A 255,718-nucleotide genomic window follows, 5' to 3' on the forward strand; every position below is an offset into this window, starting at 1 on the left:
CATACATACATACATACATACATACATACATACATACATAGATACATAGATGATAGATAATAGATGTACAGATGATAGATGGCAGATTGATGATAGAGGATAGGTAGATAGATAGATAGATAGATAGATAGATAGATAGATAGATAATACATAGGTAGATACATGATAGATAGGCAGATAGAGAGATAGATGGATAATAGAAGGATAGATGATAGATTGATGAAGATAGTTACATAGATAGATGATACATAGGTAAATACGTAGATACATGATAGATAGGCAGATAGATAGATAGATAGATAGATAGATAGATAGATAGATAGATAGATAGGGAAAAATGGAACAGAAGGGTTGAAAATGAGGTTTGCTGATGGTCATATTTCTTTCTCTTGGGGATACTTTTCAGCCAAGAACACAAGCAATAGAGAGCAACACGCTAGGTTGCCAGAAATTAGTAAGATTTTTAAATTAGAAAACATTTTTATACAATATACTTTGACCATGTTTTTCTCCCTCCCTCAATTCCTCCCTACTCACCCAACTTTGTTTTTTTCTACAACTACAACTAAAACCAAAAATCAAAACAAGAAACAATAAAACAAAAAAATATCAAAACAAAACAAAACAGAATTCATTTTGTGTTGGCCAAGTACTCCTGGAATGAGACCTGCTTTGGAATGTGGTTGCTATACTCAGAGGCATTTCGTTTGAAAAATTGATTTCTCTTGCCAAAGGGTATCTTACAAATAGTTTCTAGCTTAGAGGTGAAATCCCATGTCCACTTCCCCACTCAGTCCTGGGACCCCACCTGACTTGAACTTGTATGAGCTGTCACAGTCTCTCTGCGCATGTCAGTCCTACTGTGTCTTGAAGACACTCTTTCCTTGCTGTCAACTGTTGTGTGGTATTTGTACATTGTGCGAGGGTGTTTTGTGCTGTGATTGGTGTAATTAAGAACTGAACAGCCTATAGCTAAGCAGGAGGTATAAGAGGGACATCTGGGTGGGGTGGGAAGTCCTTCTGTGTATGTGTTGGTTTTATTGGTTAATGAATAAAGAAGCTGCTTTTGGTCAATGGCATTAACAGAATATAGTCAGGCTGGAAGATAGATAGATAGATAGATAGATAGATAGATAGATAGATAGATAGATAGATAGATAGATAGATAGAGATATAAAGAGAGTAGGTGAAGTCAAGGAGAGGCCATGGAGCCCTGTTGGAGACAGAAGCTAGATGCCAGACAGAACTTTACCTGGTAAGCCACAGCCATGTGGCGATACACAGATTAATAGAAATGGGTTAATCAAAGATATAAGAGTTAGCTAGCAATATACTTAAGTTATTGGCCAAGCAGTAATTTAAATAATATAGTTTCTGAGTGGTTTTTTTTTTTTTAGTCTGAGCAGCCGAGAACAAACAAGAGACCTCCTACAGCAAATTGGAGCATGGTCGACTATATCCACGTACAACTTGAGAAAGCTTAAGAAAGCTTAGAAAGGAATTCTAGACACTGTGTTATGTTTGGTAGCATCCATGGGCCCTCTTTGGCAAATGACTGAACATGATGTGGCCATTCCTGGCACTGGAGGTTTTCCTTAGGGGCATAGGATGTCTAGTTGGATCATTGTTTCCTCAACTGTATGGTGGTACCACTTTACAAATTCCTTTTATAGGTTTCTGTATTTGAGGAAATTTCTACTCTAGTGGGTTTTCATGGTTTGTTTGTTTTTTTAAAAAAGCCTTCAGTGCTTTTTTTCCCCATATTCTCCTCCTTTACCTGGCTCTCCAATCCCCTCCTCATTTAACCCTCCTCCATTTCAATTTCTCCTTCATCATCTCTCCATCACGCTGCATTCTCTTTCTCCTTCCTTGGGAGATTCCTTCCTTCCTCCTGATCTCTAACAAGGATCTATATAGCCCTCAGTGGCTTTTGGGTTGTAGCACACATATGGAAAACTTAAAAAGATAACCTGAGAAAACATAATTAGCAACTTCTTGATCCTGATAAGTATCCATTTCCTTAGCAACAAAGAATGGCAAAGTGGTGAAGCCTACCTGTGTGTTGTTACAAGACTTCAATGGCACAGATATGGTAGCGAGTCAGCCTCCTGAAGTCCCTCTTCTCTTTGCAGCCAGGTCTTAGCGGTCCATCTCCTTCTCTACCGCCAGAGTTTCCACTAAGGACAGCACTGGGAAGGTTCAAGTTCATCTCAAAGCTCTCACTCTAGACTTTAATCAATCGGAAACTTTCCCAATAAATGCAAAGGCCTGTCAAAAAAAGAAACCAGTTGGATGGCTGGAAAGATTGCTCAGCAGTTAAGAGCACTAGCTGTTCTTCCAGAGGACCTAGGTTCAATTCCCAACACCCACATAGTGGCTCACAACTGTCTGTAACTCCAGGATCCAAAACCCTTGTACAGACATATATGCAGGTAAAACACCAATGCATGAAAATAAAAGGAGGAAGGAAGGAAAGAAGGGAGGAAGGGAGGGAGGGAGGGAGGGAGGGAGGGAGGGAGGAAGGAAGGAAGGAAGGAAGGAAGGAAGGAAGTTGGAGAGGAAAATGGCTGACCACAGGAGACGACCTCAGAAAAGGCTATTCCAAGAAGGAGAAGATAGAGGGGATGTTTCCCCATCCCAGACTCTTTAGCATACTCTCTGGCTCCCCAAAAGAGCCTACAATTTCTTAGAATCTAGGGCCACAATTCCCTCGTTGGACCTCTTGTGTGTACATTTCTCTGACCCACAGGTAAGGAAGGCCTTTATTGCCTGGGGATGATTTGTTAAGAAAAATGGACTCACTTGTGACCTAGCGTATTTCCCAAACCCCAACTCAACCCAGGCCTGGCTTTCCCACACTTTGTCTTCCAGAGGAGGGTGTGCAGGCAAAGCAGTCAACAGCACTGGGGGTCAGGAGTCTCTACTCCTACTTCCTTATCTCAGGCTTCATTTTCTTCTCCTCCCAAAGAAGACCAGAACACTGATGCTTTCGTTGGATCTCTCCCAGTCCAAGATTTCCCAAGTGGAGACCGTGTGTGCTCTCGGGGTACAGTGAGGAGTCCTGGAGGAAATCTCTCTCCTCATGAGGCCCTGAACAAGCCTCCAAGATGTGTGAACATTCAGAAATAGGAAGCCTGCATCTTCTTTAGACAATTATAGACAGCCTCAGGTTCTCTGAGGGAATACATAGTTTATAAAACTCAAGGAAACAGCATTCACCTAGTCCCGGGGGATATGACAGATGGTACAACATTATACTAATCCTGCAGCTGATTTATCAGGTTACTTGGAACAAAGTTCCTTGAAGCAACACAAACTTACAATCTTGTGGAGAACAAAAAAAGAACCTCCACTGTCTGACACGGCCACTGCCTGCTTTCCTCCAGACACACCAGGGCAAAAATCTGTGCCTGGTTTATTCTTGCTCACAGAAGCTACATGGCTAGGCCATGTTGCTTTAGTGTAGGCTTCCATCTTCCCTTCCCTGACCCTTCTGCTCCTTCTTTTTAGGACCCCTGGGATTATTCTGGGGCCATCTAGAAAACCCAGGCTACTGGCCCATCTCAAGATATTCAGTGTAAGTCTCCCCAACATGGCTGCTCAAACAGACCTGAACAAGGATGACACCGACCGACATGCCAACCAACCAATCAACATGCTACCAACCAACCAACATGCCAACCAACCAACCAACATGCTACCAACCAACCAACATGCCAACCAACCAACCAACATGCTAACCAAACAACCAACATGCCAACCAACCAACCAACATGCCAACCAACCAACATGCCAACGTGGGAGGGGGAAGCTCACAATGCTTCAACCCTAGACAACGAACTACATGCAGCTCAGAAATGCTGAGAACCGATGAAATAGTCTTCCGCAGAGAAGAGAATACCAATTGGTTACCCAAATAGTCATCCCTGAAACCACATACATGCAAGTAACATTAAACAGGCTGAAAAGGTTGTGTTTATATGTTTAGGGGATGCATAAAAACACACACAAATATATATGAAACATACACATATAACAACTTTTTAAAAAGAGGCCATGAGAGATGGGACGTGGTGGTACACGCCTTTAATCCCAGTACTAGGGAAGCAGAGACAGGTAGATTACCGAGTTGGAGGCCAATCTTGTCTACAGGTGTGCTCCAGGACAGTCAAAGCTCCACAGAGAGACCTGTCTTGGGAGAGGGGGAAAAGGGGAGAAAATTTAAAAGAGAACTGAGTGAGGAGGGGATAACATGGAGGGTTGAGAGGGAGAAAAGGGGAAAGAGGAAGTAATCTAATTATAATACAATATCAAATAATAAAATATGTATTTTAAAGATAGTCAACATAACCAATCTTTTTCACAGAGGAAGGTAACAGGTCCCAGCAATTAAGATTTGGACATGGGGGAGGGGAATGTTAGCATTCTGTTGAATGACGATCCCTTTGGCAAGAATCCATTTTTAGACAGCCATGGTTTCCAACTTAGCAATTCCACTTCTATAATTTATTCCACAGTTATAACTTTAGCCACATATAAAGATTAACTACCTGGAGGCTGCAGAGATGGCTCAGTGCATACAATACTTGATGAGCAACCATGAGATCAGATCCTTAGTACATATATATATATATATATATATATATACATATACACATATATCTATAGTGTGTGTGTGTGTGTGTGTGTGTGTGTGTGTGTGTGTGTTTATGGCAGTCATATGAAGGCTAGGGCAGGGATTCCTGGGTCAAGCTGGCTAGCTTGTCCCGGAGGACCAGTCTTCTATCGACTCAGCCTTACATATTTCTCCTGTCCCAGCCCCTTCCTGTCAATGGAAGAGAATAGTTGACATTCAGTGGTAGAGCTCTGTGGTCACACATTACTGCAAGGACCACTCAGGGCCATCAGTAACTAGGTCTGGTGTCTTAGACAAGAATATTACCTTCAGGAAACCCAAACTGGAAAATGATGAAACTATAACTTACTAATAACGTCCATGTAATGGCTAAAATTGTACCAGTACCAGAATGATATGGCTCAGTTGTTATTATTAATAGCATCTGTTCAGAGAAGTTACATGATCCAGAAATGGTCCTTGAACACACACCTCTTACTGAGTGTTAATGCAGGGATGAGTTCCCCAGGAGCCTCTCTGTAGTGTGAGAGAAAACCTCAAAAGTTGTTACTACACAAAAATAAGTCCAAATACTTTGTATGTCCAGGATGTGGGTGATTTTAAAAGAATTCACAGCTGGGCAGTGGTGGCACACTCCTTTAATCCCAGCATTAGGGAAGAGAGGATCTCTGAGTTCAAGGCCAACCTGGTCTACAGAGCAAGTTCCAGTGCAGCCAGAGCTACACAGAGAAACCCTGTCTTGAAGAATAAAAATAAAAACAAACAAAATTATGTTCCTTGTAATCTTGGCACTTAGGAGTTGGAGGCGGGAGGATCAGGAATTCAAGGTCATCCTCAGCTACTTAGTGAGGCCAAAGCCAGCGAACAAAATGATACCGTGCCTCAAACCAACAAATGACAGAAGTCAAATGTTCTTTGTGAGGTCATGTAAGGACTGGCAGGGAATTTTCCCTGCTTAGTAGCTACAGTCTACGCTCGAGAAAACCCACGGAGCCTTACACTCACCACCCGTCACTGCTGTCTGGTGGGCTGCTTCCATAATGCAGTGTAAGATCCATTTCCCTTTGTCCAAAAGACAAAGAGATTGAATGAGCTCGTGTTCCCCATGGGCAAAGTAACCTTCTGGGGCAGCTCTGGCGACTTCCATCTGTCTTACAGAGATATGGGGGCTCCAAAATGCTAGACATTAAGAGGGTGACCTTCCCCCAGATGAAGAGCGTTTTTCTCTGGCTCTTCCAGGATTTAGGTCCAACCTCTCTATAGAACAGGTAGTCTGGGAGTGGCAGGCAGCTGACACAGAAGCACTGAGATTTAATGGGACAGTAGCAAATAAACGGTTACATTCGTTGAAGAGCAAAATGTAGATGATTATCACTAGCTGAGCTTAAATGGGCTGGAGGGCGGGGAAAGTGTGGTTTCTGATTGGTCTACAGCCTTGGCCTGTAGCCAACCCTGAGGTGGGAGGCTCTGTGCCACTGCCCTTGTGGGGCAACTCTGTGGTCCTGGCATCCCCCAGCGGATGGGAGGAGGCAGATCCTGTACCTTAAAGGAGATGTTTACCCCACCGTCTCAGGTGACGAGCCCTGAAGAAACCTCAGCCCACGTTCTGGATTCCTGTGGGGTCTCTCAGGCCGTTCCGGCACGCAAACCTGAATTTCCGGTGTGATGATGTGAGCAGAAAGTTGCTCAGCTGCCATTCAGCCTGGAGCTATTCCCATCTGCCCCACGCTGTCCCTCCCCTGGAAACATGGTAGGCAGAAGCCTGAAGAAGGGCGCGTATGGATCTCAGCAATCAGATCTCAGGTTAAGCGCGGCTTTCCCGGAGGGCTGCATTCAGCCCCTCCCGAGCCATATCTTACTTTGTGTCCCATTGTTACATTTTGCTTTGTTTTCAATCAGCTTTTCTGTTTTTGTGTGGCATTTCTACCCCTTCTAGAATATAAAATCCATGAGAGCAAGGACCGTCTCTGTCGTGACATGAACTGTCTGTCCCAGGTCGCTAGAAAAGGACCCATAATGCACTGAGTGACTGCTTACTAGTTAGCCAAAAATTACTTTGCAAGTCCTGGCAAGCTTCAGAAGTAGGCACTATGATTACCTTCATGTCACAAATGAGAAACACAGACTAAAAGGAATTAAGTGACTGGATCAGAGTCGGGCAATCAGGTAGAGCCATGGGCTGAGTTTGACCCTGAGACCTCTGGTTCAAAGAGCTAATATCTTTGTATTATGCCATCTCGCCTACCCCTGTTCCTCCCCCCAAATATCTCAAGTCTCGTACACTGACAACTTCATTATAGATTCCTAAGAACTTAGAAGATGGGTGGAGAGAAGAGATACAGTTAAGAAAAATGTATAGGTGAATTCCCATCTGAGGCTCTGGCCACAGAACCGGCCTCCCCAGACCTACCCCCATGGATTCTGGCCTCCCTGCAGCAAGGCTCTACTGGGCCTTGCAACCAAACAGCAGCCCTGGTCTCCAGTGCCACAGACTTGCAGATTCACTATATTTTCTGCCAAATCCAGGAGGCGTGGTGACCATTAACTCCTTACATGGTGCCAGGTGCTGTTTTATATATTTCATTTCTTCTCTTGCTTCACCTGCACACGAGCCTTACTAAGTGCCCGTCGTATCATCTGTATATATGATGAGCAAACGGAGGCCCAGGGATGGTAAGGAAACAGCTCATGGGTACCTGGCTGGAGAAACTGTGGATGAAGAACAAGAGGGCAAGCGGCTGAGTCCAGCTTTTAACCCTCTAGCCCACTGATTGCTCAGTGAAAAATTTGGGATTTTATTTTATTTTATTTTACAAGAATATGCACCACCAGAAGGCTTGATGGCTTAGAAAAATTCATGTGAAGTTCCTGGGCATGAATGGCCTTACATACGGAAAGGGACAGGGATCAGCTTCCTCTCAAACAGGCTGTTACTACTACGCAGTCACAGGGTGGAATTTCACAACCAATTGGATTTGATATAATTAAGTGAAATTAACCAGGATTTTTATAGCAAGCCAGTTCAATGCCTTTAACACATCAGTGCGCACTGGGCCTAAGATGGGGGAGGAGGGTGTAACATTCTTCAAGCTTTACTGGACACAGAATGATGCTCTGTTCCTGTTTGTGAGGTTCAGACGGGAAAGGTGCATTCAAGACCCTTGGCTCAGTTGTCTAACAACCACGAAGTCCTGGCTTCTACCCCCAGCAACAATTGCTAAAATTCATTCCCTTGCGGAGATGAAAATATCTACCCTCTCTTATGGTCCCAACAACAAAGCAAGGTGCAGTTCAATGTTCACCCTAGGGAAACAATCATGAGTTTATTAGGCCCTGACAACTGGACCTGGAGAACCAAGAAGGTTCAGAGGCTAGAAGTACATTTTCATAAGCCTTTCCATGCAGGGAGGCCCTTGACAGTTCTTCCAAACCCTAATCTGGCCTTGAGAGGGTGTCCCACAAGAACAGTGGCCCCTGGTGGATGCCCAGCAGAGCACACAAGCCCAGGCATGTCAATCAAGGAGCTTCCAGCGTCCCTGTCCTAGCATGGATAGGGGTTCAGTCCCTGCTGGGAGACAGACAGTGGAGAAACAACAAAGTGGACGAGGCTTCAGGGTCATTCACTGAAGCAACAAAAGAGGCTGATTTTGAAGGTTTGTTTGTTATCTGTCCACATAACTTTCTACTTAAGGGGGAAAGGGTTTGCCATCTACTCTGATTTCAATAAAAAGAAAACAGTGGGGGAAGCTTTTATTCCTTCATCTTTAATGTACGTATATGGGAAACCAAGACCCAATGGGAAGAAATTGCCTTAAGTCCCAAGTATTAGTGGCAGAATGGGGAGAATTCATGTCTCCTGATATCATTTATATCTACCGCTCAGATGGCAGTGACTGCAATGAGCTGATTAAAAACATGGTTGGAAAATAAAGCCAATAACGGTGGGAAAATAATAACCAAGATCAAATTTACAGCTGCTGGAACTTAGTTTCTGTCAAATTCTTTTTGGCTCTTATCTTCTTGAGAAAGTGGTTGAGCCTCCTTTCTGTCCAGCTAATAAATTGTTTTGCTTTGTTTTTTTGGTTTTTTTGTTTTGACAAAAACGGGAGGGAGCAGAGCCTGGGTTAAGCTTGCTGCTCTTTGTCAAGCTGGTTTTCTACTGTGGAGTTACTCAGAGCTCTCTGGGTCCCATATGACAGGTACTGCAGGTCCAAACAGGAGGCTGGAGCGCTCCAAACCAATTCCCACCATTGCCTGCCCTGAAGTTTCCAATGACTCAGAAGCAAAGGAAAGAGAAAAGACTAAATATAGGTGCCCCGAGAGCCCGCCAAACCTGGACTTACCTACCTTCTGTCCGTGGCCACTTGAGGAAGTCACGTGACCTCATAGCATCTCACTACCATCGGCTGGAAAAATGACCTTTCTAATGCCGTGACCCTTTCATACAGTTCCTCATGTTGTGGTGAGCCCCAACCATAAAATTATTTCATTGCTACTTCATAACTATAATTTTTCTACTGTTAAGAATTATAATGTATATATCTCATAGGCAGGCTCTCTGATACGCAATCCCCAAGGGGTTTGAGACCCACAGGTTGAGAACCAGGCAGGTAGTGCCAAGCCCAATGCCCTGAGTTCAATCCCTGGAGCCCGTGTAATGGATGAAGAGCACCAACTCCTAACCTCCATAAAGTCACATGGCACGAGCTCATCGTGAAGTTTGCATACAGTGACATTTCCTCAGTGTAAGAACACATAAAGATTAGAGTGATACCCAGAAGAGGCCAGTCACATACGAGTCATGTAACAATAGCACATGTTGGTGACTGCAATGTAACTGGTTTCCCATAAGACCTGATAGATAATCTTACAACCTTAAGTGCGGCAGACTCCTCACACCCCCACCAAGGCCAAGCAAAGCACACCCTGCACGCCCCGGAGTGAGCTCCGCCCTCAACCCTGCTGTCAAAGCCTGCTTTCCACCTGTAGGCAGACAGAACAGTGGTGTGTTCGGGGTGAGAGGAGTGTCCGAGAAACGTGTTCTGCTGGGTTTCATCACAGCTTCACTGTGCCATTGTGAAAAGTTACTTAACTTCCTGAGCCTCGGTTTTCTCGTTTTAAAACCGGCACTAATAGCAGTGCCCAGTGCATAAACCTGGAACAATTAAATGGCATAATGGAAGTAAAAACTTAACACACTGATTCATCCTTAGGAAATGGCCCCAAAATATTAACTCTTGATTTACCCCAGATTAGCCCTTTGCCTCCAAAAGGAAAGAATAGAGGGCAGCAAAAGCGCCTGGGATGGCCTTAGAGTGACTTCAGATAAAGTGTAGATCATGTTACCAGTTACCTATGTGGTGTTGATCATGACCTTGCATTACTCTCTGCCTCAGTTTCTCTATTTGCAAAACTGAGGAGGTGGAATTTGATGAGCCCTTTCAGGCGCCTAAATAAGGTTAGACGAGAAGACATAGGCTTCTCCTACTAGGGTTTCTGTGTGGATCCTACCTCCCCAGCCATCCAGAGTAAAGGCCCAGGAAGGGGCCAGCCTCATCAAACCAATGCCTTAATTGAGAGAACTACTGGAAGAGAGAAAAATATCCCAGCTGTATCCATCACTGTGTAACCTGGGTCATTCCCCCTCTCTGCACCTCGGTTCCTTCTAAATGGAGCATTGAAGGGTACTCAGCTTATCATAGCCACATGAGCTAGTGTCAGTCAAGGGCTTAGTCCACAGACAAAGGGTTCAGTAACAGTATTGTCGGTCAATCACTATTGGTTGCTAGGTGCATTGCTTGCAGACCCCATTGTTAGACATAGCCCTTCTTATAGCTGGACCACACACACACACATACACACACACACACACACACACACGAGTCCACTCCAGGCAGTATTTGCAGTGACAATAAGGTTCTTTATGAAAGCAGCAGCCATGCATAGACACACCTGGAAAATTGTAGGCCTGCCTCTGCATACCAATAGTCTACATTCCCGTTGTTCCCACTCGGCCTGAAGGAGGTGGCAGCCCTTGCCATGAAAACCGGTTTTGCAGAACTGGGGAAGACTTAAGATTATTTCTTACCCAAGATAGAAGGTGAGAAGAATGGACCCTCTCATATCTCATGTAGTGCTATGGAACCTAGCGCTGTAGGGCACTATGCATTGGACTGAAGAATACACTTCAGGGATGTATCCAAGACGGACTTCCATTTCCTTAGCTGGAAAATGGAGTGAACCCTCTTCCCCAGGTCACTGCAAAGACGGAAGGAGCACACACATGGCTCAGAGCAAGCCTGCAATGAGCATCGATTGCACCCTTGTCTCTATTCCTCCTGGGGTGTTATTTGACCACATGACACTGGGAACACCCCAACAAAGGACGCTTGGAGATGTCCTTTCACAGCAACATCTGTAGAGTAGTAGAGGTGGTCTGGGGTACCAATCTGGAAAGCTGACTTCCTCCCTGGCTTTACCTCTCCATGATCTTCCACAGGACACTTTCAGTCTATGGCGCAGAGTTTTCTCATCTGTAACAGCCCCGTTCAACAGAAACCCAATGTAAGCCACCAAAGCAACTTGAAACAGTTGTAGGCCTCATTTTTTTTTTTTACAAAACATCAAAAGAAATAGGGCAAGAGGAAAATGAATTGAATACTCATTTCTCTCATTTCAATCTATCCCTCCATATTATCATTTCATTTTCTCTTTGAAATCTTGGTGGTTCTTAATTACAAGGCGATTTTTGGCAGTTTATCTGGGGATGTTTGGGGTTATCAAAGCCCAGGGCAGGAGGTAGAGACATGGGGGTGAGCTTGGTTACCTGACAGTAGAGGCCAGACCTTGCTAAACAACTTACAATGCATGGGAAAGACCCCTACATCAGAGGATGGTCTGGTCCAAAAGCTGGCCAGAAGCTGGTTGATGCTTGCAACAAATCTCTGCTTAGATTGGCTGCTTGTCAAGGGCTCATTAGGTACACGTGACCAGTGGCTGCCATATCCGTCTGTGCACATCTTTAGTATCGATACTGGGACACAGGCTTTAAAAAGTCAAGGATTTAGAAGATATGTAGTCTTAACAAATTGGTTTTGTGCTCATCCTTAAATAGCTGACCAAAAGATTTATGGCTGGTCTACCATGGCTGCCTAAGAACAGAGCCCATCTGTCTTTAGCTGGTTAGACCCTTTCAAAGCACCCACCCGCCCCAGGGAGACCAAGCCTGGGTCAAACAGTGAGCCTTGTTGTTCTTGACGGGGAAGACAATGCTGCAGGCCCTGCTACCTGCCTGACAGAGCCATTGTGGCTGGAGCAGAAAAGGGCTTTGTCAGGATGGCAGCCGAGGAGCCCGCAGTTCAATAGGGCCCTTTATGTGTGCCCTGATAAGATGCCCTGATGCCAGCCTTGAGAGGCCCTGCCCCCTCCTGGAGCAGATGGGGAGCCAGAGGCCCTGAGAGGGTATGGAAGGCCCTTCTGAAGGTCTTAGTCCTCTCTACCTTGAAGTGGAACTTAAAATACAAACCTCACCTGTTACTGGGAATCCTTGTTCCAGCACAGGACAGACTCAGTACTATCCTCCGCCTCAGGCAGAAGGACATCTAGCCAGGCCCCTCAACACAGTGGCTCCTCAGATGACAAATCCATATATTTGTATATATATTGTATTATATGTATTAAAGAACACATATATCTCTCTTTCTTCATATCTGGATACAACTATGACAAGAATAATTTAAATACTCTTTTGAGACGACTAAGAAAAGTGGCCGGATCTTGTGCTCTTAACATAAACATTTCCCCAACACACACACACACACACCACACACACACACACACGCCCCAGTGTAGAGTGGCCATATTAATTAGTTTGGTGTTGTGGTAATCTTTCACAATGTATGCATATGTCAAACCATCACAGCGCATTCCCGACATACATGTCATTTGTGGCTAGGGAGCAGTCTGGGTGGGTAAATTGTTTTCTATTCAAGCGTGAGCACTTGCGTGTGTAGCCACGGCACCCGCATGCAAATGCATTGTGTGGCATTGCTTGTCTGTAACCCCAGCACTGGTGGGAGGAGGGACGAGCAGAGATGGGAAGATTCCTGGGAGTCTACCAGCTAGTCAGTGCCACAGGAACAGCAAGCTCCCAGTCAGGGAGAGACTCTGGCTAAAAACCAGAAGGGAGGGTGGGGGCTGATTGAAGAGGACCCCCAAGGTTGACCCCTATCCTCCTGAGGGAGAGCACCCACACACGAATGTATACACACATGCACGCTCATACACATGTACACTCACATGAAGTTGTTGTTTGTCAATAATATCTCAACACAACTGGAAGAAATTGAAAAATCTAGCCGGGGAAAACCATTTGTGTATGCTCGCCTCTGTCCTTAAAACACAAGTGGTGGAGTTTGAACATGAGGAGGCTTTGGGGCTGTGCCATGGCCAGCGTTCCAGTCTAGCCCACCCGTACTGCAGAAATGCTGAAGTAGAAGAAGAGAGACATTCATTCTCCTATCAACTCCTCCTACTGGGCCAGCACGATCCGATCAATGGATAGTTTCCCACCTGGGCCAGTCATTCTGGTTTCTTGCTTAGTGATCTGACTCACATTTGTCTGAAAGATGCTGGACCCTCTTCGGGCTCTGGCCTCACACACACTCAGTGGGAGGCAGCATACAGAACCTTCCATGTGCAGTTCTTTCTGCAATGCTTGAGACAGCCGTTCCTCCTCCAACTTCTGCCTGTTCATCCCAACCATCTCCCCAGGGCAATTCATCTACAGAGAAAGGACGAACATGCAGCTGAGTTACTAGAGCAGAAGGGGACTGACTGATCCTTCCAGAAAGCAACTGACTAACCCAAAACATTAGAGGAGGCCATGTGCTTGGAGAAACCACCAAGATCAGCAGGGTAGGGGTGCCTATAAGGACCAGGCTGGGGAGCCTAGTAGGCTCCATCCTTGTCTCACTCTTCACAGGGGCTAGAAAGGCAGCCTGCCTCCCTTCCTGACTCAGCTGTGCTGTCACCCACAGAGCCATTATCTTTTCTGATTTTATCTTTACAATCATCACCATCACCATCATCATCATCATCATCATTACTGCAGTTGCATTGCGATATTTTTGACAAATGAAGACTTCAGGGCTGGTGAGATGGCTTGGTTGGTAAAAGCACAAACCTGAGATCATGGGTTGGATCCCTAGGGACATGGTAGAAAGAGAGAAAGATCCTCAAGAGTTGTCTGTTCTCTGATTTTCCCATGAATGCCAGGGCATCACATGCATACACACACACACACACACACACACACACACACACACACACACACAAATAAATAATTGTAAGAAAGCTGTATGTATTTAAGGCATACAAATGTGATGATTTTATATGAATATATATATTACAAGTTAATATACTCATACATCCCATATATATGTGTATTAGTACACAAATATACATTCCATCATAATTTCATGTATATATCCATATATTCCATCACTCTTACATATATCTCCATATACTCCATTACTCTTACATATACTCATTTAATCACAACTTTTATTATGTAAACATGCATATTTATGAAATTTGATTGCTTACATATAAAATTTATATTTGGTGATTTTGGAAAACATCTGCTTCTAAATGATTGGTCTTAACTAGTTTCTCCCAGAACTGTATAAGAAAAGAATAGCCTGATTCATCTGGACGGCCAATCACTTCATTTCCTGCCTCCTTTCAGCCTGCCAATCCCTGGTAGTCCGTTCACGGGACACAAATATGTATTGAACATTTAAGGGCACCTACTCTGCTCCCGTCAGCCACAGTGCCCGGCACGATCAGATCTGTAAGTTCTGCGATAGCAAAGACAGGAAAGGAGGGTAAAGGAAATGGGGGTGGGGGTGGGGAACTAGGTTCTCAGACCTTTCCTTAAAACTTCCACCGCCCAAAGTGACTTCTGTACCATCCCGGAGAACATCAACTCTGCCATTGAGGAAACTAGATGTGGATGCTGCTGTCCCGGAAAGGCGGGCCCAGCGGACCCGCCCCCTCTCTCCTGCCCCTGGCACGGGCCAGTGACTCGGTGGCTGGCACCCAGCTGCGGTCGCACCCTGGAAGGGCACGAGCCCCTACCCCAGTGTTGATTCCCCAGCACCCGGTGTTGCCCAAGGCGCAGGGTGGCTCCTCCCCGGGGACCCTCCCCTTTGGGTCGCGTCACTCTCCCCTCCCCTGGGTCCGGACCCCAGCGGCTTCCAGCGCCTGAGCCTCGCTGGGACAAGACGCGGCCACCTGTTTAGGAGCCGCGGACCTCGGGCATCGTCAGCCCAGGTCCCCATGGAGTTGCGGGTCGCCAACGCCAACGGCAGCTGCGAGAACGGTGGGTGCGTGCGACTGTAAGGGGACCTGGGAGGGCGCTGAGCTTCTCACCTTGCTCCCACCAAACTCGTCAACTTCTCACTTGCTGGGGCCGCAAATTAGGGGTGGTGGTAGTCACCGTCAGATTCTCACCCGGTTCCCAAACTGTCCTGAAGATCCGGTCTGGCGGAGATGTCGCCTCCCCACTGGCAGCCGCGGGGATGCTGAGGCTAGCTGAGAGGAGGAAAACAGAGCGCATGGGGCAGGTGGTCCTGTGAAAAGGCTGGGGTAGAGGACTCAGGGGTAGTGTTGGGTCCCTGCAGGTACCTGCCCATATATCTTTCCATCACCCAAAGCAGAGAGTAGAGGGACAGAGAGGTTCCCCATCTCCAAATCCACACAAAACTTTTTGGAAAGGGAGAGAAATGATCAGGAAAGAACCTTGATTTTCTAGTGTATTCTTAACTATGTAGACCATGGCCCTTCCCTGAACTATCCCATTTAATCGCAGAAGCAAACTCTAATAAGCAGGCCGCTGGGTTTTTGTTGTTGTTGTTGTTGTATTTAGACAAAGTCTTGCTAAATTGTCCAGTATAGCTTCAAATGTGTGATCCTCCTGTCTCAGTACACCTCGGCAGGGGAATACTAGTGTATGCCACTGGGCCTAGATTTTGTTTTAAAATTTATTACTAGTGTGCATGTATATGAGCATGCCTGTGTGTGTCTGAGCATGCATGGGCGGACGCATGTGTGTGCGTGCATGCATGCGTATGTGTGATGCATGGTGTGTACTTATGTGCGTGAGTGCTATCTATACTGAGGATATGGAGGGCAGAGGACGGCTTTGTGCAGTGAATTATCTCCTCCTGCCGTTATGGAAGTTCCAGGGCTCAGGATCAAAGGACTTTACCCAAGGAACCATCTTCCCAGCCCTAAGCCTAAGTTTTTAAAACTTTTTTGTTGTTGTTGTTGTTGTTTGTTTTTCTGTTCTTTTCCTTTGGATTTTTTTTCCCTTTTTCTCTTTTCTATTTTGCAATGATGGAAATTGAATCCAGGGCCTTGTACAAGCTGGGAAGGGATGCTAACACTAGCCTTCATCCCCAGGCATTTTGTTGAAGCGTCACTGTGCCCATTCTAGAGATACAGAAACAGAGGCTCTGGCAGGGCTAATAGTTTGCTCCAGGTAACACAGTGGGGAATGTGAACCACTTCTTGGGTTCAGACTCCTGAACCCACACTGCTGCCATCCTTTGTTCCATCTGGAACATTCTCCATGTGCCTCCTGCCTTGGAAGTGCAGCCTGTGCGGTGTCCTGAGGTCCCTAATTTCTGCCCTTCTTCAGCGAAGCCAGCTCCTGGTGTTGACTGACCTTAGTCTCCTTTTCAGCTTCACCCCTTAACCCAAGGCAGAGGGCATTCCTAGTTCTAGAACATTCTAGAGTAAAAGATAGATTATCAGCTTGGTACCCCCTTTTTCAGATATGTACCCACTCTGAATTGAGTTCCCTTTGGTCATCAGCTCTCTCTTTATCTCTTTACTGTGCTGGGAGAATTTGACTTCATCAGAGGTGCTGAACTGGGGGCTGGGGTGCTGAAATGAGCCCCCTGCCTCCACCCACTAGCAGTGAGACTAGAAGAAGCAGGGGAAAGGTGAGAAGCAGACTCTGGCTTACTGCCTGCATTTCCTGGACTCAGGGAACTCCCCAGATGAGGCTCTTGGGCAAGGATGCCCCGAGCTGGTGGAACAGGAGAGAGCATGCAGAACCAGTCTGGTTAGGCCCCCGAGATGATGACTTCTTGTCTCATTGTCCCATGGTGGAAAGACAGAGGTCTCATAGCACAAGACACACAGATACCCCCTGGTGGATTTCAGTCCCAACTCCAGCAAATCTTCATGGGACCTCAGTTTCCCCCAAGAATATAAGAGGATTAGACCATCTGTTGGGGGTTTTGTGGTTGTTTTCCATTTTATTGCTTTTTCTACTTAGCATACAAAATAGTGGGTTTTGCTAAGACAATTTAATGCACATATGTAATTGTGACAATTGTGCCTTGTTCATATTTGCTCACCCTCCACTTTAGGCTGCCCTTCCTCCCCCTCACTATTTTTTAATGAATGCCTCCTTGTCCCCCATCTGGTACCTGGGGTGGAACCTGCAGCCTTTTTTATCCCTGGCACATCCTCTGCTTTTGAGATACACCTACTACTGAGCTACATCCGAGACCAGCTGAGTTTCCTAAAGGCCCTACTACCTCTTCTCCACGGCTCTGGGCCACGTCAGAAAGGGCAACTTTGTCCTTACTCTGCTCCACCCAGATGCTACTCCGGATGCAGGCGTGCCAAATTTCAGTCTCCCTGGCCTTGGATTTGGGACCCATCTAGACACAGAGTAGGAACTCCAGCTTGGTCTGAGAGAGGTCTGATCTGGGCTTAGGTCCTTGGCACCAGGGTCTAGGCCTTTGCCACACACGCTAGGGAGATCAGAAGCTGAAACACCTGAATTGTGGGAGGAGGGTAAACTGAGGAGTTTCGTAGGCATGTCTAAGAGAGATTCAGCTGCTGTCTCCAGGGCTGGCATGACCAGATAGACAAACTGACTTTCTACGCTTCAAGTGCAACCCCAAGTCTGAATGTTCCTAGGAAAGCTCCCCATTTTTGACTGTTTGCGACAGGTTTACGTGTCAACCCGGGACGAAGTGAAGATGGATCCCACATATCCCTGCCCCATGGGGCAAGCTGTTATCAGAGAGTGTGTAGTGATTCTGAGCAGAGACTCAGCCATCAGATGGGCATGGGGTCTACTTTTGGCTTCACCTCTCTATATTGGATGAGATCGGGTGTGTTCATGGTGGTATGACCCTAGACACATTTTTATAACAGGTATCCCTTTAAGAAGGTCACTGAACTTGACTTCTACTAAGGACCTGGAAATGGTCACTGTGACTGTTTCACTTAGTGGGTGTTAGGAGTCCTAAGGAAAACTCTTGAACAGGAGCCATGTGCACAGTAGCACTGGTTGAGGCTTGGTCATGCTTTCTTGCATTTCACTGGACTTGTGTGGCTTTGTGTTTCACTGAGGGTCTTCCCTTTGTTCCCAAGACTGTCCTTGGTGTCTGTGCCAAGGAGACCAACAAGTCGGGGGACTGGCAGCGGGTCTCGAGGAAAGAGTCAAACTGCAGACCAGACCGAGATGTCTGGGATGACAGCAGAACCAATCCGGTTACGCCCAGAAAGAGTCCCAAGGCCCTGACCCAAACACCACACATCTCAGAAATAAGTCCTAGAATGGTGAGCTTCCTCCCACAGGAAGCTCACTCACTCCTCAGTTACCTTCAGGCTGACCCAGGCCTGGGTGGGCTATCTGCCCAGTGACATTCCCACTCCACCTAGAGTTGGCAATAAAATGAAAAAGCCCCAAGTGAGCTCATGAGTTATCAGAGAGCCAACAGCCCAGAGCCTGAGAGGGGATCCCTGTGGAGGACACTGGGATGGATGTAGTGAGGGCTGAGAGCTGAGGTGGCGTCCTACCCGGTGTGGAAGACATCAGTCCCACAGGTTGGAATTCTGAAGCCAGACCATTGGTCAAGGCTTTCCAGAGGGACAGTTCTTACAGAATGAATATATATTAAAAGAATTCGTTAAATCAGCTTATGTTGCAGTAGTAACAACAGTTGTGTTGCTCCTGAGAGGTTGAGAACTGTGTAGTTACTTACTTGGTCCTTCAGGCCGCATGCCTCAGAAGTCGGGGTCCTTCAGGCCGCATGCCTCAGAAGTCGGGGTCCTTCAGGCCGCATGCCTCAGAAGTCGGGGTCCTTCAGGCCGCATGCCTCAGAAGTCGGGGTCCTTCAGGCCGCATGCCTCAGAAGTCGGGGTCCTTCAGGCCGCATGCCTCAGAAGTCGGGGTCCTTCAGGCCGCATGCCTCAGAAGTCGGGGTCCTTCAGGCCGCATGCCTCAGAAGTCGGGGTCCTTCAGGCCGCATGCCTCAGAAGTCGGGGTAGTCCTACATTGGCTGTGTCACCCTGGGGAGCCCAAGAACCTGCTAGCTGCTCTGTCCGTGAGGCTGGTCAACTGCGCAGTACGGATCTGCTGCTAAAATCCTGGAGGTTCCCGGTTCTCAGTGGATGGCAGAGTCCTAGGACATTGGTTCTGCCATCAGGGAAGGAATCAGCTGCAGGAGAAACAGAGTAAATCAACTCCAGGAAAGAGGGAAGGAGGAGTGAGCAAAAGCGGAGTAGCCTTCCTTCTGCTGTACCCTCTTTCCATCTGAAGGTGCCGCTCCCAGCGGGGGAGGGCTTCCCACATCAATTAAGACAAACAAGACAAGTCCTCAGGTGAGATTCTTTACTCAGGTGCTGCGAGTTCCCAGCAAGCTGACAGTTAAAACCAACCTCACGACCTGTGTGTCCTTGAACAAACACCGCACCCTCACAGGCTCCATTTCCTAGTCTGTGGAATGAGAATTAAAGACACTGCCTACATGACAGGAGGTCCTACAATTTGATAAGTCCGTGCAAATGAGCTATTTAGCGAGAAGACAGCTAACAGCACAGAGATTGGGGACTAGTCTTTTTTGGTTGAGATCCGATGTGTGGGTGGAGCCCTGGAGCAATAGGAATATGACATCTATGTCTGCATCAATTCCAGCGCATTTGAACCATGTTCTCGCGTCTTTGAACTGTGCCCATGTCCTCAATCTAACTCTCAACATGCTGTTCCCCCTAGGTTCCATAGTCAGTCTCTACTGCTCTTCCCAAGAGGTCCTCTGTCAGATCGTCAGAGGCATCAGCCCTGAAGAACCCAACAATGCCACCGTAATCACCTGGCAGGAGAGGGTCAGGAAGAGGTATGGCTTCTACATCGGCGTGGGCCTCGCCTTCCTCTCCTGCCTGCTCATCGGTGGCAGTGTCATCCTTAAGAAGAAAGGACTCATCCGACTTGTGGCCACGGGGGCCACCAGGGCAGGTAGGCTCCTGGGGCAGGTGGGAATGGATAAGGGGCAGCTGCGCCTGGAATGAATGACTTCCCTTCACAGGGACCTCAGGTGGGTCCTGGAGGTTTGCTGTCAACCCTGCTGAGAATCCCCACTGCCAATAACTGGATGCCGTCCTTTCCAGTTCAGTATTTCCTGAGAATTCCATGATGTACACATTAGGGTATAGACAAAGCAAAGCCTCGGGATGGAGAATCAGACACTCCAGGCTTGATCTCAGCTTGGATTCTTACCAGCCTGTCCTGCAGAAGAAGTCACAACTTCTCCTGTGAAATGGGACCACAAATGCCTCTGCCCACACACATCACAGGAGAGTCTTGCACATGCAGCCAACTGTGGTTCAGGCACTGAGCCTCATTCCTTTGGAAGACTGGATGCGATTCACTGAGACAGTTCTAGGGAAAGGACATCCCACATCATTTATCGCGTGCCTGCTGTGTACCAGGGACAATGTGAAACCTGGGACCCAGCGTCCCCGTGGCATTTCCGGTCAAGTGGGAGAGAGAGCCAGGCAATGTGAAATCCTCCTGTGATGTGCCGAGCGCCTTCGTGGGGAAGATGCAGGTTGCTAGGGGAATAGTTTATACAGGTTGCTAAGGAAATACTTTGGAGTATGTAAAGTTCGGATACAGGTACAGAAAGGAAGTATTCTGGAAAACTTGTTTCTTATACAGAGAACTGAATGAAAAGGAGGTAGCAGGGAGATGGAGAGAGAAGGCGACTCAGTGGCAGGAGCAGTGAGTGCCAAGGCTCAGAGGAGAGACTGAGCTAGAGGTGGAACCGAGGGCAATTCAGGATGGCCAGAGAGTGCAGGGGCGGATGAGCTCAACAAGGGTCATGGAAAGTGGGCTGCAGAGATTGTGATTAAGGGATTGACTGATGTTTAGGCAGGGGAGTGACAGTCTCATTTATGGGCTGAAAAGGGTCCCTGTTGCTAGGTGGAGAATGGATTAGAGTCCCAGAGAGGAACCAATGAACCCAGAGGACAGAAGTAGGCCACTGGGCCTGGAGACACTTGGCAGATTCCAGAGATAGTTTGGGGGGGAGGGGCGGAACTCACTGGCTCTGATGATTCTCCCTGCTCCCAGGGAAGGGCAGAGGGAAGTCGAGGATGACTCAGGTTTCTGACTTGAGCAACTGGGAAGCCGGTGGATGATACCCTGTTCTGCAATGAATGCAGAGGGAGAAACAGGTTTTGAGATGAGGGCCTGTTCAAGTTTGGACCTGTCCTCTGCTTATTCATCCCTTTCCCACGGGACATTGCCCTTTGGAAGCAGACCATTACAGTTCCAACTCTGGTGGCTTAACTGTTGTTAGTGGGGTTCTGGGCAAGAAATGCATTTTTATTTACCCCAATTCCCTCACTTTTAAAACAGACGAAGAATGGTAACCACTTGGCATGTGTGGTGGTGTACGCCATCTGTTCTAGTTTTCATTCATTTCTGTGATAAAACACTAGGAGCAAAACCACTTTGGAAGGAAAGAGTGCATCGTGAAGGGAAGTTGAGGCAGGAACCTGAAAGCAGGAAGAGAAGCAGAGGCTTGGAGACAGGTTACTTACTCACTGGCCTGTTCCTCATGGCTAGCTCAGCCTGCTCTTTTGCTTGGTTGGTTGGTTGGTTTTTGTTGCTGTTTTTGGTTTTTGGAGACAAGATTTCTCTGTGTAGCAGGCCTGGCTGCCCTGGAACTTGCTTTATAGACCAGGCTGGCTCAGTCTTCTGCCTTTTTATACAACCTGGGGCTACCTTTCCAGGGATGGTATCACTACATTGGGCTAGGCCCCCACATCAAGCACCAGTCAACCAAATGCTCCATAGCCTTGCCCACAGGCCAATCTGATGGGTGCAATTCCACTCCTGTAGGTCCCTCTTCCCAGTTTAGTCTGTCAGGTTGACAAAACACAAACCAGCATACCATCCCAGCACAGATGGAGACGGAAGGAGCATGAGTTCAAAGCCAGCTGCAGTTACATAGTCAAATCACCTACACAGTGAGACCCCTCATAGGAAACGGAGACGGGGAGAGGGGTTCAACAGTCCAGGGTAGAATGCTTCCACTGAGGTGGGGAAAACACCAGAAGATAAACAGATCATCTGTAATTACAAGTGCTAAGAACCATGAAGGAGGTTGGCCATCTCAAGGGGAAATTACAGGAACTGGAGGCCAGACTGGGCACCTAAGGGAAGCAGTAGAGACCGACAGTGTGGCTGTGGATTCAGGCAAACACTAGAGGAGAGCGTTCTGCACTCAGGGAGAAACTTGGTGCAAGAAAGAGTTTATCGTTCTTGAGGAATATGAAGACTATGGCAGGGGTGTTTGAAGAGGCGGGCAGGACCAACCCTGCCCATAAGGAGCAGGACTTTATCTCTGGAATAAGTGGAAGACACTGGGGTAGCTATGCATAGAAAAGGGGTATAACCCGATTTGCATTTTCCAAAACCACTGGCTGCCAGGAAAGAAACAACTTGCTATGGGAATAAGTGTGAAGTCACAGTAACTCCGTAACAAAGCGGTTGCATCCTCCTGGCCAGACATGACAGATTAGGATGCTGACAGTGCTGTGGATACATACCCAGCACTTTTTGGTGACAGAATCAGTCATCCAGACTACATGCAGAGGCCTCCTGATTTCTAGAAGGGTCATTTCCCGAGTTTCATTTAACAAGTTGCAGGGCTGTGGTGGAAGTCAAGAGTCATGCTTAGGGCAGAGATTGGGGTACATGTAAAAGATGGAAAAGATGCCAAGTGAACAGTTTAGAGGCACAGCTGAACTCAGAAGACAAGTCCAAGCCACAGATACAAAACAGGACAACTAAGAAGCAAGTCCTGGGGCACAGTTCAGGTGACAACGGCAGAACCCCACAAAGTAGCACTAACTTCTAACCTTGTGTCTATTTCCTTCTGCAGTGAATGGTGGCTATGGCTACCTGAAGGACCCGATGTGGTGGGCTGGATTTGCTACCAGTAAGTGACTTCTTTTACTACTATGAACAGTGACCTACTGATGGGTGGGATGGAGATGAAGGGAAGGGCAGATAGAACCTGTCTCTATTATAAACCCTGATAGCCCAAGGCCAACTTGCTTGGGAGAAACTTGTCCCTGTAGACAGCTTATACTGAGATGCCGTTTTCTCAGCCCAAAGGAAGGCCTCTTCTATGACGATAATGCGATAATGATGCGTGTGCACAGGCCTGGGATGTAGCTCAGTTGGGAGAGCACTTGCCTCGCATGCACAAAGCCCTGGGTTCCATCCCAAGTACCGCATACAACAGGGATGGTAGAGCGTGCCTACAATCACAGCACTCCGGAGGTGGAAGCCAATGGAGCAGAAGTTCAAGGTCAACCTCAGTTACACAGCAAGTTCAAGGCCAGGCTGGGATATCGGAAACCCTGTTTCAAATTTTTTTTTTTTGAATAAATACAAGTGTGTTCTCTCATCTGCCAAATAACTACAGGGCGCTGGTAGCTCTGCCCCTTGGTCACAGTCTTGGCCTCTATCTGGTAGACTCTGGGAACCTTAGGCAACTCCACTGTCCCATGACAATATGACTGTTTTGCTGCCTTGTCCAGATTTGTACGCTCATACATTGCTCCCGCTGTGCATCTACCCTTCTGGTTATCAAAGCTTAGTTTTTAAAATATTATTATTATTGCTATCATCATCATCAGTTGTGTGTAAGGAAGATGTTAGGCATCTTCCTCTTATGTTTTCTACTTTAGCTTTTGAAACAGGGTCTTTTACAAACCTGAAGTGCGGTTCACCATTTCTGATAGGCTGGCTGGCCAATAGTTTGCAGGATCCACATAGCTCTCCCCCACTGAGTTCAGGATTTTGGCCTTGCCACCTTTACTTAAGAGTCTGGGTCTGACCTTATCTCCAGGGAGACAGCACACGGATGGATCTTAAGGAGTGCTGGTCTTGGGTTTTAGGTACAGTTGCACACTGACAGAAACCATCTCTGCCCAGATTCTTCTGGAACGGACGTGGTGCCTTGGAGTCACACTGGCCTCTTTTCTCCTTAATTTCCTAGTGTCTGCTGGAGAAGTTGCCAACTTTGGCGCCTACGCATTTGCACCGGCTACAGTTGTCACGCCGCTGGGAGCACTGAGCGTCCTCATCAGGTCACTGTCCCCTCTTCTGCCACCTCTGGTCCTTTCCTGTTTTTGTTTTGTTGAGACCTAGATTTACCAAAGTGGGAGCAGCTACCCAGAACCCCCAAAACAGTCCATCAGTCCTGAGAAAAGGGAGCATGCTCTTGAGAGCTTCCGGCTCTTGGACTGCTGGCTGCCACGGGTCTCAGTTCCTCTCGATGAATTAATAACAAGAGCCTCGGTGTGCGTTTGTTTCTAGTGTGTATGTCTTACATGTATATGTGAGCGCGTACAGTTGTGTATACGGGTGCATTTGCATTTATGTACACGTGTGTGTGAGCTGTCTGCGGGGGACAGAGATTAGAGTTCATTGTCTTTCTTAATTAGTTCCTACATTTTTTTAATCAATGTTTCTCACTTCCTAAAGCTTCCAGTCGGTTAGGCTGGCTGCCCAATAAGCTCAGGAATCCTTCAGTCTCTGGACTCCCTAGGACCAGGATTATAGGCACATATCACTGCACATGACGTTTAAGTGGGTGCAGAGGATTTGAACTCAGTCCCTCATGCTTGCAGGGCAGGCACATTACCAATTGAGCCACAACACTACCCAAGTAGTAATCCATATGCAAACCTTTGTAGTGATAGGTTCACAGGCAAGTCTCTTAGCCAAGCCTCAATGTGCCCATATGCAAAATAGAATACTAATGATACACACTCGGAGAAATCAATGAGACAATACAAAGAATGGATGTAGAGCAAACTAGCTCCAAGCAACCATGGCTACAATAGACAGAGGGCAACTATGCATAAAGGCATCTGGATGTAGTCTGTGTACTAACTCACTTCATCCTTATATGTGTTCCCAAGACCCAGAGAGGTTAAGCACTTTGGCCAAGTTAACTTTCCAGCAGTTTCTACTTCTTGACCTATTTCTGTTCCTTGGGTGGTAGACAAACCCCCTCCTTCTACTTGTATATGTCGGCATGAAGACCCTGTAGTCAGGCCAGGAGCCATCCTATGCAGTATAATCCCAGGACCCAGGAGTTGACAGCCATGCTGTGCTGTTGCTCTCTCGGAAAAGACTTTGCAAACAATGATTTTTAAAATTAAGCATCTTAGAGCTGGTGCTGTTGCTGGGAGTAGAGCGCCTACCTGGTATGCTTGGGTTTGACTTCTAACTTCCTCGAACAACCAAAAACCAGAATACAATAAAATAATTGATACTAGGCGTTCGCACCTTTTATTGCTCCCATTCCCCCGAAGCTATGAACTAGGTACATCTGAGGAATGCTCTCATTTAGGGGCTACCTCTGGAGCCCTGACAAATCCCGGCCAAACACACCTAGAACCTATCATCTCTTCTGTTTTTCCACCTGATGACAGTTTTGCAATGTTTACAGCTGTGAGACAATGAGATTCCTCACTCTCAGCACACAACTGGCCTGGCTGCTGTTACAGCTGAGTAGAAGAGTTCCCCAAATCTGATATGTTTATAAATTCCCACTCATGGGATGTTCTGAGAGGCACGGGATTCACCACTGTCTGGCCCTGCCTGTGTAAATGCCATCAGAATCTCTCAAAAAGAACACTGTAGGTAAAATAGTTGAGTCTCGCAGCTCCCAGCTTGCTCAGTTTGCTTTCTTATCTGCCCCAGGACCACCTGCCCAGGTGTGGCACTACCCACCGTGAGCTGAGTCATTCCTCAGCAGTCATCAATCAAGAAAATGACCCACAAGCTTGCCTACAGGCCAAGACTTTTGGATGCTACCTAGGTTCCAGGGCATCATTCACAAAACACTTTTAATGTGAACTAATGCCACCTTCATAAAGCAAGTGAGCTCACGATTCATTTCTAGCCTGCCCAGTCCCCCTTTTCCTTCCCTCATCTAGAGGATCAGAAGGGAACAGAAATCATATCATCAAGGAGCTGGAAGGATCTTGCTCAGTAAAGACTCCGGAAAGCATAGAGGTTCTCTCTAATGTAGAGGAAAACCTGTCGGCTTTGCAGTAAGATCAAAGTCCGTTCAAAACCTGCTTTTGCCACTTAACAGTTAAAGGACTTTGCTAAGTCATTTCAGCTTCTACGAGCTCAGCTTTTTCATCTGTAAATTGGGAGCAGTTATCTGTTAATTCACAGATTTGTCAGATTAACTCTGACACGGGACATGTTAGGAAATGCACGCCCCAAGACATGGTGTCCATAATTATCATCGTGGTGGTTTATATTGGCATATGTAAGTGGAAGAGAAATGGATTTATTCTCTATGACCTAAGGAACAGAAATGGGACAAGGAATAGAAAGTACCAGAAAATGCATTTGGAGTGAATACATAGTATGAACTTGCAATGTGCTCACTTGGCTTGTTCCCGGCTACCAGACGCATATGAGCCATGGTTGCAAAACATCTCCTAGCAATGTTATGGGACAGTACTGTAGAAGGAGCTGTGGGCTGCGGCCTGGCTCCTGCATGGTTAGCTTTACACCCGAAATAACAACTGCCTGGCCCATTAGCTCTAGCCTCTTACTAGCAAACTCTCATATCTTGATTAACCCATTTTTAATAATCTGTGTAACACCACGAAGTGGTGTCTTACCGGGAAGATTCTAGTGTACGTCCATCTTGGGCTGGAGCTTCATCGCATCTGACCCAGAGAGTAGAGGCATAGTGGTTACCTCACTTCCCTCTTCCTCCCAGCATTCTCTTCTGTCTACTCCACCCACCTAAGGGCTGGCCTATCAAATGGGCCAAGGCAGTTTCTTTATTAACCAATGACCTTCCTCCATCACAATACATTCAGTTGGTAGGGAGTCAGACAAGAGTAGCTTGAAAACCTCTTTTAACCTGTCTTAGTTTGCTTTCTATTACTGTGATGAGACGCCATGACCAAAAGCAAACTGGGGAGGAAAGAGTTTATTGGGCTTACAAATTACTGCCCCTCATGGGGGAAGGACAAGGCAGGACCTCAAGACAGGAACTCAGAGGCAGAAACTGAAGCAGAAACTGGAGCTTGCTCCTCCAGGCTTGCTCAGTTTGCTTTCTTACACACCCCAGGCCACCTGCCCAGGAATGGTACACCCCCCCCCAGGGGTCTGTGCTGATCCACATCCACCATCAATCTAGAAGATGCCCCACAGGCTTGTCAACAGGTCAGTCTGATGGGGGCATTGGATCAGCTGAGGTTGCCTCTTCTCGGATGACTCTAGATTATGTCAAGTTGACAATAAGCCAACCAGGACACAAACCTTTGGTTTGTGAATGGTTTCCATTTCAAAAACCAAAGAGATCTGTGTCTGTTTCTACTCTTCCTGCACACATTCCAACCCCCAAGAAATAAGTTTCTGCTTTGGAAATTTCGGGGTTAGAAGGAAGGACTCTAGGAAGGTCTCCACAGAGAGGAGTGAATTTTGGACTGCTGTCTCCCCTAAGTCTTTACTCGCCCCCTTGTGTCTTTTGTGGGGCTGCGACAGGTATCCTCACTCACTCCCTTTCTCCCATACCCCTGTACAGTGCCATCTTCTCCTCCTATTGCCTGGGGGAGAGCCTGAATCTCCTGGGGAAGCTGGGCTGTGTGATCTGCATGGCTGGCAGCACAGTGATGGTCATACATGCCCCCAAGGAGGAGAAGGTCTCGACTGTTGTGGAGATGGCTTCCAAGATGAAAGACACAGGTGGGTTCCAAGCACTGGGTTGGCAGAAAACACGGCGGGGGGGGGGGGGGATGAATAATTGGGCTTTGTCCATCTCAGTACTGCCCCCTTGAGGAAGAGGTGAGCAACAGAAAGGAAGTTGGGCAGTACCGTTAGCAAGGCTTCCTGGAGCACTGTAAACATGTACCATTTATATCGTTCATTATATGCAAGCACGTCTCTAAATACACGTGTTTTTTATTATAGAAACATCTTATGCAAGAATATGCATTATTTTATAAAGCAGCTCTACAAGGAAAAAAAAATCCCCCCTTTGATCCCTTTTTACAAAGACTTCTGCTTCAGTTTCTGCCTTAAACTAAGGTCTCAGAGTTTAATAACTTGCATGAGTTATTCAAAGGTCTGAAGCTGAGGTTAGAACCCACATGTGTCAGACTGTGAGTCCAGGTCCCTAGATACTGTCTGCATCCCTCCCTGAATGATTCCTGTCCCTCCTTCCTGAAGGGTTCATCATATTTGCCGTCCTTCTGGTGGTGTCCTGCCTCATCCTTATCTTCATTGTCGCGCCGCGTTATGGGCAAAGGAATATCCTCATCTACATCATCATCTGCTCTGTGATTGGATCCTTCTCCGTGACTGCGGTCAAGGGTCTGGGTGTCACCATTAGGAACTTCTTCCAGGGCTTACCTGTGGTGCGGCATCCCCTGCCCTACATCCTGTCCCTCATCCTGGGGCTGTCCATCATCATTCAGGTCAACTTCCTCAACCGGGCCCTGGATATTTTTAACACCTCCCTGGTCTTCCCTATCTACTATGTTTTCTTCACCACGGTGGTAGTGGCCTCCTCCATCGTCCTCTTCAAGGAGTGGTTTACCATGTCTGCTGTGGACATTGTGGGTACCCTGTCTGGCTTTGTCACCATCATCTTGGGTGTTTTTATGCTCCATGCTTTTAAGGATTTGGACATCAACCAAATCAGCTTGCCGCACACGCACAAAAGCACAACTCCCACCCCCGCCCCAGAGCCCACGGTCATTAAACTAGAAGATAAGAATGTCCTTGTGGACAACATAGAACTTGCCAGCACACCATCACCGCAACAGAAGCCCAAAGTATTTATGATCCACTCTTAAAGCCTGGAAATACCTGAGTAAGAGGAGGTGCCCGATGGTCCAGACTGACCTCTCAAGTTCAAAACCACCAGGTTACTTTCAGCACATCTGTTGCCAAGGGCTATCTATTTTTGAGATGTTCTTTTATACCTCACTGCTGTTTCTAGAAGGAAAAAAAAATCCCTACCCACTAAGGTAGGGGTAGCAAGACTTCCTAGAGATACAGCCCTGGCGACTAAATTCACTACTTTCTGTTGGAGCCAGCAAGTCCCCAGAGCCTCTTCCCTCTGGTTCCCTCGGCACCATCTCTGTGTTGTTGGGGAAGAAGAGAGAATCTGACCTTCTGAATGTAGCCCAGCTCAAGAACTGCCCTCAGATACTGGTTGTCAAAAAATCCTTCACACCAATTGACCTGTTGAGCTGGACTTAGCCCAAGAATGAAATTCGTGGAGGTCTGCAGAGCAACCTGTGTGCCCCAGCATCCCAAGGTGCACGGCAGGTGCCAGGTAGCCTGATGTTTCCTGGAGATAGAAGCAAGACCCCAGCTGACCGTCTTACTGTGAAAGCCACCTGATGTCTCAGGGAAGTTCCAATGAGTCCATTCTCCAAGCACTCCAGCCTGGAGGTTGTATCTTGCTGTCCATGCCCCAAGTGGCACCGTCACCCTTCCCTCTCTCTGTCTGTCCCAAGATACCAGTCACTGTCGCATGCACACTGTAACCTTAGAACTCAACAAGAGCAGGGATGTCTCCTTGCCCAGCTCTGCTGGCCAACCCCGTGTTCACCTAGCCTCCCCTGGGAATAGAACAGTATTGTGCGGTCACTCTGGAATTTAGCAGAATGTGACTTCTTTGCATCAAGGAGTGGACCATAATATGACTTGGGGAGGAGGGGGAGAGTATGAGGAACAATGCCAAGGTTGGAAGGATGGGGTTATGGACTCTCTGGAAACCTGGAAGTAACTTTTGGGCTGACTCTAAGACCCAAGTGAGAACCCAGGCCAAAAAAGGCGTGGGGAAATTCCTGAGCCATAGCTCATGGAATTGGTTTTGAATCTCAGTAACCAAGTGGGAGTGTAGGATTGGTGTACTTTGGTGGCCCAACTGGGCCTGAGTCTATGTCTGTTGACAAAACTAGCTGCCCACACTGGAAGTAGCCTGCCATGACTCTTCCTCCATCACTTGCTCTGGGGACCATCTTTGGTGATCTCATACTTGGCGTGCACAGACAGCAGTTGAAGAGAGAACTGGGATCCTTTTCTTCCCAGCTGCTTCCAGCTGTGAAAGGAGGGACCACAAGAAGGTGAAGTCAGAAGCCAGTGTGTGGGAAAAAGGGGACTTGATCCTCATTGCAGATAGGGTCCTGGTCAAGCTCCCTGCCTGTTTGCCTGATCCCCTAAGGGCGACCACACCCATGTCAAACCCTTTCTAGCTTTGAACAAGTTCTTAGGGCAGATCAACACTCTGGGCCCCTGTTCCTTCCATCTCCAAATCCCCAGTGTTTTAATGAATGTGGATTTCTGACTGTAACTGAGATCCAGGCAACACATTGGATCTCGGGGATGGCAGTCAGCTGAGGGTTCCGAGAGCCTGGGCTCTGGGGTCAAGAATAAAGACTTCAGAGTGCGTTTACTTGACAAATGTCTTCTTCTTTGAACACAGAGCAAATTCACACCACTGTTCCCTCTAACGTGATAGGAAGCCAATCCACACCACTGGTCCCTCTAACATGATGGGAAGCCAATCCACACCACTGGTCCCTCTAACGTGATGGGAAGTCAATCCACACCACTGGTCCCTCTAATGTGATGGGGAGCCAATCCACATCACTGGTCCCTCTAACGTGATGGGAAGCCAATCCACACCACTGGTCCGTCTAATGTGATGGGGAGCCAATCCACACCACTGGTCCCTCTAACATGACAGGAAGCCAATCCCTGATCTCTGAAATTCCAAGCAAAGCCCTCCCGTGTCTTTTTACATTTCTGCCCTCACTCAAGTGGGGAAGGACGCTGTTGGAGTGGCTGCTTCTGAAGACGACACCTCAGCTAATGCCTGAGCCCTTACTCGGCTCCAGGCATAGCTAAGAGTTTATGATACACCAAGGATGCTTTCCCAGCACTCATGTGAGGTCACTGCCTTAGCTAAGGTTTCTGTGGCTGTGAAGAGACGCCATGACCACAGCTACTCTTATAAAGAAAAACATTTCATTGGGGGCTGGCTTACAGGTTCAGAGACTTAGTCTATTATCTTCAGGGTGGGAAGCATGGTAGCTTGCGGGCCGACAGGATGCTGGAGAAGGAACCAAGAGTTCTACATCTGGATCCGCAGGCAGCAGGAAGAGAGTGAGCCACTGGGGCTGCAACCTTAAAGCCTGTCCCTTTCCCCCAGTGACACACTTCCTCCAATAAGGCCACACCTACAATGCCCTGTGCCTATGGGAATCACTTTCATTCAGATCACCACAATACCCCCCCCCATGGAAAAAAAAACAGTGCCAAGAGTCCTGCATGGGCTAATCCCTCAGTGAGTATTCCTTCCTCCTGTGGTTATTAGTTTTAGAAAACCTCAGAACTGAGGTTGTACATAAGAGAGTATGATGAGGGGGAGGCACCAGTAGTATATGGTGTTTTCACACAGGCCCAGGGAATCTGCCCTGCACAGCCTGGCCCTCCTGCACCTGCCCCTGCAGCCCAAGAGACCCTCACCAAGTCTCCCACCTTCATTAGAACACACCCCTTAGTAAGGAGAGATGGTAGCATAGCATCTCAGCCCCCTTCTAAAGAACATACTAGAATCTCAAGATCATTAAAGCCCTTGATAATCCAAGATCTAATGAAGCCAGACCATCTTCTGCACTGGAACAGCAGGCAAGCCTCTCTGCTGGCCATGGGAAAACCTGGGGCTTCACTATGGCTCAGGTCATGGCCTTGCGGGAAGACTGGCGGTCTCTAGGGGCCCTCTTTCTGAGAGGTACACGCCACATGTTTTAAATGGTCCACGCAGTGGGACAGTGAAACTGCCCCCCCCCCCGCACGCACGCGCACACACCCACACACAAAGAGCTGACCAAACAGATAGCATTTCCCAATGACAATTTGTTTTAATTAAATACAAACAAGGAGAAAAAATAAAACAAAAACAAAAAATAACAAAACAAGGCACCATGGCCCATTCAAGTATTTTGCATAGATGTACAAATATTGTAAACAATCAATAGGAGGATAAGAGAGGAGAGGACTACTTCCTGTGAACAATCTCCCAAATAAAAAGAAAATTCACATTTGCCCTGTATCCCAGATGCAGGCGTACATACAGTCGTACAAGAGGACCTGGGAGCATGATTCGGGTATTGGGCTTGGAGTCTATAGAACCTCTAGTAGGCGTCCCTAGGGAAGGGGCACCTTTCCAGTTGGTGTTCCCTGACCTGTGTGTGGAGTCCTTTGGGGGCTGTCACTACAAGCATTTGACAAAACGACCAGCTTTAGCACGTGCCTCCAATTTTAAGAATACGAGTCTCACGCCCGCTTTATCAAATAGGCAAATTAACTGAACCCAGGGGAGACACTGTGGCAAAGGCTTACTGCGGAGTGACAGGGACTGTTGCATGGCAGAGGATGTTCAGACCTTAAAATGTACATGTCTTGGGGGAGGGGTCACAAAGGGGTTTTCTCTTACAGGTGGAAGTCACCAAGGCTAAAGGAACAGAAAGCAAGAAGGAAGTTGTAATTTTCAAGGGATTAGGGACCTGATGTTTATAGGTCAGAAATGGCTTTAGGGCTCTATAGTTGGCAGACAGCTAATTTGGCTTCTCGGAACATTTACAGGCTGGGCTGGGGTTGGATCTCAGTCGGTAGAGTGTTCGCCTAATGTACTTGAAGATCTGGGTTTGAACCCAGGACTATGAAACCAAGTGTGGTGGCACACACCTGTAGCCTTAGCACTCGGGAATTCCAAGGTCGTCCTTGGCTTTTCAGTGAGTTGAAGGCCAACCTGGGATATATGAGATCCTGTCTCATATATATATACAATTTTGGTTTTGGAGGCAGGGTTTCTCTGCGTAGCCCTGGCTGTCCTGAAACTCACTGTGTAGACCAGTCTGGCCTCAAACTCAGAGATCTGCCTGCCTCTATTGGGACTAAAGGCATGTGCCATCACACCCAGCTACAAACTGAACTTCCTGTGGCCCATCAGAGCCTTGGCTTTGGCCTACCTCAGTGTCCGCTAACATCTCTACAGTGGCTGGACACGGAACAGCTATTTCTATGGCGGAAGAGACCTGGGCAGTTGTCCTCATCAACTTAGACCATGAAACCCAATATGGACAGTTCAACAGAACCTCCACATACGGGTTGCCCACGCATGCCTCAGCATTGCCAGGGCATACATTTCAAACATTTTTAAATTTCACTTTTTTTAAATTTTTTTTTTTTATTTTTGAGACTGGGTTTCTCTGTAGTTTTTGGTGTCTGTCCTAGAACTAGCTCTTGTAGACCAGATTGGCCTCAAACTCACAGAGATCAGCCTGCCTCTGCCTCCCAAGTGCTGGGATTAAAGGCGTGCACCACCACCGCCCAGCCTAAATTTTTCTTTCTATGCACAAGAAAATGTTTTTTCAGCCTTGGATGCCCACATTTGGGGTAGGTTGACCGAAGTGTTCTCTCGCAATCATCCCCTCCTCTCTCTCTGTGGTAATAGTCTCTTTCCTCTCCTAAGTGGCAAACAACCCTTTGGGACAGACACTGAAGTCTAGATGTATCTGTATGGGACACTTCATGGTGCAGAAGGAAAGGAAGGGGCCTCTACCTGTGGCAGCCTTCCTAACCTTTGGATAACAGAGGTGGGCATGAAGTTGTAAACAGAGTAGCTGCCAGCACCTCTACCAAATTAAAAAAGTTTCTGCCATCTTCCTGTTCACAGTATAATTTTATGGAATGGAGGTGGCATCAAAGCAATGAAAATGGCAAAGGAAAAAAGGAAACGATTACCAAAGAGCAAGGAGATGGGTCTTTTTCTGGTACGGTTCAAAGGACCGAAGGCTCGAGGTTCGGAAGGCTCATGCTGTCGCTGTGGCACTGTCCCTCAGGGCCACCTGCCTCCTGAGCTGAGGGAGAAAGGCCACACAGCCCACAAGAACGTCTAGAAGGTACGGGGTCGGATTTAAGGGAAATGGTGTTTCTAACTTGGTGGTGAGCGGCAGGGTGGTTTTAGGACCCAAGCTGTAGTCACTGGGCATTTGACATAGCACGTGTAAGGAAAACTGTCAGATGGCAAGAAATGGACCTAGGTCTGTGCGACCTTCTGCATCATGGCTCAGGGAGTCAGAGTGGGAACCGCATGGTCACCCTGAGGAGAAAGGTGTTTTCCTGAGATCTTTCTACCCTCGGCCATGCACCCCACATCTCCCACCTGCCTACAACCCCAAGAGCTCGAGTTGAGAGTTTCCTCTGTGAAGAGCTATCAGGAAGTTTTCTATAAATGGGAGTCAGAAGCTTGTCTCCTCCTCAGGGAGGCTTCTAAGAGCTAGTAACTGCTCTCTGTGGTGGTGGGAAGGCCCCTAGAGGACCTTCTGGAGTGCTATCCCAGCACCTTTTGGGTGATGGAAGATGGCCTCTCAGAGGCCAAGCCAGCAACTATGGAGGGACTGCCCTAACTAGCAGAGCACCAAGACGCCCTCCTGAGCTCTTTTCATGAGGATCACATATAGGCAGTAATTAAGAGAGAACCAATGGAAGTGCGTGATAAGACCCTGGCTGAGGAGGGCTGGGCCCCCCCTGCCCAGATCTGGTTTACTGTGGCTGCTGGCAGCTTCCAAAGAGATAAGCTATCTCTTTAGAGTCAACAGACCCACCTCAGAGCTGACCACGAGGGAGGGGCTAGTGCCCCTGTGTATACTTTCCTCATAACTGGGGTTTCAAACATGCCTGTCCCCTCAGTATACCTGTGACTACTTCAAAAAATATCACCTAGGATATAGGTCAGAAATAGGGGGAGGACCCTTTTCCTGCTTGAGGCCAAAACCCACAATTACATGCAGAGCTGGCATGTTTTCTCTCTCTGCTCCTCTTTCTTTCTCCTTCACCCAAGCCTCACTCAACTCAATGCTTGTGAGATCCAGTGCAGGAAAGTCCAGTGCTTACCCCGTGAGGCAGGATCCTGATTTGTCGGTCATCAGCATATGGTCACCAGCAAGTCAGGGCTGCTGTGGTTTCACCATCAAAGCACCATAGGATAGGGAGGTTGGAAGAGGAGGAGGGGACACACGAAACAATGGGGATGGGCAACTGAGAATTCTGAGAGTCCTAACAACCTTTGGCATCACGGCTCAGAGGGGACACAGGCTGACCACTCCCCACTGCTGTCAACGCTGCCTACAAATAGTACCTGTCTGAGTCAGAGAGTGACCCGTGTAAATATGGGAGCGGGGACGTGAGGAGCGGCGGGGGAGCATGGCTTGACGCATGCAGTCATTTGACCAGGAACAGGCACCTTGACCAAGCCCTGGGGCAGGGATGCAGCAGCGGCTTCCTCAGTCCCTGAAAGCTAAGAGACAGGCAAGGCCCAGCCTCTCTCTAACCTGGATCCCAGAAGAAGGCCAATCAACAGAAGTTCTCCTGTGTACTTGCCAGCATGGGACCTGCGTAGATTCCTTCTCCAAGCTGGGCACAGAAGGAGGGATCTCCAGCTTGAGACCTTCCCTGACCATCATTGGTAGCTCTTGGCTAGGGGGCTGAGGGAGAATCTTCCCCGTCTTCTTCCATCAGCCTCCCTTTCCCGCCAGGGCTGTATATTGCACAGGACAATACTTAGAAGCCATCGGATAGAAGTCCCTCTGGGCCTCAGAGGAAACAGAGGCACTGGGGCGAGAAGGGAGATTCTGGAGATGAGGGGGGCTCCAGAAAGCTGGAGAAGCTTCAAGGTGGCCGAGCAGACTTCTTTCTTCTGGATCTTCCATGGCATCCAGAGTCTTCAAGGGAAACAAGAAACTTCTATACAGTTCTAGATCTTGGAGCTAGTTGTTCCTCCAGCCCTCTGTGATCTGTATTCAGGAAGCTGGAAAGAGAGAGGAAGGGAAATACGTGACCTCAGTGCTGGCCAGTGGGACTAGGGGCAACTACCCTCCTGCTCTTGACAGTCAAGAACAGAAGCACGATCTTCAGAAGTCTGTCCCTGTGGCTGCTTTCCTGGACCAACAGCCCTCATAGTTAGAGCAAGTTGTGTGCCGCCCCAAAGCTAAAACGTTGCCCCCTCCTCTTTCATCAGGCTTCAGTACAACAGTTTCCCAATGATTCAGGGATGGCAACCAGCCTCCTTGCCTTATTCCTTCTGAGCCAACTTCTCAGACTAAGCTAAGAACGGGGCAGTCAGAGAGAAGCATTAAGGAAAGGGACATAAGTGGATAGGCTTATATAAATTATTGGCTTTGACCTTCATGGCAATGTTATGGAGCTGGTCCCTACTGTTTCCTAGGCTTTTTAAAAAATTATCTTTCCTGGTGAACCACCTTACTGGTACATCTTAAGTCTGATTATCTAGACAAGGGCTCAAGGTGGCCTAGCTGTTCAGGTGCCAAGGTAGCTGGAAGCCACCAGAACTCAGGCTTCTCAAATGAAGGCAAATCATCCTTTGCTCATGTAAGGTACAGTCAAGTAGTCCTCCAAGCAAGGCCTGTTCCTGCTTCTGTTCTAGAAGCTCCGCCAGGATGAGGAGAGCAAATGGCTTTCTCATTCACACATGTCCCCCACTGCTATTCCTGGGTCCTCCTGGGAACTCACCTTTGGAACAGATATTGTGGGAGGCCGGGGAGGCTGAGGGCCGGCAGTTGGTGGCTGCAGCAGGGAGCCACCTCCTGGCCTGGGAACTGTCCTGTGGCCTGGCACAGGGTTTGCTGGGAGTGCCTTCTGGGGTGGCCGAGGCCTAGAGAAGTCCTGGAGGAAGCAAGAAGTCTCATTTGAGGAGCTCCTTTCAAAAGAAAATATGACTAACATTTTATGGATCAAAACCAAATAACTTACATACTAGATGGTCTCATTTTTAAAGAACTTGCATATGTGTGTAAGTGCGGGGTGGGAATAGTATATTTACATACTAAGGAAAAAATAAGAACTTTTTGAAAAACAAGTTGGCTATATCTATTAAATTTAGAGATGGGGTATGGCATGGTGTGTACACTTTTAAGTCCAACACTCAGGAGGTAGAAGCAGGTGGATTTCTGTGAATTCAAGGCCAGCCTACTCGACATAGTAAGTTCTGGGCCTGCCAGGGCTATGTAGTGAGACCCTGTCTCAAAACTAAAATAATTAATTAAATAAATGTACAAATAAATAAATAAATGGAAATGGTCATCTCCAGTGTGACACTTCCTGTTGGCCATGTTAGAGACTTGTTTGCACAGGTGCACCAGGTTGATCTGCAAGAATGTGCCCTGTCCTCTGTTTCTAACATCAGAGAACCTAGAAACTTCTGAAGTTTCCGCAGTGAGAGAAAAAATGTAAAAGTATCCAGGGACGTGGGCTCCAGCAGGCACAAAGAACAAAGCAGGTGGGGAAGGGCTAATGAGGACAGTCATCTGTCAGAGAAGCTGAAATGGGCCCAGCAGAGGAGTGTGTACAAAACAGACTACCGCGGTCCCTGCCCAAGGCCAACAGAGGTAAACAGCAGCCAGCCAGGAAGGGACAGAGCAAACTGACGACAGAGGAAGGGCTACTCTGGGATGGGATCTCAGTGGGTGGGTGTGGTTCAGGGAAACAGAAAGAATGGTGTGAGTGAGTGTGTGTGTGTGTGTGTGTGTGTGAGAGAGAGAGAGAGAGAGAGAGAGAGAGAGAGAGAGAGAGAGAGAGAGAGAGAGGGAGAGAGAGAGAGAGAGAGAGAGAGAGAGAGAGAGAGAGAGAGAGAGAGAGAGAGAGAGAGAAATATGTGCATACACCTACCCACAAGCAGTACCCGGACAAATTAAAACTTCAAGAATCCATGATTTTTACTGTTGCTACTTTGTTTGGATTATTTTTTCTTTTGTCTATACATGGCATGATGATTATTTTTAACCTTCTCAAGATGGCAAAATTTTCCTTATTATTACCTAACCATATCTCTATCTAGCATGTGGTACCCCAAGTCATTTTATTTTACTCCATTTCTTTCTTTTTATAGCTTTTATCCCTACCAACCTAAATAATTTGTCAGGCTTTTACTTTCTGTCTCTAGCCACCTCTGACTGGGACTAAAATGCAGGCGGGGCAGGGCACCTTTTCTGTCTAGGTCATGGGGCTGTTGCAGGCTTTCTGGGCGGTTGGTACGCAGGAAGCCCTCAACTCAACAAGTACATAAATCAGTGAGTTATTCAAATGTCCTAAAATAGATACATATTTCTGTGCTACTCAGATTTTTAACTATAAATAACTATTATCATTGTTATTATTTTGAGTCAGGATCTTTCTACATAGCCCTGGCTGTCCTATAACTCACTGTGTAGATCAGGTTGGCCTTGAACTCACAGCAATCCACCTGTCTTGGCCTTCCAAGTGCTGGAATTAACGGCACCGCCATACCCAGCTATTTGTATTATTTTTGATTATGTGCGTGTGTGAGCGTGTGCCCTGTGTGTTCAGGTGCCCATAAAATCTAGAAGATCCCTTGGAACTCACAGATGTGGGTGCTAGGAACTGAATTCAGGTCCTCTACAAGAGCAGCAAGTGCTCTTAACCACAAGCCATCTCTCCAATCCCACTATTCAATTTCTTTAAACAAATGCTTTAAGGGGCAACTATAGCCTGCCCCCAAGCTGATGAGATTTGAGAAAAGCCAGTTCCTGAGTCTGTCTACGAGGGGCGCTAGTGAACTCCAAGCTAGGCACGGGGTAGGTGTACAGGAAGCAGACACAATGCAGAGTTGGTTTCCACACAAGAATGACTTCTCGGAGCAAAAAGTGAAGCTAGAGAAGTCAAAAATGTCTGAGACCAAAAACTCACACACCAGCTCTACCCTTTCTGAGGGAACCTAGACTGCGCCAGAGAACTCAGGCTTTTCAGGGAAAGACAGTGGGGTGTGGGTGTAGGTCCCAGTTGGGAAACTGCCAAGTGAGCCCTTGGTGGTTGTTATCTGCACAGGAGCCTGATCAGGTCTGCCCTGGGTCTCCCAGCACTGGGCCTCCCAAAGCAGCCAGTCTAATGCCATAACCTGATTCTTGGTGAGTGAAGAAGCAGAGCAGAGGCCAATAACCTGCTGCAAGCAAGGAGAACATGGTGAGGATTCGCTAAACTACGTCCCCTCCACAGGTGGCAGCAAGGCAACTTTATCCAAAGAGTCCATTCGCATCCATAAGGTGGGCATCCCTGAGCACGCTCAGTTTAAGGTCATAATTTACAAAATAATCAGAGCAGGCCCATTTAGGAGCATGTGTATCTCGATGTCACGGATTCGTGTTTAAAGTGATTAGGTAGGCCTGAGTCTGGGTATGCTAAATTCGAGATGCATCAATGTGCATCTCTCCCCCACATGGATTTGTAGATCACATCCCTGCCCCACCCCCCAGGAACTTAGAAGCAGCAGCTTCACAGCACAGAACCCAACCCAACACCCTCAGCTCTGCCAAAGTCTCACCGCCCCATGCCCTAGGGATCATACAAAACCCTCATGGAACCATGCCCTAGGGACCATACCAAACCCTCACTGCCCCATGCCATAGGGACCATACAAAACCCTCATGAAACCATGCATGCCCTAGGGACCATACCAAATCCTCACTGCCCCTGTGGTTGCTGTGATCAGAGAAGCCCAGCCCTGGGGACGCCTTTGGACCATGTCAAAAGAAAGGAATCCTCTAACACCAAACACACAGACAGTTCTAGAAGCCACCACGCTGGGCCACTGCCCAAGAAATACCCATGTCTCCACTGGGGCACTTAGACCAGAGTAGACCTGCTAAGCAAACAAGCCACTGGGTGAGGGTTCCAAGCTGTGACTACCAGCTACAAATGAGGGGTCCAGTCTAGACCTGCCGCCTCCCAGAGACCCCCCTCAGATAAGCAAGGCATCAGGTGCACCCTTTAGTGAGACTCCTTGATGAATGGGAGCTAACTGGTGGGTACACTTTGCAGGGATGGGTACGATGAGAGAGGTACAGGGCACTAAGTTCAGCCTTGTAAGCGTTAGAGAAGCCCCCTCAGGAGGAGTGTTATCTCCAATCACAACTGAGGATGAATAGGAGCTGGCCAAGCAAAGGGATATGGATGTGTATGAGTCAAAACAGCATCTGCAATGAACTGGAGGGAACAAGAGCTCAGGGAACTGAAAGAAGCTAATTTGGGGTACAAAGTGGGTGGAATCAAATAGGAAAAAAGGCATCATGTGGTTTAGGGACTGTGCAAGGAAGAAACTTCTTCCTCTTACTACTGAACTTCTGGAATCCATCTGATTCACCAGTACAAAGGAAAGATGATCAAATCCAACCAGTACATCACCCCAGTGTCCCTCATTGCAGGCACCCTGCTATGGGCAATGTCCCAGCACAGGGTTGCTGAGAACGCACTTACCTGGGACAGGAGGCAGTTAGGTGCAGGGGGCATGGGCCGGCTTGGGGGAGGCCTCCTGGTGGACTCCTTTCTTTCTACCTGAGCCCTAGTTTCCGGGGAGCTCCTGGCAGCCTGGTTCAGGTGTACTGGCAATGGTACAGGTGAGGGTTCAACACTCAAGTAGTCTGGAGGGGGCCGGGGAGGAGGATGGGAGGGCTTTCGGAGAGTTTCAGGGGTGTTGGCCACCTGTATGGAGGAGACAAGGGACAGCTGAGATGAGGCAGCCTCTCTATGCGTGTGTTTCAATGAGGTGACCAGAGTCTCACTTAAAGGCAGGACAGACACGCTGACCTATTCAGCCCATCAGATCGCAGGCTTCAGAACCAACTGATGTGTCTCCCAGACCAATAGAATGGCTTTCATCACCAATCCCATGGACACCCGTGAACTCTTAGAAAGACTGACAGAGATCAAAGGAAACCAATCAAGCTCAGTGGTGCAAAGCCTTTACCTTTCGCTTGCCCTGGGGCGTCTGCAACTTGAAAGTTGGGTTGGCATGGCCAGTTCCACCACTCTGAGACACCCTGAAGGGACAACTGGAAACAAAGAGGAGGGGACAGGGAGGAGGGAGACGGTCAAGGCTGTGTGTGGACTGAGCTCCTCTGGCCCAGGCCAACTGACAAACCTAATGAACCCTCCTCTGGAGAGATTAGGGTGACCCTCTCAAACCTGTCTCCTAAATAATAAATAGGTACACACGTGACCAGGGAAGAAACCCAAAGAAGGGATTGGCCTTGCCCCCTACTCCTCAGTAAGGAGACAGAAATTCATTGGTCATTACTGAACCCTGCCCCCAGGCATGGACCCAGAAGGTGTCAGGACAGAAAAAAAAAATCCCTTCCAGCAAAGAACATTTAATAGGACTCTTGAGAATATGCTCCATCAATATCTGAATGAAACAGTCATTTGTCTTCTCGGGTTAATGTTTAGCTATTCCTGTGACTGCCTTTAGCTTGCCACCCCTTCTCTGTCCATCAGTTTGTCGCTCTTTAAAAAATGAGGTCCAAATTAACCAGGTGGAGGAAGGCAAGGAGATTTTATGTCATACCCCAATTTGAATGGGCTGGGTACTTTCTATTGAGAAGAATAGGTGATGACCACACTCAGTAGAAATCACTTACAGCCATTACCTAACCGTGTCTGCCATGGTGACAGAGCAGGTCAGAAGAGATAAAGGTGGCATGTCCCCTGCATTCATCTCCCCAGAATTAGACCCATCACCACCAACCCACCAACTCTTCCACTAGGGTTCTGCAGACTAGAAGGGACCCCCAAGTCCTTGCGGGCATAGTGCCCATCCCACCTGAACTGCTGCCGTAGCTTGAAAGGGAGGGCCGAGGGCTTGCCCAGTTTGTGGCTCTGTCTATAGCAGTGGCATAGCAACACGAGGACAGCCAGCATAAAGAAGGCCGAAAACACCCCGGCTATCACAGGGCCCACGCCTGCCGGAAGAGAGCACAAGCCAGAGGATTAGAGGCTGTCCTGGCTACGGTAAAACAATACAGTCTCGATTCTTCCTTGGATAGTTGGTTTCCCTTTCATTTGTACAACTTATTTTAAACACACATACATCATATACTATTGGGGGCACTAATACTAGCTTTAAGAGTCAAGCCCACTGGCTTTTCTTAAAAAAAAAACAAAAACAAAAAAAACCCTCCAGAGCAGTTCCGACTCTGTCATTTGTCATTAGCTTCCAGTTAATAGATTTTCATAAAGTCAGCCTACATCACAATCTTCCCAGATGCAGGCCAGTGACCAGAAAATACTGGCTCAGACACCTTGGGATTAGAACTCTCACCCTCGACCCTCAACCTCACAGTCGGATCCAAAGCCACCTCAACAGTTCCATGAATTAAGTTAAATACACAAAGTAAACTTGGGTCAATAAAGCTCCACTTTACTCTATTTTACATGTTATTTTGTTTGTCTTTTAAGACATAGTCTCACTGTGTATCCTAGGGACTCACTGTGCAGCACAGATTGGCCTCACAATTGCAGCAATTCTCCTGCCTCAACCTCTTGAGTGCTGGGATTACAGGTGGAAACTACCACACCCAGGTTTTAGCCTTGTATTTTTTAAAAATTTCTTTTGCAATTATTCGAAGACCAAGTTTAGAAGCCACAGGAGTAGAGGTCCTCAGACTTCTCCTAAGAACTATACAACTTAAAACTTCTCTGCTTTCCCATTTCTTAGCCTTTGTTTAGTAAAAGGCAGAATAACCCAATACAGTACACCCCAGGACTGTGATTATTTCAAGTGCCCCTAAAAGGACTAGTTACTAGTTAGTCAGGCAAATATCTGTGACTATCCAAAGACCTAGAGTCTCTCTTGATCTCTCTTCCCCTCCTAGCAGTAAAAGGACAAAAAGGCAGCTAAGCCCAAGCCATGCAGGAGCAACTGACTTCCTCCGACTCAGCCTCTTTTTTCTTGGCTCCTCCCTGGAGAATGAAGAGAGTGAAGCCAACTTAACTTGGACTTTGCAACAGGCAAATCCAGCCTATGGCTCACAGCCCCCAGTATTCCACTGTACCTACGACTCCAGCCCAACACATTTGTAGACAACAATGCCATATTTCAATGCCAACGGGTTGGTGGCTCCTGACCATCAATTACCCATCCCCATGGTCTCCATTGATCTCACTTACTCTTGGGGGGCAAAGGACCACTGTCAATGCTACCGCCATCTCCTGGGGTGTTACAGAACGGTGGAGCCCAGCCAGCGAAGCAGTGACAATTCTTGTTGTTGTTGCAGACCTAGAGTGAGGGGCCACAGACGGTTCAGCACCTAGGAGAGCGGTGACCTCCCACAGAACACACCCTTGCGACACCAGCGTCCAGGAACCCAGGCTTCTGCACACATACCCCGTGACCATTGCACTTTTTCCCACAGCCTTCGGTCTCAAAGAAGGAGGTGTTCCTGCACTGTCCTTCGAAGCAAATCTGCAGAAAGGGAGAGCAGCCATCAGTAGAGCCACAGGGAGATGGGGAAGGCTTGTACTGAGGATGAATGGGAACCCCAAAAGGTAACTCTTTGACTGATATATTATAGTGATAAACACAAAGAGCCCCAAAAGGCAGGGCAGCACGTAATTGAATTCTGCTATCACCTTTGTGATTGGGGAAGACGGCAAACACTGCTAAAATGTTACATTCAACAATCAGGACATATTTACAGTCTGGTATTATCTTGATTATCTGCTATCCAAAAATGAACGTGTACTAATTTTAGCCTTATGCCTGAAAATAATAATTGTGGCAGAACTTACTCTGTGCTGGGTATCGTACCATGGGATTCCTTTGTTTTTATAACTTCACTAACACAATTACATATAGGAGATGGGCGGCATTATTTTCCTTGGTTTCCCTGGCCCTTAGACTACTTCTGTTTCATGTGATGGTTAATGATACAGATGACAGTGGCAAGTTCATTTACATGCCTAATCCGCAGTCTATGGGTGGGCACCTCTAGACGGGTACCTGTGGGTGCGATGTTATTACTCTGGGAGCCGAGTACCTTCCTCCAAAGCCCACACTTCTCAATTTCTGTCTCTATCTCAGTTTCTGAGGGAGGCTGGGGCAGGGACTCACGTGGTTGTGACCACACTTGGTCCCAGTCATCACCAGGCCTGGGTCCAGCATGTCACCTTCCCCTTCCTCCTCCTCAGGACCCCGGTAGACATGGGTGCCCCGACAGTGGATCCGCCTCCCATTCAAGGTGATGGTGGTGTCAATCGATACGGCATTGGATTCCAGGGGCCGGGCCTGGGTGCTCTGACACTGGATCTTCCCGCACTTGGCATCCCTGGGCGGGGAGAGAAGACAGTATCAAAGATTGGGGAGGAGCTGGGGATGCAGAGCTTCAGTGTTAGGCAGGGTAGGGCCAAAAACCAGTTTAGAGACCCGAGGAAGACCAAGAGAGGGGGCAAGCTCCTTGTCTCTCAGACCGAGGCCAAGAGCTGAACTTGAGATGCCCTAGCTTCAAGGATAACTGCAAGGCATGAGTCATGGCTGTCACCTTATGTTCATCACACAACCACTCACCCAGACACTCCAGCGAGGAGCTGGGTCTCCCTCTGACTTCATTGCTCCTGGGATTGAGCATTTCTCTCCCTGTCAACCATCCCTCCTACAGTCTCCCTGACTCATGCCTGTTACTACCTTCTTTCTATCCTGACCTGCCAGACACCGAGGCCCCTGACTGCTCTGTCCATAGGAGGAGACCAAACTCTTCCAGCAATGCCTTTAAATCTCTCAGGATCCATCCCACTTCTCCTTTAAGTCTCTCAGGATCCACCCCACTTCCTCTAGCCATGCTCATTTCTCATGGCCCCTCCCCTCTAGTCCCCACAAATTGCAGCTTACTGTATTTATCGGCTTGTCAACTGTCAGTTTTTCTCTAACCTCTCTACATAAAACACTTCTTTACACACCAGTGTGACTCCTCACCCTGTTCATGTAGATATCTGCTATAGAACTCAACCAAAGAACTTCTTGGGAAAACCACCCCAAGCTATTAACTATTACACTGATTATCATAATGCTCTAGACCAGTGTTTTTCAACCTGTGGGTCGTGATCCCTTTGGGGGTCACATGACCCTTTCCCAGGCATCACCTAAGACCATCAGAAAACAAGTATTTCCGTTACAATTCATGAAGTCACAACAAAAATAATTTTCTTGTTGGGGTCACCACAACACAAAGAACTATTAAAAGGTCGCAGCATTAGGAAGGTGAGAATCACTGCTCTAGACACTCAATATACATCTTGCATGTGATAAATCTGCAAAGGCAGTGGGAAAGTGAGTAGGTAAAAGATGGGTCAGTGGGTGCCTGGGATGAATGAATCAGAGATGAATGAACTAGGGATGAATCAAAGAACAGGCCATAATCTTAGCACTCTGCAAAAATGGTCCAAAAGGGCCATCTTCTGCCCTGCCCCCCCCCCTTTTTTTGACAGGGTTTCTCTGTATAACAGCTCTGAGTGTCCTGGAACTTGCTTTGTAGACTAAGCTGGTCTCAAACTCACAGAGATTTGCCCGCACCTGCCTCTGAATACTGGGATTAAAGGCCTGTGCCACCGCGTCCAGCTATCCTGCCCTGCTCTGAGAGTCCCCCAAAGCAACCTTGCTCAACGTCCTAAGAAGCAATGCTACACACACTTCTTTATTACTTCCCTAGGGCCAACTGGACCATGTATTATCAAACAACAGAGAGAGAACAGATACAGGATCTCACTGGCTTGTTTAAAAGGGCCAGCCACACCAAGCCAGGTGGGAGTGAAGAGAACAGAGCTCGGATCACTTGGTCACTCTTTTCTCCCATGGTCCTCACCTGGGGCTGCACTTCCTGTATTTGCCATTCAAGCCCTTGCCACAGTTTCCATAGGTGTCTCCAGCTGCATTCACCCGCTCAAAGCAGAGATCGAGGGCAGGCCGGGCTCCTAGGTGTGCAAGAAACATCTGTCAGTGAGCAAGCCTGCCAGAGGCTCCCAGCGGCAGGGCTAGCCTCAGGTAATATGATACTTCTATATTCACCAAGACTGTTTCAGGCAAATGATTTTAGATTGGTTTTAACACTTCATTGAAAACGTGTACCTATGATAGTTGCATGTTAAGCTTGCTTGCTAATGAAGAAGGGCTGTCCTGTTTAAGGTCTTCAAAAGATTAATAATCCATGTCCAAAACATTAAAGAGCTAAACCATATCTTTGGAATTTTTTCTTTATAATTTGCCCTGTTTTCTCTCTCCTGTATCATAGAAAACCAACAATCTTTAGCTGTGTGTTTTCTAGGAAAAAAATTATGGTGTTTTTTTTTTTTTTTTGAGACAGGGTTTCTCTGTAGCTTTGGGGCCTGTCCTGGAACTAGCTCTTGTAGACCAGGCTGGCCTCAAACTCACAGAGATTCGCCTGTCTCTGCCTCCCAAGTGCTGGAATTAAAGGTGTGTACCACCAGCACCGCCCGGCTATCTTCTTTATCTTCTGCATCCCTTATATTCGATTCTGGGGCATCTTCTTGAGAGAATGCAACAAACAGTGGAAGCATCTTCTCTCTTTCTGTTCTGCATTTTGTGTTGTGACTCAGTTTGTTGCAGGGGTGATCATATTCAGGACACGGAACTCAGCAACACGGCATTCATTGCATGACTCAACTGGGCTACTTTTAATTGGCTGATACTACAGGGCACCTAGGACACTGTTGCTACAACTGGCAACAGTACAATAAACATCTTCGAAAACATCTTCACACCCATCCCCAAGCACAATTGGAGGCTGTTTCTAAGTCCTCTTAGTTCCCAGCTCCTGGAAATGGTGGCAGATGGAGTCCCATACCTGGATCTTGGGAGAGGGGCTCAGAAAATGGGCAACAGTAACGAGTTTCTGAATGTGACCACAATTAATTAAAAACAGAACGTGTAATGAATCCAAGGTGTTTCTGGCAGAGCTTATCCATACTACATCATGTGACTTCACGGCATCTATGGTTCCCAACACACTTGCACACTTTGCACACAGCCAATGAATGGCACTGAAATCCCTCAGCTCAGACGTGAGGCTACTTTATATCATGAATGGCCGTGTTTGTACTGCTGGCTTGCTGTCTCTTGTGCAGCGGGTTAATCAGGGAAAACAAAGTCTTAATGTTTTCCCTACTATTATACCTCAGCAGTTAAGCACCAGATTAGTGTTTGCATTTTGTTAGATGGTTTGATTTGTAAAACTGCTGCTTGAGTGGCAGACTTGAGTTTCTTAAAAAAAAAAAAGCAAAAAAAAAACAAAACAAAACAAGTAATCAAACAATAATCCTAGCCGAGTGTGGTGCATGCCTTTAATCCCAGCACTTGAGAGGCATAGGCAGGTGGATCTCTGAGCATTGAAGGCCAGCCTGGACTACATAGTACATTTTAGGCCAGCAGGCAATCAATACACAGTGAGACCGTATCTCAAAAACTAAAAATAAAAATTACTAAATGATTCATGATTTGGGGTTAAAACAGAATTTTCAACAATTTCTGGTAAAACCATAGACTTATTTCTACAATTTTTGTCCCACATATTGATGTGAGTCGGTGTTCCTATCGCTGACAATGGTTAAAATCATGATATCGATCAATTCTAAGAAGTGCTGAAGACCCTCTACGACCTGTACCATCAACCATTTAGCCAAGATTTAATTCTTTATATAAAAAGCAAACAAGGATACTCATTGATTAAAGTGTAAATTTGCGCTGGCAAAACTAAATATATGTGAAAGATTATTTTATAATAAATTACCTTATGATTTATTATCAATAAGTGTTTACTGTATATGTCTATTTTTATATCCTCATATATCCCATGCCATGTAAAAGGGTGAGTGGAAACAAATTAAGCCTAATATAACTACTGGGGCCAGTAAGTACATTAAAAGTTCTGCTATCTCTAAACTGCTTTCTCCAGTGGTCTGTTTCTTCATATCCTCTACAATACCATATTATGATAGGTGTTGCTATTATTATATCACTTGCCGTCTTTGTGATCTGATACATGAAAAACTCCATTTAATGGTAGCTACAATTTATTTTCCTTTAATATGGCTGAGGTTAAGCATCTTTTGTAGCTTAAGGGTCATTTGCATTTTCTTTTAGTCTCCATTTCCACTTCATTGGTGTGTGTAAGGGAGGGTACTGCTATCCAATAGCCTCAAGGGACTAGGAAGAATCCTGTCACCTGACTGCCCCTGGATGTCTCCCTTGAGCTAAGAGGATAAGAGGTGGTATTTGAAGATGCTCTGAAGCCAAGGTTCTAGGCCATGCTAAGTGGTCAGGGGGGAGACTGGCTCAGAAGCGGTGGGTGGAAGGCAACAAGCTCTCCAGCAGGGTCCTTACCAGGTCCCCAAAGCTGCTGGCACTGCTCCTGGTAAGTCAGGCACATGCCATTGTAGCAGTAGGCCTGGCCGCCCTCGCAGGGGGTGCCGTCCATCTGGTAGAAGTTGGTGGGGCAGTGGGGAGACTTGCCAGTGCAGAACTCGGGGAGGTCACACTGCCGCACCTGCTCACGACACGGGGTTCCAGGAGCCACCAGCTGAGTTGGAGAACAAGAAAAGCAATGCAGTCATATCTTCCCTGTCCCACAACCCTCTCAGCCAAGAGCTCCTCAGCCTCTCATCCACGGATCACAATTTTCCATTACCTTGATATCACAGCACCTATTAGCACATGGCTTCATTAGCTCAGGCCGTCATTGGCCTTCTGGTATGAATAGTGACTGAGCACCTTTGAAACTGTACCCACAAAGGCAAACGCAGCTCACTAACTTTTCACAGCAGTCTTAGGAAGCAGGCAAGAAATAATATGTACGTAACAATTTATAGTTTATTTCGTGCCTGGGCAATTATAGTACCTTTATGCATCTTCACCTAAGTGTCATTGGGACCTCATTTAGTTTGAGGGGCAGTCCTATATAAAGAAGTGAAACACAATGCTCAGAGTCTCGTGGTAAGTGGCAGATCTGTGCCCTGATATGCGCACATATGCCCACGCACACACGCACATACTCACACACAGAAGACTGGCATGTGTGTGAATTTTCAATTTACAGCCTTCACGGTTTGTTCTTGAAACTAGCCTCAACTCATTATCGAGCGCAGACTGGCCTTGACATCATGGCAATCCTCCTGCCGTAGCCTCTGGAGTACTAAGACATGTCTCGCCACACTAAGCTTGCGACTCCAAACTCTTCATCAGCAATACATCCCCGCTGCTAGGCCAAGCGTGAGGCTGAGTGCTGTCCAAACACTTAGGTCATCTGACCTCACAATATCCGTGAAACAGATACAGCTACTTATCCTCTTCTGCAGATTAAAGAATCGAACAACAGCACATTTGGGAAAACAATAAAAAAAAAAAACAATTTAAAAGCTTTGACTTCGGCTTCCCCCGGCAGAGTGTTTAGTACTCATGCCAGTCTGCAGACAGACAGCTGAGACCTCAGATGGTTGGTGAAGTGCCAGAATTCACACAGGCAGGGCTGGAAGTCAAGGAAGCCTTTGTGAGGCTCCATCTGACACATGGGAGCCGGGTAAAAGGTCACCTCATGCTTATTCTCCAGCCTTCCTCTGAGACTCGAAGGACTCAACCCAGCACAGCCTCTCTGGGGCTGCCAGGTCAAACAGATGATGTCCAAATCGACACCTGTGACTCAGAGCAAAGCCCTCCCTTGATCCCGGAGACCATGCTACCCAGAAGCTCTTCTCGGGAGAAAAAGCAGGCAGGCCCCTCTGCTAGCGGGCTTGTGTGAGGAAGGCCAGTGCAAAGAGGAGAAGCCTCAGTCCATACACACACTCAACTACACAATGTGCACTCGGTAATCTGAGGGCGGGACAGGCCGCATCTCTATTCTGAAACTCCTCTAGAGTCCAGATTTTAGGTTAATAAGAGAACTCAGAGGTACAAATATCATTAATAGTGTGTGTATGTGTGTGTTTATATATATACATATATATATGTCTAACAATGCATATGTACATGAATAATAGTGTGTATATGTGTGTGTATATATACATATATGTCTAACAATGCAATGTATATGAATAGATGTGTATAATTATAAATATATTTGCTGCTATATGTGTATTATATAACCCAGCAAAGCCTAAGATAAGCTTTATAGTCAACATTAAGGTGAAATTAAAATAATTACCTTATGAAATAATTTCTTCATAAAGACAATAATTAGTCTCATATCCATTTGGGTCAGATTTTGTCACTAAAACTTATCATTTTTTTCCATTTTGGAACTTTTTGAATGATCAGATTTAGATTTAAAAAGTTCTCTTATTCAGTGCTATGTGATCATTAATAGCAATAAATTATTTTCTGCATGGATATCAGGAATGTGGGTTCCAAAGTCAGGGAGAACTGGGTTCTCGCCCTGATGGAACCCTTGACTATGTCGCCCGTGTCCTAATGACCCAGGTTTCCTGCCCTTAAAAATGAAGGCAATAAAATTTGCTTCACGAGCCATCTATGAAGATTTGACTCAGAAAACCTGTGTAAAATTCTCAGCCTGGAGCTTGACATCTACCATGATAGCCACTGATGTTAATCAAAATCACGATTTTCTTTTTAATGTGTTTAAATAAAAATGAAGCCAGCTGGGCCTGGTGGCTAAGGCCTACAATCCCTCCTGGGAGGTGATGTCAGAACTGGCCTGGACTCCAGAGTATGTTCAAGGTCACCCTGAATAATTGAGAGAGATCTTGTTTCAAAATAAAAAGATATATATCTTAATCTTATATAAATACACATATACATATGTATGTATGTATTTATGTGATTTAAACACAAGGAGGTCCAGGGTGGAAAAACAGTAGGTTTAGTTGAAGGGACATTCTCAGTTCCAAATACGTAACAATCTCTCTCTCTCTCTCTCTCTCTCTCTCTCTCTCTCTCTCTCTCTCTCTCTCTCTCTCTCTCTCTCTCTCCTTTCCCATCCTCTCAATGCTGGGGTTGAACCCAGGTCCTTGAGCATGAAAACACAGGGCTGTGGAATATTATTTTAAGATGTGTTACATTTGTTTATACTGTGGAACATTATTTAATGATGCAAAAATGTGCTGTATTCTTTTCTGTTGCATTTGTTTAACTTAGTGAAGCTGTGTTACTTTGCCTGTCTAAAACACCTGACGGTCTAATAAAGCGCTGAACGGCCGATAGCTGGGCAGGAGAAAGGATAGGTGGAGCTGGCAGGCAGAGAGAATAAAACAGAGGAGAAATCTGGGAGGAGAGGACGAAGGAGCGAGGAAAGAAGGGGCCAGGCACCCAGTCACACGGCCAGACATGGAATAAGAAGGAAAGAAAACATATATGGATTATAGAGAAAGGTAAATGCCCAGAGGCAAAAGGTAGATGGTATTAGTGAAGAAAAACTGGCAAGAAACAACCCATGCTAAGGCATTTATAAATAATAATAAGTCTCCATGTGTATTTATTTGAGAGCTGGGTGGCGCATGCCCCTCCCCACCAAAGAGCCAAAAGAGGAAAAAAAAAACCCAACAGCACAGATTCTACCACGGGCTATTCTCCCAAACAGAGTCATCACCCACTAGCCTGTCATCTCAGAGCCCGAGGCAGGGGGAGACGGCACTTACCTTACACTGGTGACAGCAGGACCCATGGGCACACTCGGCCCCTTCCTTCAGAGTGCAGTTGGAGGCATTGCAGCAAGGGTTTTTACATTCCTGGGGAGGTAACAACAGATAGCTTTTGGCCTCTGCAGCAACAGGGCAAGAGTCACAGTCCAGCAGGGGGCGCCCTTGCCATCTCCAGCCCCAGCCTGCCTGCCCTGCCGTGTTTTCTGCTCCCTAGAACATCACTTGGCAGGATCTCATGAAGGTAATGAGTATTTGCCAGAGAAGAGACACAGGTGCACCCTCCTTAGAGAAACCACAGCTTAGATGGGACTGTGTGGTAGATGGGACTATTCTGGGTAGGTATTATATCCTCTAATTATGAGGTCACACTGAGCCTGCAAAATCCTCCCATCAGCACGGTTCCTAACAGAGCTCCCTCTGAAGGACTAGGGCGGATCCTTGCTTTTAGTCCATGTTTCCCAGTCTTTCACTAGTCCCTTCACTCTGAAAGTTACAGGGTTATGTTTTAAAAACAAGGCCAGAAGATGGCCCAGTGGGCGAAGACACTCGCCGCCAAGCCTGGCAGCCTGAGTTTGATCCCTGGGCTCCACATGGTGAAAGGAGGAAAGGAAAGCAACTTCTCTGGTGTTATTCTCTGACCTACATACGCATGCACATGCATGCGTGCACACACACAAAATAAATGCATGTAGAAAAACCAAAAGAACCTCTCGACATAGAGATCATACTGACCCCTCAAGTATCGCAGCCACAACATCACCTACTGTTCACCAGCTGTCAAGCAAGGGTTAACATTTTCTCATCCTTCAAAAAACAGAGGCGAAACAATCTAGTTCTGCTTTTTTTTTTCCAGAGAAACATGTTTCTGATAAAAATGACAGAGCTGGGGGTGTGCATTCCACACTCATTCCAAAGGAGGAAAGACCCATCCATGAGTCTGCTTCTCCTTCCTCGGCTTCCCTTTCCCCGCTTCTCTTCTCCAGGCTAAACCGTGACCGTGCGAGCTTGGCATCTTTAGGCTTCTCACTGCGCTCATCTGTGTGAGCTTCACGCTCTCCTCCGGCTGTGTATATTCAGGCCTCCAGAGTAAACTCAGGGCAGCTGGAGGGCCAAAGACACCACCTGGGGCTCCTCTGGGGAGGTCTGTGGCTTGAGCCATTGCCCACAGCAGCAGAGGCCAGAGAGACCATCCACCTGGAGACTGCCTACATCTTACACACAAACGGTCTGTGGTCGCCATGTGTAGGAAATGCTGGCAACTAGGAAGTGATCTGGCACGCTGTCCTTCCGATGGCCTGAAGCCCTGACAACAATGCAGGGTCTCCCCTCTCTCTAGCCAGGCCCCCACGCTCACCTCCTCCTCCCCACAGTCGCACTCTTCGCCGTCTTCCAGGTACCCATTGCCACACCGCCGGCCTCCGTACAGCGTCCGAGTGTCTGGCATGTTGGAGAGACACATCCCGCCTCCTGACTGCAGGTACCTGTCCAGCTCCCTCCTGTTGCACCAGCTGAAGACTTTGGGGAAAGGGTGCCTGTCAGAGAACAAGGGGGCATGAGCTCACCATTCTGCCATCCAGGAAGCTAACTCCACCTAAATAAAAGCCCTACCCATGCCTTCTGCCCCAGGACACTCATCAATTCATGAACTTAAGAGTTCTTTTATCCTGAATCACGAAATGATAAGCATGCCATGTGGTTACATTTTTCTTATTACAAATGAAAAATGGAAGTTAAGAAACAGAACAGCAATATCCGTCCTTCCCACGAGGGAACTAGAGTAAGTAAAGGACAATAAGTACATTAAGACAGGTTTCCATACTGAGAGCAGAACAGAACACCAGCCAGCTCAATTTTCTCACGACAAAAAAACAGAACCAGAAAGCCCGAGATCATGGGTTTCATTTACTTATGGGCTAAAGGGCTGATCTCTGTTCTCCAGATAAGCAAATCCCATTGACTAATACATATATGTGAGCTCTCCATCACCAGAGTGCGTACAGAAGCTCCCAAGTCACCTGCTGCTATGGAAACAAACCTAAAGTGCAGCAGGTCCCTTACCTGCAGCTTTGCTGGCCATGGTTTTGGTTACCCATAGTCAACAGTGATCAGAAAATATTAAACAGAAACTTCTGGAAATGGACAAGTCCTAAGTGTCAAGTAACGATTATTATCGTCACTGTTTTAAATGGTCTAGTTTGAGTTCATGGTTTTAACCTCTTACCAAGTGCCTGCTTTATAAATTAAAATCATCGTAGGCATGGGTAGGAAAATCACACAACTGCACACACAGAACAAGCTATAAATATGGAGAAACTGCTACGTCACCACATGGCTCTCTGGACAGAGACCCCAGTAAGGCTGCCCTTAATTCTCACCAACTAAAGGTTAACACTGAAGGCTTCCTCCAGTACGACAGTATGCCCCAAGGAACTTGCTACTCATCTCATCATTAACCTACAATGTGTGGATAACCTAAAAACAGATGAGAGTCATAATGAATACAACTGTCAGCCATTTGTCTACTGCTGTAGTTCTGTAGGTTGTGACCCCTTTGGGGTCAGACATCAGATAGCCTGCATATCAGATATTTACATTATAATTTATAACAGAAGCAACATTACAATTATAAAGTAGCAATAAAAGAACTGTATGTTTGGGGGTTTCCACAACATGAGGAACTGTATTAAAGGGTCGCAGCGTTAGGAAGGTTGAGAGCCACTGCTCTATTGGGATTGGCGAAGAAAGGGGTGGACTTCACGATGAACTCAAAGGAATTTGAATATGCCCATGGAGTTGTAACCCACACGCCCCCATCATTTTTTTGGGGGTCACAGCAGCCAAGAAGTGAGGAGTAAACACTAATGCTGCAAACAAGAAAGCTGCATTGAACCATCTTTCTCTAGAAAGTATAAGCAGACCACAGTGGTTTGGAATGCAGGAAGAGAATAAGAATTCTACCACAATGCCTTCTGGGGAGTGGCCTGAGTTCTAAAGAACGCCATGATGAGAGCTGAGGACAGACATGAGAAAAAGCTATGGTTTAGAAAATCTGCTGCAGACTCAGTGGCCTTGCTCATATTCTTCATGGGTTCCCTGAGGAATGGGCGGCTGCCCCCTTCTCCTCTTGTTCTGTACAATACAGAGTTCCCAAAGAGGCCTGGGATCCAGCAACACGGACCACAAAGGCATGGAAGGACCAAGCTTTGTGGTTCTGATCAAAATAGGGTCTCATGAAGCTTCCTATGGTGGTTTGAAAGAAAATGGCCCCCAAAGGAGTGTCACCATTAGGAGGTATGGCCTTGTTGGAGGAAGTGTGTCACTGTGGGGGCGGGCTTTGAGGTCTCTTTTGCTCAAGCTTCCCTTAGTGTAACTGTCAGTCCACTTCCTGTTGCCTGCAAGTTGTAGGACTCTCAGCTCCATGATCTACCTGCACACCACCATGCTTCCTATCATAAAGATACTGAACTGAACCTCTAAAACCATAATTGAGCCAACCCCAATCAAATGGTTTCTTAAGAGTTGCCATGGTCATGGTGTCTCTTCACAGCAATGAAAACCTTAACTAAGAGACTTCCTGAAGAACTGGGCATATGGGTGTGGTAGCACATACTTAAAGCCCCAGACATTGGATGACTGGGGTGGGCAGAGTGCTTACATTCACAAATTGAAGATCAGATTGGGCAAGACACTCTCTCATGTGCACTCAAAAAAAAAAGTGTGTTGAGGCCAATTTTATTACTGAAAACTGAAAACTACAACAAACTAACTCAATCTAGTGATCAACCAGCACCAACCTGCTTGGAGGAACTTAGTGTCCCACAACACACTTGCCTACTTCATCTAAATGTCTTCATCAACAGTTTAAAATTTTCACTGGGGCCATCTAGGAGGACGACTTGGGTCACGCTGACCTGGTATCTCTCACTTCACTCTTCCCCTCCCCCAACATCATCCTTCTGGTTGACTCACCCAGTGGCAGCTGCCATGATGCACCCGCCATCGGCTGCGCTGGCAGAACAGCAATGTGCAGAATCATGGCTCATGCCAAAGTTGTGGCCAATCTCATGGGCCACCGTGGAAGCCACGCCAATGGCATTCTCGGAGTGGTCCTGTTCAGAAAAGATTTCAATTCAAGGTCAGGGTTTTATTCCTGCTCTGCCTACCCTGTCCCCATTTGGTTTTGTTTTGAGACAGGGTTTCTCTGTGTAGACCTGACTGTACTGGCACTCACTCTGTAGACCAGGCTGACCTCGAACTCAGAGATCATCCTGCATCTGCCTCCCAAGTGGTGGTATTAAAGGCGTGCACCACCGCCTGGCTTGCACACCCTTTCGTTACCTGAGCCTGATAGCTTCCACTGATTGCCCTAATGTTGAGCACACTGGCTCTCACTCTAAAACTTGCTATTAATGAGTCTAAAGCCACTGTCTTCACCAGGAAATTACATGCTCAAAAGACTGTGTTTCCTGTGTTCTTTCAAGTTGCAGACTGTGAATGCCCTGTTGATGCAGCCCTGGAACAGCACCCTGAGTTGAACAGTAGCAACACCTGGTTCACTGTTCTCTGAGAGCACCCCATGCACAACCTGGCACAGTGTGAGACCTTAATCATCAAAACAAAAAAAACTTAAAAAAAAAACCATAAAGAACAGAGCTATGGCATAACATAAGTAGAGCTATTGTACTGATGCAAACCTATAGAGAGGCTGAGGCAGGAGGACCATTTGAGCCCAGGCTGTTTGGGCCCACCTCAAAAAACCAACCAGGGGAACAAAAGCAGCGAAAAGGGTATTTATACCAGGCAAGGTGGTGCGGGCCTTTCGTCCCAGCACCTAGAGTTGGAATCAGGAAGAACCAAACTTCAAGGTCACCTTCAGATAGATAGCAAGACTGAGGCCAGCCTGGTCTACCCAGTGATTTCCAGGCCAGCCACAGCTATATAGCCAAACAAGCAAAACAAAACCCCTACTCTCGCTGAGTCAGACTTTCAAAAGACAGAAATTTCCTAACTGTGACTCTTGAGACAGGTGTTCATTTCACAACGCAATACCCGAGGACTCGAGACCCGAACTCTGTCCCACCCCCCACCCCACCCCCCGGGTCCCCACTCTCACTCCTCCAGTCCCTGGTGTGGAATAGTACACGAGAGATCTAGAGGTCTGTCTGTTTATACAATTGCTTAAAAACCAATATAATCTAGGATGAATGAAAATTTAGCATCCTTGGGACCTGATAACTTCATTGGAAATATTTGCTCTTTTTAATGCACTTTAAGTTGGTTTTTCAAAGCTGGCCTCCTGTCTTGAGAGTCACTGTCCCCGTGTGCAGTACCAGTGTATGGTCTGAGACTCACCATGCTAACACCTCCAGACTGGTACACAGAGCACATGGCCATGAGTGGGGCCAGGCCAATGGTAGTACCTTGAAAGGACCTGCCCCTGCAGGAAGGAAAAAGATAGGGATTTCAGGTGAGGGCTGAGAGAGTTGCTCCCCTGGGACAGGCTGCCCCGCTGTGCACTGACCCCACTGACATTCCCAGATTATTCCCAAAGGGGTGAGTCTGGTAACCAGCCAACTGGACAACTTTTAGGGTACCACACCTCTTATTTCCTCTCAGTCGTTCCCTCGGTAGCACAGAAGAAAGGTCACTTTGCCCTCACAATGTGCCCAAAGACTCCGAAAGGAAGAAGGCAGGGCCTGACCAGCTGTGCCCCATTCTTGATTCACAAAGAGGGGTCAGGGGCGGGAGTACAGGGAAAGGGTGGAGCACAGGCTGCGGTGCCCCAGTGAATCACGTTCACGTCCACCGGTGACCAGGGGCCCAGGAAACCGGTGGCATGTGTCATCAGGCAAAAGCTGGGAAGTTGGGAAGCAGCTGTGGAGTTGATGTTTCAGTCCTCAAATCACACACGGGCCAAGGAAACAGCTGCATCTCTCTGGGAGCCTCACAAACCACAGCTGGGGGAGGCCTGAGCTGCTTCCGCCTCTGCTCTTCAGTGACGGTCCTAACATGTCAGCAGCCAGCTTCGCCCCCTCACCCCCAGTTTAACATATCCCTCTCTCTTTGGCACCCAAGCAGAGCAGGCAAGGAGGAATAAATGGATGTCTGATGAACGCCTGCTTCCTAGATGGTGAATGAAGCCCCACTTGTCATTTTACAAACTAACACTCCTTTCTGGAGAAGCCTACTGTAAACAGATTCAAGGTGTTCTAGAGTTCAGGCCAAATGTCTCCGTAAACAAGGACTCGCTCAGTGAGTGGACGGTCCTTAAGTGACCACTCAGGTTTTAGGGACAAGTAAATATTGGCAATCCCAGTTGCTATGAGAGGGTAAATTAAGGTATTAGGGTTGGAATGACTGTTGACTCGGCTGTGTTCAAGGGAAAGGAGCAAAGGCTCATTATCTACGGGAGTTTTGGTATGGCCACCTCACATTACCCTGGAAGGCCAACATCGGTATATCCCGACCCCCTTTGAGGGGCTGTATTCTGTTCTCTCGGAAGCAGTTGAAAACTCAACACAGCCCTTGGCCAGAGCTTCCTCCCACCAAGCCTTCCCATGAGGGTCCTACAGTCTGCCACTTGGCCCTCCCCAGGCACTCAGCCCTGAGACGTTTGGAGAAGCATGAGAAGGAGCTGGGGGCCTGCACCCTGTGATAGTGGTGGGGGTAGCTGATTCGCTAGAAGAACGTTTGTGGCAGGCTGTCAGCTGTGACCAGGAGTCATCCACGGCCCTAGTAGACAGTCACGTGTGCCTCAGCTGATTATGGGTGAAGCTCATTTTCTCACACGGGTGGGAAACACGTCAGAGGACTGTTATCATTCTTAGACTTTTTAACATTTTCGCAAGGCGTGCTGGGTCTGAAAAATGCCTGGTTAATTAGCCAGGGAGCAAGGGAGCTCTTGCACAACTGATTCTCCCCCCTGGGGAAAGACTGGGTGAACTTCGTACCCCACGGCCGGCAGAGTACCCCTTCTGCAGCCAAAGCTGATGCACCACCACCAGAAAAGGCCTACTCACGTGATGAGCTGCGCATTGTCGTGGCTCTTCTGGGCAAGCAGCTTGCGCCTCCAGCTAAGAAAGGACCAGAGGGTAGAGTACGGGTTCTCGGAGACTTCACACTTATCCCCGTGCGTCCACACCTCCAAGCCCACGAGAGCAATCCGGATGTTTAAGGATCGGTAAAACTGCCAAGACACAGAAGGGCCAGGTCCTCTCACTGCCCAGACTAGGAGCTCAGAGCACAGCCACTAGGGTCACTGTGCTGCCACTGGGGTCACTCCTGCCACTGGGGTCAGTCTCCTGCCACTGGGGTCACTCCTGCCACTGGGGTCACTCCTGCCACTGGGGTCACTCCTGCCACTGGGGTCAGTCTCCTGCCACTGGGGTCAGTCTCCTGCCACTGGGGTCACTCCTGCCACTGGGGTCACTCCTGCCACTGGGGTCAGTCTCCTGCCACTGGGGTCACTCCTGCCACTGGGGTCAGTCTCCTGCCACTGGGGTCAGTCTCCTGCCACTGGGGTCAGTCTCCTGCCACTGGGGTCAGTCTCCTGCCACTGGGGTCAGTCTCCTGCCACTGGGGTCACTCCTGCCACTGGGGTCAGTCTCCTGCCACTGGGGTCACTCCTGCCACTGGGGTCACTCCTGCCACTGGGGTCACTCCTGCCACTGGGGTCAGTCTCCTGCCACTGGGGTCAGTCTCCTGCCACTGGGGTCAGTCTCCTGCCACTGGGGTCACTCCTGCCACTGGGGTCAGTCTCCTGCCACTGGGGTCACTCCTGCCACTGGGGTCAGTCTCCTGCCACTGGGGTCACTCCTGCCACTGGGGTCACTCCTGCCACTGGGGTCAGTCTCCTGCCACTGGGGTCAGTCTCCTGCTACTGGGGTCACTCCTGCCACTGGGGTCAGTCTCCTGCCACTGGGGTCACTCCTGCCACTGGGGTCAGTCTCCTGCCACTGGGGTCACTCCTGCCACTGGGGTCAGTCTCCTGCCACTGGCTCCAGGAAGAAGCAAGTAAGATCTTCAGAGAGATGCATTCTGGTGCCCAAACTGGAGTATCTTGCCTTAGAAAACACTGAGGTAAGAAGAGAAAGGAGGGGAAAAAAACCCCACCCATCAAGGGGTTCTTTAATGATCCGACCTTGACGCTACTGAGTCAGTGACTGTGTATGTTGTATGTACATGTGTCCTGTGTGCGCGCATGTACACGTGGAGCCCAAAGGTCGGGGTTGGGCCTTCTGCCATTACTCTCCCCACATCACTGAGACAGGGTCTCTCACTAAACAAGGAGCTCATTGATTCAGTCTGGCTGGCTTGTAAGGTCCAGGGAGGGACCTGTCTCTGTCCCCTAACTCCCCCACCAGCTACACGGTTACAGGCGCAATGCCATCGTGGGTGCTGGGACAGCAGCTCCTTATGCCTGCCTAGCAGGCACTTTATATATCACGCCAAAAACAACAGGGGGGAAAAAACTCTCGTGTACACAGAGGCCACAAAAGGACAGATTACATCAATCAAAAGGGGGAGGTGTCCTCAGCTAAAAATAATAACTGGGGCACCACTGTGTATCAGGCACTTTTCTTGAGCAAGGCAAGGACTCGGGCTTAGAGAAGTTAAGAAATTCGCCCAGCGTCTCAGCAGGAAGACTCTGGAGCCAGGATGAAGTGAGATTATACCTTCAGGGCCCTTGTGACCATCTGCTGCGGGAGAGCTGGGATCATATAGCACACGATCTATATACTATATATACCATAATATACCTATACATACACACACATACATCTCCATCCTTCACTTGCCCCTAAGGGACTGCAGCCGAGATGGGCTCCTGATTGCATCTTGTGCCACATCAATCCTTATAGAAAGCCCAAAGCATCTGGATTGGCTTCACTAAGGAGTGTTTTAGGGAAGTGAACTTGGCTTTGCTTACAGTTAAGGGAAAAGGCTGTGGATTGAGCTCCTGATTCAGCACATGGGTGTCTCCCTTCCAGTTTTAGTGCCACGATGTTCAAGCCCAGGAGCTGGCTCAGCAAGTTGCAGAGGCGCTCGCTCATGTGCCTCACCCTCCTGGGAGCAATTAACCTCGTGTGCTAGGAGGGAAGTTAGAGGCATCTACGCATGGACCATCCAGCAAGGCGCTGGGCTTCCTCCAGCACCTGCGGTCTGCAGCTACCTTCTGTCCTACATCTTTCACTTTGGTTGCTGCTGTTTTGGGTTTGTTTGTTTGTTTGTTTGTTTGATGTGTTTACCAACATACCACTTCCATTTTCCATCAGTGCCTAGAGGTAGGTTCTCACCACCCAGTACAGGAGGAAAATTCCTAAAGCCAGCCAGCCAAGCCCTCCAGCTCCCTGGCCTCCAGGACAATGGCTGATACACAGGTGGCAGAATGACCAGCTTCCTGTAGTCTCCCCTCCACCTCCTGGGGAAAACACACTTTCCCAGATGTTAATCTGGATATATGATCATCGAGATGCCATTGCTGCTGAGGTAGGAGCTGGATCTAGGCCCCTACTATGCCCCTAGAATCTTTCCCTCTAGGGAAAGACTTTCACCTGTTACATGCCAGCGGCCTGTTTCCACAGCTGATGAGGACGAGGGGGTGGGGGTGGGGGGAGGTGGAGTACAAGGCTGAGAACTTTCGGTTTAATGACTTCACAGTGACCAAATTTGCATTTTTCAGCCCTGAATGTTCAAAACTTTTATGGGTCAATGGCTAAGCCGTCTCTCCAGGCCAGCGGCTGGGACCCAGAACTTCTAGCAGGCCAAGAGTTTTAAGCCTTCAAGTTCTACAGTGTCCTGAAATGGTTATCAGAGCCTCAGAGAGACCTGTGACCCAAGGTCAGTGGCAGAGCATCTGCCTTGGATGCATGAAGCCCTGGGTTCAATTATCAATACCGCCCCTTCTCCAGCCCTCGAAAGGAGGCACGTAACCAAAGCGCACACCGAGGTCTACTTTTTAAAGTCCACACTGTTAAACTGTGAAGAAGAGCTCTCACGGCCATGTTCCCTTCTCTGCGCTCTTGGGATGGAACTTGCTTTTACATAGAATCCTTCCAGGTCTGAGATTGTCCTGTTTAGTGCAGCTCAAACCTCTGCTAATTTCCTAAGTGTATATTATCAACGATCCTGACCACAGAAACAGCCATTTGTAGTCTTCCCAGAAGAGGGGATCCTCAGACCGTTTCACATAACAGCTCCAGACAGACGGCACCCTGACTTTTAAAGGTTCTATGTACCTTCTGGGCCTGACCTACTTCAACCCCTCCTAAGTCAAAGGAATGCTAGGCTTTCACCTAGAAGGAACTCTGACACACATCCTCAAAGCCTTCCTAAATTAGGCTCTTCCTCGCCCGCCCGAAGTTCCTCAAGAGCCACTTCAGATGTGAGGAAGGTCAGAGGGACAGGGCTGAGGGTCTGGCTGCTGTTTACTGCCGCCTGCTCCATCTGATCTCTCCATGGGCAGGGGCATAAGATCTCATTCTTACAGATTCCATCAGAAAACCATAAAAATAACTGAAAGCCACTGAGTGAAGCCAATGCTTGTACTTTATAAATTAAAACAAAGCAAAACAAAACCCCCAAACACCCATACAAACCAACAAAACCCCAACACTCAACCCAAAGAAGTTGCTTTCCAGTCAGGGTTCTGCCGTGCTCCCCTCCCCGGCAGCTGTGGCACCGAGCACCCCTTCAAGGACCTGCTGGGGGTGCCCAATTCAGCAATGAGGTGTGACCTCCTGTCCTGCAGACCGTCTCAGGTGCCACTACCTCCCCCAGAGAGCACACCTGGTCTCACCTTATCGACATAGTTGGCGATCTCCATGAGCTTGTGTTTGGTGGCATCCTGGTCACGCCGATTCTTCTGAAACTAAACAGAACCAGGTGAGACCCTCCCACGGCTCTCATCCAAGGACCATTCTGGGACCCGTATGTGCTCTTACCCTCCTGTCTTTGGCGTGCAAGCATTTTTAGGCAATGGTGCTTCCCACAGTTCACCAAGGGTAGGACCTGACAGAGATCCCGCTTGGCACCTCCATCACCAAGCTCAAGACAGCACATGGGGTGGACCCAGTTATTGTCCTGCAGCCCTTCAGGTAAGTCCTGTTTTCCTGTGCTTTGAGTTACAAGGCCTCTGGCTAACTGCTTAGTCAGAAGAGGGACCGACTGGTCTCTCGCCTTGTTCATGACCCCACTAGGACGCCACCTTCCTACATCTTACAGAGCTTCCTGCATGTGGTTGGTTAACCCTGATCTAATGGTTGCTGAGTGACGCTACGGATATGCTGTTGTGCTTAGCACAAAGCGGGGATACAAATGCCACATGGTGACCCCAAGACTACAGGAGCTTCCACTACAATGGGGGAGAGAGCCAGAAATAAGTACAATGACAGATCCTCGAGGTACGCGATTGAAAAGAGCGAAGAAACCCGCTGAGAACTTGCACAGAATAACTGCGGAGGAGGGCCATGCCAATGTCACACAGAGGGTGCCGCCAACGGGACCACGTGGCATCAGCAGACAGGTGCTGCCTAGCTTGCCATTCCAACTGGCAGTGCCTTCTGTAGTGTCTGTGAAGTCAGACATTGATAATCAAGCACAGGAGAGAAGATTGTGCTGTACTCAATTAGAATGTCTGCCTCGAGTCCCAAGAGGAGGCCTCCTATTTACTACTTCTGTCTGAAAAGAAGAACGGGCCTCTTTTGCCTTCAATAAAGAAGGAAGTCGTCAGATAAGATTTCTGACGATTGTAAAGATAAAAAATTGAAAATTGTAACCTCCCCACATCCCAAATGATGGACATCCCTGTCTACTGCTGTTCTTACACAGGGTCTGGATACCCAGTGATTCACTGTAGGTAGCTACTGTGTATGCTCAGCCTCAAGCTCTCCCATGTTTCCTCCCTCCTGCTCCACCAGAATACCCAAAGAAGAAAAAGAACAAACAGCTAAATAAAATAAAACCCTCAAGTGCTTGTTGGGCAAGGGCTGTGTCCCAGCCCTCATACAGAGAAAGGCACCACTTGCCTTTCTCTTGTAGATTCTAGATTATTCCTTGACTTCCTTAAGACCCTCACTCACCAGAAGAGAACCCCACCCCACCGCTATCCTTACCTCCTACAGAGTTAAATTCTAGGACCCTATTGCACAGACCTTTGCGGAATGTTTAATCTAGAAGTTTCCACTAGGAAGACTTCCCGGCTGCTAAACTGGCCCTGTGGCAGAGTATTTCCATTCATCTAGTAAATATTTATTAGAACGCAGCAATGAGATTTCAGGCTTCCAGATAATTTAATCCTGTCCTCAAACAGTAAGGCCCAATAAGGCCACCATAGCTAAGGCAGTGTATCACGTTTCCCAGAAGATTCTGGAGCAGGGTTTGGTAAGCTTACTCTGTAAAACAACGCAGAGTAAACATTTTTCATTCAGTATGGCGGACCACCTGGTTGGGGACCATTACTACCCAGTTCCGCTTGGTGGACCACAACTACCCAGTTCCGCTTGGTGAACCGCAACCACCCAGTTCTGCCTTGGGGCTTAGAAACTTCCAGGCTACCATAAACCAAAGGTTGTGGCTCGCCTCCAGTATACTACTCACAGAAACATGAGGTAGGTTCACATGGCCATGGCTAGAGTTTACAATCCCTGGTCATGAGAAAAATGTGTCTCGGTGTTAGACTTTCTGGGACGGTATGTGAGCCTTTCCCACATGCCTTGCATCCTTCTGGTACCACCAAGTCTCTTAAAGGTCTCTGTCTACAGCCCTTCTTTCCCCTTCTCTGATATAAACCAGACTCTTTGCTCTTACATTCTATTTCACTTGATGAATGAGCAAATGCCCAGAACCACCCAAAGAGCCCTCTTATACTCCGCACACCTATAGAATAGATACGGTCAGAAGCTTCCACCTAGAACTAGGCAGAGAGCCGCTACTGGCTCACTTTTACTGCAGACAGCTCTCTAGACAAGAATACCACAGCCTCAATTCTTGGCACCTGCTATCCCACCCAGAGACCCCCGTTCACTGCCGTGAGTTCAGAGACCAGAGGAGAAGGCTGCTGTGTCTAAATCACAAATACTGCATCCTTACCGTCATTTATCCTCCCATAGTCTCAGATTAACTGTCAGGAATACATGTCTGCCTGCCAATTCTGGGGCTCGCAAATCTTGCCCGGCCTATTGCACCCCAACACGAATCATTCAAAGCCTACGGCTAAGAGCCGTTCATGACCCTGAGAACTGAGAGAGCGCCTCACCTACTAGGAAGTTAAGAGTCACAGCCCTGTAGCAAAGGGGTACAGATGCCTAGGCTACTGATGCTTAAGGTGCACCCTTCCGCAACAGTAAGATTCTCTGGACGGCCCCACGGTCGTGAAGGCACCTTCTAGCAGACACGTTTTCTCCCTGGCTTGCTGTGAGTCTGGACATCAGGAGGCTGAAAGCTCACCATCTTCACCTTCTGTGCCTGCTGGAGACTCACATGCAGTGGTTTTTAAAACCCTGCACCAAGAACCCACTGGGCAAAAGGAGCAATCCTCCTCCTTTTAACTGGAACAGTGGGGTTCCTAGGTGCAGGATCTTGTGTTTTGGGAAAAAATGGTCAAAGACCTCTGTTTCAGATGACACTGGGTGCAAGGCTTAACTGGAGAACTATCCTGGGGGAAGGTGCTTCGCTTTCTCCCAGCAACTGTCAGGGTACAGCGTGGTAAAAGTGATGTGTGGGACAGGGCTGAGTGGGGGGGCCTTTGTCACTGCATTCCCATTCACACGGCACTCTGAGAGAAAACAAAAACCCGAGGACCCACCCACCCGTAGCTTCTGGAGGAAAAACAAAATAATGCCAACATCAGTTCAAAGGCTGAACTTTTCTGAAAGTGACCACAATGGTCTCTCCCTTGAAAGCCCTTCACCTCTGCCCAGTGAGCCCCCCCTTTCTTTAAGGAGCTCAGGGGTCTTTTCTTCCTACCTCTAAGCACTCAAAGGCAGCTTTCAAACTTGGGTTTGAACACTCCCACCCAGCCCCCCGGTACTTCCCCTGATCCACACTGTGGGACTGTGGAAAAGGAAAAGTCACCTAGGTTGAGGCCTCTGGGAAAGCCATAGCTCCAAGTGGAGGGGACCTGAGACAGAGTGATGAGCTCTGCCTTCATGGAAGACAGAAAGTTCTGGTTAACTGTTTAGCCAGGTCACAGAAGTCTGCTTGGCTATGGTTGTATCCCTGCACAATGTGGGACTTGAAGGAAAACTTGGTTAATTGAAATGTGGGTGGTGGGGGCGCGGCCCCTATACCATATTATGTCGGCTGTTGGAAGGAAACAGGACTCTTCTGATTTTGGGATAATTCTCTTTATATCTGAGCTGTCACCATCAACATCGCCACCTCCCTCAGAGAGGCTCTCCCCAGTCCCCTGTGTGCATCCTAGGCATCGCCAAGGGACCACTTCAGCAGCTCTTGTGCTCTAGAACTACAAGGGTTTTGGGCTTCTGCTCTGAACTCCAGAATAAGGGGCGGCTTTGGCTCAGGCTATAACCTGATGCCAAGCACTGTGCCAGCACATCATAGAAGAATCAAGAAGTCACCCAAGAAAGTGAAACAAATGATGGAGCCAGGTGTGAGGTGTTTGTGAAACCTTAGGGCCTGTCCCATTTGAGGGGTCTAAATTAAGGGCTACCCTGCTCTATTGGGCTGGTGGCTCCCAAGATCTCCTGCTGCGCGTTAAAACTACCCCCAAAGTCTTATTCAAACATGGATTGTGGGGTCCCACCCTGACAGTCTGGGGTTGAAGGGATCTGGAACAAGGCTCAGAGATTTGCATTTCTCACGGTTCCCAGGTGCCGCATACGCTGCGGCTCTGGGGACATTTGGGGAACACCAACACGAACATGAAAATAGATACATGTGAGAAAATGGCATCTGATAAACCACAGGGGAACCTGCTACCTTTGTAAGACAGAGGTCTGCAAGATTCTCTGAAGAGCTACAGACCATCCTAAGAACAGATATCAGAACCCCCTCTAAGTCACGCCCTTTTGTCCACACTAAGCGCTCTCCTCAGCTTCTGGTTACGGTTGATTTCTTTTCTCCTGACTGTTTAAAATGGCTGAAAGAGCCCTTGGCCAGATTTAAGGTCAAGTTTATACGATAAACCAGAAAAAGATGAATGCGTCCACATCTCGGCAAAGCAGCCTCAAGAGAGGTTTTTCTGCTGAAATCCACGGCTGACCCCTTACCTCTGAGTAATCAGCCACCAGGTACAGCTCCACGTACTTCATGGACTGTAAGTCTTCCCGTTTCATCTAGGGAAGACACAGAAGCAGATCAGTGCCGTAGAAATGGTTGACTCCAGCTCATCCCAAAAAGCTGCTGAGAAACCATGCTGGTTAATAACCTGTGACCTTCTTTTAACTTTAGGAGTTAGGAACAGTCCTGGCTGCAGCCCACCACCTCCATCTGCAACTGGTTATTGCCAGAGGACTTTCTGAGCCATGGGATCTAATCTTATTTTCTCAAAAACCAAAAAGCCAAACTGGCTAGTACAGGCAAAATCGAGGCCAACAACCCACGAGGGAACGTGCCGGCAGCTTAGTTCCCAAACAACCTTGAGACCATAGGTCTCTGTTTTCACTGTGAACAAAAACCATTCTGTACAGCAGATGAGGTGGCTATTCCAAGAGCGGAAGTAGACATTTTTTTTAACCTTATACAGTTTCAGAAATCAGCATCTCAGAGCATTCTATACACAGTGGTTCTCTTATGTTGGCGTCTCACTAAACAATCCCAAGAAAGAAAGGGTGAGGGGCTTTTCCCTCTTTCTCACCAATCCTCCCTCAATTTAGAAGTACTTCTGGGACCAAAGTAAGGGTGCACAGAGGGGACAAGCTCAGATCAGTCTGCCAGTTCCAGCGAGGACCTAAAAACTCACTCTGCGAGGTTGCTTTTTGGTCTGCTGTGTAAACTGAAGGGCCCAGTCCTTGGCGGTGGGCTCAGAGTGCTCGAACCCACAGTTCCCCGGGGGCAGCTTGAGATGTTCAGATCTGTAAATACGGTGTTGGCTGTCGTTGCCAGGGACAGGCTCGATGATGTAGCTGAGGTTACTTCTCACTACAACCAGTCCTCTGTGGATAAGAGAAGTGGAATCTCCAGTCAGTGCCTATGGTTCTGGAAAAGTCTGTTGCATAGGTTCATATGCTAGATGGTTCTTCACTTTATAATGGACCATGAACCCTTCTGTGAAGGCCTGAGGCAAACGCAGACTTTCTAAAGAGAAACAGACTTGTGTGAAATGGGGCACAGAATCTCAGAGCACTTGGACCTCCCTGAACCATTACGGGGCTTTAGACTGGGACTCCTTAAAACCTCTAAATCTAGCATGACATCTGACAACCATAGGTTAACACTTTAAAGATCCAGGAAAAAGCAATCAGAGAAAGCACAGAGGTCTGAGGCAGAGGTAACCGAGGTTCTAGATTTAGCTCTAAGGCTCAACAATTGCACACTCCCCAAGAAACATCTTGTGTCACCCTGAGCCTCCATTTCCTCATCGCTAAAATAAAAATGGTAACGTACTAACTCATCAGAGCTCTTGAGAGATTAAATAAAGACAAGTGTCCTTGTGCCTGGAAGCCAAGTGGTACTTAACGGCCAGCATTCCTACCCGTCCCAACTGTCCCATGCCAACGAGGCAGCTATCGCTCACTGGTGAGGAAATATCCTTAACTAAGATCTTGACAATCTTTCACCCAGGACGGAACTCAAAGATGTGCGCTAAGTTATCTAATCTCTTCACTCACTGAGAATGCATGTGTTCTAATTATTGCCTAAAACCCACAGGATTCTTGCTGTTGGTATCCACAGGGTCCAGACTCCCAAGAAAACAAAACAAAAAAAATCACAGACATCCCAGACTGTATATAAAATACTGTGTGATTAGTGCATGGCCTATTCATGTCTTCCTAAATATTTTGTATCACCTCTAGATTTTTATAGTGCCAAATAAAATGTAAATGCTGAGGCTGGAGAGATGGTTCAAGAGTTGAGAGCACTTGCTTCTCTTTCGGATTGGTCCGAGTACCCACGTCAGACAGTTCAGATTGCCTATTACTCCAGCTCCAGGGGACCTGATGCTCTCTCTTGGTTTCTACAGGCCTTGCACACACATGATGCACATGCATATACTCAGGCACACACACATATACATTAAATAAATAATAAAACTTTTTTTGTTGTTGTTTTTCAAGACAGGGTTTCTCTATAGCTTTGGAGCCTGTCCTGGAACTAGCTCTTCTAGACCAAGCTGACCTCAGACTCACTCACAGAGAACCACCTCCCTCTGCCTCCCAAGTGCAGGGATTAAAGGTGTGTGCCACTGCCCCCCCCGGCTGAAAACGTTTAAAATGGAAAAAAAATATGCTAAAGATATCATATTGTTTAGAGAATAATGACAAGAAAAATATACGTGTTCAAGAAAATATTTTTGCAAGAATATTTGATTCACTGTTGGTTGAATCTCTGGAAATGGAACACACAGGCAAAGAGGAACAATGGTGTTCGTGGTTGTTGGAAAGACAGCCGTTCTCGCTATGCATCTGGCACCGCGAGAGTTGTTGAGGATGGCAACAGGAGCCAGCACGGTGCCTGCTGTGCTGAAGAACAGAGTGAGCAGGGAGTAGTCACTGTGACTCAGGACCTGTCATCAGCCCTGGCAGACACCCATGGATGAGATGCAGCTGCTTCCAGGGCTGCCCTACTGAAGCCTCTGGAGCTGTCTACATTCGGAGAGCACTTACTGCCCGTGGCTTCACAACAATCAATGGAGGCTCCGTTATCTCATCTGTTAAGATCTATGATGCTCCAACCTTCCACTGTGATGTGGGAATGAAATAAGAGCAATGGTCTGCGAATTATGTGTCACATGGCTAGTTATGTCTCAGTAAACCGTGTCTAAGGGTGGACGGGGCCCAAATGCCTTCTCTGCCATCTTATCTCCTAGGGAAAGAGTATCCTACCACAGTCAGGCCAGTCGGGCCGTGGCTAGTCACACTTCTGAAGAGTGTTCCTGGCATCATCAACCATGGTCAAGAGTAAATGTGTTATGGCCTTTGAACCTACTCTCTAAACTGCCACCCTCTATCCAGAGAAAGAAGCGAGACAGCCAAGTCATGGGCTCTTGACTCTGGGATAGATGAGCCAGGACTGAATCCCCAGGATGCTGGCAGCATGTTACCTAGGCTCCCATCCCTTCGAGCTCTCCAAACCAAAGGCATCCTCAGCTCAGCTCTGGCACCTGAGTGGCAGGGCTTCCCAATGTCCACCCACCTTTGTCCTCCTGGGATGCATGGATGCCCACCCAGGTTCTGTCCTTTAGTAAGAGCTCATGACTCTCTCAGGAAAGGCAGCACAGACTCTAGTGGGCAGGAGACCTTTCCTGACCTCATCCCTTGCTGACCTCATGGCAGTACCAGGAAGCCTGTCAACTTCCTGACTGCCTTCTGGCTGACACAGCAACAGTCACCTGGCCTATGGTGAGATACCTAAGGCGTTCCCTTAACAGTGAGGATGGAGGGCAAAGAGCAAGGGCCACAGTCACTTCCCCAACTCCACACAGGAAAGGGCAGAGACCAGGGCAACCTAGGCATCCTGTTTTCAGCTATCTCCACATCCCAGCTGACCAGGGCCTCTCTCATCATTCCAGTTTCCTCTGAATGGCTACAATGTTGGCCATACAATGAGGTGGAACACAAACCGGCTAGTGTTCCTGTGTGCACCAATATTACACCCAGTGAGTGGAAAGTTACCCACAGGAATCTGTGAAAGCCTGAACATGGGGCCACAATGCATAACGTTGATTTGCTGTGATATGAACAAGACCTTGGTCAAAGGGTCAGAGGTCAACAGGAACTTGGCAGCAGGTTGGGTAATAGTCATCATAGTGGCTATAACTTTTTGAGCTTCTCTATGGGCCAGGCACCAAGCTGATGAGTGTTTTATTTCTCATACCGACTTCTCTGACCCTTACAAATATTATTCCCATGGTACAAATAAAAAAAAAACCTATGTTCATGGTGAGTTCCCGATAGAACATCCCCATTGTCTCAGTGTGTGGGTGCACCCCTTGCGGTCCTGAGTTCCTTGCTCATGCTCTCTCTCCTTCTGCTCCTGATTTGGACCTTGAGATTTCTGTCTGGGAACTCACCAAGGCCAGCTGGCCTGGGTCTGAAAAAGCCTGGGATAAAACTGGACTCGCTGAACATAGCGGGCAATGAGGACTACTGAGAACTCAAGAACAATGGCAATGGGTTTTTGATCCTATTGCACGTACTGGCTTTGTGGGAGCCTAGGCAGTTTGGACGCTCACCTTACTAAACCTGGATGGAGGTGGGTGGTCCTTGGACTTCCCACAGGGCAGGGAACCCTGATTGCTCTTTGGGCTGATGAGGGAGGGGGACTTGGTTGGGGGAGGGGGAGGGAAATGGGAGGCGGTAGCGGGGAAGAGACAGAAATCTTTAATAAATAAATTAATTAAAAAAAAAAACTTACGTTCAAGATTAATTGACCCACCGAAATTCACACAAGTAGTAAAGAATTAAAACGGGGGTGAACCTCAGCATTCTGGTTCTACACCCCACAACCTTCACCCCAACCTCTTACTGTCTGTCGTAAGAGCCCTAGAGAATGGGTTCAGAGAGACACGCATGCCTTGCGTGCATATATTGCTATAGGTGATGGCACCAGCTACTCCCCTCTGATGTGAGGCCAGGCAGAAAATGCAACTGGCTTTGTCTATGGAATCCCAGTTCCTGGGAGAGGACAGGAAGCACTGGTCCTCCCTCCTCCTCAGATACTGTTTGCTGTGTGCTAACTAACCACATGCCCCACAGACTGTATATGTTAATCTCTCTTCATTCCACACCACGTTATAAGGCTGGCAGCATCATGGACCTCACTTTATCAATGAGGAGTCTGAGACCCGGGGAATTAGAATCGGAAGCTTTCACCTAGGGCCAAGGACTTCATGGACACAGTCTCTGTTCCCTTGAGCTCTATGCATCTGCCTCCACTGGTAAGCTCTGCACCTGCACTCAGAGATCCCCAGACCAGAACTTCCAAACTATCCACTACTCTACAGAAGGTACCCAAGCTATCCCAGGAGACTCAGGCCCAAGTGTCTGCACTTAGTCCCATGGGCAAAGCTCTGAGACACGCAGAAACTTCAGTCAGGAGTCCACGCTCTTGCCTGTGTTTTCATGGTGCTTGAACAACTGCCTCAAGAAGTAGGAAGTCTGAGCATCTCAAGCTTGGGACAACCGCTGAGGTTATCCCTTCCAGCAACAGGATTCAGCAACCCCTTCCCTATCCCAGCCCCAGTAAAGCCCTTGGAGACTGACCCCAGGAAGGAGCAGGGACCTTCAGGTAGGATTACTAAGAGCTGGAAAGGTGGTGTCACGTGCCTGGCACTGTCCAGCAGACTCCAGCTTTGTTGATGGGGACTCTCTCCTGCCACCAACCCACAAGTCACCTAGACGCCTCCCCCCACACCCCACCCCCACAAGTCACCTAGACGCTCCCCCCCCCCCCACACACAGTCACCCATCTTTTAACCTAAGAGCCTCAGCTGATTCAATTTGCTAAATGTTAGCTCTGGCAGAGGCAGAGATCAAAAGTGGGACCGAGAACCCAAAAGGCAGAGGGCCAGGATGCTACTCTCTAACCTATTCCTCATCATTAAGAGAATGAGAAACAAAATAAATCATAAAATAAGATCATATAGAACCCAGGCAGGCCAACCAGTCAGGAAATAATAGATTCAGGCTTAACCCACAAATCACTGCAGGACTCACTCAAATACATCTTTCATGACAGGGGAGAGGAGCCACTCCAGAAGCTGTCCATTAAACACACCGTTGCACATCCACATCCCATCATAGAGAGAGACCCCAAGAGGCAGCAGCCCTGCGGTCCTGCTCCCCATCACTCTCCCAACCTGCACCCACATTAACAGGTCACAGGGAACTTCCAAGGCAGCACAGGGAGAAGAGAGGCACCTGGTCCTGAGTTCCTGCTGGGACAGAGGCAGAGCGCAAGCAGCAGCGAACACAGAGTCAGGAAGGAGACATCCTGGATTAGGATCCTGGCCCTGCTGTCTCTCCCAGAGCAGCTGTGTTAACAGTCTAAAGAAATCAGATGGTGCTCACTGACAACCAGGGACCATTCTCCAAGAAAGCCAGGAGTCCTGGAAGCGCGTTGTGCAAACGAGATACAAAACATTTGGTTGGGAAGCTGTTCAGCACGGAGTACCTGATGTGAGGCAGGACTGTTCTAGCCTCTGAGGACACAGCACAAGCCAACCAAAGATCTTGCTGTCAAGGAGATGGGGTGGATCACCTAACGTGAACCCACCAAAGGCATCAATATCTCTGCTCCCATCTTACAGGGCAGAAAACTGAGACTTCAGGAGTATATCAGCATCAACCGGGGCCGGTGAAATGACTAAGCTACGGTAAGGCTCTAGCTACACAAACCTGGGCTCAATCCTTGGAAGCCATGTTAAGATGGAAGGAGAGAATAGACTTCATGAAGTTATCCTCTGACCTCAACATGAGCACCTCCCCACACCACACACACATACTTATCATATACAATAATAATAAATAAAGTCATTTTAAAGGACTGTGTTAGCTGGCAGGTATGTGTTCATGTGGGAAACATATGGAAGCCAAATTTTTTAAAGACTAAGTCTCTCCACGGCCCGGTGCTCACCAATTAAGCTATGCTAGCTGACCAGCCATTTGCATCATCATACCCAGCTTAAAAAAAAAAAAGTCGGTGCTGGGAAATTGAACTCGGATCTTCAGACTTGTGTGACAAGTACTTTACCAACTGAGCCGTCTCCCCAGCCCTAATCGCCAGCTTTTAGACTCAGAAGGGTCTGCCTCTGGAGACCTTGTCACAGTGTAAGGGTCCTGTCATCCGAGGACTTATTCCAGGATGAGGCAGATGATCATCATGCAGAGGAAAGTCATGGCTTTCGGGGAAGGACTTCTTCCTGTCCCCATACTCTGCTTCTCCTCCTCTCAGAGTCCAGGGCTTCCCAAGATAAAGGGTACTTTTATGATTCTAGTCTACTCGAGTTTGAGAAGTGAAGAAATCCCAGGGTGGGTGGGGAAGTTGCTCAAGAGACACTGAGTGAGTTAACAGAAAGCCTGAGGTAGATCCTAGGTTGCTCATTTCCAGAGTCCTGGTTCTGGACTGAGTGTCTTACCAACCCTGCTATCCACACCCTTCCCAAGCACTTAGCGAGCTATTACGATAGAGTAAGGCCCAGAGGAAGGACCGGACCAGTCTGGCCAAGGTGAAGACAAGGGCAAAAGTAAGTGTGGAAGACAGAGCTGGTGGGGGTGTCACACCACCAGGAAGGGGAGTGGCAGAGCACACTCAGAGCCCTGGAATGGCAGTGCTGAATGCATTCCAGTCCATGGTGTGCACATTTGGACAAGTTATGCCCCACCCAACCTCAGAGTCTCTCCCTAGAGCACAGGATGGGAGTCCAGGAGCCGGTCAGCCTGGTAGGGTCCCAGATGTTGGCTGAGAGAAACACTGTGACCATCAAGCTGACCCATCAAGCAGATCTGGGGGGATTATTTATTGTTTATCATTGAGAGGCTGTCTCTATAATTCAACTCACCAGACTTTAATACATAAGAGTTTATGGCCCTGTTAAAGTAATGGGACAGATTCCTATGCACCTGAGACTTAGTTCTGTGTTAGAAACATCACAAGACTGGACTGCGTGCTTGGGATGACTTCACTTGTACATAGTAGACAATGCAGGTCCATTATGTACACCCGAACAGTGACGTGAACGAGAATGGGTTTGGGCGGAAGGATGGAGAAGGTAGAACTTTAGTTTTTAGCTTCAGTCTTGTACAGTTTGGATGTTTAACCCTAAACCTGTACTCATTTTTCAGTGAGTATTGTTTAAAAAATTAAACAACGACAACAAAAACCCACCTCCCCAACAATGGACGGGAAACATACAGGTTTAGTCAAAGACATCACAGCCCCAGTACCGGCTAAACTTTCCTACAAGCGATCATCAGACCTTCCGTTTAGTCTGTGGGTTCGATGTGGAGACGCATCTGCACAGGCAGGGTGTTGTGGCGACATTTACAAGACAGGATTTTAGTGTGAGGCAGGCTTGAGGGTATGGACACCTGACACCTTCAATGAAGCGGAGATCCCCAGCTGGGATGCTATGTGGAGATCTCTGGGGGGCAAATTCTTTGGACTATCGTCTCTCCGACTAAGACTGTTCTGCCTCACCATGGACTCCAGAGCCAGCAGAGAAGTGCTGAGCTCTCCGAAACCCTGAGCCAAATTTCCCATTTAAACTGTTTACTTTAAACACTTAGTCGTGAGCAGACTAACACAGATGGTTTGCTGCGTCTTTGATGAGATTCACAGCCACTGATTAACCCAATTCCCAAGGTGACTGGGGTCCAAACAAAGTTATAAAACATTTTCTATTATATAGCAAGGTTCCTCTTGCCGAGAGTATTTCCAAAAGAATGCATAGGAAACTGGTGATTTGTGAGGTAAGTTAGGAGAAACAGTTGGGAAAGAGGTGAGAAAGAGTGCTGCCTCTCATTATATCCTCAAATGGTCTTTAACATTTGGATTTATTTTGCTGTGATCAGGTATTTTTCTTTAATGATAAACTGACTTACAGAGTACTCAAGAGAGACGAGGCTCCGGTAACCATCCAGTGGTTCTCAACCTGTGAGTCACGACTCCTTTGGTTGAACAACCCTTTTACAGGAGTCCCATATCAGATATTCACATTCCGGTTCACAACAGTAACAAAATCACAGTTACGCAGTAGCAACAAAAATAATTGTATGGCTGAGGGGTTAACCACAGCATGAGGAGATGTATTAAAGGGTCACAGCATGAGGAAAGTTAGGAATCGCTGGTCTAGGCTGTACTGGCTCCTTTCATTTTCCGCCTGAAGAGCCTGCCTAGCATATATCCTATCCATTTTCTCCAGACACAGGAGTACACTACCAGGAGAGATGAATGGTTGCTATGGAAACTCCCCATGGCAATATCAGGCTTCTGGAGCCTTGGGAAACTATTCGGATTTAAACACTGCTGTCATTCCTGCCTCTGCTCCAGGGACCCAGTGTGGCTGCCTTGCAAGTCTCTGGCTCATAATTTAACCTCGTTCTCTTAGCCTGTGGAAGGAGGAGAGGGCTGGGAAAGAAAGGCATGTAGACCCCACCAGATGGAAGCCTGCAAAACAGAACCACATGGGCAGCTCGGGGAGCTTCCCCATCAGCCCGACTTCTGGAATGACTTACAAGAGGCCAAGCCAAGAGCGTTCCCACTGCTCCAGTCCCAGAAGGGACAAAGGAAGAGGCAGAGAGAAGCAGGTCACACCTGCTGGTTCCCTTTCCTCCTTCCTGGGACAGCCGTTGTTTACTTGCGGGCTGCAGGTGGCAGGGGCTGAGCCTATAAACACCACTGAGAAGCCAGTTGGCTTGGCTGGAGGAGGCCACTTGAGTGGAGGATATGAGACCACTGTTAATCACCTCCCAGCCAAACCCGATTTCCTGCCTAATTCCCTCGGGCAACGCGCCACACAAATGTGAACCAACTCATAAACAGACATGAGACCTGCGGCCAGAAGGGCCCTCGGTTATATCTGGGGGCAGGGAAAAGCTAAGTCCTGGAACACATCTTGTGAAGTGCTGCAAAATCAATGAAACACGTAGTCTCCACCATACCTATCACTGGTGCCCTGAGAACACAAAATTATAACACCGCCATCTGCCAGTGTAGGACATGGCATATATTAACAAACGACAGAAGCAGCCACTGATTCAAAGAAGGGGAAAAACCACCTCCTACCAGCTCCTGAGAGCCACCAGTGAGCCCGCTCATATTCCCAATTCTGCCTTTGGTAGTAACACTGAGTAGGTAGTTTATCAGTAGTGAGCGCCTTGCCCCGGGCATATAGTTGGCTACCACCAACCAAGGATTTCTGGTATTCCTGGAGTTAGCACCCTGAGTTCAAGTTCCATGCAGTGCAGGCCATTTGTGTAGATAAGAGCCCAGATTTTTCAAACAAGCAAGGAAAGATATAGCATGGGGCTAAGGAGTTGCAGAAGACCCAGGTTGCGTTCCCAGCATCCCCATGGTGGCTCACAACCCTCTGTGGCTCTGCCTCCATGGGATGTGATGCCCTCTCCCACCTCCCCCCAGACACGTGCTGTTCTTGACTCAAACGCAGGTGGTTTGGTTCATCTAGTTGGAACTCTCCAGTTGATTTTCTGTCTCGAAAATTTCCTCTCCTTCCTTGCTACACCTCTCTTCCCTGACGTCCCGATTCTGGCTACCCAACCTGAAAGGTCTTCTACCATGGAGTGAACAGGTGGGAGGAATGAGGAACGTCAGCTTCAAGTCTACCAACATCTCACTTGTTTTCTGTCTCTCTTTGCTTTCATTTCTAGGATCTCACTGACCATGGAGGAACTGTTCCCTCATGGTTACCCAACTCCTAGAGAGACATTTTCGCCAGCTACAGTGCCTTTCAGTATAAGCCAACCAATAGCCCAGGGCCCAGCTACCATCTTGCCTTGGTTTCTCTCCCTCTGGGTCACAATCCACCTACCCATGGGGTTGGGTACCAAACGACTTCATGGACCCCATGTCCCAGAGCTACTGAAGTTACACAGAGCGGCCACTCCTCAGCCTGCACGCCAAGCTCATCCACTCCTTCCCTGCACTAACCCATTCCGCCCCCAGCTTTCTGTCTCTTCACACCCCTGGGCTTTCCCACGCCTCCCCCCCATGGATTAGAATGCCTCTTTCTACTGTGACTTACTGCCTGCCAGTTACACCCGACAGACAGCTCTTTATTGATGCTAAGCTTCCAGTCATGGTTGTCTCTTGACTCGTTAGCAGTACCATCCATAAATAAGAGAACTCAGATCTTAGCACATCAAACTCTTCATGAAAGGGAAACCCAAACCCAGTGTCTGTGTGACAGCTCACAAGCTTGGCCCCTGTCAGAGTGTAGACACATGCCCAGGGGCCTCCTGTCCAAGGCCCTTGCCCTGGGTTAACCTTGCCCATCTTCCTGGGGAGTGTACCATTCATCCGCAGCAGCTTCAGGGTCTCTTACCTAATTCCCCGGCAGGTGCTGAGCGTGACGCTGGATTCTTCTGCTTCCCTCACGGTCCCGTGGTAAAAGCAGTGATCCTGGCAAACAGAAAGTGCTCAATGTCAAATGGTGCCGATAAACATGACGATGTTAATGTCTCATGAATGACAGGTGAAGGCTTAGTTCCTTACCAAGCCTGATCTTGCAACCTTGCAGGATCTTATAACCTGCAAAAAGCTTCCAAATGACCTCTGTTTGGTTCTTACAGAAGCCTAAGAGATAGCACAGGACAGACGTCTCCGGTCCTACTGAGTAGACAGAAATGTCGAGGCTCACAGGTTGGAGAACCCAGTTTCAAATCTGACATTTCTGACTCAGACTCGGGGAACAGTCTTCTGGAAGATCCAGTTTCTCACTGATGTCGCCTTTGTAGCTCACTATCGTGGATTGGATAGTGTCCTAGAATCTAACTTCATTTGTAAATAGGGTTTTGATCATGTCATTAAATTAAATTAAAATGTGGTCACAATTGATGAGAATAGGTCATAAATCTAATGGCCTCGTTTACCTATCAGAAGAAAGGACACAAAAGATATATAAGGGGAGAAGCCACCTGAAGAAAGAAGCAAAGACGGACGTGATGTGTAACACAGGACAAGGAGCACTATGGAGTTAGAGGAAGAAAGGGAGGACTCTTCCCTGGGGGCCTTACAGAGAGAGCACAACCCCTTCCAACAACTTGGTGTTGGACGGTCAGCCTGCAAAATGGAGGGAGAACCAAGTTCTCTTGTTTTAACCTCCCCATTCACAGCACTTTGTTAGGGCAGCCTCAAGATCTGAACACAGTTCAGATGCTTCTTCTCCCCTGAATCCTCCACACCTGGACTCTCCTTCCTGAGACCCTAGCTCCATGACGCCTGACGCTATTCTCTTGTCATGGCACCTGACGCTATTCTCTTGTCATGGCACCTGACGCTATTCTCTTGTCATGGCGCCTGACGCTATTCTCTCGTCATGACGCCTGACGCTATTCTCTCGTCATGGCGCCTGACGCTATTCTCTTGTCATGGCGCCTGACGCTATTCTCTCGTCATGACGCCTGATGCTATTCTCTCGTCATGATGCCTCACAGGCATCTAGTCCCCCAAAACCAGCTGGAGCTTTCCATCTTTATAAACACCAAGAACCACCACATGCAGGCCCTGGACAAGGCTTCAGAGATGCAGTGAGAAAATGGACACACAGCTCTAGTCCCTGGGGTTTACAGCCTTGTGGAAGCAAGTCATTGCTAATTAGGAAGCTGTGGTGAATGAGAAATGTACCTCCTCTACCCCCACCACAGTTCAAGTATTTAAACACTTGGGGATGCTACTCGGGTAGGTAGTACAGCCTTGATGGAGGAGGTACATCACTGGAGGACGGGATTTGGGGTTTTATAGCCTCCCCCACCTCCAGCTTGCTCTCTCTGCTTCATGTTTGTGGCTGAAGATGTGATCTTTCAGCCTCCTGCCTGGCTGCCTGCTGCTATACAATTATAGACTAGCCTTCTGGAACCTTAAACCCAAATAAACTCCTCCTTCTGTAAGTTGCTTCTAGCCATGGTGTTTTATCCCAGGAACAAAAAGCAAGTGATACAGATGTCAAACACACACAGCTATGGATAAAAGTTTGTGGTAGCAGAGAAGGGTTTGCTCACTAGGCTAATCACAGCAACCAGGAAAGAGCACTTCTAAGAGTGCCTCGTGCCCATGTGCTATACCAGACTGTCCCCCTCCCCAAAACAGGTGGTCAGCAATAGGGGTCGGAATGGGTAAGTCAGCCAGAATAGACAGAGGTAAAACTGGGAATAAAGCCAGATTCTTAAAAGGGCTTCTCTAACACCCTGAGTTTAAGCGGCAGTCACAAATTCCCAGGCTAGCCCTGTATAACAACCCAAGAGCCTCATCTCCAGAATGTGCTGTTTGCAGTTGTTTCCTTGTGGGGGTATCCAGAAGGCAAACCCACATATCTGAGTTCGCTTCCCTCCCACCTCTAACCCTGAAAAGAGCTCCGTAATTAAACTGAAGCTGTTTGGCACAGCCAAACCAGCCATACATCCAGGCACCCACATGGACCAGCGGTGGAAATGACTCCTCTGCCCTCCCACATCTTTAGCCTCCAACCTCAGGAGGGTCATGAGCATCACTATACAAAGGAGCTGGCTGGACTGCTCCCTAGTCCAAAGATAGACAGCAAACATTAGTAGCCAGGTTTTCATTAAATTCTTTCACTAAAGATAAAACATGGCCTCAGGGGATTTAAAAGGCCACCGAAAGGGCTGACCCACATCCACAACATTTACTGTTTCTATTCTACATCCTGTTCATCTGAGCCATACAGCTAAGTCAGGAAGCACAAGCCAAGCCCACAGTCCTCTTGGGCTCCTTCTCTGGATCACAGGTACCGTTTCATCCATTGTCAGGCAGCGCTGGTTACCTGCCCATTCATACTGACACACAGCCAGGAGGAGCGACAACAACAGCCTCCTCTTGGCATCAGAGACTGCTGAACTTTAACCAAGTCAAATTCTGACCTTCATGTGAGCACAGAAGAAAACCACTGTGAGGGGTTTTCCTTTGCTTGTCATCCCCTAGCACCTAGGAAGGCGACATATACACAGCCTGATCTCTAGCCAAGGGTCCCACTGCCTTCAAAGGCCAACCTGTCACATGGCTTCCCTATCTTCCCCTATCTGGGCTAGGGGAACTGAAGGCAGACTATCAACAATCAGTCCTTGGAACTCAATAGTGAGGCCACAAACCCACTGTGTAGAACACTAACATTGAGAAGAATGGTCAGTTCTCCCTAGGAGAGGGAACCAGGCCTTCGCAAGGAAAGCAGGGCTCATAGACAGTGGAATGACTGAGAGTTAAACATTCAGAAATGAAGGCGGAACACTGTCCCTGCTGGTTCCTTCACAAGTAGCGAGAACTTTGATCCAGACATGGCTAAGGAAGAATTGGACCTCTTCGGCGCTCTGGCTGATGGCTGCAGTGTGCACATTCCCCCGTACTCTCTGCAATGGCATGTTCTACAACTGTCATGTAATGTTCAGAGGGCACAAACACATGTGACAGAGTACCTGTCACTCACTCTTAGTAACTGCAGGCGCTAACAGCCAGCAGGCTCCTACCGCTTGATTAACAGTTGCTTATCTGTACTTTAATTCTGATCCCAGCTCTATGAGGCAGATATTATTCCCAGGAGTTTAAGGGGGAAACTAAAGGTTAGTTTAAGGGATCCCAGTTTCCAGGCTAAGATCAGTAGATGTGAAAACCTGAACCCCAACAATTTGGCCCTGAACCCAGTCCGCTACCATTCCCAACCAATGCAGAATCAGCACCTGACTGGATTCTCTTGCCAAAGCTGTTCTACCCTCTAGAAAGGGGTCTTGCTCCTTTTACGCATAGCCAAGTTACTTTTCCTCTTCTCAATCCCCTCAACTGTAAAACACGGAGTTAGAAATAATAGTTATAAATCCCCATAAAAATCGGTGACTCATCTCACCCTTCCAGAGCACTGAGTCAGTTACAACTAATTTCTGCGATTGAAAATAACAAAAGGACTCAAGTATGGTCCAAAGGGTTGATTAAGGCCACACAGCTAGTGAAAGCCAAGACCGCAGCCCTGGCTTCAGATCCCAACGCCTGTAAGTCTGGCTGTTGGAACACATCCCCAGACCTGTTCCCCCAGTAACCTGACCTAGATCAGGGATGTAACCTACAGGGCTGGCTAATGAGTCTCGATAAGATTCCCAGAACGACTATTAAGTTTGAAGGCCCAGCACAGCCCTCAGCATTAAGGCCAAGAGCAGCTATGGATCCACTCCGGTCCTGTTTCTCCTTGGTTTCTCAGTTTCCAAATGAGAAGGCTGACTGGGAGCCCCCTGGGCCTGGGTGGGGACTTCACAAGAATCCAGCAGTGGTGGACGGAAGAAAACCATGATCTTGGCCCACGGTTCATTCAGGATCTGCTTCAGCCAGAAGGGCCTTCAGGAAGGAGGGGGAATCAGGAGACCCGGGGACATCCTCTCCCCCGCTCTTCTCTGAAAGACCCTTAACACATCTCTGCTTGGTGCACAGCGCAGGAGCACAAAGAGCAAGTCAGAGCGGCCATGAAGTCATTGCATTCCGCAGCTCTTGGGGCTGAGGGGGCCACCCCGGGGGGCTTTCACAGCAGGAAGCATGAGCTCATGGCAAACTTGTGCCCTGAGACCCATTCTTGACTTATGGCTGTGGAGGTGGGAGGGGCTGGACTCAGAGGAGGGAGTTTTTGTGAAATTGAAATGGCTGTGGGCTTTCTCCACATGGCGCTTACCCAGCCCTTTGCCCGTTCCTATTCCTGGAAGCAGAGAACAGAAGACTGAAGAAGGGAAAAGCTTGGGCCAAGGGGCTCTGTGGAGGTGTGGGTCACAGCTGGACAGCTTCCCTGAGAAGGCCCAGTCTGCCCGCTGCTGTCACTGGCCACACTTCCAACTTCTTTTCCCACCTAGGAGAGTCTTGGGAAGACGTCCCACTGACCTTCACATCCCCTCCAGCAATCCAGCTACTCTACTGTAGTAGCTTAGATGTACTTAGACAAGTTCAACCTTAAAGGGACCCATCCTTTCCCCATTCCAGGGAGTTCAATAAACTAAGCTAACCTGCTAGTAACGGCCAATTGCTATCTGGTTAGACATCAGCACACGGGCAGAGATATTTGAAGAAGGAGTTGCATGAGAATCTATTTCTATGAATACTGTTAGAGGATCCCAAGCAGAGGAACCTCTCCTGTTCTTCTCCATCCACGTCATACATCAAGTCTCTTGCCTCAGAAACCCCAAACACAAAAGGTCAGTGTATCAGTGTAGCTTGTGCTCTTCCCCTTCCCATCACATCTCATGATCCCAGGCTCAGAAGCCTGGGTCTGGTCCAGGGCTTCTCCCCTGAGGCACCACTGGGTGGACGATGGCGGGATAAATCTACCATGAGGCCCTGCTCTGTGTCCAGTAGGATGCTTCACAGAGTCCCTGGCTTCTGCCCGTGGGATGCTAATAACATCCAACCATCAGCAAGCATGTGCAAGTGTGCCTTGCAGGAGAAAAAAAGAATCACTGCTTCTGCTTGAGATCCACTGCTCTGGGCCTGTGAACTCTAACAGAAATCGCCATGGGAAGAGCCAACAAATCATGACACATAGAATGTACATTCTTAAACATCCACCAGTAGGGTATAAATTAAGTGAAATAAATTAAGATGCAAAACCATTTTCAAAATGATGACTCTTCGATCATATGCAAAACTTTTCCACTAAAAACAACTCTGAAGGGGAAATGTTCAGTATTAAGACAACAGCAACATTTTACAAAGCTCAATAGAGCTTGGAAGTGGCCGTGCATGCCTTTAATCGCAGCACGAAGGAGACAGGGCGAGGAGGAGATCTATGAGTCCCAAGTCAGCCTGGTCTAACTAGACCCCATCTCAAAAAATTCTTGATGGTTTACAATTGCATTAAAATGGTATGATGTTAATGTGAATCTGTATGCACAATGATAAAAACTCCGCAAAACCTTCCATTTTCTTGAAATATTAATCAGCATCTAATTGGATGAGATGACAGGACAATGAGTAAATTACTCCTTTTAAAGAGAGAGTCTTAGTGAATGGTTAGTTAACACAGGCCTAAGAAATAATGTTTACTTTGTCATGATTTACAGGGATTTTAACCAAGGCAATTTAACCTCAAACATTCCATCTGTTTGCTTTGCCATGTTTGCCAACAAAGGACAGGAAACAACTAGGAGACAACAGACTTAGCTTCTGTTTGTGCTCTTGGTCTTAAGTCAGGGGACACAAGTCCTTCAGAGAAGGGCTTTCCATCACTTATTTCCTCTGCCCCGAAGAGCGGTACCCAAATACGGCAGCTGCTGATGGACATGCGTAACTCACCTCGGACTTCAAGGTAGTGGTTTGAGGGTTGCCATTTGCAGTGTAGCAGGTTTCTGTGTAGGCTGGAGCAAAAAGGTGTCTGGGGAAAAAAAAAACCAACAACAGACATTTGCATCTTTATTGACAGATTCCATCTTCCTGGTGACGGGGCCAATGACTTTAACTGAACCAGGAAAGGCGGCCCCAAACTAGAAGAAACTGGGTGGCCATTAAGGAACCAAGGAACAAAAAGAAAACCAGGAGGAAATTTATCATTGGTTTTATATCCAGAGATCATCACTCCAGCCCGATAGAATAGACAATACTGAACCAACCATCTTGATTAGTTTTCCTGAGTCCTGAGAAAATGGACATGCAAGCACATCCACAATATCCCAGGGTCAGGGGACCCTATTGTGATACTAACTTTCAGCATGGGTGCCTCACGTTTTCTTTAGGAGAATAACCTCTGCAAAATGCTTTTGGTTGGGTTATCGATCAAGGGGGTCCACCTGGTCCTGGCCTATGTTTTAGACAAGTCAATGGAGTGCCAGGTCTGAGCAGATGACAGGAATAGTCATTGTCCACAAAGCTGCTGAGGCCGCTGTTTATCCCTTCTTGGGGTCAGATCTCCCGAGACCTGCTAGTTCTGTTGGTCGCCATTCCAACAGATTCCCCTTTTCTTTTCCAAATGTGGATACTGTTTTCTCTCTCGCCACAGACCCTTTGAAGCTGCAGTTCAGGATCCCTAACCAAAGGAGATACAGAATAGGCTTCCTAGAATTTCTCTCAAAGTGAAATGAAAAATAAAAGAACCAAACAGATGTTTCAGTTAACAGAACTAATCCCCAGAAAGTCAAGGTCAGGGAGCAAAGTGGTTTCTGATTTCTAATGAAGCAAAACATCACAAATTCAAAGATGACAGAAAGAAATGCATATTTATATACAAATGTGGAAAATCTACAAAGTCACAGGGCATTTCAGAAATATATGTTTTTCTTAATTCCATTTTAGTGAAAAACTAAATGTACCCAGAATGCATGTACTAAAAACAACCGACAAGGCCAAGAGTCCTTCATCAATGCTGACTATCTCAGGGGAGAGCAGATTTCCCAAGACAAGTTACATATTGCTGCAATTAAAAAAATACTTATCAAATATTTTGAAAACAGGAAACTTAATTCAAAACTCCTTTAGAAGAAAACACAGGTTGAGGCCAAAAAGAACAGTCAATGAAGTCCGCAGAGACATTAGATTTTGGAAAAGGTGACACTTCCCAGGGGAAGGGACATGGCTCCAAAGTCGAAGCCGGACTCTTCCTACCCCAGGATGCAGTCAGAAGGCAGATGACTCAAGAATTAGCATTCAGGTTTGAAGAGAAGCAGAGAAACCCAAGAGGCATGTGTAAAACCAGAAAAACCCAAAACTCAGCTGGCCCAGAGGACTGTTCAAGCTCTTTTTCTGTGTAGCATCCAGAAGATTCAGAGCAGAGTCAGTCACGGTGGGAGGGAATTCAATAGTTAAGTCTCCCAAGCTTGTGTCTTCCCAGCACTTGCAAGTTTACTCAACGGACGATATAGTTAACTGTGGACAAAATTCTGAGTAGTTCAGCCTGCCAGGGGCTTGGGGCATGGGCTGGGATCTGAAAGACAGAGGCCTCGATTCCAGCTCTGACCACTGCTGTCTCTACAACCACTAGCAGCTTACGGTCCCTCTCCTTGGCTTCCTCTTCCCAAGAATGAGGGCAATAAACCTACTCAATCAAACCATATAACGATACAGGTAGCAAGCTGAACACCAAGCACGGCAGAGTGGAGCTGGGTAGAAAACAATGATTATCACCATTGCTTTTATTTTAGCCTAATTTCTGGAAACAGCGTCTGTAGCCCAAGCTGGCAATGAACTCATTATGCAGCCAAAGACGAGCCTTGAAGTTACCATCCTCCTGTCGCTACCTCCCAAGTGCTGGGAATTACAGGGCGGATGGGTGATAACGTGCCCCGATTTATAAGTGCTGAAGACTGAGCCCAGTCCTCATGAGTGACAGGCCAGTATTCTCAGCCGTTAAGCCACATTCCCTGGTGCCTCCCTATTGCTTTTAGCAAGGCTTATGATAGAAGGACCCAGAAAAAATGACTGGATTTTCCTGTGTCTTTCTTTCTCTAACTCTCCTCAGTGATTGATTCGCTCCATATGTCACTTAGGAGAGATGATGGAAAGCAATTAGCTCATCCCTGTGCTCCATTTCCTGGGTTGTTTCCCCAGGCGGCATAATGGGGCTGGTCAGAAGTTCAGAGTTTAATGGCGTATCCTGGGTGCCAGTGGAGAGATGTAAATTTTCCCAGAGGAAATGTGTTTGAGGTAAATACACTCTAAGCTTATTCTGTGTCTTAATGGGGAAAATCACGTATCTGGCAACATTAAAATGAGCCAAAAGGGGTGAGGGTGGGGGATGAGCCAAAGAGAATAACCCAAAACGAGCCTCTTAGGTATCCACATATTCATAGGAGATGACTTTTCTGCAGCTTAGTTGGGGGTTGTCCTCCTCGGCGTAGGACTCTTGGAGTCTCAATATTTAAATTACCTGAGAATATAAAGCAGATTCTCACCAGACTACATACTCCCTTGAAAGCAGGGACCATGGTTGTCTTTAAAAGCTCCAACTAGCTTCCAAAACAGGCAATACACATCTATCCTGAACAAATAAATGAGTAAATTAATGAATTAATGAACAAATGGCCCTCCTACCTAGTATAAGAATCTACCAGATAGCCGTTCAACAAGAGAAACTTCCAGAGACTGGGAGCTCCTGAAGCTACCCGCTCTGACCTCAAGTCCTTTCATAGGTAAAATTCTCACCCTGAATTTAAAATGACCTCGCTGTACCCAGCACCTACTGGCTTCATCCTGTCTCTAGAATCCAAATCTGGAGGGTACAGCTTGTTCCCATGGCTACCTAACCACCATTTCTAAACAAAGTCTACTTAAAAAAATGCAAGTTAGGAGCTGGGGAGATGGCTCAGGAGGTAACAGGCTCCCTGCATAAAGGCAAGGACCTGATTCCCAGCAATTAAGTAAGAACAACCCAGTGTAGCAGCCTGTGTCTGCTAAACCCAGAGTTGCAAAGGCAGAGACAGGATTCCTGGAATCTGCAGGCCAGCCAATCTAACAGAAATCAATAAGCTAGAAACTCAGTGAGATCCTGTCTCAAAAAATAAGGCAGAAAGCAACAGAGAAAGACCCAAGCATCCACCATGTGCAAAATGTAAAATGCAAAGAATATGGGGTCACACCCCAGACCTATGGCGTCAAAAAGAAACTGAGGCTGGGGCCCAGCCTTCTGTCTTACAACTCCTCCCCACAGGTGATCCCGATGCAAGAACAAGCCTAGAACCAACACCCTAAACCACAAGTTTCTGAAAAAACCTCAGAAATGTGTATACACATCTGAACGTCCAAGCCCCCTCTCCTTCTTGCCTCCACCGCATCCTGGATTGATGCAAACTGACGAGGTTACTCCCTGCCCACTTAACCGCTAGGCTCTGCTGTTTCTGCCCCTTCACAGCACACCTGAGAGGTAGGGACTCTTACCGTTCCTGCTTTGCAGACCAGAAGCCAGGAAACTCAAAGTGGCCACAATGTTGGTGGAGCTAGATTTCAACCCACATCTGAAAGCCAGACTCTTTGAGCAGTCTGTTGCTCTGAGCCTCTGAGACGAAAACATAAAACCAAACCGCTGCTTACAACTTGTATATCAACAGTTATGATAACGATAGTGGCCCTGAGGTTATATAGCGTGTCGTGACCAAGGCAACTTGGATACAAATGTCTGCAGAAGAGCCATGGGGTAAACTAGGCACAAGCTGAGCTAGTTCTATCCAAATAACCCTTCCCCTACATGGGCTATGGATGTAGATCAAGAAGGTCCCTCCTTCTAGAAGCAAAGGGGTCATGTTTCACCACCATCTGTCCACTTTTACCAATGGGGGCAAAGTACTGCTTTCAACGACTCTCCACTGGCCCCAAGAGAAGGTTGAATATGTCCATGCGCCCAGGCAGGAGGATCCCAGCACTGTGCTCAGAACAAAACTTGCTGTTATTTTCCCAGAGAGGAGACCAGATGCATGGATGCTAAGTGGCCAGCTGTCCCTTCTCAAACTACATCTTTCTCTCATCTCTCTGAGAGGGGGCTGGCGCAGCACGGTGGCAGGAAGCTGTCTCTTACCACTGGCATGCGGTAGGGTTTTCAGGAAACAACTTGTGTGTGATGGAGATCCAGGATGAGGGGGGAGCCTATCCAAGTTTCCCACCCTCCTCTCTCCCCGAAGGGCTTTGCGAGAGCCACCATTTCTATCCTACTTTCTTGCCTCCAGTCCTGTCCATTTCTGCACTAAGGAGCCTATGGGTAGGCAGAGAGCAGCAGAAGGGTCTCCGTCACGTCTTAGTCATCATATAGCACATGGTACTGCAGCCCTAAACAGGGGCCAAACCCTAGTCACTCAACCCCAAAGTCCCTAAACAAAACCTCCATCGTGGGGCTGTAGAGATGGCTCCGTGCTTAAAATCACTTCCTGCTCTTTGCAGAAGACCCAGGCTAGGTTCCTCAGGACCTACATGGTGGCTCACACCCATTACTCCAGTTCCAGGGGATCAGACACCCTGGTCTGGCCTCTCCAGGCACCAGGCATGCAGATTGCGAACATATAATACATGCAGGCAAATACTCATACACACGAGAAAAAATAAATAATTCGTTTTTAAAAAAAAATGTGAGGTAGGTCCACAAGGAATCAATAAAAAGTTTTTTTAAAAAAAAAAAATAAAAACACCCTGAATCTCCTGAAGCCAATCTAAGAAATTAAACTGCACCCTCCTCACCACCCCCAGGCACTCTCCTGGGAAGAACAGCATCCACCTTGGCAACCTAAAACCATTAGAGCAGCCAAGACCCAAAGCATATAGCCTTTTCTAAGGTTTGTGGCCTTCCAAGGCCCACCGGCACGCTTGCAGAAGTATATATTAACAGGAGTTTCAGAGTAGCTAAAACCCCCCTCTCTGGAGCGAAGAGCTCGGAGCTCCGGATGAATCTACCACCCTGCGTCTTCCTCTGCACAGCCCACCCTCCTCCACCATCAGATAAAGCAAACCGGTACAAAGTGGTAACAGCTTCAAGCCACCTTGGAAAAACAACCCCTTCCCCTGTGCTCGGCACGAACAAACGTTTCTCTGCTCCTTCCCAGGCTATTTTTACTGCTGCCCCTCCCCCCTGGTCTATTTCATCCTTCTGAGACTATCCAAGTGTCTGGACACATGGGGTCGCAGATTCTCAGATTCGCTTTTCCCCACGGCAGACTCGCTACCCGCTATAGCTTGGCCTGGGGTGGGGGTTGGCCCTCATCCTGGCCAAGTTAGTCACGTGGCTGTCTTTTCTTTTCCCCCACACTCTTAATCCGGCCGAATCACTCTACCACACCAAGAAAGACTGCGAAAACGAAAATATGAAGCCCCAGAACCCACCGGGACCCGCTGAGAATTAGATTCTCTAAGGGACTAATAAGAAATCTGTCTTTAATAGTTTTGCCAGGTGATGCTTTTTCATGCTCTGGGAACGATCCTGCTCCGCTAGGTTCACTTTAACTTTTGACATTTTTCTGAGTTTCCTTCCTAGTCTTCTATTCATCTCCACCACGAAAATCTAAAAACAAGCCGGCCTTTAATCCCTGCACTCAGGAGGCAGAGCCAGGCGGGTCTCTGAGTATGAGGTCAGCCTGGTCTACAGAGCGAGTTCCAGGACATCCAAGGCTACACAGAGAAACCCTAAAAAAAAAAAAAAAAAACATAAAAATAGGTAATGTTTTAAGTGTGGGTTAAAAAAAAATCTAACAATGACACCAGCCCACGACAAAGGAACCAAGGGTATCCCTGCTTTAGACACTACAATAGGATCTTGTCTACAAGTGTGTCCAGCTGTATTCATAGCTATGTGGTCTGAAGGGAGATGACTGCACACACCTCATCTACACCCTGAATGTTTCGAATTGAGTGCCAACTGTACTGGACTGCCCTTCCAAGAAACGAAACAAGGCAAGGATGACTGTGGGTCCTTTTAACCTCACAGGACTCTGAGGGAGGAGAGAGACTGTCAAGACACAGGCTCTAGGAGGCCCAGCCAAGTTTCTCTAGGTCCCAACTTCAGTACACTACTTACAGTGAATTAGGGTAGCTCTCACACAACCCTGTAAAATAGATGTTCTCCTATAAAGGCTTAGTGAGGGGCTATAGAATTGCAAAGATTCCCATTCAATAGAAAAGATTACACTAAAGGCTATTGTTTCCCCTACGGTTTAACCAGCAATTCAGCAATCCTTTTTCACTATATATTAAGGGTTTTGTTGGTGGTGGTGGTGGTGGTGGCTTTTTGTTGTTGTTGTTGTTGTTGTTGTTTCGAGAAAGGGTTTCTCTGTGGCTTTGGAACTCTGTCCTGGAACTAGCTCTTATAGACCAGACTGGCCTCAGACTCACAGATATCTGCCCGCCTCTGCCTCCTGAGTGCTGCACCACCACCGCCCGGCACATTAAGTATCTTTAATCCAAAATGTTTGGGACTGAAGTGTTTCAGGTAGCGGATATATCGATTGCAACGCTGGGGGTGAAAGCCTGGGCTTTACAGACATTGGGCAAGCACTCTACCATCAAGCTATAGCCACAGCCTCCGGATTTCCATTAAATGGAAGCAGTAATGCCCAGGACTCCCTGGCACTGGAAGTATTGCTGAAAATCAGGAAGTGTTGTTCTAATGGAATGGCCTCTGCTAGTTCACAGTTTGAATAGACAAAAATCAAAAATTCACATGAATTTTTTTTTTTATTTTGGTTCTCCAGAAGGGAAAAACTAAGAAGAAAAAGACAGCTAGAGCTGTTTCGGGACCAAGTTTTCCAAACCAGCACTCTGCTTGGTCTTTCTCTGACTCTAAAGGAATGGAAACAGATTTGCAGTCCCACTGCCAAATAAGGCACTGATAAGTCCAGGGGTGCACAAGCACAGACATTCCTTTGTGGGGAAGCAGAAGGGCCCTAGAAGGCTGCTCCCATGGTAAAGAGCTGAGCCCTCCACCCACCCAAGGGCTCCCTTGGCTAGGGGACCAATGTCCAAAGCAACCCTAAAAGCAAGATGGTGCCACTCACCAGCCCAGCTCTCAAAAGGCCAAAATGATGGGTATTCTGCCTTTAGCTTCCCACTAAGGACATCTCTAAACAAGGCATTAAAGCAGCACTCCTCTCCATCAGCAGCTTCTCGTTGTATCTTCTGGTTTCTAAGGACCACACACACACACACACACCAGTAGCTCTTGATCCTGTGTGCTGCTCCTATGCTGTGCTCAATGGATGGCAGGGTGAGGACTATTTATCCTTCAGCTGATGGGATCTTTATTTAATCCTCTCCTTGTCTCTCTCTTGGCTGTGGCTATGAGAACTATCCATCTGTACAAATAGGACAGGGCTGCTGCTGTTTCAGGATCAGGCAAGTTTAGCTGGCAGGAGATCTGAGGGGCCCAGGAAATGGCTCACCGATAAGACACCCTACGTAGCCCATCCTGGACGCTTACTGGAATTGGCTGGTTACGAACGGTTTCGGGGAAATTAAATTTTCTTAGAAATACAAAATTCTAGACAGCAAGAACCATTCCCTGATAGCAGCCTGTATGGTAACCGGTATTTAGTAAATAATCACAGTCGTTGTTCATCAGATTAGCAGAAACCACAGAGGCCGGCAGGGGATTACCAGGGTGTGGGGGAAGTAGAAGGGGGGGGGGGGTGCAAACTAGACGGCCATACTATGAAGAAGGGCTTTCAGAATGAGCCCCAGGGGAATGGAGGAGAGCAGTTTCCAGAGATCACCAAACTTCTGAAGACATGCAGAAGGGAAAACCAGGTGTATCTGACCCTGAAAAAAACAAAACAAAAACAAACAAAAAAACACCAGAGCAGCATCTGAGAACCACAAACTTACCTCCTCAAAGATGGTTGCTTCTGTAAGTATGCAAGACCCATGATTCTTAGCATCTCAGAACATAAGTGAATAGCATCAAAACGTGAAAGGCCTCCTGGACCACAGAAGACCATTGTCCCTACCTGCCTAGCATCTGACAGTGACCTAATTTGCTCTAGCAAGAAGCTCCTATCTCTCTGCACTACTGACTGGGGTACTGGGAATCAGTCAAGGCATTTGCTCTTACTTGGTCACAAGCCAGGACTGGCATCTCCATGTCATGTCAAGGGACACCTGGATCTATCAGAGTACCCCCATCCAGCGTCAGCTCCCAAAGGGTCTGTCATCCCTGATCCTGCCCAAACCATATCCTTTCTGTATCCTTTCCACACACTTTTGCATAGGACAGAATAAGTATGCAAGCCAATGAATCTACCACGACAGAACAGTCTTTACATCCTACTCTCTCTGCTCAAGTCTTCCCCTTTTATAGATAAAGGGTCTGAAAAGGTAAAAGCAACGTATCAACATGGCCGTTCTAATTTGTCTCCAAATCCAGCAGTCTCGACATTCAAGAGTATGTGCAATACTGGTGGTAGTTAAGTCAGGCATTGGGCAGAGGAAGGATGTTCGCTCAGTCTCGCTCCTGTTCTGTATCACAGGCAGGGTAAGAGGGTGTAGAAAGCCTGTGTTCCTCGTGTCCTGATTTCATCATACACTTTTAAGTGCCTGGCTGTACTCCAGGACCTCGTCTGCATTCCGGATCCTATAACTGCAACCCCACTCATACCACAAATATTGTGTAAGGCCAGTCATGTGCCGGGCATTGTGCTAGGGGATTGAGACTCTGTCCTCAAAGGCAGGTATCATTTCCCTACCCTATGGGGACCTGCCTCTTCCAGGATGAAGCTCAGAGGAGGTGAGTCATGAAGGCACCAGAAAACAGTTGAGTGAGGACCCTTAGCAACCCGTGAAGAACTGATGGAGCACGTGAAGACAGGTTTTACCAGTAAGTCCCCAGAAGGTCCGTCCCCACGTCACAACCCACCCTCCTTCCTTCTTAAAATTGCCAGTTTCCAGTTTCCTCTAATAAGCTGTATATAAAATTATCAGGGAAGAGTACATATATGTGCATGTGCATTCCTGTGTGTGATTGTGTGGGTGCTGAAGGTAAGGCTGGCCCAGATGCCGGGAACATGGACTGCCAGGCGGGTTACAAACCCTAGACTAAGTAACCCGCCAAGGCAGTCAAAGTCCCTGGCTCCACTCTTCTGGACACATTTGCACATCACACACCTAAGAATCTACGCTGACTTTTGCATTCGTGTGTAAACCCTAAATCTAGGATTTGGTTAAGTCAAGCAATAAAGCTTCAGAAACAGGGCCCCTGTAGCCCTCCCAAGCTTAGATCACCCTTTCCTTTATCCCTCCAAAGGAATCCTTTTTTCCAGAATCCCCTTCTCCAGAAAGAAGGTTTTAGAAAAAAAAAACATGCTTGATATAATGCGGCCATTATAGCCACTTGGCCCATCTGGACCTCTCTCAAGGGAGGCTGATGCAAGAGGAGACTATGAGGCCCAGGCCAGTTTTCTACAAACATACCCCCCCTCGGGGGAGGAGCAGGAAAACATGGGGGGACATGCAAGTGACTGGAAAACAGCCTTAAGTCTTTGAGTCATAAAGACCTGAAAAGACCCAGCTTGGTCAAGAAGCTGAGAAGAGCCTAGCCAAGCACAACCCATTCAATGGTATAATTGTTTGCTACTAAAGCTAATCTGAGACCCCAGAGAGGTCCCCAAGTGAACTTTCTGCTGCTGGATAGGTAGAGGCAGAGACTCCCCTGCTCCTGAGAAGTGAAGTACTTAGAATTTTAGGAGAGGAAGGGCTGGGGAGATGGCACAGTAGCTAAAGGGCTTGCTGTGCAAGCCTGAGGGCCTTAGTTCAAGTCCCCAGCATTCACTGCTGGGAGACCAGGACACAGAAGGATGCATGGAAGCTTGCTGGCCAGCCAGTTTAGACCACCAGTGAGCTCCCATCTTGGAGAGACCCTGTCTTTAGGAGCAAGGTAGCAATGAACAATGGAGAAAGACACATAACTCTATGTATCTCTGGCCTCTCCGTGTGCAGAGACACATGGTGGAGACTAGCGATCATTACCTTTATCTAATGAAAAAACCAAAATTTGAATAAGAACATGGCCTATACAGGGTTGAATAAGAACATGGCCTATAGAGCATAAACTCAAGGGACATGACACCATTGTCCTACCTATTACTCAAGCTGAAAATCACGAGATGATCCCTGCATTCATCCACGTCCTCTTTCAGCCCGTAGTTGTCATATCTCCCCATCTCCATGACTCCATCCTTACAAATCTCTCAGCAACCCATCCTCCTCTCTCCATGTCCCCATAGCAGACCTAACATTACTTGGAGTTGTCCTAACTGCTCCTTATTATTACTTCCCACTGCTCTCAAGATAAAAAAGCCTGCAGGACCCTGCAGAGACTCATTCCTAGACCACCCCCACCCCCAGCCCTGGGCCTGTCTTCATTTCCTTCCTCCTGTTCTGTCCTAATCACAGAGGGTATCTTCACCTCTTCCAACTGGTCCTCGGACTGTTGTTTCTCTTACAAGGGCTAGCGGCACACACTTAACCATCACTGAGCAGACTAGACCACACCATACTCCTTTATTTGCCATTCCTGGAAGCCTCCGATACCCTGAGCTAGCACAGTTCTACCGCACCCTCTGCTTTCTCCACGCTAGCGGCCCACCTTGTTCTACTATAACCGCTTAAGTGTCTTCTCCACTAGACACAAAGCCCCTTGGTGGCAGGGACTGTTCTTGCTAATCCCAAGAACACCAGCCACACAGTTGACACTCGCTAGGTTTGCTGAGTGACAGGAGAGAAGGCAAGACAAAAGGAAGAATTCTTAATGACGGCTGAGGAGATGGCTCTGGAGATAAAGTGTCAGCAGGCAAACACAAACATCTGACTTCCATCCCCAGAACACACATCTTTAAAAAGCTGGCTGCAATGGTGCAGAGTCTTTAATCCCAGTGCTGGGGAGGCAAAGACAGGAAAATTCTGGGGCACACTGGCCAGATGCCTGGGGAACTCCAGGATGGTGAGATGCCCCTGTCTCAAAAACAATTAAAATTTCAAAAAGGTGGGTAGCACTTGAAGACCCAATAGCCAAGTCTATCCACTAGCATGTGTGTGCACGCATGCACACACACACACACACACAGAGAAAGAGAGAAAAACGGAGCAGGGATATTGATAACATACCCAGAGGGGGGAATGGAGCAGGGATATTGGTTAATTCTCAATTAGTAGTCTACATTCAGCTTGGACCCCTAGTGACTCCCACTAGAAAAGACAGGTCTCTAAGCTGACATTCACTCTTAGCTGAGTATGAGTTTGGGCACCCCCCCCCAAACCCAGAGACCATTTAGTTAGTATTCAGGATCTCTCATGAAGCTTACTTCCTTAAAATCAAAATACATCCTGGATAAAATGTAGATTCTCAGACAATATCAGTCCAGGTTCTGGCTCCCCCCCCAGAACAGTCATGATCCACTGCCCAACCAGAAAGTCGAAAAGGGAGAAAACAGCCTCGAATATCCAAGGAGTGTAGCATGGGTATTTGAGTTTAGCCATGTTTTTGGAGGTGGGAGAAAAGGAAGTAGATGGTGGGACTTACAATGCTCTGCCCGTACCTCCATATGCACCCCACCACCCAAGCTAGGAGGACACTATTTTAGCCTGTGCTCAGCCCCTCATAATCCACAGACTCCACGGATACATAGCCACACCCTGGGACCAATCCACATTTCTCTTTACTTGGCAAAGATGGCGGAGGGGGGGAGCACTTCCCATTCAAAGAACACAAATGTCAAATGATTGATCTTCAAGCATACTCCTAGAAGTCTCTCCTGCTTTCCCAGCTGTATATTTTGTTAGAGGCAACAGAACCCAACTCAAAGGCAAAAGTGGAAGAATGAAATACTGAGCTGTTGTCTATCACCGGAATCCTCTGGAAGCCCAGATGTGGAAGGAGATCAACCTTCACACATCACTAATGAGCTATCTCAAACAATGAGGCCACTCAGGAATGCTGGATTCCAAAGAGATGACCAAGATTTGAGTTCGCCTTGATCTAGACCAAATATTTATACAGTATCTTCTAGGTCTGAATTCCTCCCTTGTTCATCCATTCATCCTGTCTCCCTATGTCATCCTCAAAGACTGAGCTCCAAATAACCTCTCAGGGAAGCTTCCTAGGACCCCATCACAGACAGAGTGCTGTCTCTCTCCTCTTGCTTTTTCAACATTTTACTCAACTCTGCTTTGTTATTGTCCCCCGAGAACAGAGCAAAGATATCTGTTCACATCCCTCATAGTCCCTGGCATAGGACTACATACAGAGGTACTCAATCAAGAGTCCCTGAAATCAAAGGTCATCAAAGAGCAGAAAGTTAGCCGAGGTTCAATGGGGAAATGTAATTAACTGAGAGATAAATGGGTCATTCCTTATAAGGTGGTGTGTGTGCATGTGTGTGTGTATGATGTAATATATATACAGCAATTTTAAAAACACTAAAACATGCCACACCATGTATAAACCTCAAAAACAATGAGCTAAGTGTAAGACCCAATGAGAAAAGAGCACAGAGGCTAGATGGGATGGTACATCCTTGTAGTTCTAGCACTTGGGAGGTGGCGGCAAGGAAGATCCAGAGTTCATGGTTAGCTTTGGCTACATAGTGAGCCCAGCCCAGGCTGCATGAGAAACTGTGTTGGAGGGATGGGTAGGAATAGATGGAGGGGGGAGAGGTGGAAAGAAAAAAGGAAGGAGGAGAGCAGGCCAGAGGAGCAGGGGAAAGAGAGAGGAAGAGAAGGACCTATTTTCGAATAATCTGATATGAATCACCCAGATTAGGCAAATCTAGAAAGAGCAGGTTGAGGTCTGTGACTTATAGACTTACATGGAAAGCAGCAGGAAGGACTGACTCAGCGAGGCATCACAAATTAAGTGGCTCAAAAACCAGAAGTTTATTATCATAGTCTGGGGTTCTAAGGCCCATGTTCCCTCTAATAGCTGTTACCATTAAGGGGGGGGGAGCAATTCCCATCCTGGTTTTGCCTTATGGCACTGGAACTCAGTTCTTTGCATGGCATTTTTTCATGAGCATGTCTGTGTCCTGACTCCCTTTCCTCCAAGGAATCTGGCCACACGGCCTTAGGAGTCCACCCTATTCATCTTGACGAAATACATCTATGACTCAACTTCCAAATAAGATTACTGCAAGTAACCGGGAACCCAGGCTCCAACGTAAGGATGTGGGCAGATAACAACTCAATACACTCTGCAACACTGCTCACTGGTTCTTCCTGGGCTCTCTAGGCACTACACACACATGGTATTCAGACATGAATTCAGGTCAACGATCACATGCAAATAAAATAAAAATAAATGAGTAAACTCTCAAAAACTAATATTCAATTTTAAAAGACAAGGTCACTGTGATATATTTGGTCAGTATATCATAAAAACATTTTAAATGATCATAAGTGCATATGAAAACATATTCCTAATATACTCTCACACTCAACCATACACAAGTGAAATGCTACAGCCCTCGGGGAGATAGCAATGGATGGAAAAGTATGATTTATCAAATTTTTAGAGAAAATTTAAACATAACTACCACGTGATCTTAAAAAATCTGTTGATAGTTATCAATCCTATAGAAACATCTACCAAATACTTAAAGTCTTCACACGCCTATTACTGTAGCATTACTTGTAGTAACAAGAAATCAGAGATTTGATTCTTCCTTAATAGAAAAACAAAGTTTTGATCCACCATAATCACTATGGAATCTTATGTCTTTATTAAAAAGAATAAAATAGGGCTGGGTAGGTAGTTAGTGGGTTACATCACTGGCTAACTGCAAACATGAGGACCTGAGTTCAAATCCTTAGCACCCATGCAGAAAGCCTAGCAGAGATATGCATGCCTGCAAACCCAACATTGTAGGTAGAAAAGAGAAAGAACTTCCTGACCAGCCAGCCTAGCCTGAACAGCAAGCTTCCAGTGCAGTCAGAGACCCTAGGAAGATAATAAAAGATAGCACCCCAAATCCTTCTAGTTTAGAAACAAAAGAAAGATGCTATGTTTGAAAGAAAATGCCCCCCAAAGGGAATGGCACAATTTGAAGGTATGACTTTGTTGGAGAAAGTGTAGCCTTCTTAGAGGAAGTGAGTCACTGTGGGGGCGGGAACTTTGAGGTGTCCTATGTTCAAGCAATTCCCAATGTCACAGTTCACTTCCTGTTCCCCGCAGATCAAGATTAAAACCCTTAGCTCCTTCTCTAGCAACAATGTCTACCTATATGCCACCATGCCCCACCATGATGATAAAATAATGGACTCTGAAAATATAAGCCACCCCAATTAAATGTTTTCCTTTATAAGAATTGCCATGGTCATGGTGTCTCTTCACAGCAATAGAAACCCTAACATTCTATAAAGTGTAAGACAGAAGACAGCACTCAACATCCTGCTTGGGCCTTCTTATTTATATACATGGATTCATGCACCCATACATATACCTGCACTACTACACACACAACACATACCAATTGTAGAACACACATGCTCATGCATACACACACACACCACTACAAATGGGTTAATGTGGAAAACTCCTGATGACATATGTCTTGGTTTGCTACCTAACTGCTGTGATCAAGACCATAAACAAAAGCAACCCGGGAGGAAAGGGTTAATTTCAGCTTCCACCTAGAGTACCTACAAAGGGAAGTCAAGGAATGAACTTCAGACAGGAACCTAGAGACAGGAACAGCAGCATAGAACCTAGTGGAATGTGCTCACTGGCTCGTTCCTCATGGCTTGCTCAGTTTGCTTTCTGATACAACCCAGGACTGCCTATCAGGGATGGCGCTGCCCATAGAGGGCTGGGTCCTCTCACATCAATTATTAATCAATAAAATGCTCCACAGGCCAATCTGATGGAGATAATTTTTCAGCTAAGCTTCCCCCTTCCCGTAACTCTAGTTTTTACTAAGTTGACACACAAACTAGCCAGAACAACAAATAACTTTAAAGTACGAAATCATACTTTAAGTATGATCTCATTTTTAAAAAACCCCAAAACTTTAATAGTTATATAGCTTTGGCCTAAAAACAACATCAATTGTTTTGATAATCCCCATGTTGTATTTCCAAGTGAAATGATATAGGTCATAAACTCAAGGGCCCAGTAGGACTCCATTTGGGTAAATACACAGAGTTAAACAAATCTATGTCAAACACGAAGTTCACGGTAAGTGCTCAGACCCTGGGCTCTTTGTTGTTCTCTTAAGGTTGATAGCCTGGTGATAAAGGGACCCCCAGAGTCCAGAACAGCCTCCAACTTCTCCCAAGTCCCCAGTTTCCCTGAGCTCTGCAAGGGTCCATGTGAGGCCACCGGGCAGTTGACAGCTTCCTCCCATTCAGTTTTCCCTGGCTCCCAATGAAGGGCAGCCAGAAGAAATAAGCTGGAGACAAAAGACGAGGTGCACATCCTTCCTGGCTATGCAGGCAGCCCTGGCTGAGGGCCCAAGGAAGAGACAGAGCCGGAACTGGAAAACCAATCCCAGCCGCCTTATCAGGTAGGTTCAGGCCTCACCGTGAGGTCCTCCAGACTGATTCTACAGGCCCAGAGAAAGGTACAGTTGGGCCTACACAGGACACAACTGTTGCATTGCATGTTTGAGATATAGTTAGGTCAAACTGGGCATGACGGGAGAACAGAAGTGAGTTTCCTCCCGGGGGCAGCGAGCTTTAAGGTCAACTCTTGTTACATTGAGGAATCAACTCTGGGGAATTCCCTCTTACATCATTCTGCACTGTTTTTCTGACCCTGCAAAATACAAACAATAGCGGCTATTTATTGCCCTCTCACAGCACGCCAGGCTCTGAGAGTTCCTTAGGGGCCATCATGTTTCTGAATTCTATGCATAGCCACCGCTATTAGCTCCATGCTGTGGATAAGGAAAGTGAGACTCTGCAAAGGTTACAAGACTTGGTAAAGCTTACACCTTGTCTTAATGTCTCTTCTTGTTACTATGACAAAAATACCCTTAGAAAAGCAACTGGAGGGAGAAAAGATTTTATTCTAGCTCACAGTACAAGGGGTGCATCCATCATGGTAGAGAAATCAAGGCACGGGGAGTTTGCAGCCATCACATTTAAGAAAATAAACTGGAGGCCGGGCGGTGGTGGCGTACACCTTTAATCCCAGAAAAATGTGGTCTTGTTGGAGGAGCGTGTCCCTGGGGTGGGCTTTGAGGTTTCAAACGCCCTCACCAGACCCTGTGTTGCCCTGGCTCACTGTCTCTGCTAGCTGCCTGGGGATCAGATGAGAGTTGTCATCTACTGCTCCAACACATTACCTGCCCAGCTGCCAAGTCAATGCCAGCCATGATGATTATGGACTAACCCTTGGAAGCCGTAAGCAAGCTCCCAATTAAATCAATCTCTCTCCTCTCACTCTGTCTCTTTCTCTCTCTCTCTCTCTCTCTCTCTCTCTCTCTCTCTCTCTCTCTTTCTCTCTCTCTCTCTCTGGTTTTTCGAGACTTCCTGGCTTTAAATGCCTCTTTTTAAAAGTTGCCTCTGTCATGGTGTTTCATCATGGCAATGGAACAGTAACTGACCCAGAAGGAAAGTGGAAAGACACGGTAAAAGTGGTGTGTTCATATCCACCAAGAAGAGTTCAAAGCATACCAAGCCAGGAAAGACAAAATAATTCCTTGGTTAAGAGGTTTGGATCATAGGGTACAGGGGACAGTTGAACCAGTCAAGAGTTTGCTGGACAAGCATGAAGACCTGAGTTCAGTCCCCAGAAACCATGTTTTGAACAGCCACACATGGGGGCAGGGGCACAAGTTTGCAATCCCAGTGCTGGGGAAATAGAGGCAGGTGGAATCCTGGGGCTCTCTGGCCAGCCTGGCCTACTTGGTGAGCTGCAGAACACAGGCCTTGCCTCAGAAAAACAAAACAAAACAAACAAACCAAGATGCCCAGAGGAATGACACCCGTGACTGACCTATGGATTCTACACTCACCACGTGAATGTGCACAAACATGTATCTCTACACACAAAGAGGAAGAGAGACGGGCAGACAGGTGGGCAGGCAGGTAGGAAAGACCCACAGACTTACTGATAGACAGACAGGCTCACATCTATCTCTTTGCCTCTCACCTAGGTGACCTTGAAAGAATTAGACTATTTCAGGAACCCCTTCTGCAAACAGACTAACACAGGTCCCTATAGTCAAACAGTGACTGAGGTGGTGGCATTGAGCAGCTATGTAAAGGCTGCAGACGGGGCCTCTTATGCAGGCATCTGCAACACTGGTGATTACTCCTAGTGATCTTCATCCCTCTATTCTCCAGCAGAGAGGCCGTCAGAGAGGTTGTCACGGAACTTAGGCAAGACTGATAAGCAACAACCACACGGCTTTCTCAAGATGTTTTGTTCTTGTCAGTTTCTCACTGGCAATGCCTTGCATCATCAGGATTCTCAGAAAGTATGTGCTAGGAGGAAGTGGTAGACACAGGCATGGATGCCCAGGTAGAGGCTGATGTAGGAGCATCAGTCAATGAAGGACATTCTGGACAACTTAGTACAAAATCCTTTCTCAAAAGAAATAGTAAAAAAGAAGACTGAAGGCACAGCTCAGTAGCTGAAAACTAGCCTGGCATGTGAGACTCTAAGTTCAGTTCCTAGTAGTGCACACACACACACACACAGAGAGAGAGAGAGAGAGAGAGAGAGAGAGAGAGAGAGAGAGAGAGAGAGAGAGCCTGGCATGTGAGACTCTAAGTTCAGTTCCTAGTAGTGCACACACACACACACACACACACAGAGAGAGAGAGAGAGAGAGAGAGAGAGAGAGAGAGAGAGAGAGAGAGAGAGAGAGAGAGAGAGAGAGAGAGCCTGGCATGTGAGACTCTAAGTTCAGTTCCTAGTAGTGCACACACACACACACACACACAGAGAGAGAGAGAGAGAGAGAGAGAGAGAGAGCCTGGCATGTGAGACTCTAAGTTCAGTTCCTAGTAGTGCACAGAGAGAGAGAGAGAGAGAGAGAGAGAGAGAGAGAGAGAGAGAGAGAGAGAGAGCCTGGCATGTGAGACTCTAAGTCCAGTTCCTAGTAGTGCACAGAGAGAGAGAGAGAGAGAGAGAGAGAGAGAGAGAGAGAGAGAGAGCCTGGCATGTGAGACTCTAAGTTCAATTCCTAGTAGTGCACACACACACACACACACACAGAGAGAGAGAGAGAGAGAGAGAGAGAGAGAGAGAGAGAGAGAGTGCGAGCCTGGCATGTGAGACTCTAAGTTCAATTCCTAGTAGTGCACACACACACACACACACACACAGAGAGAGAGAGAGAGAGAGAGAGAGAGAGAGAGAGAGAGAGAGAGAGAGAGAGCCTGGCATGTGAGACTCTAAGTTCAATTCCTAGTAGTGCACACACACACACACACACACAGAGAGAGAGAGAGAGAGAGAGAGAGAGAGAGAGAGAGAGAGAGAGAGAGCCTGGCATGAGAGGCTCTAAGTTTAATTCCCAGCAACACACACACAAGCATTCTAACTCCCTGGGGACCCTTGGAAGGCCACCTGACCCAAGTTATGAACGCAGAGATTGTCTGGCCCAATCACCTCACAAAATCATGCCTACCTAGCGCCTACCTAACACCTCACCATAAGGGGTTAGGATTTCAATACACGAACTTGAAAGAGACATACGCCTCAAGTCCGTGACGATTACACAGCCGGCTTGTGCACAGTGTAGTTGAGACTCTGACGTGCACAGACATTCTATCAGACATTCTCCACTTGTTCTGCACAACATTGGAACTGTAAAGCGAAACAAATCTGTCTGCGAGCTGCAGTGGGAAACTACATCCCTGAACTTCCAGGTCATTCCAGGGCAAGGCACCTAACCCAGCACTCAGAATTCTTATGCACTCACGTATTCATTTTCTTGGATGGAGTCAGTCTGGTTCTATTCTTCGTATTTCCCACCCTCAAAAAAATGTCTGCAAAAATTCTCAGATACCCACAGGCAGCTCTCGTCAAATTCTGTCCTCCCCACCCATCCATCCAGCTGCTTCCTTGGCACCAAGTCTCGCAGGATTAACTGCAGGGAACCGGGAGCCCAGCTGCATGCAGGCTTTGCGAAAACATTTTGACTACTTGAGATCTGCCAAATACTTGGTTAAAGTGGGGGATCCTTTAATTTCTTGGGCCATGTGTATTTTAAGAGAAATGTAATCCATATGTCTGCAATTCATTTAAATGCAACTCGGCAAAGCCCGCTATGCTAAGGGCACTGGGACACCGGCTAAACCTTTCCCAGCGTCTCATTGACCCAGGATTGAATTTTCCAAATAATCAATGAAATTTCTGATCAGAGAGGGCCAAAGAGAGGTGTCCTTTACCCTGTGTCAGATTCAAAGACTGTCCCTGGTGTGAGAAGACACTGGGATGGAGCACTTTGGCAGGAACACTATGCTTGGCTCTTGTTTGAATTAGCTCAATATTTCTAGAACTCCATGTAAGAAAAGTGTGGGAATGAGAGAGTTGTCTGGTGACGAAAGCCCTCTGCCTGATGATTGGCCACTCCTGTTTCTTTATATCATCCAACCAGAGCGAGGGGAAAGGAAGACAATGAGAAAACTGGCAATGAATGGCTGTTGGCTGGTGTGGCGGTGGCTCACGCTTGCAATATCATTTCTCAGGAAGCAGAGGCCAGAGGATTGCCATGAGTTTGGTGACATCCTGGTTATCGAGTAAGACCCAGCCTTTAAAAAAAAAAATAGAAAGGAAGGAAGGAAGAAAAGAAACAGGAAAACAGAACAATGCCGAGTGACTTCATTTTCTAGGTGACAGAGACAAAGTTAATCTCCTTCCCTATGATATCTGAACTGTGAAGAAAACGTACTGTCAAAAGTCACAATGGATAATAAGGCCCCTAAATTAAAACTCTCACCCGTGCAAAGCTATGGGGGTATTTAAGGGTATTTAAACTCCCAAAGCTCTAAGTGCCCAAGTTGTCCATTAATAATGACAGCACAGAATAACACAAATATCTGTTGTTTTTGATGAGCCTTGTACCCTTGGGATCAAAGGACGTCGCTCTTTGTTCATTGTTGTTGCTGTGTTGTGTTGGCTTTTTTGCAACGGGCTTTTACTAGGTAGCACTGGCTATCCTGGAACTAGCTCTGTAGATGAGGCTGGCCTCAAACTCTCAGAGATCCATGCCTCCCAAGTGCTGGGATTAAAGGCCTATGCCACCACTGCCCAACTGCCACTCCCTTCTTGAGACCAAATCTAAGTGTCCCTATGGTTTGAACTCAAGGTGGGAGGGTATACTCAAGAGAGAAGAGTTCTAAAGTACACTCAAGTACACTCAGGGAACTAGTGGAGGTAAGGTCAAGGATGGGCTGGCACATTGCTTCTTTTGTTTGTTTTTGAGACAGGGTCTCCTTTAGCTCAGAGAGCCTCAAACTCGGTGTAGTCAAGGACGACCTTGAACTGCTGACCGGCCCTCCTTCACCTTTGGCACGTTGGGATTATACACAGGCACAACCACGGTCAATCTATATCCTGCTAGAAATGGAATTCGGGGCCTCAAGCGCGTTAGGCCAGCACTCAAGGAACTGAGTTAAGTACTTGCTCTTCTTGAAGGTGACCTTGTCATACAGTGATTTTGCCCCCGGGCTCACTCGGTCTTGGGGTGAACAGGTCAGTGGACCCTCTCTTAGAAAAAGCAACCAAGAGAGAAGAGGGCGCACAGCTCCCTAGAGAAGTGTGTTTCCTAAGAGTCCATCTAATTGTGTAGCTCGTAAGGTTTGCCAAACACAGTCCCTGGGTTAATGGCTGTCTTTGAACAGGGGGTAAGTCACAGGGAAAAAATATTATGGATGCATGCCACCAAATTACAGGCTGTGAACAGTAGCCTGTAATTTCTACCCTGTAATTGCCCTCCTGCTCTTTCTGCTGCTTTAACCAGTGAGTCCTAAGCTAACAGTTCACCCCAACTTCAAGGACACGGTTTGAGGCAAGGCTTCTCAACATCCTGCTGACCTCTGTGGGGGGCAGGGGGACCTCCTGAAGCAGGAACTTCCTGTTTCCACGTACACAGTGCCCTTTAAATAGGTAATACAAGAAGACTCTTGAAGCCCGACTCAGACAAAAATCCCATTTTATACAAGAGAAAGCTGAGGCTGCGGAGGGCGGGCAGGTGTGTCCGCCAACTCCACAGCATCCCCCTGAGTGGCTGTGTGTGTCACAAGTGACTGCCTCCCAACAAATTATGCAGCGTGTAAATATTAGATATTTTAGTTTAGATATGTAAATATTAGATATCGTAAATAATATCACAATGCTTTCCTGATACAGAGTAGCATAGTTTTCATGGCAGTCAGGTGTATAGAAAAATGTTACTGTAAAAAAAGAACTGTTTCTAGAGTAAAATCTCTTTTCTCAGGGCTGGAAATATGGCTCAGAGGTTAAAAGCACTGGCTGCTCTTCCAGAGGACCCAGGTTCAAATCCTAGCACCCACATGGCAGCTCACAACTGTCTGTAACTCCCTTCCAGGGAATGTGACACCATCGAGGAGGATACCATGCATACACATGGTGCTCACGCATACATGCAGGCAAAACACCCACGAACATACAATCAAAATAAATATTCTTTTAGAATTTTCTTTTCTCCTCCAGCTACCCCAGGAGTCTGTGTATCTCCTTCCCTGGGACTGCACATGACAAGATCCATGTTCTTCTAGGCACAGAGGGGTCTAGAAAATCCCCACCAGGCAGCAGTGAGCTCTCCTTGTGAGCAGGAGGCCTTCACCGCTTTACTGACTTGGCACTGCTGTGTGTTTCACAATGAGCATGTTCCAGTTGTGCCATTTTCAAACGGTGGAGCAAGAAATAATAACAGCTGTCCTTTACTGAGTGTGCAATGCAAGCTAGACACCGAATTAGGTCCTTTATGCCCACCACAGCACCCCAGCCTCCTCGTGGCTCTGTGAGACAGGACGGTGATTACAGGACTGGGTGAAGGGACCGAGGCTTAAAGACACCACGTAGTTGTTAAGTGGTAGAGCCAGCATCTGAACGCAAGACCCAACGCGAAGCCAAGTGCTCATTTTCTCACGGGGGTCATTTCTTTTTTTGCCAGTGCCGCGCAGAAAGGGCGCTGTGACCAGTCACGGGGAGGGCACCAACTTAACCTGAGCTGCTTTGAAGTGGAGAAAATGCTGCCCAGGCTTCTTGCTAACTCTGCTGAAGTTCAGTCTGCCACGTCCTATCTCCCGGCCCCTCCCCCTGCTCCTCGGTCCTCACCATTCTTGGCAATGATCTCTCCATGTGTGAATTCCATTAAAGGCCTGCTCATTGCTATTTCGGGCTGTGCATTAGCAGCAGGACTTTGATTTGATGGGAAAAAGCCAGACACCTCGGAGTGATGAAAAACAAATTTCAATATCCTCCTGCTCACCATCATCCCAGAAGCCCTTGCCCATGGCTCCTGGGAGGCCAAAGCATCCAACGTGTGGGGGATGCTGAAATCGTCACCATCTCCAGGACCTCTGAACTTGATTATTCCCTCCTGAAAACCGGCTCCTGTTTCCCTCCTTCAGGTCGCCACTCCAATTCCCCAAGGTCATTCCTGAATACTGTTTATCAACAGCTGCTCCCTCCCACCCCCTGCTCTTCCTGAGCCCCCAGTGTTTTGCTTCCTGTACACGGTTCTTCCCGTCAGATACACTGTACACTAACTGTTCACTGGTCGTTTTCCCTCCCGCTACGCTGGTAGAACTCTTCTTCCCACAGTTCCATCCCCCAGCACCTACACGGTTCACGGAGCATCACAGGTGACCACAGGTTGGAAGAGCAAAGGAATCTACCAAGAGGGTCAAGGAACACAGGGCTTGGGAAGTTCCTGAGCTCAGGGCCTAGATTCCCTAGACGCCACTGCAAGAAAGAACTGTTAACATAGTAACTTGAAAACTCAGGGGGAAAAAAGCCGTCTCCTTGCGGCAGAGCTGTTTTGAATCTAGGCTGGCGGCTCTGAATGGGCCGGCTTGGGGAAATAAACTCACCAGGAAGTTGTGTGCACTTGGAGTCCAGTCAGCTCGTAACACGTGTGCACAAACAAAAAGCCCCATTTGGATGAAAATAGCAGGAAGTCCTTCCCCAGGGACACCTGGTGAGGTCACAGGCCTTGGCTTTGCTGCTTCCATCCCAGTCAGGTCTCCGGGCTCCAGAACTCACAGGGGCCAGGAACTGTATCTAGACCCTCAGGCCTCCCCGGGAGTTGCTGGCCAGGCCCATACAGCAGGGCACACCTGTGAGAAATCCCCAGCGCTTCAGCAAGGGTACTAAAAGCCACAACAGGGGCCTGCTCAGTAAAACTTTGCTTTCCTGAGCTCAATCCTAGAAACCACATTAAAAGCCAGGCATGGAAATGGGTCCTAGTAATCCTAGAGATACAGGCAGATCCCTGGGACTTGTTGGCTACCCAGACTGGAGTAAACTCCAGGCCAATGAGAGATCTTGTTTGAAAATGAGGTAGGCAGCGTTCCTGAGGGGTGACACCTGAGGTAATCAATCCCCTGACCGCTGAGCCTAGGCACGCATGCGCGTATGCACACCGCACGCAATGCGCACTCAAATTAAAAAGAAGTTTTAAAAAAATCACCCTACCGGATATTTCATGTGATCACAGCATCCATCCCTCACAACCAGCCCCACGAGGTGGCTGTGACTACCCTCGTCTCCGTCTCAGCAGCTGGCCCTGAGTCAATGTCACAACTTCAGATCCAAGCCGATTTCCTCTCAGCCGCTTCACACATTTGCTGAGAGACTTTAGGCAAGCGCCTGTCCCTTTCCGGGCTGAGGTTTCTGTACCTGTGCAGGAGACTGCAGCATTCCGTGCGTGGCCTCTAAGACGTCTTCCTGGCCTAACTTCTTGAGATCTTTTGCAGAAGTCCCAACACAGAAGGAAAGGACAAGGACTGAGGATCCCCCGCTTGGCTGATCCGGTTAGGGATCTGCCCCTGACCGCATCATCAGTTCCACTAGCTGGAGGGAGGTTAAGGGTAACAACAGGTGACAAGGAGCAGAGGTAGTGAGGAACCAAAGCAGATCCCTGAGAGAGACCCAGAATAAGCGAGCCTGCCCTGGATCACAGCGTCAAATTCAAAGAGAAGCCCTGGGCAAGGAGGAACTTCCCACTCCAGGAACCCAGGCGTATCCCAGGGAGAAGAATGAGAGAAACATTCTGGCAACCCAGAAGAACGCGGGTTTGGCTCAGGGGCCCAACATGGAGGTTATGCTCATCTTCCTGGTGTGCTGAAAGCCAGGGTCCCAGAGGCAGAGGGAAGAGGGGGACAGAGCGAGCCCTGTGTTATGTAGCAATTTCCTCCATGATAAACCCCAGCTCTTTAAGACATAGGGTGCTTGCGCTAGAGCAGTGGTTCTCAACCTGTGGGTCATGACCCCATTTTGGGGGGGTCACAGATCAGATACCCCACGGATACCCCGCGTGTCATATATTTGTATGATGATTCTGAACAGTAGCAAAATTACAGTTATGAAGCAGCAATGAAATAATTGTATGGTTGGGGTCACCCCAACATGAAGAACTGTATTATAGGATTGCAGTACTGGGAAGGTTGAGAACCCCTGCTCTAGAGGGGGTGAAAACATCCCATTCTGCTGGGAAGTTCATTAAACTGAAGAAGTAAACGACTAGAGGCTTCCAGGAAGTCCCTGAAACTGACCAGAATTGGTAGGTTCCCTCCCTCCTCAACTGTATATAAGTAGTAAGGACTAGCTCCCTCCCAAGGCTCAGCCCCGCCTAGCCATCTGGATGCTGCTCAGAGCATCTGAGTGAGCTGCCTGCAAGCAGCATGCAATGAACTCCAGACTTCCAGCTCTCATGAGCGGCTACCCATGTTGGGCAGACCTCGGTGAGGCTGCTGTCTTCTGAGTCACATCTGTGCCTGGAGGTAACCCCTCACCCCTGTTACTGTACATAACCTCAATAAAAATTACTGGTTTGCAGAGTTGGATTTTGGCGGCATCCTTACTTTGGTCTACCACTGGTAAGCAGATGTTTCCTCACCTCTCCCCAAGAGTAGTGTCACAAAGCCCCCTGTCCCTGCACCAGTGAGTTACCCTTTCACCACACTGGGGACTCCCCTGGTCCTTTTCTATCAGTGTCCAAAGAGCCCAAATTTGGAATAAACCCTTCTTCTCCCTTTCTACCCAGGCCAAGCAGCCATTCCCACCCTTTAGGATGGGGAAGGCCTTGCTCTGGCCCTTTCTTGGCAGCAAGACTTCCATTACTCATCAGCTTCCAGGGTGTCTCGGAGGCTGCCAAGAGCGGACGGGCAGCTCTCCAAGCCAAGCATCCTTATCTCCAGCGTCTGTGTGGACAAGGAAAGCGGGACCATTGGTGGGGGAACCTATCAAGGCTCTCGGAGTCCCTGGCCAAGTACAGAACGCTCTAGGAGGCCAGGTGGAGTGGGGCTGAGGGAAAAAAGGGCAATCAATTGATGGACACAGCCAGGCAGCGCCGGCCATTCATCCCCCTCATCCATGAATCAAGACGGTTATGCCGGAAGACAAATCAATGTGGAGATTTTTCTGAACCAGGCCACCGCCCTGCATGAATGAGGTTAGGGAAAAGCTGGACCCGTGGAAGGCAGGAGGCTTTGGGCAATGCACTTCTCAGCAGAATCTTGGATAGATGAAAGAATCAGGGTCAGAGGTGCCAAATCCCTGCCCAGCCTGCTGCTTCTCCCCGTCTTCCTCTAATCGCCTTCACTTCCTGCCTTGTCCTGGCTGGAGCAAGGACAGCAGCTGCTTCCAGTCCCTTCCCGCCCTTAAACACACACACACACACACACACACACACACACACACACACACACACACGCCTGCAGTGAACTCCAAGAAGCACCGGAAACACAGCCTAAGGAAATCCAGGCAGGATGTGAAGCAGCCCAGCAATCTCCCAGCGACCAAGAGACCAAGGGAAAGCTGTGTCTTGGCACGATGCCCCACAAAGGGACCAAGGATGGAGAACTTGGGGACCAGGCCACTAAACTTCTTCCTTCCCATCTGTGACACCTGCATCAGACTGGCGTTGAGGGTGAGTGACAAAAGAAGGGAGCCGTTCACTTACTCGTTCTTCTCCAGGTCCAGGATCAGTTCTTGCCCTTCCGCCGTGACCCTGAGCTCCGCTGTGAGTGGATGCTAAAAACAACGATGAAAGGATGTCAGTTCCTGGAAGCAGGGACCGAGGCTCCCAGGGCCCAGTACCAGATCTGACGCCGCGCCAGCAGAGGGATCCTCCGGAAGCCCGCGAGGAAAGGTCATTAGCCTTTCCAGCCTAAGCTTGAAGTGACCTCAGTCCCCAAACAACTCAGATCTTCCCCCATCTGCTTTCCCCTAAGAAACAAAGGAGAGAAACTCAAGCTGAGGTTCAAGGCTGAGCAGGTGCATATGCAGTCTGTTGAAGGCTCCCACGGAGAGACCTGATGCTCAGAAGTAAATTACCTGGAGGGTCAGACCCAGGGTTGATGCATAGGCTGACATCTGTGCTCCTGTGAACCTGGACATGTCACCAAGCCTCCCTACTTCTCTGTCTCCTCTTTCCTCACCTGAGGTGTTAGTAACCAACATTACAAGGATCCTTAAGGACCAGATGAGAAAATGAATGTAAAGAATGTGCCTAGTTCAAAAGAAGCTCTCAATATCATATTAGCTATCATCTTTAAAAAAAAATACTGAAGGGCCTTCTACTGGGTGAGTTCTTTTATATATATTTGTGTGTGTGTGTGTGTGTGTGTGTGTGTGTGTGTGTGAGTCCTCAATTTGGAAACTCCAGTCATCTCATGGGTGCCAACAAAGAGTATCACAAATTAGGATTTTATAAGTCCAGAAGTAAATGTATTTTAAACAAACAGCAGCAATTTACTGATGGCCAGACACACCATACACCCAGTACAGATCACCTAAGACATGCAAATGGCCAGCAAGCATGAAGACTATGCTGAAGATCATGGCTACATGGGCAAAATCTCCCTCTCCCCATGCAAAGAAAAGAAAAAGAAAGAGAACAGAAGCATAACATTAAAAAAAATAAGATATCCTAAACAAAATCAAAAAGGACAAAGACCATTTAAGACTGTACATCACAATGGGCAATCTCAGATCCTATGCCTGAGAACTTGCACTGAAACCATCTGTCTGAAAAGTAATTTGACAGTATGAACCAAAAGTTTTTAAATGTGTAAACTAACTCAGCAATATAAGACTGTCTGAAAGGAACCAATGAGACTTACTACTTGCATTTTTTTAAAAAAATTTTACTGTGTATGTGTGTGCTATATGCATGAGTGTGTGCATGCGCGCATGTGTGCACGTGTGGTGTGTGCATTTGTTGGAGATGAAACCCAGGACTTCAAGCAAACACGCTGCAAACTGAGCCACACCCACAGCCCAGCCTCATTCCCTTTCTTAATTCCTGCTCCTCTCATTCCCTGTTGGGATCTGGGCATTGGACTTTGAGATCACCAAGACCTCTGATGATCAAGTACCTCGTGCAATGCCTACTTCACCCTGTTGCCTCATCTTCAGAAGGGTTTGGAAGCCAGGATGCAGGGAGACAGATGGGTGCCCAGACACTTTCACTCCTGTCCAGGCTCCATGTCTGAGGCGCTGACTCAGCACAAGGCCAGTGCCTTGCTGTGATTACCGCCCATTTGTGATTTTGCCCTGGGGACTTCTGGTGTGCCCTACCCAGTCACAGGGAGGATCAAGGACACACAGCCCCAATGGGCATTTGAGTACACTACAAGAGAACTCCATCAAATCCTTACCCAAGGGGCAGGCACCCATGTGACAGCCCACACAGAAACCGAAGGCTGGCCCAGTGCAAGTGATACCATGTGCCCCACACAGAGACACAGCCTGCCACATGAGAGCTCGTATTTATTTTTGTGTAGGTAATCCAAAAATACTTCTGTTCCTGGAGGGTGCTCAGACAGGCTTAAAATCAGATGTTCCCTGTTTCCAGGGAACAGTTCAAGCAAAACAATGAAATTGCGTTTCTGTGAAGCTTCCCTTCCAACCCTTTCCTCCTGGAACGCCAATACTGCCTAAAGAAGGGTCAACATCATGCCTCCTGGCAAGTATGTGAAGGTGCCCACTGTTTGTACTTCCCTGGAAGAAGGACCCAACATGCTTTCTGTATAGGGTGAAATTAAACAGACCTCCAGCTCCACGCCATCTGAGAAGCTTATCCTGTGTGCATGAATCATCCTAAAACATCTGTATCAGAGCCCATACATAGTTAGCATGTCAGGAATGACTAATAAATCAGCGAATTACCCACATGTAAGTAAGAATCAGTGAATCAACCCACACTCTTTCTTCTCTCTCTCCCCTCTCTCCTGCATTCAACAAATATTTATGGTGCCAGGCACTGGGCTGACTATCCCTGCAGAATACAATGAGCCATGCTCTGGGCAGACAATGGCTGGGAACAAAGACAGGATCTGGTCCTCCACTTTGTTTCTCAGGCTTTTCCTGAGGATGCCCAACATCCAACATCTGGAGGGAACAAAGGAGCCTCTATAAAAAGTATCATGTCCATTCTTTGGCAATAATGATGATGGATAAAATATCCAAAACCTTAAATTTAATAAGAACACTCTGCCTGAGGATGGTCATCTATTAATTTGTCTAACTTCTCCTGAGGCTATTTTCAGCCTTTCCTACTTTAGGAAGGAATGAGTTCATACATTTTTTTCCCCTTTGCTTTCAGGGTAGAATGTTCCCTTCTTTTATTGTTCTGAAATTTCTCTGTAAGTCCCCTTCTTATGCCCAAGCTGGTGAACTGGGGACTCGTCTGTGTGACTCTGCAGTAACTTAAGGAATTCTGGGCATTTCTCATCTGTTTATCTTTCCAGATTCCAAGGCCACAATTGTCCAAGTCTTCCCTGACACTTCTTTCCCCAGCTTTAATCTTGTTCCTATCTGTTGTCCAATAAATTACAGGCCATTTGACCCCCTCGGAGATCATAGAAACCAGTCCTTCAAACCGGGCATGGTAGTCTATCCCTGTAATCTTTGCAACTGGGAAGGCAAAGGAGGAGAGTCTCAAATTGGGGACCAGAGTAGGATGTGTAGCAAGACTCTGCTGAGAAAGAGAAAGTCAGCTCTTTTCCAAACCTCTGTTCCTCTTTATTCCTATTAAAACTGATTTTATGAAGTGAGGAAGTGCAAGTCATCTGTAAAGCAGAAGGTCCTGAACTACTGTCACGCAACCATCGGGTTTCCTTCTCTGCCTCACCACCCCTAACTCGGGTGTTCAGAACCAGAAGCAAGAACACCCAGGGTTCGCAGCCATGTTCCGACTGCCTTGATAGCACCTGTGCATCTTGCTAATGTCCTGGCCTGAGGAGCCCGTAGGACTTTCTAAAGATATAGAACCTAATCCGAGCACCCTAGCTTGCCTCTTATTAAATACGCTGAGCACAGCGGCGCGCGCGCACCTGTAATCTCAGCATTTGAGAAATGGAGGCGGTCATTCTCAGCTATGTAGTGAGTTAGAAGGTAGCCTGGGCTCCAGGGGGTCCTGCCTCAGAAAACAAAAAGACGAAACAAAACAAAAATGTCCATCAAGATCTGTGACAAAATCACATTTACACTAAATCTGTGACAGTATTTTTTTAAAGATTTTTGTTTGTGTGTGTGTGTGTGTGTGTGTGTGTGTGTGTGTGTTTTGCCTGCATATACATCTATCTGAGCACTGTGTGCATGCCGGGTACCCTTTCCGAGGCCAGACACCTTTGGATCTCCTGGAACTGGAGTTACAGATGGTTGTGACCCACTGTGTGGGTACTGGAAACTGAACCCCAGTCCTCTACAACAGCAGAAAGTGCTTTTAACTGCTGAGTCATCTCTCCAACCCCAGTCTTGTCATGATTACTGTGGGTTTTCAGCTACCCAACTGAAAGGGCTTGGGAATGATCTACACGTTTGTCATACAGTGAAGGAAAGCCCCTGCTAAGATATCCCAAACTGGCTCAGAGAAAGGTTAGGACAGAAGCTGTGGTGCTGCCTAGGTGGCCCCATGTCATTCCGGCTTCTCCATCAGAGTTACTTGGAAGGCTTACCTTTCCTCTCCTGGGGTTTTCTGAAGTCCGCCACTGAGGTATTATGAGTTCATGCTGTGGCTGGGGCCCGCCTTCTTTGCTTCCATCTGCCAACACAAGACAGCATAACCCTAAGAATTCCAGACCTCCACAGCTCAGACCCTCAGTATGGCTCGAAACCCAAGTCCTGCTCCAGCCCACTTCTGAGGCAATCCTTGCTCCCTGGAAAGTGTCAGAGACCTGCTGGGCTCTCCTGTGCCTTGGTGACAAAGTGATAAAGACAGCAAACAGGGTCTGTGTCCTTGCCAAGAGACAGGAAATGAGCAGACATTCTCAGGTGATGGTAACTGCCTTGGGGAAAAATAAGACCCTGTCACCGGATAAAGGGACACCTAGCAGGTGTCCTGTTTTAAACAGGATGGTCAGTACTGATGGTGTTTAATTGAGACCTCAGGAGCCAAAGGAAGATAGTTGTGCAAAAAAAAAAAAAAAACAAAACAAAAACAAAAATTGGGGAAGAGCAAAGAGTGGCAAGTGCAGAAATGGCCTTGGCCTTGAAAAGGAACGAGCAGGAAGGGGAAACAGTCTAGTAAGTCAGAGGACACGGGAAAATATGCCAAGCAAGGAAGGGAGACACTCTAGTAAATCAAAGGATGTTGGTAAGAAACATGCTAAGCAAGCCAGCTGGGGGTGTAATGACACAAAGGCATGAAGAGGGTCTGGATTTTTATTTTAAGTAGACTCAGAAGGTTCTGGATGTCTTAAAACACAAGAGCAATAAGATCTGTATTCGTTTTCTTTGCAAAGATGACTCTGGGCGGAGAGTGGAGGGTGGGGGTAAGGACAGAACGGAAGCAGCAGGCAGGCAGCAAGGCTGGAGGCACACAGGAGCCCTGGTGAGAGGTGACGATGGCTCCCACTTGGACAGCATCCTAGAGAGTAATGATGTGGTGAGATTCTGGGTATAATCAGAAGGTTGAGTTCACGCTGGCCTCCACAGAGCTTTAGAGATGACTGTCACCTCCCTGGGAGGTCTGACAGGGCCACAGGTAAAGGTGACATGGCCCCCCACCTGCAAACTATTAGCGTTGAGTTGCACATCCTTAACCTTAGCTGTCTTCCCTGCAAGTTTGCAGTTGTATTTCATTTCCTAGTCTCCAAACCTTCTCACACCAGTTCTCTCTTCTCCTCACCACCTTTGGAGGTAGCCAGCCAGTTCCCAAGAAAAGAGGCCCCTTTCAGCCATAGAAGAGTCATTTTCAAGAAAAAGGGAAACCTTGCTGGGTGGGTGGTGGGGTAGCGTATGCCTTTAATCCCAGCACTCAGGAGGCAGAGGCAGGTGAATCTCTGTGGGTTCAAGGCCAGCCTGGTCTACAGAGGAGTTCCAGGACAGCCAGGACTGTTTTACAGAGAAACCGTGTCTCGGAAAGACAAAGTAAAGAAGGAAAGAAGGAAGGAAGAAAGGGAGGGAGGGAGGGAGGGAGGGAGAGAGAGAGAGAGAGAGAGAGAGAGAGAGAGAGAGAGAGAGAGAGAGAGAGAGAAGGATGGGAGACCTCAACACTAGTTACAGATCAAGCATTTCCTGGTTCCTAAGCAAATGAAGTCTCTGAAACAAGGTAAATCCAGAGTCCCAGGGATGTAGCTGAGCACTCCAATGTTCTGTCCCTTTTAGTCCAATCACATTAACCACATGAGTAGTATAAAAGATGGCTGTGCTGGACATTGTGGTACACATCTGTAATCTCAGCAAGAGGCCATCCTTAGCTATAGTGAGCTCCAAGACCGCCTAGGGCTACACAGCATCCTGTCTCAGGGAATAAATTTTAAAGGTGGTGGGAGTGGTGGGGTTACCATTGATTAAATTTCTTTTCAGATGACTATTGTGATATATTTGCAATCAAAACACATCCTTAAAAAGAAAACTCACGGGTTTCATTTACACTGGTACCAATCAGAAGGGATGGACTCATTCACGTATTTAGTCGGTACATTCTGAGTTACCAACCCTATGCTACGTACCATGCATGGTGCTTACGGTTCAGGGGAGAACCAGCCAGGCAGAGTCCCTGATGGTGACTGACAAGTCTGGACTCTTAAACGGAGCGGTGTGGCGTCTAGGAGAATGTCTAAAGGTCTCAGGATCATAAAAAGCACTGAATGTAATCTCGAGTCTGAACAAACACGGAACAGTTTGAGAGACTCACAACCTGGACATAACGCAGGACGCACGTCGTATTGTCTTTCCAGCATCAGAACTGGAGCGCCGTTTAATAAACGGACGGGCGACTTGGCTAGGAGAATCTCTGGCTTTATTTGCTCTTGACAGAGGCCTGTACTCGAAGTCTAACATTATTAACTGTGGGCCTGTGATGGACAAGGATACAAGCGGCTTCAGGATAGTGGGGAGATGAGCAACAATTACGTGATTCTGTCTAACCACGTGATACCGTCTCGGCCACGGGACTCCACCTCATCAATCCCCTTATCTCTAGGGTTCTGCTAATGATTTTTAACCAGTTTTACACATTCGCCTCTGCCACCTCATAGAGAAAGTCATAAGTGGGAGAGAAAAAAAAAACAAAACCTCTGTTGCATTTGGATGAGAGCCAAGAGTTTAACTTTGGGGAAATTATATTTCTGTGGTCTCTTGGTAGAACTTACAGTCATTAAAATCATAGTTTTGGAAAACTATGCCATGATTTGGGAAGTACTTTTAAAATGTGTGTGTGGTATGTTTCCAAATTCATCTGTATGTAGTCACAGGAAGACAAGAAGAGGGAAAGCAAAATATTAATAGTAACTGCTCATTTGGGGACCATAAGTCATTTTACTACCCGTGGATTTTTATTTCTTCCCAGGTCCACAGCCTAGCCACTCGCCTGAGTGGTCTCTGGAACTCAGGATCCAGGGACTTCCTTGCCCTTTATACTTAACGTTAGAAGGAAAATCAAACTCCAACGAAAGGACGACACCCCCCCCCTTCCTGTGTGAAACCTTGTGCCTCAGTTTCCCTTTTGGTATAAGAGCTTTGAAAAAAGGTAGACTGAAGCACACGGGGGGGGGGGGGGACCCTTGGGTCAGGCTTTCTCGGGAGCTGGGGGATGCAGCCTTCCCAGCCGGTACCCAGGTGTCGCTAGCTTGGTTTGAAAATGCTGACGGTTGGTACAGCAAGCACCCCTCTCGAGTCAGCCCAGCCCCCAGCTGCTACAGCACTAAAGCTAAGCTCTCCCGGGTCAGAATGACAGAAGCCAGGCATTGCCCCTCCGGGACCCTCTCTTCCGCAAAATCCTAGGAGCGTCTCTGAGGGATGGGGCCCGGGAGGGAGAGTGTCTGGGAAAACAGTTGTGAGAAAACAGATATTTTCCAGCTTCCAAACTGGAAGTGCAGAGCCCATCCCCTTTCTTCACAGATGGGGAAACTGAGGCCAAGAGGAGGCTGGCGTTGGATGAGGTGGAAAGAGGACCCTTATTTCCAGAATCAGGAGGTCTTCAATGTGGGGCGTACTATACATATCTCGATAGTGAACTTCAGCATACGACCTGCATGGTGGGTGTGCGTGGCCCTTTGATGGTCTTAAAGTACGGTCGCTGCCAACGGGGGATGCAAAGTGTACAGACAGAGATCCAGTAAACCATCCTATTCTAATCTCTTGGAAGACTGATTTTCTACTCCCCTGCCATGCATTTGCCCCGCAGCAGGATCCCAGGGAGTGGCTCCCCCACCGATTGTGTATAGGATGCTTGGGTGCTCCTCTGGGGATGCTCTGAGAGCAGCGGGCGCAAAATAGCGATGAGAGAGAGGGAGAAAGAGAAGAGCAAAGTAAAAAAGATGGGAAGGAAATGGAGAGAGGATCCACTGGTTTTTGATTGTTCAGTGCGAGCACAGATTCACGACCTCCCATGGCTCACCACATGAGAACAAAGCCTGGGCTCCAAGGCTTGGGGGTGGCGGCAGCGCTCACGCCCCAGGGAGTGGCAGAGCTCTCAGGGATAGCGGATAGCGGTCGTGGAGCTCCAGGCCTGCAAGCGCGACTCCCAGACCCCCAGGGCACCCACCCCAGCCACCCTACGACCCTGCTGTGCGCTGCCACTTACTTGTCCATCCCAGCGGCCAGTGTAGCTGGAGGGCTGCGGTCAGCAAGCAGAACCGAGCGGCGCCCGCGCGCCCGGGCATGATAGCAATGGCCCTCTCACTGTCTGTGCTCACACGACCCCTGCCATTGCCTGCCCCGGGCCTAGCCGCGGCAGCGCTTTTCAAGCAACCGCTGGCCTGAAAGCCTCCCAGTCCTAGTCCAGCAGCCCAGACGCTCCGCCCCCAGCCCCTCAGGGCTCAGCCTGGAGATCGAGGAGGGGAGGAGGCGCCACGCGGGGGTGGGGGGTGGTGGCTGAAGGGATAGAAGTGGGAGGAGCGAGTGAACCTACCCCCCCCCCCCCAGTCTCCCTGACTCAGGTGAAGGACACCCAGGGGAAGGGATGTTCCAAATGAGTCCACTGTGAACTAGGAATGTGTTTAGGACTGAGGAAGCCCTGGGTTCCAGTCCCAGCACTTCAGAATTGCAGCAGTGTGGAGCACCACTGTAATCCTAGCACTTAGGGGGTGGAAGCCTGAGGATCCAAAGTTCAAGGTTATCTTTTGCTTTGTGAGTTCGAGGCCAACCTGGGCTACTTGAGACACTCTCTAGATTAACAATGATCATCAGCCTGGTCACCTGGAGCGGATAGGTATTAGCATCTCCGTTTTTAAAGGAGGGAGAGGGGGAACAAACCTGCAAAAAAACTAAGTCCCTGGCCGTTAGGGTCCCCATCTGCACTGTTACAAAGGCTAATTCTGCCTTATTTGATGAACTTTGAACAGAAAGAGCGATAGCCAGAAGTGATCCATAAAAGATTGCTTAGTAAAATTTCAAGAGGAGGCGCTAAAAGCTGAGTCTGGCGCCCACACTTGTCTTTTCCTTTCCCCCAGACCTTTGGCCAGAGCCAGATACCATAAAGATGTCTGGTTGGGAACTCTGGAAAATGGTGGGTGGGCGGGATAACTGCAAAGATAGTTCACTGTGAGGGGATAAAAAGTGTAGTTCTTAACCATTGCCGGGGACAGGAGCCGTGTGTGTGTGTGTGTGTGTGTGTGTGTGTGTGTGTGTGTGTGTGTGTGTTCTCCCAACCTGCTGCGGTGGAATAGCAGATAGTGACTTAGGGAGTGGCGCTTGGGTCACCCAGGCAACCAATGGTACGACTGGTATGAGGCAGAAAAGAATTGTTTGACGGTCGTGAAAGCTGGAATTTCTAGCCCCGCTGTCATCTGGTCAGAATCCGATAACCTTTCTGCTTGTTTGTAAACAACTGTGTCTTCACCTGGCCCCTTCTTGGTCTGCACAGAGAGCAAGCTCTGGCGTCTTTGTCTCCTGAGGACGCCAATGCTCTGTGTGAACCCATCCTGGAGGACTCATTTAACCCTGTTGTTATCTCTGTGAGCACCATCTCCACGCGCAGTCACACCAGGGCTAGGGTTCCAACACATGGGAGGGGAGCAACTTAATCCATCACACAGGGTCCTCTCCTTCCCCAAAGATCATGCTTTGCACATGCAAAACAAAAATGCAAAACAAACAAACCAACCAACCGTTCACCCTCTCACTGGTGTGGATTGACAGTCCAAAATCTCATCTGAACAATGTCTCCCTTTGGGACGTCTGAGAAGGGTGTGGCTCATCCTTGAGCAAAACTCCACTGTGAGCCTGTGAAAGCTGGCGTGGTATGAGATTCCAAAATGATAGTATTTCAAAGGGAGCAAATAATAATAATAATAGAATGGGATGGCAGGCACCAAGGAGTCCAACAGTTTAGCCAGGCCAAACTGGTTATCTGCCCGCTAGGTGACTTGGCACAACAGGATCATCCTTCAACCCCTTAGCTCTCTGCCAGAGCCAGAGTGTGAGTGGAGGAAGAGGAGGAGATGACCTTGCCTCCTAAAACACCCTTGCCCCGGATTTGTGGGGGGAGTGGAAGTCCTGATCAACTCTGAAATATCTTTAGGGCCATTCTTCCCATCTCTTCAAGGAGAAGCAGGTAAGTGACAGCCTTCCTTCATTCCCCGGCTGTACTCCTAGGATCCCCTCTGAGTTCCCAACTTCTCCTATACTGACTGATTCCTCAAGGAATCAAGAAGGAGGGAATGTCCAGCCACAGTCTTTCAAAGTCCCTCCACCCTGCTCCTCGTTACTTACCGCTAATGAATAGGCTGAGAATGGGCCAAATCAGCAACTTCAGATTCCTTTTACAAATCCTTCCCGGTGTCTTTTGCTTACATTTCAACAAGCAACCTGGAGAAATCAGGCTGCTTCACCTAGGACTCTCTCACAGCTAAGTACATTCCTGCCATGGGCTCAATACAGGAGGTGTCCCTACCAAAGGGTCCTGTGTGTGGAAGGCTTGGTCCCCAGCTGCTAGCACCACCCAGAGGCGATACTTCACAGGGATGCTAACTTCATCCGTGGGTTCATCTTTCCCAATGGGCTGTTGGGAGGTCTGTCCTGCTTAAAGGAAGTAAGGCACTGGGGGGCCTGCCTTTGAAGGCTATCTTCACCCCAGCCTCTCTCTACTTTCTGACTGTAGAGAGCATGTACCCTTGTTACTTAGAGCAGAAGGGCCTGGCAAGATGGTGCAGCAGGTTAAGGCACTGACCCTCAAGTCTGATGACCTGAGTTTGATACCCAGGACCTACTTGGTACAAGGAGAAAACTAACTCTGTCAAGTGGTCCTCTATATTCTCATGATGGCACACACACACACACACACACACACACACACACACAGAGAGAGAGAGACACACACACACACACAGAGAGAGAGAGAGAGAGAGAGAGAGAGAGAGAGAGAGAGAGAGAGAGAGAAGTAAATTTTAAAAATGTAATTTCTTAAGAATTAAAAATTGAGAGTGGGAAGCCATGAAGAACTAACTGACCAAGCAGGCAGGTTCTTATAGGAATCTGGTACCAAGTCAGACCACATGTGCGGGAAGACTGTGTGCAAGACTGTGGGGAAGAGTGTACAAGTGTGTGTGAGATGGCTTTTCCTCTCCCTTTGCAACATCCAAGGCAACGTGTTGGACGCAGCATAAATTGGAGAATTTGAATCACAAGACAGACCTCAGAGTTTCCCTGGTGAACTTTCCCTGTGGCTTCTGAGGTCCATAAAATAAGTGATTAAGCAGAAAAGCACAGCAGCCTTTGCAGAATAAGATGCTTCCGTTTACGGTTACCACCAAGCTTGGGAACACAGGGCCGCTGCTTAGGAAAATAAAACTAAATGTATTAAGAACTACAAAAGAGTGGAGACACACACAGTGTTCCTAGAAAGAAAAACTTTTCTTTCATTCTGTAACAGGGTCTCATTAGCCCAGGCTGGCCTCAAACGTGGCCTTAAACTTCTGTTAAACTTCTGATCCTCAACCCTCTACCTCAAAAGTGCCATAATTACAGGTGTGCACCACCACTGCTGGGTTTATTTAGTGTTGGGGATCAAATCTAGCACCTCATGTATGGTAGGCAAGACCTCTACCAGCTGAACTCCATCCCTAGTTTTCCCCTTAACTCTTCATTAGGAAAACGTTTTAAACAAACAGAAAAACTGAAGAAAAAAATAGTATAATATGGGACTAGGGAAGAGGCTCAGTGGGAAAAAGTCCTTACTCTGTTGCTTGAAGACCTGAGTTCAAATCCCTGGGCACGAGAACTGGAAAGACAGCTTGCTAGTTAAGGGCCTGCTGCTCTTCAGAGTTCAGTTTCTGAGTTCTACGGGCTTGTCACTGTCTATGCTCCAGTTCCAGGGGATCTGACGCCCTCTTCTGGCATCCACAGGCACCTGCACATTTTTGCCATTTTCTCACACAAACACAAATACAGAAAGAAAAATAAATCTTAAAAAGAAAAAAAAAGCAGGCATAGCTGCATGCTGGTGACCCCAACGCTGAGGTTGGGAGGGGTGCGGAGAGAGGTAGGTCCCTAAAGTTCATTGGCCAGCTAGCACAGTCACAGTTCAGTGAGAAATCCTGTCTTAAAGGAATAGAGGAAGACCGTCAACCCCTCCTCCTGTCTACACATGGGCATGTACACAGAGAGACATACAGACACCAGAAAATACGTAAACAGATAAACAAGATAATAGTACCACAAACACCACTACATCCACCATGCGTACACACCAATTGTTCCTTTAAAAAAAGGTTTGAACCTTAATAGTTCATAAAAAAGAACTGAATTTAAAAGTAGCTCATAAGAGATGGTGGAATGGTTAATGTACAAGTTTGGAGCCAGAAGCAGGGGTCCTTTAGAACTTCCCGTGCCATAATGACACAGGAACAAGCCGACTTGCAACTTCTGCGCCTGGAGGGCTTGCCATTTCTTTGTGAAGAATGTCCATTCTGGGGCTGGAGAGACGTTCGGTTGAGGTTAAGAACACCGACTGTTGTTGCAGAGGACCTGGGTTCGGTTACCAGCACCCCACATGATGGCTCATAGTTGTCTCTAACTCCAGCTCTAAAGGGGTTCGACACTCTCTTCTGGCCTCCGGAGACACTAGGCTTCTGGCAGTGATGTGCATACATATATACAGGTGAAACATCCCACACACAGAAAAAATAAAATTGAAGAAATTGGGTATGGCTATCTTAGGAAAGAGTGTATGTGCTATTGATCAGGAACACCGCTTTCCCATGTAACACCTAACTTATAATTATATTTCTGGGAAATGATCCTAAAAACAGCATACTCTGAAGTTTGCTCACAGATTTATGGGCCAAAATGCTCATAGTGGGTTATTTATAATAGCAACAATATCGGAAACAACCTGAAACTCCAACTCTGGAGGAATGTGTCGTAAATTACATAATTTCCATATGATGGATTATTACACAGTTGCTTAAAATGTCGAGGGTTTGTGCTCTGGTGTTCAGGGAGAGAAAATGCGAGATGCAAAGTTATACCCAAGCAGAGCCCCAGTTATGCGAAAGAAAGACATTTTTTAAAAGGCTGGAAAGAAGTGTACTAACATGTTAGTGTGGTCTTGTCTGTGTGGAGAGAGGGTGAAAGTGTCTGTTCTTGATTTTTAATGTGTGTGTGTCTTTAGTGATTAGGGAATAGGTAGATTGTAAATACAAAAACAATGCAAGGAAAGGGTCAGTCTCTCACATATCATTTGACTTTTGTTTTTGTTTGGGGACAGGACACTTCAAGGTAAGAAAATAGCCTCAACCCATCTAAAACCCACAACATGGTCAATAGCCCTATATCCCTAAAGAGAGCCTTTTGGGCCTGTCTCCTTAAAAATGTAAACAATTGGGCTTCAAGTTGAATCCTGATCGGTCCCTAGTATGCCCTGAACAACCAGAAGTGCTGATCTAAATTTGGCATGTTGGAACCTACAGTCCTGTGGGACTTTGATAGAATTCCTTCAATGAAATTGCACACAGTGCCAAGTTCCCCATCTCCCAGGATCCTTGTATCTCTATTTGTTGCAGGAGCATTCCTGTACACTGTGTGAAAGTGTATTGCTGTGATTGGTGAACTAATCAGCCAATAGATAGGCAGGAGGTATAGGCGGGACTTGAGGGCAGAGAAAGAACTCTGGGAAGAAGAAAGGCTGAAGCAGCATGGACAGTACAGAGTAAAGGTAATAAAGCTACGAGACAAAAAGTAGATTAACAAAAACGGGTTAATTTAAGTTGTAAGAGCTAGTTAGTAATAAGCCTAAGCTATTGCTTTTATAGTTAATAAGAAGTTTTTGTGTCATTAGTGGGGAGCTGACAGTCCTGTTGTAAACATCAATTTACATTCACTAATGTCCTTTCCTTTGTTCCTCTTGTTTTAGATATCAGGACTTCTTTTGTTTCCTGAGATAAAGTTTCTCTGTTTAACTCTGGCTGTTCTGAAACTCACTCTGTAGACCAGGCTGGCCTCAAACTCGCAGAGATACACCTGCCTCTGCTTCCTAAGTGCTGGGATTAAAGACATGTGCCACCACCGCCCAGCTATATCAAGATTTTTTTAGTTCTAACTTCTAAACTGAATTTTTGGGACTTTCTCTCAGATTTCCATCCAGCAGATAAGCCCTATCCTTGCCAAACTTCCTCAGAGGTTACCTTCCTGGCTGCCTCTAAATACACACACACACACACACACACACACACACACACACTCAAGCCTGGTTTGCCAAAGCAGATCAACTGACTTACCTCCCACCCAGCAGTCTGAAAAGCAGTGCCTGGATCTGGGAAAGCCATGCCCTCCCCTCTGCTTTCTCTCAACTCCAGGCAGTGTTCTCAGCTCTGTTCCATGCTGTCTCCTTAATATTTGGGCAACACCCTGTCAGACCAATAAAAGGCTGCACTCACCCTTTGAGATCAAACTGAATCTTTATCCTTTTATTTTCCTCCCCTGACTTACTTCTTACATTATTTATAGAAATTATTGATCTGATAATTAAAGTTTATCTCTTTTAAATTGTGGTTCTTATTTAATTTTATCTTTTCCACTTTCTTTGTATTCTGTAGTTTTGTTCATTTTATTACTATGTAATCCTAGTTTGATTCTTTTTTATTAGTGTATTAACTAAGTTACTTTTTAATAGTTATCTTAAGCTTTGGGAAATACATTTACATTTAAGATAAGTCTATTTTCAAATAGCACTATGCTGCTTCTCAAGTACTACGAGGACCTTATAGTACTAAAATATCTGGGCTGGAAAGATGGTTGAGAGCATTGACTGCTCTTACAGGGACCTAAGTTTGGCTCCCAGCGCCCACATGGCAGCCATAATTGCATCTATTACAAGCACCTGTAACTCTAGTTCTAGGGGGTCTGATGCCCTATTCTAGCTTCTTTTAGTACCAGGCACACAAGTGAAGTACTACATACATGCAGGCAAACCTTAAGATGTATAAAACTAAAAATAAACATTAGTCTCCAAAAATAAAATGTTCATAATTCTTCTCATTCATGAGTTTTTCCTGTCACGCATTTCATTTGTTTATTTTAAAAACTCTACTAAAAATTGCAAATAAATAATAAAAATCACACAGCAAAATCAATCGTATCTTATAATAATAATTATTATATATACTCATACAAACACACACACACTTGTGTGTGAATAAAGTCATATATAATTGAATATATGGATATTACTATTTTGAACAAACCGTTTATATCAACTAAGTACATGGAAATGTGGTGGGCTGGAGAGATGACTCTGTGGTTAAGAGCACTTGCTGTTCTTGCAGAGGACTCAAGTTCAGCTTCCAGCATTCAAAATGGCAGCTCACAACTGTCTATAACTGAAGTTCTTTGGGATTATGGTTACCTCTTCTGGCATGCAAATAGTGAACAGACATACATACAGGCAAACACCTATATACATAAAACAAGAATAAGAACATTCAGAGTTTTTATTTTATACAGCATTTGCTCACCCTCTGATACTACTCTATTTTTATAGAGATATGAGTTTCCTAATTGCATAATTTTCATATTCTCTGAAAAACTTTTTTAAGATCTGGATTGGGGCTGGTGAGACGGCTCTCAGCAGGACAGGGTGTTTGCCATGCAAGCACACAACCTGATTTTAACCCCCTGGAACCCAAATAAAGGCAGAGAGAGATAAGTAACTGGACAAAGCTGTCCGCTGACCTCCACATAGGTGCTATGGTACATCTGACCCCTCCGATCATAGTAATAGTAGCAGTCGTTGAAAGGGAACCGTATCAACTCAGGACCCCCAAGACCAAGTTCTCAGCGCAAAGGAGATTTATTTGCCCCAGGGGGACAAAGGGCAGGAAATAAGATGACATAGACAGGAGATAGAGCACAAGAGAGAAGGGGAAGGGAACAAGGGAGGGGGAAGGGTGTTTGTCCTGGAGGGGCAGACAAAGCATTGCCTCTGGACAGAGAGGAGACAGATGTGACCCATAAGGAAAATGGCAGTTTATGAAGGCACAAGGGGAAGTCTCATCTTAGGACAAGGTGTTTAATTATAACTGGGCATGTTATTAGGTGAGCCAAGGGGGCTTTTGATTGCTGGACTTCAATGCTTTAATAACTGAACTTTGGTAGTCAGCCTCAGGAGGAGGAAGTGGCCAAATAAGGGAATAGGCCTTGGTGGCCAGCTTTAGGAATGTAACCTAACAGTTTTGAGCAAGGAAGAGGGAATAGGGGAGGAGGGCAAAGCCTGCCAGAGCCACGTTTGCCACGCGTGGGCTGACTAGAGTCCCTTCAGTAGTAATAGTAGTAGGAGCAGCAGTAAGAAGAAGAAGAGGAAAAAGAAGAGACTTGCAAGCATTTCTTAGAAGGCAGGTCTGTACATCTTCTGTCAAGGGAGGAGACGTTCCAAAGAGACACAAATGCCTCTTCTACTCTCCCATTGGCTGTCAACTATTGAAACAATGGACCCCAAGAAACTGGAATTTCCTCAGGAATCCCATGCGGATTGAACCCCAGCACCATCGAGAGGAGGAACTTGGCCCCCAGGAAGAGATTTCACCCAGTATAGACTGCTTGTCAGACAAACAGAAAGACTGGATTCTAGACAGTGATGGGTCAACAGTGGGGGAGCCCTAACAAGGGCTGCTTAGCAATGCACACCTCTTGTCCTCTGCCTTAACCTAAATCTCATCAATGTGGACTCGCGAGTCCTTGGGCCTCTTTATTTGTTCCTTTTTCCCCATGTGGATATATTTTTAAAAAATTTCCTTTCACCACTTCTTGCCATTACTTGTCTCTTTAAATGGCCTATTGTTGACAAGTGGCAGGACCTAACTTTTTTTTTTTTTTTTTGGATTTTCGAGACAGGGTTTCTCCGTAGCTTATGGTTCGTGTCCTGGAACTAGCTCTTGTAGACCAGGCTGGCCTCGAACTCCCAGAGATCCGCCTGCCTCTGCCTCCCGAGTGCTGGGATTAAAGGCGTGCGCCACCACCGCCCGGCTAGGACCTAACTTTTTAGAGCTGCCAGGGCCCAGATTTGTACCCTAAAAACCCAGGTAACTGGTCTACTGGCAACCAATTCGCTTCATCTTTCTTTGAGGAAGTACTGGTGCGGCCTGCTGGGATTACAGGTGTCTCACCACAGAGCCGTCTCGCCAGCCTCCAGCGTATTTGCTCTTCTCTTCTGCAGAATAATTTTAGAACTTGGGGTTTTTCTCTCAACACTTTAAATAGAACCCTTGACTCTTATGTAACTTTGCTGGTTTCTGAAGAGGAGTTTGCCTGCTGTTCTTTCCTTTGCTCTAGGTAAAGTGATGTGGTTTTCTACCCTGTCCTCCACCACTTTCCCAAACTGGCTTCTTTTAAAAAAAATTTTTTTTCTTGCCAGGTGTGGTAGCATATGCTTTTAATCCCAACAGATGAATTTCTGAGTTCGAAGCCAGTCTGGTCTCAGGAAAGTCAGAGCTACACAAGAAACCCAGAGTGGGGGGAACTTCTTTGCCTGATATAACAAAACTTGAATGTTTTAAACATAGGTATAATTTTTAGTTTGAACTGAAATGTTCTCTAAACTGAAGACAGCTTCTGTGCCTTTATTCCGTGCGGTGGATCAGACCCAGGGTCTTGGGCATGCTAGGCTGGAACTCTACCACAGAGCTGCTAGTCCTGCAACCAGTCAGTCCCTGTGGTCTGAGCTTTTGTTTCTTCATTTATCATTCCTGGTTTTCTCTGGGCTTCCTAGGTCTGTAATTTAGTGCCTGGCATATTTGGGGCATTCTCCATCACTGTGACTTAAATATTTCCCTAGGTCCCTTTTCCTTTAAGCACTCCTCATTTAGCTACACCTTTTGTGACTGCCCCACAGTTCGCCAGCACTCTGCTTTGGAGTTCTGTCCATCACGCCCGTCCCTGCTCCCAGTCATCTGAGGGTGACTTTGACTTTATTCTCCTGTTCTGTTTCCTGAGTGCTGGGGTTACAGATGTGAGCCGCCCCACCCAGCTTACGTGGTAATCACTGAACCAGCTGAGCCACATCCCTGGCCCAATCTGTGACTTTCCGGTGTGACATCACGAGGCTCGGGGTCTTTCCGCAACTGGATCCGGTCTACTCACCAGCTCTGCCCAGGGGATGTCTTCTTATCTCTAGCATTTCTTCTTGGTTCTTTGGATTTCTATATTTACATTTACATTGCCTGTTTTTGTATAATCTCTACTTTCCCTTTGAACTCATTAACATGGTGATAGACTTTTGTAATTCTGATATGAGAAAACTAAATCCCTATCCAATTTGATTTTGGTGTCTTTGGACTATGTTTTCTGTCTTAGTATGTGTGTGTGTATGTATGTATGTATGTATCTGTCTATCTATCTATCCATCTATCTATCTATCTATCTATCTATCTATCTATCTATCTATCTATCTATCATCTGTCTGTCTGTCTGTTTGTCTGTCTGTCTTTTCAGATGGGTCTCGTACAGCCCATGCTGGCCTCAAACCTGATGTACATACAGTCAAGGATGAGATTGGATTCCTGACCTTCATCCCTCCCATGTGAACATCATATATGTGCACCAACACACCTGGCCTTATCTTGCACCTTATTGAAAGGCGGCCATGATGTGTGAAGTAAGGGGAATTGCAGGGGCTAGACGTCTGCCAGGCGAAGGAAACACGCTGTAGTCCCAGGTCTCCAGCTCGTGGATGTCTGTGCCCTTGGGCTGTGAACTTTGCTAGTATTTTTGTGCACAGTCTACCTGTAGGTAGGACAGGATGGCTGCAGGGGGCCGGGGTGTGTATTTCCCTTCCTTTGTATTTAAGGCTAGAGGGAGCAAGGTCTCCCCTTTCCAGGCAGGGCAGGCTTTGACAGCACCCTGGCAGGTTAGCCCTTGGTAAAGTCATTTCTCCAGGGGGGGCAGCCCTCACTACCAAATATGTGGGCCTGTTCCTCTCCACCTCCTGGGGCACAAGATTTTCTCTGACATTCACTGTGGAGACCTAGGAGGTAAAGGTCACAGTGTGTGGGACTCCCTATGACCTGGACCCTCCTGGAATTTTCAGTTCTTATAGGTATCCCACAGAGCCTCAGAATTCATCAGTACTGATCTGTGTTCTCTAACTGTAGCCCTTGCTCTAGGAGGTTTTTGCTCCAGTACGTTAAGACTCTGTGTATCTGCCTGGTTCTCTGTGGGGCTACTGTCTGTCACATGAGGATAGAAAAAGAGGTATTTATTAGGCTGGGGTGACCGCTCCAAAACTCCTACATGCCAGCCTGGAAGCAGGAAGTCAAATATTGTTAGCAGACAGTGATGGAGAATGGATCTGGGGATGCAGCTTCCGGCAGCTGTTTCCTTTCTCTGGCTAGCAGTTGCCCTCCCTCAGGCATTTCCCCCATCCCTCACCCCTTCCCACTCCACCCCCACCCCCGCCCTGGTAAAAATCTGCAGATGACCTCAACCTTTTACATAGACATTTCTTTATGGTTTCCTATTTGAGCCATCTGAAAAGCGATGCTGAGGTGGCCATTAGGGTCCCATTGCAGTGAGGAGGGACTCGGCATTCCAAGAGAATAATAACTTCCCTAAAGTCACAGGGCCATGATGCAACTCCAAGGAGGTAACAATCAGAATTCTCAGTGGGTTCCCCGCACAGGCTGAGATAGAGCGTTAGGTCTCTGAGCTGAAAACTTGTACATCTATGGCCACCTCTAAAGGACCTCTGCTCATCTCCGTTGGTTAGTCTCTGTATTGCAAGTGGAACCCTATATATTAGTTAAGTGATCTGTGGACCAAGGTTAACTAATGCAATATTTTCTTTTAAAAAAAAAAAGGAGGCAAGCTTCTCACATCCTGTGAGAAGTGCATGGCTGCAGAAGTCACTGCTGATGTTCTGGGTGAAGGGTAGAAGGGTCACGTGGTCCATTTCAGTGGTGGGAAAGACAAACAAGGTTTCCCCATGAGCAAGGTGCCTGGATCCATGCGGAGGGCACTGCTTGTTGAGTCAGGAGCATCCTTTTTCTTTTCCTTTTTTCCAAGATAGGATTTCTCTGTGTAGCCTTGGCTGTCCTTGAACTTGCTCTGTAGACCAGGCTAGCCTTGAACTTAGATTCATCTGCCTCTGCCTCCCTAGGACTGGGATAAAAGGCATGGGCCACCCCACTCCCACCCCGGGCTCAGAGGTATTCTTGATATAGAACAGTGGTTCTCAACCTTCCTAATGCTGTGACCCTTTAACACAGTTCCTCATGCTGTGGTAACCCCAACTATAAAACTGTTTTTGTGGCTACTTCATAACTGTAATTTTGCTGCTGTTATGAATTTTAGTGTAAATATTTTTGGAGGTAGAGGTTTGCCAAAGGGGTCATGACCCACAGATTGACTGAGAGGAAGCACATCCTGAAGTCTGTTCAGGATGCATCGCGGTTGCCAATCTGGGTGGTCTCAACTTGGTTATTGTGTGTGTGTGTGTGAGAGAGAGAGAGAGAGAGAGAGAGAGAGAGAGAGAGAGAGAGAGAGAGAGAGAGAGAGAATGCTCCTGGATTGACAGATACTACTGGGCTTTAGTGGTTGGGATCCAAAAGAGCCAGCAGAATCCAAAAGCATTTCAGTTTCTCTAAAGAAGTTGATGTCTACCAATATGTTGTCAGAAAACCCTTAAACAAGGTTAAAAACCCTAGGACTGGAAGCTGGGCATGGTAGAGCATGCCTTTGATCCCAGCACTTGGGAGGCAGAGGCAGGAGGATCTCTGTGAGTCTGAGGCCAGCCTGGTCTACAAGAGCTAGTTCCAGGACAGCTAGGGCTGTTACACAGAGAAATTCTGTCTCAAAAAACCAAAAATGAATAAATAAAATAAAAACAGGATCAAAGCACCCAACATTCTGCTTCTTGTTACACAACGCATCCTCCAACACAAATGCCAATGCTTAGAAAACTAAGTCAAACAAGAAGGAGGTTCAGAGGGTGGGGGTGGGCAGGAGAGAAAACGGTTGGAATCCCAAGCAAAGATCTTGTGCTCCAACAAGGCGGGCTAATAGCTCCGTTTCCTATGTGTAACTACCTCCATACTATCCTGCTCAGTTCATTGTCATGGCTGTGGGGCCAAGGCCATCTCTACTCCAAGCTAGAGATGAGATGGTTATGCTGTGGCCAGACAAAAAGAATGCGCTACAACATTGTCTCCAAATACGGTCAGTCCTTCCTATCCCGAGTGTTGTCTGGCTCCAGGGAATACAAGGGTGCTTGACTTATGTTTGTTACTGATAGTTGTGGCTTTGGTTGGGAGCTTGCTAGCGTATAAATGTATTGAGTAGGAGGTTAACTGAGATGGGAATTTATTAATATAACTTCCATGAAGTTGTCCTCCATGATGAGGTGGGATCTGGGGATCTGAGGTGTTTGGGGGTCACCTGCCCTTCTGTAGTGTTGCCCCTCAACCATACTCATTGGTCCACAGTGAAATCTTACTCTGTTCTGTCTCCAGTGTCCTACGTGGGGGAAATGGATGCTGCTTGTTCATGTCTCCCTGGCAGAAGTTAGTTTAACAGATGGTGGGTCTCAAACATGAGCTTAAATCAGAATCACCAGGAAAGCTTTCTCCTGAAGAGTGTTAGACCTCAGCCTCCAGGGAGAGATGCTAACAATGCATTGTCGCGTGGTGCTGATGCTGTTGCTTGGAGGAGGAGAGGGATGGTGGACAGCACACTTGGAGAATTCCTTTTCTTTCATTGGATGCCACCGAGATGGACTGTGTGCATCCTTTTGCTGTATGTCCAATTTTCCGATCATTTATTAACAGTCCCAAGAGTTAGAAATCAGAGTTGTTTTTAAAAGCCGGGTTTGGGCCTCTCTTAGAAATGAATAGATCCAGTAGTGGTAGGCCTGAGTTCTCCTCTAGTGACAACTGACAGGACTCGGTTCAAGCTTTTCCCTTTAGGTGTGACACTTGCTTACCATTGTGCCACAGACACCATCACCCCTACCCCACATCATTGCTTATGTGGGCATTTGGTGCTTATGTCTCTGCAAAAGATGATGGAGACATAATGTCAACTTTGAAGTGGGGGGAGGGGGGAGATGTGAGCACAGCTGGATAATTCCCTTTCCCATATGCTACATGACTAATTCGGTCACCCAAGAAGCATGACCTAGGCAGTTGGACAGGACTCTACTCTCAGTGACACTTGGGTCACTGAGACTCTATTGTCTTCATATTCTGTTTTTTCAACAAATATTTTTATTAATTCTTTGAGAGTATCATATAATCGTACAATGCATTTTGATTACATTCACCCATCTTCATTTCTTGGTAATTTTTATCCTTTCTTACATCCCTCTATCTGGTTCTTTAAAATGTATGTGTGAGTATGCACGGGGAGCCCTGCGCATGCCCTTGCCGTGCATGGAGATGACAGAACAACCTGAAGGAGTGGGCTCTTTTATCCCACCGTGTGGGCTCAGGAAGATTGAACGCAGGTCCTTGGGCTCAACAGCGAGAGTCCTTACCCCACCCCACCCTATGCACCATCTCACTAGCTCCAGTTCTTAAAAGTCCTCGGACAACAAGTCCTGCATTTTTCATTTTGTTTCAGGACTCAGGCCCTGGACCTGGCCTCGCAGACACAGCATCTGTGTTTGAAGGTGACCTTCTTACGAGCAGACCACGACGGAGGGTGTGTATGTGTGTGTGTGTGTGTGTGTGTGCATTCCAGGCTCAGATTTAAGAAGTACTCAGAAACTGACGCTTTTCTGCAGACAGGATAATTATTTCATTTTATTACTATGTCTACCAAGGTCCAGAAAGAGGAAATTAACTTCCCCCGGGGTCATGGACAAACGCTGAAACGGAAGCCAAATTGGAAGTCCAAAGTGATGAATCTGCAAAGCAGCCCTCACCAAGGCCGCCAGTGAGATGAGTCTGACCTGTCCTGCATACCAATGTGGAGACTCCTGTTTGTTCCTTAGCCCAGCTAACGCTGCTTCATCTGGCTAAAGTGGAGGAAGCTGATAAAATGGGAAGGCTGGGTGGGTGGTACAGGAAAGGAAGTGATCTTTAAACAAAACCGCTGAAGGGGACCTGTTTAGGAGAGTGATGGGGAAAAGGGAAACATCACATATGAGCTCTACCTGTTTATCGGACTTTTATCAGTTCAAGGCCCACATAAAGAACGAAGGTGTGTGTACAGAGAAAGCCTACCTGCGATGTGCTTTTGCCCCTTAAAAATGGCAGTGAAGGTTGAAGGAAGCGCTTGATTTTAGAAGGCTCTGCTGGGAAATAGCTCAATTGTTGGTCCGTGTTTAGTTGCCTGGTTTTTAGTTGATGGCTGCGCACACCCCGTGAGAGAGCTGTGGCCATGCAGCTAGCTGAGCAGAACCTGAGGATGCAAGTTAGGAAACGAGTCAGCCCTAAGTGGCCTTGTACCTCTCCACATCTTCTCCCATGTACCCCACCCAGGTTTCCGCTCAGGATAGTTAAGGAACCAAGGTCTGGATGTCGAGTGGCATCCTACACTCCGTGTTCTCGTCTTGGTTGTGGGAATGCTACCCCAAGCTGGACCAATGAGCATCTTGTCTCCTGGAACATTGGCCATCTTGAATGGGAGTGTATTTGTGTGTATTTATATGTGGATATTTGTGTGTGGATGTGTGTGTGCATGTTAATGTATGGGGTCTGTACATACATGTGTACGTATGTACGAATGCCACGGAAAAAGTTGAGTGTCCTGCTGTGTTTACTTTCCACCTTCTTCCCTCAAAGTAGGGTTTCTCACTGAACCTGGAGATAGACTGACAGCTAACAAACCCCAGACCATCGTCCCTGCCCTGACCCCTACACAGCACTGAGGTTATAGGTGCTTTAGGCAACTTCCCTCAAAGCAGAGCTTCTCACTGAACCTGGAGTTAGGTTAGCAGTCAACAAGCCCCACAACATCCTGTCTCGGCCCCGACCCCTGCTCACACAGCACTGGGGTTATAGGTGCTTATGCAGCCACACCCAGCTTTTCTGTGGGTTCTGAGGATTTGACTGCAGGTTCTCACCCTGGCAGAGCAAGAGTTCCCACCCGCTGAGCAGTGCCCCAGCCGCAACTGTTGGGTTTTGAAGTTGGTGGCTAGCAGTGTTCTTGCCACCACATCAGAAGAGAATCTGGGTTCCAACGATGTTTTTAATCCTGCAACTCTAGCCAAGACTCAAGTCGGTCCACGCCTTCAACTTCTTAGTTATATAAGTCGAAAGTTTTCTTCTTGTTTACACTAATCTGAGATAGGAATCTGTCACTGTGGTTGACATGTGTCACTAATATAAAGGATTCCTTCACCGTCAACAAGCTACTAAGTGCTACAATTACAAGAGTGGACAAGATACAAGCTCTTCTTGTCTTCACGGCAACCAGTTCCCAGTGAGATGGCAAATGTATTGAAGGACATAAAATATTGAAAACCTGGATCTGGCAATTCTATTTCTAGGAATTTGTTAAAAGAAAAGGTGATTCTTCAAAGATAAAGCCGCAAGAATATTCATTATGGAATGACTTCTATTCTTCAACTTTCTGATGGAGTACCAAAGACTGTGCAGACCGTGCTGCTCTGGGCCACTCACTTTCCCAACCTGCCACACTTGCATGGGTACCCTGATCAGGAGAGAGATCATGACCTGCACTCCAGAGCTACCCCATCTCTCTCCTTGTTGTGAAACCTCTTAGAATGTGGTCCATCCAACTCCCACAAATAAGCAGGAAGCAGTCTTGAGAATCCACCGCCCTAATTCCTTTAACCTATGGTGCCTAACCCCCCACCTTTTTATTATAAAAAAGAAATGGGAATGTAATGGTCTGTCCTGTCCCTTTAAGAGACAAGCCACGCCCACTCCCTCCCCTGTCTGCTGAGGCAGGCAGATCTTTCTTCCTGCTTGCAGCCCAAGTCTCTTCCTTTCAGTCTCTCTCTCAAAGAAGCAGCTTCTCTCTCCCTTCTCTCTACTTCTCCCCTCCCCCTCTCTGTTTCTCTCTGTCTCTCTTTTGTCTCTCTGTCTGTCTGTCTCTCTCTGCCTCTCTCTCTGTTCTTCCCCCTTCTTCCCCTCCCTTCCATAACCCACTAAATAAATATCCAACTTCACTCTGCAAATAATAAATAAATAAATAAATGGTCCATCCTGCAGGATAGTTCTTTAAAACAGAAGATAAACAACTCAAAATAGCTTCAGGAAGTTCCTGAAATCCATCAGATTTACTAGGCCCCCTCTCTCCCAAGAGTTAACAATGGAGGATCACCAAGCTGCAAAGACTCCTAGACAAGCCAAACTGCCTGGAAGATGCAGAGCAACCCCAAGAAGCAGAAAGCAATGGAGCTGCCTAGAAGAGGTTCAAACCAACTGAGCCCCCTGGAAAGGACACTCCAAAATTTTGAGCTGCCTGCAGGCTTCAGTGTGCTTTAGGTTTCCAGCTTTTGTGAGCTGGTACCCATGATGGGGTGTGTGGGCTATAGTGATGTGACTGTCTTTAAGTCATTTGTGTTCCTGTAAGTTATCCCAACAAAACTCATTGATTGACCAACTTGGGCTTTGGGGGTATCTGTACTTCCTATGGGTGAGTAGATATGTGTGTTATATCTTCCAGGTGTTATCACATAACAAAAATAAAAACATAACAGGCCTCCCTCTAGCAACGGGTAACTATTAGTCTTCTAATATAGGTAAATTTTGCCTCTTTTTACTGCATACACATGGAGTCACAGTGTCTAACTTCAGGCATTTGGGAAGAAGAGGGTACTGGGAACATCTTTTTGCTTTATTTTGTGTTCGTGAGTGTTCACCATATTGTTTTGAATGTTCTAGACTGTTTGTTTTGTATAGTATTGCATTATTAGAGTATGCCACAACCTATTTACCTGCTTATAAACATTTGAGTAGTTTCCAGATCAGTGATATTGAAAGCAGTGCTGTGTAAGAATCCTTGTAGTTAACATATATAACGGACATTTGGGGGATATAGACCTAGACATGGAATGGCTGGGACACGGCATGCTGGATTCAGTACATGATGAACTCGAGTGGTGTGCCAGACTGATTATACCAGTTTACACACCCAGCTGCACTAGTGGAGTTCTGGTTTCTGCACATGCGCATCAATACTTGAGACTGTCTGTCTAAGAAGCTGCCAGGTATGGCACTCCAGACCTGTTGATCTGGGCATTTATTTGGGAAGAAGAGACAGGAGGAGCTGAAGTTAAAGGTCACTTTTGACTACATAGGGAATTGGAGGATTTATGAGACCCTGTCTCAAGAAAACAGACAAAAACTTAAGCCCGCAGAAGATGGGTGCTGGTATCCAACTGCGGTCTCAGCTTTCACCTCCCTGTGACTGATGGCGCTGGAGAGGCTGTCCTACCTGCGCTGGCTTCTCGGACAACTGCACAAGCCTATTCCCAGTTCTGTGTGGGGTGCTCTCCACTCTAGGGCTTTGCTGGAGTTCTTTAAACATCCCAGCTACAGCCGGGCGATGGTGGCGCATGCCTTTAATCCCAGCACTCGGGAGGCAGAGGCAGACGGATCTCTGTGAGTTCGAGACCAGCCTGGTCTAGAAGGGCTAGTTCCAGGACAGGCTCCAAAGCCACAGAGAAACCCTGTCTTGAAAAACAAAACAAAACAAAAAACAAAAATCCCAGCTACAGATTTTCAGCCATATCTCTAGATAGGTCCTTTTACGTTATGAGAAGCACCTTTTCTCTTTTATTATAAAAACTATTTTTAAAATTTTCTTTGTTGGTATATATTCCTTGCACATGATGTTGGGTTTCATAAACCATCTATATGAAATATAACACATATTTTACCAAAGAAATATTAATACAGAATTTATTATTTTTAATTTTTCATATATGTTGAGACTTATTTAGGAAACTGCTTCCTACCCCAGAATCAGGAAAAAAATGGTCTATTTTCCTCAAAAAATGAAAACATACCCTTTTTCCTTTTTTTTTATTTATTTTTTATTTTATTTTTTGAGACACAATTTCACTGTGTTACAGCCCTGGCTGTCCTGGAATTGGCTCTGTAGAGCAGGCTGGCCTGGAACTCACAGAGATCCGCCTGCCTCTGCCTCCTGAGTGGTGAGATTAAAGGCAGGGCCATCACGGCCTGGCTCTAGACTCACACCTTGAGGGTTAGCTTCATAATGGTGGACAAAGATTGCTGACAAAAGCAGCTGTAGCCGCAAGGATGTGAATGAGGCAGCTGGTCCTCAGGAAGCAATGAGAGATAAGGCTAGTGCTCACGTGTTAACTGAGTTCAGTCTAGGACCCTGGCTCCGTGACTGACAGCACTCTTCCCAGATCAGGGTGGTTCTGAGTCCCAGCCAGTTAACAATCGAGATCAACCTCACAGCGTACGTGGCTGTGCTACTGATGGTTTTAGCCCTGAAGGGCAAGAGGGTCTCGCTTCTTTCTTGAGTCCGGAGAAGCCAGATGCAGTAGTGGGTCCCTCCATGGGGGTGGGTCACATGACAGAGGTGATAGTAGCCCCTGACCAACAAGGGCAAAACTCAAAGTTTTTGGCATCCAGCAAGGAATTGAATTCTTTCGGTAATCACAGGAGCTGGAAAGCTGACCCTATCTTAGTTGAAGCTCACCTCAGATGAGATTGCAGCCCTGGCTAGCAGCCACATCCAAACTCTTGTCTACAGAAACTGTGTATTGTGGTAAGGGACACACAGATGCTAATAGTTTGTACAGCAACATATCACTGATGTATTTGCCAAGTGGAATTCTCATTGGCTCAGCATCATTTAGTGAAAAGATGATTCTTTTCAGTGTCACGGTATTTTTAATAATAATAAAAAAGTAGTGCAGGGCAGTGGTGGTGGCATACTCCTTTAATCCCAGCATGCATCTGATCTACAGAGTCACAGGACAGCCAGGGCTACACAGAGAAACCCTGTCTTGAAAAAAAAAAGTAGAAACTATTGACATTTCTAGCAGGGTCTTGATGATTGAGGAAGGTTATGAGACATTTATCCATATGACAGAATAGTAGGTGATTAAAAAAATACGGAAAATATCTAATACCATGGGGGAAAATTTTTTTTTCTTGGTTTTTCGAGACAGGGTTTCTCTGTATCTTTTTTGGTGCCTGTCCTGGAACTAGCTCTTGTAGACCAGGCTGGCCTCGAACTCCCAGAGATCCGCCTGCCTCTGCCTCCCGAGTGCTGGGATTAAAGGCGTGCGCCACCACCGCCCAGCCATGGGGGAAAATTTGACATTACGGCTAAGTGAAAAAAATTATAGGAATTGTGTATTCAGTTATAGTCTGTATCAAATGTGAGTATCATCTAAAGACAGTTTAAAATTCTTCTGGGAAGTGGAAGGGTACATTCTAAAAGCTTTTTCTGAATAAATTATTTTTGTATTTTGTCAACAAACTAAAAGAGAACATGATAATTTCAAATACACACAAATTCCTATTTTAAAACCAAAGAACAATCTGAGCTTTGAATCACTTTACAGCATGTGAAAGACAAGCTGTATAACTAAAGGTATGGGAAACATTGAGGACCATCCTGAGACCCAATTCACTCCACCTTAACAGAGAAGAGGGGCCACTGGCTCACCATGGTCTTCGTTAAGTGTTGTTGAATCAACGGTGATAGAATGGGAAGTCCTAGGCTATGATCGTGAGCCCACTCTCAGAACCTCAGCAACTCATGGGTAAACAGCTGAGAGGCAAGGGGATGAAAAAGTCAGAGATAGAGATGAGAATAGTGATTGCAGGAGACCAAGAGATAGCAGTTTTTCGGGGTGGGGGATAGGGGGTAGTTTTACCTGGGGGGAATAACCCAGATCTACAGAGGAAGTGGTGTGGAGCTGAGTCCTCAGTGACTTTACCAGGTAGGTAGGTAAAGTCAGCCGGGCATTTGAGAAGACAGGAGGGAGTGGTGTGAGCAACAGAAGAGCCTAGGAGGGACAGAAACCAGATCAGGGGTCAGAGGTTTTGTTTTTGTTTGTTTGTTTTGTTTTTTGAAAGACAGGGTCTTACTGTGTAGCTCTGATTGGCCTGCAACCCACAGAAACCTCCTGCTTCTGCCTGATGAGAGCTGGGATTAAAGGTGTGCATCACTACCAGCCAGCCCTTCAAAGTGAGTCTGTGTCAACAAAGGTCATGTGATGTGGGATGTATTTCTGTATGTGTGTTGCTTTTATTGGATAATGAATAAAGCCATTTTGGCCAATGGCTTAGCAGAGTAAAGCCAGGTGGGAAATCTGAACAGAGATAGAGAGAGACAGTAGGCAGAGTCAAGGAGATGCCATGTAGCTGCCAGGAAACAAGACATGTAGAAAAGGGGGTAATGCCCCAACCTCATGGCGATACATAGACTAATAGAAATGGGTTAATTTAAGATGTAAGAGCTAGCTAGGAATATGCCTGAGTCATTGGCCAAACAGTGTTGAAATTAATATAGTTTCTATGCGATTATTCAAGTCTGGGAGGCCAGGAAACAAACAAGCAGTCTCTGTTTACAAAAGTGATGGATTTTCATTCTGAGAGTGATGAGGAATCCAAGAAGGATTAAAGAGAAGGACACCTAGCTACCAAATGCTTCTTCAGAGGATGACAGCGCTTGGCCAGCATCATCACAATACTAGTGATATCTGCTCTCTCGCATGCTAGATTTCATGACACTCTAGGAACTGTAAAGAGAACGGAACTGGGGCTCTAACCATCACCTCCACTAAACCAGTAAGTTTCAACCTTTCTTTATCGTGATGCTCAGTAGAGCTAGGAAGGCAGCTCAAGGAATTTTTCTGAATTCCTTTAAAGCCTCTATCACTCCACTGACTTTAACTACCTACCCTGGGAATGAGGCAGCCATGGCCCTGTGACTTCACTATCACCATGGCCTTTGTGTATGGCTCAATGCTTTTCCCATAATGGGCCTAAAGTATTACTACCATTGGGATTATAAAATGTATGTTTACAGAAAAAAAATACAGATGGAGCTATCAAGCACGGATTCAAATGGTGGCAGTTTCTACTAGCTGCTAATTCTGCCTCGTCTTCATGAGCCTATAAGTTGGGGAGACTGACAAAGCAAAAGTGGCAGCAGATGCTGGGGGCAGAGGAAGAGGAGGTCAAGTTGTCATCTAATGGAACAGTAGGTGCTGCCTGATGCATGGCATTTAAGTGAGTCATGCCACTTCCTGGGGGCCAGGGCCACTTTCCATAGCCCCACATCCCTTTACAGGCTGAGTAATGTCCGCGTCCTGTGGGGACCATGATTCAGAACCTAGACATCAGAGGACTGTCTCTGCTGGATCAAGACGAAAATTCCAACTCAAAACAAAGAGCAAATGCATGAGATGAGGTAGTGCTTTCGCCTCAGTGGGGACAGGGCTTCCACTAGTGACGTCAGGAACAGCAGGACGCACAGAGAGAAAAGCCAGTACTGCGGTCATCCTGATGGTGCATCTGGCCAAAGGAGGGGCCCAGGAATCACTTCAGCCAACATTACCTTCTCAGTCCGGAAGTGATCAGCATCAAGTACAAGGCACTTCCTCTGCCTTCTCTGGAACCAAAGATCTCTAAGTCAGAAGCAAAGTCAAGGAAAACAAGACAAGAACAATTTGTCTGAAGATCAGCTGGTATGTGGACCCAGACTGAGGAAGGACGTCCTCCCAAGGTCAGCATTCTTGAAAGGTTCAAGGTTCATGACCCCATTTAGAGAAGAGCTTATAATGGGGAGACATGGTTTTCTGTCCTCTTCAAAAAGCCAGAAACCTCACAATGGATGAAGTCATCAGTAATGATCCTCATGTCAGGATGGCATTTAGAGTCTAATGCAAGCATCTGTAGGAAAATTTTCAACCCTGGGCACGTGCACGCCTTTTCAATTAGCAAGGGGAGTTAGCATTGGGTTTTAGAGAGGTTTTACATTAAGGAAAATTAGGACCAGGCAAACCTGGATTGGATTCCTGTCTCTCCCTTGTGCCTTTTGAGTAATTACTGTGGTCAAAATACAAAACACCTCTTTGGGCCTTGAATTCCTCAGTCATAAAATTTCAAAGGCGTTTTCAGGATTAGAAAATAATATGGAAAGAAATCCATCACTGTGCATGGTACATCCCGGGTCTCCCAGCAACAGCAGGAGAGCCGGCGGTGATGACGGAGAGGCGGACAGACCTTGTCACTCTTCTGTTCTAACACAACATAAGGAAATCTTAAGATCAGATTCAGATGCACGATACAGCTGGAAAGGCGAGCTGGATCCTCCCATAAGTACCAGGTTTCCATCCCCTGGAGAAGACTTTTCATGCTACGTTCCTTTCCAGCCAGACTTCATTTCAAATGCCATCAGCATATGGAGCTTTTTGAGGGGGACCCTGGTTCTAATTATGTGCTCTCCCAGCCTCAGCTGCACAACTACCCTTCATTGTGCGAAATCTCCCACCCCATAGCTCTTCAATAAACATTGCTTTCTCCCCGTGAGTTAGCTTGAATGAGTGTCTGCTTTATGCAGCCAAAAGATCTTTGGTTCAGACATGCCAATGAAGATGGCTGGAGACATAATGCCTCCGAGAGTGTGAGAAATATGGGGCCGATAGAAGAAAACCAGGCAGGGGGTGTCAGTGTGGGCCGATTACCACAACTCATTCAAGGCCAAGGAGATTTCTGTGGAGAAGGAAAGAGTAGAAACGTGGCTAATGTTTAAAGGAATTAAGGTAAACCTATAGTTGACTTACATGAAGCCATCCTGCCACTGAGCACTTAAATGGACACCCAGAGGGCCTGGGGTACTGAGAGGAAATGCAAGGAAGAACAAAGCACAACCCCCACCTTCAGGAATGCCCAGCTCCACCCATATCGACTGGGAATAGATCAAGAGAAGGTGGCTACTATGGATGTCTGATCTTGGGGCTCTTACAGCTTTCAGTGTAAGGATATAGTAAGATCATATCAATAACAGAGCTGGAAGTGTTTTGTAAATGGGAAATTGCTTTGTAAATATCACTGAAGATAGTATTCAAATTGGAGGAAAAAAGGTCCAGTTATGGAAGGACGGCCATGTCAAGCGCAGAGACAAGCCACCCTTTGAAGGGAGCCGAGTGCACCTCAGAACAAGGTGCTATTGTCCCTTCCCAAGGATAAAGAGAAGGAATCTGACAGATAGCAAGTCCTCATCCAAGGCCATGGGTTTAGTGAGGAATGGGAAGAAGTAAATGCACACCCAGGGGTGAGTTGATGTGGGACAGAAATGCCAAGGGAGGCCAAGAGGGAACGAATGGCCTCCAGTAAACCATGCTGACAACTGACAGCTGAACAACGAATCTTGACCAGGATCTCACACTGTATGTAAGAATTAACTCTAAATAAACAATAGGCATCATAGAAAAGCTAAAACTATGAGCCATCATGTTCAGCCAGAACCTCCAACTCACTCCTGCTTGATCCGGAAAGTCCCATTCCTCTCTCTCCAAACCCATCCTCTCAGAGAACCCCCAACAAAGGAAAGCCACCAAAAAACCCACTGCAAGTAGCTCCTTCTCTGAAGTTGTCAGCAGCCCAAGACCCTGCTTAGAGTGGTCAGATTTTGACCATACTTGGGCGCAAACCCAGCTTGTGAAGGACACATCGTCACCCCTCACCTACAGGGTATATAAGCTCCCTGTTTTAGTTTGGGTGCATGACTTCTCTAGCCCTGATCCCTGAGACTGAGGAGCTGGAAGACCCAACCAGGAGTTGCTTTGCTCAAATAAACCTGTTCTTTTGCTTTTTGTATTTAGCTCAATCTGGTTTGCTACATCAGCAGAGAAACCTATTTTCACATGTCAGAAAACCTATGACTCTAGAAGAAATCGTGAAGGTTGAAGACATGGCTCTGTGGTCAAGCACTTGCCTTGTATCCATGAGGCCCTCAGCTGGATCTGCAACACTGCAACATTTTACTTTTAGTTTCTGAGAAGTCACAAGAGAAATTCGCGACCCAAGGTAACCAAAGCCTTCATACATAGATAGATAAACACAAACTGTCAGAGAGAAAACTGATGCTATACTTCATCAAAATAAAAATAATTTCTTTAATAGATGTTATTAAACACAAAAGTGGATCATAGTTGAGTGAAAAACTTGCTATGAAAATGCATAGTCCTAACTGGGCAGTGGTGGCACATGCCTTCAATCCCAGCACTTGGAAGGCAGAGGCAGGCGAATCTCTGTGAGTTCCAGCCTGGTCTACAAGAGTTAGTTTCCAGGACAGGCTCCAAAGCTACAGAGAAAGCCTGTCTTGAAAAGAGGAAAATAGGAAATTCATAGTCTTACCCCAAACACATGTAAGGGGCAATTTAGAATTGGGCGAAAAGAAGGCAGCTCAGAAAACAGTCAAAAGATTTGAACACCACAAGAAAAGGAGTTCAGCAACAGTTGTTACCAGGGAAACACTATCAGATTCCCATGAGAAGCTGTTCTGTAGCCCTGGGAGGGATACACACCGGAAAGAAGTCTGGCAGTTTGTTATCACTTACCCCCAAACCCAGCAAGTTGGTGCCTAGATATCTGCCCAAAAGATATGAATGCATATCCGTCCACTCCAATTTATTACTAAATGTGCATAACAGCTATATTTGCAGCAGTAAAATGAAGTTCGCTGTAACTCAATGACTGGACAGATGGTAGATCAGGACATCATCGCATAGTGTTAGGCAATAAGAAGCAGTTGTCCATATTTCCATCATTGGTGATGTCTTCCTTTATACCAAGTGAAAGAAGGCTAGAAATGAGACATCAGATACCGTGTGACCATCTGTGAGCTTTGGGAAAGGCACACCCAGCTGGACTGACAGAGTAAGATCCAGATTTCCTGGGAGTGTGGCGAGGAAGGGGGCTGCCTTGAGAGGGTAGGGATTTTCTTGGAAATATTTTAAATCTTTGTTCTTGTGGTAGTTACAGATGCACATTGTTAAAACTTCTCAAGTTGTCTATTTTTTTTAAAGGTTGCATGTGTATTTAAAATGGGCACATGTTAAACAGGCAAATACATGTCAGTTATACCTCAGAAAACAAGCCTGGAAAGCAGCCTAGAGTCCATCAGCATACGAAGAGATAAGAAAATATGGTACCTATCATGACATTAGGAGGAAAGTGGATGGGGCTTGAAATCATGTTAAATGATATAAGCCAGCCTCTGAAGGCAAATATTTATTATATCCTCTTATATGTGAAATCTAGACTTAAAATTCTCTCTCTCTCTCTCTCTCTCTCTCTCTCTGTGTGTGTGTGTGTGTGTGTGTGTGTGTGTGTGTGTTTACTGTATAGGTAATTTTCTTATTTACTTTTCTATTGATGTGATAAAATACCATGACCAAGGCAATTTATAAAAGAAAGCATCAAATTGGGCTTACACTTTCAGAGGGCTAGAGCCCCAGATGGCTGGGCAAAGGCATGGTGATACAAACAGCTGAGTGCTCACATCTATATCTTGATCCAAAAGCAGGCAGAGAGAGAACACTGAGAATGTCGGAATGATGTGAGTCTTTTGACCCTCCAAGCCTACCCCACTAACACTCCTTCTCCAACAAGGCCACACCTCCAATGCTTCCCAAACAGTTTCACCAACTGGGGACCAAATATTCAGACATATGAGCCTCTGAGGGCCATTTTCAAAATGGATGGAATTGGAAATCACTATTAGATAAAATAGCCAGACTCAGAAAACACATATTTTGTTTGATATGTAAAAATCTAGACTTAAAATTCTGTCTGTATGTCTGTCTGTCTGTCTGTCTCTGTCTCTCTCTCTCTCTTTCTCTGTGTGTGTGTGTGTGTGTGTATACATACACACACTTGTGCACACATGCGTAGGTAAGGAAACTAGACAGAATTATGAGAGAGGAGAAGGAGACAGGTTATAAAAAGAGATACTTCCAGAATGTACTTGATAAGAAAGCAGAAGCTGGGGAACTGTCCTAGGGTTTCTATTGCTGTGAAGAGACACCATTTCCACAGCAACTCTTACAAGGAAACCATTTGATGGGTTGGCTTACCTTTTCAGAGGTTTAGTTCATTATCATCACGGTGGGACAGGGAGACAAGGCTCTGGAGAAGGAGCTAAGAGTCCTGTGCCTTGCAGGCAACAGGAAGTGAACTGATACACTGGGCTCTATCTTGAGCATATATGGAACCTCAAAGCCTGCTTCCACAGTGAAACACCTCCTCCCACAGGACCATAGCTACTCCATCAAAGTCATACCTCCTAACAGTACCGCTCCCTTTGGGGACCATTTTCTTTCAAATAACCACAGAACTAAGTGGAGGAGGAAGAGAACCAGCTGCGGGTGGAGGGTTGAGGGGGTGGAAGGCATAAATGAGAATAAAGTATAGTGACATGAGTAAGAAGATGCTTTGTAGCCTAACATAAGAAAATTAATAGGGAAAAAGTTCAATAAGCATAAAGATGACCCTTGGAACGTGATAATATGATCTATTGGTGCCATAGGAAGAGGAAGTGAGGCAGACATGCTGTGGAGGAAACATGGAAGACAGAAACGACATGGCTAGGAACACATTAGTAAAACCACAAAACAGCACCAAGTTTGATCTCTTAAAGTCTGGCAATCCATGAGTTCTGTTAGAGTGCTGGATTGGGTGTCTAGAGGAGGAGGCTGGATGGAGAGAATGGCCTGGACCTAAGGCGGACGATCTGATTTGATTCCGAGCTCAACTAACCTCACAGCCTCTCCCTCCTTCTCACATCCCCTCCCTTCCTCCCTTCCAAATCCTTTCTCTCAGTCTAATGACTATGGTGGGGTGTGGGGGTATCAGGCCTGAGCCTCTCACACCCTCCTTCAGGCAAGTCACAGCCTAAAATAACCATCCCAGGCTTCAGCCATTCTCATAAGTACTGTTCTTTAAAAAAAAAAAAAAATGGAAGGTTGGTTGAGGAGTCCGGAGCTATTCTTAGCACCAAACTCTATAAAAAGGAAATGCCAATGACAATCTTAGATGGCTGTATTATTACAAGGGATAATTCAAGCTTCCCTCTGAGAGTTCCCAGTCTGCAGAAATCCTCCATAAAAATGTTGCCTCAGGGCAGACCCTCAGCCCCCCCCCCCCTCCACCCCCTCTTAACATTGCTAAGATTCTTTGGAGACTATTTGAGTCAGGGACCGACTGGAAGAGCTTAGATTGAATCCACTTTTACAGACGTCTCTTCCTGAGCTACCTCTATATGTTCTATCAGAGGAAAAGGCTCAATGAGTGAACCTACGGGCTGATATTTATCTGGACTGACCATACAGAGACAGCATTGCCAGAGGAGTTAGTAAGCAGCAAGCTCTTGTCACACTCACCTGCATCCCAGCCTCATGTGACTCTAGTAGGAAGTCCCTCCACTTCTCTGAGCTTCCTGTACAGGGTGGACAATTGTGGGTCCTGAGAGCTAATACCTGGTGTTGCCCCTTAGCAAATTTTCAGCAGCGGCTAACTCATCATTGTTACTGTGTGTCCAGTATACAGGAAGTAGGAGAAACGCATTTTTGCCTTGGAGAACTCCATGCTGTTTGATCCAGGCGGCATGCAGACAGGGGATAGGAGGACAGCAACAGTGATGGGCTGTGTGAAAGCATGTCCTTTGGGAACTGGAGCAATGGCTCAGGGGCTAAAAGTGTGTCCTGCTCTTGCAGAGGACCCAAGATTTGTTCCCAGAGGCCATGGCAGGCGGCTCGCAACCACCCGTGTAACTCCAGCACCAGGCGATCTGATACCCTCTTCTGTCCTTTAAGGACACCCGCATTCATGTGCACATTCTACACAGATAGGAACACATCCACGCAATTAAAAACAAAATGAAGAAAAATTTAAAAACCTTTTCGCTTTCCTGCAACAAGAGTGATCCCTTGCTTTGAGCTTGGTTGGGGAGAAATTCATTTAAAAAGATATCAGATATAGATATACATATTTCTGCTTATATAGATAAAAGATTTTTAAAAATCGTGTGTGTGTATTATGTACACGCGCACACTGTGAATTGAGCTTATGGCTTTGAGCATACTAAGCATGCAGTCGTCCACATATGGCCCCTCAAGGGTTTTCAAATGTCTTTTCCTTCTGACCTAGATTTCCTCTTGAAAATTTCTTAAGAAAACAAGCGCATGATGGAATATTTAGCCTGGATGTTTTTATTCAGAGTAGCAAAAAAAAAAAAAAACTGGAAAGAGTCTAAATGTCTAACAGTGTAAGTTACATATAACGCAGATATTACAGCTAATGCGTGTTTCCACAAAACCATAGCTACAATGTGGGTTCATTCTGAGGCTATGGCCTGAAGTATTGTTTTTATTAAGGATTTGTTGTAACCAGAAACTCTAGGAAGGAAGCCTGAATTTTTCCCATACAAAATCAAAGACACTGAGATATTTATGTACACACATATAGAAAATGTCTATAGACTTTGGCTTACCAATGATTTTATGTGTAACTTCTGACAAGACCCTTTTGTCTCACTTATTTTTCTTTCTATAAAGACTATTCCTTTTACATGAAAAACAAGGCAAAAAAGCCAAGGTGGGATGAATGCACCGTCTTTGTTTTTGATTGACATTTCTTTTCTTCTTTCTGTTTTTGAGTCAGGGTTTCACCATGTAGCCCTGGCTGTCCTGGAACTCACTCTGTAGAGTAGGCTGGCCTCAAATTCATTGGTTCTGCCTCCAGAGTGCTTGGATTAAAGGCATGTGCCACCACTGCCCGGCTTCGTGTGATCTGTCTAAGAACGTTATATCTTTGCTTAGCTTTCCCCTACCACACCTAAAACACTGATTGAACAGATGACACAGACCGAGTTCTTCCCACCTCAGACTCTAAGTTTTCCACCAATAGATGCATATTAGGTTAGGTCAGAGAGAACACATTACTGTCACCCTGAGAGCAGCTCAACATTCCAGGAACTGTCAGGGCCACCTCTGCAGAGAGAAAGGATGCCTGATAGGAGGGGAGAACTGGTCCTGACTAGCCTGTCTGCCATGGATCTAAGACGGAGAAGCAATGGAGAGCCATGCAGTTCCCATACGTAGACTAGAAAACTGTAAGTTCCCTTACAGCCTTGTGAGTCTGGGCATCTTTAGGCAAAAGCATTCGCCTCTACTTCGAAAGTCATTGGCATCAGAGATGCCTAACTTCAGAGTTTTGGCCAAGTTGCACTAGATTACACAGTTTCTGCCATAAACCACAGATTTCAAGACATAATTTAAAATCTACAGATGGAGGGCTGAAGATGACTCAATTGTTAACAGCACTTGCTGCTCTTGCAGAGGATCCAGATTCGGTTCCTAGCCCTCACATGACGGCCCACAACCATCTGTAATTCCAGTTCCCATGGATCTGGTGCCTTCTTCAGACTTCTGCAGGCACCAGGCATGCATAAGGTACTCAGACACACATGCGGGCAAAATACTCAAACACATAAAATCAGATCAATCTAATTCTTTTTTTTTTTCTGAAAGAGAAAAATCACCAAAGCACTACGTCTCGGTTGTATTTATACCCATTGCCTCAAATGCCAAGACCAAGAAATAAGCCTGCAGCTGTTAATTCAGCCTCTTCAACCTGAAACAGTTGGAAGCTACAGCTGTAGGAGGCATAAACCTGATCTTGGCTTTGTCCTCGATTCGTGTCTCAAGTTTCATGGAATTCTCTAAAAGCCACCCTTCAGGGGTTTGGTTAAGAGACGTGTGTGCTTCTAAGTATTGACTCCCTATCCCCACCACCAAAACAGACTATTGGGATTTCCAGCAGGACATTGAGTCAATGGTCCCAGGTCTTCAAAGGGCTGACACCATTGCCAAAGTCATATATTAAATTCAATCAATAACCAATCTTACTCACTGGCAAGCAGACATGGATTCTTTGGTAAAAGTCAGCAATGGGCTCTCCAGACTATTTGGAGGAAGGGACAGACTGGCGGGCTTGACCGCATCTCAAATTAACTATTCTAATCGGTCACAGCTTCCACAAAGAATAGCAGGCTGTCTGTATTCAGGGGTCTGGGCAACAGCTGTGACTTCCAAACCAAGACCCTGCTCAGAAAGATGATCCAAACATGGGTTGTGTGTTTCAGCAGGCTTTAGGGGGGACTTTCCCACTTAAATGGCCCTTTGTGCTTTTGTAAGACAGGACACTGACCTCACGAGTGGCTAACGCATGATGTCTTGGAGGTCTCGATTTACATTTGGTTGGTGGCCAGGACTGAACTGTCAAAATGCCCAGATGACCGACCGACAGTGCTGGACTTGTTCAGACTTGTTTCTAGTGGAGTTGGGTGGATTCTAGGACACTTGCTCTGTCCAGGTTTGATAAGCTAAACAAAGCAGGACTGTTAGAAGGGCTGATTCTGGGGTTCCCTCTGGATGCCAGGATTTAGGGTCTTTACTTAGTCATGTCTTTTATTGTCTTTATTTACAGTCAGTACCCTTATCTACTTCAGGGTCTGCTTGAACACGGCCTCTTTGTTGCAAGGGATGATTTCTGCCCAAGACTGGGTGTCAAGAGGGGATGGATGGGATAGCTAAGTGTTACACCTGCCATGAGGACTCAGTGTCCCAAATAAGTACAGCTGAATACTTTCACAGGCTACATTAAGCAGAAGAAAACAAAACAACACACAAAAACGAAACTAAACTTGAACATTGATCTGAAATAATCCAATGAAAGGAAAAAGTGAGCTGGACATGGTGGCCCACATTTTTAATCCCAGCACTCAGGCAGCAGAGGCAGGCAGGTCTCTGAGTTGGAAGCCAGCTTGATCTACAGAGTTCCAGGACAGCTAGGGATACACAGAGAAACCCTGTCTCAAAAAAAAATGAAGAGAAAAAAAATGAATGAATACCAAAAGCCCAGAGATACAAATAAAGCCGTAATATCTGAAGAAAATTAAGAGTAAAGGAAGACTCAATGAAGTAATAGCAGAAAGGTCTCAGATCTTGCACAGATCACAGGCCTCCATGTAGCCTTTCTATACAACAATAATAAATTTGTTCACAAGGAAGAAACCCTCCTGTTTACAATAGCCATACAAATACCTAGAAGTAAAGGGAACTTGTGAAAACAGTGGTGTAAGAGACTGAAGAAGACAGGAAAAGGTAGAGAGCACCTTCCACGTTCATGGATTAGAGTTACTGTCAATGAACCAAGAGGGACACACAATACTAATAACCCAGCCGTCTTTTTGAGTTACCCAACACCAAGCAGTCATCAACAATCCCATGGGGAGGTACAAGTCTCATACAGAGACTACTTCAATGTAGAGAAGTATGTCACTGCTGAGGGTCACACATCTCCAGAAGGCATCACTTGCAAGGAAGAGAAACCCTAGGGCCAGAGAGATGGCTGAGTGGGTAAGGGTACCTACTGCAGAGTCTGAGTTCAGCCCTAGAACCCTCATGATGGAAAGACAGAACCAATTCCCATGAGCTCTCCTCTCACCTCCTCATGCGCACTGAGGCACCTGCATGCCTACACACACATACACAATAAATAGATAGATAGATAGATAGATAGATAGATAGATAGATAGATAGATGATAGATAAAACGAGTAATAATTTAAAAAAATAGAAAACGTTACAATGAAAATTCTTGAAATGCTTAACTGGTCCAAGCTCAAGGACCAAGGTGTAAAGTGAAGCCTCTCAGGGAAGGGAAGCAAAGGCCATCATGATGTCTGCCCATCCACACACAGGTCTTTCTAGTCTGTACAATGCATTGGTCCTGGATGATCACAAAGGCACTTAGATGCTAGCGGGAGATGCACACCCAGGCTTCATGGGAACGTAACCTGGCTCAGCCTGTGAGGGCTTTTGCACGCTTTCTGAAGGACAAAAGCCTACATACATTAGGAAGAATCTGGTTCAGCTTCATGTGACAGAGAAAACCAAATGGTTGTGGATTGGTGTGGCTGATGTTTCTTTTGCTTTCATACAGTGTTAACAATCCTGCCCAGGTATGGTGCTAGCCTTGTCTTTTTACCATCTTCAGAACGACACCTACCCAATCCAAGATGGTTGCTGAGATGCCACCCATCACTACCATATTACTGTTAGCAGAAAGGCCACAGGAGCAAAGAATGGCAATGCCATCTCCCTTTAACGACATTTTTGGGAACATCCCTTGTTGTCTTAGGAGTCCAGGCCTTGGTTACTTGACCACACCCTGCTTCAAGAGGTGAAACAAAGTGTTTCCCAGAATGGCCATATACAATCAAATTTTAGGGTTCTGTTTCGAGAAAAGGAAAGGGTTGTTGTCACTGGTGACAGCTGGGGTATGTGTAAACTGAGACCTGAGGGGATTAGGCAGGACAAGAACAACGCACTGCTCACGAGGAACTGGGGTGGTCATCCACAAGATCTGCTCACCGCCCTTCATGCTATGACACAGACTGCACCTGGGGCCACTCTATGTGCCCCAGCCCCTAGGGTCCCATGTCCACAGTAACTTCCACCCAATTCCAGCTTCACACCCCCGCACAGAGAAAATTCTCGTTTCGGTTTGTTAGAATGAGAGATCACCTGGCGATTTCGTCAAAGAAACTAGGAACGTGTTACAAAATGACAATGATCATAGGATAGACCGATGCCTTCTCTCTCTCTCCTGAAGGTGACCTTTGATGTGTCTGGGTGGTTTTAGAAACAATCCTGACACAGTGTCAATGGCAGGCACAAGTAAGAACTGCTTATCCAAAAAATGCAGATTGCCACTACAAAAATGCAGGCTTGCCATGCTCAGCTGGACAGAGAATCCTCTCCATAAGGAACAGTAGCACTTTTAACAGGCACCTGGGGGCATTTGTGCTGTCAGTGGGGTCTAGAGACAGGGTCAGGGTTCAGAGCAGAGTCACAAGAAGTGAGGAACAGATTCTGTCCAGGTGTCCGCTCCCACGAGGGTCCTGGGGCTGGAACTCTGATCTGCAGGCTCTGAGGCAAGGGATCTGACCCACAGAGCTGTTCAGTAGCCCTACAATCAAGTTTTTATTCACATGTAAATAAGAACGAAAGTATATCATCCGCAGAAAGGTGGATGAGTGGGAAAACATGGTATTAAGCAAAATAAGCCAGATTCAGAGACGAATGTCACATTTGCAATTGTATGTGGAACCTAGATTCGGAGAGAGGAGAGAGACAGAGAGAGAGAGAGAGGGAGGGAGGAAGGAAGAGAGAGAGAGCCTGCATGAAAGAAGAGAGACTTTCAGGGAAGAGACTGGAGATGGGGGAGGAGGACAGTGGAGCATGAATCTGGCCCAAGCGCATGAAAATGTCCCTAAGACACGCTTCACTCTGTACAGTGAACTTACCCTAGCACATTTTTCTTAAACATGAAAAATGTAGCTCCAACTCTTAGCCCCGGCAGCGCTCTCCCGACAGCCGCTTGACAGGAAGAGCATGTTGTGTCTATCCGCACATTTGCTTCCAGGGATTCTTGGATACACTGTCACCACGCATTAAAAAAAGTTTAATAGCTGGCAGTGAATTACAACAATTACAAGTTTCAATTCTTTAGCCTCTTAAGACTGCTAGACACAATTAAAAAGAGCCGTTTATTCAGAAACTGCTTTTGTTTAGCAGAGCACTTAAGGTAACCAGTGTGGAAAACCACGTGTGAAGTTCACAAACCAAGGCCACCAGCTGTCATTTGACAGCATTTCCCACAGGGTGCCCTGGGTGGTGTCGGGGGGTAAAGACCAAAAAGGGGTCTCAAGCAGTGTAGGTGCACCCTGAGATATTAGAATCTTGTGACATTCTGACGATAAAGAACATTGCTCACTTCCAAGGGAGCCACAGCACCAGCTTCCACCGTTGTTTGACCAGATTCAGTGAGAACATCTGAACCGCTTGGGACTTAATCCAGAGAAACCTTGCTCTCTCCTCTAACTCGGCTTTCTCACAAAGATACCTTTTCCCAACACTTTGCAGTGAAACTGGCTTTTAACTGGTAAACGCTTCGAGCAGTTACGTCTAGAGTACGGAGCATGGGTGACATCTGAAACATACTGACGTTACAAAACACTATGAAAAGGAGACAACTTGTCTAATAAATTCCACGAAGTCCAACTTAATATAGGAGCAAACAAGACAAGGGGACTGTTAGAAACTACTTGTGGCTTGGAGCATTGAGATTTTCCACTCTGATGAGGAGCGGATGCCCTTGGGGGAGGTTTGTCCAGTCTTAGATCTCCAGTCAGTGGTTTAAAAGCTGATAATGGGAACCTTGTAGGCATGCGGGATTATCTGTGGTTGGTCTTCCCTAAATAAGAAATAAGCAGGTTTCTAGTCCAACTTATGCTGTGGATCTATAAACGACCTGAACTCCTGCCTTCTGATGCCAGCATGAAGAGGTGATTAAGAGAGTACCTAGCCCTAGCTACTGAACAACTCTAGAAAGGGTGGGGCGATGGCTCAGTGACCAAGAGCAATTTCTGCTCTACCAAAGGACCCAAGCTCAATTCCCAGACCCCATGTTGGATGGGTCATAGTCTCTTCTAACTTCAGCTCCATGGGATCCTACACCCTCTTCTGGAGTCCACTGGCATGGCACACGCACAAACATATACACACTAAAAAATTCTTTTTTAAAAAAGCTGTGGAAGAAGTCAGAGGTGAAAGGCTACCCTGAAGACAGGTTAATTAGGAAATGGTTAGGTGTGACCTTCACTGTTCTGCTGTTTTACAGCCATTTTCTCAACCGAAGACCTCTTAAATAAGATGGGATAAAAACAATCAAATTGTTGCATACATTTCTCCTAAACATTAACTGCCTTAGCAGATATTAAATATGTAAATAACGTTCCTTTAGTTCACATATAAAATGTCATAATATTTAATCATCTAGGAAATTCAGGATTTGTTCTTTATATCAAAATTATCTGTGCTGAGCACTTAAAGAGTATCAAACTTGGAGGCTAGGGAGATAAACTCGACCTGAGTTCAGATCCTCAGCATCCATGTAAAAGCTTGGCACAGCGGTGCACATCTGTAAACCAGAACTGGGTGAGGTGGAAACAGGTGGATCTGGTAAAACAGTGTGCTCGGGCTCAGTGAGAGCATGATTAAAGAAGGCACCCATGCCAACCTCTGGTCTCCATGCCCGCATGCAGGGTGGCACACACACACAAAGAATATCAACCATGAAAATAAAAATGATCAAAGTGCAGTTTCCCAACAATTCATTTTCTTCCTTGTAGGCAGACATCTTTTAAACTGGTCTCGACTCTGGTCGTTTCTACTCCATCCCTCATTCACAAAAGAATGCCGGGGAGGCTGTGACATCACAATGGAGTTTTTGTTGCTCATTGTGAGTTAAGTTTGCGTGACTGTAAGTAAATTCCATGGTCATCAAGTCAGATGAACACAATATCCCCTTGCGTGAGTGTTTAAATCATATGTCAACTTTCAAAACAGCATTAGAATACATACACATCATTGGTGGCACAACTTCAAATCTCATGCAAACAGTGATAGTTTACATTTATTGTTAAACTAACAGGATCTAGAGTCACCTATGAGACAAATTTCTTGGCATGTCTGAGGAAGTTTCTAGATCAGGTGAACTGACATGGGACAATGCACTCTAAATGTGCATGGCATCGCCCCATGGGACGGGGTCTTTGACTGATAAGGAAGACGCAAACTCAGCACCAGCATTTGTCTGAGCTTCCCGAGCACAGATGGAATGTGACCAGCCCCTCATGGTCCTGTTGCCATGCTCCCCATGAACCCGACGATCACACCACGAGGCAAAATAAACCTTTCCTTCCTTAAGGTGCTTTTCTCAGTTATTTTGTCGCCGCAATGACACATAATTAATACACAGACAACAGGAGTCTGTTGCTAAGCAGAAATGCCTGCGCAGAGCACAAAGCTAACCACAGCTGACCAGCACTCTGTGCTCCTCGCCCTCCTCTCAACAGAAAACATTTAACAAGAGTGTTTTCATCTGTTTATTTAGTTACAACAACAATATAACAATGCATACCAAATAGGAAAGATAGTTAAAATGATGATAAAATGTTCAGTAACAGAAATGACTATATCTGAAGGAACTGCCCAGGTGTCATTAACATACATTTTCAACTACAATTGGTTACTAGTGTAAATTAAATTTAGCAACTGAGCTCTGGTTCACATCTACAAGTTATCAAAATATTTTCAAAATGTTACATAAAAACTGACAACATCCATAAATATATAAACAGTAAAATTTATCTGGAAAATAAAATAAATGTACCCTGAGATAAAATGCTAATCACGCTTGCCATGCCAGATACATACTCACATGTGTGTCCTCACACGCCACCGGGAGCTTTCTGTATTTCAAATGTCCCAAGATAAAGTATGCTATCACATGTTGGTGCAAATTTCAGCCATGAAAGAACTACTTTAGATTTTACCGTCCCTATGCTGAGGCATCGGGAGTCCAGGGTCACTAATGAGAACTTAGGAAGAGACAATGGCATTTGGTTCCAACTCCTCAGATCATGGCTGAGAACTCTCAGCAAAGTATTCTAGGCTTTTTTCTCACACCAACTGACCCAGAATATATTTTAAGAAATGTTTATTTTCTGTGCATATTTGTTTTAAATTATAAATTCCTGAGCACTTTTTCTTCTTCCTCCTCGTCGCTGTCAGTGACATTGACTTGCTGGACGCCAGAGGGAGCTGACGCTGGGGCTGTGAAGACATTCTCCAGGGCTCCAATGTCCAGTGGAGGCATGGGATTCAAGTACTCTTCTCCACTGTGCCCATGGTTGTTGTAGTACGGGGGCCCATCCACACTCTCACAGCTCGGAGAATCTTCACTGTGTGTGTGCTCATCTGGGTAGTCTCTGAAAGGATAGTCTCTATTCAAAGCTGAAAATATAGCCTCATGCTTTTGGTACCTGTCTTCATAGTAACCAAGACATTCTGGCATTGAACTTGGAAAATTCCCATAGCCAAAAGGAGGCCGACTATAAGGGCACGTGCTGTGGTAGAAAGACAGAAACATTGGATCAGATCTTGTCCACACACGTCTGGATCACAGACTATGAGTTAAGTGAATTTTCTTTAAGGTTTGGAAGCATCCCTCTGCCCTCCCACTGCCTACCTATCACCTGCCCATCAAAAGCTCAGAGCAAGACAGTCTGGAGTGGAGCCGTCCCCGCATTATCACCTCTCACTAGTTTCCAGCTTCTTACCTCTGATGAGCACGAGAAAGAAAATCCCACCCTGGCCTCTAGTTACCTCCCACCACATGGAGTTAACTAGTAAATAAAGGTAAGCACATGAGTGACGGCAGGTGACCAGAGTAAAGTGGCCCTGCTCTTCCTGGAATGGGCTGAAACAAGAGCTGCTGAATTTCAAAGCCATGGGACAGAAGACTCCACCTTAGGTACACGAATGACACGGTAATAAATTTAGAATACTCTCAGCACTATAAAGGCTTAGAACTGACACTACACTATGCTTTCAAAGGGTTTTTGCAACAAAAACAAAACATGGGCAAGATTGTGGGAAAAAAAAGTTTGCAGTTTCTCAACAGTCTTTTTAAAGGCACAGCCAATAATCCTGTTACTCAAAACCAGTTACCAGTTCTCTTCAAATATTAATCCCCTCTCCAGAGACGAACAGGGATTACAGCCATATTGGGCTCGTGAGCTCCATCTAGTGACAGATAACACAATGATCACATTCATGTGCAAATCCCGCGGAATGCCAGGCGCTGTCTTGCCTCCTCCTAACTTGGAAAGAGAAAGGCAAGGGAGGAGGAAGGGGGAGAAGAGAAGAAAAAAGGAAGGAAGGTAGGATGGACCTTAGGAGGGAAAGCCAACTCTTCTGAAACGTACGGCAGAGGTAGCAGACCCCTGCCTCAAACTCTCTGAAGATGTCCCACTCCCAAATTCTGAAGTAAGGGGTTCCTTGCTAACATTAATTACCACAAATATAAGGCAGTATTTGCATTTTTCAGGTTTACATTAATACTGCCACATTCTAGTTCAGGTATTTAGAATTTAAAACATGTGCTCTGATACACTGTCATTCTAGCTGCTAAGAGTTTGTCCACATAGCTTTCCACCTTCAGGTCCCTCTATCCACTGAACTCCATGGGTGTGTCAGAGAGGATATCACATCTACTTCCCATATAAACCCTTCATTTAATGTACACATATTCAGTTAGTAACACAAGATTCAATTTTAAGACTTGGTAGAAAACTGAAAAACCCTAAAATTTTGATCTGTATCAGACACGTACTGTGGTTTGAAAAAACAGCATCTCATTGACTATACCGCATGGGGAAAACACGTTAGTGTTATGTTCACCAGTCAATTGCTACACAGCTAATCACGGTCATACGGTCAAGTGAGCAGATATAAAAGCATCCTCTCCATTGTGAAAAGCATCTGTTAGCATGATTAGAGTAATAATTAGAGTCAACACACAGCTACGACTAGTCTGCTTCCTAGGTACGGCTGAGGATTTCATACAGAGCAAACGGGCCTTATGGACATTTGCATTTCATCGGAACGAATAGAACATGTTCTCCTCATCAGCACACGGAACATTCTCTAGGTAGCTCACACAGTAGTTATGCCCTACATCAAGTCTTGGTAATTTTTAAAAACGGAGTAATATCACACATCTTCTCAGATCACAATGGGATAAAACTACAATTCAACAGCAACAACAAGAATGGCAAGCACAAGAAATAACGTACAATGAGCAACATAAACCAATGGGTAACTGGAGAAATAAAAAGGTAGTAAGTGAAAACAACGTCACAAAAATCTGTGTGATACAAGAAACGCAGTTCTTATGGAGAGATGTAGAGTCCTACTCCATATATCAGATGGTCAAACAGCCTCAGAGCAGCATTCAGCAGTGTACCTCAAGAACTCAAAAAGCAACAACAAACAGACCAAAAATTAGTAGAAAAAAAGAAACAAGAAGAAATAAAATTAAAACTAAAGGAAAAGATGAGTGACAGGGAAAACAAGATGGACAAACTTCTAGTCAGATGGGGAGTGGGGAGAGAGAACGAGATCTCAAGCAAACTTCTAGTCAGATGGGGAGACGGGGGAGAAAGATCTCAAGCAAACTTCTAGTCAGATGGGGAGGGGGGGAGAAAGAGATCTCAAGCAAACTTCTACTCAGATGGGGAGTGGGGGGGGAGAAAGAGATCTCAAGCAAACTTCTAGTCAGATGGGGAGAGGCGGGGAGAAAGAGATCTCAAGCAAACTTCTAGTCAGATGGGGAGAGGCGGGGAGAAAGAGATCTCAAGCAAACTTCTAGTCAGATGGGGAGGGGGGGGAGAAAGAGATCTCAAGCAAATTTCTAGTCAGATGGGGGGTGGGGAGAAAGAGATCTCAAGCAAACTTCTACTCAGATGGGGAGTGGGGGGGGGAGAAAGAGATCTCAAGCAAATTTCTAGTCAGATGGGGAGAGGGGGGGAGAAAGAGATCTCAAGCAAACTTCTACTCAGATGGGGAGTGGGGGGGGGGAGAAAGAGATCTCAAGCAAATTTCTAGTCAGATGGGGAGAGGGGGGGAGAAAGAGATCTCAAGCAAACTTCTACTCAGATGGGGAGTGGGGGGGGAGAAAGAGATCTCAAGCAAACTTCTACTCAGATGGGGAGTGGGGAGAGAGAACGAGATCTCAAGCAAAGCCAAAGATGAAAACGACACTGCACCAGACAGAACAGAAACACAAAGCGTCGTTAGAATTCATGATGACAAATCACATGATAAAATAACTAGAGGGCCTAGAAGAAATGGGTGAGTCTGTGAGCACACACAGCCCACCCAAGCTGAGTCAAGAGTAGACAGAAGAAGGCATGGCAGAGGAAAGTGACAGGAAGATTCAGGTTTATGGTCAGCTAGGATTCCATAACTAAGTTCAAAGGCAGCTTGGGCAGCACAGGGAAACAAACATCAAAACATAGAAGGAGGGGAAGAGGAAATAAAGGATGGAGGAAGGGAGAGGAGGGGGAAATCGAAACTAAACAGACTAGCACCGAGCAGTGAGACTGCAGCCTCAAATGTCTTTTTAAAGACCTTCCAGGACCTAAGGAATTGACTAGTGAATCATACTATTCATTTAAAGAACTATTCCAATTATCTGAAAACAATTCAAAACACTGAAATGGAAGGAACTTCTATTTCACTTTTGTGAAATGTTCTTTTAAATACTTTTGTGTGTCCAGCTTTTCCCATTACCCTCAAATGAAATTAAAGAAAACTATATGTTCATATTCTGAATAAACATAGCTGTAAACATTCTCAATATATTTATTGGTATATGAAAAAGATCACACTTCATGATAAAGTGGGATTCAAGGATGGGTCAACATACGCAAACTAGTAAGCATCACCAGAATTGAGGACTATAGTATATTATCATCTCCATAGAGAGAGTATGCAGTAAGATATAATATTTTTTTATGGCAAACACTCTTATCAGGTCATATATAGAATAAAATCCTCAAAATACTAAAGACTAAGTGTACAACCCACAGCCAATATGAAACTGAGCAAGGAAACTACAATTGTCTCCTCTAAAACTGCAAACCACAAAGGCATCTGTTCTCACCACTCTTATTTAATAAAGCACTGGAAAGCCTTAGCGTACAAGGAAAGAGAAACCAGAATATCTAAACTGGAAAAGAAGATAAATTATCCATATTTGCATATAACACGACTTTATATAGAGAAAAATCTAAATTTCCCATCAAAAAATTGTTCAAGTAGATACATAAATCTAGCAAAGCTGTAGACTATGAATTAAACACCAAAAATCGGGCTTTCTTTGTGCATCTATGGCTGCCGATGCCCTTGAACACAGTAGACAGCCATGGCTGGCACCAAACTTGACTCTCCCACCTCATCTTGATGTGCTCTGGGATTTCAAATATTGGCCATAAATGAAACTGCTGGAAAAAAAAAATGAAGAGTTCAACCCATTCACACAAGCCACAAAAATAAAATATTTAGAGTAAGTTTAACCATAAACTGAGAAATGTATACAGGGAAAACTGAAATATTGATGAAAGAACGCGTTTAAGGCCTACCTAGGTGCCTAAGGCCATATCTCAATACAAACAAGCCAACAAAATCCTGTATACTACACAGCTACTGTAACCCAAACATCACAGAGACAAGTGCAACAGAACCAAAAATTCAGAAGTTAATTCATGTCAATTCTGCAACTGGCTGTCCTGGAACTCACTCTGTAGATCAGGCTGGCCTTAAACTCGGAGATTTCCCTATCTCTGCCTCCTGAGTGCTGGAATTAAAGGTGTGTGCCACCATACCCAGCAAGGTAAAATTCTCCACACAAAGTGATTAGTATTTAAAGAGATAGAAATGTTTTATTATCCTTTATTATATGCTGTGTAGATGCAGCAAGTTCCATAACTATGTACAAATATTACACATCTCTAATACAAAGGAATACTGTTGCCAGTGCTCTACTCAAAGCTCCGGATGCCCTCCACCTAGGGCAGGACCTACACACTGGTATTTTTCACGTTCTCCTAGTGCGACCAGCCTGCAGCCAGGAGCTGACCGTGAACTGCTTCAGCAGGAAGGGTGGAGTCACAATCATGCCAACACCACATGAATCCCTTGGGCACTCTTCATGTCACTAGAGAGAAAACCAGTTTTATCATTCCTTCATATAATACACCACTACCTACGAAGTACCAGTGGGGGAAAAATAGAAACAAAGAACTTGGACCTAATTAAATTTTAACATCTGTCACTTTATAGAAAAAAATAAGTGACAGAGAACATGTCAATACCCCAGGATGTGGATACGTTTTTGTTTCTTAGCTGATACACAGCACTGAAGAGGGTGGAGAGCCACTGGCAAAGCTTAGGAAACAAGCCAATGTGGATATTGACTCGGTCTCAGTTCACACACACCTACTGTGAAAAGGTTTGAGACAATAAAGGAAAAGCAAAGACAGATGAATTATTGGCTAATAAGGCACATGAACTTCTCAGCTATAAGAGGGGAGGTGGTCATTTCATAAGTCTGTAACGTTCAGAACCAGAAGCTTCCTGATGTCAGGATGTTGTTTATATTCACTCTAGGGGGAGGGGCAGCTGTACCACTGTGCACTGAGAAGTCAGTTCTCTCTTTCCATGTAAGTCTGGGTACGGAAGTCAGGTCATCAAGCTTGGCAGAAGAGCCTTTAAACCCACTGAGCATCTCCCCAGCTCTAAGCCTTGCTTTGCTTTAGAGTTTTAAAGGATTTGCATAAGCTTGCTACATAAATATTTCTATTCTCCACAGTTGAAATCAGAAGTGTCCTAAAATCTGAAACTTTTTGAACACCACCAAAAAAAAAGCTGATATTATTTAGATTTTGAAAGAAGAGAATGAAACTGTACTGTACTATACATGAAATATGAAATCTGAAATTTTCTTTACAATACATCCTTGCTTCCAAAGTAAGGGAAAAGTGGAGAAAGGAGTAGTAAAATGTCAACTTCTGAAGCTGGGTGCTAACATTTGAGGCACATTATGCTACACTGTTATCTTTTTTGTATTCACATCTTCTGTAACAAAACTGTAACACACAAAAGATTCTCCATGATGAAGGAGGCTCCTCACAGTCTCTAAATTGGACTCTGTACTCACTGTGCTGGTCACAGTGACTCGCTAGCTGAACAGAGATTATGGGAACACTCTTTTCTGAGAATGCTCATGAGCTGGGGAGGAGCAGTGCAAGAGGACAACACAGAACCCTGCACATTCCTTTCCCACCCATTAACACACAGTTTCCCTTCCAACAAGTTTCGTATGTCTTCTGTCCAAAATAAAGTGCATCATGAGTCATGAAAACAAAGCCACAGTTTGGAAAATGGTTCAGGGGAGCAAGTCAACCACCTCTCCCACCTAGTTTTAAGCCCAATCAGTGGGTTGAAGAGTGTCCCCTCAATTTTTCACATCCATCTGGGACCTTAAAATACGATTGCTTGGAGATAGGGTCTTAACAGATATGGCTGCATTGAGGTGACATTTTATTGGATTGAGCATAGCATGATCCCAAAGACTTGTGTCCTTATAAAAGCAAAGTACTGCAGGTATGAAAATTTTCAAAGGATTAATATTTTGTTAAAAAAAATGAGAAAGAGTGCTGGGCAGTGGCGGCACATGCTTTGATTCCATTATCTGGGAGGCAGAGACAGGTGGAGCTCTGTTAGAGGCCAGCCTGGTCTACAGAGCTAGTTTCAGGGCAGCCAGGGGGCTACAGAGAGAAATCCTGTCTCAAAAAGACAAAAAGAGAGAGGAAGGAAAAAAGGGAGGGAGAGAAGAAGGAAAGAAGGGAGGGAGAGAGGAAGGAAGGAAGGAAGGAAGGAAGGAAGGAAGGAAGGAAGGAAGGAAAAGGGGGGCACTGGGGAGATGGTTCAGTGGGTAAAGCATTTACCAAATAAGCCAATCCAAGCCCCTGGAACCCACATAAAGACCAGTGGAGCAGCACAAAGGAACCTAAACAAACTGAAGGTGGAGAGAGGAGAATCTCTGAAAGCTCATGGGCTGGTTGGCCCAGCTGAAGCAGTGGCAAGCAACAAAAGAGACCTTGTCTCAAATAAGTAGAAGACAAGATCCAAAACCCGAGGTTGTCCTCTCCCCTCCACGTGTGCACACACTTCACACACACACACACACACACACACACACACACACACACACAATATTGTCACACAATGCAATGAGAAGACACAAACAGATACACACAGGCATACAGAAAGAACACGGTGATAGCAAAGGACGGTGGTAGCAATAAGCCAAGGGCAGTTGAGGGTTGGCAGGAAGCTTGAAAGAAGGATTCTTTCCTGGAATCTTCAGAAGGGAGCACAGGCCTGTCAATAGCTTAATTCCAGATATCTAGACTCCATAGCTATGAAACTAGTTATCACTATTGATTTAAAGTACCACGTTTCTCTAAGCACCAGCAAATCTATATCTAGAAGCTTATTTTAGCTTCCAACCTCAACAACCAGAAGACTAATTTACACTGTTTAAGTCACGATGTTTACAATCATTTGTTACAATGGAAATGCTGAGCTATCTGCTTACTATTCAAATGTTAGCTTTCTAGCAACCCCACGATTGCTATCTATAGTCTAACTGATCATCTACATTGTCTATAAATTCCTTTCTTTAGACTCCTAACAACTCTGCTGACTACTTACACCTGTCTGTGCAGATGTCCTCCCTAAGGACACATTCCTAGCTTGCATATATTCTTTACTCATACCTAGGAGAGGAGTCACCACTTACTGTATATTTAATATTCTAAGGAATTGGGAGTTTTCAGGAAAGCCTGTATTACTTTCATTTCCACCTGTAATACATGTGGATCCTAATTCTCCAATATTCTTATTTTGAAACATCTAACCAGAGGATTTGGAGTGCTTCTGGGGGGCTTCCCTGTAATGATGATTGAATCTTGCCATGTGCTTACTGACCACAAGCTCATCTTTTTGAAGAACATCTAGTTGGATTTGTGCCTTCTTAGAAACTGAGCTGCCTTTCATTGCACTGAGAGTGCTCTTTGTATATCCTGATATGGGCTATGCACACATGATCTGCATACCTCCTCACATTCTGTGGACATTGCACTGAGAGTGCTCTTTGTATATCCTGATATGGGCTATGCACACATGATCTGCATACCTCCTCACATTCTGTGGACATTGCACTGAGAGTGCTCTTTGTATATCCTGATATGGGCTATGCACACATGATCTGCATACCTCCTCACATTCTGTGGACATTGCACTGAGAGTGCTCTTTGTATATCCTGATATGGGCTATGCACACATGATCTGCATACCTCCTCACATTCTGTAGACATTGCACTGAGAGTGCTCTTTGTATATCCTGATATGGGCTATGCACACATGATCTGCATACCTCCTCACATTCTGTAGACATTGCACTGAGAGTGCTCTTTGTATATCCTGATATGGGCTATGCACACATGATCTGCATACCTCCTCACATTCTGTAGACATTGCACTGAGAGTGCTCTTTGTATATCCTGATATGGGCTACGCACACATGATCTGCATACCTCCTCACATTCTGTAGACATTGCACTGAGAGTGCTCTTTGTATATCCTGATATGGGCTACGCACACATGATCTGCATACCTCCTCACATTCTGTGGATTCCTGTCTCTTTTTTTGATACCTCGAGATGCAAAAACCATTTTAATTATGATGAAGTCTAGTCTATTTTGTTGTTGGTTGTTTCTAATGTAGTACATAAGCATCACCAAACCCAAGTCATACACGTTTTCCTTTTCACAGAAACTTTAGACTCATAACCAAACTAAGCATTAGTGTAGAGTTCCTATATAATTCTCCCTCCCAATATGCACAGGATCACAACAACACACCCCACAATGGAGTGCAATAGGGGTTAAAACCACTGCCCTAACAGATGCATTGTTACTATTCTGACCAGTCTCTCTCACCCTTTAATTTCACTGCTCAACACGTTCATCCAGAGTATGAGTTTGGAAACAAAATCCCTGTATCGGTAGTTAGGTTAAGATTAAGTTTGTGGAGAAAGACCTAATCTAGAGACTGGTATCCTGGTAAGATGAGAACACTCACACATATACACACAAAAGGGGAAAGCAGCCACTTTTCATCTTTTTCAGGGGGTTATATATTGGAAGCACAGGTTCTGTTATTTTCAGAAGGGCCTCTCACTCTGTAATATACACTCGTGGTTCTCTATGTCTCATGGTTTACTAGTCCCTTTCTTTTTCTAGCAGTAAGCGCTAGTATCACTGGCTGGATATAACAGTTCATCCATTCATCCACTGAAGGAGTTCTTGTTTCCTTCAAAGGCAACTATGAATAGTCTCCATAAACATCTTTATGCAGATTTTTATATGGACAAAAATTCATTTGGGTAAATACCAGGCAACACGATTATTGTTTAGTTTTGTAAGAATCTGATAACCTGTCTTCCAACTGCCTGTGAATTATCTTTTAATTCTCTTTAAATCACACTGAATTAATTTATTTATTGGTGTGTATGATACATGTGTGTGCCTTATATAGTTGTGTGTACATGTGAGTTTTGGTATGTTCATGTCCCTGCACACATGCAGAGGTTAGAGGACAAGCAGTTTCCACCATGTTTGACACAGGGTCTCTTGTTCACGGCTGCACACCAGGCCAGCTGGCCCATGTGCTTCCAGGGATTATGTATGCTGGTATTACAGATGTGTGCTACTGTGTCTGGCTTTCCATGGCACTCTGCCCACTGAATTTTGTATAATCATTTAATACCTTTAAACTATGTAGTTTATGAGCTGCAGTGTACATTTTGTGATTGTTTATAATTGTTTTATTTTATACTTTTGAGTTTTTTGCCTTTATGTGTTGTGTACACCATATATAGGCAGGTGCCTATGGAGGCCAGAAAAGGGCACTGGATTCTACAACTGGAGTTACAGATGGCTGTGAGCACTCGCGTGCATGCTGGGAACTAAACCAGGGTCCTCTGGAAGACTAGTTAAGTGCTCTTAACCACTAAGTAAAAACCCTCATTTTTAATTTTCTGTGCATGCATGTGTATTGTATGAGCACATGCATACCATTGTCAAACATGTGGCGGTCAGAATACAATCTTTGGAAGTCAGTTGTGACTTCCAACATGTGGAACCCAGGAAACAAACTTAAGTCCTCAGGCTTTCTGGCAACTGTTTTTATCCACTAAGCCATCTCACTGGCCCCTTGAACTAAGGCATTTAATTTTTCCAGTAAGATACTGGGTTTTAGGAAAGGCTTTTTTAGTTCAGCAGATATTATCTTGTGACTTTATTACTAGTCAGTTTTCAGACTGTGAGTCATACATTCATTTCTAGGGTAAATCCGATGTGGTCCTGGTTTGCAATCCTTTTACTATTGTTGCAGGATTTAGTTTACTAGCATAATTCCGCACATATATTCATATAAGGTTTGTGATTTCGATGATTCACTCTGGCTTTGGTAACAGGGTGATGCTAGTATTGCAAGTATTCCTTTCTTATTTTTTTGAAAGAGTTTAAGAAAGAACTGATGTGCATTCCTCTTTCAAAATTTCACAGCATTTACCAATGATGTCACCCAGTTCCAGATTTTTTTTTCTTTGCTGGGAGGTTTTACATTGTTGAGTCATCTCTTAAGTTTTTAAAAAAATTTTTTAAATGTCTTCTTGTGATTGTCAATTTGACAGTATCTAGAATGACCTGAGGGAGATAGGTCTTTGGGCATGGTTGTGTGCAATTATCTTGATTACATTAATCGAGGTGGGAAGATTGGCTACTGTGGGTGGCACATTCCCTAGACAGAACGTTGGATTGCACATTCTATCCAGGAAGAAATGGGACTGAGCAGCAGCATGCATTTGTTGTTCTGCTTCCTAACTGTGGGTAGATGTGATCAGCTGTTTCAAACTTTGGCTGCTTTTTTTGCTTGACATGGTGAACTGCATCCTTAAGCTGTGACCAAGAATAAGCCCATTCTTCCTTACATTGCCGTCCCAAGGATATTTTATCACGTAACATGAAAAGAGGCTAAGCTATTTGTTAAACTTGTTTCAGCACATACAGCATTTGTCTTAGCTGTTTTTACCTGAGAAGAAAGGGATTTGACAAGGAAGGAAGAAGGGTTTATTTTCACTTTTAGTTTGAAGGGATACAGGATACCAGTAGGTAAGGCATGGCCACAAGAGTGTGAGATGCCTGTAGTTAGGAAGACAGATGGTAGCAACAGTCCCATTACAGATCTTACACACCTTAGCAGTTTTGTGCTTTTCTAGTTTTGTTTTTTTACTATAACAGTCATATATGCTTTAATCTTTTTTTTCTGTATTGACTTTTGTTTGCTCTTTTTATAATTTCTTAAAGCATAAAGTCAAGTTGTTGACTTGATTTCGTGGAGCACACACTGACCTGAAACTCCCTATGCAAATGAGGATGATCTTGAACCTGTGATCCTCCTGCTTCAACCTCCTAAGGATCAGCATCGCAGGCATGTGTCATCACGCCTGGTTTATGTAGTGTTGTGGATTGAAGCTAGGGCCTTGTGTACATCAGGCACTGTACTAACTGAGCTATAACCCCAGCCCTGAGGATCTTTCTTTTTAAATACAGGTATCACAGCTATGAACTACAATCTGAACACTGCTTTCAATAGCATGCCCCACAAGCTTTGGGACATTGTGTCTTCATTTTCACTGATCCTTATGTCTTCGATATATTAGGTGCTTAATTTCCAACTTTTTTCTTTTATCACCACTTTATAATCACATTCCATTATAGTTAGAGAGGAAATTTTATTATGCCAATCTTTTAAAACTTACTGAAGTTTTATTGTAATCTGAAACATGATCTTACCTAGATAGTTGTACAGTATTTGAGAAGAGTATATGTTCTCCTGTTAAATGGAGTCTGTGGATGTGTATTTATTAGTTCTATTATTAGGTTTACAATGTCTTTTAGTTGATCTCTTTATTGATACCATTACTGATTTTGTTCTCTATTATTATGGCTACCTAGCCTTCAGGAGGGCGATCATTATTTAGGGGGGTTGGAACGGATGAAGACAGGTCCTGCAATTTTAAAGTTTTCAGTGCTATGGTTATTTCCTACAAGTATAAATACTGGAAGTAAGAAAACTCAATGATTTAAATGGAAAAGTAGAAACAATATTAACAAAACCAACAAGCAGAAGAAAGAATATTAAGGATGAAAGACAGGTAGAGGAAATGGTACAAATATCTGTAAAGACAATAAATCAGTATGACCACAAAGTCATGAGAAACAAGAGACCAACCAAACCTAAGATCAAAGGTGTAAAAACGAAACAAAGATGTAAAAAACAAATATGTACAAACTAAAACAGAATCTATTCAATGAAATTACAGCAGAAAATTCCCCAAATCTAGAGGAATGGACACAATGACTACAAGAAACATTCAGAATCTTAAATACACATGAGCAAAGAATGAACTTCTCAGAGACACATGACAGACACTCAAGACGTCAAAAATACAAAGAAAGTTTTAAGGGAAAACTGCCAATTCACCTATAAAGCAAACACATCAGCACAGTCTCAGTAACACTAAAAACTAGGTAAGCATGTAATGGTGTATTTCAACCCCTGAAAACCAATGCAATCAAGACTGCTATATCCAAGGGCTGAAGAGATGGCTCATCAGTCAGGATCAGTAGACACTCTTCAGAGGACTAGGGTTCAGTTCCCAGTGCAAACATGTCAGTCCACAATGCTCTGTAACTCCAGTCCCAGGACATGCCATGCCCTCTTGTGGCTTCTGTGAACAATGCACACATGAGGAAACTAGACAAGCACAAGCCAAACATCTATACACACAAAAATAACAAACTATTTTCTTTTTTAAAAGATATTGTTATACTCAGCAAAGCTTTGATGTGGGAATATGCTATACAAAGAAATTAGGACATTCACGGACCATCACACTAGCACTTGCAGGAGATACTTACAGGAATAGTATACTCAGAAGAAAGATAACACAATCATGAAAACAAAGGAAAGAGTAATTTTTATAAGGACTAGATGAAAAAAGGAGAGCCAAAAGGGAATACATCACCCAACGCAGCAAACCAGCAACCTTTTAATACTACTATACATGAAAAGGACATAATAAACAATAATCCAAGGAAAATACTATTACAGGAATGAGTAAATATTTCTCAATAACACTTTGGATATAGTCTCAACTTACAAATAAGAGATACAGAATAGAGATGAAAAAACTAGATTTAACTATTTATAGTTACTAAGAAACACATCTTGCTGTAAAGATATCCATAGAATAAGAGTCAAAGGATGGAAGTCAATATATCAAGCAAAACTAATCCAAAAACAACCAAATTCAAAACCACATGGAGAGTCCATCTTACTCTAATCATAATGGATCCCATCAAGTAAACTACCACAATAAACCCTGGTGGGAATATGGGGGAAAGATGAATGGTAGGAAAGGGGACCCATATACACTGCTGTTAAAAATGTAAAATTAGGTGAGTCACTATACAAAGCAGTATGCAAATTCCTGAAAAAAAGCATACCACATGACCCAATTACACTTCTCCGTGGTACACACTCTAAGGAATCTAAGTCATTATAACACAGATACTTGCATATCCATGTTTGCTATGGGTTTTACTAATAATAACAAAGATATGGAATCAATCTATATGCCAATTAACAAAGAAATGGAAATAAAATGTGAGGTGTGTGTGTGTGTGTGTGTGTGAGAGAGAGAGAGAGAGAGAGAGAGAGAGAGAGAGAGAGAGAGAGAGAGAGAAACAGAGACAGAGACAGAGAGATGTGGGACAATGGTCTGTATTCTGTCAATTATATTTTAAATAAATGCTGATTGGCCAGTAACCAGGCAGAAAGTATAGGTGGGACAACCATACAGGAAGTAGAGGTGAGTCAATGAGAACAGGAGAATTCTGGGAGGAGGAAAGCTTGGTCTGCTGTCGTGATCTGGCCCCAGAGCAAGCAAGATGTAACTACCTCACCAAAAAAGGTACCAAGCCATGTGGCTAACATAGACGAGAATAATGGGCTAATATGCATTATAAGAGTTAATAAGAAGCCTGAGCTAATGGGCCAATCAGTTTATAGTTAATGTAGACCTCTGTGTGATTTTTTTGGGGGACTTAATGACTGCAGGAACCAGGCAGAACAGAAAACTCAGTCAAAGAGAGAGAGTAATGGAGTTTTATTCAGCCACAAGGAATGAAATTATGTCATACTAAGTAAAAGGCAAATACTGCATATTCTGTCTTGTATTAAGAATCTGGTTTTTCAGATGGAAGGTGGTAGTGAACGCCTTTAATATCAGCTCTTAGAAGGCAGAGGCACACTGATCTCTGTGAGTTCAAGGCCAGCCTGGTCTACAAGAGCTAGTTCCAGGACAGAGTCCAAAGCTACAGAGAAACCCTCTTGGAAAAAAAAAATCTGGTTTGTAAGATGAATGTCCACATAGGACATGAAAGTACCAGAGGGATAATATGAGGAAGAAGAAGGGATGGAGGAACAAGAGAGTAATGAAGGAAAGAAAAACAAATACTGCATGTTTTCTTTTACATATGGTATCTAGATTTATACACATACATATACTTATACATGTATATACATATGTGACATGAACTGTGAGAAGGGAAGAAAAATAGCTAGCACTACAAAAATTTGAGAGAAGGTAATGTGGGATGAATATAAACAATATACACATGAAATCCATTATTTTGTACATTAATAAAATCATAGTAAAATGATGCTTCTATATACCTGTTATCTTCCCCCTTTTATGACTATCAGTAGAAAAATTACATTTGTATATTTTAAAAACTCAACAATATAGTTATAGTGTTACTTCATCTAGTTTTATACCTACTAAATAAAAAAGAAGAAAAAGAACATTAAATAATTATTTATAAAGTATATATTAACCCTATTATTTATCATGTCTCAGTCTTTCCACTAACTCCTGTGGGTTCAAATTATCATCTGGCTTCATTTTCTTTCTCTGAAATACCTTCACTTTTACTAGCCATTGTGTGTTGCTTCTGTTAATGTATAATATATCTAAATACTGCAGTCCTCTGCCCCAAGAAAAAACAATTATTCCATAGTTTCTTTTGAAATCAGTTAAAAGCCATAAAATGTATGTTTGTATATATACACACACACATATAGTATATATACACATATTATACTATTTTTATAATTATGTAATTACATTTACTGGTACTGTGTTTTATTTGGATTCATGTTACCACAGGATTCATTTAGTTTCAACAGAACATCCTTAAAGTCAGGAGTAGTGGTGTACACTTTTTAATCCTAGCACTTGGGAGGAAGAGGAAGGCAGATCTCTGAGTTCAAGACCAGCCTGAGTTCCAGGACAGCCAGAACTACATAGTGAGGCCTTGTCTTTAAAAAAGGCAAAAAGCAAATCACAAAAACAACAAAAGGACACCCTTTAAGATGTTTCAGTCCCTAGTGCTTTTGTAAAAGATATGTATATAAATATATACTTGTATAGACAGTCACTCATATGTCTTACAATAAGTTTGATAACAGGTTTTGATTATCTGAGAGCATACTTTCTCTTCATTGAAAATAAATATTCATCAACTAAAAGATTCTTGGCAAGCAGTTTTATCCCTCTTTGACTATAATTGTTTCCAGTAAGAACTTAGTTGTGAATTTTCTAGAGATCTTTTGTATATGATGATCCAACTTTGTATGATGCAGAGGGCTGTGGGGGTATACAGCAAGCTGACCTACTGGATGAGTGGTTCCTAATGGGAAACCCCACTAGGCAAAGTCTACGGGGGCTACTGGCTGTGGAAACGGGTAATTTTCTGTCTGTATTTTTCTAATGTGCCACTTCATTTCTTCCCTAAGAACTGCATTTCTTCCCTAATAACAGCTTTGGGTGTCTCCCCACTGCCTGTGTGTTTGTCTCATGTAGATATTCCATTCTGGAGCACATAATATAGCTGTGGATGGTCAAGAAGATGATTTCTGCTTAGTCTGTATAATTCCTACGAGGAGAAAATTTCTAGGATATTTTTCATAACTCAGCCTGACATAAAAGAATTCTCAGGACAAAGACAGCCTGTTACACAGACAGCTAATTTTAGACTCCAGAACAAACTCAAAGCAGGCTGGTTGCCCCTGGTGAAACTATGATTTACCTTGTGTTATGAGAATGGGTTGGGCTCTGAAAAGGTAACATGTATTGGCAGTGAGAGGAGCGGTGGCAGTGTGGAGAGAGGTGGCTGTGGAGAGCCATGTAAGAGCTATGCAGAGAGTACGTGTGTGTATAGCTGAATGGGCAGAGAGAAGGCTTGGGGGACGAAGTGTGAGAGAGTTAATGAGCGAGAGTGAGTGAGTAAAGAGTGAGTGAATGATGTAGGTGTGTGTGAGAGCTGCTGCTACGTAGAGGACCTGTGCCTGGGAACCGTGTACAGTGTGTACAGGGCTGTATGGTGAGAGCTATGTAAATGAGACGTACAGCTGGGGCTGTGGAGATGTGTGACTGTGTGCAGGCAAGAAAGGTGAAGCTGTACATAGAACAGAGATGTAGAGGAGAAATGTACGTAAAGGAAAGATGTGTAGTCATGGGGAAAGAGATGTGGCTCTGTGTAGAGATGTAAGGCCATGTAGGAGAGAGCAGTGTGTGTGTATGGAGAGGTATGGAGCTGTGTGTAAAGAACGAAGCTGTGTGGAGACAGATTCTCGGAGAACATTTTTAAGATGAAGTAAAAGAGAAAGTTACCATCAGAAAGCGTTGTTTCCTTCTTTCCCCCTCAGATAGAAAAGGCCTAGCTCTCAGATAAGAAGTTTTCCTAAGTTGAGTGTGGTGGATTTTTTTGCTTACCCTGGGCTGCTGACTGGAGGCTGGACCCCACCCCCCAGGTCAGTCACAGTATGGCTACTTGTCTGACTACTTCAAAACGTCCTCTGACTTTCTCTTTCAGCATTTTACTGTGATGTGTCTGGTTGGGACTCTCTGCATTTATCCTACTCAAAATTCACTAAGCTTCTGGAATATAGTTTTCAACATAATTAGGGAGTTTACAACCACTTTTTCTTGCATAGCCTTTAGGTTTTATTTATTACCATTACTGCGTGTTGTGTCTATTGCTGAATGTGTGATATAGCAGTCAGAAGAAAACTTGCAGTAGTCAGTCCTCTCTCTCGACTATCAGGTCAGGGTTACAGAGACTGAAGTCAGGCTTGTGGGGCACAGGGTAGGGAAGGGCAGCTTTTACCCACTGAGAAATCTCACTGACCTTTTTGCTCAATATTTCCATGTTCCCACCTTCTTCCTTTACTTAGTTTCATACACATTGCTGTGCTTAATGATAAATCTAGACTCTCAAGTGGTTCAGATTAATTTCTTCTTCCTTCTGTTTTAACCCCTTTCTGGTCTTCCGATCATGTAATATCATCAGTCTAGTTTCAAGTTTGCTGACATTTTCCTCTGCCAGTTGAATTCTATGTTTGAGGAACTCTGATGAATTTTTCATTTTGGTTACTCATATTAGTTCAACTTCAGAATTTCTATTTGTTCCTTTTAAAAAAATTCTATGTCATCATCCAATATTTTCAGTTTGATCAAAGAAATATAGGAGCTAGTGAGATGACTCAGTGGGTAAGAGCACTGGCTGCTCTTTCAGAAGATCCAGATTCAATTCCCAGTACCCACATGGCCACTCACAACTGACTTTAACTGCAGCTTGAGGAGATCTGACACCTTTACACAGATATACACACAAACATAAACCAATGTACATAAAAATAGTTAAAAATAATGATTATAATATATCCATAATATATCTTTAAGCATAATTTTATTTAGTTATTAAAAATATTAGTAATAGTTTTGTGGTCTTTGTCAATCTCAATTCTGGAATAAAGTTTCTACTGATTTTCCTTTCTTTTATTTTCATCCATTTGGTAATTAATTCATTCACTTTGAGGCAGGCTGGTTTAATATTTGCTATGAAACCCAGGCTAGCCTTGAACTTATGATCTTCCTGCTTGAGCCTTCTGAATACAAGGATCACAGGTATGTGCCACCACACTCAACTTTGTTTTACTTTTGAATGAATTGCAATTTCTTGTTTTTGAGTTTTATTGAAAACGGTATATTTGGGTAATATATTGCTGCAGCTCCCCCTGTTCTCTAGGTTTCTGCTTCTCACAGACCATTGCTCATTACCTGAGGTCCAATATCTTGCAATACATATGTTTTTTTTAAGATTTATTTATTATGTATACAACATTCTGCCTCCATATATGCCCGCACACCAGAAGAGGGCGCCAGATCTCGTTACAGATGGTTGTGAGCCACCATATGGTTGCTGGGAATTGAACTCCGGACCTTTGGAAGAGCAGCCAGTGCTCTTAACCGCTGAGCCATCTCTCCAGCCCCAATACATATGTTTTGTACAGCTTTACTGTTTCACCTAAAACTTAAACTCAGTTGAAATGCAAGTCTTCATTAATAATTTAAAATACATATATTTAGTTTCTTCCTAATTTTCAATTATCTCAAATTCTTGGGATGCTAATCCTATTTGTAAGTTCTATAGACCTTTTTCTCCTCTCCTCCCTCCCTCTCTCTCTCTCTCTCTCTCTCTCTCTCTCTCTCTCTCTCTCTCTGTGTGTGTGTGTGTGTCTCTGTGAGTATGTATGTACACCTACACATTAGCAGACACAAAGCATTTGTGCATGAGTGCATGAGGAGGTGAAATATCACCCTTGGTTGTCACTCCTCAGCAGCTAGCTACCTTAACTACTGAGGCAGGGTCTCTCACTGTGACTGGGATTTGTGAAGGAGGCTAGGCTGACTGGTCAGTGAGTCCCAGGCATCTACCTGTCTCTGCCTCCCCAGAACTAGAATTACAAGATTGTAACCCCCCACCTCTCTCTGTATATATGTGGTGTGTGTGTGTGTGTGTGTGTGTGTGTCTGTGTGTGTGTTTGCAGACACACTTGCACACACAGGCCTTCATTCTTTACTAACAACCATCTTTCCAGCACCAAGCTCAAATTCTTTTAAAAAATATTTTCATGTATACGTGAGACTATAGATATGTATGTCTGTGAATGACATGCCTGTAGTGCCCAAGCAGCCTAGACGACAACAGATCCCTTGGAACTGAAGTAAAAAATGGTTGTCCACCTCCACGTGGGTGCTGAACCTGAGAACTGAACCTGGTCCTCTGCAAGGGCAGTCTGTGCTCTTAACCTCTGAGCCATCTTTCCAGACCCCAAGCTCATATTCTTAATGATTCCTTTTCTCATGTCCTAACCACTTCTCTGTTCCCTTGCAAGTTTCAGCTGGCCCGGGTAGTAGAAGTGTTCCTTTAAAACAGTTCCCTGGGTAACCTACCATCAATCAAAAAGGAATTTATCAACTTTAAAATGTCTTCAAAAAGTAGACTGGGTGATTTTAGATTCCAATCAGTATGCAATGAATGCACTTCAGAAACCACACAAAACTCCAGGCAAAAACGTATTTCTCTTTCTACTTCACCTAACTTGGTTATAAAAGTTTTCTCTACTTTTTTACTATCATTGAAAAAGTCCTCTGCAATTGTGATTTATGGAGAGATTTTAGTTTGAGACCATGCATAAAGCCAAGACTGGATGTCTCCTCACATAGGCATTTAAATCTGACTTCATAACGACTGAAGCTATTTCTGAGTCTGAACACCATCTCCAGGACAGCTCTAAATAGTCTTCAGCTTATTGGCCATTATAAAATATAGACTTACCCTCTTATTCTTTCTGATGGGTTCACTCATCTTAAATCGCTACTGAAATTCAATGTTTATAGGTAGCTACAGCAGAAGGTATTCCAAGATAACTAGATCCATCCACATGTGGGGACTGGAAATGTCCTTCCTCCACAAAAGTTCAAAGTATGCATATATATATATATATATATATATATATGTGTGTGTGTGTGTGTGTGTGTGTGTGTGTGTGTGTGTGTGTGATTACAAAGAGTCCAGAATTTCAATCAAATTCTTTTTTGTTTTGTTTTTTGAGATAGAGTTTCTCTGTGTAGCCCTAGATGTCCTGAAACTCCCTTTTGTAGACCACGCTGGCCTGGAACTCATAGAGATCCACCTGCCTTTGCCGCCCGAATGCTGGGATTAAAGGCGTGACCCAACCCCTCCCCCCACAGCCTCAATAAAATTCTTTTTTTTTTTTTTTTGGATTTTTCAAGACAGGGTTTCTCCGTAGCTTTTTGGTTCCTGTCTTGGAGCTAGCTCTTGTAGACCAGGCTGGCCTAGAACTCACAGAGATCTGCCTGCCTCTGCCTCCCGAGTGCTGGGATTAAAGGTGTGTGCCACCACCGCCCGGCCTCAATAAAATTCTTAAATAAGTCTACAACCAAATACTTGTTCAAAAGAATTTTAACCTGTTTTTTGTGTCTAAAATTTAACAACTAGATTGCTATGTTTCTATAAATCAGGAATTCTCCAGACTGCCTTCTGTATATGTATATATCTGAATATGTTTTCTCTTTATTTGAGGGTACTAAGTCACCATTTGTCTTTCATATTTTAATATTTTTCATTGCAACATTAAATGAAGAACAGAATGAAGGTTCCATACACCTCTCTTGAGTATGAAGATAAAAATATGCTACAGTGGGTAAAGAGATGGCTCAGCAGTTAAGAGCACACTCTGCTCTTCCAGAGGAACAGAAATTTTAGTTCCCAGCACCCACACCAGGCAGCTCACAACCACCTGTAATTTCAGTTCCGAGGGATCCAACATTCTCTCCTGGTCTCCACACACATGGCAAACACATATATGCACATAAATAAAAACAAATCTTTAAAAATATGCTACAAGCAGGGGGAAAAAGGAAGGTTGATAGAGAAGAAAACTAACAAGAGGTGTGGATGCTGCCTGAAGGAAGAGAGTTTCAAATAAAAAACGAAATGGCGAATACTCAAAGGCAGGAAGGCATTATCTCAGAGGTAGGAGCAGATCTATGAGTCCCTTCGTTTTACAAAACACTCCATTAAAATGCCTAAAATATAACTTTTGTTAAAATATGTAAAATATAATAATTTGTGTATTTCAATTTCAAATACCCATTAGAATCATTATATTGAAGCAATTAGGAGTAAATACTCTTTATAAAATTCCAATATCAATCCAGAGACAAAACTAAAAGGAAATCAGTTAATTTTGTCATTTACCAATACTAGATTTTTCTATTTAAGAAAGCATAATTAAGCTAACTCATTCCCTGGGAAAACCTATCATCAGATATATAGGGACAAAAGTAAGAAAACAATTACAAAGGATTTTAAGTCTGAAATTATAAATCTCACTTTCCTTTTTGAAAAAAAGCATATTATCTTGATATTTACATTCAATATATTGATTTGGCATTCCTAAATCCAATCAAATTCAAGTTCAAGACGTACAATATTCTTATTTACCCACTTCATTTACTATCGCTAATTAGAGATATAACTCAATATTCTAAGTGCTTGTTTTCATAAGTCTTCTTATAAAATGCTCTTTAAAGTATCAGAGAATTTGAATATTCACAGACAAATCCTATAAACCTATTCATGGTAAAAAAAAAAAAAAGAAACCCTAACTTCCTATTAGTTCATCTATAGAACAATAAAAGATTGGTATCAAACATCTTAATATTCCAATCACAACATTAACTGTGCCTGTATATTTAACAGCAACAGAGCAGTAGAGGGTATTTGCAAAGTGAAGTTTCAATTTGCTTTCCCAAGATATTTCCCTACAAAACAAATTTCATCACTGGTAATTAACGGGTAATTCTCTGGTTTGGAAATGGGCGGGGAGGAAGTGTAACTTTTAACTAGCCATTCCATCTCTCTTGACTTGAAAACCTTCCCTTTTCCATCCTTATCATTCAAAATGTTGTCCTTAAGCAAACAGAACTGGCATCACTTATAAGAAATGCAGACTTGCAAGCATGCTAAGGTTATTCTTGTACCTGAGACGTTAACAGTCAGGGTCTATATTTTAACAAGAACCACACAATTTGTGTCCGTTGAAACACAGCTCCAATAAAGGGACCATCCTATGAAACCACATTTGACAATACTGAAACCATATTTTCTATGGAAAGAGCTGGCTGGAGTGGAGAAACAGCTGCCCCAATGGATGCCAATGCATTCTCTCTAGCTCTAGCTCCCGGGTCCTTATGTGGCCCCTTCATCCCTTTATGTGGACTGCTTGGTTCTCACTCAACCTCCAAAGTTGAACAGAAACCTGACTGAGGAAGTCAGGTTTTTCCAGAAGAGAAGAAATGCCTCATGCCAAGCGGCGGTGCATGATTTTAATGCCAGCACTCAGGAGGCAGAGGCAGGTGGATCTCTGAGTTCAAGGCCAGTCTAATCTACAGAGAAAGTTCCAGGGTAGCCAGGGGTACATAGAGAAATTCTTGTCTTGAAAAACCAAGTTGGGGGCGGGGGAGGGATACTTCACTAGTAGTATTTTTAGAGAAGAGGTAGAAAATTGTTTTTACCTTGATGGGAAGTAATGAGGTCCAGGTAGGAAGTAAGGGTGATGAAACGAGAATCGTGGTGGCGTCCCAAAAAGTGTGGCTGGATGACCAAGGGGTGGGGGCTGATAGACGTGTGAGTGTGGAATGGGAGTAGCTGGGGGAATTGGAGTGCTTCGGGGACACGTGGAAACGCTGGCATATTCCTTGGGAGGCTGGATAGGTGAGGTTGCAAATCTGGCATGGGCAGTACTTGCACCAGCTGGAATCCTGCTGGTGCTCTCCAGAGACACTGGAGTGGGTCTCTTCACTGAGCGACTGGTTCCCGAAGGAAGCCTATGAACGTCTGTTTGCGGAGGCCCAGAGAAGCGCTGAGGAGGGAGTGATGGGCGGGGCGTCAGACTTGGAGGCGGACCGGCCACCGGGCCAGTGCTGGAGACGCTGGGCTGGAAAAGTGTGATGGGGCTAGGGCGCTGGACTGCTGGTGTGGGCAGCTGGATAGCAGGTGGGGCTTCACCTTCAGAAATAAAAACAGCAGAAGTTAAGATCGCTACCGGTATCCACCACACTGTGAACTGGAACATGGAAGGAGGGTTCACTTTTACCTTCACCCAGTAGTGGTGTCATATCAAACCACCCTCCCCTTTATTTACAGTATTCTGACAATGCAGAAGTCACTGTACTTTCTTGTGAATTAACATTTTTCTCTTCCCCAGCTGGCCTCTGAGTGTCCTAAGAAGAGAGACCTTCTGTTTTGTTCACTACTACATCCCCAAGCTCAGCTTCTGCCTAGCACAAAATAGGAAAGTCCTCAACTTGGATAGGTATGTAAGTGAACAGCATTACTATTGATAATTTAGAAGATTGTATACATTAAAATGTTGATATAAGACTACTGGCAACAATTATCATTAAGGAATAATCTAGGAGTAGGGCACAAGATACATGGGTAATAGGAAAATCCACATGTTCACTTCATAGTTTTTAGGTTTTGATCAGTCTGAAATATATTTTCATATAAGTAGAAGTTTCAGAGTAACCCTGTGATCACTTTTTGTGGGAGCCTATGTGTGACTCAGTTTCCATCCGGAGTCCATTCTAACTTATAAGTCATTTGAGTTCAAGCTTGCCTGCTCTGCCTGCAACCTTAAGAGCTTTGAGAAACGTCTGTATTCGCCCAAAGAAGAGCATTTTTGCCCAGATGAAATAGTATATTAGTGTATTAAGATTTGGGCTGGTGTGTGCCAGCCAGAGGGACTCCTCCTTAAGTGATTAATAGCTGCTTGCTGCTAGCTGAATTCTTGTAAGAGATTATGCACCTACTTGAGCTTCCTCCAAAGGACAGTGTAGGAAGACGGTTGGCTGATGGTACTGCTCTTTGTACTGTCTTGCCTGTAATTAGTATATATGCTGGCTGAGAAATAAACTTGGGGCTGGTGGACATTCACCTACAGTCCTCCCAATCTAGCCTGCTTCCCATCTCCATTCTCTCAATCTGCCATTTGCTTTAAGCTCACGCCCAGGTACCCTTTACAGATTCCTGCCAGTGTAACAGACTTGGAAAGAATATTAGCAGAACATGATTGGCAAGGGTAGAATTCTTAAAGGTAAGTAAAAAAAATCATGTGATTTATCTTTCCACTCCTAAAAAGACAGTACTGCTGTCTGAGATGCTATTATCCAAACAACACATGTAGACTAAACTGAACTAAGTTTTCATGACAAAATACAAAAAGAAGCCTTCGGAAGATAGTCATATCCATTGTATTCCAATTCAGCTAGGTATCTGCTAACAAGATCACAGTCCAAGCATGGATGCTGCAGTTAGAAATGTCTCTCAGGCCGGGCGGTGATGGCGCACGCCTTTAATCCCAGCACTCAGGAGGCAGAGGCAGGTGTATCTTTGTGAGTTTGAGGCCAGCCTGGTCTACAAGAGCTAGTTCCAGGAAAGGCTCCAAAGCTACAGAGAAACCCTGTCAAAACAAAACAAAACAAAACAGAAATGTCTTTCAGAGGCCCAAAATGCAGACCTTTCAACTTTATCCAGGTTAAGACCTCCCTCTTTTTCTTCTCTCAGTAGCGGAAGGTAATGTAATGCCCTTCTAAACCTCAAAGCAGAAACAAAGAGTCCCACCCATCCATTTCAATATGGTTCCTAACCCAACGAAGTGTAGAAGGATATAAATGAAGCTGTCCTCAGGCTCCCAGTCCTCCTGCCTCAGCCTCCTGAGTGCTGGATCACAGACATGCATCACCATGCCATGTTCTTTTATTCACATTTGCTTTACCAGGATCTAGCGACGAACCTGCCTTTAGAAATAGTTAAGATGGATTGGAGAGATGGCTCCGTGATTAAGAGCACCTGCTTTACAATGAGGACCAGAGTTTAGACCCCAACATTCTCATAATAAGCTCAGGGTTCCACAGGCACCTGTAACTCTAGTTTCAAGGATGCAACAGCCTCTTCTGGCCTCTGTACACAGGCATGCAAAGGCACACATCCATACACACATACAAGTGCACATACACTCATACAGATATATACACTCCCATGCAAACACTTAGAAAGACTTAATATTTGAAAAACAATTCAACCTAAGTTGACAGTAAGCCCATGCTGTTCTGCTGGAAGACTTAAAGCACTTTGCAATCACATGGCCAGGAAAACTTGTAAAATTTCTCCATTTTTTTATTTCTTGAATTATTATTACCATACTCAAGAAATTAACCTGACCATCTACTTCAAAAAGTTGAGTTCTTTTTCCTATACCCAGCATAAGCACTTAGTTATCAGAAAAAGTAAGTTACAAGAACGCTATAGAACTATTGATCAGATTTCAGTCATGGAAAGGGGGACATGTCTTTTCCAATTCTCTTTCTACCTAAATATGTCCAAGAAGAGATGGAAATGAGACCTGGAATGATAATAATGCATTCATTTCATAATAAATAAAAAGTAACATAAATCAACTACTGTATTTTCTTACAAAGAATTATCCAGAAACACAGTATCTTTAAATGTCAATGTTCCTGTTGATAAGGAAGTTAAAAGTGTATAACCTTTAATAAGTCAGTGATATGGAAGATTGAGAAAAAGATCAAAGCTCTAATGACTCAAACAGTTGCCTGATAAATAGTAGACGGTAGAGGGGTCAGACAAGCAGGCTTGCAACTATTGCATTGAATTCACTCAGAGATAGTGGAGATAGAACAAGTCACGGGAACAGAAAGTCCTGAGTACACTTACCGTTTTCAAGTATACTTGAGATCTTAATGAGATAAAGTATTCCAGAAAAGTGTGGTGGTTGTTAGAACAAACAGGCTTGGTAGACTACACAGGAACATGAAGCAAGCTTGACTGAGCATCAAATAAAAGGAAAGACTACTAGAAAATCCATGACTTTGGTATGAAATATTGAGTAATGCATTTCTAAATCACTAACTAAATAATGAGGTTTTATTCACTTTTTTGCATCATAAATGTTGGTTTAGGGAAGAAGACTGAAAAGGATAACTGAAGTAAAACATTCATAGAAAAGTGGTTATTTATGTGATGATGATGTTCAAAGCAAAGAAAAAAAAACATACTCCTAAATCATAAAGCTGTTAACTGGTCAAATTAAGAGAAATCTATCAAAATCTTGTGTGTAAAAAATAAGCCTATATGTTCTAAGTGGTGCAAATAAAAATTAGGCAGTTGGAAGCTGGAGAGATGGCTCAGCAGTTAAAAACACTTAACTTCTTTTGTAGAGGGCCCAAGTTTTATTCCCAGCACTCAAGTCAAGTGCCTCAAGATCCAGAAGTATCTGACCCCTCTAGCCTACTCAGGCACCACAACTTTGTGCATGCAAGCACACATACACATTTTTTTAAATCAGTCATTTAGAAGGAAACTGAATTAACAAAAACCAAATGACTATAAGGTAATACTACCCAACTTGATAAATTCTTCACCAGAAAGAACAAAATCACTGCTTAGACTGGTAGTTCTCAACTTTCCTAATAGTTCCTCATGTTGTAGTGACCCCCCAATCATAAAATCATTTCGTTGCTACTTCATAACTCTAATTTTGCTACTGTTATGAACCATAATGTAAACTGATAAGCAACCCCTGTGAAAGTCATTTGACGTCCATCCCTCTGTAGGGTCACAACCTACAGGTTGAGAACTGCTGGCTTAGACATTAATAAATTTCAAGAGGCAACTGAAGAGACAGTGGAGACAACACAATCCTCCCTACTTTCAGAACCCTAATTTTCATCAAATGAAGTTGGAGAATCCTGTATCAATACAGTATAATGGTAAGTTTACAAACTGACAAAAATAGATCTTAGGTACTATTATCATCATTATTGTAGAGAAACTCAAAGGTAATTATGTAGGTTAAAAATAGCATCCGTCAGAACAATTTTGCTAAATCTACATCACTTCTGTGATAGTTAGCGTTAAATGTCAACTTTATACAGCCTAGGATTACTTGGGAAGAGTCTCAATGCGGGATTGTATATATTGAGTTGGCCTGTGGGTGTTAGGAGATTGTATTTACTGATATGGGGAGATGCAGCTCACTGTTGGTGGTACCATTCCCTAGGCAGAGGTCTTGTTAAGAGGAGAAAAACTGAACTGACTGCAAGCAAGACAGACAGACATCAAACAGCATACATTCATTTAGTCTCTTTCATCTTGATGGTGGATATGATGTGACTAGTTGGTTATTTGAGGTTTATTTTGGTTTGGTTTTGGTTTTTCAAGACAGAGTCTCTCTGTGTAACAGTCCTGGCTGTCCTGGAACTCACTCTGTGGACCAGGTTGGCCTTGAACTCACAGAGATCCACCTGCCCAAGTGCTGCGATTAGTGTCCAACACCACTGCCTGGCATGACTAGCAGTTTTAAATTCTTGCTGCCTTTACTTCCCTGAAATGAACTACAACCTGGAACTATGAGCTAAAAGAAAACTTTTTCCCCCTAAGAATATCTTATAAGACACAGAAACAAAACAAAAACAACTTTTAGACCTGGCTGTCTTGGTACTTGATTTGTAGACCAGATGGGTCTCGAACTCATAGGAATACTCCCAAGTGTTGGGACTAAAGGCGTGCACTACTAAGCCTGGTCAATAACTATGGTCTTTTAAAGGACTTTATGATATAGTCTATTAACTAACTTTAATAATTTTAGAGTCTTAAATTTCCAAATATCCTAGTTATACTATCACCTCTAAGTAATACAGTACCAAGATGATGGGAATAATTAAACATATATCAAAGTTGCACAATTGGACAGCATTGTAGTAAACAAATCTCAGTATGAATGTGACTTATCTAAAAACAATTCTCAAATTACCTTTATAAAATGTTTCTGCTTATCACTTGAGATCCAGGAAATGAATCTTTAAACTCTGGCCCTTACAAGAAATATATAGCATTGTAAACAACTTTTTGAAGTACTCAACAAAGACTCATTACCATGTTTTGTTTACTATTGTGCTGTTTCTGAACTGCTTCTGTAACCCTGTTTACCATACTTAAATAACAAAATTGTGATGCACAAATTCTCCCAATATCAGAAAAAAAATTCAGTCTTCTTCTATCCATATCTCTGTACAGAGGTGTAAAAGCTTAACTGCTTCAGATAAGAGCACAGATAAATCTGTTTCTGGGAAATGTGAGCTAAAAATGGGCAAAACAAGCCAAGCAGTGGTGGCACACACCTTTAATCCCAGCATTCAGGAGGCAGAGGCAGGCGGATCTCTGTGAGTTCAAGGCCAGCCTGGTCTACAAGAGCTAGTTCCAAGACAGGCTCCAAAGCTACAGAGAAACCCTGTCTCAAAAAAAAAAAAGAACAAAACAGATGCAAGTAAAGTCTTGAGGGGAGGGGTGACAAAAAGCAACATGTACTAAAATAAAAAAAAATACCTAACAATGGAAAACCAATATAAAGGTACAGTGGTGAAGCCTAGTTTGAAATACAGTATTACAGACAACACTAAGAGTGCCTGACTATATTGTAAAATCGAGGCAACAGACAAACTTTCTGCATCTTTCGCCTGACAGAGAAACCTTGAGTGCAGTTTTTGTTACTTCCAATGGCTAAAATGACACAGTTTAAAAGTCTGAAAATGTGGCTGGAGAGACAGCCCAGCAGTTAAGAGTACTTGCTGCTCTTGCACGGGACCCAGGTTTAGTTCCCAGTGCCCAAATGGCAACTTTAAACCAATTCCCAATACTAAATGGCAAAGTACAATTCCAGGCCCAGGGGATCTAACATCTTTTTATTGCCGCCAGCACCAGGCACAAGCACACGTGCACACATGTGCACGCACACACACACACACACACACACACACTTACATACAGTGTGTGTATACTTAACATATGAAAACAAAACACTCGTGTACATAAAATAAAAATCTTTAATTAAAAAATACTGAAAATGCATAGTATTAACAAGTCAGTTTCCAAGATCGACCCATCTCTAACCCATAGGTTATCATTATCATAGGGCCAGCTTTATCATTAGGAGAACCCAGGCAGGCAGAAATTGGGAAAAGCAGCTTTAAGATAAGCCATTGCACACTAGTGAGTGGATTGCAGGTTCCTTAAGAGTTGGTTATAAAAGTTCTGGGGGAACAAGCCACTGCAGTACAAGGTGGTTAAGACCAGACTGTGAGGAACATGAATCAAACAAGTATTTAGGGAAATGGAAAAGAATGGTCTTCAATAGATCAGTATCATTCCTAAGATCCGTGATAGGGTGCCTCGCACCGCATCAGCAAAGCAGTACTTTATTCTGCGTGTGAAACGACCCCTATTCCCTACGAACTGCATGAGTCATTTCCTCCTTCTCTGACTAACCCAGGGACTCATCCTGACTTAATTAAAAAGTGAGAGTTGTCCACATTGATCTGCTATTGCTCCTTCTCTCATTTAATGTTTTCATTTTCTCTCTTCTTAATTTTATTCCTTTACTATTGTTCTAAATTCTAGGTTTAATGGAAATTAAATTTCAACTTAAGAGGTAAAATTCTGAGGTATTTACAAACAATCTACAACAGGACCAACTCACCAACTGGATGAGTGATGGTGTTCTGAAGGCCGGGAATTACCACAGAGTAGGTAGGTGAGCGATAAGGATAAATTGTTGTAGGATTTGTAGAGATAATATTCTGTGTGGTACCAGAAAATACATTGGAAACACTTAAAGGGAAGCGTTTTCGCTTCCCTGGACGAGGCTGATAAACCCAACCTAAAGAAAAAGATAGAGACATTTTAATAGGAATATACAGATCTGGCCTTTTTATATTAAAAATACAGAACACTTGAAAGTTTTTAAAAAATGGGTTATCTAAAAGTATATTTTCCATTTCCATGAGGCTATTTCTGGAACAAGTGTCAATATCCACAAAGCTTCTAATTTTTTTAGTTTTATAATCAATAATAGAGAGGAAAGTCAAAATGCCTTATATTCAGAGACACGGAGTGACTCTGTGGTAGGATCTATACAGACGTCATTGAGTTTGAACCCCAAACCCTTTCCTTTACTAAAGAAACATACCCCATAAGACATTATTTCTCTCCTCCTCTTTCTTCATTCTCTAAAGTACAAATCTCAGTAATGCAATGGTCACAAATAACCAGTCACTATTTTTACGCCTGGTTTAGGAAGTCTCTCTCTGAGACGTGGCAATTAATAAAATCACAAACACCTTAACTTCCTTCAAAGTCAGCAGTGTGATGCTGTCCTATAGACAAAGCACTGGTTCCATCCGGATGATACCTCAGAATCTTGTCTCCTAAAGTATTTCTGTTTGTATTTCAGAAAAAAAAAATTCTTTTCCCATTATGCACAGCTATATAAGCCACAAAGAATGCATAGTTCCGGGAGCTGGAGAGATGGCTCAGAGGTTAAGAGCATTGCCTGCTCTTCCAGAGGTCCTGAGTTCAATTCCCAGCAACCACATGGTGGCTCACAACCATCTGTAATGGGGTCTGGTGCCCTCTTCTGGCCTGAAGGCATATACACAGACAAAATGTTGTATACATAATAAATAAATAAATAAATAAATAAATAAATATTAAGAATGCATAGTTCCCAACCTTTATCGTAATGCCCTTACTGAGGAGGACAAATCACTCATTCAAACTGTGTCGTGATACAAATAAATCTACCAATCAAAAAAACAGGACTATGTTCTAATAACAACATTAAAATGGAAGAGGATATTAATTCCTGCATCTTAATTATCTTTTAGCCATTATTTAATATGTCAAGTATACTACAAAACAGAACCATGGAGATTCACTGCTACTTTTATAGCTGTAGCTGTGTATGTATGTTTGTATGTACATATATGTATTTAATCAAAGCCACAGTAAAAGCATATGTCTCCTGATTTGTATTAGCTGGTAAATATGTGATATTTCACAATTGTGTTCCACTTAAGAAAATGTACGTTTAGTATTAATTCGATCATTATTATAATGCTAGCCATTATTTTCTTTGTCACACATAGATTAGGAAATCTCAACCTAACTTAATCTTTACCTAAATAAATTTAAAAGAAATGGAAAGAGCCTTTGTTCATTTCATTGATTACCAGGAAATTCCTCTCTGTGCTTTTCTTTAATCTTTTGTGCTTCATCATAATAGGGTTTCTTTTGTTCTTCACTAAGTTTGTTCCACTCTAACCCGAGCTGGACACTGATTTCTGCATTGTTGGCGGCTGGGTTAGCTTTGGCTAGTGCTGGCCGGTGGATTCTTGCCCAAACCATAAATGCATTCATAGGTCGCTTCACATGGCCATTTCTGTCCTTACTGAAGGGAGTATCAGGTATTCCTATACGACAAAAATGAAGAGACTACATTAACGTGCCACATACGCAATTTTAAGTTCAAGTGTACCTTCATCTATACTTATATATCAGTACCTGAAAACATACACTACAATACAGTCAAAATGTTGCCAATATTCCAAACTTCCGTAGAGTCCCTAAACTCAGCATTCTTAACTGTAGCTTAGTGTGACTCCTAGAGAGTTTAATATTGTTGAAGATACTGTTCAGTACCATTAGAGACACATGGATGGCGACTTGTTTCTTTGAGCTTCATTAACACCTCTAGCAGTAATTAACATGTAGTTCATTTCCCACTAAAATTAGTCTATCATTGGGGGCAGGAACGATAACTCATAACTATGCACACTGATGTTAGTTATGTAATATTTAAAGGAAGTCACTTTCAAAAGTGGCTGTAGCATCCTTCAAAGCAAACGGTATTTATGCTAACAGTTTTTCACTATGAAGGAGAAATTCCTGCCACGCTGAATCATTACAACTAGTCTCATGCCCTGGGGGAAAATAATGCAAGTGATCCCGAGAGTCACAGTACCAGCTAAAAATTTCTAAAAAGGAAACTCACTAAATTTTATCCCAATGCAGTTCATGAAAGTACTATCACTCACTAAATTTTATCCCAATGTAGTTCATAAAAGTACCATCTAGGGTCAGGCCGACGTGGCACATGCTTTAATACTAGCACTTGGAAGGCAGAAGCACGTGATCTCTGAGAGTTCGATGCTGCCTGGTCTACAGAGTGAGTTCCCGCCAGGACTGTTACACAGAGAAACCCTGTCTGCAGTGACTATATTACTTCTTTTAAAAACAATTTTGCCGGGCGGTGGTGGCACATGCCTTTAATCCCAGCACTCGGGAGGCAGAGGCAGGTGGATCTCTGTGAGTTTGAGGCCAGCCTGGTCTACAAGAGCTAGTTCCAGGACAGGAACCAAAAGCTACGGAGAAACCCTGTCTTGAAAAATCAAAAAAAAAAACAATTTAATTTATTGAGTATTTATTAATGTTTCTAGAAAGCCTTAGCTTTTAGAATACAATGCTAGATTTGAATATTTTCTCCAAGCAAAGTTATTGTTGACTTTTAAAGTAACCTCTATAATCAGTATAAACGATTATCATTTCTCCCAAAGCTTTGGTTTGGTTCTATTTCTTGATACACATAAACCTATGAAGCTACTACATCAGGAAATGTGAAATGTATACGCTAGGGGATTTGTATTATCTAACAAGGCATTCTGGTGTGTCTATTATCTAAATCTGTTTACTAACACTTAAAATTGATTTTTTTTAAAAAATGTTTGTGGAGAGCTTTCACACATAAGTCTATTTTTTTTTTACAGTATATGGACAAATACATCAGAAACAACCCCTTTGCAGGCTAAACATGAGTACCATGATTCTATTTTTTGACCTCTAGCTCCTAAACGGCTAGTATCTCTGCTGTGGGCAACATAGACATCAATGTGAAGTCCAGATTCCCTTGCCTTCTAATACCTGCGTCTGAGGGAAGCACGGTGAGGGGGACATCTTTGGTTTCAATTTTTACAGAAGGCTCCAGTAAGGACTGCATTTTAATAGGCACTGGTGTCAGGGGAACCTTGGACAAGCGTATTAGCTCAGAAGGCGGAGGCCCCTGAAATTGGATACGGGCCCCAGGAGGGACCGCGTGGAGAGTCAAAGGGAACCGTAGGTCTTGCTGGTGCGGCCCGAAAGCACTGGGCGGCTGGGCCAGGAGAGCATCCTTGCTGCCGTGGACTAGGCCATTGGACTCGGCTTCCATGCCCAGCCTGCAATCGTCCCTGAGTCTGTCTGGCTCCTCGGTCTTGATGACTCCTTCTCCAACAAGCAGGCTCCTGCCTTCGCCGCCTTTCAGCGCATCCCTCGAGGCCTCCTCCACCTCCAGCTTGGCTTTCTTCTCCTCCCCTCGGCGGCCGTCGAGGGCCTTCCCGGTGCCATCCAACTTGGCGGCCCTGGAGGCTCTGGGGCCGGCCTCGGTGGTCTTCCGAGATCCCACCGACAGGTCCAAGCCCGCCCCCAGCTCCTGCTTCTCGGCCTTGACGAGCAGCGTCCGGGGCTGCATGGAGCGCAGTTCCGGCCTGCAAGGGCCTCCGTCGGCCGCCGACGGCGGCGGCGGCAACAGCAGCAGCTCCGGTCTCAGCTGCAGCAGGCGCGCCTGCGCGGACGACGCGACGGCCGCAGCAGCGGCAGTGGCGGCCGCACCCTCGTCAGGAGCCTGCGGTAACAGCGGCCCGGGGGGCGGCAGCAGCAGCACCTGCTCCGGCTTCACTTGCAGCAGACGACGCGTCCCAGCCTGCGCACCGGCTGCCGAGGCGTCCCCGCACGATGAGGCCACTGCGGCGATGGGTGCGGTTTGGACCGGCGGCGACTCCGGGCGCTCGGCGGCCGCGGCCCGGAAGGTGGCGGCCTCGACGGGCTGCTGCGCGGGCGGAGCGGGTCGCAACGGGCGCGGTGGGGTGGGCCGCGGCGGTTGGCGCGGCTGCGGCGGCGGCTCCAGTCTGGCTCTCTCCATGGGGGAGGGGGCGGCCGGCTTGGTCGCGGCCGGGATTGTGAGCTCAGCCGTTTGTTAGCGGCCTCCCCCTCCCCCTTTCGGTTAAGACCCTTCCAAGGCCTTGGCTACCCAGAACCCTACGCGCTCCACAGACTCGGGCCTCCAGCTCGCCTCGCCCAATCATGAGCGGCCTGGTGCTCCCGGGCAGCCAATCACAGGCACGCTCCTCGGCTCCTCCCACCCTCCACTATCGCCTTGTGCGAGAACCGTGGAATCATCCCCCGTAGCCCGGGCCGAAGCTCGTGTTTCCCATTTTTCCCGCCTCTTCACTCGCCCCCTCTTCCGGATTCTCTTCAACCTTGTCCTTGGTTACCCACCCCCACCCCCGCCCTGAGCGTGACAATGGCGTTGCCCAGGAAACCCTGTGGTTCCACGCCTCGCCTCAACAAATGACCACCAAGGACGCAGGCCTGGGCCTTTTCTTGCCGGCTGGGGCCCGTGTCAGAGGGATAGTGGGGACATCTTGCAACCTGTCACCAACCTCATTAATAGATCTTCTTGACATAGATGCTTGACTTGGTGACCATTTCTCTGGTTGAATTTTCAGTCATCCTATTTCCAAAAGGCAACCCAAATTCCTCCACTTTTTGAGGTTCCATCCGCCAGTATCCTTGTCCGATCTTCCTCATCCTTCATGGATGTTGTGGTATTCCTATCATCTTGCTCTACATCCTTTGTCCCACTACTCCCCAACTGCCAGTAGTACTGAAAATATAAGTCTAACCTGTCACATTTCCCCCAAATCTTTCTGCTGCATCTACTGGCTATGAGATAAAAATCCGAAATTTTTGGCAGAGCCTGATAAATCTGGTAGTGACTTGGGTTCTACCTACAATTCCTCTATGTAGGTTTTGTGTGCTTCAACCACATTGCCTCCCGCACCCCATCCGCCATTCTTTTTCACCGTGAAATGTTTTTCGGCATGTCAAGCTTTTATGGCTCTGAAACTCCTGCTTATTTCTCAACTAGCTGACCCATACTTCAGAGAAAACAATGACTCAGCATCCGTTCGAATCCCTTTTATGCACTCATACCCGATGGCATCCTTTGAAGTGCTTGCTTTGTTTGTGTGATTATTCTGTGGCCTCTTCCAGTTGATTGTTACCTCCTTCGGGGAAGAACTGCTTCTGTCTCTTTCATTATTGACTCCCCAATGCCAACTGTTGAGTAATCGTTCAATAAATGCTTACTGAAGAGGAATAAGAACTGCCACGGTCTAATAAAATAGTAATACTACTTACATTAAGGGCTCATTCTAGGTTTTTTTTCTGTGTGTCTCTTAAGTAGGATTGTGCTTGGTTTTCATTAAAAATTCACCAAGTAAATGTGAAATGATAGCATTTACTGAATCACTAGACATTTTGACTAAATGCGACAGCTCTGTCTTGAAGTAGATGAGCCTATGTCCAGGACAATCAAAGATGAATTAATTCTTTCTAACCCTCTTTTGTCAGATGTGCTAAAGACTAATCATGGAAGAACACATCACACACAGACAACTGAACCTCTAAAATGTGCTTAGGAGATTGAGGCAGTAGAGTTGGCTGTCAGAAGTCTGAGGCTAGCGTGAGTGCTATGTCAGTTACAAGCCAGTGCTGGCTGCAATATGAAATTCTGTCTCAAAAAGACCAAACTATACTAAACAAAGCCAGATTTTAAAAAAAATACCGCATCTTCTCAAAAAAAAGTGCTTAGCTTAAAGAAAGCAAAGAATTTAATTTGTCACACTAAAAAGACAATTAAAAATACCATGGAAAAATGAAAGAAAAGAGGATGGCAGACAAGTGTTATTGAATTAAAAACTCCAATCAGTGGTGGAAATAAGGTTAAATTCTAGTTTGTCTAATGGAGAATTACTTTAACATAAAGTAGACTGCAAATAATAAATAAAAACAGCAAAACAGTAGAGAACACGAGTGAAACTGGGAATTTATTCTTTGATTTCAAAAATGAACTTATCAAGATAGAGAAAAAAGATGGTGTAGATGACCAAGACTAGTAACTAAAATGGAAACACTCTGAAGACTACAGAGAGAAAAAGTAATAAAAATAATATTGTGAACAACCTTATCAACAGTTTAACTGACACCTTAGATGAAATGGTAAAATTTCCACATAGAAATGATAGAACCAACTTAGGTGCCAGTCAAGGGGAAAATGGACAAAAAAAATATGGCATATATACACAATGGAGTATTATTCATTCATAAAAAATGAGATCACTTCATTTGCAAAAAAATTGATAGACCTGGATATCATGTTAAGTAAACTAAGCCAGACTCAGACACTGAATATTTTCTCTGAGAAGTGCAGTCAAAATCAAAAAGAAAAGGAAGAAGAAGAAGAAGAAGAAGAAGAAGAAGAAGAAGAAGAAGAGGAGGAGGAGGAGGAGGAGGAGGAGGAGGAGGAGGAGGAAGAGGAGGAGGAAGAGGAGGAGGAGGAAGAGGAGGAGGAGGAAGAGGAGGAGGAGGAAGAAGAAGAAGGAGAAGAAGAAGAAGAAGAAGAAGAAGAAGAAGAAGAAGAAGAAGAAGAAGAAGAAGAAGAAGAAGAAGAAGAAGAAGAAGAAGAAGCTGCTCCCAGAACAAGTTTTTATTCATGCTCTGGTAATGAGTTGATCTTTTTGCTTTATTCTCTTTCAGGCCAGGAAGAGTTTCAATATTGGAAAGACTAGTTGGGAATCAGAAGGGAAGGGGGCCAGTGAAATGGGAGAAAACAAGAGAAGAAAATTAGGGGTGGATATGATTAAAGCATTTTAAATTCTTGTATGAAAATGTTATCATGAGACCTATTATTTTATGCAATTACTATATACTAATGAAAAAGGAGATGCAAAATTAGAAAATCGAGCAACAGCTGTGCACTATGCCATGCTATGCCATGCTGCTGGGGCGAGCAGAACTTGACCAAGCTCAACCAAGCACTCAGTTCATGGTTTCTAGCCCCAGGCATCCTATAGCAAGTGGGAGAGAAGACCCTGCACCTCGCCTGGGCAAGACAGTGGAGCTGGGCCTGCTGGTGTGAGTGTGAGTGAGCCAGACAGGTTTTAGTGGGTGGGCTGGCTGAAGCAGTGCTGGAGAGGACATGGTGGGTGTCGACAGTGGGGAAAAACTGGCGAGCTGACTAGTTCGCCCACCTGACACCCAGGCAAGGACAGAGATGTGAGTGGGCCCAACCCAACATCATCTACGAACAGAGCAGGAGCAGGGTATGATCCTACAGATGCAAACCTTACAGGAGCTCCATGACACAAGACAATGGTGGGAATGCCTGGGCAAGACCTGGTGAGAGCCCACTGTCGATGGCTACAGAGGACAAAGGCCTCTAACCAGACCATGATTCCTGGTAATGAACACTTGCAAATGAAGAGGAAAGACTGGAAAGACTAAAGGGTGAAGACGCGTCAGCTTCCACAACGAAATTCCCCTCCTCCCCCCCCCCTCTCTCTCTCCTTTATTTCATTCTTGTTTTGCTTTCTTGGTCTGGTTTGGTTTTTAGTTTTTCTTTTAAATTTTGTTTTGTTTTGTGGGGGAGGTTGCAAGGGAAGAGGTCAGATGTGGGCTTGGAAGATGGGCAGGATTGGGATGGATGAATAAAAGTTAATTTTTTAAAAAGTGTAAAATCTGAATTCCTCTATATTAAGTAAAGACATTAAATTATTTCTGAGGCTAGGCAACAAGCTAAGGAGATTATAAAGAGATGTCCTACTTGTTCTTTCTATAATCAAACACTGTTGCCTGCAGGGAATAACCCAAAGGGCACTCAAAGAAATGAAATATGTCAGTGGATGTGTTCCACTTTACGGAATTTGGTAAATTAAAATATGTATACCACACCATTGACACATATTCAGGTTTTCAATGGGCAACTGCCCTGAGCTCAGAAAAGGCTGATTCGGTAATCACACATTTATTGGAAGTTATGGCCATCATGGGTATACCTGCACAAATAAGACAGATAATGGTCCAGCTTATGTCTCTAGGAAAATGAAATAGTCTTTTGGTTATTATAATATTAAGCATGTTACAGGCATACCACACAGTCCTACAGGTCAAGCAGTTATAGAAAGATCAAATTGTACTATAAAGGATATGCTGAACAAACAGAAAGGGATGGAAAATACCCCCAGAAATAGATTGCATAATACTTTATTAACCTTGAATTTTGTTAACGCTAATGAGAAAGGAACAGCAGCAGCAGAAAGACTTTGGATAATGGAAACGTCTGCTGAACTAAATCAATCGGTTTATTTCAAGGAGGTGCTGACCTCTCAATGGAAGCCAGGAGATGTGGGAAGGGCTTGGGGAAGGGGTTTTGCTCTTGTTTCCACAGGAGAAGAAAATTGTGGATACCACCAAAATTAATAAAGATTCACTTTGAAAAGGAGAAACTTATTGAAACAATGGTAAGGTGGTAAGAAAAGTATATAGGATGGGGACAGAGTCCTGTTCTTGTCTTTGCAGGAAAATACTCATCTTCAAAAATTCAAGAGACCCCTGATGTTTTAATGATGACAGGTAGAAAAATAACTATCCAATAAGAATCATCAAGAAAATCACATATGGTTCGTAAGTACAAATGATATAATGTATACATTTATATATGTATATATATATATGTTTATGAATATATAGAGCTGGTTTTAGAGTTGGACAATGGCTCTGTCCTTCTTTAAATCCAAGCGTGTTGTTATAAGAAAAACCACAGAGGTTCTATCTCATATCAAGAGCCATTGATGTGGGACAGAAAAATAAAAGAATTTAGAAAACATCTTTGCTTTTCTTCATATCTATTTTTGTCTTTATCATACTTTTCATTGAATATATATGTCTGTATATATCTATATAAATAATGTTTAAGTTTTCCACAATGAACAATGAATTTTCCTGCAGTAATCTTTGAAGTTTCCAGGAAGAAGATGGGGCCCCATAACAACAACTCCACCTGGTTGATATGACATCATGATACCGATAGCACTACTACAAGACCTGTTTTGGGTACCAGCTGCACAAGATGGTTCCAACTTGGTAGGCTGAAATGGTGCACATCTTTTACAACATTCTGACCAGACAAATACTCAGAGACTATTTGCAATCTTACCAGACATTAATCTTGAAATTTAACCATCATTTTACTTTTACAGGATCCCCTAGAAAGAGCTTCACCACCATGACAGCTGGAAGTAATTCTAGAAGACAACATCCCCTGTCCCAGCAAAGTTTGTCCTCAGGCTTAGGGACATCATTTAGGGGTTGATCATAATTGGTATATGGTTGAGAGTTAGGGGAGGAATTTTATAAGCTCAGGGATCATTTTGAAAAAAAAAGAGAAAAACTGGAAGATGGGATAATAGATTGATATTTGTAAGTTATTGTTTACAGACAATTACATTGTTATAGATTCTTGTATATTGATAAGAGTTAAATTATATTAAATATTGTATGCATGCATGCTTCTATCTCTGTTTAAAACATTTTTATGTATTGCTATATATATATTTACCATATTACAGTGTACATTTCTACCTCTGATCAAGATAGTTATGCATTGTTTACATTTGGAGGTCATTGTCCTCAATTATTGTACAATTGTTTATTGTCTTAGTCTTTAAGTTAGATAGGTATTAAGAATTATAAATCAATAGTCATCTATGTTTGTCATACTTATAGTTAGGCTAATCAGGTTCTTTAGATACATAGAGATTATATTCTGTATAGATAGATAATCTTCAACCATTCCAAGGATCTGTGAAACATGGCATTTAAATAACTTAGGGTTTTGTTGACTTGAGACATGATTGCTCCTGGCAGCACTGATTTATTTCCGAGAGAATGTTTAGCACCAAAGACACTCCACTTGGAGCCTGTTTTCTTCTTGGCAAAAACTGGCCTTTGGGCAAATAAATGCTCATGCCTCAACCACTGAAAAGATATAGTATCCAAAAATAGATAAACAGGACTGTCAAATCTTGCCAAGTCAGGGTAAGATGGTTTTGAAAAATCCCTTGCCTTTGAAAATGGTCTGTCAGTTATTCTAGGCCTTAGCCAAAGTTGGTTGCTTCAACGTTGCAAATGAGACTTTGGGTGATTACCCAGGTAGCCAGTTGTCTTTGTCATGTATTGCTAGCTTTGGAAGCTACTTGATTGTACTTCCTGCCTGCTCAAGTAATATTATCTCCCTTCTCAGGCCTTCGATAGGGTTGAAGATTAGATAGTTGTAGTTACCTTCCTCTTATGATCTAGCCAAGCCATTTCCAATACAAGACTTAGACTCCTTAGGATAGAATGTTTATTAAAACATTTAGCATATGTTCCTCGCTTAATATTGTTTATGCTGATTGTAATTCTAATCTTATACTTGATATCTGTTCCTAGTGTATATTGTTTTGTATTGGGTTTGGAACTCTCTTACTTAAACAAAAGGGGGAGGTGCTGCGGGAGCTCCTTCTGCTCCTTCAGCCAATAGCCTTTAAGATACCAGTCCACTTGGGCATGGTCTCTTTCTCTTTAAAAAGCAGTGGTAGCCCTGCTCTCTCTCTCTCTTGTTTCGGACTCTGCTTCTGGCTACTAAACTCCTTTCCTGGTCGCACAGAGGGCTGTTGTCTAGGATGGTGATCTGTAAGTTTTTCCTTTAAATAAATAACCCTTTTATTAATCATAATTCCAAACTGGTATGGGATTGTTTTGTGACTTACACCTTCATACTTGGAACAAATTTCTATCCAGGGGAAATGATCTTTTGTTTTGGTAATATGATGAGTTTGGTAAGTTTTTCTTCTCTCATCTCTCAAGAAAGTACTAATTACCAGCAAGATGTGGTGGCACAGGTCTATAAACCCAGAATTTGGGCATTGGATACAAGAGGATTAGGAGTTGAAGGCCAGCCTAGGCTATATAATGGCACCCTGCCTCAAGACTAGTAAGCCTCAGGATAGGGATATAGCTCAGTTTGTAGAGTCATTGCCTAGTATGCAAGAGGCCCTGGGTTTGGACCCTAGTATGCATAGTGTGGTCATGGTAGCATAGGCCTGCATCCCATAATGCAGTATTAGGGGTGGGAAGATCAGAAGTTCAAGGTCATCCTCAGTTACGTAGCAAATATGAGATCAGACTGAGTTATGGGCAATGCTATCTGATGAACAACTACAACAAAAAGTGTCCAAAAAAAACCACAGGGGGATCATAATTCGGGGTTATCTTCCACTGTATTTGGAGCTTGAGGCCAGTCTAAGCTACATGAGATTCCCTTCTTTAAAGAAAGTGTTTATAGGGGCTGGAGAGATAGCTTGGTGGTTAAGAGCACTGACTGCTCTTCCAGAGGTCCTGAGTTCAATTCCCAGCAACCACATGGTGGCTCACAGCCATCTATAATGAGACCCGACGCCCCTTCTGGCTTGTGGACACACATGGAAGGAATGCTGTACACATAATAAATAAATATTTATAAAAAAGAAAGTGTTTATAAAGAAGAGAATCCACAGATGAGTGTGATATTACAGCATGCAGTATCAAAACACTGGCTAACGACGTAAGATTTACATTACAGCCCTGACTTCCTAATCCTTGCTCTGTCACTTGCTATGTAACCTTGAATATGACACTGAATTTTGGATGCCTGTTCCCCCAGCTATAAAATGAGCATAGTGACCACATATACTTAAGTAGAGGTAAAGAGATACTCCATTGGAAAGGCTGAGCATGGGGTTTGGTCCCAAAGAAACACTTAAAACGGGGTTCTTCTTATTGGTGAAGAATAGAGAATAGCTGACATCTTTGTAAATCTCAGTCCTGGTTGAGTGGGAAGATGGAGAGACATACGGCCAAAATTCAATTTGGAAATGGAAAAGGCAATGTTCCTCTCCGGATTTAAAAACTAGAACCTATGTCTAGTTACAAAGTAAAGATATTTGGTGTTTCTTTCTATTCTACTAAGTTCTGATTCATACTGCAGCTTCTCATTCTGAAATTCTTCCGTTCCAGAACCATGTCTTACAAAGGCTTAAAGGGAGGGTCATGTTCACATTATTTCTGTGACGAGTCAGATCCGAGCACGCAGGAGTTGCTGGGTGTTTGGTCTAAGAATGTATTCTCAAGCAGTCATCTTCAAAACCAAAATATCTCGGAGAAAAAAGATTTCCTTAAATGGTGTAAGTTCACATGGAGCCCACGATGGAATGTAGTTTAGCCTCTGAAAGCCTTTGAATTCTCTTCCCAATTTAATATTTCACCAGTGGCAATGTTATAATTAAAGAGTTAGGGTTAAATTGTCAAGGTCAAGAACACTGAGGGGGGCAAATAAGGCTTAGAATAAGCTAGCCAAGCTAGTCAGATAAAAGGAAGAACAGGGCTCTGGGAAAGGCTAGCCTGGGTGGCCTCTGGCCCATTCCCACAAGGCAGTCTCTGAGTAGCATATACTAGGCATCACTGCCATTTGCTCTAGTAAACTCAGCTTTATGGGTAATCATATTTTGATAATATTCTTGGGTCTAATTGTAAAAGACTGAATTGGGAATAAAGGTGCTCTAGTAACCATTTTGTTCTTGTTGCTCCTGTGATAAAAGACTGTATCCAAAAACAACTTACGGAAGAAAGAGTTTATTTTGGCTGATGGTCCTAGAGGGTAAGAGTCCCTTGTGGCAGAGAGACATAGTGACGGGTGGCAGACGTGTAGGTAAAAGCAGGACGCCAAGGAACCACATTTCCAACCAGAAGCAGGAAGCAGACAGCAAACTGGAAGTGAAGCTATAAACTGTTGTTTTGTTTTGTTTCTCAAGACAGGGCTTCTCTGTAGCTTTGGAGCCTGTCCTGGAACTTGCTCTATAGACCAGGCTGGCCTCAAACTCACAGAGATCCAGCTGTCTCTGCCTCCCGACTGCTGGGATTAAAGGCGTGCACCACCACCACTGGTAAGCTTCTAGAAACTCTGCAAGCACACTGTCAGTAACGTACTTCCTCCAGCAAGGTTGTGCCTCCTCTCCAAACAGACCCACCAACTGGAAGGAAACCAAGTGTTCAAATATCTGAGCCTATGGGGACATTTCTCCTTCCAACCACCATGAACAACTTCTTAAAAAAACTGCCTCTGCCTATTGGCAGAAAGAAACCATCTAAGACCACTCCCTAGGCGGGGCCGACCGTTGCCTCGCTTACTAAATAAGCCTTAACTAATGCTCGCTTCACCCTCCACAATGCACTGGTTTTAATTCTTTTTTTTTCTGTTGATTCAATTAAAAAGGTCATCCTATTGAATTACAAGTGTGACATACTCCTCTCAAACTAACCACACACACACACACACACACACACACACACACACACACAAATCCTTTACTGGACATGTCCCCTCTATCAACATGTCAAAGAATGCCATAGAAACAGAATTCACGTTTAGACTGGCGGTCCAGGTTCCATGTTTAGATTGGTGTGAAGAGTTCAAATGGCTTGTTCAATAACCCAGGTCTATTCACTTGAAAAAATTAAATTGAAATCTATCTGCCGGTGTCAATCTGACTATCTAATTAGGGCCCACACTAATTCTGAAGCACTCAATTACACAGTCCTATAAATAACTCCTAGCTGTATGGTATAATTTATACCTCTTCAAGCATGGCTCTGCCTCCATACCAATTATATTTTCATTGTTCAGAACATCTCAACACCTTGCCTTTTAAAAATAGATTAAAAACTGTGATTTAAGACCTGCAAAATGTTTTACAGAGAACAAAATGTTTTTCGTTTTTTTATTGTTTTAATCAAACTCTTCCTTTTAATCAATGCTGCATATCCCAAAATATCTAAGTAGATTCTCAGCTGGCATAGATGCCTCCAGGTTCCCTTTGCTCTCCTCTACTCCTCAGGCCTCAGCAAATTAATTTTCCTAAGACATTAGATACAACAAAGTCAAATCCTCCGCTCATATTTCATCTCTGTAAGTCCAGTTTGTCTCCTGGCTTCCCTCCTACAGCCTGCTCGCCATCTCTCTTGGGATTGTCCCATGCTCTTCGATCCAACTGCATTAGCCTCGGTTCTTTAGAGGAGCAAATGACAGACCGGGGATAATTTATAGAAGGGCCATTATTAGATTGACGAGCAGGCTAGGGTAAGGTGGCAGTAGCAGCAGCGGCAGTAGAGAGGCAGTCAGTCCAACAAGGGGCCCTCTGCAAGGTGAAGAAGCTGAACCCCTGCAGCTGTTCAGACTTGAACCTGAATGTCTCAGTGAAGCCCCCTGCAATGTCACTGGTATTGAACGCCCATGGGAAGGTAATAGAAGCTGGCATCTGATGTCAGAGGAAGATGGTGACAGCAATGATGGTGACGGCACTTATTTAGGAAGGCGCCAAGGCAGGCTGGCACACAGCTGTTTTCTCGGCCCTCTTTGTACCAGGGCTTCCTTGAAAAATTCCACCCAGTGAGGAAATCGTCTCAGCTCATCCTCTCTGAAAACACGCTAGCATCAGAGCCCAAAGGTTTACCTTTGAAGTAAAATTGTAAACCCTGCCTGCCTGACAATGAAGACCACACCCGCACCTACATATCCCGAATTACAGCCAGAGTCTCTCTTCCGTTCACTGTATCAACTGCTTTTGATTCCCTAAAACCTAAGAAACGGGATTCAAATGAGTTTTCCTAATATTCGGAAAGCATGCCAAAGGCTCAAAGTTGAAAAAATAAAGTAGTCTGTTTCTAAATTCAGAGATCTTAAGAATCCACTGGCAGTCGGACTTGGTGGCACACACCCTTCATCCTAGCACTCGGGAGGCAGAGGCAGAAAGATCTCTGTGAATTTGAGGCCTCCGGAATAGTCAGGACTACACAGAAAGAGTCTTCCCCAACCCCACACCCAAAAAAGGAAAAAAAAAAGGAAGGAAGGAAGGAAGGAAGGAAGGAAGGAAGGAAGGAAGGAAGGAAGGACAAGAACCTACTGTTACATTGTACACACTGCCTTTAAGGGTTTGGTGACAAAAGCAATCTGGTCAAAATTCTTTTATTTTACTTTTGAAACCACATTTTTATTTACTTTACAGGTTGGGGTGAGTGTGGAGGTGAGAGGGCTGCTCACATGAGTAAGTTCTCGTCTACCACGCAGTCCAGGGACTAAACTCAGATTCTCAGCTTGGCGGCAGGTGTGCATTTACCTGCTGTCTTTTGGGCCCTGGTCAAGCTTGTTTAAGCTAGTCATTAACTACCAAGAAATGAGAAGAGGAAAGAATAGTTATTGGGAAAATACAAGCTTTTTTTATTGTTGTTTGTTTGTTTTTTTGGCTGTCAAGACAGGATTTCTCTGTAGCTTTGGAGCCTATCCTGGAACTCACTCTTTGGACCAAGCTGGCTTCGAACTCACAGAGATCTGCCTGTCCCTGCCTTCCGAGTGCTGGGATTAAAGGCCTGTGCTACCACTGCCCGACTGAAAAAAATATGTTATTTTACATATGATGTATAGCCCCAATGAATTAAGAATTCAAAAAACCAACTGTTACACAGAAAAACACATGTTTGGTCTTATTCATCTGGTAAATGTTTACTAATTGCTTTGTGTGTGCCAGCAACTTGCTCAGCATGAAGGATGAGTCTCGAAAGTAAACAGGACTTTTTAAGGTATAATCCCAGCACTGGTGGTGAGGACTGAGTGAGACCTGTTTTGAGTTTGTGGACAGCCTGTACTATGTAGTGAAACTCTGCCTCAAAAAAAAAAAAAACCTTCCCCCTAAAAATTAAACAAAGTTCTTGTTCTCCTGGGGCTTAGAGGACTCCAGAGCTGTCTCTGGTCCAGTCATGACACTCAAAAATGTCATCAGAAATTTTCTTCTCAATTTCTCAAATTTCCTTCCCTTTATGGACTGTGTTGGCCAGCTTTATGTCAACTTGACACAAGCCAAAGTCATCAGAGAGAAGGGAGACTCAATTCAGAAAAAAGCCTACAGAAGATTGGGCAGTAGGCAAGCCTGCAGGGCTGTTTTCTAATTAGTGACTGCTGTGGGAGGGCCCAGCTCCTTGTGGGTGGGGCCCATGCCTAGGCTGGTGGTCCTGGGTGGTGTAAGAAAGCAGGCTGAGCAAGCCATGAGGACTCAGTCAGTAAGCAGCTCCCATCTGTGGTTGTTGCATCAGCTTCTACCTCCAGGTTCCTGGCCTATTTGAGTTCCTGCAGTGGAAGCGTATCCTAAACGAACCCTTTCCTCCCCAAATTTCTTTGGTCATGGTGTTTCATCACAGCAACAATAACTCTAACTAGGACAGAGACCTTATTCCTTTTTTTATTTTTGTAATTAAACTTCTTTATTGATTCTTTGAAGGTTTCACATCTTGCACTCCAATTCTGCTCACTTCCCGGTCACCCATAATCTCCCCTCATCCATGCAGTGCCCCCCCCACAAAATAAAATATTTTAAAAATCAGACCAAAACAAAACAAACAAAAACAAAACGCCTCTTCACATCTCTCTTTCCTGCCTCTCAAACACACCTCTGCATTTATCCTGGTGGCACTGGGAACCTTGGTGTGTCATATAGTACATCCTTTTGTCCAATTAGCTTTATTAGCAAATGTTCACTGCAATGAGTCACTGGTCTGGTTCAAGGCCTCCGGTTTCTTGAAACCATCATTATTGGATCCTCACTGGAACTCTCTTGGGATATCCTGTGCATTATTCCCCAGGACCAGAAGGGACTTGATTCTTGAGTCTGTTCTTCCCCTGAGAGTCAGTACGAACAGGAGAGTGGGAGAGGAACCCAGTGGGAAACACTGACCTGGCCCATTGACCTGGCTTGGGTCAGATAGGCATCTCTGATTCTCTCCATGTCTGAAAGACTGGGAAGACCACCAGATATTTCTATTACAGAGAGGACGAACAGAGTATGGAATTCAGAGTGGGCTGTACCCAAACCTTCTCCCAGAACAAGTCTGGGTCGGCTTGGGGAGGGGAGGTCTTTCCTCTGTACTAATTTGCACTGTGTTTACCCTGGAGCAAAGGTAAGAAAAAGTTATCTCTGCCTGAGTTGTGAAGTCTGCATATGGGAACAGACTGTTGGGCTGCTGTGACCTAAACTTAGGAAGATAATGAGGTGTAATAAAAAACTATGGTTATCCACTTTGTTCCTTAAACCATGAAGAAACGGGGAGGTACAGAGAGCACTAGACTTGGAGGCAAGAGGACTGATTTCCGACTACAGTTCTAAAAGCCAGATGTCAGAAAGCCACTTCATGAACCCCACCCCCACAAACTGTTTCTTTTATGATGTTGAGGATTTCTGTCTTGACTTACCTACAGACTTATTGGGAGGGAAAAAAGTGAGATCCTGTATGAGAGAATGGTTTGGAAACTCAGCTTCTTCTGCCTGTGTGACGGTTAGACCTTGTTGTCCATTTAAATGGTTTGAAATCACCTAGGAGACACACCTCCTGTGTGTGTCTTTGAGGGAGTTTCCAGAGAGGTGTGGCTGAGGAGACAAGACTCAGCCTGAGTGTGGATCTCACAATCCCATGGGCCAAGGGTCCCAGGGTGAATAACAAGGAAAAGGAGAATGACTTGAGTACAGCATCATCTCTCTTGCTTCTCCACCGCAGATAGAATGTGACCAGCTGCCAAAAGCTCCTGCCGCCGTGTGTTCACCACCATCGCAGACTGTATTCCTTCAAACTGTGGGCCCAAATAAACTCTTCCTGCCTTTCTTAACTTTTTCTTTGTCAGATATTTTGTCAGTGCAGTGAGAAAAGTGACTAACACAGCCTGGAAGTTATTGTCCTTGTTTATTATATCTTTCTACACAAGTGTTCCCTCTCAATAACAAAGGAGTGCAATAGATAATTATGAATTGTCTGGTCAATGATATGAAAACTCATTTCCTGTGGGTACTTTTCCAAAATCATATAAAAGGGACAGGGCAGAGACTCCACTGTGCCTTAAAGTGTCATCTCAACAGACCATAAACTCCATTAGGCAGGCACCATGGGCATTTCATTGTTTCACCAGCTGGACATGCAACACAGTAGTAAATTAAGAAACACTTGTCCAGTGATTTAAAGTAAAGACATGGAATAAATGTGACAAGGTCTAGTGGAGTAGGAAAGCACATCTATTTCCCATTTTTGTTCTCCTTTCCCCAGCCCTCCAGCAACTAAATCCTTCTGGAATTCTGCTGAATAGAGCAGTCGGCTAAATATATCCATTTAAGGACACACAATCAATGACTATCTTAAAATAAAAGCCACTCATTCTGAGTTGTAGAAGAAATATCTTAAAATACAAAAAAAAAAAAACCCTCAAGGCTCTGTAATTATTCACTTCTTCTAGAATGTTCATTCCAGATTTCATAACCTTGAACATCCTGGAATGTCCTAATGCCTCTGTGTTTGAAAACCATGGCAGAACGAAGCAGCTCTTCCTGGAAGCATATCAGTGACTCAGACAGAAATTGGATTAGAGTGGTTCTGAGGGCGAAGGAGAGTTGGGGGGCAAGTCCATCCTTCTCCTTCCCTCTTCCACCCTGAATGCATTTGCATAATGTTGCTCTTAGTGAAATTGAAATGAGTCAGCATGAAGGAAGACAAACTGAAATATGACTTCCAAACCAAAACCAATTACTTCTCTCTCCATTAAAGCAGTCTTTGAAGTAATAGAAATAATAATAATAATAATAAATAGAGGCCATTATAGATGTGAGTCATAAATACCTGTCATGTTCAGAATTCTTTATTTTTAATCGTGGAAAAATATACATAAAATTTACCATTTTGACCATTTTTAAGCATACAGTTCAGTAGTGTTAAGTACAACCACATTATTGTGAACCAATCTCCAGACCTCTTTTCATCTTATAAATCTAAATTCTGCATCTATTAAACAAAGGAACTCTCCATCGTCCTCCCCCAGCAACCAGCATCCTATTCTGTCTCTGTGGGCTTGACTGCATGAGACATGTCACATGAATGCAAGCACATGCTATTTGTGTTTATGAGCCTTGCATGCTTTATGTGGCGTGGCACCCTCAAAATTCAGCCATATTATGGCGTATGTCGATGTTTCCTTACTTTTCCAGACAGAATAACATCTTGTCATAAATCCATACCACATTTTGCCTTGCCCATTCATCCATGATTGGCCATTTGGGCTTTATCTTCATCTTAGCTATGGCCATAGGTGTACCTCTTAGAAATTTAGAACAATTTACAGGTGGTTGTTAGCTGCCACGTGGGTGCTGGGAACTGAGCCCAGGTCCCCCTGCAAGAGCAACAAGTGCTCTCAACCATAGCCATCTCTCCAGCTCTTCATACATTTTTAGACACTTTGTGTATTTGTGTGTGCTGGGGATGGGGGGCTTCATGCCATGATGTGCACTTGGAGATCAGAGGACAACTTGGGGGTGGTTGGTTTTCTCTTTTGACTCCATGGTTCTAACTTGAGTCATCAGGCTCAGTAACAGGCACCTTTTCCTGCCTAGCCATCTTGCCGGTCCAAGACCATTTTTAATGGTGCATTAAATATTTTTCACTTTGCAAAACAGGTTACGTAAAGAGGTTCTATTTTATTTTCAGTGCCATCTGCTGTAACTCTCAGTTTTGGCCTTTATGGAAGATCAAACAGCAATGTAAAACAAATACCTAATTTTTATAATTAATTCTATAAACTAAGCTTTTCTCAAAATAAGCTTAGGTTAAGGAGAAATCAGCCAAATCTCAATGAAGCAGTGGTTTCTGAATGGAAGAGTCTCAGAAATAGAAATATAATAAAAACATGTTGGCAAAAAAAAAAAAACAAAGAACTTCAGAAAAAAAAAATCCCCATTGTTGGTGACAGCCAGGCGCCAGGCTAAAAGAACTGCATGTCCTAGCGTCTTCTGAAGATAAGAAAGGCCAGAAATAAGTCAGAAGAATTTGTCCTGCTTTCGTGAAAAACCCATAAAGAGAAATGATTCATGGGGAGGTATGGCCTTTGGCTGCCTTTTTTCTTTCTTCTGCTCGTCTGGAACCGAGATGCTATGACCAGAGCTGCAGCCACTGAAGACAAGCTGCATACCAGAACGGGAGGCCCCAACCTCTGAGGGTGATGTGCACAGTGCATGAGCTTGTGTGCACAATGTGAATAGTTCACAGCCAAGCATCGAGCAGGTCCTTAAAAACGGACCAGATAAAGTTACAGCCACAGGATGCCTGTTTGGACTTGTTGGTAGGAAGGGACATAATCCCTCTATATGTCCATATAGGAAAGATGCGATATTAAATACAATGCATGTCCCTAGAGCAAACACTAAAATCAATCATTGTTAACATTCTGCCACATGTGCCTTTTCTGAAAACCTATGTTTACCTTGCCAAATACTTCCAATATCTCCTAAGTTTATTCTCCTGTCCAAGCACATAGCTGTTCTCTTCCCTAACTCCCTGCTTTTAATTAGCCAACATTTCCAGCAGATTGCATTACTGTTCCACTTATTGATTTCCCCCTTCTGTGTAGGAGGATAATACTCCCCTGCCGGCTCCAGGGCCCAGGGAACATCAGGGAAAGGGGGCAGAACAGAAGAGAGAGAGGAGTGCTGTAAAACATTGTCTTCTGGTAGTGGGGCAGCCATTGCAATCAGGAACACTGGCAGCTGTGGTGACATGCGGAAGAGCCGTGCCAAGAAAACAAGGTATGAAAGTAGATTTGAGGGACTAGTTGGGGAAGAAAGGGGCGGGTCATGAGGGTGTGAGGTAGATAAAGACGATAATGGGGGAGTGATGATGATCACAGAACATCGTATGTGTATGAAACTGACAAAAATGGGGGGGGGACAGCAAAAAGATGCTGCACCGCCCGGTGGTGAAACTTCTCAAATCACTTCCTGGATTTTGCATTGAGATTATTTGGGGATCAAGAGGCCTTCCTGGAAAAAAAGCAGCAGTGAGCAAGAAGTAAACTCAAGCAGACAGTGGTGATTAATGACTGATTATTATTAGACTACTCCCAGTGTGTGTACAGCAGTTTTGAAGGTAGCGCTGAGTCAAAATGTGTACCTTGTGTTTGGTTTGACCTTGAAGCCCTTTTCAATCTGAAAGAGCATGCTGGTTAGCTTGTGTCAACTGGACACAAACTGGGCAAGAGGAACCTCAGCTAAAGAACTGTCTCCATCAGGTTGGCCTTTGGGCCTATCTTCGGGGCATTTTCTTGATTAATGTTTGATGTGGAGAGCCCAGCTCACTATGAAAGGCTGCATTTTTCTCTCATATGTGGACTCTAAAATAAATATGTGGAAATAGAAGAGGAAATATTATGGAAAGAAACAGGATCAAGTAGAAAATGTATGAGAAATGGGGAGGACAATGGGAGATGAATATAATCAGAATGTGGTACACACATGTATGAAAATGATGTCCATTATTTTGTACAATTGCCACACACTAATAAAAACATTCATAAAATAAATACGGTACAGCATTGGTAATGACCTGAGTTCCTAGAAACACCTGTGGTGAATCCTACGTCATTCGTGGTGTTAATCAGAAAAGTAAACACAAAGTTTTAAGGTCAACTCACAAAACAATAAAAACCCCAGAACCAACACAAAACCACTAAGGATTTAATAGATAAATGAATGCAAAAAAACTGGGACTTTCCAGGCAAACCATTACTAGGATTTGGTGTCTATCTCTACACAAACCTATGTTTGTACACAAACCTATGGTGGGTCAGCTACCCAATAACCAGGCCAACTCATCCTTCTGTCCTGGTATGCACACTAAGGTTTTCATCTGTGTTTTTGTTTTTTAACTTTTTAAAAAACCAGAGGCATGGAGGAGACGGACCTTCCACCCTAGACCATGGCCAAGTTCGACCATAACTTCACGGAGAAGGCCCCGGGGCTAGTATCTGCTGCTGTGACTTACTGGAAGCCTCGATTGGCCACATTTTGGCAATACGCCAAGGTTGAGCTGGTTCCCCCAACCCCTGCTAAACTCCCTGCAGCTATTCAGAGTGCGAAAAAAATAACTCAAAGTGCTAAAACTGGTAGCTTCAAACATCTTACAGTTAAGGAAGCTGTGCTGAATGGTTTGGTGGCCACTGAGGTGTGGATGTGGTTTTATGTTGGAGAGATCATAGGCAAACGTGGCATCGTTGGCTATGATGTGTGAAGACTGACCTTCGCATCTGATTTTATTTGAGTTCTTTCGATATTCTTGGACCACATGTAATGAGACTGCTATCTGAATAAAATACCAACTCTCAAAAACAAAACAAAACAAAAACAAAAAAAAAAAACCAGAGGCATGGCAGAGATGGCTTATTGGTTAAGAGTTCTTGCTGCTCTTTCAGAAGACTGGAGTTCAATTCCCTGCACCCACATCTGGGGTCTCACAAGCAACTGTAACTTCTGCTCCAAGGGAATCTCACACCCTCCTCTGGTCTTCTTGAGTTCACAGGAATACACAAGCAATAAAAAAGAAAATCTCTTTTAAAAGATGCAAAGAGAAAATTATTTAAAAGAAAATATACCATTGCCTGGATCATACTTGAAAGCCTTCTCTAAGAAGCTTGGGACAAGCCGGGCGGTGGTGGGGCACGCCTTTAATCCTAGCACTCGGGAGGCAGAGGCAGGCAGATCTCTCTGAGTTCGAGGCCAGCCTGATCTACAAAGGGAGTTCCAGGACAGGCTCCAAAGCTACAGAGAAACCCTGTCTCGAAAAACTAAAAAAAAAACCAAACAAACAAAAAAAGAAGCTTGGGACATGGCAATTTCAACAGTATCCTCCAATTTTAAGATGTGGGGAAGATTATGATCATTGGTTCACTACTTGAGTTAACTCTAACCATGTTTGTCATGTAGCACTGACCGGAATCTCCAGGGGCTGTAGATTTTAACAAAATCAATGGCACTTCCTTGGTGACTAGCTGAGGGTAGTAAGTGATCTGGCTTGTGACTATGTTTTTCCATTTTGTGACTAGCAAACAATTTGTGAGACAATACCACCAGATTTGGGGGAATGTGGGGTTTTACACAAATTATATAAATTACAGTTTTAGTATCTATTAGTAATCCATGTTTGAATTATTTCATAGAAAAACCTGATTCCCTGAGACCACCATTCTTTATCTGAAACTACGCAGTATTCTCTCGTAAAGTACTTTACCTCATCAACCGGCACTGGATTACAACTCTACACAAGACAAACAAACAGAAAACAAATTAAAAAAAACTAAATAAAAAAACCCTCCAGTTACCAGGGTAAGAAGTTAGTGGTTAGTGTAATAATTACCTCTAACACCATCAAATAAAGCTTTCCTGTGGGTATGGTTATGGTGTTGTGGGCTTTCGCCTTTTCCGTGTACCATCATCAATGACCATAGTTCCTACTGATGCTCAGATCATCTCTAACTTGCCTGATGGAGCCCTCCTCATACAGGCTCGTGTTTGGTCCCCATCTCTTATTACTCAGGCAGTTTTTTCCCTTCTGGCAAAACATGTGTCTCCATCTCACTTTGCGTTTTCTGTGATACAACTAACTTGGAAGCAGTCATGTCTTCTAGAAATTGACTCCAATGAGGAGCGGCGCTGCAATCAAGAGCTGACGATATTTCTTCTGTGCCAGTGGGCAAAGCTGGAAAAGGATCCCCGAGTTCAAGGCTAGGTAAATGGCTCAGCATTTAAAATGCTTGCCAGGAAAGCATAGAGAACCTAGTTCAAATCCCAAACACTCACATAAAAAGTGGGACATGGGAAGTTTATTCCTGTAATCCCAACACTAGGGAGGCAGAGGTGAGACGCTCCCTAAAACTTGCTGGCCACCTAGTTTAGCTGAATCAGTGAATGACAGTCTCAAAAATTAAGAGGGGGAGGGGTTGAGGAAGACACTTGACGGTCACCTCTGACCTCCACGTGCACATAAACAGATGCACACAAACTCATACACATGCAAAGTTACTTTATATTGATGAGTACAAAATTTAAATTCACCTAGTAGTATATGGCAGAGTAACATGTCTCTGGTATTAGCTATTGGGAAGCCTGAGGAAGGAAGGTCACACCATGTGGCTTCCAGGGACTTAAGTCATCACACTTGGCATCAAACACCTTTATAGACTGAGCTGTCTCGCTGGCGCTGGCACGTTCTTTGTTTGAATCACACACCTTCAGAACAACCAGTAAATAAAGCAAGGAAAAACAAATAAGACCAATGAGAGAAATACAAAATTGTACACAAGACTGATTTCTCTTTTATGTTCCTTGTTTAAACTTACCGGGAAGAATCTGGAAGGTCCTACTCACAGTTATAAAGTGATAATTTAGTGTATTTCAGTCTTTGCAAGGAATTTATAAACGCTATTTAGTACTTTATAAATGCTATCTAGAAATACGAGACAAAAAAAAGTCACGACTACACTTTTAAACTTGGTGACAAAACAACGTTTAACAGCTTCGTGAAAGAGATTTGTTGCGGTGGGGGAGGGGGGGCACAACAGTGCCGAATCCAGCAACTAGCAGAGTTGAAGACGGGAGAGTCGAGAGAGAAACCTCCACCCAGGCTAGAGCGGCTCCACCAGCGACAGGAACTTCCGGGGTGGGGCCCGCCTAGTGCTACCCCCACGGGGAATGTGGCCTTTCAGCGCTGCTGAGCTTGGCTGTTGCTTTACCGCTACTTCTGTTACTTTAAGACGGTGCCTGAGGTTGGGGGTGACCATGGCCAAGAGCAAGTTCGAGTACGTGCGGGATTTTGAGGCTGACGATACCTGCTTGCCGCACTGCTGGGTTGTGGTGCGGCTAGACGGCCGGAATTTCCACCGGTGAGCTGGCGGGGCGGGAGACCGCGTGCAGCGTCTGCACTTCCGGGAAATGGGCGGTTCCCAGTTACTGGGGTAACGCGGCAGCCAATGAGCACTCAATATTGAGCGTCACCGGAAGGGCTTGCTACTGTCAGACTTTGTTGCCAGCTAGTTGAGATGTTGAAAAGCAGCCAGCTACTGTAAAGCTACTTCACAGTAGTACAGCTACTGTGAAGAGCCCGTGCTACTTAAGCTGAAACCAGTTAAGAAACCAGTTCTTAAGCAAGAACTTTGTCGGGGGGGAGGGGGACGGAAAACGTCACATCCCGGGCCAGCACTTGAACTCCAGTCAAATGTGCAACCGTTCAGTTATCTTTGCGGACTGGCTGTTAAGAAAGAGGCCTCCGTAAACCTAGAGGCGGGCAGGAGTTGACAGCATGCCCCTTTCTCCCTGTCAGTTTCAGATAACTGCACTGTAGTCAGGGGGAAAAAGAGGGAGACAGTGTAAACCGATGTAATAATTAAATTATTAATATTAATAAAGGGTTACGTTATTGTTAGTTATTATCATTTTACAATTGTATAACTACATAGAAATATAAAAATGTGTACTGAGGACTTAATAAGAGCCAGGCAGAAATACATTTTGATTTCTTAATCATCAGGACTAATAAGGTAGTAGTCTCTATTTACCCAGTAAGGTGAACTTCACAGGAAAGTCAATTAAAGCCTAGTAATTGTATCCCTTTTTGTCAACTGATTAAAGCAAGAAAGAAAACTTGCAATTTTTTTCCTCTGTGTGTATGTAAGCGTGTGGTCAGTTTTCGGGTGTCACCCCTCAGAGCTGTCCACCTTGTCTTTTTTGAGACAGTGTCTCTCAAGGAACTTCCTTGGAACTCACCAAATACTCTAGCCTGGTGGTCATCTGGCCCCAGGAATCCACTTGCCTTCACCTCCCCAGCATTGGGATTGCAAGCTTGTGCCACCAACTACCCCCCTCCTTTTGTGTTTCAGTGATAGAACTTAGCCTTCATATTTATAAGACAGTTTACCTGCTGGGGCGTTTCTCCATCTCTGGGCTGTAGTTCTCAAGGAACTTGTGGCATCGTCCCCTCTTAACTGCTCTACGGATGGTGTTGGTAATGACCAAGTCTCCGCCATGTGCACCCTTCTTTTTCGTCTGTGAAGGTTTGCTGAGAAGCACAATTTTGCAAAACCTAATGACAGCCGAGCTCTCCAGCTGATGACCAAATGTGCCCAGACAGTAATGGAGGAGCTGGAGGACATTGTGATCGCGTATGGACAGAGTGATGAGTACAGCTTCGTGTTCAGGCGGAAAAGCAATTGGTTTAAAAGAAGAGCCAGGTGAGTTTTTGGTTTTTTTTTTGAGACAGGGTTTCCCTGTGTAACTTTGGAGCCTATCCTGGACTAGCTCTGTAGACCAGGCTGGCCTTGAACTCACAGAGATCCACCTACCTCTGCTTCCTAAGTGCTGGGATTAAAGATATGCTTTACCACTGTCCAGCTAGCCAGGTTAGCTTTAAAACCAGCCCTCTGTTAGGGTTGTTTTTTCCTGTTCCCTGCTCCTCTTTTTATCTCAACAACAGCTGAGATCTTAAAGATTTTGGGTGATGTTGCATCTACAGAGGTCACAGTTCCTATTTTAACTGTTTCTTTCTATTGAGGTCTGAGCATTCCTGTGCTATCTATTTTTCAGATGCTTTCGTTATCTGATTCTTTCCCATCTGTATCTCATCAGTTCGGCTTCCAGACTGACCTCTATTGAATATTTAAGACTGTAAACAGAGAGTATTAAAATAGAGTAGTAGTGATTCATAGGTAGCTTTGCCAGTGTCATTCTTTTCCATTAAAGTATTACTTAAACATTTAACTAAGGAGATAAATTTGATATTTAATCTGGTAGTATAATGAAACTCTTAGAGGAATCAAATTATATGATGGATTGGTATGTTTTAAAAATATCGGTTCCCCTTCTTCCGAGACTGAAAACAATACCCAAACCCCAAAGCAACAACGACAAAGTCTTTTTTTTAAAAAAATATTTATTTATTTATTATGTATACATAGTCTGTCTGTGTGTATGCCTGCAAGCCAGAAGGCGGCACCAGACCTCATTACAGATGGTTGTGAGCCACCATGTGGTTGCTGGGAATTGAACTCAGGACCCTTGGAAGAGCAGGCAATGCTCTTAACCACTGAGCCATCTCTCCAGCCCCAACGACAAAGCCTTGAACCATAAATTTATACTACATGCTATGGAGAAACATTTGGAATGTGCTTGATAGTTTTATGTCAATTTGACCCAAGCTAAAATCATCTGAGAATGAATCTCAGTTAAGAAAATCCCTCCAGAAGACTCGACCGTAGGGAAGCCTGCAGAGCTTTTTCTTAGTGATTGATAGGAGAGGGCCCACATCATGTAGGAGGTCCTGGGTTCTATAAGAAAGCAGGCTACCCTCTAAGGAGTGGACTGGGGGTGGAAGGAGGTGGGGATGGGAAAAGAGGAAGAAAGGGGAAGTGGGTTGGTATGTAAAATTAAAAAACAAAGCAAAAAACAGTAAACAGCACCCCCTCCGTGGCTTTTACATCAGCCCCTGCCTCCAGAGTCCTATTCTGCATGAGTCCCAGTCCTGACTCTCTTCAGTGACAAACGGTGATATGGAAGTGTGAGCCAAATAAACCCTTTCCTACCCAAGTTGCTTTGGTCATGGCATTTCATTGCAGTAATAGTAACTCTGACTAAGATAGTGAATAACTTAAATAGAGGCAGGCTACATTCAAAACATATAGCCAAAATGTTAGTAGTTTTTCTTAGCTGAATATATTTTCTCTTCTGGCCGGCTGGACAGTTTGTGTACTTTCTCTGTTGCATCCACAGGTCCTATCTTGGTGTCGAATTAATATCAAACACTTTCTTTTCCCTTCCACCCAACCTGTCTTGCATTTGCAAGTAAGTTCATGACTCTTGTGGCCTCCCAGTTCGCCTCCAGCTATGTGTTCTACTGGCGGGATTACTTTGAGGATCAGCCACTTCTGTACCCGCCAGGATTTGATGGCAGAGTCGTGTTGTATCCTAGCAACCAGACCTTGAAGGACTACCTCAGTTGGCGACAGGCAGACTGTAAGTGGCACAGTGTGCACAGTTCAAGTCAGACTACCAAACCTGTACATTAACGCCGTGGGTCTCCTACAAGGTTTGCTCATTGGTGTGTTGTTTAGAGTCAAGTATTTAAAAAAAAAGTTTTTATTTTCTATAGAGTCTTGAGTGTGCGTGTGTGTGCGCGCATGTGCATGTTTGTATATGAGTGTATGCGCTTATGTGTGCTTGCCTCTACAAGAAGGAAGAAGTGGGATGTACTGCTCTGTCACTCTTCTCTGCTTTATTCCTGGAGCAACTCTGGCAGCTAGCGTGCCCCAGAGATCCTCCTATCTCCAACAGCTCAACAGCTCAGGGGTTCCAGGTGAATGTGGCCTTTTATTTTATTCATTTATATGTTTTTTTTTTTGTTTATGTTTTTTTTTTTCAAGACAAGGTTTCTCTGTAGCTTTGGTGCCGGTCCTGGAACTAGCTCTTGTAGACCAGGCTGGCCATGAACTCACAAAGATCCATCTGTCCCTGCCTCTGCCTCCCGAGTGCTGGGATTAAAGGCAGGCGCCACCACTGCTCAACTCCACGTGGCTTCTTACACAGGTGCTGGGATCCAAACTCAGGTCCTCTGGCTTGCACAGCAAGAACTCTTACCCATGTAGCCATTTTTCCCACCCCCGTTGGCTTTTGAAAATCAGAAGATAAGGCAGTCTTGCATTTGCACTCAGTTTATGAGAGCCTGCGTGGTGGCAGCTGCCTTTTCACTCTGAAACACACACAGAGAGACACATACACGTGAAGCCATAAGTTATACAGTACCTGCTCTTCCCGGCCGTTTCCCTGGAGTTAACCACTGATCTGTGACCTTTCAGAGCATCAGTGCCAGCATCAGTGGCATTTGTGTTGTGATGCCTGCCTTACATGACTACACTGATGTAGCATGAATTCTAATTGGTCTTAATAATAAAAACTCAGAGTAAGATATTAGGGGGTGAAAGGGGAGAGATCAGAGAAGCAGAGTAGCCAGCCACTAGAGAGTTTCTTACCTCTACCAATGCTCAGACCAAAGGGACAATCCGGTCCTCAGACTTACTGCCTAGACTCCACTGGCCCCCAGACTGCATCTTCAGACTGCATGCTCCTCAGACGGCACTGAGCTCCTGTCTCCTCCTGCTTTAGGTTCCTCTTTCCACCCAGCCATATCACTCCTGTCTCCACCTCCCTAGTGCTGGGATTAAAGGCGTGGGGTCCCAAGTGCTGGCATCACCTTTGCGTGAGCTCTGTTTCTTTTTTAGACAGATTCAATCTTGTGTAGCCCAAGGTGGCCTGAACTAACAGATCCCTCTGCCTCTGTCCCCTGAGTCCTGGGTTTTAAAAGTGTGTGCCAACACTGCCTGGCCTCTAGTGGCTTAGCTCTGCATTCTGATAGTAAAACACAAATAAAATATTACTACACAATGAGGCTTGTAATTGTGTGTTTTTATTTTGCCTTAAAAATTGGGAATGAAACTGAAATAATATAAATCAAGTAGGCTGGAAAATATTTCTAGAATGAATGCCTATGTCGGCATATTTGCATAAGGTATTACTGAAATGACCACGTGAAGCTGTTCTCAGGGAATAGGTCTTATGTACTTAGCCCTTTCCCTGTCTGTCCCCTGTGTAGGTAGACTGGGCAAGCCACTAGATGTTTCTGAGATCTGTGTACTTTAAAGTGGTGAGAAGCTAGGTTGTGGGTTTCTGGAGGCATATATAGTCTCTATATAAAACAATATACAGAATAATAGTCTATATATAAAACAATGTACAGATACTATAAAACATACTATTATATATTTATATATAACTAAGATTCAGTATGCATAAATGTTATTTTGTTTTCCTCACAGGTCACATCAATAATCTTTATAATACAGTGTTCTGGGCCCTTGTCCAACAGTCTGGACTAACACCAGTCCAAGCCCAGGAGAGATTAAAGGTATAAAGATCCTATGGCAGAAACATAGCTGACAACATTTGCTCTGGTCTCTCATAGCATTTCTGGAATGTTCTCTTTGGTTCCTTAGCTTCCTTTCCAGCTCATTTTGAAAGGCTTTAAGATCTCAGTAGCAGAAGCTCTCCCTTGCTCACCGTTGACAGGGATTGGTTATTGTGTCTCCCTGGGCTGCTGTGCTAGCATGCTTACTCTTGGCTGCAGCTGCGTCTTTAGATGGTACATGCGTTCTTCTTATTCCTGCACAGCCTCTTCCCTCATGGTATGTTCTCCTGGACTCCTGTTGCTTCTTAGGTTTAGAACCCTGGAGAATAGTGAGAGTCAGTGTTCTGAGATTCAGAATACCATAGTTCTGTGTATCCGTTCTGCCGCAGTAAAGTTTAGGAATACTAGTTCTTGCCTCATAGGTTTATGGAAAGAACATTGATGCATTTAAACCCATGGAGAAGTCCTAAGTAAGTACTGCCTTCCTTCTGAGATAGCACCGCTCCCTGTGGGATGATTAACTCTGCAGTGTGGTGGTGCATTGTGACAGCTCCTGATACAATGTCTTCTGTGTTATGATTCCTGGGGTAGCTGTCTTTACTACTGCTGTCAGTGGTGAAGACCTAACACCAGCAGGCATGCCAGCAGCCATGTCTAGTTAGAGCCAAAATTAGATTTTGTTTCCTCTTAGAAGAGTAAAGGCAGCCTTCATCCACTTTTTTCTCTCCAGAAATGACATTGTGATCAAGCAAGAACCATTAGCACCTAGTTTCTATACAGAGTTCCTGTTTCCTGTCAGCGCCAGCCCACATAGTCTGGACAGTGCAGCAGAGGGGGATTGATGAATGTGGACATCTAGATCTGATGAGGATGTCAGGGGCTCGTAATGATCTTGGTTGGATGAGAATGTCAGGGTGTAGTTCAGCAGTCGAGTGATCTGAAGATAAACTCTAGCAGTCCTGGGGACAGGAGTGTAGGAGAAACCGACTGAGCTTTATCTCTCTTTGTGTCTCCCCAGGGAACTCTGGCCGGAGACAAGAACGAGATTCTGTTCTCTCAGTTCCACATCAACTACAATGAAGAGCCACAGATGTACAGGAAAGGGACCGTGTTGGTGTGGCAGAAGGTAAGACTATTTATCTATTAGGGAAAAATGGTGGTCAGGACGCGAGAGCCCTAGTCTCCCCCAGGTTATGTTTTGCCCACCACCCCATGTGTGGTAAGGTGCTGGCTGCTACCAGGACATCGATACTCTCCAAGAGAAGGCAGTGTAGAGGAATATTTTGGATGCTCATTTCATCAGTCAGAAGTGGCCTAGAATCTCAAAGTCGATGTGAATAGTATCACAGAGTTTAAGTTAGTTCTTGTTTTCTGCTGGAGAGATGGCCCAGCAGTTAGGAGCATTTGTTCCTTTCTAGAGGACTCGGGTTCAGTTCCCAGCACCTATGTGGTGGCTCACAGTCATTTGTAATTCTAGTCCCAGGGGATTCAGCACCTCCTTCTGACCACCTCAGGCATGGCATGCATGCGGTATACCTAAGCAAAATACTCATACACATAATATAAATATAAGCCAGGTGTGATGGCACACTCCTTTAATCCCAGCACGTGGGATATAGAGGTAGACAGAACTCTTAAGTTTAAGGCCAGCCTGGTCTACATAATGAGTCCCAGGCCAGCCCTGGCTACATGGCGAGACTCTATCTTAAAAATGAATATTTTTTAAGGAGTAGACTATAGGAAGAATTTTGCTTTCATAAAACATTCAAAAACTACTTCTCCCCATATCATTAAATGGTCCATCCACTCCAAGACAGCCGAAGTGCTGAGCACTAGAAGATGTTGTAAACAGGGGAATGGAGGTAGCAAAAAGACTTTGACTTTCAGCAATTTCATGAGATTCTCCAGAAATTCACACTTGTCTTAATATTCTTGGATGCCTCCATTCTTAATTCCACCAATATTTTCTCTGCTATCAACCCATAGGCATAATTATTTCTCTAAATTCATTTCTTTTCCTGTTAGTTTTTTATGAGTACCTGCTTTTAAGAACTAAAGGGTGCCTTGAGAGTCATCCATCTCACTGGTAAGCTCCGCTCATTTACTAGCTTTTTCCTACATGTTTGTTCTTTGGTACAGCCTTGGATAGGCAGAGGAAACGTACATTCAGGTTCATAGTCAGTAATAACCAGTGAGTTCCCTGCTTTGTCCTTAAGTCTGCTGTATTAGTTGGTGCCTCCGGAGAAACAGCGACAGGATAAATATGAATATAAGTATAAATATGTATTCACATATACATATATGAATACATATACTAATATATATATTAGTAAATCATCTTACATTAAAATAGTAACAGCAGTTGTCTCTCACCTAAGAAGATGAGAACCCATTTGTTACCTGGTTCTTGGGCTACTCCTCAGCAGCTGGAGTTGTCCCTTGGGGGCTGTCTCACACTGGCAAGGGAGAGAACCCAGCGATTGCACAGTCCACAGGGCTGAGGTGCTCAGCAGTCCTAACCTCGCACTGCAAACCTTCAAGGCTTCCTGGGTTTGTTGGTCCTAAGTCAATGGTGGGAGCTGATTTTGGTACCAGAAAGTGCTGCCCACACTGAGAGTGGGTCTTCCATGTCAAGTAAGACAGTCTGGAAAATTCCTTAGCTGAATCTTCTGACTCAGATGATTCTAATTGGTGGACAGTTGTCACAGTCACTCTTCAAAGTACAGTAAAGTCACCTTTTTAGGAGACGTGTTGAAAATTTTGGTTGCTAAGGATCCACCCAGAGCTAGGTCTCCTAGAGAGGAACTTTGCTCAGATCTACAGCCACAGCCCTAGAAGTACTGTTTTGTTCTGTTTGTTTTTCAGACAGGGTCTCACTGTGTAGCCTTGGCTGGCTTGAGACTCACTATGCAGGTTGGGCTAGACTTGAACCTATAAAAATCTGTCCGCCTCTTGAGCTCTGGGATTAAAGCCTAAATGTATTTCTACTTCAAAAGAAAGATGTCTATTGATAAAACTCTTAACCGTCAGTGGCATATCAAATAAAAAGGTGAATTTCTCCCATAATTCTCTTTGTGTCCCTCTCCCACTCACAACACTGTCCCTGCCTTTGCCCGTAGGTGGATGAAGTCAGGACACAAGAAGTTAGGCTGCCTGTGGAAATGGAAGGGGAAAGGATGACTGTGACCCGGACCAGAACCAGGCCCGTGCCCTTGCACTGCGATCTCATTGGGGACGCTTTCTGGAAAGAACACCCAGATATTCTGACGGGAGAGAACTGACCCTGCATTCTGCAGTTCTGCTGTGCTTAGCCATGCAGGTCTTTTGGAGGCTCCTCTCCTTAGGTGGCTCGAGCATCCCTAGCCCCAAGAGCACTGTAAGGAGCCACATGACTGGAACCCGGTGGAGACAGAGAAAGAAGCAATGGACGGAGGCGGCATATCTCTCACTGTGCTTAAACAGAATACCTTTTTTTTTTTTTTACGGTGTTAGAACATAACTTTGGCTCTTTTTAAAATCATGATCCTATTTTTATAAAGAACTATTCATGCTTTGCTGGATGAGTCATTTTTAGCTGTGGCATAAACCTCTCAAAATCCCGTCACCTCTTTTCACCTCTGATAGAAGGGGAGCCCAGACCTTACCCTCACCCACCTTTCTGAACTCGAGAACCCGGTGACTGCACGTTCCCACTCTGACACCCGTGTGCTTGCAACTCATGTTCTCTTCTGGCGTGAAGTTAAATATGGGTTCCTGCCTGCACGATGCCTCCAGACTGAGGAATCCCAGAGAACACTCGCGGATTGGTGCCAGTTCCCCAGGGTGGCAGCTTTGGCTGAACAAATGAGGAGTGTCCTGGGTGTCCCGCACCATTCCAGGATTGATTTTTCTGGATTCGTTAGCATGATCGTCATCATCTCTTACCAGGGACATAGTTTCCAGTCCCCTACCTCTTTTGAAGGGAGGGTTTTGGGGAGGTGTGTGTGTATGCGAATGAGGCTGGAGAGCAGCTACGCCGTGGACGCTGGAAGTACTTCCCTCGGAAAAGCGGACTTTGCGTTAGACTTCTGGGCAAGCATTTTCAAACAGCCTCTGTTGTCACAACCATGACCTTGGAATTCGAGAGCACCAGGAGGCCTGATGTGGTGGTTTAGCCTAATCCTAGCACTCAGGAGGTTGAGGCAGGAAATTTGAAGCCAACATTTGAAGCCAAACTGGACTACATGGCAGGGCTATAAGAATGGGTGGAGTTGGAGGCTCTGTTGATTTCAGAGGTTTGAAAATAGCCCCTCCTGCTGATGGCAGGATGGTGTTGGCGAGGGGGCAGAGAGTAGTAATAAAAATCATTTGTTGCCAAGGTGTTGGACTCAATGGGAAAGTCACGTTTCTCCTTGACCTTGTTTTATGTTTTAGAAGAAAAGGATTATTTGCCTCCATCAGGAATTAATTAAAAGACAGCCTATGTCCTGCTTTCTGGTCTTGATTGCAGAATTTCCAGCCAAGAAGAAAATGTATTTTTGAAAGAACAGCGTCTGGCCTCATCCCTCACTAATTGACACCCCATCTGCTGATGCCTTTTTTTCCTTCCTGTTCTCCCCACTCCCCAAGAAGAAGCAATAGAGCTCATGTTTGGCAACTGCTAAAATCTTTTTAAGGGAGGGGAAAGTATAATAAAGATTTCAATTTCTTGGCCCACTTAGTTGGTTTCTGCAGAATGAGTCTAACTTTGTGTGTGTGTGTGTGTGTGTTTGAGGAAGCTAGGAGGCATATACCCATGTGGCAGACATCCAGACACTTCTGGATACATTTTAAAAAATGTTCGTTTGAATGCTTAATTTGAAAGTGCCAGTGTAAAACACCCATGTGGATATTTGGGATTCAGCAATGTGGGTTTTTTAAAGCCCAAAGGCTTCTGATACACGGCTATCAGCATTATAGCACTTTTGGCAAGCAATTCCCTCAGCATACTGATGAGGCAATGAGATCATTAGTTCTTGATGAGCAAATTTAACTTAATGGTTAAGAGATAGCATGTTATATCAAAGTTGCACCAGTAGGAAATAAAAACCAAGGTTTCATGATGAGCACTAGAGGAAGTTTGTGCTTTCAGACACTGGGAAACCTATCTCTGGACTGGTCCAGATAGTCATTTAAGGGAGTTATGAGGCTTGAGGTTTTCACTCACAAAGGAGATTTTAAAGCAATAAACCAGGTTTAATACCCATGCCATCAAGAAACCATTCCTGGGCTGGAGAGATGGTTCAGCAGTTAAGAGCACTGGCTGCTCTTCTAGAGGACCCAGGTTCAATTCCCAGCACCCACATGACAGTCACAATTATCTGTAACTTCAATCCCAAGGGATCTGATACCCTTACACGGATATTAAGCTAAAACACCAATGCACATAAATGTAAGTAAACCTTTAAAAAAAAGCATTACTTACCCAATGCTTGATTTTCATGTTGTATGTTTGCATCCCACCATGGATCTTGCAGTTGCCTGTTAATTTTCATCTTTGTCTTGAAGACATTTAAGTATTCTTTTGGGTCACATTTTCAAACTTACAGAAAGTAAATAAGACCCTAAAACAGCTCGTGTAGACTTCATACCGGCTGATCTTTTGAGATGACGGCAGTGAAGAGAGTGGCTTATGTGGTCAGAGATGGCAGGAAAGAGGTCGGCTCTGCTGGATGAAGAGGTTCCAAACAGGAGACTCACTTTTAAAAAACGTAAGTTTAGAGCTGGTGAGATGGCTCAGTGGTAAGAGCACTGGCTGCTCTTCCAGAGGACTGGGGTTCAATTCCTTGGATCCACATGGCAGCTCCCAAGTGTCTGTAACTCCGGTTCCAGGGGATTCGACACTCAGGCCTTTGCTGGCACTGATTATCGCACGTGGTGCACAGACATACATGCCGGCAGACATACACGTGAAATATATCTTAGTTTTGCTGAATTCGACCTATAAAATAGTGTTGGTCTGGTCTTATGACCCTTTGGATTTTGCAGTACTCGGGAAACGATGGAGTGAATGTTCTTTCCTTTGATACTAAGGGGTCTCCAGACTTAGTGAGCAGGGGAAGGAAATGAGGATTGGAGTCGCCATCTTTTATAGTATTTAACTGGCTAATATGTGCCCATTGTGTGCGCTGTTCCCTTCCTGTCATATTTCAGATGACAGTAGAAACCCAAAGAGGCGCAATAATTCGAGCTCAGACCGGCTAATGCGACCCGACCCGTATCAGGAGTAGTACTTAACAGGAAAGCTAAATGGGGTATGTTTTGTTGTCCTGTCCTTTGCACAAGTTAGACAACAGAGAACGTCCGGGGACTTTATTTTTTTATTTTTTAGTTTTTTAATTATTATTATTATTTTGGATTTTCGAGACAGGGTTTCTCCGTAGCTTATGGTTCGTGTCCTGGAACTAGCTCTTGTAGACCAGGCTGGCCTCGAACTCACAGAGATCCACCTGCCTCTGCCTCCCAAGTCCTGGGATTAAAGGCGTGCGCCACCACCGCCCGACATCGTCCGGGGACTTTAAAATGCAGGTCTCAGGGCTCATCCCGGAGCATCAAACACCCTAAGCTGTCAAATGAGCTTTTGAAATAAACGGTTAATTTTTGTACTGTGTTCCCAAGGTTGGCTTTGTTTTCGAATAATTTATCCCTAATTGTTTATTTTGTTGACGTTAGATCTCAAATTCAGAAAAGGCAGTAAATGTCAATAGGAGGGGGGAAATGAGAACTTATAAATAGTATCTACTTCACTAACAAAAGGAAAAGGTCAGAAGACAGCCTCAACCTATCAGCTGCCTGTGAGGCGGAGCGAGGCCTAAGTAGGTCACGCCTTCGGCCACGCCCCCACCGCGCGCCACGCCCCCTGCAGCTCTCCGCAGCTAGTCGATGCTGCTCCCTGGTGGCCGCGGCTGCCCGCTGCGGTCCCTGAAGCCGCCGCTGCGGCTGCGCAGTGCCGCCCTCTGCCGGCCCGGCTCCTTCCTCTCTCCCATCGGCCTCGGCTTGCGGGCCTTTCAAACATGGAGGAGCGCGAGTGGGGGGCGAGGCCGGCTCGCGCCGGCAGCCCAGCCAGCCCGCCCAGCCCGCGGCTGGACGTCAGCTCCTACAGCTTCGACCCGCTGCTGGCCCTGTACTCGCCGCGCCTGCCTCCCATCCCCTACCCCAACGCGCCCTGCTTTAACAACGTGGCGGAGTACGAGAGCTTCCTGAAGGGCGGGCGCACCGGGCGCGGCCGGGCGCGGGGCACGGGGGAGCCGGCCTCGGCGGGAACCTCCACCGGAACCTCCACAGGAGCCGGGACCACCACCAGGAGCCGTCGCCGCGCCGCGCCCACCCCAGATCCCGAGCGCATCCAGCGTCTCCGTCGTCTCATGGTGGTCAAGGAGGACGCGGACGGCACAGCCGGGGCTCGACGCCAGGGCCCCGGGCGCAGCAAGAAGGCGCCCCGCAATGTGCTCACGCGAATGCCCCGTGAGTGGTGCGGGGCGGCGGGAGGTCTAGGGAGGGTTTGCAGGGGTCCTCTGCGGGAGACTCGAGGGTGGTGGGGACGCGGGGAGGGTCGCCTGTGAGTCACAGGGGCTCTGCACGAGTTGAGGACGAGGGAGAGTGACGACCCACGCGGGAAGATCTACACAGGCCATTGATGTCTGGAGGAGTGTTCCCCGGTGGAGAGGAGCTGCAGAGGGGCTGCGGGAATCATGAGGCATGCGGAGTGATTGTGGGTCTTGCAGACAGTTTGGGGAGTATCAGAGGTCTGCAGAAGTGATGAGAGGTCTTGGGGACCAGTGAGTGGGATCTGAGGGTCAGGAGGAGAGTGAGGCAGTGAGTGGATCTGTTCTCATAGCACGAGACATTTCATATCCTGGCATGGGAAGTGACAGCTCCGCCTGAGGTGCCGTTTGCAAAATTGCCTGCGGGGACTTGATCCACCTCTGTTCACATTAACTAAATCACTACTGGTGGAATGCCGCAGACACAATGCCACCAACACACAGGTGCCGTTTTACAGCCACTAGCTAGCTCGGTCAGTATCTGCCAGGCTCAAGTTGCCCGGGCGGGCGTGCAGGTGGTTTAAAATTCTGAAGGTGTAAATGGCACAAAGGAATTTCTTGCAGCTTCCTAATAGGTGCTCAGGTGAAGCTGTAAATAGCAAAGGTTCTAATGTACTAGTAGGGTCTTGTGCAAATGGGATAGAGACAGCCTAGGGTTATACCAAATAATTCCGACATCTGCCCTGTGAACACAATGACCTAGTTAGCCAATTAGGGTGTCTGTAGCCTACTAATTAAATCGGTACAATGTTCAAGTGACTTCTTTTCAAACAGAGGAGTGAACTCGGCAAGAGATTTTGTTTTGATGTTCCTAGAAATATTTGTTTTTTAAGAGAGAAATATCCTGAAAAGTTGTGTGCTGCTGCTGGTGCCTTTGTGGGAGACACACGGTACCAGAGCCTTCCTGCCGAGCTAGGATTTTTCAGAGCTGGCTTGCACAGCAGTAGCAGAAGGACAGAGCTCTGCACGGCTCTGGAAGGAGCCGTTGCAGTGTCTTCTTTTGCCTATGTGGTTTTGCGCTGTTCGCTTGTTGAATTGCACCCAAGGCTCCGGGTGTCACATTTATTCCCATTTATTCCTCTTACTGCCTCGCTACCAAGAATTGTCAAGGGAAACACTTGAGAGCGGTTCGGTTTTTTTCTGTGTTAGGACTGTGTGAAGACCAGCTCCATCTGGTTCTCTTGATTAAGTTCATTTCTGGAGTCAGGATCTCAGGGTTAGCCCCGTCACTGGAAACATTAAGCAGTTGGGAGCACCATGAGAGATAGGTAGATACCACAAAGTCTTCAGAAAGCAAGCAAATGATTGAAATCAAAGGATTATATTTAAGGAGTTTTTTTTTTTCCCAAGGGTCCTCTTTAGGATTTAAAGTTAAAAAAGGACATGCATAAAAAGTCTTCAAAAATCAAGTTATGCAGTAAGCTTAACATGTTGCAGAGGTTGGCCCCTCTCACACATGTACGGGATTCACCTTGGTTTGAACACTGGCTTCATCTCCTTCCAGCTGTTGTAGTTTAGGCACATCACACCGCTGGCTGGACCTGACTTTCCAACATGGTGATGAAAGCGGTAGTGACATCTGTCTGTCGCTGTAAGGGTTAAAGTGATCAACAATTTGAAACCTTTTGCAACAGTGACATTCTCTAATGGAGAAGGTTTCCGCGATGTCTGCTGTCACTATCTGTAGGATGTAGTGGTGGTCATTATTATTTCCAGGTTGACATAATTAAGGGTCAGAAGACTTGTAACCTCAGCGGACAGCTAGATAAGTGACCTTGAACAGATTACTTTCCTTCAGTGGAGCTCTCTGTAAATTGGAGTGAGATAATTGTGAGCACAGGAGGACGCAGCCTTCCCTGAGGGTACTAGAGAAAGTGCACCAGAAAAGAAGGTTGACTTTGTGGTAGACCTCCGCTCACAGCACTCCTTAGTATGTTGTTTACCTTTTGAAAAGGCTGAAGCAGTGAACGTGAGCATGTCAGTCTGTTCATGGCAGCTGTCGGAACCTCCCCAGAGCGCTCTGTAGCCCCAACTGCCCAGGCAGCCCGTCAGGTCAGGCAGGGAAGTAGGCCAGATAGGACCTTCTGTTATCTGTGTGGTCCCTCCGCCCACTGGTGCCTTGAAGGACCTTGTTGCCACTCCTGAGATTTCCACTGGGGAAGGTGGTGACTGGGCCCTTTTGGCTCCAGCACTTCCACTTCAGAAACTCTGGAGCTATCAACCACCCAGCTACTTCCACAGTTAGGGACTGTTCTTAGGAACTATGGTGACTTTTTTTTCCCCTTGAGGCAATTTCTCTGTGTAGCTCTGGCTGTCCCGGAACTCAACTCTGTAAACCGGGCTGGCCCTTAACTCGCAGAGATCTGCCTACCTCTGTCTCTTAAGAATGCTAGGGTTAAAGGCATGCACCACCAACACCAGCCAGCTGGAGCTATGGCTACTTTTAATGCTTCATATCCACCCAGGAACACTTTGTCTCAGCCACCTGGGACCTGTTACCTCAGGCCGTTGTCAGTCTGGCCACAGAAATCTCTGTAGCTGTCGTACATGTTTGATATGCTCTCACTTCTCATCATACTGACCGACAACTGCCACCTTGAGAGACTGTGCTTCAACTCTACAATGTCCTCCTAAAATAGCTCCAGGAGACACTACTTCAACAACCTCTCTGGATGGCCCCACCCATCTTGCAGATGTCCCCAGATGGGGGAGGAGGATCACCTCCTCTACTCATGACAGCCACAAGCGTGCTCAGTAAACCTGCACGTTCTGTGTGACCAAGCGCAAAGTTAGCGGTTAGCAGACTGGGGGCCATGCTTGTGCTATGGACACGGCCTTTGCATCCCCTCCCCCTCTGTATTACCCTGTTCTGCTGGAACACTCGGCTCAGGTGAATCTTCATATGATGGTTTCATTGTCTACTTGTGCTCTTTATCTTGGGCAGAGCAGGCAGATCTGGTAACATGAAGAGCAGACAGTCCTGAGGACGCTAGCCCCAGGCACAGCCAGCAGCAGCTAGAGGGTTGCTGGAGCATTCAGAGTGGCTGGGAACGGAGATTGCACAGGCTGAGCCAGTGAAGAACTGAAGCCGTGCTGAGATGATGAGTCTGTGGACAGAGAAGGGCAACTGAGAGCCATGAAGATGGAGGAGCTGTAGCCAACAATCAGGAGTTATTAGTACCAACTGGCTGTGGAGGTGTGGACCTAGGAGAGCGGTCCTGGCACCTTAAGCTTGGAGTTGCTGAACTAAGAATCCGTCATTCATGATTTCCATCTGAATACAGCAAAAGCACCCTCAGCCTATTGGGAGCAAAAGCACCTGTGTGTTAAGGTAGTGAGACTTAAATGATAGGAGGGATGCAAAGTAAACTTATCCAAGGGCCTGGCTCTTGGAGAGCCTGGAGTGGCAGTAACGAGGAGGATGCTGTAGCTGGTGAAGGGAGTCAGGAGACCTGGAATGTGCCAATCAACTGGTAAGATTCTGGACCAAATTTGTTTCAGAAAGAGTACTGGGAATGCTGGGAAGGTTTTAATCCCTGACAGTCTATTGGCTTGAACCTCTTGCTAACCACAAGCAGAGATGGCAAAGCTCATCTGGAGTTGGACAGATGTGTCTCAAGAGTAGTGGCAGTAGAGAAAGAGATTTTGGAAGAACTTTCTTCAAAATAATGCCCACACACACTTCCATACAAAGTCTAAGGAGCCTGCCTCATGTCCATTTGGAGTCTGTCATGGAAATGGCTGGAAAAAATGTTCAGTGTTAGTAGAATTGAAGACTCCTTTTTGCCTTGCTAGCGTGCTTTCATAGGTGGTGCTCATGTTGCGTTTTGACCACTTATGGAGAGAAAAGAATGCTTCCTGGAACTACAGCTTATTGAATCTTTGAAAGGAGAGAAGTCAAAAGAACTTTACCGATGTAAGCAAGATCCTTGTGTTGCCGTTCCCTTAGTTAAGATGCATGCCAGTTCCCTCTGTTTTAGGAAGCTACATTAAGGCCCCTGGCTTGTTCATCTGAGAAAGACAACTTCTGCTTTGTGAAGGTGTGTGCTGGGAGGCAGGGCAGTGCATATTTGTGCAAAGGGTCTAACAGAGACACTGTGATGCACTTAATAAATGGAATAGATACCTGTTCCCAGAAGTGATCTAGAAGCTCACTCGCCCAATTTCATTTTACAAATGAAGAAACTTGAACTTATAAAGGAAAAGTCACTCACCGGCGTTACTCTGGGTAAGGTCTGGATGCTACTTCCATACCTGATTTTGGAAAGCCTGTGACATGCACAGATCCATGTATAGGCGTGTGCATGCGCATACACACATACACGCTTATCAAGGTTCCAAAGCCATTGCTAGAAGACACGTCAATGACCAACAGCATCTCTGCTTCCCTTCTGAGGCTGCTGTTTCTGTCACTGTGAGGCCACTGTCACTTTGCCTCCAACTGTACCGGGTTACCTAATTTCCAATCTGGCTCATAAACGCCCACTTGCGTCTGTTGAGTCATTTCCTTCCAAGAGGATTTTCCTTCGTTTGTCACGGTATTCATTTCTATGCCAACTCATGAATGAGGAAATCGGTTATCTGAACTCAAGTGCAAGGCTGTTCTCTCTTATACCCCTAGCAAGAATCAAGTTTTTGTTTAAAAATTATTGAGGTCTTTTGGGGAAGTTTTCGTTTATTTGTTTTTTAATACTCAAACCAGCAGAGCACAAAAAATAAATTGACATGAAGAAAAACCTGTCATTGCCCCAAGCTTTGCAAGAGAATTTCTCATTCTGAAAACAAAAGCTTTCCTGCCCATTATTTCTTCTTTGCATAGTCACAGTGCTATGTTCACAAGATGCTTATTAGGACCCTCGGGAGCCAGATGTTCAGCAGATGCCCTTCAAACCATTAGGTCCATTTCTTCCCAGTATGGAGATGTACATATTTCAATGTAGGAACTTCAGGAGCTTTTGCAGGCTATACATCAAAAAGCTATTCTACAACAAAAACAAACATTGCTCCATAGTGCCATCCTGAAACCTAATATTGTGTATGAGAAATTGAAAAATAAAATTTTTAAATTTAAAAAATATATAATTCATCTTAAAGGCAGACATAACAACATATTGATTAAACTAAAATAGATAAAATTACAAACATTGCAACAACTTTACATCTTCTGAACAGCTAGCTTGAATTTACAGAGGTCTGTGTGGCTCTGCCTTTAAGCACTGGGATTAAAAGCGTGCACCACCACACCCGGTTCACAATTTTGAACTTTTTTGTTACATAATATAGAATTACTCAGATGAACAAGTCTCTATACCTGTAGAAATAAGTATAATGATCATATTCTTAAAATACGGTTTTATTTTTATATTTATTTTTGTTTTTTTTGAAGCAGGGTTTCTGTGTGTAGCACTTGTTGTCCTGAAACTCACTCTGTAGACCAGACTGGCCTGAACTCAGCTCTACCTGCCTCTGACTTCTGAGTTTTGAGATTGAAGAGGTGTGCCACCATGCCTGACTTAAAATGTGTTTTTATTTTAGTGAGTAATTTTCTTTGAGGGGATAGCATGGATTTAGAGGCAGTATAAAGCACAGCTTTTTACCCTCAAACGCATGAATTGGCTTTTAGTTCACAAGAGGGTTGGCTCAGGTATACAGTTCACCAGAATTGTCCTGAAGAACACAGGACTGAAAAGAACCCAACTACTGGTGCGAGCATTCCCCCTTTATTTCTTTTTTTGCCTGCAGACATTTTTAAAAATGATGGTACATCTTAGAATCACTGTCATGATCAAATAGAGGAGACATTTATAGATAGTGAAAGACTTAGATCTGAGTCATGTGTGTGTCTTTTCCACAGTCTGTTGGAATCTGTCCTCTTTCTGAAGTGTGTTGGCTGTGCTAATTCTGCCATTCACGAGGCTTCTAGTGGTAAATGTGAGGTTGTCTTGGCTGTGCCAGGAGTGCCCAGTGGCCTTGGCTAGCCTGCCGCTGAAGACAGGTGTTGGCCATTGCTGACCCAGGCCTTCTCTTGTTTCAGTGCATGAAGGCAGCCCCCTGGGTGAGCTCCACCGCTGTATCCGAGAGGGAGTGAAGGTCAATGTTCACATCCGCACTTTCAAGGGACTTCGGGGTGTCTGCACAGGCTTCCTGGTTGCATTTGACAAATTCTGGAATATGGTAAGTGCCTTTCTCTATGTGTCTAAAGGACATGGGTAGCAAAGCCCTCGGAAGACCTCAGAACTGAACTCTTTCTACACCTTGACCGTCCCCACTGAAAACAGCATTACTGCTCCTTTCCCTTAAAGCAGGGTGTTCAGCCTGTGTTGTGCTCTTCCCTCCCTCCCAGGATCCGGGGTAGTGTGTGGAGAGTTGTTTTTGTTTTTTTTGTTTTAATCATATCTGTTTGAGATGCTGGAATGCTGCCTTATAAGCACTGACAGCACACAAACAGCCTCCCTCCACCATCAACCAACTATCTTGTCCTACATGCCTTTAGTGCAAAGGTTGAGAGACCTAACCCTAAGGTATAATTATGTTATCATTTAGTAATTTTTTTTTTTGAGACAGGATTTCTCTGTGTAGCCCTGGCTTTCCTAGAACTACCTCTATAAATCAGGTTTTAGACAAAGTCTCATTATGTACTCCTGGTGGAGCCAGGGAGGGGGAAAGCGAAGGAGTAGGCCAGTTGCCACATACACACCCCTGCACACACACTGCATCATCCTCTGTCTCTTCTGTCTCTAGCCGGGACTCAGACATTCCCTGTCTCTAAGGCTTCTCTCTTCTCAGCTTACTGGGTTCAGGTGTATTAGGTAGGAGTGGCATTAGACTGTTTTGTGCTGTCCCCTTCAATTAAATACTGGCTCTGGGGTCAAGGTACGGCTTCCTCTCCTCTAGACCCAAGTGTGTTTGTTTAAAGGTTTCTTCTACGATCTCTGCCCCATATGAGGGGAGCCACCTGGCTCTGTGCCAGAGAAAGGAGAGGAACACAAGGAGACAGAGTTCCCAATGGGGACCATGCCACTCACCTCATCCCTTTTGGTTTTGTCTAACTCTAAGACTTTTGCTAAGGTAAAAGTCTTATCTCAAGATTTGTAAGACTATTGTGCAAACTTTTTGGAGCTCAAGGGCTGGAGATGTTGGTCAGTGGTAAAATGCTTGACAAGCCCTAAGCCAGATCCCTTCTTGGTCCTTCTCTGTTATTGTTCTTTTTGTTTGTTTGTTTCTCTGTTTAAAGGCATGTGGTACCATGCTCCAGCTGTATACATTTTCTCAAGATTTGTAAGCATATTGGGCATAATTAAAAAATCTGTAAACTCAGCCAAGCGATGATGATGCATGCCTTTAGTCCCAGCTCTCGGAAGGCAGAGGCAGGTGGTTTTCTGTACGGTCAAGGCCAGCCTGGTCTACAGAGTGAGTTCCAGGACAGGCTCCAAAGCTACATAGAGAAACCCTGTCTCGAAAAAACAAAACAAAGGGGCTGGAGAGATGGCTCAGAGGTTAAGAGCATCGCCTGCTCTTCCAAAGGTCCTGAGTTCAATTCCCAGCAACCACATGGTGGCTCACAACCACCTGTAATGATACAGAATATTGTATACATAATAAATAAATATTAAAAAAAGAAAAACAAAACAAAACATGTCTGTAAACTCTGTAATTAAAGGTTAACTTAAAACTTGTAACACTGGGGTTGACAGTTAAAAAACCTGTACATAGGTAATCTCAAAGGAAATGTAGCTTGCTGTTGTCACCCCACTGGGATGGAGGCAGCCACGTCGCTGACAGCCATCTTTGCTAGAGTTAGAAAGGATGGAATTTGCCATATGACTTCATTCCCATCTTGGTTAAAAGTGACCACATAGAATAAGCCAACCACAGAAGAATCAACTCCTCCTAGCTATGAAGCTCAAACCGGATGTTTAATAAGGGATTAGAGCTGCACCCATGTGCAAGACTGTACCTCAACTGCTAACTGAAATTTGTAATACAAGAGTCACCTAGGTGGCATTAGTGTTAAAAAAAGGGCATGGAAGGGTTGTGGAGAGCAACTGAGGCATGGCACTGTATGGCAGGACTGGGGTTCCTAGAGCACACAGGAGAGGCTGTGGTGAATATACAGCCCAGTTGCAATGAGAGTCTAAGGAAGTGTGTGATGATCTGAGGACGTAGGGTTAAAAATCTGAGATCAGAGTTCCAGGGCTTCAAAACTCACCAGTCCCTGGACTCTAGATCCCACCAATCCCTGAGTTTAAAAATCCACCAGTTACTGAGCTTGAAATCCCACCAATCTCTACCCTGAAAATCTCCACCCTGGAAAACTCTGCCCCCAAGAAACCTTATATTAGCCTTCCTCCCACTCAGTTCTCTGCTGTTTCTCTCCTGAGCAGACGTAGCCACCCTCTGTGTCTTTCCCAGTGAATTCTTGTGTGAGGTTTGTTGTGCAGTGTGACTTTGTGGTATTCCTCGACTCCCAACTGCCAGACTTCCCTTAAGAGCTGCAGCATTTGCTTTGGAGAAATCCTTTCCTCAGAGCTCAGTGTCCACCTCCCCACAGACACACAAATGAAAAAACTTTCTAGCCGTGTGCTAGTGTACACTTTTAATCCCAGTTCATCAGGGCAGAGGCAGGCATAGCTCTGTGATTTCAAGGCCAACCTGGCTTACAGAGAGAGTTCCAGGCCAGCCAGGTCTATATAATGAGATTCTGTCTCAAAAAGGGGTGGGGGGGGGAGTTAGGATAGAAGGGGTAAAACAGAACCAGCCAAACAAAAAAAACTTTACTTTTATTTTAAGAACAGCCTTATGTTTGTATTTTAATAAGCTCTCTGAATATTTCTGTGCACTGAAATTTCTGAATACCTACGATGGGGTTGTAAAGGCCTTGCCATTGTCAAAGAAGCTCGCCTAATATGCTGGAGGAAGCTTGGACATCCTAGGCAGCTGCATCGGACTTGACTGTCTTGTGGCCAGGCTGAGTCACCTGTGCAGTTCTGTACCTAGATGCTCTCTACCTTTATCAGTGCTGCTGTCAGTAACACTCTTTCCCCCTTTCTTCTTTTGGGCTCCTCCAGGCCCTCACTGATGTGGATGAGACCTACCGTAAGCCTGTGTTAGGCAAAGCCTACGAACGGGACTCTTCGCTGACTCTCACAAGGGTAGGCAGCTCTCCCTGACCTCCTGTGTGCCCACCCTGCCTTCTAGCTTAGATGCTATGGTCACAAGCCACTGCCTGGGAACCAGGTGTCCACATCAGAGTCTTAGTCCTTCACTGCACGCTTCCAGCAGATCCTAAAGCACCTGCTTTTTCCCTGCATATGTGAGCCACAAGTTGCCTTCCAACTTTGTACCGTAGCTATGAGGGCTGCCTTTTCTCTTGTCATAGTTATCTGAGTTTTGTCTGGAAATTGAAAAGTGACCATTACCTTTTTTTTAAAAAGTCAATGCAAGGCGTTCACAAGCTGTAGCTGAGGACTCTGAACTTGGTGTGTTGGCAGAGTCAAATGGAGATATTCCACAGCTAATAGTTGTCACTGCTTTCCTTATAGCTGTTTGATCGGCTGAAACTTCAGGATTCCTCCAAAAAGGAAGCAGATTCCAAGTCTGCAGTTGAAGACTCCACCCTGTCTAGATACTCCCAGACATCCACTTGGAAGGTGGCTTCAGTGTGGGGACGAGGAGACACTGACCGGGGCTCCTCCCACAGGCGCTCGCGCTCCGTCCCCTCCTCCCTGCAGGCGTCTGCGAGGGAGGGGTCCAGGTCTGAGCTGTCAGGGAGGACTACACGGACAGAGGGGTCCAGTGCGGGAGGCACCTTCTCCAGGGCCACCACCCTTTCACGGGGCACATCCCGAAAGAAAAAGAAAAAGCCCAAGGTGGATTACCAGCAGGTATTCACGCGACACATAAATCAGATTTTCATTCGAGGCGAGAATGTCCTGCTGGTTCATCTAGCACAGTGACCAGCTCAGCCCCACTTGACCCTTGGGTTTAGAAATAAAGTGCATGACCTGTTCCTTTGCCGTACCCTAGTACCCCAATCAAAGTGTGAGTCGCAGGGGTTCCCACTGGTCCTGCCCGTTCAGAGGACAGAGCTGGCTCACCCTCTGGAAGCCGAGTCGAGGGGAGGACTGGTCATCAGTCCTAAGCAGGCAGAAGCCATCCACGGTGTATCTCTTGCCGGGCTGTCCTGGTCTACTCCAGAGTCTCAAGCGTAAGCTGTTCCCTTTGCCTCAGGGTCATAGCACGAGTGGAATCCTCTCCGTGGAAACTGTAAGAAACGCCTGAGAAAGAATGATTTCATTTCTAAAAGCTGGTGCTCTGAGCACCCTGAGTCTGACCTAAGAACAACAGTGTAAATCGCCCGAGAGCCCTGCACCCATATCTTGGAACTGACCTTTGCTCTGCATCATTCTGTCTTGACCAAGAAGTGACATTTCTCATCCTTGAATATTAATAAGGTCTAGGAAAGTTACCAGTGTATGCAGGAGTAAAGCTCAGCTAGGTGGCTGCTCTAAGTAGTCCGTGGAGACAGCTCCGCTTTGATCCCCTCTTCTCGTGGGAAGGAAAGCAGAAGCTTGTTGATCTTCCCCTCACCAGAGGTGGCCTCTGCACATGGTGTACCAGATGGGACTGTGCCGTGCTTGTGGCTCGTTGTCCTCTCCGACTCCTGTGGCATGGTGCTAGTGTGCATGTGCTCTGTGGTATCACCCCGTGTGTCGTGTGTCAACTGTCCTGATGTGACCTTCGTGTCTGACCACAGAGAGTTCTGCATGAACTCAGTAATACCCATATATCACGTGGCTGAGAGTCCCCTTTCTAGGCGGGACTGGGTGGTTACTGTGAAAGAGGGGTCATACACTTCTCTTCCCTGTGTCATGCCTGCGAGGTTCTTAGAAATGAATGGGTGTGTCCTAAGGGCACTTGGCTCCCATTTAAGCTTGAGTGACAGGAATACCAAAGGACCCAGGGATGCTCCTACTTGAATTCTATCACTGTATGCTTTTCAGTCACAATACAGAATGGGCTACATCTTGACACAGACTGTTAGGCAATGTTGATTTTCAGAATTTTGTTTATACTTGCTTTATGTTAGATAACTTATGTTCCAAGTAAGAATAAAAAATAACTAGTCAAAATGTATGTATGAATAGAACGTTTCCCCTGCTGGGTTTGTAGATAGCAAGGATAAGCCTCTTCAGACGCAGGCTAAATAAAGTTATGTTAGCTGGACCACTGCCTCATCAGACAATGAAAAGTGAGCAGATGAGCCTCAGTTTCTCCATCAGACACCTACCTCACCAGGGCATTGTGGCAGAATTCTAGGAAGGTGTTTTATAGCCTCTAAGCATATCTAAGTGCCATGAGTAATTTTCCTCACTCTCTTGCATAGCTCAGTAAACATTCTCTTGTCCTATGAGCAAGGCGGATGCTATTTAAGAAAGGTGTCTTCCCAGCTATCGGCTGCGGTCCTGTAGCCATCCGCAGAGGGCCGTGAGAACTGAGCAACTGTGTTTCACGGCCTGTTCTTCCCTCCAGAGAGGAACTGTTCTCAGAGGAACATCTTCATTAAGGAAAGAGTGACTTTCTTTTTGCTGCTCCCCGACATCTCAGCCCCTGCTTTTCAAGCGTATCTGTTGTGTGCGTTGTGTCCAGAGGGGATTTATGGGCTTTCTGTCTGTTTTCTGTTCACCTGCTTTGATTTCTCATCGTATCTAAGTTTGAAGGCAGGGCAGATGCACTGAGGGCTGTGGAGGCGTTGGGTACAGCCCAGGCTCATGATTCTTGTCTTCTGGCCTAAATTCCCTTCTGCCTCCTGTGCCCAGTCTCTGTTCTCCAGCCACTCCTCAGGCTGTATCGCCTCCATCCCCACCCCTGTTGCCTGTGTGGCTGTCCGTAGCTAGGAGCTGTAATGGATGCTCTTTTTTCCTGCCTATGTCGGAATGTGCAATCAAAAAGAACAGAAGGGATTTCTGTCCATCCTAGTGACCCTCCTGACTTATTTTACACACATGCTAGTTTCATGTTGCTGTATAACTGTCCCGTATTTCTATAAGGATTGATTGATAATTTCCTGCTCATCATGACAGCGGGAGCTGTGGAAATTGTGCGCTCTCCCTTTAGATTGCCTCCACTGTTTAATTTGGACAGTGATCTGAAATGAATGCTCGCTAGGAAATGTGCAATTTTGTGCAAAGCATGGTATTTATTTTTCGATAAGTCAATTTAATTATTGCCTTTTCTTTATTATTGGAAAATTTTTCAAAAATAAAGAAAAATAGGTTCTAATGTATTGCTGTTCAAAAATGATATCACATAGATTATAGTGAGTCACTGTAGTGACTGGACTGGGCTGGTTGTTTATTGATAAGCCCAATGCTTGGTGTTCAGAGACCCTGAGTTCAGTCCCTGGCATGAATGAATGAGTGAATGAGTCAATCAGTCAATAAAAGTTGCTATGGAAACAGCTGAGAAAGAAAGACCCCGAGGAAAGGAGTTGGTAAGGTCGAGTACTAGCAGACTCTAGAAGACCCCTTCCTTATGAGGAACCCATGAATCGAGAATGGAGTAGAGCCTCCTCACTGGTGTTCTGTGGAGATTAGGGTTTTCTTTTGAATAAACAGTTTTGGTTGTTCAAACTAATTTTTAGACACCCAGATAATTCACAGAATATTCCTGTATTCTTGTTGAGGTCTTTTCAGGAATATTTGGCTTTGTTGGGTGGTGGTGTTGCCAGCAATTAGTATGGTCAGTAATTGGCTTGTTTTTGTTTTTTTGGTTTTCTTTTTTAATTTTTTTATTGTTTTAATTGAGCTATATATATTTTTCTTTTCCCCTACCTTCCTCTCCCCTCCCCTCCTACCCTCTCCCATGATGCCCACGCTCCCAATTTTCTCAGGAGATCTTGTCTTTTCTTACTTCCCATGCACATTAGATCCATGTATGTCTCTCTTAGGGTCCTTTTTGTTGTTTAGGTTCTCTGGGATTATGAATTGTAGGCTGCTTTTCTTTGTTTTATGTCTAAAAGCCACTTGTGAGTGAGCACATATATTTGTCTTTCTGGGTCTGGGTTACCACATTCAATATGGTGTTTTCTCTAGATCCATCCATTTTATTTAGGTTTTCATTTGTTTGTTTTCACTTTGCTTTGTTTTTTTGAGATAGAGTCTCACTGTGTCTCCCTGGCTGGTCTGAAACTCACTATGTAAACCAGGCTGACTTCAAACTCACAGATCTGCCTGCATCTGCCTACCGAGTGCTGGGACCAAATGGGTGTCCCACCACCCCTGACTCAGCTAGAAGTGTTACAAGTTTAGCCACAGTGTTTGTGGAATTTTGAATAGAAATTACAAGTAGGCAAGCATCATCTCCTGAACAAGTTGTTAAAGGTTCCTGCTCAAGTGTAAGGGAGACAGCATCACAGGTTGGGGCCCTGGGTGATGTTCAAGGACTAAGGTCTGCAGCTTAAATAGACAAAGGAGGCCAGGCTCCTCCAGGCACAGTCAGCCATGCACAGACGCCAGGATTTCTGCCCATTTTGCGGTGACTGGTTTGACAGAGTGGTCTGCTCATGTCTGTTGGCTTTGTTTGTGCTCAGCTTGCAGAAGCTCCTGGTGGTGCTCACACCACCACTTGGGATGACCACATGCTGGTCAGGTTCAGACATGTTGAGCATATAGGTTACAAAAGCTGGGGAAGGGTGGAAATACTGTTTGGAAAGTAGCCTGCATTAAATGGGCATTGTTAATGTGGAAGTAGGAACCTTGGTGTGCCCTGTGGTTAAGAGATGGCTGCCGGAGCCCTGCCATGTGCCATTCTGTGCCCACAGAGCTGTTCTTGTGCTCCACATGGGCACAGCTTTCACCTGAGCTGCCTGTCAGAACCCTTGCAGTGAGCTGCGGTCAGATCAGGAGCAGCCCTGTTTGTCTTGACAGGGAAAAAAATGCCTCATGCCCCTTCAGAGGTTGTCAGGTCGTGGCCACGTCTGAGCTGCCTTTAATCCTCATTGGCCTACCAGAGACCTGTGCCGACACTTCTGCCCTTAAAGAAAAAAGAAATCAACCCAGCATGGTGCAAAGTGGGTGTTTGTGTTTCTGTTTGCACTCTCTGCGTAACGGCCACTCCGGCAAAATCATGAAGTATAGTTGGCTCTATAAATTGCTTCTTTAACTGTCCTGCAGATTTTTCCTGTAGGAAAAAAATTAAAATTATTTGAAGACAGCTAGCTGTCATTGGTGCTCCCCCAAAGCGTTTCGTTCCCTTCTGTACTTTTTATGAATGAAATGGTTGCTGTGTGTAGGTCAGGTTGATGGGAGGAAAGATTCTGGTAGTATAAGCTGAGTAGTTGGAGATACGTTTTCCTTTTTCTCCTCCTGAACCACATCTGGAATGCATGCGGCTCATTGTCAGCACCTCTGTTCACCTGTCCATGGCTTTCTTACCCAGAAGGCTTGTTCTCAGTGGCTGAAAGCAAAACCATCTCATCTGATCTGTGTGGGAAAGTCTGCTGTTACTTTCTAGCAAATTGGTGAACTTGATAAGCCTTCAGGCTCCTGTCAGTTTTCTGAAGAAGGGTTGGGCCTCTGTCACTCCCCATGTTTCGAGTACATTTCAAATGGTTGTCAGTTCACTCACCTAATAAAAGTGAAAGCTTCTGTCAAGAAGTGGTCTGACGGTAGGGGCGAGAAAACTCATGCATTCAGGACCTGTGGGGTCTTTACGGTGTCAGAGTCCAGGCTCCATGGGAACACCTGCAAACACAGGGTGTCCCTTCGGACAGCTGAAACTGTGGTTGCTGGCACATTGTAATCGCCTTTGTTGTGAGTCTGACGTGCTTTCAGCTCCCTGAAGGAAATGTCTGGACACTCCCAGGGTTGCTGCAGATGACCTGGCTGTGCCGTGCTGAGCTGGGCCACAGCAGCTCTTCCCATCTCTTTCTGTTCTCTCAACCGGAAAGCGGACAGTAAGCCATGTCCTAAAAAACTCACACCTGTGATCCTAGCCCTAGGAGACTGAGGCAGGAGGATCACTGTGATCCATGTTAGCCTAAGCTACAAAGGGAAACTGTCTTAAAAAAAAAAATGACAGCAACCAAAAAGTGGTTTGTTTACTCAGTACGGACATGTAAAGGCTCTGACGACCATGTCCCCTCTGCACCCTGACTTGCTGATGGCTGAAGATGGATGGCTATGGTTTCAGTGCTCATACGGCAACTGCTAAACCCCAACTGGTGTCATCTTTACATTATCCCTTGTTAGTTACCCGAGCCCCTTCCTGTTGATGGGGCCTGCTGCTAGGAACCTCCATTTGTAATGTTCGCTTTTGGTATGTGTCAAATGGGAGTCTGGAAACCGTAATAAATACGATTGTATCCATTTGCTTGATGCTTGGTCTCTGCTGATTTGGGGGAGCCCAGGAAAAACGTGGGTCTGTTACCAAGAGAGGACACACATCTCAAAAGTTAAAAGTATTTTCAGAGGGCCTAGAGTGATGGCTCAGCAGTTCAGAGCTACAGTCATGAGGACCAGAGTTAAAATGTGAGTGCCCACATAACAAGCCGGGTGCCCCTCATACACCTGTAACCCCAGCTCCTGGGTGGACAGAGACAGGAGACATGGGCTTGCTGCCTTCTAGCCTAGCTGAGAAAACTTGAGTCCAAGTTCAGGGCTGAGACCCCGCCTCAAATGAAAGAGGGGGAGTGAAGGAGGAGGGCTCCCTAGGCACAAATACAAATGCATGCACACACATGCATCACAAAGACAAATAACCAAATGAAATATTTCTAACTGTTTGTACTCCTAATGCTGTGATCTTGGGCCTTTTTGGTGCCAAAACTCACATCTGGGTGCCCATCATTGAGGCAGCTTTGTTCCCCCAAATTTGAATTCTCCCACCCTTAAGCTGTACTAATTGCCCTGTGGATTTCTTCTGCCTGGTCTTCACTGGCATTAATCCATTCTCCTCAGATCTGCTGACGTCACTGTTGGTTTTTATCCCCTCTGAATGTCTTTCCACACTGGAGTAACTGATCTACATAAACTTCCAGAAATCCGTGAATGGGCCCTAGCTTCCCTCCATGCATGTATGGAAGCTGAGCAGCCTGAGGGCTTGCCATGTTGGTGATTTAATCTCTCCTATGTACTTTCACAGTACCCAGTAAAACAAATGAACATCAAGCTAGCTCATACATGGCATATGCTTGCCATCCCAGCACTCAAGACCTGGAGGCCAGCCTAGGCTACACAGCTGGACCCAAACTCTAAAACTCCAAAGACAGGTATAGCGCAGTGGCAGAGTGCTTGTCTAACATGTGTGAATCTCTAAATTCCATCCTCAGTGCACACACACATGCTCAGAGACACAGACTCACACTGATTCTTTCTCAAGTTAACTTAGTATGCAGTGCCCTGCTCTAAAAGACATGGGTTAACCTGAGCTCAACTGCCCTTGTAAATTCCAAACCACCACAAAAGGGAGAGGGAAGCTGGTCCATGGTGGTACACGCCTTGATTCCAGCACTCAGGAGAAAGAGGCAGATGGATCTCTGAGTTGAAGGCCAGCCTGGTCTACAGAGTGAGTTCCAGGACAGGGCTGTTATACAGAGAAACCCTGTCTCAAAAAAAGGACAGGGGGAGTAAGACCCACAGCTCTAGGTCTGGTCATTCCCATATTCCAATTTTGTTTCATACATCAGAGATTGTCCAGGGTTTAGAAAGTCAGTAAATAAATATATCTTTACCCTGGCTTTCTGAGTAGGGTAAGCAGAAACTAAAAGAACTTGTCTTCTAGTCTTGGATAGAACTGTGTTTCTCAGTCTGCTTAGTTGCCACTAGGTGGCAGTTGGTTAAAGAAAACTGCCTCACGAGGTCTCAGCAGGACCCATGTCTCCAGCTGCAATCCATACTTAAATGTGTACAATCTTTGACATCAAGAAAAAAAAATAGGGGCTGGAGAGATGGCTCAGTGGTTAAGAGCATTGCCTGCTCTTCCAAAGGTCCTGAGTTCAATTCCCAGCAACCTCATGGTGGCTCGCAACCATTTGCAATAAGGTCTGGTGCCCTCTTCTGGCCTTTGGCATACACACAGATAGACTATTGTATAAATAATAAATAAATATTAAAAATAATAAATAAATAAACGGTGGTCTGCCCTGTGACAATGTGGGTTGCTGTCTTTACCTAATCTTAAACTCAGGCAGCCCAACTGCTGGCAGCCAGGGAGGGATAAACTTAGAAGTGAGGTAGCCCCTGCTTCCGTGTCTGTCACTATTCTCATTGCCCCCTGCTGGCAGGAGACTGGCCCCTGCACCGCTGTCTGGAAGCCCTTGTTTCTCAGCCCAGCTAAGACAGTGGTTGCTACTGTTTTTAGATTTCATCTCCAGCACGGAGTGACCACTCCAGAACTGGATGCAGACATGTTCATGACTCAAACAAGCGCCTATAATTAACCAAAAAGAGCCGTTGTTTTAGGGTGAGGGCGGGGTGTGTCAATGCCTATCTACACCCGACACACGGAGACCTCCAAAAGACTTCCCTACCCCTACCTGAAGCATGATTTTCTCCAACAAGCATGGTGGAGAGGAATGTGGTGTGTGGAATCACAGCTGATTTCTCAAAGGAATCACTAAAAACAGGGTCATGGTTATGTTTGTTTGCTTTCCATAAATACAACGAAAAACCCAAGTTGGTCAACTTATAAGAAGGGTTTATCTGACCCATCATTTCGGAGGTTCCTACCCACGACTGCTCAGCCCCGTTGCTTCAGGCCTGTAGGGAGGCGGTGTGCCATGGCAAAGTAAAACCCTTTCTGTTTCATGATGTAGTCATGATTCTCACTAATTACTTCCGAGCCTCAGTTTCCTCATCTCTAAAATAGGCACAAACCATTTTCATCTTTAAAATTTGGCAGTAGGGGTTGGAGAGACGGCGCTGTGGTTAAGGGTGCTTACTAGTCTCCAGAGGATACCACTTTGGATCCCAGAAACCACGTCCAGTGGCTCATGACTACTGTGTCTTCAGCTGGGCATCTGATGGCCACTGATGGCCTCCCTGAGCCTCTGCACATGTATGGCAGACACAGACATAATAAAGTAAACCTTAAAATGTTAGTGACGTAGTCTGCTAATCCGAAAGAGCACACCCTTGGTGCCATGTATACTTGAACTTGCTGTGTGATGTTCTAAGGTTCCCCTGGGCTTGCATCCTGGGTCCTGAGACCAGACCCACCACACTGGTCCTGTGTCCTCCTTTTTCCCAGCACACAGGTGTCCGTGATGTTATTTCTTGGCTCCCCCAAATTCTCTGCACTCCATCAGTTAGCTCTTCCTGGATTAAACCTTTAGAAGATCCTATCAGCTGCTGGGGGAGCTGCTCACATCTCCAGGAAGGCCATTAGGCTCCATGGGACATTCATTAGCTGGGGTTACAAGAGGCCCACGGGGCACTGGAATGGTAATTTCCTACAAGAGACCCCAGTGACCCAGTGCGAGCTAGCTCAGCCGGTCTGTGCATGTGGCTAATGAGGGAAGGGTCACGGTTTCGCTCCTGTGTGGGCCAATTAGAGTCACGTGGAAAGCACACTCTGGAGGCAGCAAGCAGCAGCTCACGCATTAGCTACTGGTCTCCAGGATGGTATGTCACCAGCTATCGCCACTGACAGGAACCCAACCCAATGTTTCCATTGTCCTTCCTGTGACTGCATGGCCCCGTGGAACTCAGAGCAACCTCACAGTTTCTGCCTTGGTCATGAACGGACCACCTGCCTTGTTTTGATTTAGCTACCGCTTTCCTGTAGGTAGGTTGACTTACTTCGTAACTTTGACTTCAAAGGAAGCTGAGAAAGGAAAATTGAGCAATCTGAAGCGGGAGTCTACATTAACATATGTAACTATGCGCGGGAAAACAGTCCTCTTCAGGCCGTCTGTAAACAACTCCTATGGCAGCTGCGGCGATCGACCGTGCACGACCGTGCACGACCGTGCACGACAGTAAATGTAGAGACAGTATCAGTGTGTGCTGTGTAACACCGGGCCAGAAATCAAATGCCATCTGCAGGGGCTGGAGAGATGGCTCAGAGGTAAAGAGCACTGGCTGCTCTTCCAGAGGCCCTGAGTTCAATTCCCAGCAACCACATGGTGGCTCACAACCATCTGTAATGAGATCTGGCGCCCTCTTCTGGACTGCAGGATACTGGTAGGAAGAACCCTGTATACATAATAAGTAAAAATCTTAAAAAAAAAAAAGTTCAAATGTCATCTGCAAAGGGAGCATTAGAAACATTTGTTTATAAGAAACGAAACCAATTTGCCGTAATGGGGAACCTTGGACCAGGGACCTGGAAGTTTCACGCTTCATTTTGAGAAAACTATTATCCTTGCAGGAATCTCGACACCAAAGGCCCTTCTGGAAGCCACAAATGAGCAGCTATTAAGTTGAAACAAACCCAGGGCTTTACTTACATCCACCTTTGACTCCAAAGTCACAGATTCTGTTCCACCCTCGCTGGCCATAACCCAGACGTAACTTCTTCTGTAGCCCACCACCGTTTAACACTAAAGCAAGTGCAAAGCAGGCGTGTTTGCGGTGTAGCCCCGTTTGCTTTTCCAGTCTCTAGCCAGCTTCTGCCTTCAGCCCACTCATGGTCCTCCTGCCTCAGCCTCCTGTGGGCCTGAATTATCAGGATGCGCAACACTTGGCTATTTGGTTTTCTTTTATAATAGTAAGAGTACTAGCCAGACATGGTGGTGCACTTTAATCCCAGCACTAGGGAAGCAGAGGCAGGCCTTAGATTCCCTCCAGTTTATCCCAGCGTGTACTATGTTTGCTGTGTGTGTTTTGGAGCAGAACCTGGAAGCAATACTCTCACCTATGCTCTCTCAGGCAGTCTGAGGGCTTAGGAGGAACTGGCAATGCTTCCATCCAGCATGGGAGACACTGCTGGCTTTGACTTGGGAAGTGCAACCAAATTCAATCCTGGTAATGGCTGGTGGTACTTCACAGGATTCCGTGGCCAAAACTGTTCCATGAGATACCAAATAAGGGGTGCAAAAAACTATGCCTGGAGTTTAGGGAACACACGACAAATGGCAGGTGCCATGCCCAGAAACAAGGTAGCTGAACATCGACACACCCTGTTGGCTCTCTGTCCATGAGACCTCAGCTTTGCCTTTGTCCTCGTCTCTTTCTTCTCTTCCACATGGCCACAGTTCAGAAGGTCATCTATGCTGACCTGGACAATTCAGTTAGCCTTTAAGATCAAAAACACCAATAACTTATGCTGGAGAGGATGTGGAGTAAGGGGAACACTCTTCCATTGCTGGTGGGAACATAAACTTGTACAACCACTTTGCAAATCAGTATAGCGGTTTCTCAGAAAACTGTGAATCAAGCTACCTCAGGACCCAGCAATACCACTCTTGGGCATATACCCAAAAGATGTTCAGTCATACTAAAAGGACATTTGTTCAACTATGTTCATAGCAGCATTATTTGTAATAACTAGAATCTGGAAACAACCTAGATGACCCTCAACCAAAGAATGGATTAAAAAAAATGTGGCACATTTACACATTAGAGTACTACTCAGCAGTAAAAAAACAATAACATCTTGAAATTTGCATACAAATGGATGGAACTAGAAAAAAGCATTCTGAGTGAGGTATCCCAGACCCAGAAAGATGAACATGGTATGTACTCACTCATAAGTGGATACTAGCTGTAAAGCAAAGGATATTGAGCCTATATATAGTTCATGAGCCTAGAGACGCTAAATAACAAGGTGAACCTGAAGAAAAACATACATAGATCCACCTGGAAGAAGGAAATAGACAAGAAAGCCTGACAAAATCGGGAGCATGGGGGTTGGGGGATAAGGCCGGCAGAAAGGGAAGACAAGGGGAAGAAGGTGGGGAGGAGAACTTGAGGGAATGGGATAATTGAGATGGAGGAAAGAAAGAGATATTTTGATTGAGGGAGCTATTATGGGGCTAGCAAGAAACCTGGCACTAGAGAAATTCCCAGAAATCCACAAGGATGACCCCAGCTAAGACTCTAAGCAATAGAGGAAAGGGTGCCCAAATTGGCCTTGCCCTGATGACTGTCTTAAATATCACCATAGAACCTTCATCCAGCAACTGATGGAAAAAGAAGCAGAAACGTGCATTGGAGCACTGAACTGAGCTCCCAAAGTCCCGTTGAAGGGTGGGAGGAATAAGAATATGAGCAAAGAGGTCATGACCATGATGGGTACACCCACTGAAACAGTCTACCTGAGCTAATGGAAGCTCACCAACTCCAGCTGGACAGGGAAGGAGCCAGAATAGATCCAAGCTAGTCTCTGAATGTGGGTGACAGTTATTTGGCTGGGGCAGACCGCGTGACCACTGGCAGGGGCACCAGGATTTAGCCCTACTGCGTGTAGGCTTTTTTGGAACCTATTCTCTTTGGATGGATACCTTGCTCAGCCTAGATATAGTAGGGAGAGCCTTGGGTCTTCCCCAAAGCAATGTGCCTTATCCTCTCTGGGGAGTGGATAAGGGATAGGTGGGGGATAGATGGAGAGAATAGGAGGAGAGGAGGGAGTAGGAACTGCTGGGATTGGTATATAAAATGAAAAAAGATAGTTTGTTTTCTTTTTTTAAAAAAAGTATTAAAAAACCCAATTCAGTTAACCTTCTCATTTGTCCCTCAAGGGTGTCTGTACACTGTTGACCCACACAGCTGGTAAGATGCTAGAAGCTTCAAGCAGAGTATTCTAGTGAAAGGGATTTATACATAAGAAGCCCAGTTTCTGGCTGGGTGATGGTGGAGCATGCCTTTATATCCCAGGATTTGGGAGGCAGAGGCAGGCAGATCATTGAGTTCGAGGCTAGTCTAGTCTACAGCATGAGTTCCAGGATAGCCAGGGCTACACAGAGAAACCCTGTCCTGAACCTATCCACCCACCCACCAAAAACAAACAAACAAACAAAAAACCACAAAACTTAATTTCCATAGCTGGTTAAAAAAATCAAGCAGTACCAGGGTTTGAGTTTAGAGGGTGTGTGAATTATGATTTTTTTGTTTTTGTTGTCTTTGACCTCTACCTTATGGTGTCAGTATGGCTGCTCTAGCTCCAAATATCACCTCTACTTATGATATCATCCAAGGGCACAGAAAAGGTCTTTTTCCCTCCACCAAAAAGAAAAATTCTTCTAGAAGCGTCCTAGTATTCCTCAAAGCACAACTACCTTAAACCAACCATAGGCAGAGTGGAATAGAATTACAATGACCGGCTGTCCCTAGGCCTGGATCTGTGTTCTCTGAGCATCGTGTTCGCCATATTGCCTAACACGGTCAGGATTCCTGTATCGAGGAAGGCATGATGACTGTTGAAGAAACAATTTCAGCCAGTCCTTCCTACGCTCTACTGGCACATTCAAGTCTGTCTGGCTTGGGCAAGCCTCACCCAAAGCCTATGCAGAGAAGCTCAGGCTCGACCTGTGATCAGGAGTTCCCTCCCTATTCTAGCAGACAGGGGCTCATTTGCTGGCAGATATCTTTCCTTCATAACTCCTCGGTGCCTTTTAGAATTATCCAAAGCGGGACAGCATGGCTGATGATGTCCAGCTACAGAGTGAAATCTCCAAGAGGAGGGATGGACCTGTTTTCTTCTCATGAGGCCCAACACCTGGCACAGAAATCAGACAAGGTTTTGGTCTTTCCTTCCTTCCTTCCTTCCTTCCTTCCTTCCTTCCTTCCTTCCTTCCTTCCTTCCTTCCTTCCTTTTCTTTCTTCTCGCTTCCTTCCTTCCTCCCTCCCTCCCTCTCTCTCTCTTCTTCCCTCCCTCTCTTTTCTTTTTGGGCTGTGGATGAATGTATAAATGTACATACTTGCCCAAGGGAGCAGGCAGCAGTGTCAACAGCTAGACATTTAATTTGGCAAGCGCAGGTTTCTATGTGGTCCTGCAAAGAGGTTGAAAGAATTTGGTGCCTGAATATCACCAACATTTTGTTGAAGGACTGATTGCTGAACACCCCCCCCATGCACCGGGGACCATTAGTAATTCCGTAGCTATGCAAATTAAAACCCTGATGTATGATTTATAGCTTTAATAACATTCTGAAGGCTCTTAAATTTTAATCACTTGCAACATCCTTTTTAATATTCAATTACTTTATTAACTAATTAGGTCACTTGCTGAAGAGGCACATAAGGCCGGTGCTATTTTAATATCAGCTGAGCCTCACAAAATACCTTTGAAATGGTGCAAATGGTTTATTTATTTTAAACAGATCATTAAGATGCTATAATTAATAAACCAATTATGAGAAAGAGGCTCTATAGTGATAGATGCTGGCGTACAATAGCAGTGTCCGACAGATTAGTCATTTTTATATACGTACATCAAGGGGCAAAATTTAAATGAAACCCCACCATAAAAAGCGGTCTCCTAAATAATTCACTTGCTCTGTGACGGATAACCCTATCGAAGCAAGCCCAACTTGAAGCATATTCATCATGCCAACCTGGACGCCTGCTTCCGTTTCATCTTACGACAGCCTGGGTAGGGAATCCCCAGCCAGCTAAACCTGTGCCTCTTGAATACTTACAAGGACCCTTCCTTTGCAGGCGGAGCTGGGCTCCTCACCACTTACTTGCCGGTGGGCTGGAGTGAGCCCAGCCTCCCAGAGGAGAGTGGAAAAGAGCCACTCAGGGTCAGCAGCAAGCGGGCTTATTGATTTCTCAGTGCCTGCGAAGGGCTTCAAACAAACAAAGTGAACAAAGGAAGCAGAGGCCAACCCTGCGAGTTCCGGCCGGCCGAGGATTTTTAGGAGCAGCAGGATGGGGGTGGGGCTACTAAAACACCCCGATGCTGGACCTTGGCTGGTCGGGAGGGGCGGCTTTCAGGCTCTAGGGAGGATTGTTTTCTGGGGTCAGAGAGAGGCAAGAGGAAATAAATGCTTTCACTGCGAAAGAACACTCTCAAATCCTAGGGGCCAGGTCATCTTCCTGGCTAACAACACATGATAATAAAAGCCCAACAGCTTCTTTTATTGAGTGCTTGCTGTCTACCTGATTCCCAGGTCATCCCCTGGGCTAGTTCCTTCGCTGTCCTAATGTCTCTCAGAATCCACCTGACACTTCTCCCTAGGGTTTCTTTCTTCAGGATGAACTGCAGTTCGATGCGTTCCACGTGTCCCCTTTGTCTTCTGTAGTTGAGGGTATGTGTTTTGTACCCTAAAGGGGGTGATTTATTAAGCACAAGGGCCAGCCCCTGGGTTGGCATCAGAGACGCCGGCACAGAGACCTTGCTTTCATGTTGCATGTATTATCTTGGGACAGATGGGCAATCTGCAAGGAACAGAGTGTTTAAAAGAATGTTCGCTAGTAGAAAGAATTAGGCAGATAACATTAAAAAGAGGAGGGCTGTCAAGAGAGCACCCTAGGCAAAGGCAACTGTTGCCAAGCCCAAGGACCTGGGTTTGATCCCTGGAATCCACATAGGGAGGAATCAACTCCTAGAAATTTTTCTCTGAGACCGCAGGGAGGCGGTTGAGTAAGAAAACGCTGGAGGAAGCGGGCTGAGGTTCTGTTAAGTCATGATCATCATCAAGTCTGGGAACTTGGCTGCGATGAACGTGTGTGTGTGTGTGTGTGTGTGTGTGTGTGTGTGTGTGTGTGTGTGTATACACCATAGGGCATACCTGTGGAGGTCACGGAGGTCAGAGGATGGCTCTGGGGAGTTTTTTCTTTCCTTCTACTTTATTGAGGTATGGTCTATCTTCTTATTTCTGCCGCTCTCCTCCAGACTAGCTGACCTAGGTGCTTCTTCTCCCTGTTGTAGATTAATAAAAACTTAGGGATAGAAACTGGGGTTCAACCTAAAGGTCAGAAAAGCTCTTACCTAGACCTCAGTTCAAAAATGGTGTTCCAGCCTTCAGGAATCTCAGAATGAGACTGTGTGTCTAAGAGCCGCCTCTTCCTGTTTTATAATCCTCTCTAGGGCTGGGATTTAAGGTGTGCACCACTGGAATTAAAGGCATGCACCACCCGGTTTCTATGGCAACTAGTGATTAAAGGTATATGTCACCGCTGCCTGGTCTGTAAGGGTGACCAGTGGGACTGTTTTACTCTCTGATCTTCAGGCAAGCTGTATTTATTAAAAAAGAAATGAAATGAAATTGATGCCCTGGCAGTGCTGAAGCATGTGTGGGCAGCTCGTATATGGCGGTTCTGTTAAACTTGTCCACATTGGGTTTCCTGATCTAAAATGAATGTTTTGATGAGGACAACGGACCAGGTCTCTTCCTCAGGAGGGCACCAGATCTCATTACAGATGGTTGTGGATCACTATGTGGCTGCTAGGAATTGAATTCAGGACTTTTGGAAGAGCAGGCAGTGCTCTTAACTGCTGAGCCATCTCTCCAGCAAACATAATGGTTAGTCAGGAGAGGCTGAGGCAGGAGGATCGCTGCCTCTGAGTTCAAGACTGGTCCAGATAACACAAAGAGGCTCCCATCTAAACCAACAACAAACAGAACTATATATAGTACAGTAATTCCACATCTAGGTGTGTACTTAACTGCAAGCAGGGAGTCGAACAGACATTTGTACAGTACCTGCGACGCAGCCTTCTTTGCAAAGAGCGGAAATGACTCAAGCACCCATCTGTAGATGAAGAATAAGTAAAACATGGCGGATACAGACAACAAAACATTAGCCTTAAAAAAGAGGTGAAAGCCTGAGGCACGATGCGACACTGATATGAACCAGTCACACAGAACGAATACTCTACAGCATGAGATACTTAGAACACACTCAAGAGACAGGGCGGGGTGGTGGCCACCAGCAGCTCAGAGGAGGGAGACGGCTGGGAAATTAGTGTTTGTTGGGGAAGATGAGAGACTCAAGAGGATGGATGGTAGTGACAGCTCTGTGGCAATGAGTGACCCAATGTCACTGAGCTGTCTGCTTAAAAAATGATAAATGTTGCTGGGTGGTGGCGCACGCCTTTAATCCCAGCACTCGGGAGGTAGAGGCAGGCGGATCTTCATGAGTTCGAGGCCAGTCTGGTCTACAAGAGCTAGTTCCAGGACAGTTAGGACTGTTACACAGAGAAACCCTGTCTCAAAAAACAAAAACAAAAAAGGTAAATGTTACAGTATTGTGTGCTTATATACACATATTTACCATGTTATACACTTAAAACAAAAGCGTATTTCACCATGAGTTAAAGGGTAAGGTGTGCCGGAGAGGTGGTTCGGGTACCAGCCTGGCTCATTATCCTGGTGTCGTATAAACAGGTGTGTTGGTGCACATATGTAATCCCAGCACTCACGGAGGGGAGGCAGGACGGTCAGTTTAAGGCTGTCCTCAGTGACATGGTAAGTTTAAGGTCAGCCTGGACTGTATGAGACCATGTCTTTATACAAAAGGATTAGTCCAGTGAAATCCAGAAGGTAGTTGAAAGAGCCTCCAAGAGTTTACTCTTCCCGTTGTCCTGGCATTCTCCCAAACACCTGAGTACTTGGATGAGAACTGAGCCAAGGGTGCTGTAGGAAATTCTCAATTCTGAGCTAGTGTGGGATTTAAGCGTCCATCTTCACGAGGGCTCATGTTTGATTGTGAAAGTCCTAGACCCCGTCTCTCACCTGGGAAATAACCTCAGGCAAGGCTTCTTGGAACCTGCCTTTCTAGACCTCACCCAGGAAACATGAAGGCTGACCCTGGGCTGTGAGCACACACCAGAGTCACAGGGAGACATTCTGACCCTGGGCTGTGAGCACACACCAGAGTCACACGGAGGCATTGCTCACCCTGGGCTGTGAGCACACACCAGAGTCACAGGGAGACATTCTGACCCTGGGCTGTGAGCACACACCAGAGTCACAGGGAGACATTCTGACCCTGGGCTGTGAGCACACACCAGAGTCACACGGAGGCATTGCTCACCCTGGGCTGTGAGTACACACCAGAGTCACATGGAGGCATTGCCTACCCGGATGTGTGTGTGGTGGGGGAGGGGTGTGGGGAGGAGTCCCTCAAAAGGACCCAACAAACGCCAAACCCAAGTTTCTTGTTATGTACATAGGTTTCTAAGAATTTGGTAGCTCCCCGGGAGACACACAAAACCAATTTGACATCGACACCCTCCCTACCTTTCTCTAACGGGGATGATGCCTTCATTTTAGAGTCTTGGTGATGAGCCTGTAATTTAGGAGAACAAAATGGAAGAATTTTTTTCAAACACGGACATTGTAAGCTTCTTATCAGGCACTCAGGGAGGAACAAAGTTGGACACGGAAGCACTGCCAGCAGTCTGGGCAGGGTTTTCGAAGCGAGGTGATACAGAAGCAGTATGGAATCGTTAACGTCTCAAACTCAATTCAATGCGGCAATGACACTTCGCAGCACATTGCGTCCGATCTCATTTGAAGCTGACGAAGATTGCTTCTGCTTTCCATCTACTGGTTTATTAATGGGCTGCAGCCTCTAAGGCTGATGAATATTCATTAGGTAGCCAGCTGTTAGGAGGTTCCCAGATGTCGAATGTAACTCTCTCTTGGAACAGTTTTTCCCCCTCCTTATCAGGAAAACAAAGTAATTGAGGCTTTATTAAAGAACTGGTTAATTACTAGAGCGGCTCCTTATGGCAACCTTTTATCATTCAAATCCAAGAACTCCTGGGACAATTAAAAATTGGGTGACGACACAGTACTTAAGAGCCAACATTTTTATTACATACACAAAGATAGGTGACATAGGTGCTGTACACAGAGAAACACGCGATTACAGACAATTCCACAGTAGAGGAGCTAAGAGTGTGTGGAAAGTTCTTTTTTATTTACTTGTGTGCATCCATTCCCCTGTGCAGGTGCGGTGGTCAGAGAAGTCAGCTTCCTCCTCCCACCACGTGGGTCACAGGGCTTGAACTCAGACCCTGAGCCTTGGTGGCTGGTGTCTTTACCTACTGAGTGAGCCTTCTCAGTGGCCCTTGTATGAAGGATTTGTTTGAAGACAGGCTTTCTCTGTGTAGCCCTGGCTGTCCTGGAACTCCCTCTGTAGACCAGGTTGGCCTCGAACTCAGAGATCTGCTTGCCTCTGCCTCACTACATCACCACAATCTGGCTAAGAAAAGTTCTTAACTGTTTTTTTCTATTACAATATCCTTTATTAGTTTATTACAGGGATGAGAGCAAAAGGACAAAACTAATAAACCAAGTAAATTAAAATACAAGTGCTTTAATATTTCTTTTATTTAACCTTATTACTTTCCTGTAAAAGAGGACTTAAAATTTGTGTAGGTGTGGTCCATGTTCAAATCTTTTTATATTTGCTACCCCCCATCCATCAAAAACAAACTCAACAAGTGGTAATCTAAGAGAGGTTCTCAAATGGCCGAGTGTTGTCTGAACAGCCTTCAAAGCCCTTAACAATGTCCATTCAAACATGCCCTGAAGAACATCCTTACCAGCTAGGCAGTGCAATTAATCACAGTACTGGAGTGCAGAGACAGGTGGATCTCTGAGTTTGAGGCTAGCCTGCTCTACAGAGTGAGTTCCAGGATAGTCAGGCCTACAAAGAGAAACCATCTAGAAAAACACAAGAAGAACCTTACCTATAGAAATCCTTATCTAGCTTGTTTTGGTGGCAGGGCCTCTCCATTCTGTTTCTCGAGAGTTAGAGTCACGTGAGCATACACATGCTTTTGAAACCACTGTGCTTTCTGAAAATGGATCCTTTCATGCGGCCACCCGGTCTCACCACCTTCTGCCTGCATCTTATTCATGACCTCCCTTTTGACCATTTGAGGTACCTCTGGGTTAACTTGCTCTGACTCTGCCGGGTTTTTCTGCTTTCTAGATTTGGTTATGTTTTATGTGTGTGTGTGTGTATAAGAGACATGTTCATTTCTGGAAAATATACAAAAAGCTTTCCCTCTAGAAGAGTGTGTAGGGTTTTATTTGCTGCGAGGCTTATCTTCCACTGCTGACCTATAGGAAATGCAAATAGGAGATACAAATATTCCATGCTTACTTAAAAACACTCGTTAAGGTCTGGTGAGATAGCTCCGTGGGTAAAGGTGCTTGCTGCCAAGCCTAACAACCCGAGTTGGATCCCCAGAACTCACATGGTCAAAAGAACTGACTCTCTCAAGTTGACTTCTACAATTATGCTGTGACAAGTATGCATGCTGCACACAGACACACACATTTTCCAGTTGTATATTGTATGTGGAGTGTTTGGGGATCAAGAGAAAGCGGACAGTTACCTGTGACCTGTGAAATGCCTGCAATACTAATAAACAAGTAACGAAGGAGGGTGGGATGAAATGGAATGTGAATTTCAGGGCCTGGAAGTCATGGCCTCTTCCCTAAAGACTGTGGTCTCTCCAGTCTGTACAGAAGAGCTAATAACTGCCTTGCTGTCTTAGCTTGGGGCTGTTGTGCCAATCGGAGAAGAAATAACTGTGAACACACCCTTTGACCATAATAGATACATGAACATGACCGTCTGAAATACTCAACTGGCTTGTATAGTGGCCCCTTGGACTCACCCTTCACACACAATTAACTGTCAATGCATTTGTTGTTTAATTGAAGTACACCATACAAATTTTCACTGGTCTTTTTTTTTTTCCTTCGAAGCTGAGGACCAAACCTAGGGCCTTGCACTTGCCTGCTCTACCACTGAGCTAAATTCCCAACCCCTCCACTGGTCTTTTAAAGGCCAAGTGAAGCTTCTCTCTTTTGTTAGACAGTGCTTCATGTGTTTAGTTAAACTGGCTTTGAACTTGTGTGTAGCCACTGATGACAATGGACTCTTGTCTTCAGCGCTGCCCTGTTTATGTGGACCAGGGCTTTGTGCATTAGCCAAGCACTCTGCCACTGAGCTCCACCCCCAGCCCATTGTCAACCAGAAAGGAGGAGGTGGGGGTGCTTCATGATGGTCCAGGTTGAGAGTCCTGTGAGGAACTCCTTACTAAGGAGTAAAATGCTTGCTAAGCCCATCTGTCCACACTCACCTGGCACCTTCTGTCTCCAGGACCGGTCTCTCTTCTCACCGAGCACAGCTGCCTCCTTCCCATTCAATTCTCCTGGCACAGCCTTGCCTCAGAGGGGATCCCTAGTCACCATAGGCTGTTTCTCCATGGCACTTCCCTAAGAACATTACCCTGACCTCCCTTCGTCACACGGAAGCCTTGTCCGCACATCCCCTGGTGGTCTTGTGGCTGTGTTGCAATGACACAGCAGAGGACTTGAGGTAGGGCAGACGGAAGGCACATGGTTAGGTCTGAATAAGCGCACCTAAGGAACACTGGGTACTTTTTGTGTTTCGGAAGAACCTTCAATACTGCAGTCTAGTTTTCCAGTTCAGAAGATTTGGGCTTATTAAATTTTTGGTTAACTGCAAAAGTAAAAATACCACGGGGAAAATACAATCACTGGGACCTAGTCCACTAGCCAGTTGCATTTAAAAAAAGAAAAAAACCTGGGCATGGTGATACACACCTTTAATCCTAGCACCTGTGAGGAAGAAGCAGGGCTAACCTGGTCTACACCTGTAACACTTACCCCCCAAAAACCAAAACAATTAAAAAAAAAAAGCTGGGTGTGGTGTCAATAGCCTATAATCCCAGCCTGGGGCTATGGGGGGGGGTAAACGAAAGGATCATGAATTTAGGGCCAGCCTGGACAATTTACCAAGGCATCAAGTCTCAAAAAGGCAAACCAGGCCTGTAATCCCTGCTTTCGGGGCTGAGGCAGGAGGACTACAGGCTCAAGGCCTGCCTCAGCTACAAAGTGAGTTCATTAAGACTGGGCAATTTAGTAAGACCTTGTCTTAAGAAAAGTATTTAATAAAATCTACAGGTTATGATCTAGGACATCACATTTTTAATGTTCTAGTCATGAAAAAAGGAATTCTGTATCTACACTACAAACTAGTTTCCAAAAGAAGCCGAGATGAGGATTCCGGGTGGGTGGCATTGACTTTCCATGACAAGCCCATCAGCAACTGGGTGACTGTGGATCACAACCATCTTTACGGGGGAGACTCAGCTGGGTGACTGTATCACAACCGTCTTTACTTGGGAGACAACTCTTTTAGACCCCCCCCTTTTTTTGTATTGCCCATTCTTTATGGTAAGGAAATAGTATCCGATCAGTCAGAATGAAGGGAACTGAGTGGACAAGGGGCTGTCCCCAGCTCAGATTTTACTGCTGGTGAGCGACTGCAGCATTCATAGATGCTCTTGAGGTCTTCCTTCTTATGGTTTGTTACACAGGGATCTTGGAACCACAATGCTTCACATACAACCTTATCTCATTATAAACTAGGAAACACATGTGCCTGGGGTATTTAAAGACTATACTTTCAAGACGTAAGCTAAAAAAAAATTAAAAAAAAGAAAGAAAAGAAAAAGGTCTCATATTATGAGCTACTTCGAAAAATAAAGCCCACTTTTGCTCATCAGGACTTCAATGCTTCTGGAAAGCTAAACTTCGGAGTCAGCTGCAGGCCAGTTCCTCACCTACAGCCTTGAAGGATCTTATTTTCTCCCTTTGACTTTTAAATGTAATCACTCACCTGCATCTCAAAGGAGCAAAGTCAACCAGTTAACAGATTTGAGATCTCTACAGCTCATAGAAAGCAGGGCTGGTGTGGTGGAACGCACTGTGAAGCTAGCTTGGAGGAGGTTGAGAGGACGAGCACATCCTCAAGGCTATCCTGGGCTACGTAGTGAGTTGGAGGTCAGCCTGGGGTACAGGCAACTTTGCATCAAAAGTAAATAAACAAGCTGTAAATATTGTGCAGATCTTAGACCAAAAGCACATTAAACAGCTCTCTCCCAGACACCTCCATGTCCATGGTAAATCCATGCGGAGTTGGTGATAATTCCTTTGACAGTTAAAAACATTTAAAGAGTGCTGTTAAGTTCACAAAGGCAGCACAAATCTCAGTCACTACAGAAACCACTCCTAAGACAGCCACCTGGCTTTTTCAATGACTTGACGTTTAGGAACTTTGGAATTCTGCTGTATCAGTTAAGAGACATCACAAGAAAGGGCAAAACAGCAAAGAGCAACAGGCTGAAATAGAGTTGGTGTCTAAGCACGTGTGCATAAGTAAGGCAGAGGCAGAGGACAACTGTGGGAGTCGGTTCTCTCCTCCCACCACGTGGGCCCTGGCGGCAAGTGCCTTTACTCACTGAGCCATCTCACGGGCTCCGAGTTTATGGCTCTTGAAGCTACGAGAGAAGGAATCACAGGGCTAGGGGAAATCACATAAATGGACCTGAACTGTCGGTGAATCTGCTGCTAGTAGCTTCCCCATTACACAACTTATAGAGATCCCAACAGACAAACCCTACAGTAAACAGGCCCTTGCAGGCCTGGTGGCACATACCTGTAATCCTCGCAGGCGTGGGGGCACATACCTGTAACCCTTGCAGGTGTGGGGGCACATACCTGTAATCCTCGCAGGCCTGGTGGCACATACCTGTAATCCTCGCAGGCGTGGGGGCACATACCTGTAATCCTCGCAGGCGTGGGGGCACATACCTGTAATCCTCGCAGGCGTGGGGGCACATACCTGTAATCCTCGCAGGCGTGGGGGCACATACCTGTAACCCTTGCCTCAGGAAGCTAATAAGTTCGAGGCAGGCTTTGCTATGCAGGGAGACTATCTCAAAAGGCAAGAGACCTGGACAGGCCCTGACATAGGGTGCACTTAGCCTTTTTCTGTGGTGGATTTTGAAACAAAAACCACTTTGGAGATGGCAAACTAAGTGTTGAGGTCCAGTGAGAAAGGGGAAGGGGTCCTTCGCGTCCTCAGAGAAACAACAAAGAAAAGCAGGGCTGGAAAAAATGTCTTGAGATAAATGGTACCAGAAAAACCAAAACCCAACAACAGCAAAAACACGCTCAGGTATAAAACATTTACTTCCTTTAAAAACTATATATATTTGAG

The 255,718-nt window shown here is 45.5% G+C and overlaps 5 protein-coding genes and 1 pseudogene across 9 annotated transcripts; 4 read left to right on the plus strand and 2 right to left on the minus strand.

The window, feature by feature from the left end:
* The first annotated feature begins 14,454 nt into the window (after window positions 1-14,454).
* Nipal4 (NIPA like domain containing 4) lies at window positions 14,455-30,478 on the plus strand. Of its 3 annotated transcripts, XM_075992852.1 has the most exons (7): window positions 14,455-14,489; window positions 14,595-15,020; window positions 19,722-19,961; window positions 22,897-22,953; window positions 24,022-24,112; window positions 27,592-27,752; window positions 28,236-30,478. In XM_075992852.1, exons 2-7 carry the CDS (start codon window positions 14,978-14,980, stop codon window positions 28,862-28,864), a joined length of 1,221 nt encoding a protein of 406 aa, XP_075848967.1. In that variant the 5' UTR covers window positions 14,455-14,489; window positions 14,595-14,977; the 3' UTR covers window positions 28,865-30,478. The 3 variants fall into 3 exon arrangements, with proteins under 3 accessions (XP_075848967.1, XP_075848969.1, XP_075848968.1); XM_075992854.1 differs by lacking the exon at window positions 14,595-15,020 and having other exon boundaries at window positions 14,461-14,489; XM_075992853.1 differs by having other exon boundaries at window positions 14,462-15,020.
* Window positions 30,479-32,276: 1,798 nt separating this feature from the next.
* Window positions 32,277-118,221, minus strand: Adam19 (ADAM metallopeptidase domain 19). The gene is made up of 23 exons (XM_075992855.1): window positions 118,007-118,221; window positions 113,934-114,019; window positions 109,934-110,004; window positions 83,676-83,754; window positions 77,731-77,807; window positions 67,471-67,663; window positions 66,779-66,844; window positions 62,347-62,418; window positions 58,568-58,734; window positions 56,901-56,985; window positions 55,518-55,657; window positions 52,903-53,080; window positions 51,546-51,635; window positions 48,283-48,478; window positions 45,749-45,857; window positions 44,005-44,218; window positions 43,279-43,356; window positions 43,062-43,170; window positions 41,716-41,854; window positions 40,864-40,948; window positions 40,374-40,598; window positions 36,618-36,770; window positions 32,277-35,895 (listed from the first exon to the last, which is right to left on the minus strand). The coding sequence occupies exons 1-23, from the start codon at window positions 118,083-118,085 to the stop codon at window positions 35,842-35,844; spliced, it is 2,745 nt and encodes a 914-aa protein (XP_075848970.1). The 5' UTR covers window positions 118,086-118,221; the 3' UTR covers window positions 32,277-35,841.
* Window positions 118,222-155,476: 37,255 nt separating this feature from the next.
* Sox30 (SRY-box transcription factor 30) lies at window positions 155,477-189,361 on the minus strand. 2 transcript variants are annotated; one of them, XM_075989650.1, is made up of 5 exons: window positions 188,326-189,361; window positions 186,579-186,818; window positions 185,048-185,227; window positions 178,005-178,497; window positions 155,477-155,858 (listed from the first exon to the last, which is right to left on the minus strand). In XM_075989650.1, the coding sequence occupies exons 1-5, from the start codon at window positions 189,359-189,361 to the stop codon at window positions 155,477-155,479; spliced, it is 2,331 nt and encodes a 776-aa protein (XP_075845765.1). The 2 variants fall into 2 exon arrangements, with proteins under 2 accessions (XP_075845765.1, XP_075845766.1); XM_075989651.1 differs by lacking the exon at window positions 178,005-178,497 and having other exon boundaries at window positions 155,740-155,858.
* Window positions 189,362-207,186: 17,825 nt separating this feature from the next.
* Window positions 207,187-207,625, plus strand: LOC142859482 (ATP synthase F(0) complex subunit g, mitochondrial pseudogene; annotated as a pseudogene).
* Window positions 207,626-209,931: 2,306 nt separating this feature from the next.
* Thg1l (tRNA-histidine guanylyltransferase 1 like) lies at window positions 209,932-219,909 on the plus strand. 2 transcript variants are annotated; one of them, XM_075992857.1, is made up of 7 exons: window positions 209,932-210,145; window positions 211,313-211,489; window positions 213,097-213,266; window positions 215,123-215,211; window positions 216,230-216,337; window positions 217,237-217,297; window positions 218,331-218,442. In XM_075992857.1, exons 1-6 carry the CDS (start codon window positions 209,955-209,957, stop codon window positions 217,258-217,260), a joined length of 759 nt encoding a protein of 252 aa, XP_075848972.1. In that variant the 5' UTR covers window positions 209,932-209,954; the 3' UTR covers window positions 217,261-217,297; window positions 218,331-218,442. The 2 variants fall into 2 exon arrangements, with proteins under 2 accessions (XP_075848972.1, XP_075848971.1); XM_075992856.1 differs by lacking the exon at window positions 217,237-217,297 and having other exon boundaries at window positions 218,331-219,909.
* A 2,291-nt stretch (window positions 219,910-222,200) lies between these two features.
* Window positions 222,201-238,150, plus strand: Lsm11 (LSM11, U7 small nuclear RNA associated). Its single transcript, XM_075992859.1, has 4 exons — window positions 222,201-222,693; window positions 228,808-228,947; window positions 231,842-231,925; window positions 232,316-238,150. Exons 1-4 carry the CDS (start codon window positions 222,243-222,245, stop codon window positions 232,727-232,729), a joined length of 1,089 nt encoding a protein of 362 aa, XP_075848974.1. The 5' UTR covers window positions 222,201-222,242; the 3' UTR covers window positions 232,730-238,150.
* The last annotated feature ends 17,568 nt before the right edge of the window (window positions 238,151-255,718 follow it).

This window comes from Microtus pennsylvanicus, chromosome 11, assembly GCF_037038515.1.
Source record: "Microtus pennsylvanicus isolate mMicPen1 chromosome 11, mMicPen1.hap1, whole genome shotgun sequence".
In the NCBI taxonomy this organism is placed as follows: Eukaryota; Metazoa; Chordata; class Mammalia; order Rodentia; family Cricetidae; genus Microtus; species Microtus pennsylvanicus.

Coding starts and splice junctions, on each gene's coding strand:
- Nipal4 (XM_075992852.1), top strand. CDS start 14,978: ATGGAGTTGCGGGTCGCCAACGCCAACGGCAGCTGCGAGAACG. Junction 22,954..24,021: donor GTGGGCTGGATTTGCTACCA/GTAAGTGACTTC, acceptor TTAATTTCCTAG/TGTCTGCTGGAGAAGTTGCC. Junction 24,113..27,591: donor GCACTGAGCGTCCTCATCAG/GTCACTGTCCCC, acceptor ACCCCTGTACAG/TGCCATCTTCTCCTCCTATT.
- Adam19 (XM_075992855.1), bottom strand. CDS start 118,085: ATGCCCGGGCGCGCGGGCGCCGCTCGGTTCTGCTTGCTGACCGCAGCC. Junction 56,986..58,567: donor GACAATGCGCAGCTCATCAC/GTGAGTAGGCCT, acceptor TCCTTCCTGCAG/GGGCAGGTCCTTTCAAGGTA. Junction 44,219..45,748: donor TACAGGAAGTGCAGCCCCAG/GTGAGGACCATG, acceptor CTCCCCGCCCAG/GGATGCCAAGTGCGGGAAGA.
- Sox30 (XM_075989650.1), bottom strand. CDS start 189,361: ATGGAGAGAGCCAGACTGGAGCCGCCGCCGCAGCCGCGCCAACCGCCG. Junction 185,228..186,578: donor GCACAGAGAGGAATTTCCTG/GTAATCAATGAA, acceptor CTTTTTCTTTAG/GTTGGGTTTATCAGCCTCGT. Junction 178,498..185,047: donor CACCATCACTCATCCAGTTG/GTGAGTTGGTCC, acceptor TTATTTCTGAAG/GTGAAGCCCCACCTGCTATC.
- Thg1l (XM_075992856.1), top strand. CDS start 209,955: ATGTGGCCTTTCAGCGCTGCTGAGCTTGGCTGTTGCTTTACCGCTACT. Junction 213,267..215,122: donor CAGTTGGCGACAGGCAGACT/GTAAGTGGCACA, acceptor TTTTCCTCACAG/GTCACATCAATAATCTTTAT. Junction 216,338..218,330: donor CCGTGTTGGTGTGGCAGAAG/GTAAGACTATTT, acceptor CTTTGCCCGTAG/GTGGATGAAGTCAGGACACA.
- Lsm11 (XM_075992859.1), top strand. CDS start 222,243: ATGGAGGAGCGCGAGTGGGGGGCGAGGCCGGCTCGCGCCGGCAGCCCA. Junction 222,694..228,807: donor TGTGCTCACGCGAATGCCCC/GTGAGTGGTGCG, acceptor CTCTTGTTTCAG/TGCATGAAGGCAGCCCCCTG. Junction 231,926..232,315: donor CTTCGCTGACTCTCACAAGG/GTAGGCAGCTCT, acceptor CTTTCCTTATAG/CTGTTTGATCGGCTGAAACT.